Source organism: Pseudorca crassidens, chromosome 13, assembly GCF_039906515.1.
Source record: "Pseudorca crassidens isolate mPseCra1 chromosome 13, mPseCra1.hap1, whole genome shotgun sequence".
Lineage (NCBI taxonomy): Eukaryota > Metazoa > Chordata > Mammalia > Artiodactyla > Delphinidae > Pseudorca > Pseudorca crassidens.
The window spans coordinates 40,781,307-41,069,664 of NC_090308.1; the positions used below are offsets into that span (position 1 = coordinate 40,781,307).

The window sequence follows — 288,358 nt, forward strand, 5'->3', positions numbered from 1 at the left end:
GAGTTTTAGGATGAACCAACCTGGAACATTGCTGAGAGGGAGAGTTGGACATGCAGAAAAGAGAAGGAGGAAATCCTTGCAAAAACAGGAGAGAATCAGATCCAGAACAAATGCAGAGGCTGGTCTTTGACAAAAGAGAGTACTTCCTCTGTATTAAGAAAAAGAGAAGAAAAGAAGAGACTCATGCAGGAGCGGTTTTAAATGGGCCTGCAAATGGGAAGTTGAAGACGTTTCCATCTCATTACTTCTATTTTCTTAATGAAGTAAGAAATGAAATCATCAGTGAGAATGGGTGTAAAGAGAAGATGTGAGACGTGAAGTGAGGGGAGAAAATATAATTATCTTGAAAGTGGTTGAGTTTACTAGGGAAACACTATGTCACGCAGTGCCAAGTGCCTCTTTAAGGGACTTAAATAAAATGATGGATTTGTTTAATGTAAAAAGCAGTCAGCCTGGTTACTGACTTTTTTCTCTAGCCATACACAATTGTTCAGATGTAGGTGCAAAGAAAGTAGATAGTTGGGCTCAACCACTGCTAAAGTCAGGTGAGTGTGAGAGGCAGAGGGATAGATAAGGGAGTTGAGAGTCTCTACAAGGACATGATTATGATTTGAACCATAAAAATCTAAGCTTGGCGAAAAGAAGTGAAGAATAGCTGATAATGAAATTGTGATGGAGCGGGCGTGTCAGTGAGGATGTACTAAAAGGCACTAGGTTGTGATGAGATAGTGAAATACGTGAGGTAGAGATTTCAGAGGTAGCGAAGGATGCAGAGTATGTTGTGGCAGTGAGGTGATGTGAAAAAGGTAGAAGAAGGAGTTGCAGCAGAGGAGACAAAGGAAAAAGAGCAAGGTTGGGAATGAACCACATCATGCACTATGAAACAACCTCGGAGAACTGAAGCAGAGCTGGCTTCAAAGGCTGTGAGCCAAGGATCTCGTTACTGAATGAGGCGAGGTCAGTGGCATGTCACCTGGCCGTGCATAATGATTAAGGACACGTGTTCTAGAGTCAGACTGCCAGGGTTTGAATGCCAGCTCCCCCACCTTCTCAGCAACAAAATAACAGCAAACACTTACATGGTATTTACTGAGCTCTTTACATACGTTATACCTCACAGTAAACCCAATGCATTAGGCACCTTTATCCTTGGTATTCAGATGAGAACAAGTTTCTTGGCCTCTATAAACCTCACGATGATATGATAATGATAGTTTCTACCTTACGGAGTTATTGTGAGTTTTCAATGAAATACTCTGTGCAAAGTGATTAGCACATTGCCTGGCTCAATAGAAGTGTTCAATAAGTGTTAATGAATATCGTTAGATGAGAGGAAAAGGGTTAGCCTCAAAGAGCAGAGTTTAAATGAGAAAGAATAATGGTCTGGAAGCAACACTTGGAAGCAAGGAGGACAGTGACCCCACTTCTGGCCTTGAAGAAGATGGAGCATGAAGCAAACAAATAAAACACTACATCAAAATTTTTTTTTAAATCCTGGTTAAGAGTGTCCAACTGGGGACTTTCCTGGTGGCGCAGTGGTTAAGAATCCGCCTGCCAATGCAGGGGACACAAGTCAGAGCCCTGGTCCAGGAAGATCCCACATGCCGCAGAGCAACTAAGCCCGTGCGCCACAACTACTGAGCCTGCGCTCTAGAGCCCGTGAGCCACAACTACTGAGCCCGCTTGCCTAGAGCCCGTGCTCTGCAGCAAGAGAAGCCGCCACAATGAGAAGCCTGCACACCGCAACAAAGAGTAGCCCCCGCTCACCGCAACTAGAGAAAGCCCACGCGCAGCAACAAAGACCTAACGCAGCCAAAAAAAAAAGAGTGTCCAACTAGGTCTCAGGCAAGGAAAGGAACTGAAGAAAAGAAAGAAAAGCCTACAAATAATTGAAGAGTTTGTTACTCAAGAAAGGATTTTTAGAGCATGGAGAAAGTGAGGATAGTGGAGAGTGTTGAGTTGGAAAAGAATTGTACAGAGGAGTGTGGGTGAGGCTGTATGTCCAGTGGGGACGCATCAGACACACAGGCTGACATAGATCTTAACCCTTGATAAAGCTCTGACTCCACTTAGAGGTCATGAGACCAATGCCCATGAAATGACAGCTGTCCAAAAAGGAAAAGCAACTTGGAAAAACAGGAAACAGGTGGCTCATTTTCAAAGAACAGTGTATATGTTGATCTGACCAGGCAAGATTTATCCTCAAACCCAGCAAACAATTTTTTTTCTTTTTTTTGAGCATTAACTACATGCCAAAGCCTGAGCTAGGTACATTCACATATATTATCTCATTTAATTCTCACCACCACAAATCAAACTCTATGTATATTAAGACTGCAAAGGTTTAATATATAAGCAGAGTGGATTGGTCAGCAGATAAGCTAGAACACTTCAGAATCCTCCACCCACTTTACCACCAGGAATGTAATGACAGCTTTGAAGGAAACAAGTCAGACACAACTACATATATTCTTTCCCTCATTCCTTCCTGTAGTCTCCCTCAGTGGCTCTCAAAGAATTTCTGTACAAAACTGTGCAAAACCACATACACTATCCTGTGTGGATAATTTGAAGGCTTTTCAAGAGTGAGTCTGATTTTGCCTTAAGCACCACCTGTATAACCCAATCCCCAAGGAAGATGTGAGTCCTCTGTTCAAAAATTTATTGATACATGGAGAGGCTTGCATTTTTGGATGATAGCCCATATAAAAGGGACAATGGGCATAACCCCATTTCCAGTGGTTTAAGAGCTGGTTGCCCTAAAATCTCATTATACCCTGGGACGTAAGGCAGTGGTACTTTGGCAACTTTCTAACACAGTATTACATCAAAATAAAGTGAGGATGTCTCCCCAAACTGGCTTAGAGAAGACAAATCTTAGAAGTACAGCTGAGGAAGGAGGAAAAACAGGAGGCAGTAGGCATGGGAGAGTGAGGAAAATGTCACTCAGTAATTCATGAGACGTGTGTGTGTGTGTGTGTGTGTGAGGACTTCCAGGAATTCTTGGAGAGAGGGAATTTATAAGAGGCTACAGTCCTGCATAAGCAGGTAGAACAAGGTTAGAGGTGGAAATTTTCAAAAGCAAGAGAAATACTTGGGTGGTAGATTTTAGAAGGATTTGTGGGTTTTGTGGTTGTTATTTAAATATATTTTTGTTACTTGTTTATTTCTGACTTTTTAGATTAAAGCATCATTAGGCATAACAATTTATTCAACTGGTTTTCAAATTTACTTTGAATTATAAAAAAAATTGTTTTTACCATTCCACAAAGGCTATGGAATAATGTTTAAAGAACAAGTATGAATGCATACAACTGCAGCACCAAATAGTGTGTTTTTAGCCCCTAATAACTGCAAGATACCAAAATTACTGGCTGATTTATTCATGATTCCAGGTAATAGAGGAAAGCCAAACCCATTGTCTTAGGTTAAGTAAACAAAACATTTGGGTGACTAAATTGGTTTACTTTTCGACCATTACATTTGACAGGGTAGAGCCAACATTAAAATGGTAATGGAGGGCTTCCCTGGTGGCGCAGTGGTTGAGAGTCGCCTGCTGATGCAGGGGACACGGGTTCGTGCCCCGGTCCGGGAAGATCCCACGTGCCGCGGAGCGGCTGGGCCCGTGAGTCACGGCCACTGAGCCTGCGTGTCCGGAGCCTGTGCTCCATGGTGGGAGAGGCCGCAAGAGTGAGAGGCCCGCGTACCGCAAAAAAAAAAAAAAAAATGGTAATGGAAACTTGTTGTTTGTGGTTGATAAGCTTAGTAAAGTATTTCAGAAAACAGAAAATAAAAAGAGAGTACTTTCTTCCGTCAGATGTTGAAACTATATAGTTGCAAATATTTTTACTTTGCTCTTTGTTAATTGAGAATGTATGCAATAATAATATTTGAAAGACATTAAAGGTTACAATTAAGCCAGGGAAATGCTAATTTCTCTAGAAGAATATCTTAGGAAGGGGTGCATTACAACGGATCAACTTTTATATACATTACACCACTGAAAATACTTTAATAAGCAAGATTGTTTTGAGTAGTTAGCAGAGAATCTTACATCTTGTCTTTTAATAATATTTATATATTTACTTGACATTATAATATATAGAATATATTATGACTGTGTCTATGTGGCTAATAGACACAGCTTTAATTTCTAAAGTATATTCTAGTCCTAAAATTCTATACTTAGGAAATTCTACTGTCAAAAGCTTTCAGAAGAAAAACTAGAAATCATCATCACAATTGATTCTATCTTCTAGATAATGAAATTGAGTTGCTCTCTCAAATCTCAGTATAACTAGAACAGGATCTCAGAGTTCTTTATTTGGCTCTAACAAAACACCTAATTTTCTTTCCACCTTCATTCATTCTTTTTCCATTTATTGAACACCAACTCTATCAGTTACTGTGTTTTCAGCCACGGAGAAATCAGAGATAAAGGTCCCTGACCAACAGGAGTTTGAAGAGGAAAATAATTTCAATATAAATGAAAAAGTGCTATGATGTAAGCACAGGATTAAAATGAGCTCACAAGACAGACAACGAAACCAGTGGGAAGTTTCTCAGAGGAGCTGATGTCCACCCTAAGTTTTGAAGGATACTTGGTATGAAAAGGGACAGGAAAAATGTGCCAAACAACAATAATAGGATTTGCAAAGACACAGAGGCAGAACATTTGGCCTTTTTCACAATGTGAGAGAGGTTTAATATGATTTGAGTGAAGGCTACAAGAAAGAAATAGCAGTTGTGTTAGGAGATGAGTTTGGAGAGTCAGAGAGGGGCCAAATAAAGGATCTTCTTCACTATGCTAATGAGTGGGATTTTTTTTCTAAAGGCATTAAAGAGCTATTAAAGATGTTAAATAGGACTATAACATAATATGATTTGAATGTTAGAATATTTTCTGTTTTTTAAGATGAAGAATGGACTTTATGAGATTGGGCTGAATGTGGAAAGAGTAGTAAGGTGATTGTTTCTGTCAGTAAATAATGCTCAAAATTCAATGAGTGACATGAGAAGGAGATGAATTTGGAAGATATTACAGAGGTAAAATTGACAAGGCTCTGACACTAATTAGATATGGTGTGAAGGGAGAAGTTGAAAAATAGACTGTGTCCCAGTTTATCTTGGATGACTGGATATCTGTTGGTCCATTGAACAGGACACCACAGAGAAGAGAACCAGATTCAGTAGAGACTCCAATTTTCTGACCAAATTAGGTTTGAGGTGCTTGTGGCACAGTCAAGGGCAAAAGTCCAGGAGAGAAATCTGGGATATAATATGGATCTGAGATTCACCATCATGCAGGTCATAGTTGAAGCCAGCAAAATAGAGAAGGTCTTTCATAGAAAGTATGTAGATTAAGAAGAAAAGAGATCTGAGCATGTAGGCTGCTAGTGAGTGCCAGTGTTTAAAGGAAATGTAAAGGAAGAAGGATGCCAAAAAGATATCCTGAAAACCATGAAAGATTAGTGTAAAGTGAAAACAAGATGAAAAGTTTTCATAGAATGAACAAGAATGCTGAACTTTGAGGGGAGAGATGTAGTAAGCAAAAGACTGAAAAGTGTCACATTTAGCAATGAGAACCCTGATGATTTGGACAGAGAAATTTTAGTTAATTGTTGGGTGTAGACTGCAGTGAAGTCAAGTGTAAAAAAAAAAGAGATGAGAGATAAAGATACTGTTGGCTTCTTGGGAGAATTTCAGCTATAAATGAATTAGAAAAATAAGCTAGTAGATAGAGGGTGCTGTAGGGTTGGTGGGGGTGTGGACTTGTGAATGCGTTTGTTTCCTTTGTTTGATATGGAGACTTCAGTGTGTTTGTATCCTAAGCAGGAGGAAATCCTAACAGGACAAAAATACAAGAAAGACCCTTGGTACAAGGAAGAATGCAAAAACGAGTGGAGTCACTGGAACAATGGAGATTAATTTTCTGACAGTAGGAAAAATAATTCCTCTAAAATGGAGGGAGTAAGTTATATCCTGGTTTAGACAGAGCTATCTTAGTAGTAGGGGGTGGAGAAAGAAATACGAAAATGAGGAGGCTGTCTCCTGATAGACTCTCTGTAATTAAGGAGATAAGAAAATCATCTGCTAAGAGAGATGGGAAAGTCAGGCCTAGGGAAGAATATTTAAGATCTGAAATAGCTTAATAAATTATGGATGTGCTTGTCTGCTTACTGGTAAATAGCTTATTGAGATAAAAATAATAATTTCACAAATAAAAGCATTTGTCAAAAGGAAAGAGTTAAAAACTATATTTGTGAATATTTTTACTCCCTGACTTTTGTTTCTTAATTTCATTTGTGTCCTTGTACCCTGCCAATAAGTGGCACCAGTTCTAGAAGGATATTCTACATGATCAGCAATATGCTTTCTATTAGGCGAATTGCAACACTATTGTAATAAACATAAAATATTATTTTCCCAGCATATTTACTTCATGGTTACATTTATCATAAATTCCATTATTTTCCAAGATGGTGGAATTCGTTTCTAATACTAGTGGTGGGAGATAGGCCTAAGACTATTTTAATAGGAAAACTGTATACATTTACTTTTACGTGAAGGGAATACAGTGTAACCACAGTGTATAAATCTTTAACAAAGAGCTATATTATAATATATTTTCACTTGTAATTTTTTTCTCTTATCCTGGCATTTTATTTTAATTCTACTTTAGTTGCACTTTGATTTTCTGAAAGGGAAGAGTAAAATTAAATAAATGATACAATGATTTAGACACAGCAGCAGTTTAGCTCAGATTACAGATTGATGATATATAACTACGTTAAATGAAATATGCTACATGAGTGAGATTTTAAGGAAAAAAATCCGTATTTCATATGTGGTTAATAGTTGAATTCCTATGGAGTCGCATTCCTAAGCCAAAAGTAATGAGCTAAATTCTTCCAGCAAAAACTTTCGGTGGAAGTCTCCCAATAATTCATTGAGAATGTAAATGCAGTGAACTGTAAATTAATATCTCCTACAAAGACTGAGCTGGATATTTCTCAAAGTAATAAATTTGCTCAATACATTTTTAAAAATTTGTTTCATTCCTAAAAAGGACACAGGGCTACTGAGAATCACAAAAGATCAGTCAATTATAGTAATACTGGTACAAAATAATACAAAGTTTGCCGTTAGATATATTATCTTGAATTTGGTACTATTCCTCCATAGGAGGAACGGTACTATGTCAAACTTGAGTTCAAACCACTTTCATTTACAAAGTCAACCATTAGTCATTGGCAAAAATTGTTAAACATTTAACCCAGTGTTTCCTTCTAGTGTTTACAAGAATTGTACTAGACTGGTGAACAGAAAGACTACACATATAATCTCTTTACTTATAGTGCAGTGCCTGATAATAGAAAATGAATTTGTAATTGTAAATTGGGCAGCCTGTTGATGAACTTTACCTATTAAATTTGAATGCACAGTCTAAGCAAAATTGTTAATTTCAACTAAAATTCCCTTTTAATTCCCCAGCTTTTAGTATCTATAAATGGAAGATTCTTTTTTAAATTTCAAAAAAGTAATTTTAAAAATGTAAAAGCACAGGGCTTCCCTGGCGGTGCAGTGGCTGAGAGCCCACTTGCCAATGCAGGGGACACGGGTTCGTGCCCCGGTCCGGGAAGATCCCACATGCCGCGGAGCGGCTGGACCCATGAGCCATGGCCGCTGAGGCCACAACAGTGAGAGGCCCGCGTACCGCAAAAAAAAAAAAAAAAAAAAAATTTTAAAGCACAAATGAAAAGGGAGTGGGAATTTGTGTGTTTTCTCTTCTCCACCTTTAAACTTAGGAAGATTAAATAGCGTGCTTTTGGAAGGTTATATAACACTGATTGTGAGGTACTTAGCAAATGTGCTATCCTGTTTGTTTATAAAGCTGTCCTAAAGGCCTGCCATTTAAACTTGCAGTCCAGTAGCAATGCCATGAAACACTGGGCAAACATTCAGAAAATAGATGGCCAAACTAACTGATGTAGTATCAAAACATACAAAAGAGGGAAAGCTAACTGGCTCAGAAAGACAATTACTGTTAAATTTTGGATTAAAATTAATTTTAAGGTTAGGGTTAAAATTTATTGCCTGCTCTAACTAACTGAGCTCACTTGTCGTCATATAGTGTTTACCTTTCTTTTTAATTTTCATGTCTAATTGTAGTAAGAAAAAAATTTACCATTTTAACGAGTTTTAAGCATACAGTTCAGTAATGTTAAGTGTATTCACATTGCTGTGCAACAGATCTCTAGAACTTTTTCATTTTTCAAAACACAAACTGTACCCATTTAACAACAAGTCCCTATTCCCCCTAGCCCCCCCAACTCCTGGCAACCACCATTCTACTCTCTGTTTCTATGAATTTGACTAGATACCTCGTATAAGTGGAATCATACAGTATTTGTCTTTTTGTGACTGGTTTATTTCACTTAGCAAAATGTCCTTAAGTTTCATCCATGATGCAACATGTGACACAACTTGCTTCTTTTTAAGACTGAATAATATTCGATTGTGTGCATATACCATATTTTCTTTATCCATTTATCCCTTGATGAACATTTGGGTTGCATTCACCTCTTGGCTTATAAATAATACAGCAGTGAACCTGAGTATGCGAATCTTTATTTGAGATCCTTCTAGTGTTTATCTTTTTTTAACCAAATAATTATAAACCACATAAAACCTGTTTACACAGAACATTGTATTAATTCTTTAATAACCAGATCTTTTATAGAGAAGGAGCCCAATCAAAATTATGAATAACTGCACACACAAACCATTTTCACTATTTAATTGGGCGATAGCATCAAAAACAATAAATACATCTCAGTTATTTGTGAGGTTTTGTTTGTTTATACCTGTTAAGGCCCTTGCCCAGTTGTTTGACTGACTTTAGCAGTCAAGGCAATTAGTCCAGTTACTTTGTTTCTCTGGCCTTACATCCTGGCAGAGCAGATGGCTGAATGCCGTTCTGGGAGAGGTTCAGATAAGGCTTGCATTAAGGACTGATTAGGAGCAGCAGGACTGAGAGGCTCCCTGCCACCCCAAGCCTGGGGGCAGAGGAATCCCCAGGGAAACACAGAAAGATGAGAAGAGGCTCGCAGGAAATCATTTACACTGTTTGTCTTTGGGGTCTGACTTGGGGGATATGACTTATGTTCTCATTCCTCTCTAAAGAATTTCCTTATCAAAAGACAGTGGATTGGGATTGACATATATACACTAATATGTATAAAATGGATAACTAATAAGAACCTGCTGTATAAAAAAATAAATAAAATAAAATTTAAAAATTAAAAAAAAAATACAGATAGCTAGTGGGAAGCAGCTGCATAGCACAGGGAGATCAGCTCGGTGCTTTGTGACCACCTAGAGGGGTGGGATAGGGAAGGTGGGAGGGAGATGCAAGAGGGAGGGGATATGGGGATATATGTATATATATGTATAGCTGATTCACTTTGTTATACAGCAGAAACTAACACACCATTGTAAAGCAATTATACTCCAATAAAGATGTTAAAAAAAAAAAAGACAGTGGAAAGTCCAGGTTAAAAGAGTTTATTTAAAGAAAGAATGAACACCACTCCAAAAGATTTTAATTTTAAAACATACGAGATAAAATCAATAATGGTAAAAGTTCTAAATTAATAGTATTGCTAATTAACTTCCAAAAATTCTTATTCATATGTTTGAATCAAAAGATGACAACGATATATTATAAATAGATCTAACTCTTAAGTAAAATGGATTCAGTAAAATGAAATATCAAAAGGCGTCAAAATATTTGTCCAACAATGTATAGATTTTCCCCCAAAATTTTCTGCTAAGAAATTCTCTCATTTTCATAAGGAAAAAACATAATAAACTATTATTTTTAAAATGCACAGAAAATCTGTCAAAACAGTGTATTGACCTAGCTTTTAAGAATATGGATTCGAAAAATACTTCATGTGTACAGACTGAGCTTGATGTGGTTAGAAACAATGAAATTTCAAGCCTAGACATCACACAGCACTGCAGTCAGATGAGTCAGGAGCTTTCTGGTGTCAGGTGGACCTTCCTATCACAGGCAGGTTGGTTAAAACTGTGTTCTGTACACTGTAATGAAAAGCTGTTTCCTTCTAATGACTCTATGGTGGTTTAGCCTAGATTAAATATTTAATGTTACAATCTTAGCACAGCTAATACTGATTAATTTCACGTTAACAGTCCCAAAAAAGATCCACAAAAAGACAGCCGTCCCCAGTCGTCCTATGTCCAGGGCCTTGCCCTTCCACAGCCAGGAAGTGAAGTCCTCTAGGAAGCTGATCTTGTTTCCTGTCTTGAAATTAGTTTGGAATGAAACTTAAATATATATGCCTGCAGGACTGTCAACTAGTCCTACTCAAAAACCTACAAGTCATGTATGAGGACTCCTTCTTTTCTGATTTGTGAGTTGTTTAGGGGATTGGGGGAGATTTTTTGAGACTGTTTTCAGGGCAATATTATTCCCTTTTAGCAGATCTAATTAGTTAACAAATGGGGGATTGCATTGTCCTGACTTAATGGGAAAGGGATAGAAATAAACATAAATAAATAAATAATGCTGCAATGAACAGAGAATGTGAGAATTTAGGCATATTTCCAAATATTTATCTTGACGGTAAGACAAAACCACCTAATATAATTTACATAAAACGTTTTTAATTATGGATGTGTCTTTCCCCCACGCCCACCTGAAATAAAAGCCAAGAATTCTGTTTTCATCTTTCAACAAGCAAAGCTGCCTGAGAATCTGATAGCTTGACTCTCTATCCCAGTCATTCTCTGGCTTAGCAAACTTTGTGAAAGAATTAATTGGATGTTTATTAAAATGCTGATTCAGGGGTTTTAGCCCTAGAGAGTCTGATACAATAGGAATCTGATTTATCTACATACACCAGGTGATTCTGAGGTGAACGGTCTGAGAAGCAGGACAAGCTACATAATTTGTGGAGCTCATTGAAAAATGAAAAAGTGGGCCCCTTGTGCAAAAACAATCAGGAATTTCAAGATGGCAACAGCAGAGTGTTACACCAAAAGTGAGGCCCTTCTAAGTGTGGGCCCCTGTGTGACTACGTAGGTCACATGCCCATAAAGCCGGCCCTGCTGGGGAGTTTAGAAATGCTGCTCCAGGTGGAGTTGAAGCCAGACAGCCCTACATGTCTCCAGAGACCATAGAGACGGAAATAGAACCAACCCCACTGCACCAAAAACCAGGCATTAGCCCAGAACGGACAGCCAAAAATGACTTCTCGTTCCCAGAAATTCTTGAGGAATGATGAGTTAGGACCTTCTTCTAGAATAGAATGATACCTTTTTAAATCCATTTTTTGGAAAATTCAAGAAAGAGCCAAATGTCAGTAGCCCAGTTGGGGGCCAAACCTGTTTATTTTCATTTTTCTCTCTGATAACTCTTCTATAGTTCTGTCTCACTGATGAGACCACTATCAAGTACAAAGAGAGGCAGAGAAGTTAAAGAACAGTATGGTAGGAGGCTTTTCTCCAGCTGTACACAGGCCTGGCCGTGAGCCCCAGCATGGTTGTAAACCCTCTCAGCCAGAAAATGACTGTGGACCAGGATGTCTATTGTCTTCAAGGACTGTCTGTCCAAGGGCTTTCTGCCTGGGGGCATTTCCTCCCCACCCAAAACCCAGGCACAGGATAATGGCTTCTCCCTTCATGGTAAGAGGAAAGTCTAGTGAATCACAGGACACAAAGGTCACAGTAGGGCTTCCCTGGTGGCGCAGTGGTTGAGAGTCCGCCTGCCAATGCAGGGGACGCGGGTTCGTGCCCCGGTCCGGGAAGATCCCACATGCTGCGGAGCGGCTGGGCCCGTGAGCCATGGCCGCTGAGGCCACAACAGTGAGAGGCCCACGTACCGCAAAAAAAAAAAAAAAAAAAGGTCACAGTAGAACATTCAGAAAACTCTGAGCAAAAATGGTAGTGCCACCTGGCAACTGAACCAAGGAAGCCTCAGATTTGCTTACAGAAGTCAGGAACCCACAGAGAATGTGTGTACTTAGGTTACATAGCTCAGCAAAAACCAGCATGAGAGAAACCAAGCCCAGCACAGGGACTGCAGCACAGAGTCCAAGAGCTCTGAACAGAAAGTAGCAGCACTGGCAGCAGAGAATTTATTGAGGCAAGGTGGCAAGTCATCATACGAAACCAATCATGAAGAATAAACCCTTAAAAAAAATGAAATTCTATGTCAATGGTGAAGAGCAGATGAGGATCAGAGGAAAGGGCCCTGGCCAGGACTCAGAATTGTTCATCAGTCCTAGGTTGAGGAAGATAGATAAATATATAGACAGATAAAAATCTGCCTTATCTTGAGGAGGAAGCAGTAATTAAATAAGACTTTTTTAGTTATACATATTTCAATGAATTCTCAAATAATTTCTTTTATTTTCTAATACCCTGAGTTTAAAAGAAAGAAAACTTCAAGAATTATAAATAAACATATTAAACCAAAATGGACCCCACAGGCTATATATAACATGCATGCTCTTAGTTCCTCATTAGGGAATTATGTTTTCCAGGTCACAAACTACATATAATCCCTGCTACACTGTTAGTTAAATCAGGTTGGTCTCGATTGAGCATTTCCAGTTTATTTCATTTTATGAATTGTGTCAAAATAAAACATCCCAACTTGGGTTTATCAAGACAAGTCTTCAAAATACGGGTATCAAATAGTACATGGTTGAACTAGCCTGTATGTGATGCCAGTTAATGAGACAAAAAGAGAGGAAGTGGCAAATGGAAGGAAGTAGGGAATAAAGCATTAGAGTTACATTGGAATGTGAACAGAAAAGCGAATTACAATAGAAAAAAAGTCTCATGTTCTTCTACTTGAATATAGGCTTCAAAAACTCTACCTTACTACCATTCATTAGAAGAAAGTATTCCATTAGAAACAAGTATCGGGGGTTTTCACAAAACCATGGTCAAGTCAAGTAATTTTTCTGAATATCTATCTCATCAATAAAATAGGAATCACCTTTTGGAATTGTTAACATTAAATTAAATAATATATGCATTCGATTCTTTCAGTTTGTAAGGGGAAATAATGCATATTCTGGTTGCTTCAGTCTCAACAACTATAGCTCCAGGCCTCCTGGATAGAGAAGCAGCCAACCCCCTCAAAAGTGAGCACCCCTGCTTCCTTTGCTTGCAATTGTAGTTACTCTTCCAGCTTCTCTCTGTTTCTGCCTCTATAGCCTTTTTTCTCTCTGATCTGCAACTTTGTCTCTTTTCCTATTAGCCTCCAGTGCCTCATGGCTTCTGCTTCCTCTTTTTTGGTGCACATGTGTTCCGAACACTTCTACCTACCCTGGCATCCTACATTCAAATTAGAGAGAGAGAGAGTGAGAAAGACTGAATGGATTAGCAGACACAATCCAGAAAGTGCATTCCTGCTGGACAGAGTTCTCTCACCAGGCCCACTCAAGGTCACTGACTTGCCCATGGATGGTGTCTTCAGATCAATCCTTTGTCCAACCAAGTGTTGGACCAGTCATGAGGAATCACCTGCAATAATGATCCTCAGAAGGAACAATAGCTGGACAGGCACTTGTCCAGCCCTGTCCCTTAGAACGGGTAAGCTCTTAGCTTAGTGAGAACGAGTGTGGGTCCTTAGCTGGGACTGCGGAGTGCTTGCTCTAATGTTGGTCTCTGACCCAGGCATGCTCTGGTTCAGCTCTGCCTGCTATGCTATGGGATTTGAAGGACGGTGTTGCTGTCATGCTTGTAACAAGAGAGAGTAATCTTTTTTGGCTTGTAATAATGTATCAGGACATCCTGAAAGCCTCTTCAATAGCTTGTTTCACCTTTGAAAAAGGAAAGGAAAATTATAGTTTATTTTTAAAGTTTGTTTTATCATTATAAATATAACATGCCTCTGTTTTTTAAAAAGTTAGAATATACCCCCAAAAAAGTCAGAAAAAAAATTGTCTATATTGTTTACAAAAAATTGTAAAGCATTAGGAAATGTTTGTGATGCAATTTTGTTTAATTGACTAAAACAAAACATAAAGTGGCTGATTCTGTTCTTGTTTCCTTTACTTCACATTCAAATCATCAGGAAGGAAACCGAACTGAAAGCCACCCTCCAAATACAGCTGCTACGATTTTGGTGTAACTATTTCTAGTCTCCTCTGCATGTGTTTTTAAAATCAAAGTTGCAATACACCATGCTAGCCATCTTGTACTCTTATAATTTTTTAGAAGTCCCTAGATGACCCTCTCTAATAATCACACCCCCAATTTTGTGTTCATCATTCCTTGTTAGTCTTTATAATTTGTCCCTATGGTAATGTATCAATAAATAAAACATTTGTAAGCTACATATAATTGGGTCTTGCTTTTTTATCTGACCATCTGCCTTTAATTGGATATTTAGACCATTTACATTTAATGATTATTGATGTGGTTGGGTTTAAATCTACCATATTGCTATTTGTTTTCTATTTTTCACATCTGTTGTTTGTTCCTTTTTTTCTGTCATCTTTTGAATTAAGTATGTTTATGATTCCATTTTATCTCCTTTGTTGGCTTATTACCTATAATTTTTTGTTGTTTTTTTAGTGGTTGTTTATGGTTTATACTGTACATCTTTAATTATCAATTTACCTTCAACTAATATTTTAGCACTTCACATGTAGTATAATAATTTTGTAACAGTATACTTTTATTTTTCCTCTCCCTATCTTTGTGCCATTGTTGACATACATTTTGCCTCTATATATGTTTAAAACTCCACAACATATTATTGTTGTTTTTTGTTTAAACAATTATCTTTTCAAGATATTTAAATATAAGGAAAATAAAATATTTTGTATGTAGCCACATAGTTACCATTTCCAGCGCTCTTCGTTTTTCTGTATAGATTCAAATTTCCATCTGCTGTAATTTTTCTTTTGCCAGAAGGTCTTCTTTTATAAATGTAAATCTGATAGTGTCACTCCTCCACAAAAACTCTCCAGTGGATTCCAATCACACTTAATATAAAATCCAAAATCCTAATCCATGATCTCTTACATTCTATATGATCTGGTCCTAGGCTACCTTTCTGATTTAATGTCTCCTCCCACTCATACTTTAATTCTTCCCCATCCACACTAGCCTCCTGCCAAGGACATGCTTCCCTCTAAGCTTTTGTACTTGCTCTACCTTTTACCTAGAGAGCTCTTAGCCCAACTTATCACTTGCCCTGCTCTCTCATTTTATGGAAATCTTTCTTCCAATATCACCTCATCGGAAAGGGGACACACACACACACACACACACACACACACACACACACACACACTTCATTTCTTACGCTTTATCTTACTTTCTTTTCAGAGCTCTTAATGCTACTTGAAATCATATTACGTTTTTGTCGATTATCACTTGTCTCCATCATTAGAAGACAAGAACTTTGCTTTGTTCACCAGTATAACTCCAGTGCCTAGAACAGTGGCACCTGGCACATAGAACTGGCTTAGAAAGAAAATTGCTTTTCAATAACTACCTGAGTTAATTCTGATAACCATTATTATTCTGTATCAAACAAATTCTGAAAAACAGAAAGGCTGGACTCTGGAAAGAATTAAAAAATAATACACAAGTTTGGCAATCTTGAATTGGGAGTTTCTTTTCTATTAATCTAAATAAACTAGCTTTTAATTTCAAAACTGTAATTAGGATTCTGCCTCAGGGCAATAGAGGGTAAATAAAAGGACAAGAGAGGCTTTTTTCTTCTTAATTATCCTTCATCCTCCCCAAACCCCCACATTTACTGAGTACACAAAGGCACTAGGAAGGAGGGAAGGGAGAGGAGGATGAAGCGCTAAACTTCTTTGGGAGATGCAAGGAGCTGCCTCCACACCCTTCCTCCCACCATCATAACCCAACAGGTTCAAACAGATTTTAGAGTCCAAGACTTTGGAAGTGGCTAAAGTCCGTGAAACTGTTCCAGGGACCCAGCACCAAGGTCCTCTGTCTATGGCCTCTCCACTCATCTTTTCTGTATCCTGCTAGGACAAAAGGATATTCCTTGGAATTATATTATTAGTCCTTAATTTACACTTATTATTTTTGGCTTACACCATACTTAGTCATCATTTCCTGTGACTTACAGAGGTGAATTTATGCTATATAAATTTGGTCTAATGCAAATAACTGCATATTTTATGCTTTTTCCCCCACAAAAATATCCATACTTATAATCAGAGGAGAAACCATTATAAACTGTTATGGTAGTAAATTTGGGGTGGGTCTCCATAAGTAAGAATTATCTTCCAAATTCCTTTTTTTTTTTTTTTTTTTGCCGTACGCGGGCCTCTCACTGTTGTGGCCTCTCCCGTTGCGGAGCACAGGCTCCGGACGCGCAGGCTCAGCGGCCATGGCTCATGGGCCCAGCCGCTCTGCGGCATGTGGGATCTTCCCGGACCGGGTCACGAACCCATGTCCCATGCATCGGCAGGCGGACTCTCAACCACTGCACCACCAGGGAAGCCCTCTCCCAAATTCCTTTTACCACACTTTGTTTTCATAATGTATATATTTTAGAGTTATTATGCAAAATAACTGCAGGAAATAAAGATACCGCTTCACCTTGGATCCATTCTTTTCTATGCTCCAGGAATCCATGATTACAGTAAGAGTTAGATATTTTGACTATCCTGGTCTTTATTTACATATAAATTGTCTAAAACCATTTCTATATATATTCCACAGTTTGCTCATAAGATTATTTCAAAAAATTTTAAAAATTTATGTAAAGCATTTGACATATAATAAGCATTAATAAATATTAGTATTGATTAATAAGTGATGGTATTAAATTTACATAGACTTATCCAAAATATTGTAAAATGATTCTCAATACAGTCCTTCCAGTTTTCACAAACCTGAAATTACAAGGAATCGCTAGTCAAAACTACATACACTGGAGAGCATAGGGTGAAGTAACTTTTTTAGAAACAACAATAATTTTATCATTTCCTCAGTCTATTCTACAGTGAGAGAATGATAGAAATAGCTTTTATTCATCCAACAAATATGATTTGAGCATCTATTATGGGCCAGATGCTGGAAGACAGCAGCAAACGACACAGGTAGGCTCCCTGCTCCCATTGAACTTGCAAACTATCATGAAAGAGAGGTATTAAGTGCATGACTTACAAATGTGAAGAGTATTAAGAATGCAATCAGGTAACAGACCCCTAAACTAAAGTTGGTCTGGGTCAAGAAAGGCTTTTTGGAGGAAATGAAATGACTTTGCATTTTATCTAGATATATAGGATTTCATTCTTTAGAGATTCTGAAATACTGGGAACTGAAATTTCAAACTTACATATGTGGTTATAATAATTGTAGTAAAGTCGGGCTTCCCTGGTGGCACAGTGGTTAAGAATCCACCTGCCAATGCAGGGGACACAGGTTCGAGCCCTGGTCCGGGAAGATCCCACATGCCACAGAGCAACTAAGCCTGTGTGCCACAACTACTGAACCTGCAGTCTAAAACCCACAAGCCACAACTACTGAGCCCACATGCCACAACTACTGAAGCCCGTGTGCCTAGAGCCCCTGGTCTGCAAAAAGAGAAGCCACCACAATGAGAAGCCTGCGCACCGCAACAAAGAGTAGCCCCCGCTCGCTGCAACTATAGAAAGCCCGCGCACAGCAACGAAGACCCAACACAGCCAAAAATAAATAAATTAATTAATTAATTAAAAAAAATAGTAATTGTAGTAAAGTCATCTTAAGCAGGTGTTAGATTCTGCAGTTGCCAGCTGATTATTGTGTATAGTTAAAATTACCTTTGGAAGTTCCTTAAATTAACCCCAAAATTCAGTATATGTAGTAATATTTATATACTATTGACAGTGTTGAATTTTAACTGCACCCTGTGCTCTTGGAAAATAGCGAAGGTTAAGAAATACCCCCCAACCACCACCTTTTTCTGTTCCAGGAAATGAATCATTGTAAAAAAATGACCCTTAGATAAGAATTATAGGTACTCCCTGTCAACCTAAATAAAGAAGTAATCTGAGACAAGCTCAAATTACCAGAAATTGAGTTTATTCAGGAATAGAGAGGAATTGCAATTCGGGAAACACATGCTGTAGCAAGTTATAGGCAAGTCTGTTGAAGGTTTGGGGTGTATTCATGAGCAAGGAGTACAAAGAGGGGGAAGTCCAGCTAGAGTCCAAGCAGTAAGTTCATTGGTTTGAGGATGGGGAGAGATTCTATGAGAACAGTCATTGGTCAGGAGATAAGTCTCCATCTTCTGTAAATCAGGCATTTAGGGAAAATCAGTCTCTCAGTTCTTAAGTTCCATTCTTCTGAGGACACATGCATGAGATTCTGTATTTCATATTCTCCAGCTCCATTTTATATTTATTTGTTTGTTTGTTCATTTATTTTTGGCCATGCTGTGCTGCTTGCAGGATCTTAGTTCCCCAACCAGGGATTGAACCCGGGCCACAGCAGTGAAAGCACCAAGTCCTAACCACTGGACTGCCATGGAATTCCCTCTCCAGTTCCTTTTCAGATTGAAATCCTTTCACACCCCCTAGTTACCTATGATGAGACCAAACACAGACCCTCCAAGTTCCCATTCTTTGCTTCATAAATGATTAGCTGAACTGCTCATCCCTACTTATCAATGTGAACAAAATGCTTCTTAACCAAACTTTGGTAACTTCTCTTCTTCCCCTCCTGAACTTTGGCTCACCCTCAGCCTGAATCAGCACAAAACCCACCTAAACAGGCTGGTCTCAGAGTAAACATCCTCTGAACTACTATCAGATCATGCTGCTGTCTCGTTTCACTTCTCCCCACCTGGTTCCTTCTAGTCTTGTTTACTCCTCTCCATAAAATAAAATCTACTTTTTTTCCCCTCACTCTTGAGATGCTTGCCCTTCCCCCATCTTGCAATAATCCTTTCAAATAAAGTCTCTCCTTACTAAGTCCGGATTTGTTTTTTATTTGACACTGAACGCTGGATACCAACTCAATATCCTCTCAATGAGTACGATACAATCTGGTTTTACTAGCATTTGAAGAGCTTAATATTTTCTCAGTTCAACAGATAAAACATTTATTTGATGATAGAGCACAAAAACTGTGTGCCTTCAAACACTACAATCACAGGATGCAGGCATCGTGAGAGCCCTAAGAGCAACCGAGATTGAAGTAACAGCAAAGACCTGTCTTCCACCCCAAGCTCAGGCCAAAATACGTGCTCACTGATGGAATGGCTGATGAAAACCCCACCATGATTTTTTCTTCCTTTTCTTTCCTGTTTTCCTTTTTTTGTTCTGGATATATACATCAGGTGTGAAATGCAAGTGTGATATGTCTTCTCCATACTATAAAGCACTACAAAGGAAATACAATATAATCTCATCTATCAGAAATCCTTAGAGGATGTGTCACTCTGAAATGTTAGAGATTTGCTCACTTCAATCTCTTTATAGAAAGCTTTCTGAATTGCACTGCACATTTTACTGCTTTCTTCAAAAGGTACTCTAAATATAACTTAACCTTTTCTTGGATGATGTACAATCATTGTTATTTTAAAATAAAATTCCACTCTAGTGTAATGCAGTGATGACTGCATGACCTACTGTGGTGCATAAGACTGTGTATTGCTGAGCTTTCTGAGTTCTTTCCCTTCCTCTTCCTCATCTTCCTCCCCCTTCTCCTCCCCTCCTCCTCCTTCTTTTTCTCCTTCTCTTTCTCCTTCATTTTTCATGGTTACTGTCTCCTTTCTACCATAAAAGATCCAATATTTTTTCCCCTCTGTTATTGTATCTGCCTGTGTCAGGAACTCTTCTCCTTCCAAATGCTTCTTATTATATGCTTTAGCTTTGGGTGGGGGCGAGGAAGAAGAACGACAGAAATTTCCATACTTCTAGGACCTGTTCCAGAGTATTCCAACTCTGGGGGAGTGCTCCAGGGGCTTTTCTACATAAGAGACCACTCACCTATGAGGAAATTGCATAAGCTTTAGCATTTTGATCTTCTTATTCCCACCTTGTCTGTGCAGAGCTCTCTTTATTTCCTGACTTCCAGCCATGTTCCACATGTTGAAAAAGTAAAATATATAGAAAAGAACATCTTAGAAGAGCATGATGATGATAGTTAGGATAAAGGCTATTTTCTGGAGAATTTGAAGGGGCACACTGATAAATCATGGGAACTGATTTGATTGGAAAAACCAGTTCCGTCAAGTAATACAACTTCCAAATCAGTAGTTTTTTAATAGATAGAAGGATCTGGAAGTGTGATTTAGCGAAAAAGAACACTAGACTTGGGGCAGAGTTCTTTGTTCAAACTAAAGACCTGCCATGCATTACTTGTGTGCCCTTAAATAAGTGATTTATCTACACTAATTTTTAGTTTCTCAAGTCTAAATGGAAATAGAAATACTTGCTCTACCCATACAACAATATTGCCGTCAAGATCAAAAAAAAGTAATATATTTTCGAAGTGGCTTATAAACTGTAAAAGTATTAAAAGTGAGTGGACAGGGAATAAGGGGGAGGGAGCCTCAGGCTGCTACAGGAGGAAAGCTGAACAAGAACATGTGACGTTTTCTCAATCAGCAGTTCCAGAAAGGGTCACCTGATCATGAGCTCCAGCAGACCATAAGGCATAACTTTTACCGCCATGCTGTGCCTTCTGTGTGGCTGACAGGGTCTTGGTGCTCTGGCTGGGTGTCAGACCTGAGCCTCTTAGGTGGGAGAGCTGAGTTCAGGACATTGAACCACCAGAGACCTTCCGGCCCCTCATAATATCAATCGGCAAGGCATGTCCCAGAGATCTCCATCTCAACACTGAGACCCACCTCCAACGACCAGACCCAACGACCAGCAAGCTACAGTGCTGGACACCCTAAGCCAAACAAGTAGCAAGACAGGAACACAGCCTCCCCACCCATTAGCAGAGAGGCAACCTAAAATCATAATAAGGTCACAGACACCCCAAAACACACCACTGGACACAGACTTACCCACCAGAAAGACAAGATCCAGCCTCATCCATCAGAACACAGGCAGCAGTCCCCTCCACTAGGAAGCCTACACAACCCACTGAACCAACCTTAGCCACTGGGGGCAGACATCAAAAACAACAGAAACTGTGAACCTGCAGCCTGCAAAAAGGAGACCCCAAATGCAGTAAGTTAAACTAAATGAGAAGACAGAGAAATACACAACAGATGAAGGAGAAAGGTAAAAACCTACCAGACCAAACAAATGAAGAGGAAATAGGCAGTCTACCTGAGAAAGAATTCAGACTAATGGTAGTAAAGATGATCCAAAATCTTGGAACTAGAACGGAAAAATACAAGAGATGTTTAACAAGGACCTAAAAGAACTAAAGAGCAAACAAACAATGATGAACAACACAATAAATGATATTAAAAATTCTCTAGAAGGAATCAATAACAGAATAACTGAGACAGAAGAACGGATAAGTGACCTAGAGATAAAATAGTGGAAATAAGTAACACAGAGCAGAATAAAGAAAAAAGAAGGAAAAGAATTGAGGACAGCCTAAGAGACATCAGGGACAACATTAAGTGCACCAACATTCGAATTATAGGGATCCCAAAGAAGAAGAGAAAAAGAAAAGGATGAAGAAAATATTTGAAGAGATTATAGTTGAAAACTTCCCTAATATAGGAAAGGAAATAGTCAAGTCCAGGAAGCACAGAGAGTCCCATAGAGGATAAATCCAAGGAGAAACATGCCAAGACACATATTAATCAAACTATCAAAAATTAAATACAAAGAAAAAATATGAAAAGCAGCAAGAGAAAAGGAACAAAGAACATGCATACATAAGGGAATAACAAAGGAATCCCCATAAGGTTAACAGCTGATTTCTCAGCAGAAATTCTGCAAGCCAGAAGGAAGTGGCAGGACATATTTAAAGGGATGAAAGGGAAAAACCTATGACCAAGATTACTCTACCCAGCAAGAATCTCATTCAGATTTGACAGAGAAATTAAAATCTTTACTGATAAGGAAAAGCTAACAGAATTCAGCAGCACCAAACCAGCATTACAACAAATGCTAAAGGAATTTCTCTAGGCAGGAAACACAAGAGAAGGAAAGGACCTACAATAACAAACCCGAAACAATTACAAAAATGGTAATAGGAACATACATATAGATTATTACCTTAAATGTAAATGGATTAAATGCTCCAACCACAAGACATAGACTGGCTGAATGGATACAAAAACAAGACCCATATATATGCTGTCTACAAGAGACCCACTTCAGACCTAGGGACACATACAGACTGAAAGTGGGGGGATGGAAAAAGATATTCCATGCAAATGGAGATCAAAAGAAAGCTGGAGTAGCAATTCTCATATCAGACAAAATAACCTTTAAAATAAAGACTATTAGAAGAGACAAAGAAGGACACTACATAATGATCAAGGTATCAATCCAAGAAGAAGATATAACAATTGTAAATGTTTATGAACCCAACATAGGAGCACCTCAATATATAAGGCAAATGCTAACAGCCATAAAAGGGGAAATCAACAATAACACAATCAGGTAGGGGACTTTAACACCCCACTTTCACCAATGGACAGATCATCCAAAATGAAAATAAATAAGGAAACACAAGCATTAAATGACACATTAAACAAGATGGACTTAATTGATATTTATAGGACATTCCATCCAAAAACAACAGAATACACATTTTTCTCAAGTGCTCATGGAACATTCTCCAGGATAGATCATATACTGGGTCACAAATCAAGCTTGGCAAATTTAAGAAAATTGAAATCGTATCAAGTACCTTTTCTGACCACAACGCTGTGACACTAGATATCAATTACAGGAAAAAATCTGTAAAAAATACAAACACATGGAGGCTAAACAATACACTACTTAGTAACCAAGAGATCACTGAAGAAATCAAAGAGGAAATCAGAAATACCTAGAAACAAATGACAATGAAAACATGACGACCCCAAACCTATGGAATGCAGCAAAAGCAGTTCTAAGAGAGAAGTTTATAGCAATACAATCCTAGCTCAAGAAAGAAGAAACATCTCAAATAAACAACCTAACCTTGCACCTCAAGCAATTATAGAAAGAAGAACAAAAAAACCCCAAAGTTAGCAGAAGGAAAGAAAGCATAAAGATCAGAGAAGAAATAAATGAAAAAGAAATGAAGGAAACGATAGCAAAGATCAATAAAACTAAAAGCTGGTTCTTTGAAAAGATAAACCAAATTGATAAACCATTAGCCAGACTCATCAAGAAAAAAAGGGAGAAGACTCAAATCAATAGAGGTGAGAACTGAAAAAGGAGAAGTAACAACTGACACTGCAGAAATACAACAGATCATGAGAGATTACTACAAGCAACTCTATGCCAATAAAATGGACAACCTGGAAGAAATGGACAAATTCTTAGAAAAGCACAACCTTCCAAGACTGAACCATGAAGAAATAGAAAATATAAACAGACCAATCACAAGCATTGATATTGAGACTGTGATTAAAAAATCTTCCAACAGACAAAAGCCCAATACGAGATGGCTTCACAGGCGAATTCTATCAAACATTTAAAGAAGAGGTAACACCTATTCTTCTCAAACTCTTCCAAAATATAGCAGAGGGAGGAACACTCCCAAACTCATTCTACGAGGCCACCATCACCCTGATACCAAAACCAGACAAATATGTCACAAAGAAAGAAAACTATAGGCCAATATTATCGATGACCATAGATACAAAAATCCTCAACAAAATACTAGCAGACAGAATCCAACTACACATTAAAAGGATCATACACCACGATTCAGTGGTGTTTATCCCAGGAATGCAAGGATTCTTCAATATATGCAAATCAATCAATGTGATACACCATATTAACAAATTGAAGGAGAAAAACCATACAATCATCTCAATAGATGCAGAAAAAGCTTCGACAAAATTCAACACCCATTTATCATAAAAACCCTCCAGAAAGCAGGCATAGAGGGAACTTACCTCAACATAATAAAGGGCATATTTGACAAACCCACAGCCAACATCGTTCTCAATGGTCAAAAACTGAAACCATTTCCTCTAAGATCAGGAACAAGAAAAGGTTGCCCACTCTCACCACTATCATTCACCATAGGTTTTGAAGTTTTAGCCACGACAATCAGAGAAGAAAAAGAAATAAAAGGAATACAAATTGGAAAAGAAGAAATAAAACTGTCACTGTTAGCAGATGACATGATACTATACATAGAGAATCCTAAAGATGCCACCAGAAAAATTCTAGAGCTAATCAATGAATTTGGTAAAGTAGCAGGATACAAAACTAATGCACAGAAATCTCTTGTCTTTCTGTGCACTAATGATGAAAATCTGAAAGAGAAATTACGGAAACACTCCCATTTACCATTGCAACAAAAAGAATAAAATACCTAGGAGTAAACCTACCTAAGGAGACAAAAGACCTCTATGCCGAAAACTATAAGACACTGATGAAAGAAATTAAAGATGATAGAAAAAGATGGAGAGATATATCACATTCTTGGATTGGAAGAATCAACATTGTGAAAATGACTATTCTACCCAAAACAATCTACAGGTTCAATGCAATCCCTATCAAACTACCAATGGCATTTTTCATAGAACTAGAACAAAAAGTCTCACAATTTGTATGGAAACACAGAAGACCCCAAATTGCCAAAGCAATGTTGAGAAAGAAAAATAGAGCTGGAGGAATCAGGCTCCTTGACTTCAGACTATACCATAAAGCTACAGTAATCAAGACAGTATGGTACTGGCACAAAAACAGAAAGATAGATCAATGGAACAGGCCAGAAAGCCCAGAGATAAATCCACGCACATATGGTCACCTTATGTTTGATACAGGAGGCAAGAGTATACAATGGAGAAAAGACAGCCTCTGCAATAAGTGGTGCTCGGAAAACTAGACAGCTACATTAAAAGAATGAAATTAGAACACTCCCTAACACCATACACAAAAATGAACTCAAAATGGATTAAAGACCTAAATGTAAGGCCAGACACTATAAAGTTCTCAGAGGCAAACATAGGCAGAACAGTCTATGACATAAATCACAGCAAGACCCTTTTGGACCCACGTCCTAGGGAAATGGAAATAAAAACAAAAATAAACAAATGGGACCTAATGAAATTTAAAAGCTTTTGCACAGCTAGGGAAACCATAAATAATATGAAAAGCCAACCCTCAGAATGAGAGAAAATATTTGCAAATGAAGTAACCAACAAAGGATTAACCTCCAAAATATACAAGCAGCTCATGCAGCTCAATATCAAAAAACAAACAACCCAATTAAAAAATGGGTAGAAGACCTAAATAGACATTTCTCCAAAGAAGACATACAGATTGCCAATAAACACATGAAAGGATGCTCAACATCACTAATCATTAGAGAAATGCAAATCAAAACTACAACGAGGTATCACCTCACACTGGTCAGAATGACCATCATCAAAAAATCTACAAACAGTAAATCCTGGAGAGGGTGTGGAGAAAAGGGAATGTAAATTGATACATACAGCCACAATGGAGAACAGTATGGAGGTTCCTTAAAAACTAAAAATATAACTACCATATAACCCAGCAATCCCACTACAGGGCATATACCCTGAGAAAACCATAATTCAAAAAGAGTCATGTACCACAATGTTCGTTACAGCTCTATTTACAATAGCCAGGACATGGAAGCAACCCAAGTGTCCATCGACAGATGAATGGATAAAGAAGGTGTGGCACATATATACAATGGAATATTACTCAGCCATAAAAAGAAACGAAATTGAGTTATTTGTAGTGAGGTGGTTGGACCTAGAGACTCTCATACAGAGTAAAGTAAGTCAGAAAGAGAAAAACAAATACAATATGCTAACACATATATATGGAATTAAAAAAAAATGGTTCTGAAGAACCCAGGGGCAGGATAGGAATAAAGACGCAGACGTAGAGAATGGACTTGAGGACACGGGGAGGGGGAAGGGTAAGCTGGGATGAAGTGAGAGAGTGGCATTGACATATATACATGACCAAACATACAATAGCTAGCTAGTGGGAAGCAGCTGCATTGCACAGGGAGATCAGCTCGGTGCTTTTTGACCACCTAGAGGTGTGGGCTAGGGAGGTTGGGAGGGAGAAGCTAGAGGGAGGGGATATGGGGATATATGTACACATATAGCTGATTCACTTTATTATACAGCAGAAACTAACACACCATTGTAAAGCATTATACTCCAATAAAGATGTGAAAAAAATAAAAATATTAAATTTTTTTAAAAAGTGAGTGGACTGTCTAGCTAAACACCATCTGTCATGAACAAAGCATCTGTCCACAAGTTTTTTGTGACTCAAGCCTATCATAGCCTGCATGGCAGTTTCCCTAAATTTCCTGATGATACACAGCACCGAGAACAGTGCTTTTCAATTATTGATTGACATGAATCATGTTAAGATGCATTGTTAAATGCACAGTCAGATTCGGAAGGCTTTGGTTCAGATGGAGATTTTGCAGTTCTAACAAGCTTTCAGATGATGCAACTGACCTGGGGGCAGTTTGCTAATCTCCTATTTGTATGAACTGCAACATCCCCAGGTTCCCCAGACCCACAGAATCAGAACCCACATTTAACAAAATGACCAGAAATTAGAATGCATTTTAAAGTCAGAGGCACTTTTATAGCTTATTATGATCCTCAAAGTTAGAAATGCAAATTCTCAAACACTACTCCACCCAGACTGCTGAGGTCTCAGACAAAACTGAGGAAGAGGTTTTTGGAAAATGAAAGAAAGGTGGTCCTTTTTCTAAAGTGGCAGAGAACTTGGCTGAATTATGTTTTAGTGTTTTGTAGAAAGTAGAGCTTTTGAGCGATGAATTTAAATATTAGCAGAGGAGATTTCGAAGCAAAGTATTAAAGAGGTGCAGCTTGGGTCCTCCTTACTGCTTTAGTAAAATGTGAGAGAAAGATGAATCAAATAAATAATTGGTAAGCATAAAGGAACCAGAACTTGAAGATTAGGAACATGCTAAGCCTATCCATATTGCTAAAAATTAAGGGGGAGGGGGGAGGCTTGTTCGAAAGACAGCATAGAGGTATGGCTGAACAACTGTTGGTAAAGAGACCATGGGTGTGACTCATGGATTATAATCAACCATCTCAGCAGAAGCTTGGAATAGAGATGCAATTATATCAGCAGTGATACTGCCAGTTTGGGCCAAAGGAGAAGGTGGAACAGAATGAAGGAAGGCTGTCAGACTTCTTGGATTCTACAGGATGGAACCATAGAGTTATTTAGCTGTGAACATGTTTACCCTTTAAAAAAAAGGGAAGAACGACCCCAAAGGTGATTCAGAGATCATAAGGGCCACCAACTCAGTTTTAACAGGCAGGATAGCCTCTGCCTGACATGAGGTTGTGACCCTTGCCTAGGGTCCACCTAGGCAGGGTCACCACCACAGTGGCTCCAGAAGGCAGGACATCAAACCAAAGAAGATTATTCTCAAGATTTAAGATCTAATGGAATTTGCCTTGTTAGGTTTTGGACTTGCTTGGGATCCATCATCCCTTCTTTCTTTCCTATTTCTCTCTTTTGGATGAAGAATGTCTATCTTATGCCTGTCCCCTCATTGTATTTTGGAAACACATAACTTGTCTGGTTTCTTAGGTTCACAGCTGGAGAGGAAGTTTGCCTTAGGATGAATCATACCTCTAGTCTCACTCATATCTGATTTAAATGCTATTTCGATGACACTTCAGACTTTACAGTTGATGCTGGAATGAGTTAAGACTTTGGCGGCTGTTGGGATGGAATAAATGTGTGCTGCATGCAATAAGGATGTTAATTTGGGGATGCCAGGGGCAGGATGCTGTGGACTGAATTGTGTCGCCCCAAATTCATCTGTGATGTCAGTGTGACTGTGTTTGAAGATAAGGTAAAAAGGGAATTAAGATTAAATGAGGTTGTAAGAGTGGAGCCCTAATCTGATAGGACTGATGGTTTTATAAGATAAGGAAGATATGCCCACACCTCGAGGCCTATGCACTCAGGAAAGGCCATGTAAGAACACAATGAAAAGTCAGCTGTCTAAAAGCCAGGAAGCAGGTCCTCACCAGAAATAGCATGTAATATGACCACATTTTACATTTAGAAAATAATGGATTAGAGGAGGAAAAAGAAATTCAAGTAGACCAAAGAGGTTGTTATAGCCTGGGTGAGATATGGTGATGGCTTAGACTAGGGTGTTGATATTGATGGTGGTAAAGCTGTAGAGAAGTGGATAGACTCAAGGGATATTTAGGAGGAACAATCGATAAAATTTAGTGATGGATTAAATGTGGAGTTGGGAGACAGGGATTGCCAAGGATGTACCCCTGGCTATTGGCTTGTTCAACTGGATAAATGATGGTGCCACTCACTGAGATAAGGAAATATTAGAAGAGGACCAGGATTATGGAGGAAAGAAATTCCCATTTAAATTCTGTGCCTATTAGGATACATATAACATATGCAAGTAATACAAATGAACTCTGACTATTTAAGCGCAAGAAAATGGAGAAGAAATGTTATCAAGAGCTCACTAAACCAAAAAATGCTGGACCACAAGCCCTGGAAACCAGGCAGGAATCAAAGCAGTCCAGAAGTCCAAGAATCAGGGGCCATAACAAGTATCTTTTGACAAGAATCATCCGACCAGAACACCCTGACACTGCAAGAATTATGCCATTATACTACCAAAGATGAATCCTCATCCTATCTTTATTTATGTCCTCCATATTCAAGCTTACAATCCAAGGTATCAGTGTCTAATTGGCTAGGTCATATGCCCAAGCCTGTCTTCCAAGGGCAGACAAAGACAGGAGCTAGGATCTTAAGTATCAGTAGTGGGAGGTAAAGCACTTATCCTTTCCAAGACTATATTCACTGGGGAATGCCCCAAATAGAAATATGGTTAAATATGAGACAGAAATAAAATGAAAACTGTATGGTCCACACCTTTGGCAGACAAACATTCATTAATATCCTTCTTCCCAAAATTACACTTCCCCCACAATTGTTCTTCCTAATATAATGCATTGCTTGTACCACAAAAACACACTCCTTTTCCAAATGAAGACAGTCCCAAATCTCATGAGTTACTCTATCCAGCCACAAGTCTACAAACTCTGGGTAATGTCCCTTCCTCCTCTAGTTTCATTGTGATATGTATTCTGTAGCCTAAAAGATAAATTTTAGAGTTAACCACCACTAATAAGCCATATGTATTATACCCTAGTGTAGAGTGTAGAGAAAATAACTCCACCAGACCTGCAGTTTGGGGCTAGAGAAATAAAAAGTGACCTTAACTGGTTATTCTTCTGTTTCAACCCCCAGGATTCCATGACCAATTAGTCACTGGCAAAGATCCCTACAGTCAGCCCATTTCATTCCCTGCTGCCATTACAGAAACCAGACCCACCATTCCTCCAGTGGTGACTACCTATCTGTTTTCTGCCACCTTAGGGACTCAGTGTTCCTACTGAAATCAGGAAACCCATTTCTATTTCAGCTTCTGCCACAGCCTCCAGAGAACAACCACTACACCACTTTTGTAATATACCAGAGCTTCAATCACAATGGATGTCTCAAAATCCTAGTGAGTAGAATGTCTTCAGGGCCTGCTGAAGGAACATAGTTATTGGATGAGTGGACAAGACACCTATAATAAATCAAATCCAGTATTCCAAACTCCCAATTCTTTGTATTATTTTCTTTATATTATTCTAAGACATTTCTGACATCTCAGGTTCATTTGTAAGTCTAGGATAGTGTTAACCAGCCCAGCTTTTTACCCTCACATGCCATCAGGAACCTCTGGCAAGTGAACTCATATCAATAAATTCTGTTTAATCTAAAATATATTTCTCCATCTTTGGTTATACACCTTAAATTTCTATCCTTATATATGTTTTCCAAATTACTGCTAATATAAATTGGTGAAGTCCCACAATCTTGTGTGTGGTGCTTCATACTGTTTGTTTGTTTGTTTGTTTTAAATTAATTTTTATTGGAGTATAGTTGATTTACAATGTTGTGTTAGTTTCTGCTGTACAGCAAAGTGAATCAGTTATACATATACATATATCCACTCTTTTTTAGGTTCTTTCCCCATAGAGGTCATTACAGAGTATTGAATAGAGTTCCCTGTGCTATACAGTAGGTCCTTATTAGTTATAGTAGTGTGTATATGTCAGTACCAATCTCCCAATTTATCCCTCCCCCTACCTTCCCACTTGGTAACCTTAAGTTTGTGTTCTACAACTGTGACTCTATTTCTGTTTTGTAAATAAGCTCATTTGTACCATTTTTTTAGATTCCACATATAAACGATATCATATGACCCACAATCTTTTGATGTCTAAGCCTTCTCCTCCCAGATTTCACTTTTATAACTGGTTCCCTGGGGCTTTCTGGGTTTTAACTCTGGATGCAAGTCTGCAAATAATTCTAGTTCCCACTAGCAGTATAACCGCCTCATTCAAGGGACTAGTAGTCACACATTGATTCCATGAATCCTCTGTATCCTTCTAATAAGCCCCTCCACTCTCCTTTATTGTTGGCTGAAGGAAACCAGTATTGCTTTCTGTTATTTGCAATCAAAAGCATCTTAACTAATAAAAGAATTTTGAACCAGGAAGTAGGGCGTTACAGAAAACGATGAAAGCCTTTTTAATATTATAGGAAGATAATCCAGAAGTTTGTGGTATACAATGACCAAAAAGTAATAAATTATCATCTTTGGTCACCTGCAGGAAGTACCCAATAGGGGTAAAGATCTGGGGGACAATGTTGCCACCACCAGTGAAGGATTCAACAAATTCAGTGACCATGGGTGGAAGTTAGTGCTTTTGACAGCATTAGAAGTCTTGAAGAAAGAGATGACTAAATTCAAATACTTAAAGTTTTGGCTCACAGTATGAATTAAAACCTAGGAAATTCCAGTGACTATTCTGGAAGTGACTATTCTAGTTCTGACTAACAAAACCTCTCATCTCGGCAAAACCTAAGCCAAAATGAGACTTTCACCACTTCCAGCATGAATTCTTTTGGGGTTTGCTATATTTCAACGTCAATCTATCCCACTCCAGTGTCAATCTATCTAGGTTTCATATGAAAATAAGAGTTGATTGTTCACAAGTGGTACCAAAAGAATTTGGATTACAACATAGAAAAGAACCTCCCCCAAATGCACCTTTGTCCTCAGAAGCAATCCCCACTTTTCTGACTGATCAGGCTTAGAAAATAGATAAGAACTGATGTCACTTCAGAGGTCCTAGAACCACAAAGGACTGTGAACAGGAGGAACTATCTGGCCAGAACATCAAAACCACTGCAGCAGAATACCATTATTGCCATCTAAGCTAGGGTCTAGAAGCCTATTGTTTGAGCAGGGCTCACAGATTTGTGAGTTCATGGTTCTCACCAAACTAGTGTTTGTTTATGTATTTATTTATTATTATTGTTATTATTATATATATATTTGCCATACCACACGGCATGCAGGATCTTAGTTCCCAGACCAGGGATCAAACCCGTGCCCCCTGCAGTGGAAGCACAGAGTCTTAACCACTGGACCTCCAGGGAAGTCCCCAAACCAGTGTCTATTTAGACAAATTTTGCTGTGGGTCCCCTATATAAAAACCAGACGAGGTTTTCCTTTCATCTTGTTCTAAGTGCTGAGAGTGTGGCTCTGTGACCAGTGAGAATATTCTCTCTGGGCTCCACCATTCGGAATGTCGTGTACCAGTGTGCATCTGGTGGCCGGTTGAATAGACTGGGATTCTGAGACACAAGGTCACAAGCAGCCTTCTCTTTGTCTGGTTATGCTAGCTCTCAGGGGAGTTTGTCATAAGGGGTCCCAGTCCATAGGGGCGTTTGCCATCTCAACGTTTGTTGCTTTGTTAGTACTGGAAAAGTCTCATCCCACTAGGACCTGCCTGGTATCAAAGATTAGCCGATGTGTAACTGGAGGTGTTTCCCATTCCCATGAGAGACTGGAGTCACCATTTTCACTACACAGTTCCTACTGCTCCTGACAACAAAGGTCTTTGCTTTCTTAGGCTAACTCTGAGAGTAAACTTTCTGGATGTTGTAAGGGCTGCATTTTTTGCACCCTCTTTGGGGGTACCTGGTACCTCTTGCATCCTTGGTTAAACTATAAAGAGGCTTATTAGTTTGAGTTGCTATTGAGATTAACATAAGATCCTATTGTCAACGGCTAAATGATGGATCCTTTGATTATATTTGAAAGAGAGAACAAATTTTTTTAGGGAGCTCTCATCCTAAACAATTGTCTTGATGATATCTGAAGAAAGACCAAGTTGAAAAATGAATACAAAGGAATATAACACTAGCCTGAGAGACTCCCTTAACAAGATGAAATAATAGAAATTAAAATTAAAACAAAAATTAGGGCTTCCCTGGTGGCGCAGTGGTTGAGAGTCCGCCTGCTGATGCAGGGGACACGGGTTCGTGCCCCGGTTTGGGAAGATCCCACATGCCACGGAGAGGCTGGGCCTGTGAGCCATGGCCGCTGAGCCTGCATCTACGGAGCCTGTGCTCCGCAACGGGAGAGGCCACAGCAGTGAGAGGCCCGCGTACGACATACACACAAAAAAATTAAAACAAAAATTAAAGTCCACATCCAATGTAAATCCCCCATTTCCTCTACTAGTTTCCTTAACTCCCCAAATCCTCCACCTTCCTCAGAAAATTTCTTAAGCATCCAACTACTTATTTTAACTTTCCTTCTCCTACAAGATTTACAGAGAGCATTCTAGTCTCAAGGCCCAGTGTATATAAGTTACTCAGGTAAATGCTGGAAGCCAGTAGGTGAATTTAGCAGAAGCACCCAAGACAGACAATAAAACTTGCTTTGCTGTCTCTTAAAAACTCCTCCTACTTTCCAGGGCTCTATAATCAGGCTCTGCCAGCTTCAGGCCTTCCCAAGCAATGTCCTTCACAGATATGACTTAGGTGCCCCCCCCAACCTGCCCTCCGCAAAGAGTTCATGTTGCCTAGACAACAACAAGTCTTTTGAATTATAAAGCCCTTTTACCTCCACTTTCAGAAGATCCTACCAAATTTAAAGAGTAATTAAAAAGATTAATAGCCATTTACAACCCCACGCACAGGGACCTTGTTTGGCTACTAAGGGGTATTCTTCCCACCCATGATTATACTGTAGTTATCAGACAAGCCAGATGGCCCCCTGGAAAACACTCTCCTCACAGAGGAAACAGATGGCCCAAAATTCTCCCAGGCCCTCCTGCAAATGATCAGGAAATGGCTTAACTGGAAGCTGATATTCAAGGACAAATAGAAACATTGGCAGAGGTTTTGTGCTCTAAGGTGAATTAGTTTAAGGTTAAACTGTGCACTCAAAAAGAAGAGCGTCCAAACACCTTTGCTGAATGCTCTGTACAAACTTTTCAAAGGCATACTGCACTAAACCCTAAAGCTCCAGAACCTAGAAATCCTCTAATTTCCACCTTGGTAGGAAATTTTCTCCCTGATATAAGATGACAAATTCAAAATAGTGTGGCTAGGTGGGCTAATCAACCTCTAAGTATTATAATAAAAGCAGCTACCCAATTCTTTGAAGGTAGATTGCAAGAGTACAACAGAAAAAAAGGGAGTTAAAGTCAATAATTCTTGATTTGCCACTGGAATCTTTTGAGAAACAAAAGCATAACTCTGAGAGCAACTCCAACTCCACTCATACCTCTTCCTACTTGCCTTCAGACATTTGCAGATGTAAAAATTGGGACATTGAAAGTACAATTGTCCCGCACAGAAGAAAAAAAAAGAAAAAATGTAAATAGTAATTGCCCTAGACTTCTGATATAAACAGACTCCAAAACTCCTAGGAAAACACTTACATTCTTTCCCTATCCCATGAAGTTATAAATCTTACCAAGTCTTTGAAATAGTAACACCTCAGGAAATAAGTAAAACACAGGCCTCAGTCGCCAGAGAGGCCTTTGAAAATACAGACTGCTATAGAAGCTCCCTTGCCCAAAATTGAGTCCACAGCCTCCATAACATTACTTGTCAAGGGCAAATATAAATCTTAAAAGCCTTCTTCCATAAATGTTAATAAAAAGCTTTAGCCATAGCTGATTCACTTCATTGTACAGCAGAAACTAACACAAAATTGTAAAGCAATTTTACTCCAATAAAAAACAAAGAGGTATAATTTGAATTCAATGGTTATTTATAAACTAGTGAGTTTTATATTGTTATACTTGATTCATACCTAAAATTTTAGAATAAAATTTTTAGATCTCTGTGTCTGTATGTTTATGCAGGTCTGTGTATGTACATTATAGGTATGGTGTTTTTCTACCTCCAGATGATATTGCCAATTAATTTGTAAAACAGCTGTATTTAACTGGCTTAAAATTAAGTGTTTATGAACAAAGTATTTCTAAAACTCAGAAATACAGAAACTAACGCAAATGTGTGTGTGTGTGCATGTTTTAAGTTTCTGTGATCTGGGACAACCTTTAGTAAATAGAAGCTAATTTAAGTTTGTTGGTTTAATTAAAATAGACATGTCTTCAGAGTTATCAACATTAAATACAATGCAGACATACAATTTTTATTCTACCCGAGTTTACTAGTCAAATAAGTTCATGTTATTTTTTACAAAATTTATCAGGAAGGAAAATAGCTTAGGGTGATGTCTGACTTTGTCCAATATCTCAAGAAGTTTTTAAATATAGTCTAAACATCATTGCTGGGAACAAATGATTTAGATATATATAAGTGAGATAAAAGTTTATAGGTGAACTTTTCAGCAATAATTATGTTTCCTAAAATTTTTTGGTAACTTGAAGCTTTACTAAGTTAAATGATGGGTATTTATTAAATATCTAGATCATTTCCAGATAAAATAAAATACTGAAACATTCATTACTGAATGTTTAACCACTTTTGGCTTCTTATTAAAGAGAAACTAAGATATTTGGATTTGTCAGTAATAGTGTTTTGTGCCACATTTTAAAAATATGTACGTGAGAAAGTATATGCTTCTAGGAATTATGAAATGTATTCATAAATTTGCCAGTTTTAAGAATGCTGATATAACAGTTCGCAATTTCTTACTTCTTAATTTTCACTAGATATTAAGGGTTTTAAGGGTTAAGAATTCTAATGTAATTAAAGCTATTAAAAAATATTAAGAGAGGACTTCCCTGGTGGCGCAGTGGTTGAGAGTCCGCCTGCCGATGCAGGGGACACGGGTTCGTGCCCCGGTCCGGGAAGATCCCACATGCCACGGAGCGGCTGGGCCCGTGAGCCATGGCCGCTGAACCTGTGCGTCCGGAGCCTGTGGTCCGCAATGGGAGAGGCCACAACAGTGAGAGGCCCGCGTACCGCAAAAAAAAAAAAAAATTAAGAGAAACAACTCTGTATGCAAAGCAAGTTAGTTGTGTGTTTTTGGTTAAGAACAGGTATGAGGTATGGAGATGCTTTTTTTTTTAATTTTTGCCTGCACCTGACGGCATGTGGGATCTTAGTTCCCTGACCAGAGATGGAACCCATGCCCCCTGCACTGGAAGGCACAGTCTTAACCACTGGACTGCCAGGGAGGTCCCTGGAGATGCATTTTTTTGTTAAGGGAAAAATAATTTTGTCCTAAAGTAAAGCTGGTTATTTCAGAATGGGAGAGAGGAGAATAAAGGACAAACTATGGACATAGAAAGTTAGGAAGAGAGAGAAAAAAAGAGACGGAAAAGAATATTCTGTGGTCAAGTTGGCTAAAAATTAAATTGTTATTACAAGAGTTTTTAAAATAAGCTTTAGTACCAGTAATGTACTTACGTAAAACTACAAGTTAATTTTTTATATGCTAAAAGGATGTAGTTTTATTGAACTATTGGCTTACTCTGAACTATTGGCTTACTCTTGAAAAGATATTGGGAAAGGTTTTTTTAAACCTTTTTAAGTAGTCTTTCTAGAAAGCAAAGATTTCGCATTTTATCAAAGTAATTCACTGTGCATCGTTATCTTTTATATCAAGTCTTTGATTACTTAGGTAAACCAAGTTTTCTTGATATTAAAAGACCTAAGTTTGCTCAGGACTATGTAACCTTCTGTATTTGACTTTGAAATCTTCTATTTTCATTTGGTTAAATGGATAATTATGTATAGTTTCATAGTGATTTGTCATCCTTTTTAGTCAAATGTCCAAAACTTTTGATATATTTTTTTAACATCTTTATTGGAGTATAATTGCTTTACAATGGGGTGTTAGTTTCTGTTTTATAACAAAGTGCATCAGCTATACATATACATATATCCCTATATCACCTCTCTTTTGGGTCTCCCTCTCACCCTCCCTATCCCACCCCTCTAGGTGGTCACAAAGCACTGAGCTGATCTCCCTGTGCAATGCGGCTGCTTCCCACTAGCTATCTATTTTACATTTGGTAGTATGTATAAGTCCATGTCACTCTCTCACTTCGTCCCAGCTTACCCTTCCCCCTCCCCGTGTCCTCAAGTCCATTCTCTACATCTGTGTCTTTATTCCTGTCCTGCCCCTAGGTTCTTCAGAACCATTTTTTTTTTATATATATTCCATATATATGTGTTAGCATATGGTATTTGTTTTTCTCTTTCTGACTTACTTCACTCTGTTTGACAGACTCTAGGTCCAACCACCTCACTACAAATAACTCAATTTTGTTTCTTTTTATGGCAGAGTAATATTCCATTGTATATATGGGCCACATCTTCTTTATCCATTCATCTGTCAATGGACACTTAGGTTGCTTCCATGTCCTGGCTATTGTAAATAGAGCTGCAATGAACATTGTGGTACATGACTCTTTTCGAATTATGGTTTTCTTAGGGTATATGCCCTGTAGTGGGATTGCTGGGTCATATGGTACAAAACTTTTGATATTTCTGACAAACTTTCCAAAATCAAATTCTAAGTGAAGTTTTGTGGGATTTTTGGTTTGTTTTTTTTTTAACCTGGAAGTACCTTGGGATTTTCCAGAGGGATACTGGAACATCTCAAAAGATTTGTTCTCTCTCCTTATGAAAGAGAAATTTAATTTGATTAGTCTTATTTGATATGTTAAATTACATGGGAAACATTGTCAAATAAGAAGATAATGCTAAGCCTTCTTTATGTTTTATTTGTATAGGTATGTCATAAGTGCTCCAGAAATTATACAAAATACTTCAAAATCCAATATGTCCCAGCATGATGTTATCACTTATAACTCTAATTACTATCTTAAAATATATGTCACAGAAATAACTAAAATTTCCTTGTCAAGAACCTTGTGATGAGCTCTCATCAGATCTTTAATCATGGGCATTTTAAAGTCTTCTGCATTTATTATTTTACTCTGATGCTTTTGCAAAAGTGTTTCATCTTCAGAGATATTCATGGAAAGGACTCTGACAAGTACTGATAACTTTCAGATCATACCACTGAATTGGGTAAGAATTTACAAAACTCTAATGGAGAAACTAACAGCTTCATAAAGCTGCTAACAAAAGATCAAGATCAACAAGAAATAATTACATGGGACTGAATGAACTGATAAGGATGATAATAATTTTCATGACTTTTTTTTTTTTTTTTTTGCGGTACACGGGCCTCTCACTGTTGTGGCCTCTCCCGTTGCGGAGCACAGGCTTCGGACGCGCAGGCTCAGCGGCCATGGCTCACGGGCCCAGCCGCTCCACGGCATGTGGGTTCTTCCCGGACCGGGGCACAAACCCGTGTCCCCGGCATTGGCAGGCGGACTCTCAACCACTGCGCCACCAGGGAAACCCCTTCATGATTTTTTTGTTTGAAAAGTTGTTGGTTCTTTTATGTTTTATTTTCTCAGATTTAAGAAAATATATATATATTTTTTCTCTCAAGCTACCCCTAACTTAAAGCAGTTTGGTAAAGTATACCCTGTGAACAAAGATAAAGCAATTACTTTTTCTCCCTATGTGATCCCTCTAGAATTTGAAAACTCTCAGTGAGCATTCTTATTTTCATGGCAATACAGTTATTTCCATAACTTCAATAAGAATCTGTTCTCCTTGTAACAGGACACAATTGAAAACATTAGTTATATTGCCGAGGCTTTGACCGGAATGTCATACTTAAGAGAGATGTGCATAGACTCGAATTTGACCAGACAGCTTTAAGAAACTAAGATTGAGTTTATGGAGTCAATAAACCCACTTGGGAAAACAACCTGGTATCTTGCCTACAGGGTTCCTAGCAGCCTTACCAGGTGGAGTAAGGAAGGTCACTTCCCAGCAATTGCAGGAACCTCAGGATTTGGGGTGACTCAAGAAGAGAGGAATGTACCCAAATCTATAGGTATTGCAGGCAAAGTCTAATGGCAAGTTCTTACCTTGCTTTCCTAACCTCAAGAGGTTTTTTAGAGTTCTGTCTGAGTACTTTTATGAAAAGTTTCAGCAAAGCAGATTTGAAAGAGCCTATATGATCATTCACCATTCTTGCTGCACGTATGTAAGCAAGCAGGTCAAGTTTATTAAACTAGACTTAATTTGCAAACAAATTAGTCTTATTGTGGTTATCTTTGATAGAAATGGGGGTGATTATAGGGAGAAAAATATGTTTCAGTAATATATCTTTGTGGATATCAAATTTCAGTGCTATTAATTGTCATTGCGGTTTTGTTTCCTACTTGCAAACGGGACTAAATCCTGAATTCCAGTTTTCTCCAATATCTGGCTACAACTCTCCAAACTAATATTTCCAATTTTTCTCCCACCCTTCTGACTTGAAATCGTTGAGAACTAAAACTGCATTTTTTTCCTGATGTCATGCAAGCTAAAATAGGACCACTTGATATAAACTTCAGAAACATCACCATAACAGCTCATATATGGACAATCTTTGCATCTGCTATTGTGTGGACCACTCAGATCATTAAATATATTCAATCCACAAACCAGGAAAATTTATCAAATTACCACTGCTTGCCCACATCTATCTGAAGATGCTTCGAGCTTGATATCTAGAAATTCTTCCTTATTGGCTGTCTGCAGAACTTAGAAACTAGATGTATGGTCTACTCCAATCATTAATTATTGTTTTTCTTTTGTTTCCATAGAAATGTCTCTTATCAAATACCTGAGAGCTAGCATAATATAGGCCTAATTTTGGGATCCCATTTGCATCACCAGTTCCTGAAATGAGTTTATCTGAACCAACCTATTGTTAGGAATAGGAGACTGGTTCAATGAGATGGAACAATCTACCAACTCAACTTCTGGAGAGTGAAACTTCTTAGGAAAGTTTCAAAGGCAGGACTGAGGGTGAGCAAAATAGGCTACCTCAGAATATGCCACTTTGGCGTGTTGATTAGTTTTAAAGTTACTTAAGAAACAGCCAGTGCAAGAATAATACTGACCCTCTTTGTCCCCCTGAATGCAGAAAATAAGTCTCCCATATGAAGGTATCCTCCCTATACCAGCATGTAAAGGCATTCTTACCACCAGAGATAGGAAATTCAAGGCCGAGAAGGCTGTATAAACAAACTTTATTACTTCTTTATTAATTTGCAAACCCAAGCCCAAACCCCTTTGTTTTGTCAAATCTTCACAAATAATAGTTTCTTTATCTAGAAGGTATAAAAGCTGCCTGAATTGGTTACTTCTTTGAGTCTCATATTTTATGAACTCCCATAAATATGAAATTAAATTTGTTTTTCTCCTGTTAATCTTTCTCATGTCAATTTAGCTATTCAACCAGCCAAAGAACCTAGAAGGGAATAGTTTTCCTCTTCTACATAAGATATGTACAAAGGCATTATTGTGGTAAAAATTTTAAGTTTTTTTTCTTTTTGTTGCCCATACCTTCTAAATTTTCTATAATATATACGTATTATGTTTGTGATAAGCTTATAAAACTATAAAAATGCAAAAGGTAAAAAACAAGAGGAGAAAACATAAGGTTAATGGGTATATATGAATACTATATGAAAGCAGAAAAATATAAAATTTCTCAGGATGTCTGGTTTTTATTGTTTATTGAAGGCATGCAAAATATTATTTTCTATTTTGGTAGAATTAACTGAACATAGAAGAGTCAGATGTAGATTCTACTATAAATTTTATAATATAGTCTATTAAATACTTCTGATTTATTTAAAAAATAGAATAGTAGTCAATTGTTCAAAATATTTCAACTTTTTGAAATATTAAGTTAAATATCTTGGAGATAGAAGATAGAAAAAAGAAAGAAAAGATGAAAGAAAGAAAGAAATGATATAATAGATATAAAATATTATCCCTTTAGTCTTATCAAAGATCATTGTGTTGGAATTCTGATGCTAGATTCTCCAAGTGCTTAATAATTATTATTATTAATTAATATTAATATATAATGTTATTGTGTTAATAATTAATATTATTAATAGTTGTTATAATACCTTATAGTTGTAGAGCATCCTCTGATATATATATACGGTATCTAATTTGATCATCACAACAACCCTTTCAATTAGGAGTCCCCATTATTTTACAGGAAAAAAATGGAAGCTGAGTGTTTGAAAATCCACAGAAATCAGAGCTAGTTTTAAAAACAGGTCTTCTGATTCCTAATCCAACTCTCTTGCCCCTGCATCATTTTGCTTAGTATAAGGTGCTTACTCTAAGCAGTTAACTTCTCCTGGAAACATTTTGGTCACTACAGTTCTGTGAGGTACAGTTAATTTAATAGTAATTTTCCACACACACAAAAGTTATGAATGATATTACTTGTTCATGTTTTATTTAATAGGAAAGAGTGTAGAAGTGATACATAATTTTAAAACATTCCTTTGGTTTGACTACTCAATAAAAATATATATTTCTCAAGCTGAGAATTTGTAGCATTTTCCTCTGTGTTCTTAAAAATCTTTTTTGACTTTATACTCTCTACTTACTACTTTTCAGACTTAAATATTTAATAATACCATTTTGTATGATGTCAACTTCATCTTGTTATTTTTACCGTTTTTTGCTTAAGGTATTCCATTGTTCTTAAGAAAGATTCTTATAAATGAGTTCTGAAAGGAAAACATTCTTTTAGTAATAGCTTTACTCAAATATAGTTCACATACCATAAAAACCACCCATTTAGTGTGTACAGTTGTAGTATATTCACAGAGTCATGCAACTATCATCACAATCAATATCATCACATTTTTATTACACCCCCAAAAGAAACCTTGTACCCTTCAGCAGTGACCCTTCTTTCCCCTAGGACCCCAGACCAAGGCAATCACTAATATACTTTCTGTCCCTGTGTATTTACCCATTCTAGACATTTCTATATGTAGTCTTTTGTGACTGGCATCTTTAACTTAGCATAAAGTTTTTAAGGTTTATCCATGTCATAATACGTGTCAGCACTTCATTCCTTTTTATTGCTGAATCATATTCCATTGTATGGATATTCCACATTTTATCAGTTGATGGACATTTATGTTGTTTCCTCCTTTGGCTACTGTGAATAATGCTGCTATGTATTATGAATATTGCTATTATGAAAAGTCATATACAGATTTTTATGTACACAGATATTTTCATTTCTCTTGCGTATATACCTAGTACTGGAATTGCTGGGTTATATGGTAACTCTATATTTACCCTTTTAAAAAACTGCTGAAATGTATTCCAAAGCAGCTGCACTATTTTACATTCCCACCAGCAGTGTATGTGATTTAAAACTTTTTTTTTAAGGAGAGGGAAATAATGAAACTATACACACAATAAAATGTACTTAATGGCACATTATGTATAGCTTATTAATTAATTGAAAAGTATCACAAATTTACATTTCCTAGCTTTCTTCTTATAGTAATTTATTCTATCCTATAAACAGCTGTGGAATAAAAGAAAATAGCTCTACAGTTACTTAAGTAAACTAAATTCTTACTTTTAGAAACACTGAAATTAATTTCTTGATAGAGATATATACGGACTTTAAGAATTTTTTTAATGAATGGCACTTTTAGGCACTTGATATTTTCATTTCTTGCTGGGTACTGTTCAAGATATGATATATCATAATAGTCAAATGCATTATACCCATTTAATATTTGGGAGAAACTGGAGAACCTAATGATCTCAGCAGATGGTCAAAAGCTGTTTATAATCTAAGAGCCAGAGTAAGTATCTCAAACTCAACACATTTTAAGCCTAGTAGTGTGGAGAAACCCTATATGAGACCCAGCTAGTTCCAGACCATTAAGTCTAACAGATATATGGGTCACTGGTTTGGAATTCTTCCCTTCTCTTTTCCTATGTTAATTTCAGTATGTCCCTCCCATTCCCACAGTCCAGACCGGTATTAATTATACCAAACAATTAGACTACCAAACATTCAGTAGATATAATTTGTTCAGGTACTATCTGCAACACAGATCTGCTTTTACCTTAGCCCCTAAATGAAACTGTATATTGCAGGGGAATGCTTCAAGTGAACTTGAAAATACGTTCTGTGGACGAAGAACCACAAGTGAATTCCTATTCATTTACAGAGACCCAGGGCTGAGAAAAAGTTGTGCCCTGGAGGACAGTATGAAGGACCAAACATGTAGTGCAAACAGCACATTTATTCTGCAATAAAATTGGGAAGCCAAGTGCTATCTTGTCATAGTTGTAGAGAGTTTCTCCAAAATAGGAACAAGCACATGTGCTTTCATTTCACTTTATTTCGTGAAAAAAATTTCAATTGGGCAGAATAATGTATCATAATTTTTCTCTTTTTCTGAATTCATTTGGTTTTTCTGGAAAAGCATGTGATCTTTATGGGACAGAGAATGGAGAGAAAAAATACTTTTTTTTTTAAAGAAAAGGCTATTTTTAAAAAATGAATCTAATGAATTTAAAATTAAGAAAAATTTTGTCTCTTTCTCTGGTCATAGGGAAAAAACTTTTTCCTTTAGTTTCACTCAGTTGAGATAGTATACTCTCTTCAAGTCATAAAATTCAAACATTTTATATACAAGGGCTCCGAAAGGTCATTGTTGGCATTCTCTGCCCAGCCTTTCTGCCCTGAATTCTTCTTTTCCTGATTCTTCAAGCACTGAGCAGTAGTATCATTCTCACATGGAGACTTTGCCATCACTCACATTTTCTCAAGGCTTTAGGAAATATAAAGTTGATTGTTTGGTAAACTTTTTGGTCCTATTTATATAAAGAGTGGGGAAACATTGTAGCACATTCTCCCTACCAAACCTGGGGCTCTTTCCCCCACTTTTTCTCTAGTGGATATTATTTAAATAGAAAGCAGAAGTTTAAAAGTGACAACCATGTGAGGAACCACATAATCCAAAATTTCTTTCCTGCCACCCTTTTCTGGTTCTTGCTTATAAGAATCCTATAGACTGTTCTTTCACCACTAGTGAAACTAGTGACATTAGTTCCCTTTTTAGGGGAGGAGAGAAATTGAATTTCTTGAATGCTGTTGTGCCAGACACATTAGTTATATCATTTAATCTAAGAGCTGCAGCAATGTTATAGATGAAGAATGAGAGATACAGAAGATGGGTGACATCACCCATGGTCACACAGCCAAGGACATGCATGTCCTCTATAATAAATTACTCTCTCATTCAAACCCTTGCCCAATTACCTCAGGAAAACCTCTCCAGGAACTTATTTACCTCTTTCAGTTCCTTTGTTAATCAAATCAAAACAAAACAGAAACAAAACACCCTAAGGGTAGCACTAGTGATAGACTTGAAACCAAAAGAAATGTATACAGGGTGAAGGAAAACTATACCTAAGAACTTCCATAAACCTTACTGACCTTGCAAGTTTGTTTAGAATCTTGCTGAAACAATCATTATATCTCTTCTTCTTCCAAATAAATCTGTTTGTCCTCAGGCTCCATCAGTCATGATAAATAAAACACCTACTAATTTAATGCTACTTTGATTACTAGCATTACAACACTATTTTTTCCAACGTTTTATTCTTCCCTAGGGTCTTATGTATCTTTGCAGAGCAGGCTAGCAACCAAAGCACCGTTTACAACTTTGTTTCTATGGAGAGAAATGCTCTAAAATTTCTAAAGAGCTAATGCACGAATACTTTGTGGATCACAATGATTTGGAGACTGCTAATATTTACGAAGTGAACGTTCAGAACAAAAACAGATCTTTCAACAGGCGCATGCAGGTACAGAGAGGGCTCCTTGATTCAGCCTCTTACTCCCTGCCCACTGCCCCCAAGCACACACAAAGGTGATTGGAATTCTATAAAAATTATCTGCTACTCAAGCTGTTCCAAAGTAAATTGAGGAGGGGAAAAGAAAGAAGCAGAGATATATAATTGTAACCCCTCAAATGACAAAGAATATTATTGATAGCTTATTTTACAACTTTGGTTAATTCTCATCTTAATACATTTCATGTAAAATTCAGCATTGCCCATTGAAGTATTGAAATTTCAAGATTAATGTTCACAATGAACAATTGTTTGCATATTATATTTTGGTTTTTTAAAAATAAAAGCAGAAACCTACTCTGATCTGGAATTTAAAGACAATTAGAAAATCAGCTATAGGAAGATTTTTATCAGAAATTTAACTTGTGGGAGCATTTCAGTATTAATTTTACATATATATGTTAATTCTTTCATTTCATTTTTATTTTTAAAGAACAAAGATTATCAAAAGGATTCTTCCATAAACCTAGTACTTTCTAGAAACTTCCTACTAAGAAATGTTTTTGGCAATTTAATTTTTGAGAACTTATAACTTTATAAAAACATTTATTCACCAGTTTTCATAAAAATATTGTCACTTTTCCTTCTGTAATCCTGTTTATAATTATCATTATATTTAATTTTAGGCACATCTATGTAAAAGTTAAATCTACCGTTTGTTAAATGTTATTTTAAAAACAGAAATTCAAGCAGTCAAATAAATTGGGGACTTCCTTGTACTTTGGTGGAGGGTGGGGAGATATCCCCAACCAAAACCAGGTTTTAAAAAAATTACTTGATTCTAAAGATTGTATCTTGAAACAAAAAATTTACAAATTGTCAAAGAAAGATACAGAGATATAAGCTTTGAAAAAGGAAAAGGTAAGAATTAAGTTTGCAAGCAAACTTGCATGAAGTACAAGGGAGTCGCTTCAGGACTGGCTGGCCACAGAAGAAAACACAGCAAGTATTTAAACAGAAAAGCTGCACAGAATTACTAAGGTTGCTAAGTTTACATTAGACTGTTCATAATGAGAAAACAGCAACTTTATCACAATCACGGTAATCCCAAAGATCATGCTATGTCTTCAGGTAGGCAAGGTAGAGAGTCTAGATTTACAGGACATATTCAAGGTTTTATTATTTGGAGACCAGAACCAGTCCCCTTTATTTTTGCTTTATATGAGGATACAAAGCGTTGTGTTTCCAACTGTAGAATATGTGCTTATGGAAAGGAAATCAGGGCAAAGTCTCAGATTTTGCTTCTACAAAATGCACGTTTTTACTTATTGAACGTTCTGTACTCCTTCCTTACCATGAATACACATGGTTAGTTTTAACGGTTTTACGTGGTTAAAACCGTTAGTTGGTTTAATTTAGTTGGTATGTCTCTTCAAATACCTTCTCTGTGAATTTTTTTTACTTGTTTTAGCCCAAATATGAGCATTCCCGCATGTTTTTCATCCTACCTAACACAGGCTGGCACCCTTTAATATGTATCGCATAATCAACCACCCATGCTAGCTTCTTGTTTAACAAGTCATTAAAGGCAGGCTTCACTCATAATAAATCTGTTTTATAAGAAAAATAGATAATAAGAAAGCAATCTTAAAATAAGCTACATAAAGGTAAACAAATAAACAGAACAGTCCCTTTAAAAGATTTAAACACAATATAGATGAGTCAAATTTGAAGGCTTTAGAAAAAAAATCATTTTTAAGTCCATATGCTAAATTTTGAATGTTTCCACTACAGGATATAGGTTAAATGCTCAAACTGGTTTGATATCAAAATTAAAGAGTGCCAGAATAGCATTAGGTTTATAACCTCCTTTCATCACCACTCTAACATGCATTTAGAAGCAGATTTTATTGCTTTTCTAGAATACTTTGTAATATTAATTTCAACATTTCTAAATATTTTGTGGTTACAAGAAATAATTCCATTCTTAAAACACAGTAGTTGAAATAGTCATTCCAAAAGAGATGATCATAAAGCGACTGACCTTAATTCCCAGGGATTCAAACTCTTCAGCCTATCTACAAGTTGCAGTTTGAAACAAAAATTACCCTTCCATTATTAAAAACAAAAATCATTGTTTTCTTTTTCAGTCCTTCTAAACTTTGTTACCCTGCTTGCATATGATGCACTCTTCTGGGCGTAGAATTTCACAGCAGTTATTAAAAAAAAAAAACAAGCCATACAGTTGGCTTTATCAAACAATAATTTCCCATTAACAGAAACTTTGGGTGTATGACTCATTTTACACAAAACAAATAATGATCGTTAAAATGAATACTTAAATGAAAACTGTAATAAGGATTTTTAATTTTATTTTTTATTTTCTCACACAGTCTAACACCTGAAAACAACTACATTATGGGCACCTTCCTGAAAGGTGTCAGCTGTTTCCTTTTTTTTAAAGACAACAAGCAGAAACAGAGCTCAAATCACGTTTCCAGAGAAAGGTGAGGGATATAGGATAAGGCTGCTACAAACTAGCTTTCACAAGTGGGAAATGGGAAGTCAGTCAACTCTTTCCTCTCTGATAACCCTTTATTTGAAGAGCAACAGGGGAATTACGAACACATTTTGTAAAATAATGCTGTCTTGAAGACAATCTCTGGTGGACCAAGTCCTTACTTCCCTCGAAGTGGTCAAATCCAAGACTTAATTTCAACAGTGTTGAAACTTATTACTTGAAGCTATGGCAGCACAAAACTGTCTTCTTTAAATGGAAAATATGACCAACTTGCATGAGATAAATTAATTTTGAAAGTGGGAGTGGGTGGGGGAGCTACACAACTTTTTTTTTTTTTTTGGGGGGGTTGAGGATGAACACGAAGACTCCCTAAGCAACCACAAAACCATTATAAAGTCTCCGGATGTAAAGGGATGTTCGACCGGACAGCCCAAAAGCTGAGCTCAAAAGCTCTCCAAATCACAGCTCCTCACCGAGGGACTTTTGGGTTAACGGCTACCGAGCACTGGGGGAATCCCTGCCTTGGGTTAAAGGAGGATAACTGGAGAAAAGACGCACGTCATAACAATCTGGCAATTCTCTGCAAGACCCTGTCCTTCTTGGCCCTCCTCCGGGCGGGCCCCGCACGGCCAGGCGCAGGTCCGAGGGGACGGCGGGGAGGTCCCGCATCAGCCCAGGCGCCTCCCCCAGCAATTCGAGACCAACCGCCCCTGGGACCCGGGCACGAGGCCGGAGCGGGATAAGCTCCCCAACCCCGTGCCCCGCCCGCCGCCTCCCGCCCTTGGCCTCCGCAGCGGGTCTGGCCACCCTCCCCGCCGCCACCCACACCCGCCTCGCGCCTCCGGGCCCCGCTACCTCCCAGCCCCCGGCCGGGCCCCTGCGAGGCTGCGCTTCCCGTAAACTCCCCTCCCGGCGCTGCCCCCTCCCCGCCTCGGCCCCGCCCCCGCGGGACCCTGAGCCGCTCGTGATTGGCCCGGCCGCGCCATCACTCTCGGGCCGCGTCACCGCCCTCGTTTCCGACCGCCTCGAGACCGGCAGTGGTGTTAGTGCTTGAGGAGCCGCGGTGGAGGGCGTCTTGCTCCTCCGCTCGCTCCTGCTCGCCCGCAGGTCGGCGCGCTAGCCCAGCTGAGCGGCTACCAGCGCTGCGGGGCGGCCGGGCTGCACGCGCACCCGCCAACTGGGAAGCGGAGACACAGCTAGTTCGAGCTTCGGGATGAGGAGCGGGCGAAGTTGACTAGCCCCCCCCCACCCACGCTGCGCCTCTGCGGCGCAGAGGTGCGCTGCCCTCTCCAGGAGGTGCCCGCGCACGGCTCTGCTCCAGGTGTGCACGGGACAGCCCGCCCCCGAGACCTGCAAACTTCACCCCAAGTCCAAAGTGTGAGCTCCGAGGGCGGTGCCGGGAGCCGGACTCCGTGTAGGGAGAGCTGTCCTGGCGGCTCTCGCGGCCGTCGGAGGGCGGAGACCGGTGGAAACTTTGTCACCATCATCGTAGTTACTACGGTTTACTGTTGTTCTCCCCGCAGGGGCTGCAGCGAGAGCTCTGTCGCGCCTGTTTATTTGCCAGAGGAGCCGCCCCGGGGAGAAGACTCGGAGGGGAGTTGTCTCCCCAAGGGATACCTGCAACTCAGGCGGGGGGTTTGGGCGGCCTGGATGCGCAGAACCCAGCCCCGCAGCCGCTGACGCCGGGCGGCGGCGAAGTTTGGCTGCTGAGCGGCGCGGCGCAAGGCCACTGGACAGCGGGCAGCCAGGCGGCAGCGGGAGCGATGCCGGTTGGGGGCCTGTTGCCGCTCTTCAGTAGTCCCGCGGGCAGCGGCCTGGGCGGCGGCCTGGGTGGGGGGCTCGGCGGTGGCAGGAAGGGGTCCGGCCCCGCCGCCTTCCGCCTGACGGAGAAGTTCGTGCTGCTGTTGGTGTTCAGCGCCTTCATCACGCTCTGCTTCGGGGCGATCTTCTTCCTGCCGGACTCTTCCAAGCTGCTCAGCGGGGTCCTGTTCCACTCCAGCCCCGCCCTGCAGCCGCCCGCCGACCGCAAGCCCGGGCCCGGGGCGCGCGCCGAGGACGCGGCAGATGAGCGAGCCCGGCGCGGCGAGGAGGGCGCGCCCGGGGACCCCGCGGCCGCCCTGGAGGACAACTTGGCCAGGATCCGTGAAAACCACGAGCGGGCTCTGAGGGAAGCCAAGGAGACCCTGCAGAAGCTGCCCGAGGAGATCCAAAGAGACATCCTGATGGAGAAGGAGAAGGTGGCCCAGGACCAGCTGAGTAACAGGGTGGGGTTCAAGATGCTGCCTCCAGTGGACTTAGCACCACTCGTTGGGGCGATTGACGGGGAGCCTGCCGACGCCGCCATCCGCGAGAAAAGGGAGAAGATCAAAGAGGTGAGTGCACCCGGCTAGAAATCCCTGCGGACTCGCAGTGTTTTTCTGGGAGAAACGACAAACCTTTGAAACTCTTTAAGACTGTAACATTACAGTGTGGGGAGACATGGTTTTCCACTTACACCAGGTGCAGTATCAAAGGCTCTTTCGTTTCCATTTCAGTGTCAGAGTAGATGGGGCCAATTATTATCTGAGGTTGAATCCCGTTGTTCTTAACTTGCATGCTCCGGTGAGCATAAGCCACACAAGGTAGGTATTAAATACATGGGCAGGTGCTGTGCAAACCTCCTCTTTCACTGCCTGATCCATGGTTAATCGTCCCTGAGAGCAGTGACAGTGAAGGTTCCAAACAGCCCTCTAATGAGGCTTGGACGTGGCTTTGAAATGAAGCTTGCATGTAAACGCAAAGTATCAATCACGCATGATAGAAACGTTCTAACAGCAAGCCAGCACACGCCGCGTTGGGTCAGGTGGCCCCATTCTGCCAGGTGGCATCCTGTGTGTACTTACAGCCTATAAAGGTGAAACTCGAGAACTTCCTATCATAGGGAGCACACTGTTGTTTACTTTTCAAAAAATGGAAAATGTAAAAGGCCAGCCTACCGCCTCTTGCATTTCGGGTGTAGTCAGAAAAACAGTACTCCATGTGATGCAACAGGTTTTCCTCCACAGCAGCACAATGATGACAAACTTAATCTAGGACAAACATGGACTTTGATAAGTCTTTCATAATTTCTTTCCTGTGTTTTTCAGTTAGAACTTGTAACATGTGGTTAGTTCATGCCTAGCTTAAAGCTGAAGAGGACCTTCCAAATCCTTTCGGACTGTCATTTTAAAGATGAAAGTTGAAGGGTCCAGAGCCCGAGAACCAGTTAGTGATTGAGTCAGGACTTGAAGCCCGGACTTCCTCTTGTCACCAGGCTCTCTGTGGACATGCCTCCTTTTACAGCTACTCTCCCCTGTGAAACTATGCCAGCCTGTTTTTTTACACAATCCAAGAGCTGCAGGAACCATTATTAAAAGCATTTCGTCTCAAATCTTGATTCCAATTTCTAAAATACATTATGAATGGAAGTAATATATTTGTCATTTTTTAAGGTTCACAGAGTCTCTGTGAAAATAAATTTTGTGTTTTGACATTGGGCAGGTAATCAGGAAAGGAAGCTTCCTGATTCCCCCCCCAATTTTCAGAGACAATTTTGAGGTTGTGAAGAGGTACCTAGCTTAAGTGGCTCCAGAATGGAGGCAGCTTGATTGTTGTAGGATTTCTGATTTTAGTATAAAGACCAGATGAATTTGGTTAAGCTGTAATTGAGCAAGTTTAAGTGGCTTTGGGTGCCTTTCAGTTTACCCTAGGCAGAATGCCTTGATTCATCCCTCCTGTGCAAGTAGCTTCCTTCCACAGCCCATCAGCCTGTCTGCTTTGAGACCCTTCCTCAGGCATAGAACCCTCCTAGACTTGAGCGGGGGCGGGGGGGGTTGGATTTTACTCCCTGTGACAACTTCTGTCTAGCAGTTTCCGTTCTCCAAGAAATCCTGTCAGTGCTGCAAAACCAGGAAGGTGGAAAAAAGTCTCTGCTTTCACCAACCATCTCCCTCTCCTCTTCATCTCTCAGCCTCCTTGAAAATAGCCAACCAAAACCCATAGATAATTTAGCCCCAAATTTGTATCTGCTTATGTTTCTCTTAAGTTTGAAGCAGTGTAATTCACACGTTTCATTCCTCTAAATTCCTATGCGCTGCCAGTTAGTGCAGATCACAGGAAATTGTCCCAGGAAATTATTTTAAATACTAAAGATGCATGGATGTGAAAAAGCTATCAGTGCTGACCAGTAGTGATTAAAAGTGCATCTAGAGCAGAAGCACTAAGACAGTAGCAGTCAATTCAGGACAGCATATTAACAGTTAGTGATTAGAAGCACTAAGACAGTAGCAGTCAATTCAGGACAGCATATTAACAGTTAGTGATGCATATCTGTCCTTATTAGATCCATGTTATCTATGTCTCTAGATCAGAAGGTCTTAATGAACCACATAAAGGAAATTTATGTAGTCTCCTATGTCCATGTGGTGCTAACATCTTCGCACCTAGATGTTTTGAAACCGCCCAGTCTTGGCATAAAGTGGTTGAACTAAATGGGTTCTTTAAAATTTCTTGTTGCGGTGAGAACCCAGGGGGCAGGGAAGCCAGCATGATTAGCTTCAGTATTTAGTCAAAGGCTAACGGGAAGGAATGGATTATGGATTTTCATCAGATTAGTTCAGGCAGATGTGTTCCTTTGTAAACCAAAAAAAAAAAAAAAAGTTACTCATGTTATTCTAAAAGTACACTGTAAATGTTCAGTTTTAGAGAGGAAAGAGTGGTTGCCCGCTGTGAATAAGGCTCTGGACTTTACACATCTAGATTCAGTTCAGGTACCACCATGTACGCCCTGTCATGGACCAACGGATCTTTGCCTTGATCTTGATTTTTATCGTTCCTGTATTTTCTAGTTCTCTTCATATACTTGGGTTCTCTGTCACACCTGAAAGTACTAACAGTTTTATGGGTAGAATTTAGAAGGTATAAGCAAGTCTCACATGTTGGGAGCTTGGACTGTAATATCTGAGCCAAACTTTCACTTTGTAAATTTGGTTTAAAGACAGCCAGTGCTATTTTTATATTGCCAACACAGCTGTGTTACTGGTACCCTGGTAAATTTTTAACAAATTTGTGCTAAGGGGAAACACTTTCTCATTTCAAATAGGATATTTATTGCCTAGCACCCTTCACATAAAGGTGCTACGTGCTTCCCAGTTCTGATCTCTGATGGGTGGTAAACATTTGATGTAAAACTTAAAGCCGAAATGAAGACAGCCCCCCACCCCATGAAAACTTTGTAGATAAATTAACTCTGGGATTTCCCTGAAATTTACAGCACACACATAGTGCATATTCTCATGAGATTGATCTTTTAAAAATTGTGCTCAAGTGGTCCTTAACTTTAAAAAGCACTGGTAGACAAACGAAGTACAGAAGTTAAAGACCACCATGGAATTTTTAGAAAAGTAGTCCATTTTTCCTTCCACCCCAACTCTTTTTTAAAATCAGGAAGCTTTTGTGGGGAGTCACTACAAAGAGCCTGCACTGTCCTTTAGGATTAGAGCCCTAATTATCAAATTATCAGTGGGATTCCTCCCTTCTCAGACTGGAACTCCTACCAGTCTAAGTGGGGTGGGGGTGGGGAGGCTGACAGCCAGCTTTGGGCCTATCAGGTAAGGTTTTCGGACCATTTAGCTGTAGGGTCACAGTTGTCTTCTCTAGGTTTCTCCAAACAGGCTTTAGTTTTTAATTCCAGAACTATTTATAATAAAAAGTTGAAAGAAAATTTTCATATTGATGGCTAATGGTGAATATATATTTTTATGCCTTACACTAGCCTTAGGTTGTTCTAGAGTCTATAATTTATGTTAACTATTGACGATTAACCCTTTTATTAAAGGTCAGACATAGGAATAATCTACCTTGACCTATTAAAACAAGACATTTTTTATTTGAAACTTAACTTATTTGTGTGGGTAGTAGTGTGGAAAATAATATTTGCAAAATAAGACCACAGTTTGAAGACCTGAGTCTGAAGGAGCTTAGATGTCCTTGGGTTACCTTGCCTGTTCTGCTCACCCTGTTCTGAAACACACTGGACATTGAACATGGGCAAATGCAAGATTTCCCCACTCTTTGGACCTTTCCCAGAGCAGGTAGGTCATGGAGTGTTTGTAAGAGGCTTCTCTCTTTAACAAGTAAATAAATAAATTAAGGTGTCAACAGTGTATGTATTAGAGTAGATGTTGACTGTTGAACATTAATATACAAAAGCAGGAGAAGATTGTTAATGGATAATCAGTTATGCTCAACTTAATTTTCTGTAAGCTATTGATAATTTGTCTGGGAGGAGTATTCTGTCTTCCTCATATTGGGTAACTTAACATTCTTAACATTCATATAAAGGAACTCTATATAGGACCTAAAACCTAGTTTAGGCTGTGGAAAAGAGGTTAAAAAAAATGCATTTTTGAGTAAATGCATCTGCATCTCTTAGGTGAGCTAATAATTAAACCACTTTGAGAAATTTATGCTAATGTTTCACATGTGTGAAAAGTGTCTCTGGATGAGATCTGAATTTGTTGGGCTTCAGCAGCTTAGTTAACATATTTGTATTAAATTATTTAATAAGCTATGGTAATACAAATTCTTTATTAGAGAGCGTTTAAAGCATGTGTCTCAAGGTCAGAGGGGAGGAAACCCAACAGATCAGTGTGAGGGCTAAATATACATGGGTAGATCAGCACTGCACTGGACCCTGCTTATACCTCGTAACCCAGTAGAGAACCTGTGGCCTTTTAAGTTCTTTATAACCTGCAAAACCACAAAAATGTATGTGTTTGTCAAAGGTAAGTTTTGGTTGGTCAAAATAGGAGCAGCCCCCCTGTGGGCTCCAGGGTTACTGTGACATGCCTTTTCCCTAAGTAGGCAAAAATGATACAGGAGAAGCCAATGTTTGGTAGTTCAAGGAAGAGATTCTTTCTTTGGGGAAACTAAGTCTTGACTTTTCCCTCAGTGTTCTTTGTCTAGCACCTTGTTTAGTGTTAAATAATTGAACAACCTGTAGTCCCCCACCCTTTACTACTAAATATGTTTAAAGGTTCTTTACACAAAGTCTGCAAAATTTTTTTTCTGTTACCAAAAATATGCCTTAAAAATTATAACTCTCTGATTTTTAAAAGTAAACATATGCCCTAAGCCATAAAATATTGTATCTGAATGAGACTTTAGAGATAGCTACAATAGAGGCAACTGAGATGCAAAGATTGTTCTGGAAATCACTTTGCTAGTTAGTGGTAGAGTTGAGAATAGAAGCCCAATCCTGGATGGAATGTTGCTCATTATCCTGACATGGCTTGTCTCCTAAGTAAAATGCCAGAGAGGTGTATAAATTGACTGCCTATATTCATTATTTGCAGACACTAATGTCAAGTGAGTACAAAACATGTACAATCCTGCAGTATTATAACTTTGACCTCGTATTAGTTAAGTTACATTAACTATAGTAATTAAAAAAAACAAAACTTACTAGGGGCATAATTCAGAAGGCCTCTTTTTAAAACCACCCAGGGAAAATTTGATGACATCTTTTTCTCCTTATGAAGATATCTGCAGGAAACAGAGGCATTAGTAATCGTTCAATTGGTCATTCTTTACAAAGAGAGATGGGGGAGAAATAGGGAGAAAAAAAGAGAAAAGGTGTGGGCCAACGTCGAGGAGCTCTTTTAAACTATAAATGTACATGCTCTTTGGACATTGTGCAATGCATAACAGAAGAATGGAAAGCTAATCTGAAGGAGTATGTGTTTTTAAAAGTAGACATACATTTAATGATATCACTTATCTGTGGAATCCATGATATATGACAAACTAACGAATATAACAAAAATGAAGCAGACTCACAGATATAGAGAGCAAACTGGTGGTTACCAGTGGGGAGAGGGAAAGCGGAGGGGGGCAATATAGGGATAGGGGAATAAGAGGTACAAACTATTAGGTGTAAAATAAGCTGCAAGGGGATGTTGTATAACATGGGAATATAGCCAGTATTTTATAATAACAATAAATGGAGTATAACCTTTAATCACCGTACTATACATCTATAACTTATATAATATTGTACAGCAACTACACTTACATTTAAAAAAAAAAGCAGACATACATTTAAAAATCACACCAATCTGTGGTCTCTTCATTATAGGAGCACATAGTTCTCTTCACCCAAGTAGGTCCTGGAGATTCTCTGGATGATTTTTACCTGCCCCTGCTCCATTCATTTGCAACAACATGGTGTTGTGAGAAGGGCTAGTTTTGGGAGTCAGTTGATTTGGGTCTGAATCTGGCCTCTTCCATTTACTAGCTTTGTGACCTTAAGCAACTTGCTTAATCTGTCAGAGCTTCAGTTTTGTCATTTGTAAAATGGAGGTAGTAAACGTACCCACTTTGTTGGATTGGAAAGTTTAAATGTGATCATCCGCACAGAGCACTTAGAATGGTATCAGGTATGCAGGGAGTGTATAATAAATGTTGCTTGCTGTTCTTACTGTTCTTAATCACTACCTAAAGCCATTAAGCGGAGACGACATTGTTTCAGCTACTGTTTAATACATGAGGGAAGTGAGTAAGCATGTTTCAAAAAGTTATCAAAAACAGTTTAAATTAGGTTTGCTTAAAGGGATACATTTCCAGTTCAGGATGATCATTCCAGACAGCTATGATTTTACTGTGCTACTGTCAACTCTGATTTTCTCACATTCCTGCCAAATTCCAAAAAACTTTTGCTATCCTTAAAATTACATACTTTTCCAGCTTCTGTAGTTCAAAATATGTGTTAAAGAACTAGTCTCTTTCTCACAGTCAGATGTGCTTGTTCCTGAAGTACCATCTTCTCAGAATGATCACAGTTCTTGAGTTACTTCCTTAAGTATTGAAATTGTTCCCCGAAATAGAGAAAAAGAGGGATTAAGTAAAATGCATTTTAACCTGTTTTGTCTTTGGAGGAATGTTTTTAAGAAGTGAGAAGAAAATTATTTTAGATTTGGCAAAAATTTATGTAATTGTGGTCAATTCTATAATCAGAGCTCAGTCTGTCACCTGGTAGTCAAAATTCACATAAATCAGCTGTACTTTGTAACTCACAGATTTTGGCCTTTTTTGAGAGCTTTGAAATTAGATTTACTAAGGTATCAGGCCCAGAAGGACCTCAGAGATGCTTAACCCCGGTACTCATTTTACATATGCCTGTGAGCTGTGACTTCCTGAGATTCCCCCAGTGCACTAACTACAGAGCTGGAAACTGCCTCTTCGCTCTCAGGCCCCTGTGAGATGCCTGTGACATCTTGTCTCTAATGAGAACATACGCTTTGGAGGCTGGCTGGCCTGGCCCTCCCTCCTTCTCAGCCCTGTAGCAGGCCAGCAGCAAGAAGCCCACTGAGACTGTCCTAGAAGGAAAGCAACCCTGGTTAGTTCCTTTGCTCTGCAGAATGCAGCAGCACTGCCCCCCGCCCCACACACTGAGTCCTGATAAAGACTTCTGTGATCATTAGGTACTTGAAAGAAAACCAAATGAGATTAAGGCTTAAGAGCATTGCAGCCCTCATTCCTGTCATGAATACTCTGGCAGTTGCTTTAGGTACATTAGAGCCCAGCAGAGCTGCAGATAATCCAGAACAGAGATAATGAAATTAAAAAGCCCATGTAGCCTTTGTTACTTAGTTGACTTTCGTAACTAAAACGCTGCCTCACTTCCTTTTTACTGCCAGTCCATTTGTCTCCCTCACTCTTAAGCTTATCAAAGGCCCAGTCCCTCATTTGCTCCTGTACTTTCTGGTCACTGTTGTTCTACATCCTTTCATACAGTGACACGCAGGTCATATTATATTAACTTTGATTTGTTAATATTATTAACATTTATATTAACTTTTTATTTTTATATTAAGTATTATATAAATACTTTTTTATGTATTTATATATGTGGGTCTCCCATTAGATTGTCCTGTCTCCAGTGCCTAGTGTGAAGGTGCTTAGTATGAGAGAAGGACTGGAAGTGAGGGGATAAAAACCTGGTGAAGGGTGCCGAGCTCTGCAGGGGTGGCTTAATAATACAGCGCACTATGCACTAAGACAATCTTTGTTGCAACACTTGCCTAGGCCAGGAGTTTATGAGAAAAGGTGCAGTAATAATGATGTACATGGGCCTGTGAATGATTGTGGTTGAGACATGAACTTGGGCCATCCAAAGACCATGAGCTATTGCTGGAATCTTCATATCTGCCAATGGAAAGATCTTTTTTTGGGGCCCAGCTGTGTGGCTTGAGGGATCTTAGTTCCCTGACCAGGGATCGAACCCGCCCCCCCCTGCAGTGGAAGCTTGGAGTCCTAACCACCGGACCGCCAGGGAGGTCCTGGAAAGGTCTTTTCAAAGTCCCATGAAGAGCACTTGATTCTCCTAAGGGACAAGAGGGTCCAGAGATAGGAGTCCAGGGCTCATGGTCTACACTGGGGGTGGCCACGTCCAGCTTCCCTGAGCTGATGTTTGAGCCATGATTGACTCTAGTTCCTCTTTCACAAGAATACGTGCCGCAACTACTAATAGTGTTTAGTAGTTGTGTTTCCTCACTGTATGTCTGTCTGTTTGGGCGCAAAGCAAAAGGACAGACCTGTGGAATGATGAAGGTAGCACGGGGTGTATACCTAGTCTCAAAGTCTCATTCCCAGCTGCCTGAAATTTCACCATCAGTGCCTCCCTTTTGTTGATGTATTGCTTCTTAAAGGCTGCTATTAAAACAATATCACTAAACTTGCCCAGCAGAAATTATTATACTTTGAGATTCATCTTAACGAGGGTGAGAATGGGTTTGTAAAAGAAGCAAGTATCTTTCACTGTGTTATTTCATTATAAAGTAACACTTGCTTAGGAAAGAACATTTTGAAAGTACACAGGAGTAGAAAAAAGAAAAAAAAAATCCTTCACAGTTCAATCACTGTCACAAGCAGTGTCAACACTTCCTGCCCCAACATATAGGTTATTTTTCCCCCAGTTATAACCACACTATGTATACATGTTTTTTTTTCATTTTCTTTTAGTGTAATTTTATGATAGCATAGTATATGAAATAGAAGCATCATAGTTTATTTAACCATGCCCTTGGACCTGAACATTTAGATTTTTTCCAGTTTTTTTATTTTAAAATGCTGAAATAAACACCTTTGTCCATTAAGATTCCAGCTCATTTTTCATTGCTGCCCCCAACCCCATGAGTAGGATTTCCCCTTAAATTCCTAGTAGAGGAAATGAATAAGTCAAAGGATCGTAGTACATTTTGAGGGATGACTTTCCAAAAACAATGTATACTTCCACCTGTAATGTAGTGAACCTAGTCTTGACTCTATATATTTCATGGGTGATGAAACAGTATCTTATATATTTAATTTTCCTTTCTTTAAGCAGCATTTCCTCCTGGGTTGGGTGACTAGTTGGATTTCCTCACTGTGAGTTGTATAGGACAAGGAGGCTTTTAAAGAAGCAGGATTGGGACGAAGGCAGAGCTTGGAGACTAAGAAGTGGGTGTCAGAGAAGATGGATCTGTCAGGCACATGGCTCCTGAAGGGGGCAAAGTCCTGAAAGGCAGTGGACAGCGTTGTCTACTAAACACAGCAGCAAAATTTGCCTCTTCCCTGGGCTGGACCCCTAGGATTATAAGTGCCCTTTATTGATAGGAGTACCTACCAAGCATGTTGGAACAGCCTGCCTTCCCTCAGCCAAGATGCAGCCCACCAGCTTCCAGCAGCTCATCTTCATTGTTATCGTTGGGTTTTTGCATCACATATTTGAGGAAGATGTTGGCCTCTCTGAAGATCTGGGAAAGGAGGGATGGAATCTTCTTTTTTAGAATTCATCAGGATGGCTTCCTAATATTTTAAGATCATAGTTGAAGCTCAGAAATGGTCCAGATAGAATTTCAGAAGTGGTTTGTTGTTTTTTTTTTTTCGTGGTGCCAGAAAATGGCAAGTCTGACAAAGCTGAATTCTTAAAGAAGAAAAATTAACCAAAAGGAAATTGTCAATAAGATTTCAAAGCAATATACATGTTGACGTTTGAAGGGGCAGGCTGGTCTTATATATTAGAGGCCTTTGGTGTCTTAAATAGGATAAATGTGCATTTTGTCTAAGGTATTTTATTTTAGAATAAAAGAAAAGCATGATTTATTTATGAAGTTTAGGCTTTTTTTTTTTTTGGCTAACTCCAAATAAACGTGTTTTTAGTCATGCTTTTTTGAGGTAGTGAGGAGCTGCACATTTCAAAATGTATTTATATTCTGACCTTGGTTAGTTCATAAAAGTCTGCCAAATGCCAGAACTGTTTAAATTTGGCTTTGAGACTGTGTTAACATGGTGAATAATGGTTGACATAAATGTACTATATTATTTTTATAAATTGTGGTTTGAGATGATAGTCATTTTAGAATATTTAGGATGCTGTTCTCTGAGACATGTTATTTTTGTAGTCAACTAGCAGTGTTGATTGTCAAAATGTATCTAGTCAACTACAAGTTTTCATCTCATGATTAGAAATGCCTCAACGAGGTCCATGTTGTGATTTCAGGAGTTAGCCTGAGTCAGGTTTATAAGGCATTCTTGGTAAGTGTAAAAGGAAGTTTATGTAGTAAAAAACGTGTTTTATGATTGGCATGTGTTTAATACATTGTATACGTTCACTCATATTAAGCATTTTGGTTAGTCTTCATTATTTAATCCTCCTAGGGCTTGCTTAACTTAGAATGTGTGATGAAGAGCTTAGCTTAAAAAAGAAAAAAAAGCAGGTGGGGTGAGCAGCTAATTGGAGGAGCATAAAAATGAAGATGATTTATTAACTACTGTTGAAAGCAGCTTTAGCAGTTACGGTGAATAAAAATTATGATTTATTAAGTCTTCTATCAGTAATAAGATAAAGCCACAGCAGAGGTTAGAAGTACTTCTGTTTTCACTTACTCTGAGAGTACAGAATCTCTGTGATGTTGGTTCTTCACAGTCATGAATCTGTTACAGGACTGTCATGTTAAGAGCAGGAGAAAGAGCTTCCCCTGTATTCGTCCACCGGAGCCGTAGCCCTGGGCCTCACCCATAATAGCACCTAGTAAATATTAGTTGAATAAATACACCTTTTTAATACCAGGAGGAATTACTTAGGTTAAGTGTGACACCCTCCCCCCTTTAAATAATCACATATTCCAAAAGTGGTGTCCACTCATCTTTGGAACCCCTGCTACCTGTCCTCATGGGCTACAGGCCATTGTCTTGGAGGGGAGACCTGATTTTTTTTTATAACAGTCAAAAGTCATTCAGAACCAGATCTAGTGAATAAAGAGATTCATCAATGTAGGAATCATCTTTTCTAGTTTTAAAGTTGTTTTTAGAATGATTTATAAAGTGAAAAGCTGTATTCATTTTCTTACATGACTTGTAAACTGGCTGTGAAGGTGGTTCATAAAAAAAAGTCTTTTGAGCAGATGTAACATCACTGAAATAAATGTGGGTACTTGTGAGATTCTTTTGAAGGTCGACACTTACTTGAATATAAAAAGTCCTGTTTTGCTTAAAAGTTAGTCTGCTTTATATTTACACTCAGCATTTTTTCATTTTTAAATTAGGTAGAGTCCTCATTCATTTCTGTTCATTATTATCTAGAGCTGTGGACTACATTTAATAAGAGTTGTCATTTTTCTTACATTTCAGTTTTGTACATGGTACACTGTAATTAAAGTTAGTGTGGGTTTTTTTTTTTTTTTTTTCCCTATCCCAGCAAACATTTTTGGGAGACCATGGTGTTTTTATAAATAGTGCCTACAATACCACATTGAAATGAAAAGTCATAGGTTAGGTGTTATTTCCACGAAATTAGAATTTAATAAAAATTTTCTCTGTAAGAAGGTGTAATATTTTGAGAAAGAACCTTAGTCTTCTGTTTCCCAGTTTAATATTATCTCTCCTGAAGAGTGTTGTCTCATAGAAATAATTGCATGGTAGAGGCTCTGTAAATTTCATGAATTTGCACATGGTCCCTTTTCCAGTTCATTCTGCAGATCACTATTAGATTAATCTTCCCAAAATATCACTTCTCTCATGTTGCCCAGCTCAGGTTTTAGTGGGCCTCGTTTCCTATGGAGCACTGATTCAAACTTTAGCCAGCTTGAGAGTCACCTGGAGAGCACGTTAGCACTCAGATTGCAAGTTGCTGCTTCCAGAGTTTCTAATTCAGTAGGTCTGGGTGGGCCCCAGAATTTGCATTTTTAACATATTCCTGTAGGTGATGCTGATACCACTGGTCCAGTGACTGAAGTTTAAGAAACATTGTTCTATAATGAAGTCCCAACTCCTTAGGCTGGCATTCATTGTCTTCTACAAATCTGCCTCAGTTTGCTGGAGTCACATCCCTTAAATTAGGAAGGACTCTGTGCTTCAGCTAAACTTGCATAGGTACTGTCTCCAAAACACACCTTGTTTTATTCTTCACAAATGGAGTGTCTTCTCATTTGCGCAAAAATCTGTGCCTCCTTGAAGCCCTCTCTCACATTCCCAACCTTTACTGATCTCTCCCTTCTCCGAAGTTATGTGGTATTGATTGTTTCTGTCTTTGGCCTGTTTGTTGCTAAGTTCATGGGCATGGTTATCTTCCATCTGGAGTTTAGACCTCCTCAGTGTGGAGACGCCTTTTTCTACTCCATAGATTCATGGTCCAGAAATTAACAGTGGAGGGCAGTTAGTCTTAAATACAACCAAAATGAGAAACAATTTAAGTATGTCACCAAAATTCTTTACAACCTACTCAGACGGTGAGACAAGATGGCAGAGTAGAAACCCTTCTGAGCCTCCCCTTCCATCTGTGAAATGGGGCTAATAATTCCCTTTTGCAGAGTTCTTCTAAGAATTACAGTAGAAAATGTATGTGAATCTCTCTGCACGATTCCTGGTACATAGCATTATTCAATAAATAGTATTTATTAGCAACTAGGGATTGATTGGAGTAATAGGTTAAGAAAAGGGATTGTTGGTAAGAACTGGTTTTGAGAAGTCACTTCCAGGAAAGAAAAGGAAGTTTGGGCTGCAGTATTGCTGTGTTAACCAATAGTTTTATTTTCTGCTGTTACCTCCCTGCTTAGTTGTTGTTGCCAAAATTACTGCTTCCCGTGGCAGGAAAGAAAGCATTCTTTTGCCTCTTCAGTTGTCATCTCACAGAAGTGATGGTCGTCCTTAGAAAAACGAGGGAGAGGGTGTCCATTCATCAGTGGCCAGTTACCTCTGGCTTCCCAGCCTGGTGTCACACAAACACTTAGATATGGGAAGAGGAAAAAAGTCAAAGGAGAAGAATGAAATCTAAAATACCTTAAGGGCATGGAAAGAAATGTTTTGTGAGCTGAAAAAGCTGAATATGTTTCATTCAGAGATAGCTACGGGTATAAATTTAGCTCAATAATTAGGCATATGGTGCTTTCATTTAGGAAGTATCTATACCCTTTGTGATAAGATCCGTTGATTATTAGAGCTGCTGCAGCTTTAACTACATTGGCAGCAGAGATTCCTAGTGCATTTAAAACAAGAATTGAAGAGTGAAATGGAAAACGGAATGAATAATTTGTTCTTGGTTGGTTTTAATCTGTTCTTTATTAACTTTGTAGTTTATGCCTGGAGGATTAGATTTGGAAACAGAACACCAACTAATGTTCTTAAAGTTTACTTTCTTTTATTGGAACATTATATTAAAAACTTTCTGAAGACTATTTTGGCTGAATTTAGTCTTAACATAAGAGGTGATATGTAAGTTCTTATGATTCAACCTAAAACAATAGAAAACTTGAGCTATGATATTTTTAAGTTTTTTCATCTTAGGTTTCAAAGTAGAATTTGTTTAATAAAAACCAATTAAGAAGTAAAGGTATTCTTGTTGGCCATGAGTATGTTTCATTTAGTCTCCTTTTTTTCTAGCTTTTTTTTTTTCAATGCCACAGCCCCCCAGCCCCATCTACTTTTTCCAATCTTAGAATTTAAATCTGTTTGCCATTGGTGGAAAGGAAAATAGGAAAAGTTAAAATCAAAGGGTATTTGTATTGCCATGCCTTGCCAAATGCTTCTAAAATTGAAAACAGACAGACAGTTGTAATTATATAAATAGGAAAGAGTCCTATTCCAAGATGCAGCATGATGTGACAAGCTGAAATACAGAGGTTAAAAAACAGTTGCCCTTAGTGGAGTGGGGAAGAGAGACTCTGTTCATCTATTTCTTTCTTAATGCTTCGTTAATATAGTTTCATTAGAATATGCCTGTAAATCTGGGTTTCAGTGTATGTGTTCCTGTGCTTGCAGTCCTCCATCCACCTGTGATCTGGAGAATTACACTCTAGGTTTTCGTAAGGTAGAGGCACTAGAATTTGGTCATTTAGAAGGGACTTCTTTGGGGACTAGGAAAAAGTTTGATAGACTGTAATACCAGGACTGAGTTAACCAGCTGCAGATACCTCATCAGGAAAACTACTCTCTGCATGTATGTGTTCTTGATAAGTGAAAGTTTTGACCTAAATACTCTACTTTGACTTTGATGTGGTAATAGAGGTTTAGGATTCTATGGCCAAATACACCACATGTAATCAGGTATTAGTTTTAGCTGTCTTAATTTAGCTTAATGTAGCTGTATTTTTCTGTCATGCTTTTTACCCATGCTGTTAATCATCTTCCATCCTTTTCTGTTTTCTCTCAGAGAGAGGTGGTGCTGATGACACAAAAGTAGATAGCAGAGGGTAGCACAAGTGGAATTACGTATATTACATGTCAGATTACTAGTCTCCTTAATAATCCAGAAGTGACTATGCTTATCAGCAGGGACTGAGCAGCACTCTGGCTTCCTGCAACCTTAAGAGGTGGAGTCCAGACATTAGCACTGGCACACAGACAGACCACCTTTTCCCTGACTTGCAGGCACTCACTGCTAGGGTTTAGAATTCCTGAGGGAGAAAGCTGTCCAGTTACATGATTGGTTAGCATATTTGTGGGCCTTTGGCTCTCAATGGAATTGCTTGAAAGCTATCAGGAAGGAATGCCTTTGATTGATTTGAAGTCTCAGGCATCACCATAGTGTTGCTAGGATTTTCCAAAACAGTGGAGGATTTTTGAAGACAGCACTTTCAAGAGCTGATCTGAAGGTGTTAAACTAACCTGGCAGGGAGGGAAGCTTCTTTGTCTACTTCTAGGTGAGATTACTGCACCTGTACTTCACTCTGGAGTATCCTGTCTTCACAAACCCCAGGGGTACAGAACACATTAGTGATCATATAAGTGAGTGTCTGTATATAATGCACCCTAGTTTTCTGTCCTTATATAACAAGACCCCAAGTTAGCTATTTCTTTTATGAAACTGAATTTTGCCTTAATATTTAAAATAAGATTTTTAGGGCTTCCCTGGTGGCGCAGTGGTTGGGGGTCCGCCTGCCAATGCAGAGGACACATGTTCGAGCCCTGGTCTGGGAGGATCCCGCGTGCCGCGGGGCAACTGAGCCCGTGAACCACAACTACTGAGCCTGTGCTCTAACAAAAAAAAAATAAATAAATAAGATTTTTATTCCTTAATTGACACAAACCTTGGCTATTAGTTTCCAGGTATGTTTCATTTATGAATAACAACAACAATAATAATGCCTGATAATTTCCACTTTTTCTCTAGATTTAAAATTGCGGTACCAGTCAAGACTAAATATTTAATTAAAAATACCCCTTCTCGGTTATAGTCTAAAATATGCTCCCTTCTTTCTCCCAATAGAATGCATGTGTTATTTTTCTTTTTCTGAGAATAGTCTCCTTAAGTGATTTTCTGTGTAGCTTGATCTATATATAATTAAAACAAACAATAACTAGATTTTTACAATCTCATCTTTGTATAGATTGTGTCCCCTTTATCTGCAGTTTTAATTCTAGAGTGGTGAAAAGTATGAAAGTAATTACACCATACCATTTGTGGAGTATTTACTTCTAGTTAGGCACAGTGCTTACCACTCTTCATACTTAAACTCATTTAATTCTCAGAACAACCCTGTGATTTGTATTATTTTCCCAGTTTTACACACAGGAAATTGAGGCCGACAGGGTTCAAGCAAGTTGCCCAAGGTTACAGAGCTCCTGGGTCCTCACCTGGGATTTGACATGGGGTCATCTGGCCCTGGCACACATCCTACTCTCACTACGCTCACACAGGTGAATGCCCCTCAGCCTCCCCACCGCACCCACCATGCCTTGGGACCCTTGAGGATCTTACCCACCTTGACTAAAGCACTGGGACACCTGTCACAGAGTCACTCCTTTGCCTGAGAAGTATAGGGGGGAAGCAGGAACACAAAGCTTGACACTACTTTCATCTCAGCTTGTGGCAAACAACATGCTGAGGGTTTCTTTTTTTTTTTTTGGTTCTGTTTTTTTACACTTAATTCTGAAAGTAAAACCCATGATCACTTTGTTTGGAAAAGCTGCTCTTAAGAGTAATATTGAGAGAAGCAAGAAGAACTACAATCCTGCAGCCTGTGGAACAAAAACCACATTCATAGAAAGACAGACAACATGAAAGGCAGAGGGCTATGTACCAGATGAAGGAACAAGATAAAACCCCAGAAAAACAATTAAATGAAGTGGAGATAGGCAACCTTCCAGAAAAAGAATTCAGAATAATGATAGTGAAGATGATCCAGAACCTCGGAAAAAGAATGGAGGCAAAGATCAAGAAGATGCAAGAAATGTTTAACAAAGACCTAGAAGAATTAAAGAACAAACAAACAGAGATGAAAAATACAATAACTGAAATGAAAACTACACTAGAAGGAATCAATAGAATAACTGAGGCAGAAGAACGGATAAGTGACCTGGAAGACAGAATGGTGGAATTCACTGCTGGGGAACAGAATAAAGAAAAAAAGGATGAAAAGAAATGAAGACAGCCTAAGAGACCTCTGGGACAACATTAAACACAGCAACATTTGCATTATAGGGGTCCCAGAAGGAGAAGAGAGAGAGAAAGCACCCGAGAAAATATTTGAAGAGATTATAGTTGAAAGCTTCCCTAACAAGGGAAAGGAAATAGCCACCCAAGTCCAGGAAGCGCAGCGAGTCCCATACAGGATAAACCCAAGGAGAAACATGCGAGACACATAGTAATCAAATTGGCAAAAATTAAAGACACAGAAAAATTATTGAAAGCAGCAAGGGAAAAACGACAAATAACATACAAGGGAACTCCCATAAGGTTAACAGCTGATTTCTCAGCAGAAACTCTACAAGCCAGAAGGGAGTGGCATGATATACTTAAAGTGATGAAAGGGAAAAACCTACAGCCAAGATTACTCTACCTGGCAAGGATCTCATTCAGATTCGATGGAGAAATCAAAAGCTTTACAGACACGCAAAAGCTAAGAAAATTCAGCACCACCAAACCAGCTCTACAACAAATGCTAAAGGAACTTTTCTCTAAGTGGGAAACAAAAGAGAAGAAAAGGACCTACAAAAACAAACCCGAAACAATTAAGAAAATGGTTATAGGAACATACATATCAATAATTACCTTAAATGTGAATGGATTAAATGCTCCAACCAAAAGACACAGGCTTGATGAATGGATACAAAAACAAGACCCATCTATATGCTGTCTACAAGAGACCCACTTCAGATCTAGGGACACATACAGACTGAAAATGAGGGGATGGAAAAAGATATTCCATGCAGATGGAAATCAAAAGAAAGCTGGAGTAGCAATAATACTCATATCAGATAAAATAGACTTTAAAATAAAGAATGTTACAAGAGACAAGGAAGAACAGTACATAATGATGAAGGGATCAATCCAAGAACATATAACAATTATAAATACATATGCACCTAGCATAGGAGCACCTCAATACATAAGGCAACTGCTAACAGCTATAAAACAGGAAATCGACAGTAACACAATAAAGTGGGGGACTTTAACACCTCACTTAGACCAATGGACAGATCATCCAAAATGAAAATAAATAAGGAAAGAGAAGCTTTAAATGACACAATAGACCAGATAGATTTAATTGATATTTATATGACATTCCATCCCCAAACAGCAGATTACACTTTCTTCTCAAGTGTGCACAGAACATTCTCCAGGATAGATCACATCTTGGTCACAAATCAAGCCTCAGTAAATTTAAGAAAATTGAAATCATATCAAGCATCTTTTCTGACCACAACGCTCTGAGATTAGGAATGAATTACAGGGGAAAAGAAAAAGGAAAAAACACAAACACATGGAGGCTAAACAATATGTTACTAAATAACCAAGAGATCACTGAAGAAATCAAAGAAGAAATCAAAAAATACCTACAGACAAATGACAATGAAAACACAACAATCCAAAACCTATGGGATGCAGCAAAAGCAGTTCTAAGAGGGAAGTTTATAGCTATACAAGCCTACCTCGAGAAACAAAAATCTCTAACAATCTAACCTTACACCTAAAGGAACTAGAGAAAGAAGAACAAACAAAACCCAAAGTTAGCAGAAGGAAAGAAATCATAAAGATCAGAGCAGAAATAAATGAAATAGAAACAAAGAAAACAATAGCAAAGATCAATAAAACTAAAACCTGATTCTTTGAGAAGATAAACAAAATTGATAAACCATTAGCCAGACTCATCAAGAAAAAGAGGGAGAGAGGACTCAAATCAATAAAATTAGAAATGAAACAGGAGAAGTTACAACAGACGCTGCAGAAATACAAAGCATCCTAAGAGACTACTACAAGCAATTCTATGCCAATAAAATGGACAACCTGGAAGAAATGGACAAATTCTTAGAAAGATATAACCTTCCAAGACTGAACCAGGAAGAAATAGAAAATATGAACAGACCAATCAAGTAATGAAATTGAAACAGTGATTAAAAATCTTCCAACAAACAAAAGGTCAGGACCAGATGGCTTCACAGGTGAATTATATCAAACATTTAGAGAAGAGCTAACACCCATCCTTCTCAAACTCTTCCAAAAAACTGCAGAGGAAGGAACACTCCCAAACTCATTCTATGAGGCCACCATCACCCTGATACCAAAACCAGACAAAGATACTACAAAAAAAGAAAATTACAGACCAGTATCACTGATGAATATAGATGCAAAAATCCTCAACAAAATACTAGCAAACAGAATCCAACAACACATTAAAAGGATCATACATCATGATCAAGTGGAATTTATCCCAGGAATGGAAGGATTCTTCAATATACGCAAATCAATCAATTTGATACACCATGTTAACAAGTTGAATAATTAAAAGCCATATGATCATCTCAATCAATGCAGAAAAAGCTTTTGACAAAATTCTACACCCATTTATGATAAAAAATCTCCGAAGGTGGGCATAGAGGGAAGAATAATGGAAAAATATCTATTTTTTTCTGTGCAGTAAGTCTCTGATCCCATTAAGTTCCTAAATAATATCTTCCTGACATCATGACTATTGAAATAACATGTTACTTTCGTATTTATGACATTAAGAGATTATATTACTAGTTTATGAAAAATGTTTAATTTGCCATTTTTAAATGACACTGATATAGATTAGTATATATTATAGAATTTTTTATAGAATTAGATACATATGCTATATCAGTTAGTTAGATACATATGCTATACCAGATACATATGCTATACCAGTTAGTTTTATATTTTATTATAAACATCCCCAACAGGTGCAAAAACATGCCCAACAGGTGCAAAAAACCATGTAAAATAAAACATAATGAAGGCCATATACGACAAACCCACAGGAAACATCATTCTCAGTGGTGAAAACGTGAAAGCATTTCCTTTAAGATCAGGAACAAGACAAGGATGTCCACTCTCGCCACTATTATTCAACATAGTTTTGGAAGTCCTAGCCACAGCAATCAGAGAAGAAAAAGAAATAAAAGGATTACAAATTGGAAAAGAAGTAAAACTGTCACTGTTTGCAGATGACATGATACTATACATAGAGAATCCTAAAGATGCCACCAGAAAAGTATGAGAGCTAATCAATGAATTTGGTAAAGTTGCAGGATACAAAATTAATGCACAGAAATCTCTTGCATTCCTATACACTAATGATGAAAAATCTGAAAGAGAAATTAAGGAAACACTCCCATTTACCATTGCGACAAAAAGAATAAAAAACCTAGGAATAAACCTACCTAGGGAGACAAAAGATCTGTATGCAGAAAACTATAAGACACTGATGAAAGCAATTAAAGATGATACCAACAGATGGAGAGATATGCCACATTCTTGGATTGAAAGAATCAATATTGTGAAAATGACTCTACTACCCAAAGCAATCTACAGATTCAATGCAATCCCTATCAAATTACCAATGGCATTTTTTATGGAACTAGAACAAAAAATCTTATTTGTATGGAGACACAAAAGACCCCGAATACCCAAAGCTGTCTTCAGGGGAAGAAAACGGAGCTGGAGGAATCAGACTCCCTGACTTCAGCCTATACTATAAAGCTACAGTCATCAAGACAATATGGTACTGGCACAAAAACAGAAACATAGATCAATGGAACAAGATAGAAAGCCCAGAGATAAACCCACACACCTATGGTCAACTAATCTGTGACAAAGGAGGCAAGGATATACAATGCAGAAAAGACAGTCTCTTCACTAAGTGGTGCTGGGAAAACTGGACAGCTACATGGAAAAGAATGAAATTAGAACACTCCCAAATACTATACACAAAAATAAACTCAAAATGGATTAGAGACCTAAATGTAAGACAAGACAGTATAAAATTCTTAGAGGAAAACATAGGCAGAACACTGTTGGACATAAATCACAGCAAGATCTTTTTTGACCCAGCTCCTAGAGTAATGGAAATAAAAATAAACAAATGGGACCTAATGAAACTTCACAGCTTTTGCACAGCAAAAGAAACCATAAACAAGACGAAAAGACAACCCTCATAATGGGGGAAAATATTTGCAAACGAATCAATGGACAAAGGATTATTCTCCAAAATATATAAACAGTTCATGCAGCTCAATATTAAAAAAACAAACAACCCAATCCAAAAATGGGCAGAAGACCTAAATAGACATTTCTCCAAAGAAGACATGCAGATGGCCAAGAGGCACATGCAAAGCTGCTCAACATCACTAATTATTAGAGAAATGCAAATCAAAACTACAATGAGTTATCCCCTCACTCTAGTTAGAATGGGCATCATCAGAAAATCTACAAACAACAAATGCTGGAGAGGGTGTGGAGAAAAGGGACCCCTCTTGCACTGTTGGTGGGAATGTAAATTGATACAGCCACTCTTGAGAACAGTATGGAGGTTCTTTAAAAAACTAAAAATAGAATTACCATATGACCCAGCAGTCCCACTTCTGGATTTATACCCAGAGCAAACCATAATTCAAAAAGGCGCATGTACCCCAATGTTCTTTGCAGAAGTATTTACAATAGCCAGGTCATGGAAGCAACCTAAATGCCCATCGACAGATGAATGGATAAAGAAGATGTGGTACATATATACAATGGAATATTACTCAGCCATAAAAAGGAACAAAATTGGGTCATTTGTAGAGACATGGATGGTCCTAGAGACTGTCATACAGAGTGAAGTAAATCAGAAAGAGAAAAACAAATATCGTGTATTAAGGCATCTATGTGGCATCTAGAAAAATGGTGGTACAGATCAAGTGGTTTGCAAGGCAGAAGTAGAGACACAGACGTAGAGAACAAATGTATGGACACCAAGGAGGGAAAGTAGAGTGGGGGGGTGGATGGGATGAATTGGGAGATTGGGATTGACATATATACACTAATATGTATAAAATAGATAACTAATAAGAACCTGCTGTATAAAAACAAAATTAAAAAACAAAAAGATGTACAAAGAACTAGAGTGTGCTAGAGTGTGGCACCCTGGAGCATTTTTGGATATTTTCTGGTGAGTCTCAGCACTGTCAAATGTCGCTGACAGGCAAGAGAAGGACTAAGAATTGGCCTTTGGGTTTGGTAGTAAGCAGGTAGAAGGCGACCCCTACTGGAGCATCTTCAGTGGCGTATTTGCAGTGAGCTCCATGTTATAGTGGAGGTAAGGAAGAACTGAGAGAAGTCTTTCAAGAAGGCTGCCGTGAATGGGACTAGAGAGATGGGGTAGTAGCTGCAAGATGACAAGGGACAATGGGAAGATTGAACAGAGAAATAAGTAGCCTGCTGGGCCCTCCTGAGCACACATTTGGGGCTGGCGGCCATGGATTTGTGATGGTCCCATCTGCTCACTTGTTTGATTTTTCTCTGTAGCAGCATTCAGCAACTCTGCCATATTTGGAGAATGCAAAGACTCAACTCCAAATTCCCAGAACAGGGAATCTGACCCAGCAGTAGTTAGGCATCTAATCAGCTCTGGCCAAGGGGTGGAGAATTGGTTGTTAGCACTGGTGCAGCCATGGCACAGAGCCTCCTGACTATCAGGGAGGAGAGGGTTTCCTGGCTACACAGAGGTCTCCCACCATCTCTGCTGCACCCAGCTGCATTTTGCTTATTGGAAGTTTCTCTGTTGTAGGACTACTTGTTAGAGGCAGATTTTTTGTGGTTCTGCTATATGTTAAGTAGAGAAAGTTCTCCTGTCATGAAATTGCAGTTCACCAGCATCAGCATTTTCATATTGTTCCAGTAACTATGATGCAGGTTTGCCTGAAAAATACCAGTTCATGAACCAAACCTGCCCTGAGATGTTCACTCTTTAATACCTATCATATTGCTGCTTTGATTCCAAGTTTACGATAACAGCAGAAAGTCCCAGCAATCATCATCTTTTGAAATCCTACCTGTACATCAAAATACAACTTAAATGTTACCAGTTCCACAAATTCTTACCTCTTCCTATCCTCCTTCAGCAGAAAATCATTTGTCTTTCTGTGCTCTTATGGCTTGCTTTGTTTAATCCTCTATAATATATTTATTACAGTTTTACTGTTAAAGGCAGCACATGCAAAGGCAGTGAGATGAAAGAACTCATGGCTTTGTCACTTATGAACAGCCTAACCCTGTGTAAGTACACAATTCTTTGAACCTTTCTCTTTTGTAAAAAGGACGATAATGCCTACCTTTCACGGCTGTTGTTAGGAGCCAGTGAATGAGTGGACGCAAAACTATTTGCTTCCGCTATGATGTAGATATCGATTATTTAAGGAAATAGTTTGGAGGTTGAAAGTCCAGGTTTCTAAACCCCTGTCTACCACTTGGTAATTTATGCCGTGGCAGTGGGTGAATTACTGTTCTTTCTTGTCTCAGGCTGTTAGTTTTTATAGCTGCTGCAACAAATTATCACAAACATAGCAGCTTAAAACAATACAAATTAATGTCTCACAGTTCTGTAGGTCAGAGTCTGAGTGGGCTTGTTTTTTGGTTTCTCTGCACTGGGTCTCATAAGGCCAAAATCAAGGTGCCAGGCTCTTACCTTCAGGCTCTGGAGGAGGATCCACTTAGAGTTTCTTTCAAATTGTTGCAAAATTCAGTTCCTTGTAACTGTAGGGCTGACATCCCCACCTCCTTGCTGGCTGTCAGCCAGGGGGCCTCTCACCTCCTAGAGGCTTCTGCATTCGCGTTAACATAGCCCCTCCATCTTCAAATTGGCAACATAACCTTGAGTGTGATGAATCTCTGACTTTCCCCACTGCTGTATCCCTTCTGCCTCCAACTAAAGAGTGTTCTCTGCTTCTAAGGGCTCAGCTGAGTGACTAGATTAGGTGTGCCTGAATAATATGGGCTTATCTCTGTATTTTAAGGTTGTCTTAATTATCCTCAAGTAACTTTCATTACATCTGCAAACTTTCTTTTTGCCATGTAAAATAACATTCACAAGTCCAGGGAGTGGGCCTCTTTGGGGGGATTTCTCCTTACCACTTGTGGGTACTTTGTGTGATACAGAATGTGGCACTAAGTGCAGTACAGTCCCTTACATACAAGAGTTACTCAACAGCTATTGGTGAATTGTGTGGCCTGTTGCTGTGGTTTGTCATCAATCAAGCTGTTACCCAGGAGATATTTTGTGCTTCAGATTACAAGTAGGGGAAACCACACCAAAAGAAGCCAGGTTTTATAGTAGTTCCTTAGTGTATAACTGACTCTAGTTGCTGTATGCAGGTAAACAGGAAAAGGAAACCAGAGATATATCCAGATGTAAAGAGTATTGCTAAATAAGAAAAATATTCTACTCTTTATTCTTAGAGATTTTCTTGAGGCCTTTGATAAAGTATCTAATTTCATTATCATTTTAATTTTACAAATGAGTATCCCGAACTCAGGGGTATGTAAGGCCCCCGATGTTATAGACTATTAAAAACCTTGAATGAAAAATAATTCGATTTGTGTCTTTTCTCCATATATCATAGCAAGTGTAGTATAGAAGTTAGGAGCACAAACTCTGGAACCAGACTCCTTGGGTTTGACTTCCCTGTTTGCCACTTATGTGTCCAGTGACCTTGGGCAACTAACTTAACCTCTCTGTACCTCAGTTTCCTCATCTGTAAAATGGAGGTTAAAATAAGCCCTACTTCATAAAGTTGTCATTGAGCATCAAATTGAATCGTGCCTAGTACATGTGCTGTATAAGTATTAGGATTATTATTCTAATCAAACAGTTTGTTTTAACCATGGCTTCTCAACCAGGGCTATTTTGCACCCCCCCCCCCAAGGACATTGGGAAATGTCTGGAGACATTGGCTGTCACATCTGGGGTTATATGCTATAAGCATCTAGTGTATAGAAGCCAGGGATCCTGTTAAACATGCTGCAATGCAGAGAAAATCCCCCTACAGCAAAGAATTATCCACCCAAAATGTCAGTAGTACAGAGGCTGAGAAACCCTGTTTTAAACCAGTGGTTTATGGTTTTAGTAACAACTTCATTTGCAAATAAGATATTCATGTTTCATTAATGACTTTTAAACACTGAGGTGTTCATGCTTGACAGCCATGGGGCTCTGAGTTCTACAGTAAAATAATAATAATAATAGTAATAATAATAATTGTTTTCCAGTGTTTAAAAAAAATCCTTGTCTATCTACTTATCTATTTTTATATGTAACACAGATTTCACAAGAATGTGCTTAACCTCTAGAATACGCAATTAGGTGTTAGAAATACTCTGTTCTTGTGAAGAAATGAGCAGAATTTCTAATTTTCCTAAAAAATTTTCCAGTGAGCTTTCTTCGGGAGATCATAGGAAAGAAATTACTTGAATTTGGGAATTTGGTGTTACTATGTATGTTGAAACAGAGTAACAGTCAAGATAACTACCCACTCTAGTTACCAATTTAGAATTTACCTACATTGTAGTATATGGTCTAGAAAGGCCTGAAACATTTGTGCCAGTGTCATTTTTATTTCTGAATATTATGTAAGGCTTGTGTGTTTACTGTCTTCACTCCCTCCCCTCTCTCTTACATGTATCAAATGATTTAGAATATTCTTCAACCAGTCCTTCCTCTCCATTACCCCTCACCCCTGTTACCTCCACCTCAAGTTTAGCTACTTAAGTTGTCTTTCTCACTATCCAGGACTATATTTATCCCTTCTCCCTTTTCACAGAATTTGTCCTTTTGATGATTGGGTCAGTTAGTCATCAATACCTGCACTACCACTAGGGTGCAGAGAACTGGTTAGACTGTCATCCAGGAGGGAAAGCAAAGAATCTGGGTGCATTCCCTTACCTTCCTCTCTGTCATCTCCCTGAAGGAACTGAGAACCACAAGACACAAACACAACAACCTGTAGCTGTAAATTATTATGGATTAAGCAGAACCCGGATATGCTGGGCACCAGGTAGGTGCTGAGAAATACTTGATAATTGATTACATGATTACATTGTACAGTTACTAAGTATTGGTAAAATATGTGATTGTATAAAATAGAAATAGATTTTTCTTATTGTATTTAACAAATTCTTGGCTCATACAAATATCAGCAAAAGGAGAGTGTTCATTGCACTGAGGATGACATCCACTCTGTCCTTTTCAGGTCGTTATGTACCTAAAGAGGTTCAAAGAGAACCCCCCAGGCACTTCATTTAAAAGGAACAAGCAAAATGTTTTTGATAACGCACCATATCTGCCTTACTTTGTCTTCAGGGCCAGAAACTGGGAAAAGCAGTTTACAGCAGAATTACATTTTTTAGTGTGGTCTTTTGTTGAGCTTCAAAACTGTTTCTGTGACACTCTTTAGAAGTGGTAGAACAGTGATAACTACTTCTTCACAGACTTCGTGATTAAGAGGGATTAGTTTTAAGAGTAATTGGCTAGAAATGCACAACCTGCCAAGACTGAATCAGGAAGAAATAGAAAATATGAACAGACCAATCACAAGCACTGAAATTGAAACTGTGATTAAAAGTCTTCCAACAAACAAAAGCCCAGGACCAGATGGCTTCACAGGCGAATTCTATCAAACATTTAGAGAAGAGCTAACACCTATCCTTCTCAAACTCTTCCAAAATATAGCAGAGGGAGGAACACTCCCAAATTCATTCTACGAGGCCACCATCACCTTGATACCAAAACCAGACAAGGATGCCACAAAGAAAGGAAACTATAGGCCAATATCACTGATGAACATAAATGCAAAAATCCTCAACAAAGTACTAGCAAACAGAATCCAACAGCACATTAAAAAGATCATACACCATGATCAAGTGGGGTTTATTCCAGGAATGCAAGGGTTCTTCAATATACGCAAATCAGTCAAGGTGATACACCATATTAACAAATTGAAGGAGAAAAACCATATGATCATCTCAATAGATGCAGAGAAAGCTTTCAACAAAATTCAACACCCATTTATGATAAAAACCCTGCAGAAAGTAGGCACAGAGGGAACTTTCCTCAACATAATAAAGGCCATATATGACAAACCCACAGCCAACATCGTCCTCAATGGTGAAAAACTGAAAGCATTTCCACTAAGATCAGGAACAAGACAAGGTTGCCCGCTCTCACCACTCTTATTCAACATAGTTTTGGAAGTTTTAGCCACAGCAATCGGAGAAGAAAAGGAATCCAAATTGGAAAAGAAGAAGTAAAGCTGTCACTGTTTGCGGATGACATGATACTCTACATAGAGAATCCTAAAGATGCTACCAGAAAACTACTAGAGCTAATCAATGAATTTGGTAAAGTTGCAGGATACAAAATTAATGCACAGAAATCTCTGGCATTCCTATACACTAATGATGAAAAATCTGAAAGTGAAATCAAGAAAACACTCTCATTTACCATTGCAACAAAAATATCTAGGAATAAACCTACCTAAGGAGACAAAAGACCTGTATGCAGAAAATTATAAGACACTGATGAAAGAAACTAAAGATGATACAAATAGATGGAGAGATATACCATGTTCTTGGATTGGAAGAATCAACATTGTGAAAATGACTCTACTACCCAAAGCAATCTACAGATTCAATGCAATCCCTATCAAATTACCAATGGCATTTTTCACAGAACTAGAACAAAAACTTTCACAATTTGTATGGAAACACAAAAGACCCCGAATAGCCAAAGCAATCTTGAGAACGAAAAACGGAGCTGGAGGAATCAGGCTCCCTGACTTCAGACTATACTACAGAGCTACAGTAATCAAGACAGTATGGTACTGGCATAAAAACAGAAAGATAGATCAATGGAACAGGACAGAAAGCCCAGAGATAAACCCACGCACATATGGTCACCTTATCTTTGATAAAGGAGGCAGGAATGTACAGTGGAGAAAGGTCAGCCTCTTCAATAAATGGTGCTGGGAAAACTGGACAGGTACATGTAAAAGTATGAGATTAGATCACTCCCTAACAGCATACACAAAAATAAGCTCAAAATGGATTAAAAACCTGAATGTAAGGCCAGAAACTATCAAACTGTTAGAGGAAAACATAGGCAGAACACTCTATGACATAAATCACAGCAAGATCCTTTTTGACCCACCTCCTAGAGAAATGGAAATAAAAACAAAAATAAACAAATGGGACCTAATGAAACTTCAAAGCTTTTGCACAGCAAAGGAAACCATAAACAAGACCAAAAGACAACTCTCAGAATGGGAGAAAATATTTGCAAATGAAGCAACTGACAAAGGATTAATTTCCAAAACTTACATGCAGGTGAATAATAAAAAAACAAACAACCCAATCCAAAAATGGTCAGAAGACCTAAATAGACATTTCTCCAAAGAAGATATACAGACTGCCAACAAACACATGAAAGAATGCTCAACATCATTAACCGTTAGAGAAATGCAAATCAAAACTACAATGAGATATCATCTCACACCAGTCAGAATGGCCATCATCAAAAAATCTAGAAACAATAAATGCTGGAGAGGGTGTGGAGAAAAGGGAACCCTCTTGCACTGCTGGTGGGAATGTGAATTGGTACAGCCACTATGGAGAACAGTATGGAGGTTCCTTAAAAAATTACAAATAGAACTACCATATGACCCAGCAATCCCACTACTGGGCATATACCCTGAGAAAACCATAATTCAAAAAGAGTCATGTACCAAAATGTTCATCGCAGCTCTATTTACAGTAGCCCGGAGATGGAAACAACCTAAGTGTCCATCATCGGATGAATGGATAAAGAAGATGTGGCACATATATACGATGGAATATTACTCAGCCATAAAAAGAAACGAAATTGAGCTATTTGTAATGAGGTGGATGGACCTAGAGTCTGTCATACAGAGTGAAGTAAGTCAGAAAGAGAAAGACAAATACCGTATGCTAACACATATATACGGAATTTAAGAAAAAAAAAATGTCATGAAGAACCTAGAGGCAAGACAGGAATAAAGACACAGACCTACTAGAGGACGGACTTGAGGATATGGGGAGGGGGAAGGGTGAGCTGTGACAAAGCGAGAGAGAGGCATGGACATATATACACTACCAAACGTAAGGTAGATAGCTAGTGGGAAGCAGCCGCATAGCCCAGGGAGATCATCTTGGTGCTTTGTGACCGCCTGGAGTGGTGGGATAGGGAGGGTGGGAGGGAGGGAGACGCAAGAGGGAAGAGATATGGGAACATATGTATATGTATAACTGATTCACTTTGTTATAAAGCAGAAACTAACATACCATTGTAAAGCAATTATACCCCAATAAAGATGTTAAAAAAAAAAAAGAGTAATTGGCATCTTTCAAGGGTTTGGACAAAGTCCAGCTCATGTCCTGTGATCTCAGGCTGTTACAATGGAGAGTCGTGTCCATCAGTGACCACCTCAGTATGGCTTGGTGGCATCTTTGAGCATTAAAAGGTCAAGCTACATAGCAGTTGAAAACAAGTTAAGGCCTTCCTTCAATTTTGAAATGACTGTTACCCAAATTTTATTTTGCCGCTTCATAATTCAGAGCCTTGTGATGAAGACTCAGGAAAACTCTTTAACAGCTTTACCAGTGAAACATAGGGAAATGCTTAAGTTTCTCCATCGAGAATTAGTTGATCTGGGAGAGAGGGACCTTGGATTACAATGAATCGGCAGTTACACATGTTCTGCTATGGAAAGAACTTTGGTAAACAGGCTTAGCTCAGCAGCAGTCACAGGACCATGGCTCTTGCCCGTGTAAACATGTAGAATGGCATTTTTTTGTGATGGACTGGGGCAGTGACTTGAGGGGACTGGGCTGAAGGTAGAAGCCATGCTAGGAAGACAGTTCCTGTACAAGAGCTGGTTACCAGTAGTCCTGAGAATAGAGCTGAGGTGTGAGTCTGGGTTCCAAAGAATATCACCAGCAAGGCATATCACAGTAGTCCTGGGTCTAAGCTGAGCAGAGCCCAGGACCCAGAGGTCCAAGTCAGAGAGAGGAGAAAACAGTGGAACCAGAATTACAGCACTTAGTAACACTGGTAAGACTTATCACACAGACATACAGCCGTGCACAGGTTAGCCCCTTGTGGACAGAAAGTGAATGTAGCACAGGCCTTGTAGCTATAGGCACGCACATGTTCATGAAAGGAATGAACAGTTCAGTCTGGCACAAAGGAACAGGTGGGAATGAAGTTGGGAGTTGGAGTCCAGAGAGTCCAGTATGAGGAGAGCCGAGCAGTTGCACCCCACTGCCCCACTGAATCTGTTCTGGAATTTGCTCTCTGCCTGGCTGACAGGTTTCATCTGCTTCCTTCTGTGAGAGCACATTCTCCAGGAGCTGGCCAGTGTGTCGGAGGCTGAGCCTACTGCATCACCCTCATTATTGCCCAGGGTACACATTTGCAGGTTGCGTGTTTGGTCTATTATTACATTTCAGGACCATTTGCCAGTAAAATTTTTAAATGAGTAGTTAGTTCCTGAGAGGGTGTCCTTCTGAGACAGGGCTAAGGAAGCAGGCAGGGCTTCCCTGGTGGCGCGCGGTGGTTGGGAGTCCGCCTGCCGATGCAGGGGACACGGGTTCGTGCCCCGGTCCGGGAAGATCCCACATGCCTCGGAGCGGCTGGGCCCGTGAGCCATGGCCGCTGAGCCTGCGCGTCCGGAGCCTGTGCTCCGCAACGGGAGAGACCACAGCAGTGAGAGGCCCATGTACCACAAAAAAAAAAAAAAAAAAAAAAAGGAAGCAGGCAGGAGGGACAGATCCCTCACAAATCCTGACAGACCATCCTGGGAGAAGGCAGAATATTCTCCTCCTTCTGAGAAGCATTTTAGACAAGGATATTGTAAACCAAGTTAGAGAGTCTTAAGCCAAGGACAGTATTTTATATTCAGGGCTAGGAAGGTATTTTCTGTTGATGGTAGAAGGTCATACTATTTGGAACAACAGTCTTGTGTTCAGAAATGAAGGATGTGGAATTCCAACATTGTTCAAACAATGAGAAGAAAATATGTAGTACAAAACAGTCAGTCTATATGGAAATCAGTAGTTGAAGATCACAAATATACTGACCTGTTTTAAACAAGATTTGGTGTAGTTATAATAAAACAGCAAAAAGTTGTGTTCTTTCATACATACCCACACATTTTTTTTAACATCTTTATTGGAGCATAATTGCTTTACAATGTTGTGTTAGTATCTGCTGTATAACAAACTGAATCAACTATATGTATACATATATCCCCATATCCCCTCCCTCTTGTGTCTCCCTCCCACCCTCCCTATCCCACCCCTCCAGGCGGTCACAAAGCACCGAGCTGATCTCCCTGTGCTATGCGGCTGCTTCCCACTAGCTGTTTTACATTTGGTAGTGTATATGTGTCCATGCCACTCTCTCACTTCATCCCAGCTTACCCTTCCCCCTCCCTGTGTCCTCAAGTCCATTCTTTAGGTCTGCGTCTTTATTCTTTATTCCTGTCCTGCCTCTAGGTTCTTCAGAACCATTGTTGTTTTTTTTTTTTTTTAGATTCCATATATATGTGTTAGCATACGGTATTTGGTTTTCTCTTTCTGACTTACTTCACTCTGTATGACAGACTCTAGGTCCATCCACCTCATTACAAATAACTCAATTTCATTTCCATTTATGGCTGAGTAATATTCCATCGTATATATGTGCTGCATCTTCTTTATCCATTCATCTGTCGATGGACACTTAGGTTGCTTCCATATCCTGGCTATTGTAAATAGAGCTGCAATGAACATTGTGGCACATGACTCTTTTCGAATTATGGTTTTCTCAGGGTATATGCCCAGTAATGGGATTGCTGAGTCATACGGTTGTTCTATGTTTAGTTTTTTAAGAAACCTCCATACTGTTCTCCATAGTGGCTGTATCAGTTTACATTCCCACTGACAGTGCAAGAGGGTTCCCTTTTCTGCGCACCCTCTCCAGCATTTACTGTTTGTAGATTTTTTGATGATGGCTATTCTGACTGGTGTGAGGTGATACCTCATTTTAGTTTTGATTTGCATTTCTCTAATGATTAGTGATGCTGAGCATCCTTTCATGTGTTTGTTGGCAATCTGTATATCTTCTTTGGAGAAATGTCTGTTTAGGTCTCTTGCCCATTTTTTAATTGGGTTTCTTGTTTTTTCGTATTGAGCTGCATGAGTTGCTTGTATATTTTGGAGATTAATCCGTTGTCAGTTGCTTCATTTGCAAATATTTTCTCCCATTATGAGGGTTGTCTTTTGGTCTTGTTTATGGTTCCCTTTGCTGTGCAAAAGCTTTTAAGTTTCGTTAGGTCCCATTTGTTTATTTTTATTTCCATTTCTCTAGGAGGTGGCTCAAAAAGGATCTTGCTGTGACTTAAGTCATAGAGTTTTCTGCCTATGTTTTCCTCTAAAAGTTTTATCGTGTCTGGCCTTACATTTAGGTCCTTAATCCATTTTGAGTTTATTTTTGTGTATGGTGTTAGGGAAGTGTTCTAATTTCATTCTTTTCCATGTAGCTGTCCAGTTTTCCCAGTACCACTTATTGAAGAGGCTGTCTTTTCTCCATTGTATATTCTTGCCTCCTTTATCAAAGATAAGGTGACCATATGTGCATGGGTTTATCTCTGGGCTTTCTATCCTGTTCCATTGATCTGTATTTCTGTTTTTGTGCCAGTACCTTTACTGTCTTGATTACTGTAGCTTTGTAGTATAGTCTGAAGTCAGGGAGCCTGATTCCTCCAGCTCTGTTTTTCTTTCTCAAGATTGCTTTGGCTATTCGGGGTCTTTTGTGTTTCCATACAAATTGTGAATTTTTTTGTTCTAGTTCTGTGAAAAATGCCATTGGTAGTTTGATAGGGATTGCATTGAATCTGTAGATTGCTTTGGGTAGTAGAGTCATTTTCACAATGTTGATTCTTCCAATCCAAGAACATGGTATATCTCTCCATCTGTTTGTATTGTCTTTAATTTCTTTCATCAGTGTCTTATAGTTTTCTGCATACAGGTCTTTTGTCTCCTTAGGTAGGTTTATTCCTAGGTATTTTATTCATTTTGTTGCAGTAGTAAATGGGACACACACATATTTAAGGGAGATAAATATTACACTTGAGTGAAAGAAATTATAGCTCAGCTATGATGCTCCATAAAAGTACATAAAAATTAAACATTTCAACTCATATTGTTAGTTTTACTCACCAGAAGCACAATATTTAGTATGTACTATTTTATATATTTTTTAACCAGAGCCTTTTTCAGATAGCTTAACAAGAATGGGATGCAACTCTTAGGGTAATTCAGTTTTTACCAACACTGTGGATAAGTTCTATTATAGAAGATGCCTGAACTAATATTTGAGATTTTCATTCAAAAATATAACATAATCTTCTTCTTTGATAACAATATTTACTTGAATATTTTATTCCATTTTGAACAAATATTTTACTTTTTTCAAGTAACGTGGAGGAAAACAACTCAAATTGTCCCATGAAGTTACTGTTTTCTGGGTGAATCCAGGAATCCTGACTACATACTTTTTCTTTTTTTAATCATTGACGCCCGTCCCCTTCACCCATACCGGTCTTTTAAAGCTTGAACAGAGGACTCAACTACCATAATTTCTTTGATAAATCATACTATTTATTATTATACAACTGTTCTGATCAAACCTTTAGAGTAGTTTCAGCTACCAAACAGTATTATGAAAAGAAATAATCCAGAGAAAAACTTCCTCTTTCTCCAGGGTGGAGTATGGTGTAAGTCCAATTTTGATCTCGTCACTCAGGTTTTTAAAAGACAACCAAAGGATAGCTACTCAAATGTTAAATTCATTAGTGATTGGTAATCAATGAGTTAAGTAATAAAATAACTGTAGTTTGAACTTAAAACATAACAGGGCGGGCTGTCACGGTCTCCTCCATCAGGGTGATGTCTCTGTAGTTCTGGGTTTTCACTCATTTATGGTTGCAGAACTGCCACTGTGACAGCACATCTCCCTGCATCACACCTCCATTCAAGGAAGAAAGAAGAGGGACAACAGGGCTGTTGACAGACCTTGACAAACATCTCATTGATGTGAGCTTTGTCACATAGCTACCTCTAGCTGTAGAGAGATTAGGGAAGCACACATTCGGCTTTTACAGCTTCTCTTCCAAGGACAGGCAAGGCAGAAGGAGATTTAGGTGTGGAGTGAATCAGTCTGCGACAGGTAGAATGTATATTCATAATTTTCCCATTTTTATTATTGTTTTGTACTTTATGTAGTCTTTCTGAATAGTGAAATAATTTGACCTCTGCTGATACACTTGGCACGTTTTTTTTTCCTGCTTAAATCTATGAAGGTCTTTGCCCAATTTTTAAGCCATGAAATAGCTGAACAAAATTGGAAGTCATTCCAAAGCTAATACTAAGTAATACCGTCTACTTTTACCAGGTCACTGAACCTGGCATATATTTAATTCTGTGCACTTGCCATCCAGCAACTGTAGAATGAATGATGATTATCTCTTTCTACCAAAAAAAATCTAGCCTTATCAGAATTTAAAGTTCTAACAGAATGGTTAGAGTAATACATTTTCAGATCCAGGAAATACTTGCCGCCACTTACAGAACATCTCAGATTATCTTCAACCCATAGAAAATATGGCTTATAAGATGGCAGTGATATAACCATACTAGGTATGATTGCTTGCCTTAACAGTGTTACCACATATACTCCCAAATAATTGTCGTCTTCATTAATAGCATTAGTAACATAGTAGAAGTTTAAATAAAACTATAGTAGAAAGAGCATTGAAAAATAATCAGTATTGCTATAATTTTTTGGTAGGTATTTAGAAAGAAATCTGATATTATTGCCAGTGTAGGGGCAATTTATAGAATGCTGTTGACATTTAAACTAAAATGTCTTTTTTCAATTGCCAAAAAACAAAATTATTGGTGTGTTTTCTTGGTGAAGAAGTGTCAGATACTATGAAACCAAGAATAAAGATTATGATCTAACACTGTAGGATGCTCAAATGGAGATGAACTTCACTGGAAGGAAATTTTAGATGTTACAATGTATGTAAAGCAAAATTCTTTTTCAATGTATGTAAGATATGCTTTTCCACAGGGCATCAGAAGCAAGAGATACTCTCATTTTCATTTTAATTCCTTAATCTACCAATATATTTAATGTTTCTCTCCTGTGTCAGCAAAGTTTTCAAAAAGGGAAAGATGGGAAGGTGGTTTTGCATGGCATGTTTCTGAAGTCTCACTACTGAAAGTTGAGTTTATCCAAAATAATTAAATAGGTAATAGAAAGCATGCAAATATGTGTATCAATAACATGAGTTAACAGTTTGTTTAGAAGCTTATTTGGAAGGCACGTTCCCCCGATTGCATGGGTCACATCTTTAGCTCAGTACAGTGTACAGGCTTCAGGGTCAGCCTAAATTCAGAGACAACCTCCACCCCTGCTAAAGGGCTGACCTTGGGAAAATTATTTAACCTCTTGATTTCTTCATCTGTGCAATGGGACTCTCAGTGAGGAGACTACTTTCCTTGTAAGATTGTTGTGAGGGACTGAGAGAATATGTAAATGCTTTACATATTTCCTGACATGTGAGTGTTCAATAAACGCTGGCCCTTTCTATTAAGGATAAGTACCTTTTTGTGACACACTAATTATGGATTTTAAGTCTTATAGAAGCAGTAGTTGCTACTCCAAGTTTATACTTAGGAACTAGCATTTTTGATGTTTAGTATACATAAATATTACATTTCATAAGTAAGTTTCAGAATAGTACCTTTTATAAAACATTTTCATTATTGATATGCTCTGATAATAATGTTTAAAACTGTGATCTGCAGTATACAAAAGGATTACTTTCATAATATAAAATTATGGAATCTTGAATGACAAGGAGTGCCCCAACTATTTACTAATAGTGGACAATTTTATGGGTAATCATTTCAGAAGTTTAAGAAAAATTTCCCTGTAATATGTGACATTTTATAACCAATATATATGTACAAATTTTACCTTCAAGAAGTAATAACTTACAAAATTATAATTTGTAATCCTTTAGTTAAGAAAATAGTGATTTCTGGTTTTAATTTGAAAAGGGAACACTCGTCCCTGCAACTCTCCTATTGATATCAGCTTTATTCATAATTGCCAAAACTTGGAAGCAACCAAGATGTCCTTCAGAAGGTAAATGGATAAATAAAATGTGAGACATGCAGACAATGGAGTATTATTCAGTGCTAAAAAGAAATGAGCTACTAAGCCATGAAAATTCAGACATAGAGGAACCTTAAGTACATATTTACTAAGTGAAAGAAGCCAGTCTGAAAAGGCTACATACTATATGATTTCAACTATATGACATTCTGGACAAGGCAAAACTATGGAGGCAGTAAAAAGATCAGTGGTTGTAGGGTAGGGTAGGGTAGGGAAGAGGGAAGAAAAGGGGGAGCACAGAGGATTTTTAGGGCAGTGAAACTATTCTGTATGATAATATAATGATGGATACAAGTCATTATACATTCGCCAAAACCCATAGAATGTACAATAACAATCTTAGTGTAAACTGTGGACTTCTGGTGATGGTGATGTGTCAGTGTAGGCTCACCAGTGTAACAAGTGTATCATTCTGGAACATGATATTAGTAGTAGGGGAGGTGGTACGGTGTGTGGGTAGGGGGTATATGGAAAATCTCTGTACTTTCTGCTCAACTTTGCCGTGAACCTAAAACTGCTATAAACAAAAATAAAGTCTAATAAAAGAACATACACACAAAAGAAAAAAAGGCAAAGAAATGCTGTATCCTGCAGCTCTCCTCTTGATAACTGAAGGAGAACAGGTCATGACTCTCTAGGGCTACTTTGCTTGCTTAAAAAAATAAGAAGAAAAGAACATAATTTTAAAAGGCAAATATCTCTAACTTTTGCTCATTAAGCAATTTTTTTAGAGAATTTTTGCTAATTTTTTCATTTCTCATTAATTATGTTCTAACTTCATAGTATTTGTAATGTTTAAAAAAGGAATATTAGAAGAAAAAATTTAAGTTTATTAGTCTTCGTGAACTTGACAAATCTTATGAACAAATCCCTTAAAGGAGAGCATACTTGTTCTAAAACATTATTGTGTCACTACTGCAAAAAAGATAAATGTAGTGAAAATCTGAAGCTGTAGAAATGACATGCATGAGTTAAAAGAATGTTTGGACTTGCTTTATTATTACAAATATTAAAACTAAAAAAAAAATCTTTTGAGATAAGATACTCACTGATGAGGATAGTATTTGTTTCCTATGTGGATACGTTTTTTAGACTTCCTTCTTAGAATAAATGGAGTTTCATGATATCACAGCAGGGGATATCATTTTTTCTTAACTGCCAGGAAAGATCTGTAGTTGCTGCTGTTTCCCAGGTTTGGGAAAGCTCTGCTAGGTCTTTGCCTGGGGACCAGGCAGGGAAGATCAGCTGGCATCTGACCTGCAAAGGCCCACTTGCTAGCCTGCTAGTTCTTACTTAGCAGGGGTAACCTAACAAAGGCAGTTTTAGATCAATTAAAAATCAGCCAAACAAACAACAAAAACCCTGACGTTGAGTGTTTAAATTCGAGTGACAACTTCTGTGGAAAGAGACTACAGTCATTAACTACGAGACAGATATTTTTGAGAAGTAAATAACAGCAAGTCATAGATCCTTGGCTGATTGAGAGCTTTTCTCTATGTACAGAAAACATTCTCACCAACAGTACTGCTTTCCAAAAAAGAAATATACTAGATAGTCACATATGAACAAGTGTTTTTCTAATGGCCAACTTTTGAGATGTGAAATGACTACCTCTTCGAATATTTTAGAGTTATATACTTACATTTTAGTCAAGTTTTGGGGTTTTGAGGGGTGTCCTCTACCCTCTTCCATTTGGTAATAGCACAGAGTTTTATAAAATAATGTCAGAATTTGGTCACAAAGAAAGAGAACCATTAAATAGCATATAACCCAATTCTCTGAGCTAGACCTAGAAAAACTGGCTTTTTCTTAGGAGTGTGAGATTCTTCTTAGAAACAGGACAATCTGTCCTCTACAAGTGGCAATTAACTGGAATTCTCATTTTTTAAAACTGGCTTTATCAGGCATTCTGAGTCTTTTTCAAAAGAGATTACTGCTCTAACTGCTCTTTCAGTTCATTGGGAATTAATGTTTATTAGCCCATTAGGGTTCATACAATGTTAGCATTAAATAATTACTCCTTTATATATCTCCTGCTATCTTTAAAAAGAAAGTATACTAAATTGGCTGTGGGAGAATTCAGGACATCTGAATCTGAAGAAAATATGAACGTGTATCCCCTCCTTGGTTATGAGGCAGCCTGGGATGCGTGGTAACAAATTGCACACAGAGACAAGAAATAAGCAGTAGAGTAGTGGAGAAGAGGAAAGAAAAACTGGCCACCCTTAGCTCTGGTGGTGGTGATAAAGCTCAGGAAATACCGCAGCTGAAGAGAGCAGCTGTCAGCACAGTCAGCAGCTTGGTGTGAAGGAGAGGGATTCACAGTTCTCCATAAATCCAGGGACGGGCAGGGTCGGAGCAGGGCAGAGCCATCTTGTCTGCCCAAGTAGCCTGCACAGCCAGAGGAGAAGAGTTGGGAGACAGAGCTGGAGAGAGAGCTGAATTGGAGGGAAGGAGGGTCCTGAGGGTTAAAGGACACAATGCAGGCAAGAAAAGCTGGTGCTGCCAGGTCCTGTCCTGGAGCCAGTTTACAAGCCCAACTTGGTGTGTGCCGTTTTGCTGCCAGGCCCAGCCGCGTCTCTTTGTACCCCAGGTAGGGCTGGCCCTGCGCATGGAGCAGCAGAAGAGCTCGGAGGCTGTGGCTGACCGTCTTAAGGTTTGCAAGCAGCAAAAAAAGGTCAAGGCATCCTAAGTGATGCAGGGAAAAGAATCAGAATGAGAGAGTTTGACGCCTCGCTCTTCCTTTGTGCTATGCTAGGCCTCTGCTTCCTCATCTGTAAAATGGGGTAGTAATACCCCAGAGGTATTAAGGAGGATTAAGTGTGTGGTAAATTGTTATCAGGTTCGCCTCCCAGTGCCTTACAGGTGTTGGACAAATTTAAGGCACTTTCTCCTTTACAGCTTCTTCAGTTTCACTTGTAGAACAGTGTAGGATTTAGAATTATAAATGCTTTCTGAAGTGTGAACCTACCACTCATCCAGCAGGAAGAGGATTGCTGAGGGGTGTGTGCATAAGGCTTTGTACATCTCAGGTCTCGAGGACCTCACTAATTCTTGGTAGAGTCAGCACTGATGTCCTGGCAGGCCCTGGACAGTCGAGAGCACGCACAGAAGGCAGCCTGGCTCAGAAGTGGGCTGGGCACTGCTCCCTGAGCTAGGGGAGAGGGCCAGAGGGAAGCGACATGCCCACAGGCCTACTAAGCACAGAGCAGTCAGGTCTAGACATGTGCCCAGAAACCAGGGCTTGCAGTGCAGACGGCTGGTCTGTGGGCCATCTGTGGCTCACGGATGCTTTTTCCCCTTAGCTAGCATACTGTTTTTTTTCTAGACCCCTGGAAAACCTGGCTCAAACCTTGAAAGCAAGCTTAGTATTTTTTTTTAAGAATATTTTTTTAAATGGCTTTAGCCAGGGCCTTCACTCTTGTTTGGCCTCATTCCCTGTCATTTCCAGTTGCCCTAAACCTGACCATTCTATTTCTGTCTGGCCCTTGAATTTTCAGTCCCTCTTTTGAGCCCAAGGCAGAGCAGGGCACAATCCAGGGAGCTGGCCCTGGACACAGAACCAAGGATTCAGTGTGTCCTATCTCTCTCTACTAGGGCTGCTGGATGAAATACAGGACTCTGTTAAATTTGCATGTCAGATAGACATAAATGCTTTTTTAGTATGTGTGTGTCCCATGCAAGGTTTTTATTTCCTAAATCTGGCACCCTTACTCTATCATCTTTGTAATTCACGCCCTGCCACCAATAAGTACTCAATAAGTAGTAATTGTCATTGTGACTTTGGGAAAAAGAACCTTGGAAATAGAATACCTTAACAGCCTTGGGGAAGGGGAGAGAGAACTAATATATTTCAGCTTTCGAAAGAGATAAATTGAGCAAGGTGCTGAATGAGTGTTTTAATTTGATACGGGGTAAAATTGGAAACTATCACGGCTGGGAGGGTTTTTCTCCATTCTGGGTGAGGACAGATAGAAGGTGGCTGGACTCTGGGCTTTCCCAGGACACTGTGTTAAGGGGAGGATCTTCCCAGTACTGTCTTAGGTGGCATCCTAATACCGTTTAGGGTAAGAGGATGCTAAACGCCTGTAATTGTGGTAGACTCCAGGCTTGCAGTGTCTGGGAGTGCAGAGTTATACCATGCTCTACGTTCTGTCACCTCTCAGTGACATTGACCTCTTTCCTACCCTGTTAATTTTTCTCTCCCTGAATTGCCCTGTCTGCTGTGAGTGTAGCACAGTGTCTGCTTTCCTTTGCACTGCTCTCCCTTATCTCTGTTTAACTCCTGCACCTGGTGGGGCGGTGAGGCGGAGATGTGCATGAAGGCCAGGAACACTCTTTGGATGTCTCCCTCCAGCCAGACATTATCAGATTTGATCTCCAGACCATGATGTGAGGAAGACAATGCTATTCTCTCTCTCTCTCTCTCTTTTTTTTTTTTTGGATACAGACTTTCATTTTTAGAGCAGTTTTAGGTTCACAGCACCTCCTCCACTGTTAACATCCTGCACCTCAGTGGGACGTTGGTTTCCTTCAGTTATTGTTTTTAAAGATGAGAAACTGAGAGTCTGAGAGATCAGGCCCTTAGGCAGCAGGGCTCCGGCTCCCCCAGCTGAAGCCCACCTGCCTTGCCTTGCTCCCTGGGATGGCATCCTCAGCCCAGGGTCTCCTGCTGGCTCACTCTCAGTCTTCATTCCCACAGGGAAATGTAGGGAGCAGGACCACACCAGATAAGAGGAAGGGGCGGCAAGATTGTTGTCGCGTGTTCACATATCTAGAAATTTTTTTTTCCAGTGGATAAGCAAGGGTTTGGTGAAGCTGTGACTTGATTCCCTGAAAATACTTTTTAATCTTGTTTCCTTTCTTCCATTTCCCTGTTCCACCAAAGATGAAAGGAAAGATTGATACAGTGATCCTGAAAATGTGTTGTGTTGAGATTTTTATCTGGAAGTTTCAGACGTTACTTTCTTTCATGGGATAATCAAGTAATGTCAGACAAAGTTTGGTGGAAACTACTGACAGGCATTTAAAATCAGCGTCGTTCCAAGCATCCATTGTAAGTGTAATTTTAAGAGTGAAGGCCACCAATTTCCACTTCAGCAATCAGGGAGGTAGACTGGCCCCTGCCCTAGTCCTCAGCTGAACCAGATACAGCTCCTTCATGTCCTCTAGGACAGCGGGAATGTGAGTGCCACTGGACTGGTAGTTTTATTTATGTACCTTTAATGGGTGTGGAAAGTGGGCTCAGAGAGATTAATTGTCTCACTTAGAGTCACACCGATGATGGCAGAGCTCAGATATGAGCCCAGTTTGTTAGATGCCTGCTCCTGTGACCGCTCTTATACATTCCTCCTCAGTAAACAAGAGGATTTTCTATAAGGACACACGGGGAAGTAAGTAAACAGTCTCAGCAGGCAAAGAGCCATGCCTCATGGAGGAGAGGAAGGTAATTCATCAACAGTCAGCATTCAGCAGCATAGTTTGCTGTTTTACAGAGGCTCTACAAACCTAACATAACTCACCTGGGGCACCATGTAACTAACCAAGCACCCCATACCTGCTTCCCAGTTTCTTATTTTTCTCTCCTTGCCTTCCGTCTCCCTCATGGTTTCAACTGCTTCGTGACTCTTTCTTGTGGGTTTTTTTCTTTATGTATTTGTACTTCTCTGCTCCTACATCACTCTCTGGCCTCCGGATTCTCTGTGACTATCTCCCAGTTATACTCCCCTAGGTAGAGTAGATGATTGGGTTGGTCCATCCGTTGGAGAGAGCGTCACACTGTGGGTGCCTCACCTCGAAGGCTCATGGCCAGCCCTCAGTTGTCTCCCTGTGGGTCAGGCACCAGGCCCTGGTGGGGCCAGGGACCCAGATCACACTGTCAGACTATAGAGATTTTGTATAAGACCTCACAGGATGGCCCTGTAAGTGGGACTTGAACTTGTATGCTTTTTAAAAGAGGCAGTGAAAGCCCCAAATCCTCATCAAACCTGTCTGGAAAAAAAAAGGAGTGAGATTTTCAAAAAGATTTTTAATGTGCCTTATGAGTAACTTAAAATCATGTGATTAAAGAATCAGTAAATAAAAACATTTGCTAAGGGTAGTTCTTAGCAACAAAAACGTAGGTTATGAAATCTACACATACCTGGGGAAATTCAAGCACAGTTTTCTTTATTCATTGCTTCCCATGCCCTTGATTAGGACATAAAATTGAAACAAACTGTTAGTTACAAAATTTTTTTAAAATTGAAGTATATTTGATTTACAGTGTTGTGTTTCAGATGTACAGCAAAGTGATTCAGTTATATCACTTTAACTGAATCTTTTCAGATTCTTTTCCATTATACTTTATTACAACATACTGAATATCGTTCCCTGTGCTGTCCAGTAGGTCCTTGTTATCTGTTTTATATATGGTAGTGTGTATCTGTTAAGCCCAAACTCCTAATTTGTCCCTGCCCGACCCTTCCCCTTTGGGAACCATAGGTTTGTTCTCAATGTCCATGACTCTGTTTCTGTTTTGTAAATAAGTTCATTTGTATCATTTCTTTAGATTCCACATATAATTGATATCATATGATACTTGTTTTTCTCTGACTTCACTTAGTAGGATAATTTCTGGGTCCATCCATGGTGCTGCAAATGGCGTTACTTCTTTCTAATGACTGAGTAATATTCCATTGTATATATATATATAACACATCTTCTTTATCTGTTCATCTGTTGATAGACGTTTTTCCATGTCTTGGCTATTGTGAACAGTGCCACTGTAAACATTGGGGTTCATATATCTTTTCAAATTAAGAGTTTTCATCTTCCAGATATATGCCCAGGAGTGGGATTGCTAGATCATATGGTAGCTCTATTTTTAGTTTTTTAAGGAACCTCCATACTGTTCTCCATAGTGGCTGTATCAATTTACATTCCTACCAACAGTGCAAGAGGGTTCCCTTTTCTCCACACCCTCTCCAGCGTTTATTGTTTGTAGACTTTTTGATGATGGCCATTCTGACCAGTGTGAGGTGATACCTCATTGTAGTTTTGATTTGCATTTCTCTAATGATTAGTGTTGTTGAGCATCCTTTCATGGAGTTATGCACAACATTTAATTGCTTTTCTTATTGTTCTCATATTTATAAACATTTGTGAGTGTGTAAGAAGGGAAAACGTTAAGCTTCCATCTTATCTATTAGATTATAAGCATGATAGACTCATGTACATTTCCCTGCTAGTCCTTTAGCATCTTATCACGCATAGTGTAGTGGACACTCAATAAGTGGCACTAATTATGCAGCCCTGATGCCAATTGATAACAAAGTGCTAATCAAAGAATCTTCAATAAGCATAGAGTCAAGGAGAAGTCATGCTATTTTTTGGATATTTCATGCCTAATTCCAGCTTCTCTGGGTCAAAACAAAGGATTACTATTACAAAATCGCATTTATTTCCCTTCACACTGTATGTTAGATGTATGACCAATGCAAATATGAATATTCAGGAAAAAATAAAATTCAAACAAAAATCTTTGGTTTGTTTTCAGTTTATCTTTTTTTTATTAGGGTTTCAGTATGGAGTTTGAAATCCTAATCAACATGGAATTAGGCCTGTTTTAATCTTTCTACCTCAGATGTCAGGCTGCCTAACCCTGATTAAAGTGATGAAAGACTACGAAACAAAATGAAGGAGCCTATGAAGATGAAGGATTAATCCTATCTATGGACATCTTTGTGGTTGAATTTTAAAAGTGACCTTCTTGTCCTGTCAGCTCCTGAGCATACTGAGTCTGGAAAGAGTAAATGCTTTCATTCTCATGGTCCCTTAGCTGGCTAGTGGCTTAATACTGTAAAATTAGAGGCTAGTAGCATTTTGATGCTTTCAAATATTTGTATGTCATAAATCTGAGTTACAAAGTTGATTGTATATATGACCTGTGAATTTAATCTCATTGTTGTTCTACACACACACAGACACAAACACACACATGAAGTCTTATTTGGCTTTAAAGTGGTAAATCATTTCCAGAGGTGACCAACCACTGGAATCCATGACCAATATGGCTGTTCCTCATTTCACAGATTCTTGGAGAAACCACTCTTAGAGCTCCATACAGGGCACTTTGACCACATTGTTTTCTTTTTCTTTTCTAACTTTGCACATAGAAATCCCATGGGATGAGGAGCCCATTTTGAGAAATGGGTCACAGCAACTTTTGAAATGTAGGCAGATAAGCAGTTGGTGTCAGATTTTCTCTTTGGGGGAAAACGAGATAAGGAAAGTTAATATATACTACAGTGGTAACTCAGTGAGGTTCTGTTCTAGTGGTACATTGTATAAATGATAATTTTGGACAACAGTCTTCTATAGGAAAGTTTTCTGCTGTCTTTGAGTTATTAATAGTACATGGCACTGGTTTCGATTCAGACTTGGAGCTGAAACAAATCATCATAACATTTTTTTTTTCTGTTCTTGCATCAGGTGTATTCCAAAAGCTTCTGAATTTATCCTTGGAATAGGAATGAAGAGTTTACCAAATACAGTACATTTAATGGGAAAACCAAGTCAAATTGAGATGTAATCTCAAGGTGTTTTTATACCTAGTGTTCATGTACCTAGTCTTTTCAGAGGCTCATTGGTTTCTGTTTCTGTGATGTGAATTTAATTGATCTCAATATAGGCTTAAAATTCAATAAGCGTGTGATTATTCGCCATGTGTGCCGGGAGCCATCACACAGGCCACATTACATGCTCATGTAATCCTTACATGCACCCTGTGAGGAATTATGATCCCAAGTTTTCAGATAAAGAAAGTCTCGCAAAACTGTGACTCATCCATGATTATGAGACTAATTGGTGATACGATAGGGATTATAAATCAGGTTATTTTACCTTCAAACCTTTTATACTGTCCAACAAAATTAATTTATAAGAGAAAATCTCAAAAACACTACGAGATCCACATTCTATTGATTGTTAGAAGATCAGCAATCTGATTCATCAAAGGAAGATTCTGTTGCCGACTCATTAAAGGAAGTTGATGCAGTGTATGGTTAATGCCATTGGCTTTGGAGTCAGGCCAACACAGGGATGAACCCTGGCTCCACAGCTGTGCAGAAATGTCATGACTTTGAGTAAAGTTGTTTGTGTTTTCACTTCTAAAAGTCTCAGTTTCTTCATCTACCAAACAATGATAATACAACGCATTTCATAACGTTGTAACAAGAATTGAATACTATACTGAATTTAAAGCATTTAGCAGAGTACCCAGCAGATAGTACAGATTTTTTGGTAGCTATTATTAGTAGCAGTACTGGTGAGATAGGAAGAAAATATACAAATTGATTAAAGAAAGATGTGCATTATTGTTTTCAGGGACATATGAAGACTTTCTTATTAATAAAATTGTATTGATCTCACTGCAGATTTTTAGTGATAAACAGCCTTTACATAGTATTTATAACTTTCTGTGATGCTTTTTAAGATATTTTAAAATATGGAGCCAGATTAGAATATTTCCAGATTATGTCCATATTTTAATTACTGTTGCTAATGGATTGGGAATAGTGGCATGAATAAATTCTAGACAGGTGAGGAGTCCTCAACGCTTTTAATAAAAAGTATGCAAAAATAATTATCTACAGTATATTCTTGGAGTCATTGAAAAAAATTTGTACAACTATTACACAATAGGTATACAAATTTTTGTATAACTTTGATAGGTTCTTAGAGAACAATTTCTCCCCTTGAAAATTATTCACTTTCTGCTAGAGTTAATATCTAGCACAATAGGTCAGAAATTGGTCTATAAGTCAGGAGAAATTGATTGGTTTTCATTATATGTAGATAAATTAATTTTGTTAAAATTAAAAAAGGTATACAACTGATTTATGGCAGAGAGTTTGGGGCTTTAAAAACATTCCTGGTACAAGGAGTCTAGGTTGGGAATATGTATAATTAGTCTTCAATTACATATGTGCACACAGATATGTATGCAATTAAAGATTAATTATACTAAGCTGAAGTTTTCCAAAATCTATGTATACCCGTAGAGTTTCTTTTTTTCATTTCCTATAGATATTTAAAAATATTTCTCCATATAGACTTGGTCAAGATACATCAAAGTGTTTAAAGTCATAACTTTTGGATATTTGTCTATATACTAAGTACAGAGAACCTTATGCAAAAATGTGAATTTTAAGTATGCAGTCTCTGCAGATTTAATGCATCATGAGGATGAAATAGATAAATGTAAGAATGGTTCATCCTTTTATGATAAGCTAAGTTTCTGTTGCTGAGAACTGACTTTTGAAAATATGTATATGAAATAGGATTAAATGGATTAAAAAAATCTCCACTTGTAAACATAAAGGGATGATGTGTATTTGTGTGTTATGTGTGTGTTCCAGCTTATTCATACCCTTTGTCACCCTTTTAATTATCATCCTTTTAACAAAGCAGTGAGTTTTAATGTTTTAACCTTTAGGTCTTCAATATATGATCTATTTTGAAACAAAAACATCTCAAATTCAAAATATAATCCCGTTTTCATTTCTTTTCTCAGATGATGAAACATGCTTGGAATAATTATAAACGTTATGCCTGGGGAAAAAATGAACTGAAGCCTGTATCAAAAGGAGGCCATTCAAGCAGTTTGTTTGGTGAGTAGAGTGTGCTTTGGCTCCTTACTGACAGTAACTTCTCTCCAATCGACTGAACTTGTGGGTGATGGAAAAAGTTTGTGTGATCCTCCAGACTGTGTTGCTAGGAAACTTGCATACCTGATGGAGTTGTCTGCAGGGAATGTGCATAGTGTGTCCTTCAGACAGAGCACTGGCTGCACTTTAGAACCACCTGCATCCCTTGAAAAAATACTGATGCCTGGGGCACACTTCCAGAGATCCTTATTTAATGGATATGGGCACAGTATCATGATTTTCAGCTCCCATGTGGTACCAAGCAGAGGAGCATTTGTTGTTGGCTGCATTAACTGCTTCCTGTCAGGTAAAAGCTGTGTCTTTATCAATAAGCTGGCCAAGGCAGCCAGCCGTGGTGACCTTCACTGTATCTCAGTGACTCTCAACATTGGCTCTAAATTTCTCCTGTTTTGTGCAGTGGAAGAGAAAGTGAGGATGGAGTCGTCAGTTATTTAAACTTCCATTTATTCACTTTGGCATCATTTTATTGCTTTTGGTCCTCACAGCATCCCTCTGTGATGAGTACTCTAGGTATTAAAAACATTCCCATCGTGGAGGTGCAGAAGCTAGGTAACAGAAGTGTTAGGTAGATTCCTTGGGTCACAGAGCTACCCAGTGCCCTTCTCACTGAACTCAATTCCTCTTCAGTTCCCACAATTTTGTCTATAAGTAACAGGATGAAGAGGAGGGAACCTTGGTCTGATGCTTCTGAATTCACCATAGAAAAGGTGACTTTCTATACTTTAACTAAAGGTGTTAAATAGTATCAAATCATATAACAACAGTATCAGCTGACACTATGTGCCACGTGCCATTTGTGCATCTTCTCATTTAACCTCATTATTATATGTATTTTATAGATGAGAAATACGAAGCTGAGAGAACAGCTTGCCCAGTGTTAGCCACCTACTAACTGGCTGAGCTGGGACTTGAACCCACATGTGGCTAAGGTCAGAGTCTGCTCCTAATCACCCCATTATGCTTTTCCATTTATTTAGGACCTTCCATGTGTTTGGCTCTCTTTCCAGCACTGGTGTTAAGAAACACAATACAAGTCTCTGCAAAGTTCATGACCTAGTGCAGAAGACGTATGTGTAGATAGTGAATTATCAAAGCACCAGGTGGTTCAATAGATATTCATAGGAAGTTCTGAAGAACCATAGGCTCTCTGGTAGGGAGAAAGGCATTGCAGGAATGGTTAGGGAGAGCTGGAAGAGTGGGGAAAAGGCTGGCTGGTCGATCACAGTGACACACTTTAGAGATGAAAAGAGCCACACCTGGAGTCATGGCAGTACAAGTGATTTCAGATGTTACTAGAGTAGTGTTTTTGAGGACACGGTGACTAGTTAACATGGGTGATGGGAGGTAGGAATTGAAGAGAGAAACTCAGAAACTTCATGCAGACTCAAAGGTCCTAATTTTTTATTGTTTACTATAACTTTTAAAAAATTTTAATTCTATTTTTGCTTTTATCTCTATAAGTTGTTCACGGTATTAAGAAGTCAGTTTTGTGTAAATTTGCCATAGTCTTTTTTTTTTTTTTTTTTTTTGCGGTACGCGGGCCTCTCACCGCTGTGGCCTCTCCCGTTGCGGAGCACAGGCTCCGGACGCGCAGGCTCAGCGGCCATGGCTCACGGACCCAGCTGCTCCGCGGCACACGGGATCCTCCCGGACCGGGGCACGAACCCGTGTCCCCTGCATCGGCAGGCGGACTCTCAACCACTGCGCCACCAGGGAAGCCCGCCATAGTCTTTATCGAAGAGATTACTTGGCTCTCTGTTAATACAGTGATAGTTTTTTAATTTATTATTAAGCCTTAAAAACATACTGAGTCTCTTAGTATGGAATGTGGAGGTGAATAAGACATGACTTCTCTATTCTAAGGAAGTTTACAGACTAAAAGGAGATGCATAAAAGTAGTTATAATGGAAAACAGAAAGTGGTGAGTGCAAGAGCAATGTAAAGTCTTCCTGCCGAGGGAGTTCAGAGGAAATACATGAGAGTCACGACTGGCTAGGAGGATGGGAGGAGAGGTTAGGATCAGTCAGGGCTGCAAAAAGAGGGGGTAGAATTCCATTTTTGAGTAATGGTTTCTTAGAGCTATCACTAAACAATTTTAGATCTATTTATAGTTTAAGAGTTTTGCACAGGTGCACTTTGATGTAATTACATTAAAATTAATAAGTGTGTTGCTCCTTGGTTTCAGGTCTTTTTTTTTTTCTTGCTAGAGAATGCAATCCCAAATGAAATTTCTAAGAGATTCATTTTCTGCAACTCAGAAGAGACTTTAAAGATTAGTGTACCAATCTATAGCCTGTGATAGTTTTTAGTTTGGTTTTGATGCAACTTTTCAATTTTCTTTCACTGAAAGATGTTTAGACTGTGTTCAGTATTCTGGTTTACCAGTAAATTCAGTATTATCCACTTCCTTTCCAAGGTGTGGTCAATGTGCATGTATGGATCTGTCAAAGGTGTTTTACTGAGTAAATATTTTTCTGATATTTTCAGGTAATATCCAAGGAGCAACAATCGTAGATGCCCTAGATACACTTTTTATTATGAAAATGAAAGACGAATTTGAAGAGGCAAAAGCATGGGTTGACGAAAATCTAAATTTTAATATGGTAAGTTAAAAAAAGCTTCCAATTCAGTTCTTAAATCTCAGTTAACATAAATAAATTCTCTTGGGGGGCAGATTATTGTACTGTACCCTAGCAGAAACGAATAATGCAGTTTTAAGTAGTATCATACTATATTCTTAACTTGCCCTCCCTTACTACACAAATCCATGCCTTTGTTTTTTTGGCAAACTAAGAGTAAGGAAAAAGAAATTAATATTTATTAAGACCTACATGTGCCAAGTATTCTTGTTCAAGTCTCACAACAACCCTGTGAGATGGGTATTATTTTCACACCTTTACAGATTAGAAATCGGAGCCTCAGAGGCTTATCTAGACCACACAGCTAGTTGTGTGTCGGGGCTGTGAGCCTAACACAGGTCTGTGTGACTCCAGCGCTCATGCTTTTGCACTGCACCATGGCGCATTATTGTGACTTTGTTAGATGAACGTTTGTTAAATGGAGCCCAGGGTGTCCATGGTGAGCTGCAGTTCAATGAAAGACCACAAAAGAAATTGAAATAGAGAAGTTTATTACTTAACAGGTCCTGAGAAGGTACATGACTCACCCGCAGGGGCCACACAGGGAGATCAAGGCAGACTACAGACAGACAGAAAGACAGGACCTGGGGCACATGCCGTTATTAGGGTGGGCGAAGTGCTTTGGGGTTCCAAAGCTAAGGCCAGATTGGTCAATTCAAACCAATTGGTAAGCTCCACAGTGGTCTTTTCTAAGGGGTGAACAAGGAGAAGGCCCTGGGAGGTGGGGGAGACATGATCACAGAGGGAGTCATATCAGGAACTGACATTTGCTTGGGACTCTGGGGCTGTTAATCGAGGGCACACTCTTGCATGAGGGGCTAGTGTCCGTTTAAAGCCCCTGCAAGACACTTGGCAAAACAGAATGGCTGCCGAGTCAGGAATACCATGAAGTAGCTCATCTCAACACTCCACGTGCACCCAGGAGCAGCTGCATCCACTTTCCCATAAATAAGCCTTTAACCTTTGTTGACTGTAGACCCTTATCAGTTTAAACTTTTTTTTTTCTTTTGGCCACATCATGTGCATGAGAGATCTTAGTTCCCTGACCAGGGATTGAACCCATGCCCCCTGCAGTGGAAGCTCAGAGTCCTAACCACTGGATTGCCAGGGAATTCCCAGTATAACCTTTTGTCAATTTATATATGAAATATTTTTTTTAAATTTCATATATGTACTTTCATTTTTAACAAACCTCAATACCCACTGTACACCAAGGAAAAGGTTCATAATTAAGGACAGTGGACTCTTCTAATACTACTTCTTGATAATTAAGGAAGGCTACATCTTGTTAGAGCTAATCTAATTCCACAGTCATTGCTTTACCTTGTAATGAGGTTGACAGAGAGCTTGTTTTAAGAACAGGAAAAGTTGACCCTGGTGTTTTTGAGTCATTCACTTACGTTTGCATTATTGGTGTTTTTTTAAGTTCAGTTATACATACACGCACATATACACGTGTGTGTGTGTGTGTGTGTGTGTGTGTATTCTTTTTCAGATTCTTTTCCATTATAGGTTATTACAAAATACTAAATATAGTTCCCTGTGCTATGCAGTAGGTCCTTGTTGTTTATCTATTTTATATATAGTAGTATGTATCTGTTAATCCCAAATTCCCAGTTTATCCCTCCCCCTTTCCCCTTTGGTAACCATAAGTTCGTTTTCTATGTCTGTGAGTCTATTTCTGTTTCATAAATAAGTTCATTTGTGTCATTTTTTTAGATTCCACATATAAATGGTATTGTGATATTTGTCTTTCTCTGCCTCACTTATTTCACTATTGGTATTATTTTTAATCTGAGATTACTTTGCAAAAATTCTTGTAAGCCTCTTGTCTATCTGGTAAGCATTTGATAATATCTGTAAATCTCCGTAACCAATCACAAGTAACATGCTGTATGTTGAGAATGGACAAAGAAAGGGTGTTTCCCTGCTGACCCCTCTGCTTTGTGGAGCTCCTGTTCTCCCACAGACCAAGTGAGAATACCAGCATGGTTCAGAGTGTAAAGGTAGCATAAAGCTGAGTCTTCTTCCTACCTCTTTGGATTAAAAATGTATATAAATTAAAAGTTTTAATATTTTGTTCCTACTCCTCTAATTAATTGCCATATGTACCCCATTTTGGAGATCACTGACTTAAAGTACAAGCAGATGAGTCTATGTTTAATCTGCCTTATAATTGAATTTAGAATATAAAGGAGACAGTATTCCAATACAAAGGGACCTTGGAGATTGATGTGTTCAGTCTTTTTATTTTAAATATGAGAAAACAGGCCCAAGGAGTGAGGGATTTTGTAAGGTTCTACAGCTCTTTGGTTGAATATGACGTCTGGTAGCTCGGATATTACCAATAGAACTGAGTGTGAAAAATTAAGGCAATGAACAAAAGATTAGATTTCCTTCTGAGGGTTTATTTCTTAATAATACTTTTTTCCTGCCTTGTTATTTTTGAGTAAATTCAGCTACCTACCAGTAAATAATAATGAGCTTGTCTTCAGCTTATATGTGGAGGAGAGAATGGAAAATGTGTTTCCTCCGCCGTCCCTCACCTCCAGAAAGGTAGGGGAATGAGAACTAGATTCTTCCAGAGTCTAATGATGGAAGACGGGAAAGTAGACTTTAGTGACATGAGACCCGAATAGTGTCCAGGTCCCTTGTCTGGCATATATAGCATTACTGCCCCAAACCTCCCCCAAATACTGCAGCAGTTCTTTGCTTTCATGCCCAGTGGTAGCCTGAGAAACTCTGGAATCATTTATTTAAAAGGACTAAGCAAAAAGGCCTCTCAAGGTAATAGACAAGGTAGCAGAAGGCAGTTGGCTGGCCTCAGACCATGAGCAGGTGACATGAATGTATTCCATGGACCGTGGGGACCTATTAGGAAGCAGAGGGAAACTAATAGAGGATATCAGAGTATTTATTTATTTATTTTTATAAATTTATTTTTTTATTTTTGGCTGCATTGGGTCTTTGTTGCTGCACGCGGGCTTTCTCTAGTTGGGGCGAGCGGGGCTACTCTTCGTTGCAGTGCGCGGGCTTCTCATTGCGGTGGCTTCTCTTGTTGCAGAGCACGGGCTCTAGGCGCACGGGCTTCAGTAGTTGTGGCACTTGGGCTCAGTAGTGGTGGCTCGCGGGCTCTAGAGCACAGGCTCAGTAGTTGTGGCTCATGGGCTTAGTTGCTCTGCGGCATGTGGGATCTTCCCGGACCAGGGCTCAAACCTGTGTCCCCTGCATTGGCAGATGGATTCTTAACCACTGCACCATCAGAGAAGCCCAGAGTATTTAGAAGAGAAGAAGAGCAAATTCTTTGGCTTCCTTACTTGTAAGATAAAGGGATTAGGCTATAGGTTGAGTGATGGCTAAGATACTGAGCTTTGTTTCTTTAAAATTGTATTTTTGTATTTTTATAAGATTTTATTCAGTGAGTTAAAAGATTTTTATGTAAAAATATCGTTTAAAGACTGTTATTGATAGTCTTGGGTTATACCCTTCAAAATATACTTTAAAAATATACTTTTAAAAGCCATAGTCACAGGTCTCGAATTTCTGTTTATTTTACTATTCCTAATTTGAAAGGTCTTGAAACATATTTGTTGCAGTTCTTTCTTTGGGTATTGCCGTATTTTCCTTTGAAAATATAAAAGTTTATCAATAATATCTAAATGATAATACTTCCCATATCAAAATTAATAACAAACATAAATTCAAGACAGCTATCTTGATTTACTCTCCTAATCATTTTTTTTTTTTTTTTTGAACGCATTGGGTCTTCGTTGCTGCTCGCGGGCTTTCTCTAGTTGCGGCAAGCGGGCTTAGTAGTTGTGGCTCTTAGTTGCAGTGCGCATGCTTCTCATTGCAGTGGCTTCTCTTGTTTTGGAGCACAGGCTCTAGGTGCGTGGGCTTCAGCAGTTGTGGCACACGGGCTCAGTAGTTGTAACTCTCAGGCTCTAGAGCACAGGCTCAGTAGCTGTGGCACATGGGCTTAGTTGCTCCATGGCATGTGGGATCTTCCTGGACCAGGGATCGAACCCGTGTCCCCTTGACAGGCAGGCAGATTCTTAACCACTGTGCAACCGGGAAAGTCCCATCTCCTAATCATCTTAAAGTGCTTCAACTTACAATTTTCTAGTTGGTTTTATTGTGTCCCATTAGAGAATTTGTCTTATATTCACTCGTTCTACCCACAGATTCAAGGGATTATGTCAACAATTACACCGTTTTTTTTCCTGAAAAATAACAGAGGTATTGGCGGCAACAGTGACTTTATTTTTTACTTTAAAGGTCCAGATTGGTCTCTTATCCAACCAGAATGCCATCCTATTCTTCAGGAAAATAAGCTGTAGGGTTCTCTATCTGAAGGTTGTAAATGGACCTCAAAAAGCAACTTTGGATCTTCTTGAATGCCTGAATGAGTTCTTGACTTAGGTCCAGAGCTCCATGCCATGGAGCATGAAAGAAGTGACATTTGCCTTAGTATTGCTCTTGTAAAAGCTCTGTTTTAGAGCAGCATTACATCCTAATGGTGCAGATAACTGAGTTAATTATCCTGTCGGATGGAGTTATTTAATATTTTCTATCCGAATGCTAATCAGTGTCTGCCAAGGGTGATGATTTGGGTTTTGGCTATAAGGATACTGATCTGTTCCCTCTGACCATAATTAGTGATATATAGATTGCACTGCTACTTGAGGGTGCTTCTGGACCTTCGTGGTAAAACCAATCTACTGACAGAGAGAAGATGTTGATCTTGCCTATCTTTGTGGCCCAAAGAATTTGCACTTTGTTCATCTAAAGAGATTTATCATGTTACTTAAATATGAAGTTAAAAGCTGCTCAGACATATGTTATACTAAGCTATAAAGTTTAATGTTGCTATTTAATCTGTTAAAAGGAGTTGTAATCCTCAGAATGTTAATACAACACATACTTTAAAGTACCATTTATAAATGAATGTGTATGCTAAGCCTAAAAATAGGCAAGGCTTATAGGCAATAACCTCTCTTTAAGCAATGGGTTTGTAAAATCTCATGTTTCCACTGGTTCTCAGTAAGGTAAAGGATAGTTACCATATGTTAGTAGCGGAGCAATTGTTACTAAACTGTTATTGCATTGGTTTGTAGTGGGACAGTTGTTATTAATGCTTGCTTGTTCCTCGCTTATAGTTCATTGAGTAGAAAGCTGACAGGATGTTTGGAGGAATAGCTAGCAAAGAAGTATTCTCTGATCTTAGGGCTCAGAGAAATACTCTTTAAAAAAACCAACTCTAATAATTGGGGCCAAACACTGAGAAGAGGATTAAGATATTTCTGAAAATGAAAGTTCTTTTCCAAGAAGTCTTTTTCAATTTAATGCAATCAATCAGACCTGCCCTGCTGTATGGAATCATAAGTTAAGAATTAAGGAGAGGGCTTCCCTGGTGGCGCAGTGGTTGAGAGTCTGCCTGCCAATGCAGGGGACGCGGGTTCGTGCCCCGGTCCGGGATGACCCCACATGCCGCCGAGCGGCTGGGCCCCTAAGCCATGGCCGCTGGGCCTGTGCGTCCGGAGCCTATGCTCCGCAACGGGAGAAGCCACAACAGTGAGAGGCCCGCGTACAGCAAAAAAAAAAAAAAAAAAAAAGAATTAAGGAGAATTCCTTAAACTTGATGCAGGTTTGATTCTGAATAATTATCATAAGGCCTGAAGGAGCAAAGAAACAATATATCTATTCTTCAAGGAAAGTCTGCGCCTCTGTAGTTCTGCAGTCAAAAACTGTGGCTGAATCTGTTCTCCAACCTAAATTTGTTATTAAAATGGTCAAGCCCATTATTTCACTTACTAAAATCTACTAAAATCTATCATTTTATAGATAATTTTGGTAAATAAGTTGCTTAAAAAAAAACAACCTAATTTCTCTGAGTTATTTAAAATACTATCTTGTAAGAGGTTGATCTTTTAGGCACTCAGGTTGAAACAGGGATTTTGAAGTGTTCACTTTCCCTCTTGTCTGGATATGGTTAGATTCTTCATGCCTGTGAGCTCCTGATCTGTTTATTTGAAGGACACCTTTCCCAGTAGAGAGATGGAGGATAATGTGAAGGGTGGGGGGAGGGAGCCATTCAAAATGGTTTATTGAATTAAACTTTTTTCCATTTTAGCGAGTTTTATCACTTTATCTCATAATTTTACATATACGTATAGTAAGCCAGAGGACAGCAATACTAAAGAAAGGGATAAACTTAAGGTGGAAATTATCAGTCTAAGACACCTAAAGCAATATGAGAGATAAGTAGTGAAGCCTAGTTTTTCCATGATTTCACCTCTTGATTTTAGATGTAAACTTAATTATACCATATATTTTATTAAATTTATGTATGATTCTGGTTAAGTGTGTTCTTTGATTCAAAGGCTGTTGGTAGAGGAAACTCAAAGTGAAAGAGCAGTTTCTCCAGTCCACATGGTTTTGTGGGTAGGCCTTAAGCCAAAAATATTCACCTTCCACTTGCTCATCAATTGTGAAATTAACTAGCAGGTGCGTGCAGTTTAAACAAAGACTGGATCTGCTTCTCAAACTGGTGCTCACATACAGCTATGTACTAGAAGCCATGAACTACGTGGGGCATATTCCTGGCATGTGACCTTACTTAAAGATTTAAGGGATTTAATCTCATTTAAAACAAACACAGATTGAAGGAGACTACAAAATCTACATTGTTAAGATAAATCCAAAAGATTTTAGTGTTGCAGGCTGTTTGGGGCTTCCCTCCTTTACGTACTGTTCTCTGCCTGCCCTAACCCCTCTCCTGTCATTAGGGTAAGTCACTGGAAAAGTTTTAGAACATCTTAAAAAATGCTGCATGAATATTAATAGGATGCATATCTTCATTTAGATTTAATAAGTTTATTTTAATGGAAATCAGAGTCAGAAGTTTATAAAATTGGCCTCAAACCCTCAGATTATAGAAGTTCACTTTTGAAAACCCAGATATCGTATAAATTGTATCAAGCCCAAAAGGAAGCTTGGTCAGGATACTGTATTTCAAAAGACGATTTGAAACATGACTCCCATGAGAGTCAGAGAAGGTATATCAGTTTGCCTTCTAGTATTTAGAAGATTATGATTCTGGAGTTTCTGATTTTCCAAGAACCCCTGAGGAAGCTAGGCCTTACTGGTTTACTTAAGCTGAGCTTTTGTGCAGCGGTAATGGCACTTATTTCATTGAGTACTTTACCTGTGGCAGGCATTGTGCATGGTGCTTTACATTCATGGACTTGTAGCGCCTTGTACGAAATGCACTGTCCCTTTTTACAAATGAGAAAACCAAGGCTCAGAGAGAATATGTGACTTGCCTGGGATCTTGCACTCAGTGGGCTTCTGAACCAACCTTCAGTCCCAGGTCTTTCTGACTCTAAGGTAATGTTTTGATAGTCTGCTGCCCGCAGTCGAGCCAGCCAATTTATGTTTTTATCTTCTTAGTGTTTTTCATCAAAGGATCTGTAAAGAGTGACCTGAAGTGTATAAATTTCAGTCTGCTGACCTAAAACATAATATAACCCAAAATGTTAAGAGCTCTCAAATTAAGGTTTCTAAATAATTTAGATTTAACTTTGGGAAAAAAAAAGTAGAAAATATTATATGCTGGGAATTCAAATGTAATTTTGGTTTTCAAAAGAAGGTAGATATGATGACTGTTGAATACAACTAATGGTGATGTGACTTCCTGAGCGAGATCTTGAAAGACAAGAACACAAGTAACTGGGAACCTGTATGGATTCACTAACAAGCCAGATTTGCTTCTTGGATAGGCTCACCAAACCGTTAGATCCGAGAAATTCAAAAGACAGAGCACTGACCTTGAGCGTGGCACTTTGCAAAACCGTCTCTCAGTATCTTACAGACAGTGGAAGATAGATAGAATTTAGGTTCTAGAATACATTGCTGGATCAATAACTGGTTGTACCCAGTAGGTGACTGATGTCTTGCTGAAGATGTATTTATGATGGTGTTTGACATGGCTCAATCTTCTACCATGCAGTAATTTTCATCAGATGTTTATATAAAAGTCCTGATTATCCAAAATTTTCATAGGAGGAAAAGAGAATGAATGTGTATCAAATGAAGCCAAAGCTAGTATAAGAATATAAAATCATCTTAACAGACTTAGTAGGCAGAAACGTGGAGGACTATTCTTAGGTTTAAAAACTGAAAAACACAAGTACAAATTGAGAATGATGGGATTTGAGGGGTTTATTTATTAGATTTTATTATTAGACATTGTTACCTTTAGACATAAGAAGTATAGCTGTGTGAGCCAAAACAAATTAACGATTCGCTTTCTCTTTCCTTATCAGTAATTTTGTGGAATATTAAAGCTTTTACCAATATTTATGTAATACTCATTCAGAGTAATACACATCACAGATAAATTTTTCCCATGTAAAGTACTTTAATCCAATTGTATTAGGTGCATATTACAAATTATGAAATACAATTGAACAAACTCACCAGAGTCTTATATTATGATGCTTTTGCCTAAGTCTGGCCTAGTATGTGTCTCTCCCAAGTAATATTCATGACTTCCTTTTGCAAGAAATTTTTTGAAAAATTTTTTTAACTTAAGCAATTACTTAGCTTTAATTTGTTAGATCCTTATACCTTTTTAGAGAAAGCATGTGGAAATTAAAGAAAATATACCTCTTTTTTTTCTTCTGGAATTGTTTTCGCCCACTAAAATGTAGACTCCATGAATTTGAGGACCTTATGAGTCTTCATTGCCATGTCCCTAGAACCTAGGACAGTGCCTGACACATAGTAGTTGCTTAATAACTGTTAGTTAAAGGAAATAATATCTCAGATGATTGTGACTAAGCTGATCTGCTGGATATGTGACTCCATATATTAGTTTGCTGTTAGCCCCTGTGATTTCAGCGAATTGTTTGACACCAGGCAAAAGTGAACAGTTACTGGGTAGGCCTAACAAACATGAAAAGAAGCTAACAAAAGCTTGAAGCTAAAACCATACACAAGCCCCTGTGTCCCTATCCTCTGAAGCAAAAGGCTTTTTCTTTAGTCTTCTAGGCCTCCCCTGAGTCTCAAAAGGCTGGCTGAAGAGTTAATGATCAGGAAATATGAAGATGTAGAAACAAAGAATAGCTGTTGGGCCAGGAAGCTGGTAACAGGTTAGACTATAAATCCGCCACATCGCAGAATCACCGAGTTCCCAGTCCCCTGAAAGATATACATAAAGGCCTGGCACACATTCCTATGTTCTTTTTACAGGAAGCAGGCCCACACCAGATGAAAACTGCTGACCACAAGCACATAGACCCTAGACCATTTGAAACCAGAAGGTTGATGACGCTTGAAATTTCACCTTGATGCCAACCAATCCGAGAATGGTGCACGAGCTGATCACACACCCTGCAGCCCCTCCCTCACACTGCCTTTAAAACCCCTCCCCTGAAAGCCATTGAGAGTTCCGGTCTTTTGAGCACGTGCTGCTCATTCTTGTTGCTTAGTGCCCTACAGTAAACGTTGTACTCTCCTTTACCACACACAACATGGTGTCAGTAGATTGGCTTTAGTGTGTGTGGGCAAGTGGACCCAAGTTTGGTTCAGTAACAAAGTGTACCTACCATCTATTGTAGGTTAGCTGTGCTAAATTATCTAGTAATAGAATGTAGGACAGATCCATGTAGTAATCAAATATTGTAAAATAATAAAAGTATTGGCAATAATTACTAACTATGTGCCACAATTATATGACCATTAATAAAGATACTTGACGTGTTATCATGTGAGGTGATATAGGAGTCAGGATCACAGCTCTAAACCAGGAATCAGAGTAGTCAAGTTTAAATCCTGAATCAACCACTTATTTTTTTTTTTTTTTTGCGGTATGCGGGCCTCTCACTGTTGTGGCCTCTCCTGTTGCGGAGCACAGGCTCCGGACACACAGGCTCAGCGGCCATGGCTCACGGGCCCAGCCACTCCGTGGCATGTGGGATCTTCCCGGACCGGGGCACGAACCTGCGTCCCCTGCATCAGCAGGCGGACTCTCAACCACTGCGCCACCAGGGAAGCCCTCAACCACTTATTAGTTGTCTGACCTTAAGAAAGTCGTAGTAACCACTATAAATCTCAGTTTCTCCATTTGTAAAATGGATGTAAGAATAGTAATTATTTCACACAGTTGATATAGGACTAAATGACATAGTCCATGTAGAGATTAGCACAGGATATAGAGTTTTGTAAATAATAATAAAAGCAAGCTATCATTGATGTATATAAGAGCTGTTTTAACAAGGTACAACATATATTATTATAATCTCCTTTATGCAAAGATAAAATTTCTTCTCAGAGAAATGTGATCATCCCAGACCACAGACAGAACATTTGGGAACCAGCACTAGAACCCAAGTCACTCCAGCTTCAAATCCTATTTACATTCTAGCTGTGCTACTTTAAAATGGTGTGGGAAGAATTCTTGAATAATGTTGAACTACCAGCAAAAGTGTGAAGACTCTGAATGGTCTTTCGGGAAGAAAAACAGGCAAATGAATGAAATAAAAGAACACAGAATAGAAAAATAGAATGTCCTGGGCCTGTCGCATCTGCACAAAGAATATTGAGTATTGTATCTAGTGTTGAATAGAGGGAGGAAATAACTTCATTTTATAAATATTTTTATAATTGTTATTTTAAGACTCAAAATTTTTTGATCTATTTACATGTGTTTTGACACTGTTAGAAGGGAGGGCTTTTCCCTCTTGTGTATAAATTTCTCTGGGCAAGCATATAGGATTGAACAAAATTTAAATATTTCGTGCACTTTATCACGGTGATATTTTTCTCAATTGTGTACTACCATTTATATATGAACCTCCTTTATTTTGTTTCCACAGAATGCTGAAGTTTCTGTTTTTGAAGTAAATATACGCTTTGTCGGTGGACTAATCTCAGCTTACTACCTGTCTGGAGAAGAGGTAAGATGAAAAGTGGCATATAAATGGGAATTATGAAGTGTCTTAAAATGATATTCTCCAAGCAAAGTATGCTTTTTATGGTATCCATTAAATTTTCACGTTTTGATGGGCCTCTAGCATATACTGAATTTCTTATAATAAGTATTAATTAAATGAGCACACTGGGAAAGTCTGACAGAGCATGTTGTCAGGAAATGTTAGGCAGTGCCTTTAAAAAAGGCTGGCTCCATTATGTTATGTATGGTGTGATGAAAGCTACAAATTATATATGCCTATGGACAAAGTAAAGAGTTTAGTATAGTGGCAGGTTTGTGGATTTCTTTCTTTAAAAAATATTTTAATGTTAGTATAATATTAACTTAATAAAAACTTTTTGGAAATAAAGCTTGGCAAGTGAGATATAAAAATTAGAGTATTTAAGAAATTGAGGGGGTGAGTGAGATACTCAGCTTCCCAGTTAGAAGTCCTGTAGGCCAGTAACCCCACATAGAGTGCTTTGTAGCTCCTCCTAGGTTGGAGCTTAATTATCGCTGCTCAGAACAAAGAAGGAATTTTTAATTTAGCTGCCTTTTATCAATAGATTAAGAAAGGATTTTTGTATCATGCTCATGAAGAGCACAGGTGCTATTATCCTGAAAGGTTTTGGACAGCTTTATGAATAACAACCTAAGAGTCATTTGAATGGACCTCACCTTTAATTTCAACAGTGTTAAAAGCTGACATCAGGAAAAACAGTCACATATTTCAATTGCATATCAATCAGATTTGTGTTAGCCTGAGCAATCTGGCTGAGGGGAAGAGGGGATCTTACCTAGTGTACTAGTTCGTGTATTTCTATGCTCCTTCAAACAAATTTAAGCACAGCAGTATATGCTTAATGAGAAAGACTACTTTACTTTGTTTCTCGTCTCTCAGATGCTTTCCTAGTCATAACAAAACAGCCAGTACAATCTTAACATTCTCCTTCTTTTTAGATTTTATTCTACCATAGAGATTTTCAAAGTGTATAGATGGCTTCTATATTCCCCTGTATCTGTCCTGTTTGTGATAAACCCTGTTCTTCATTATCCCTCTTCTTCCCTTTTTCCAGTTGCACATAACTTCATTTGTTCATTTTGGTGTAGGATGTTCTAAACGCTAAGCCTGGGAATCCATATTTTTAAAAACTCATAATTAAAATTAATTACTGTTTTTTTACTAAAGAAGTTTCTGCTTTTAGAATATATGTCTTTGAGTATCCAGTGCCTGTGTATTCTCATTGTTTTTGGCGTGACATACTTAGGATGACCTTGGTTTTAACTTCCTTCATCATTTCTGTGGGGTGAGACAATTTGGAGGAAAAAGGACTTCATTGTATCTGGGCTCAGATAGGGTAATGGAACATGCAAAGAGAAACAATTATGTATTTCTTCTAAATATGCATCATGTAGATTAGGATACTTTTTTACTCATGACAGTATCTTAAGTTTATATACCTGTGTTTGTTTCTATATGTGTGTATGCTTACTGGAGACATATATGTTTATATACTGATATAAATATTATACAGATACAGCTTGCCTACAGATGAAATCATCTGCCTAAGACATTGTAAGGATTTTTTTTTTTTTTTTTTTTTTGCGGTACGCGGGCCTCTCACTGTTGTGGTCTCTCCCATTGCGGAGCACAGGCTCCAGACGCACAGGCCCAGTGGCCATGGCTCACGGGCCCAGCCGCTCTGCGGCATGTGGGATCCTCCTGGACCAGGACACAAACCCACGTCCCCTGCATCAGCAGGCGGACTCTCAACCGCTGCGCCACCAGGAAAGCCCTGTAAGGATATTTTTAAATTCTCTACTTAGCTAACTTTAGTAAGAAAAGGACCACAAAAAACACCTCCATTGAAAATAATTATTCTTTTAGTATATATGCTTTGTCCTTATCCCTGTGCAAAACATTCATTGTGTTAATTATATCTATATTTTCTGTATTTTAATTTTATGATAAAAGTTACCTTAGGTATTTCCTTTCTTATATATCAATACTTTTCTTTGTTTCTATAGAATACATTTTTAATTTTAGTTCTTAAAGATTCAGCATAGTTTTTGCTAACTATTCCCTAAACGTTAGACAGTTGGGTTGCTTCCAGTATTCCTATAGTTTGAATAATGTAGCTATAATCAGCCAATAAATATATTTATCCTCTAAAGTGGGATTGCCAAGTGAGAAGCGATTAGTATAAGACTGTTTTACCATCATCTCCTGTTTCTTCCCCCCAATTATTACCTCATCACTGATGGTTGCCTTTCATTTGACCAATGCATTCAAGAGAATTAGCTGTCAGGAATGTGATCAAGGAAAATTATTTTACCCTAAGTCTGAGCTTGATCTATTTGTCTCCATATCAAAATGAAAAATTGGGCATTCGTTTAATAGAAAGAACATCAACATGGCCACATTATGTATTAGTTGGTTTTAGATTGTTGATAAAGTTCTATGCTACACACTCTTTTATAGATCAAGGTATTATTAAGATAGTCTAGGAAGATTCATCTTCTTAAATTATCTCATAGAGGGACTACTAAATCACCATAATTTAACATTCTCATTTCATCGCTGAGGCCAGGAGTATTCTGAGAACATCTTATAAATCACCATCAGAAGTATATAGGCCCACACTGATGTAAGTTCAAGATTCTTACGTTTATGTTACAAAAACAGAAGAGGAAATACCACTGACTTGCATTACCTGCTTCAGGAAAATTACAATTAGAAACACTGAACAATAATCAAGAATGTCAGTGGACCTCTAAACCTACGAAAAGAACAATAGGAACATGAAATACCTGTTGACATATACTTTGATTACAGGGACATATTCAAAAACTTGAAATGCCCTAGCTCAGTTAAAATATTTTGTAGTATTATTTTTTTTAAAAAAGCCGAGCCACAAGATTTCCAGAGTCTATATAAGAAAGTGCAGATAACCACGAGAATTACAAACGGATGGGATAAAAATAAGATGAATACCAAATACTAAATGATCAGTAATAAAAATAAATAAAAGAGATAGCATTGCTCTATTATAAGCTCAACGGAAACTAAAGTCCTCATTGGAGATAGTAAATAGCATCTAGAATATCATTACCCAAATTATGTTCTACAGACCACTAGTTTCTTTAGATATGGCAGGATAAATCTGTATCTGTATATATACTAAAAATAAATTTGGAAAAAGTTACATCCTATATTCTTTCTTAGAAATTCACAATTTACAGAAAAAGAAACTAATTTTTTTTTATCTCTGTATTTCCTTACTTACTTAACTATAACCTCCCTCTTTTTTTTTAATGTAACATCTGCTAACACTGAGTTACAAACATTGTTTCCCAGAACAAATTTTGGGAAATATTACTGTAGAATAAGAGTAACCAAAGCAAAAGTGATATTGAAAATTGGCAAATGCAAAACAAGACATTTCAAGAGAAGATGATACATGTAGAAAATAGCATGTATGACTATACCGCATATTATTATTTGCTTTACAACAGAAATCAGTGGCTGTATTGAGCAGAAAGTAAACTTAATGGGATATAGTAATGCCACAGACTCATAGAGAAGGCTGAAGAAGAAATTGGAACTAGCACTCTCAAGTTGCCACAGAGGATCTCTATGACTCAGCAATCTCTCTGGGTCACCCTAGAATTAATAAACATGCACTAATTTTTTCCTACCCTTGTCAAGACACAAAGTTCCAGAAGAAAGAGGTCAATTGGCAGTTTTATTTAATGTGGTCCCTTAAGGATCTTAGGAAATGAAAGAGAGGATATGATAAAAAGTGTTCCACAGGGTTTGAATTCAGTATCCCATGAGGACCAAGTATAGATAATTCCTGAATAGGAAATTGAAGGCCCTATTGGAAGGGTAGGAATAAAAGATGTTTGGGAGTCAAAAAAAGACATAATTCCACTATGATGAATAAGGGTGTCAGAGGAAATAGACAAGCTGTATGGAAACTGATAATTTAATAAAATACTGCTTAGGAAAGCTTTTCCTGATTTGAAAAACTACTTTATTCTGTAAATTGAGAGAGAACATTTAGAACTGACAAGGTATTTAATCCTCAAAGGAAACATTCAAGTAATATGTTTTAAGTATGTGAACTAGAAAAAGTCAACTCATCAAAGCTAAAAAGATTGAAGAATGAGCTTTCATTGAATAAAGGCAACAAGGGCATCTGACCCAAGACCCAAGGGCATCTGACCCAAGGGAAACACATATAATAGATTTTTACATTAGATCAGTTTACTCTGCCAAGGTAGCCTTCATTCCGAAGGCAGCAAAAGAACGTTTTCCCAAATTAACCAAAAGAAATCCACTGCTCCAGACACACCACTGCAAAAGATTGCTGAAGCACTTACTGAAAAAGAGAAGTAGCTAATACCTCTAATTTTTAAAATATCAAGGAGGAAAACATGAAGTGGGTAGGATTGTGGAGTAGGGAGGAGAGAAATAAGATTGAGAATGTGAGTGTAGTGGTAGAAAGATCTATTTTTTTCTCATAATAGGATTCAGACGTTTGGGGTGCAGGACATCAATTTTGTAGAGTTTGTTTAGTGATGATCCTTATATATACTTTAGATATTAATTTACTGTTTAGCATTCATTATTGAAACTTTATAAAATAAAGGAATATGATAAACTGAATAGGTAATATTTTCATTTTAAAAGGTTTAACTTAGCAAAATGATATTAGATTACAGTAATTTTGCTTAAATTTGTAATTGTTTCCGTGGATAATGAGCTAAATTGTCTCATGTTGAATATTTTATTAAGATTGGAAGTTTATTTTGTACTTTAAAAGGGATCTAGGAGTACATGGAATCGATTCTAAAATAATGTACACTTTCGTCAAATGAAAATGCTACCTTTTTTTGGCCTACATTGAATTACAGAAATCATACCTACTCCGTAACTCAGGTTTTCTATGTGTCTTACTCTGTACAAAGCTCTATCCTGTATTTATAATTGTTTTTGGAAGCACAGAAGTTTTATTAGCCATAAGAACTTTATCTCAGTAATACATGAAAGCAGTTCTACAGTTTGCCAAGAATTTCAGCTCCAAAACCTATTCATGGCTAAGGTATAAGTGGCAGAAGCTGGTATAGATTTGCATCTGATAAATGTGGTAGACCAAATGAGAGGGCTTGGCACCTAAAGGAGAGGGAAACTCAGAAAATTAACTTGTTTATTAATGAAATATGTGTATCCCTTTTAGTTTAGCACAGTACTTTGCACATAGTAAGTGGACTACAAATTCATATCAGTGAGAATAGACCTATTATGATGCAGTAACAACCTCAAAATCTCAATGGTTTAAGACAATACGCTCTACACACTCTTTATGCTTTGCCCATGCTGCATGCTCTGCCCACAACTCTGCTTCTCATCATCCTCCCTCCAGAGCCCAGACTGGTGCAGCAGCTGCCATCTGAGTCATTTCCATTTGCCAAGGCAGGAGGCAGAGTGTTGAGGTGACAAAAGAAAACCTGGAAAATCACACACTGGCTTTTAACATGTCTATTGAAAAGACACTTGTTACTTCAGCTCTCATCTTATTGGTGAAAGCAAGTCACATGGCCACTGTAATTTAAAGGGTTGGGGGACAGGATGCAGTGTTACCACCACACGCCTGGGAGTAAATAGTGCTAATGACTGCCACAGTAGCCACTGACTTGGGTTAAACTGTATAGGCTTCCCAGCTGCTAGGAGAAGCAGAAGATAGGAATTTGTGAAAAGAGGGGAATTTTTTCAAGGGTCCCCAAACTAGAATTAGTCTGCACCACAAGGAAAAGACTTCCATACTATGGCCCTAGGGTAGTAATTAGAGAGTCATGCCTTGGGATAGGAAACATATTCACTGACTTGTCAAGTAAAAGGCTACTCTTCTAGCACTTGTCTACAAAATTCTGTTTCTGTGAGAAACATCTCCTATTCTAGACTTCTCCTGTAACCCTCCAAATTTCAAACAGTATAGTTGAGAAACCCAGGTAAACTATGCTATAGAAAAGGAATGCCTGTCATCAGTACTGCAGTTGTCTAGTGGGGGAGCTAATCACTGCTCTTCAGCGGCACCCTGCTGTGTTGAGCAGACGTTGTGGACCTGGTGCCTTTCCTCCAACCACTTCCTCTTTAAGTGTTTGCTCAGACAAGGAACTTGTTGTTTTGCAAAACCTAATGTAAAAGATGAGGTAATATGTTTATATTTAGATTTCTAGTGAATCATTTCATAATTTACAATGTCTGTTAAAACCAATACTTAAATCATTTTTATTGTCTGAATCATATTGACATAGATTTCTAATACTAAATTTGTGTGTGTATGTATGTGTGTGACTTAAACAAAAGCTGTACTTTTCTAGTAATATTTCTGTATATTTTTTTTCTTTGAAATTATTGCAGTGTCCTTTAGGAAGGTATCATGAGGTACCTATAGCAAGGAACTTAAAATTTAATGGGACTAGTAGAAAATTCCTGAGATTTGTGATAATTTACCATCTGGTAAGTGCATTTATTTAGTGGATCAGCATATGCTTATTGAATACCTGCACTGAAGCACTGACTGCACTTGGTGCTGCAGAAACAGTGAACAAGAGAAACAGTCTCCACTGACAAATATTGATTCATTTAGATGTTATAACAACCCTGTAAAGTAGGAGTAGATATTGTTTTTATCCTCATTTTACATAGGGAAAGACAGAGCACTGAGTGTTAAGTAACTTACCCAACGGCATACAAAGCAGCAGAGCTGGCCTTCAAAGTTGGACAGTCTAGCTACAAGACAGCAAGTAGCAACCAGACATTAGGGATCTCAAACATAGAAGACAGAAGTAGGCTATAGGCTTGAACTTATGAGTCATCAACAGCTAAATGTTAATAGAAGGGATAGAAGGGAATGGGGCTGCTGAGAATGCATATAGATTGCAAAAAGGGAGCCTTAACATTTCGGCATTGGTGAGAGGAAGGAGCTAGAAAAGGAGACTAAGAAGTGGTAATCCCAGAAGTAGGAGGAAAACTAATAAATGTGATTATCACAGAAGCAAAGGGAAAATAGTATTTTGAAAAATGATGAAGTATTCAGCTGTGTCAGAGGTTGCTGCTAGGGCAAGATGTTTAAGGACTGAAAATATCTTTGGACGTAGCAATATGGAGGTCACGGATGACTTTACTGAAAGTACTTTTGGTAGAATAATAGCATATAATCCAAATTGATTTTGATTGAAGAGGAGAAGGTCTTTTAGAAGGTAAGGGAGGGTAGGATTCAGAGGACAGATAGCCTTAGGGAGTGGTCCCTCCTCCACTGCAGTATGAGAGGGTAGAGGAGAAAATGGGCACACATGTCAGTGACTTGGTAGATTTGGTGGCAAAGATATGAGATGTTTACTCTGCGATGGCCCCTGTTAACTGTATGAAGAAGCATCAGACAAGGACATCTGCTGAGGTTCACAGGGAGAGAAAAGACATTTCAGATGAGTGTGTATAATTTGAAATTGTCATTCTAGAGAGGGTTGTGACTAGAGATACATGGTAGAATTTCTGGACAGTATCTACGTGGGTGACCATGAATTCATGGTGGCATCAATCCTCAGGTGTATGATATTTCTTTCTCCAGTAGTGCTCAGCAGTTCAGATACAAGCATGGAGAAGGTAGTTGGTGTGTTTTCACTGAGTTTTGCTAGACAGATGAGACAGAGACACCAAAAAAGGTATGGATTTTATGGTATTGGCAAAAAGTTTCATTAAAATTATAGACCATAAAGTCCAAGAATGAGTATAAGACAGTATGAAAAAAAACCGGTGAGTGATGGTTAGAGAGAAAATGGACTGGTTAAATGGCCTGATGTTTAGTTGAAGTAGGATAGTAGAAGTAGCAGTAATTTAGCAGATGACTAGAAGCTCTGGAAGTTAAGGCTATATAGTGGAATATATGAATAAGATATTTAAAAAATAGGGAAGCCTTGAGTGATGTCATAATCCAGGATAACATCACAAGACTGAGTGATTAAGGAGGGATTTTGCCAGAAGCTATCTGCATAGCTTACTGTGCAATATATTTTAATTGAAAAAAAAAATAGGTCTTAAAAAAAAAACAACTTTCAAGCCTCAGTGAATTATTTTAAAATTTTCTAAGATATAAACACTACATAATATTCATAAATCCATATGAAAATATGTACTGAACAAAGGTTACTGTTTAAACAAAAAAGAGAAAAATATTCATGCAGTATGAAATTTAAATATATGATTGTTGGACAAACATTCATGACTCTAGAGCCTTAAGAAGTCAGTACAGATTAGAGTTGGCAGTAGAAATGTAAACAAAATGCATGTTAACTAATTAGATTAAATGCAACTATGTACCTATGCAGAGCTGTTTCTTTTAAGCTATAACTAGATGAAATTGTATCTACAGTAAATTTAGTAAATGTGATTGTAGTGATGTGAATTTGGTTTGAATTTCCTTTAGTCCGTTCAAGCTGCTGTATGCTATAGTAGAATACCATAGACTGGGTGGTTTATAAACAATGAACATTTATTTCTCATAGCTGTGGAGGCTGGGAAATCCAAGATTAAGGTGCCAGAAGATTTGGTGTCTCGTGAGGGCCAGCTTCTTGTTGCATAGATGTCCATCTTCTCTAAATGTCCTCACATGGCAGAAGGGGTGAAAGAGCTCTCTAGGATATCTTTTATAAAGGCACTAATTTCATTCATGGGGGCTCCACCCTCATGACCTAAACACCTCAGAAAGCCTCCACCTCCAAATTATCATCACATTGGGGATTAGCATTTCACATATAAATTTTGGGAGGACAGAAACATTCAGTCTATAGTAGGTGCCTTCTAAAGTATGTCTTCTAAAGATTTCATTTACAAAGCTTTCCTGTGTTACCATTTTATGATGTAGATTTATAGTTTTTGTATTTAAAGTTTTTTTCTTTAAAACGTTTTAGAAGATAGTTCATTGACAAATCTTAGGGTTAACTATTCTAGTAACTTAAGCCATTTCTGATACATTATGAAGTGTTTCTCCGAGAGAGATCTGTTGATATATCTGGATATACAACCATTAATTTTGCATTTGGAAGTTCATCTTATAATTTAGCTGGAAATTCTTTTACATTGATAATAAAGTAGACCTAAGCCTTGAGGGTAATGTTTGTTTTTAACTTAATAATTGATCTTTATTTTAATCTGAGGTATCCCATTCCTCTGAAGCAGTACAAATAGTGACTAATTCCAGGGTCCTGCAAAATGAGGAAATCCAAGAGGTTCAATGATATGGGCATAGAACACAAGAATTTTTTCACAGCTCTTTATTATAAACACTTTTGTTTTTCATTTGTGCCATTAGATAGAAGGTTAGGGTTAGACCAGATAAGCAAAAGAGATTGTCACGTTTGTCTTATAAGTCCCATTTGGTTGATGCATTTATTTGTTTAATCTTATTTTAACAGATATTTTTAAGTTCTTCATATAATAATCGTGATAGTTGCTCTAATTTATAAATTGCTGCTAACTTCTGTGTTTCAATTCTTATAGCTAACTTGGTATTAAAATTATTAAATAGTGGCTTCTTACTTTAGTCTTGTGTCATGCACTTCCTCTAGTCAGGTAGAAAGTAGACTTATTATTCAATTTAGATTTAACTGTTAATTCAAATAACAACTGTAGCCTGTGTGTTGAGTGTTTTTTTTTTTAATATCTTTATTGGAGTATAACTGCTTCACAATGTTGTGTTAGTTTCTGCTGTACAACAAAGTAAATCAGCTATATGTATACATATATCCCCATATCCCCTCCTTCTTAAGCCTCCCTCCCACCCTCCCTATCCTACCCCTCTAGGTCATCACAAAGCATCGAGCTGATCTCCCTGTGCTATGCAGCAGCTTCCCACTAGCCATCCATTTTACATTTTGTAGTGTATATATGTCAATGCTACTCTTTCATTTCGTCCCAGCTTCCCCTTCCCCCACTGTGTCCTCAATTCCGTTCTCTACGTCTGCATCTTTATTCCTGCCCTGCCACTAGGTTCATCAGTACCATTCTTTTAGATTCCATATATGTGCGTTAGCATACGGTATTTGTTTTCCTCTTTCTGACTTCACTCTGTATGACAGTGTGTTGAGTTCCTGCTATCTAATCTTTATGACTATATAATGCATTATGACTAGACTTAGAATAATATTAACCCAGAGTTTAACTCTGAAGAATTAGGTATAGTGGACCTTAAAGCTCTATCATCTTGTCAGGCTTGCAGTTATTAACCTGTTTAGTTGCTTATGATTCACATCTTTATTCAGCAAATATTATGTGCCACCTATGGTAATTTTGAGCATCTGTTATGTGCCAGGCTGTGTTCTTGTCTCTGGAGGATTCAGTGATGAACAAACTAGACAAAGTCTCTGTTCTCATGAAATGTACATGCTAGTGAGATAAAATATTAAAGAAGTCCACAGTGTAATTTCAGATAGTAGTAAGTGCTGTAAAGAAAATACGATACAATCATGTGATAAAGAGTGACAGAGAGAGGGGTAGGAAGAGGAGGACTACTTTAGGGTGAATTTAGGGTGCTCAGATTGGACTAACACCATTGAAGATTTGGAGAAAATAACATTCTAAACAGAGGAACCCAAGAGTTCTGAGTTTATGGTAGATTTCTTTCTTTTCTTTGGGACAAAGAAGAGGAGGAGGAATGTGATGGTGATGATATTGGTGATGATAAGACCATTTTTTGAGGGTTTATTGTGTGCCAGGTGTACAGTATTAATACTGGAGAGATTTCATAATCTCCGTGTTGTAGTTACACTGAAGCTCGGACCGGTTGATTCCTGAGTCATATAGGAATTGGTAGAACTGGAATTAGGCCCTGCTCTGTCTGCGCCATAACCCTGTCCACATATTATTCCCAAAGCCAACAGGGTTAGTACCACAGTCTTTCTTTCTTATTTACTTGCTCATCAGTTCAACATCTAACCCTCATGTAATGAGCTAGCTGCAATCTTCTATAACCCATGAAATCTTCCACTTCCTAAGCAACAAAGAATAACTGATATTTGAAAACTAAACTATGATATGTTAACACTTATGAGTTTATAACAGATTTTTGAAATTATTTGAAATTATTTATTCATCACATTCATGTGTTTTTCCAAAACAAAATTTTCCTTGAATTTTTCCAAATTCTTTGAGTTGCAAGCATTCTCATTTTCCTTCTCTGTGTTTTTATTCTTCATTCCCTCACCCTCTTCATCAGAATAAAATGCATATTGAGGACAGTAGTAATTGATAGCACTGAATGATGTAGATGTATGCAATTTAGAAAAAAGAATAGTATTTTCAAGTTTTGAATCATATTTTCTGATACAGAAATATGAAGGAAAAAGGTAGTACATTGTCATTTCAAATTAAATTAAAATAGTTTGGTTTTATTAATAGACATAAATTATGAAGGTTTACCAATACAATTGGAATGCTTTTATGTAATTAGAAAATTCCAAAAAGAACTTAGAAAAAGCTCATAAATCTACCATATGACAAAAGCACTTTAATAAATTTCTCCTGACTGTGAATAAAAATTTGGAATCCAGTTGCCTACTTGCTTTTTATATTTTACTCACTTAGACAAAGAGAAGGAAAGCTCATATTTATTGTCATATATCATAATAGTAACTGCAAAAAAATGATTAATATATCTACTTCTCATAGTCATTAAGGATTTGCAGTCAACCATTTTCTAGTATGTTTTCCTTCCATTATGTTAACTGTTGTCAAAAGACAAGAGTCAAAACCAGGGCCTTGGGTTAAACTAAGATTAGATCCAGTGACCTGGCATTCCTCCAGAAGTTTTTCCATTGTGGAATTTCAAGATGCTACCTAAATAATGGGGTTTAATTAGTACTCAGATAAATGGGTAGTTGCCACACTTTCAAGGATTACCAGTTTCATGTCACCACTGCCTGGCGTGCACTTCCCACTAGTTTTACTTATCCATTCAATGTATTCCCCCCCATCCCCGTGTCCAGACAGATGCAGAATAATCACTGACTCTCCTTATAAATACTCAAAGTAAAATACCAACACTTTGACTTCTTTCTCTCCCTCTTCCCTATCAAATTAGCAAAGACTAAAAACCATGTTAATACCCAGTTTGGTGAGAGTAGGGCAAAAATTTGCGCAGACATTGCTGAAGGGAATGTAATTCAATACAGTTGCTTTGAAAAGCTATTAAGTACTATATATATAAGAAGATCCTTAATAAAGGTATTCATTTAGTTCTAGTTATTCAGCATTGGGGAATCTAGCCAAAGGAAATAATCCAAAATGTAATCATATTATGCCTAACGCAATTACTGAATATATTTTATATACTCAGTAAATAGGAAGAAACATCTCAAATATCCAATAGTAAAAGAATAGTGGAGCAAGTTATGGAATGCCCACATAATGGCATGTTGTACAACCATTAAATTTTTTTTTTTTTTTTTTGCGGTACGCGGGCCTCTCACTTTTGTGGCCTCTCCCGTTGCGGAGCACAGGCTCCGGACGCGCAGGCTCAGTGGCCATGGCTCACGGGCCCAGCCGCTCCGCGGCATGTGGGATCTTCCCGGACCGGGGCACAAACCCGTGTCCCCTGAATCGGCAGGCGGACTCTCAACCACTGCGCCACCAGGGAAGCCCCAACCATTAAAATTTATGCTTGTTTATTTACTGACATGGGCAAATATTGATAAGTAAAGCAAGATATAAAATTTAATATGTATATGATTATTTGTGACCTCCTTCACCCATTTCTCCCACCCTTCACCCCTCCCATTTCTGACAACTACCATTCTGTTCTCTGTATCTATGAACTTAGTATTTTTGTTTGTTTCTTTGTTTTCAGTTACAGAAAACAGAATAACGACATAGGAAATTATCCTTAAATGTAAACAACATTTGCTTATAATTGGTATATGATCTTTCCCCTGTCTTTTTGTTTCTCTATACTTAGGTTTTTCACAGTGAACTAGTGCTAATCTTATGATCAGAAAAAATTAAAGGAAAAATTGTAATAAACTTGAAAAAAATCCTTACCAAACTTTTGCCCCTAGGCTTCCTCAGGATTTAGTTGTTCTAGCCTTTTATAAGGTTTGAATTTTTTTAACTTTTCTTACAAGAATCCAACTTGTGAAGTCTTGAAAGTCAACTTTCTCTCTTTCTCTCCTTTATCTGTTTCATAAAGAAAATGGCTTTACTCAGTGATAATTGAATTTCCTTCTTTATAGTCTATTTATAGATTTCCATTTCAGATGGTGGGTTTGTTTACAGCAACATCCATTAGATGTTAATATCATCCTCAGTTCACATGGAAATGGAGGTGACACAAAGCTTAAGTAAACAGATTGGTCATAAATCCTTGCACAGTCTCAGATCTAACTACTTAGTCTTTGTATTTTCAAGAGCAGTTTAAAAAGACAAAAGCTAATTATAGTAACAAGATTTTTTTGTTACACACACACACCTATCTAAAGTGTGATACAAAACAGTATGTAGAGTATTTCATACCCTTAAAAAAAATATGTTCATTGGAAATCTCTTTGCATTTTCCATCCTCAACCATTTAAAAGCCGAAAGAGTGGAATTATTTGTGATTATTATTATAGAGTCAGTAATAAAGTTTATGTCCATTACTAACATAGAAGGAAATCTGGGACTACTGAGGCATTTGGCACAATCTGTGACTTTGTCTTTCTGTACGGGATCTAATTGAAAGAAGGTATTAGGGAAGACATAGCAGAGAGCCTTTTTCCTGTTATTACAGCAGTAAATATCCCTTAAGAAACTTCAAAAGCAGGCATGCTTGTTTGAAGAAGAAGAGAGTAAGAGAAAAGCTGTTCAGTAATGAGTCAGGGAAAAAAGAAAACCTTGTCTGAAATATAAAGGAGGTAACTATAAAGAGGGGAACGTATAGTCTACCAGACACTCGTGAGAGTTCTCAAAGTCTAGATTCGCTTTATGATGGAAACCCAAGGTAATTAGAAACTGTATTTTTTAAAATTTGTAATATTTTCCCTTATATTTTAAAATCTAAAGCAAATATGGCTATATGGCTACATGATATGAATTGCTAGAGCTTGCTTATGGGTACACAGATATTGGAAATTTCTATATTTTGAAATACTTTATTTTTAAAAACTGTTTGGGGGAATCCATAGATGTGATGAGTAGCCAAGTGTCTTCTTTCACTGCACTCTCTTCTCACCCTAAAACTCTGCCTCTCCTTCCATTTTTGAGGATTAGCTACTTACCTGTGATCCTATAATTGGAGTAGACGTCTGTGTAATGATCTGAGGCTCTCACTACTTAAAATTGTGTTTCTAAGGAAAGTTGCCATGTTTTGGACCTATAGGTAAACCATCTGCAAACAGATGTCTACTTGAAATATTCATCATATTGCAGACATCTACCTAGTGAACTTAAGTAGCTCTTATGGAGTAGAAGGAACATTGCTCTTAGAATCTAGAATCCTGGCTTCTCAGACCCTGTTTAGTGGTTGACTCACTGCATTACCTTGAGCGAGCCATTTTATCACTTTTCAGATTTTTTTCATTAAAGTAATGGAATATGAAATAAATGTCTTTTAAGCATCTGCTAAATTCAGTGTTCTGGAGCTATGATACACTGATTTTCAAGTTCACAGAATGTTATAAATTGGAAGAACAGTGTGTGGGAGAAGTTTCCTCCTCATAACTCAACACTTCTTAACTTACTTTTGGGTGTAAGCACAGTGACTCCTTCTGATGAAATGTAGATTGGTGCTTCATGATATATGATGTTTAGGTAGTCCAGATACGTAAATACCTGGAGTGAAAAAGAAGTAAGAAAGTTGGGCATCTTTATGCTCTGGAAAAACCTTGTGTCCTATGGAAGAGAAATTGGCTGGTTGATAGTGGAAGGGAGATGCTAAAACTTAGAGAAGCACTGCAAAGAGAACAATAAACTGCTATAGACACAAGCAGTTAGGAACATGCACTGATTCTTTACTTATGAATACCTACAGTCTTAACTCCTTCCTTACCCAAAATGTGAACGCAGATTGCTTTCCATTATAATCAGATCTCCCATTTTTAATGACAAACTCAACAAGAATTTTGGCAGCGGTAGCAAGAAAGAAAAGGATTTATATACAGCAAAGCTGGCTTTCAGGTGTAAAGGACACAGGCAAACAATTATCTGCATGCAAGAACTTGGGGAATATTGTTTCCAAGAGCTCTTCCTGATGAATATACCAAGCAGCAAGCTTCAGACAACCAGAAGGCCCCATATCGTGTGACTCCATTTTTATGAAATGTCCAAAATAAGCAAATCTGCAGAGACAGAAAGTAGATTAGAGGTTGCCTAGGGCTGAAGTGGTTGGAGGAAACAAGGAGTGACTGCTAATGAACATGGTGTTTCTTTTGGAGGGATGATAAAAATGTTTTAAATATTGTGAGAGTCAATTTAGTATGACTATACTAAAACCAGCGAAATGTATACTTATGGGTAAATTGTATGATGAAAGTGTTAAAAAGAAAAACATTGTAGCTCTGAATTTTAATTGAAAATATTAGTAAAAACTTATGAGATATTTTATCTTAAAATATATAAATATGCATGTGTATCTGTGTGTGTGTGTGTGTGTGTGTGTGTGTGTGTGTGTGTGTGTGTGTGTGTCTCCCCTGAAAAGGCCTAGGAACAATGAATCATCCCTAGCACCCAGATTGGGTCTTGAATTCCTATTTCTTACTAACCACGGTTTCCTGGAGAAATGGCTGAAATAGAAAATTTACAAGATTATTCTGAAACATCTTATCAAACCAGGTAACAAAGATGCTGGCGAAGACTGCTAGAGTAATGTAAAAAGGACACAAGGGCCAACTTAAAAGAGGCTTCCTCCAGCAGAAGATGAGCATTTTGAGTTTCAGTAAAAATAAGAAGTGTAACAGATTAACACCCATTAAGTATGTTTAAGTTGGTAACTTCTTAATGATACTAAAAAGCAAAAACAATTGGTCACTTTCAAAGAATGACAGGGAAGCAATTTATTACCTTGAAAATTGAATCAAGCCTTTGACTGTGTGAACTGTATCACTGGAAACCAAGTAATAGATAAGCCAAGTATATGTTAATAAAATTATTTCTGTTAATAAACGAAAGTGAAATGATAAAAGTAGAAGCTCACCCATTTTTACAACCCCTGATGAGGTAATGGATCCAGGCCATGATTATCAAAGCTGCTGACTTCTCAAAAGGAAGGCAAACCACATGTGTGCCTCCTGATAAAAGAACATATCACCCGGAGTCTTGTCAAAGGGATCAAGTCTCTGGATCCAGCTTCCAATTTGTCAAAAATACGGTGAGAAGAATGTGTTGAACTGCACTACGCATGTGCAGAATGAGGCTCCTAAGGTTCAAATGACTTAAATTTGTCCAGATAAATTATAAAGAAATGAAAGGGGAAAAGGGGGGGGCCTGTGGTTTAAAAAAGGCTTAGAAGTAGTTTTTGTTGTTGTTATTTTTTAAAGTGGGCAAGACTATCTGTCGTGTCGAAGGATGTGCTGTTGGTTGATAAAGAAATATAAGAGAATAAATGCCAGGATGTGGTTACTTTTGGAGAGAGGGAAAGAGTAACGACTGGGACAAGGCACACAGAGGGCTTCTAGTGGGGCTGACGAAGTCCTGTTTTTTGACCTGGATGGTAATTACTAGGATGTGTGTCTTGACACTAGGCTATGCATTCTGTAGGCATGTGTGTCGTGGGTGAGAGGATCTATATCTCTGTGTGTCTTTAGAATTTAAATATGTTTTTAAATAAATCAGTAATAAAAGAGATTACCCAGAACAACAGTCAAGCTTGGTGAAATGAATTTTGGATCTTGGGATGTATTTTGGATCTCTTTCTCTCTCTAAAAGAATATTTAATGCATTTGCATTAGCGTGATGTGTATAAATTAGAGATCATATTTCGCATGTAGAACAAGCATAATTCAAATGTACATGTAAATATTCTACATGCCTTAAAGTTCTGGTTGAACAGGTATTTTAACTTACAGCATTCATCTTTTTACTTTATGAAACAGATTACCCAAATAACTTGAAACAATTTTTCATTTACCACTTTTAGTAAATTTTCAAGTCATAAACATACTATATACTTAATAGGATGCACTATGATATGACATATATTGTATAGAGAACACTAAACAATTTTTTCATTAATTCATTCTCATTTTACAGCAGATGTTACTTTTGTTCAGAGTTGTTCCAAAACTTGGTTTCAGCAGTGTGGAGTAGTGGTCAATTGACGACCACGGACTCTGGCACCAGCCTGTAGCATTCAAATCCCAGCTCTGCTTCTTGCTGGCGTTGTGTGGACATAATTAGGGGTGATAACCTTTCCAACCTCAGAAGCTTGTTAGAAGGATTATGTGACTTAGTAAATGAAGACAGAAGAGTCGCTGGAATATATTGAGTGCTATATAAGCATCAGCTATTTATTACTTGGCCAAAGTCATTTATGCATTTCAGTCTTTGGGAAATTATATGGCTGAAAGCCTACTTAAACATTCTCATTCCTATCATCCCTGAACTTGGGCGTTCTTACTAAATGATTGTGTTTTCTCAGAGGTTCTCATCCTGTTTAAGCAGCTTAGTATGGGGTAGTAGTATAAACAAAGCACGTTGTTCACATTTTATAGTTTATGTCTGAATATTCGCTTTCAAATACAGTTAGCATGTTACAGGTAACTTGGAGTGAAATCTCTTTTATGTTCTTTTTATCTTGAAATGTTATCAGTTCACAGTATAAGTGTATATTATTGCAAGAGCTATAAAAGAGGAAGATGTTTAGGAAAGGAGGAAGGGAGGCAAGAAAGAAAAGAAAGAAGGAAGGGGGGGAAGAAAGAAAGAAAAAAACTCATGGGGAAAAGGAGTGACCTTGAAATATTTGATTTGCAATCCAGTTTAACGAGATGCGTGTGGTCTGTGATTATAATTAGCTGTGTGATTATTTTATTCACCTATATTTGTATTTCTTAGTGAAAAATCTTTATCATGACATTTCAAATGTAAAAAGTTATTCAACCAGCACAAAACCAGTATGTTGATCCCCTCCACCCCAATTCTAGATTCTAACCAATCATTGACAAACAAAGCTTAGCCTGTGTGGAAAGAGTTTGGAAAGGCCTTAGGAAACTTAAAAATGTTTATGTATTTAATTTTTCCAAGTTTTCTGAGGAATCTAGACATCAAGAAATATTTACATATATCCACTAGTTTCCATTTCTTTCCTGTTGATTTCCTTATTAAGAACTTTAATGAAAAAAAGCCCAAAATATAGCCTAAGAAAATTGTACATAAATCTTCTTCACAGTATTAATACGAACCATGCCTCATTTTACAGATATTTCTCAATTCCATTATTTCAAATCTACAGTATTGGCCTAACTCTCACAGTTGAAAAATAATTGTTTTGTTGTTTTTTAATGTGTTTAACCTTGTATGACCAGTCTTACGCTAAAACAGGATAATTTTACCTGTGAACTACCAAAAATAGATACAAGAACTACTTTACATATAAATGGCCCTTTAAAACAATACTATTGTGTGCTGATTTGCCACAGGGTCCGTATGAAGAGAGAAAAAACTAATAAATGCCGTGTTGTGAACCAATAATTAGATTCTCAATGTGGTGTAAAGTACTCACAGGAGGTTCATTCTTGGCCTCATAAATCTGACCGTATCTTTCCATTCTAATGCTATTAAGTGACTTAGAGACGTGACTTAACAGCAAAATAAGCTCCTGAACCACAGTGGCAAGCACATAAGACTGAAATTATGCAGTGATGACTGCTACTCATTTAGCAATTGGCTGTCCCGCTTGCTCTTAAATACCAGGCGAGCAGCAAATGGAGAGTTGGCGGTTAAACTGCAAATTCAGCATCACATGGCTTAATACTTCTTGTGCTATTTGTGAAACTTGAAGATTATTAAAGATTTTTTGCTTAGTTCACTACAGAAACAGTATACATTATACCTGTGGCAATAAATATTTTTATTATTCTTTCCAATCAATTTATTTCCCATTCGTATTGAATTACCTGAGTTCACCTAGTTCAATGCTTCTCAAACTGATGTGTATCATATTTCCCAGGAAGGCTTATTAAAACGCAGATTTATGGGCCCCACTATCAGAGTTTCTGATTCTGTAGATCTCAGTTGGGGCCTGATAATTTGTATTTCTTATTTCTTACAAGTTCCCAGGTGATCCTGATGCTGCTGGTTTGAGAACCACTGACCTAATACCATGAGTCCCTCCTCTTGCAATTAACAGGATTCCTTTTTTTAAAAAAATGAACTCAGAAAATAGACATCCAGATTTGGCTTTCACCATTGTTTGCCAAACCATGTCATAATTTGCTGGATCAAAAATTGAGGGCTTCCCTGGTGGCGCAGTTGTTGAGAGTCTGCCTGCTGATGCAGGGGATGCGGGTTCGTGCCCCGGTCCGGGAGGATCCCACATGCCGCGGAGTGGCTGGGCCCGTGAGCCATGGCCACTGAGCCTGCGCGTCCGGAGCCTGTGCTCTGCAACAGGAGAGGCCACAGCAGTGAGAGGCCCGCGTACCGCAAAAAAAAAAAAAAAAAAAAAAAATGAGGGAAACATTTTCTCTATTGGGAATTATAATAAAGCTCTTTAACTAAAATCTGACAAATGTATCAAATTGAGCATAAGCTATTTGGGGTTTCATTTATATTAAGGACAACTCCAGTTAAATAGAGTTGCCCTGCAGATAGAAGAGTCCTGTCATAATCCCTGAGGAATGTGTGACACAAACTTCTATCATTACTCTCATATATAATGAAGATTTTTTTAAGAGCCTTTTGAAATCTTATTTTCCCAAAGTCCAAGATCCATGTTGGACTTGGCCAGAATTTTTGTTTGTTTTTCTTTTTTATCCCTAAAAAAAAAAAAGAGATAGTTTCCCTTTTCTAACCCTTATAAAGAGATAGTTGCTTTTTCCCAGGGTCTTCAGTCGTTGTCTTCAACGGTACTGTCTGTAGTGATAAAATTAGGGCCAAAGTAAGAATACCCCACTCTTATTCTATTTTGTTAACAGATGAAATTTTCAGTGTTCATGTCAAGTTTTAATCCAGTGCATTGCTGTTTGTTTATTGTTAAAAGAACTTGACTCCATTTCCTTTGCATCTTGACTCTGTGGGTCTGCTGCCTGGCCCTTCAGCTGGATTGTGGGCTGCAGCGCACCCTCCATTACTTCTGATTACTCCCCTTTTATCCGTGATTGCCATGTCTTCTACTTATTTTCCAGTTTCTTTGAGATATAACTGACATATAACATTGTGTAAGTTTAAGATGTGCAAAGTGTTGATTTGATCACTTATGTATTGCAAAATGATTACCACAGTAGGGTTAGCTAACACCTCCATCACCTCACATAATTATCTTTTGTTTTTTGTGGTAAGAATATTTAAGATCTACTCTCTTAGCAACTTTCAAGTATATAATATATTATTGTTAACTATAATCACCGTGCCATGCGTTAGATCTCTAGAACTTACTCATCTTCTATACCCTTTGATCAACATCTTCCCACTTTCCCCATTGTTTGCACCTGCCCTCCTCCTCTAGCAAGCATAATTCTACTCTACTTCTATGAGTTCAGCTTTGTAAAATTCCACATATAAGTGATATCATACAGTATTTGTCTTTCTCTGTCCATGAGTCTTTTTAAAAGACTATTCCAGTGCTTTCTGTTGGAGCTGGTTCTTTTTACAGATCTAATTGGTCAGTTCTTAACTACTGTAGGAGATTCCCATCTGAATGATAACCTTCAAGATGTTGACTAGTCACACACACACAAATGTACATTTTATTTACATAGATCATATTGGGGTAAGCCTGCTTGGTCTAAAGCTGAATTTGAGATCTTCAAAAACACCTAAATGATAACTTTCTCTACAGTTTTGTACAATTGTTTTTCCATATATCTGATACCTTTGCCAATTTTACATGGTCAGACTAATGGCAAGGATTTGTCTGATTACCTTGTGAAGTACTACAACATTATTGTATTTGTCTTCATTTTCTTTTTGGAGAAGAAATGGAAGTTATTACCTGGGCCTTCCCTGTATATCATAAAATACTACTCTGTGAATGTTTTTGTCACATGAATGAATGAATGTTATCACACTTCAAAAATACGTGTTATTAGGAATCATTGACCACAACTCTCTCGTTTACTTATGTATTCCAGGTACCTTGTGCAATTTAGCATGTAGTTCATAAGCACTCAATGAATATCTTTTGAATAAATGAGTTGACATCTTTAAAAGGTCAAAATTACAGAGCAGGTTCCTTTTTGGAAGCTTATAATTTAGAAAGTTTAAACTATGTTAAGGGGTGTGTGTGTGTGTAATTGCTTTAAAATGCATTCAGATAGTACAAGAGTGGCCACAACTGACAAGATAAATTATGTTTCATATTAGTTATTATTTATGCTCATATTTTAAAGAGGAAGTGTCTCCCAAATTATTTCAATTGATATATTCAAAACTCTTCTAATATGAAAAGTATTGAGTTATGTGACATTTTATATTCTGATGATGATCATTTTTAATAAAAGGCATTGTTTCATTGAATTACTTATGGTACTGTAAGAATATAACACTTATCTATTAAAAACATAGTAGTGCTATCGTGAAATAGGGTATGTGAATATATTTTAAAACCTCTTCATTTAAATGAAAAATATTTAATATGCTTTCAGTCAAATTAGTGTAATCCAGGGGTTCGCAAACTACAGATGTGCTCATTCATTTCCATTTTGTCTGTGGCTGCTTTGACCCTACAACTAAGTGAGTGAGTGAATGAGCGAATGCCCTCTGACCAGAAATTCCACTTTCAAACATTCAAACTGAGGAAATAGTCATGAATACAGATAAGTATGTACAGAGATATTTATTCACTGCTGTTTGCAACATCAACACAGTGGAAACCTAAGTGTCAAATAATAGGGGACTAGTATCTAAGTTCTGACATATCCATACACTAGTATACTATATAGCTGTTTTAAAAAAGATGTTGCAGATATCTATGCATTGATGTAAAACAGGAGGCAACAACCGATAGCACAGATTCAGTCTGAGACCTGTTTTTGTACTACCAGAGTTAAGAATGGTTTTACATTTTAAAAGATTATAAAAGAAAAAATTTAAAAAACATGAAATATAGAGAATGTGCCTGGCAAAGCCTGAGATAATTACTATCTGACCCTCTACAGAAAATGTTTGCTGACCTCTGATGTAGAATGATGTATTTAATGTAGATTAACTGGGGATGAATTTAAAACATTACAAAATAGTATATGTGGGAAGATGCCATTTTTCAAAAGAAATGCAATCAATACCATTTAGAAGATAGATAATTAAGTGTTAACAATAATTGTATTTGGGTGGATAGGATTGATGGGGCTCTATATTTTTTGTCTATTTGTCTAATTTTACGATTTTTCGATAATGAGAATATATTCATAGTAGAATAAGAAAATTAAAATTTTTAATTTTGGCATGGGAAAAAGAATAGGGAAAAGAGAAATTCTCTGAGTTATAGAATGCAAAGGTATGTTTCTCTATTCTGTAGATGAGGAAGCTGAGGCTAAGAGAGATTAATCAACTTGCTTTGGGGCACACAAACATAAGACAGAAATAGCCCTGCTTCCAAATTTTATGTCCAGCAGCATCACCCTTTGATAACTTGAAATGTTCATCCATCAACTGACATATGAAATTATGAACTCTGTGCCCAGAGGCACTTTGGAGGTATCCATGTATAATAAATAAATAAAGGAGGGTGATGCAGAAATCAAAAAACACCAGTTAAATGGGAATAGATGCACAACCAGATAAGTTTACATTTGCTTAGATAGAATGAAAAAAGAGTGGCTAACATTTTACTTTTTTTTTTAAAAAAGCAAACAAAACCTATGTAGACATAGGTATTTAGTTTACTTTGTAAACTTACAAACTATTACTCCTAAATAACATACTAATTAGTTGCTTTTTCATACCTATAGAGTTAGTAGTTCAAATGTAGTCATCTGACAGAAAAGAGGGCACATTTCCTGATGCTCACACCCTGCACTGTAAAATAGACACAGAAGAGACGTTTGACTTATCCTCAGGCCCTGGTACAGACAACTGTTTACAAAATTAGGCCGCAACTTGGAAGGAGAGCAAATACACTACAACAGTGAGAAGTCTTCATTGTAATTAACGGTTAGCTAATAACAGAAGGCAACAGTAGGATTATAGAAAGCAGACGTAAAAGCTCAGCAGTTTTTGGACCATTTAGCGTGTGGACAAAAAGCCTAATATGCTTAAATTATTCCTGAGGGAACCAGTATCTTACAGCAAAGAACAATGATGATGATAACTATTATGCTCTTTCAAAAGCACGTGTGCATTTAATCACAATCATCTTGTGATTTGGAAGAATGATCCCTATTCACATATTTAAAAACTGAGGCAAAGAGGGTGTTAAGTGAGTTCTCAAGATTGTACAGCTCCGTCATCTGATGACCAGGAACTAGATCTTCTAGCCTCAACTCAGTGTTGGCATGTGATGCTGATGCTGAGTCATCAAGACAGGATTCATGTAATTGCACTAAATCAAAAGAACAGATAAACGTGTTTATAAAACCTATACAAATACAAAGGTTAAACTATAAACATTTTGATGCTCTTTAGAAGTGAGATTCAGTATCTGGAAAAATTCACTAGCAGAGAATGCCTCATAACTCAAAAATGCCAGACAATCACAATATATTTGCATAAATGAGGCTGTTTTCTTTCATTTTCTTCTTCTTATCTTTCTTTTGAACAAAGGTTTCTAAGCCTGGATTTTGTATATATCAAATGATTTGTGATGTTTACCTACAAATGTAATAATAAACAAAGCAGTCCCCATTTTAACATATGATATCACATATTAACAACCTTTGTGTGGTAGTTTCCACAAATTCTATTAGAAATAATAGCCAGATAGGGTACGTGTTTTCATAATTCTCTGTCTCTTTAGCAGGCATTATGTTTTCTTAAAAAAAAAAAAAAGAAGAAGAAAGAAAGATGTTTTCTTTTTGGTGTAAGATGTATGTTCAGGAACTATGTGGCATACTTACCTAATATTAAATATTATTAACAATAGACTGCATATTTTCAAAACATTATGTTGACAACTTGCCCATTTTTTAAACTTAAATTGAGGTGGAAAGATCAGCTCAAAAATCCATCTTTAAGCCCTGTGTGATGACTTGAACTAGTATGCTGTTATTTACTGTTCTTGGGCCAATGCTTTAGGAGTTAGAACATCTAAGATAACACAGTGTGCAGTACACCTAACGATAATTCTAAGAGTGAGAGCTATCTAGCCATTGGTTTTCCTCTCCTTTTCTGTGCATTTTTAACTTCCATATCGAATGTGTGTTAGAAGAAGGACATACAACTTTCTATTACCATACTATTTCCTTTTCCCCAGCCCCACCTCTGCCCCATTTATCTCTAGAGCACATGTAGAGAAATTTTCTTCTAGAGGAAACATTATTTTAAAGGACCCTAATTATTTCTCAAGGTCTTTCCTTCAGACAGCCATTGTAATGTTTCTTGGTGTTGTCGTTTATGTATCTTTGCCCTTACAACTCAGAAAATTTCCATAACCAATGAGAACCACAGCCTTTCTCCCTGTCCCATCTCTCAGAATCCTGATGATTGAGAAATCCTTCCACTTGTAAATGGGAGGCACCAAGATGGTAAGTGTTGGGACTTTCTTGACCCAACTAATATGCTTTTTTTTTTTTTTTTGCGGTACACGGGCCTCCCAATGTTGTGGCCTCTCCCGTTGCAGAGCACAGGCTCCGGACGCGCAGGCCCAGCGGCCATGGCTCATGGGCCCAGCCACTCCACGGCATGTGGGATCTTCCCAGAACCCGTGTCCCCTGCATCGGCAGGCGGACTCTCAACCACTGCGCCACCAGGGAAGCCCACTGATGTGCTCTTTTAACCAACCCTTTAACTTGATAGTTAAGGTCATTAGCTTGCCTTCTTTCCTCTGTTTCTTATCATTTTCTGGAACCTATTAATCTACGTCTCTCCCCTGCTCTCAGTCAGGCTCCTTCTTCTCCCCTTCTTCTTTATCTTTTATCCTCCACCCCATTAACCCAGAGTGTGCACAAACATGTATATACTCACCCCCAAATAAACACACATCTGTACCCACAGAAGTTTTGCTCTCCCCTATCACCTAACTCAATCTCTCTTTTTGTTTTATTTCCCTAGTCATAGCCTATATCACTCTGTTTATTCTCTACTTATATGTTGCTTCATATTGTTTTTTCTGGTGTATGTTTTATGTTTATGTAGTTTTATATGGCTGATTTGCCTTCCTGGTTGTAAGCTCCTTGAAATCAGGGATCTTATTTTTCCTGGTGTATCTCCCTTACTACACTGGGAAACATGTAGTTAAGTGCTTCTTAAGTCTGAAAACCACTTCCTATGGAGCAGGAAAGTACCTTAGAAAGCGTCTTATCTAGTGCCCTCATTTTACAAGCGAGAAAATGAGAGAAGTGAAATGACTCATCTTTATTGTGGCAGAACAGGTGAGTAGTAGACCCTGAACTAGAACTCGGGCCCTGTTCTCTGTGTGTGTGTGTGTTACCAAGCCACCTTGACTCTGGCTTACGCTCAGGGAAAGCACTGGACCACTTCCAGGAGGAGGTGGCGTTGGTTTCTGCCCACATGGATGCTAGTGATGTCGACCTTGAACAATAGCCTGAAATTCTTCCCAGTGTTTCTCCCCATTTTTCGTCTTGCCCTCTTAACTTTATGAAAACTTCCCCACTTGAGAGCTAGGGAATGAAATTGAACCCTCAGGAAAAAAATAGTATCAGGATATAATTTTATTAATTCATTTATCAACATTTATTCATTTTGACTAGGGGACAGTATAAGAGCAAACTTTAAAAAAGTTTCACTAGCTGTTAATTTTTTCATGAGAATAAATATCTTTAAAAAGCTAGCTAAGTCTAAAACGCCTGTTCACTAAGAGCATTCTACATCTAGATTTTTTGAGTTATATTTATCAGAAGTTTTTTCTTTCACTTACACTTTGTGCTTTCATACATTAGAAAGTCTAAGGTACAGTTGTATTGATTCTTCTTGGTTATAACCTATGATTACTGGCAGGTTAGCATGCATATATCCTTGTTATTTTTTATTTTTTATTTTTTTGCGTTATGCGGGCCTCTCGCTGCTGTGACCTCTCCCGTTGTGGAGCACAGGCTCCAGACGCACAGGCTCAGCGGCCATGGCTCACGGGCCCAGCCGCTCCGCGGCATGTGGGATCCTCCCAGACCGGGGCACGAACCCACGTCCCCTGCATCGGCAGGCGGACTCTCAACCACTGCGCCACCAGGGAAGCCCTATCCTTGTTATTTTGAATAAACAAGTTGGGGAGATTTTAATGCTTTAATTTTTCAGAAAAGTGAAGAATACTCTCTTCATCTAATGGCCTAGAGGCTAAAAATTGAATTGTACTGAATCACAGGGAAGAAAAACAAAACAGTTGACAAAAGTTCTCATCTAATTAAATTTATAAATTTAAAAAATGAAGTTCATAATGCAGTTTGACAAATATAACAAATCATTTAATTTAGAAAGACTTCAGTTTAGGGTTTTGATTAATTAAAGAGAGAATGCACAAGTTAGAAAGAGGCAGTGAAAGATGTGTACACACTTACATATAAGGGACTCACAGGGGAGATCCCTCCAGATCAAAAGAATTACGTGTATCTGAGATGGTATGAATCCGGCATTCACTTGGCTATAGCTGTCATCAAACCATCCCACATCAGAGCGTTTAATTAGGGGAATAGGGCCTCTCTGAACCTCAGTTTCCTTATCTGTAAACCAAGATTATTTAGATGACCTTTGATGTCCCTTCCAGCTCTAAATTTCTCCTGGATTAACTATTTTTATATCTTTATTCAAATATTTAGAACTTTTAAGGTTCCACTCTAAATTGAAAAGCCGGAGTAGCTCAATAAGTACTTATTGGTTGGCCCATATTATGTGCGTTCATCAACTCAGCTAATGATATGTGGGTTATTTCAGTTATTTTCAGCCAAAGATATTTATCAGATCTACGGTAAAAAGCTGAAAGCTTTTTTTGTGCTGAAAGCTTTATGTAGCAAAAATGAGTAATAGGTAAACTCTGCTTGTACTAATGGGGAATTAGTGTTTGATCTTTTAACAGTGACGTTTTCAGCATAAGCATTTGAAGAAAGGCTTTGATATTGTACATTTCAAACCGAACCATGTCTGAACTGAAACTAGTTCTTTCCAGAACCATCTGTTCTTATTCATTTCTTCTTTCCTTACTCTTTGCTTTGGTGTGTAAATATTCTTGTATAGTTCTTCAGGGATCTGCAAACTAGAAAGGCAAAGAAAGCCATACATCTTGTTTACAGCCTTGTCTAATCCTATCTGTAAGGGTAAAGTAAAAAGATAAAAGATTTATTTGGTAGGTTCTAAAATCTGAAGTTTTTTTAAACTTTTGATCAAAAACAGCACTAAGACTGTGATGATGTTATTTAAGTATAATGAAAAGATACAGTTTAGGTATAGTCATTTTGAAACTCTTAACTTTAGACCGTAAAAGTTTTTATTTACACCTATTTATTCATTACATGCTTGAAAGATTTTAGAAGCTGTTTCATAACATTTTACCACTCTTCTTTAAGCAAATTTTATTAGTTTTGATTTTTTCTGTGAATGTAATCAGAATCTCCATAATGCAGAATCTTTTTGAAGATTCCTTTTGGGTCATTAGATACCTGCCCATTTCAAACTGATTGGTGCAAGTTGCCCAAAAACCCTATTCAGTTTTAATGGTCATTTTTTTAAAAATGAGTATGTCTTCTATTATCAGCACAGATTACATTTTATTACCTGTCATTTTTCATCTTGCCCTCTTAACTTTACAAAACCCACCTGCCAAATATAGGTACCAACAAACCCTGAAAACCAAGATTGACTAAGAATTGGGTGGCAAATTAGCACTTTCTATCTAAAAAATTATGATAGTTTTGGTTTTTTTGCCAGTCTCATTTTAGTACTAGCTTTGTGACTCCTGATACTAGTTTTTTCAGGAATAAATCAAAACTAGAAATTATCAGCCCTGCTCTCCCATTTCACTGGGGAAGCTGAGAACCAGAAAAGTTAAGTGATGGGTCCAGGCCTCCCACTGAACCGTAGTAGAGCCAATCCTAGGATCCAAGTGCTGACCTGGGTCCAATGCTCCCTCCAGCATGCCTGCCTCATTTGCAGGGGCAGTGAAGTACCCTTTAGTGTGCTTTTTGTGGTCATTTACTTTTGAGCACGTTATCTAAGATGTGCTAGTTAAAACTTAACTGCTCTTTAGAATGATTTGTGACATTTCTCCTTTATTCTTTTAACAATATTAACTTTGTTAGCTAGTTTGGAATTTTATTACTCACTATTTTGGGTAGAAAGATGCTCTCTTTGAGAATCTGGATTCCTCCTCCAAGTAACTAACCTCTTCGTGTCTCAAGAGGAGGTAACAAATCAAATATTAAGAATTGAAATTGATTTAGGCCAACGTATGATTTCATTTAAAGCATCAATAGGTTAGTTCATGTTTTCATCCAAAAACTATTTTGTAATTGTGCCCAAGGTTGAGACTGCAGAATACTTGATATATTTATTTGCAGACAATAGAAACTCGTGGAATAGAATAGAACACTTTGCAAATACTAGAATATTAGTGGTTTCTCATTACAGTGCTCCAGATATATTTATTAATATTTGATTGATTCATTCATTTATTAAATGAACATTTATTGAGTACCAGCAAAGTCCTGCCCTCATGAAGCTTACATCTAGTGGGGTTGTCAAACAATCAACAAGCAAGCAAATAAGATAATTAGGATGTGATAAATAGTGGGATGGAAATAAGCAAGGTGATATATGATAAACAATACATGAGAATGGCCAACTTTATGTGGGGTGGTTAAGAAAGACGTCTCTTAAAAGGGGACTTTTAAGTGGATTCTTAAAGTTAAGAATGAACCAGGCATGCAAAGAACTAGGGAAAGGCCATTGCAGCCAGAGGAAAGAGCAAAGGCAAAAACCTCAAGATGGAAAGGGTCGCTGTTTCCTTCCTGTCTGTTAACTGAGATTATAAAAACTTCCCACCTACCACTCATAGGAATAATGTGGAGATATCAATAAATTTAATACAAAATGACCAAATTTGGGTTGGATATGTATAATAGACAATGAAGGAGAAATGGAGATTTTTTTCTCTACTTTTAAAGAAAAGAAAATTATTTGAGGATACAAGAGAATAACAGGAGAAAACATTGAGAGATCTGGATCTTGCCCTCTGTAATCAAATGCTGCATTTTGTGATGCCAGTTGTCAGTGTAGAAGTTCACAGAAGATAAAGATCTTGGCCTGGGGTTGGGACTTGATCTGGACCTTGGAGAATGAGTGAATTTGGATTGGCCAACAGGAGGCAGAACAGCGTGTTTCAGGATGAGAGAACTATGTAAATAAGTATACTAAGATGGCATTATACATGCACACAAAAGATAATTATGCAAGAAGATGGAAGTGTTAACTGACCTTGTTGTGGTAATCATTTCACAATATCTGTATGTATCAAATCATCATGTGTTACACCTTAAACTTTCACAATGTTGTATGTCAATTATATCTCAATAGATCTGAGAGGAAAAACATTTTTTAACAAAGATACTACGGTAGACTGAACTTGAATGAGTACTTGAAACCCTGAAGACTCAAGCTTCAGCCAGGATGATCTTTGAAAAAATAGAAGATAATAGATGGTCTGATTCATAGAGGTCACTGAAAAGTCAGTAGATCATTTCTGACATGACATTTCATACAACAGAGGGAATTATTATGGTTTCTTGAAATAAGAAAGTTGTATGGTAAAAAGAGAAATCAGATAACATAGATACAGATTAATGGAGACAGGAGGGGAAATCCTGGAGAATGGGAAACCAGGTAAGAGGACCTTCTTTGCTCTCATGCCCTTCATAGTACCTGGTGATGAAAATATGAATGGACTGTGCTTGTATCACAGAAAGGGAATGGGCTGTATATGTGATGTTGCCAAGAACTTTAATGTTGATGCTTAATAACTGAAGAGAGAAATCAGAAGTCAAAATGCGTGCTCTCTTGAGCCCCAGGGACTGGCTGACCAGTAGTGTCAGTGATGGAACTAGGGACATTTGCCTTGGACATTAAATGATTGATTTCACCTTGGATATCTTAAGTTCCAAAAGACAACAGGGTGCCCAGATTGTGATGTGAGCACAGAAGTAGAAGTGCAGAGCTAGAGTCAAGATGGAAAGTTGAATTTGGGAATGCAATGATGCGAACTAAAGGCTTAGCTCTTGAGAATGAATGCTTTTGATGAAGAGTGTGTGTTTGAGGGTGGGGGAGGCATACATGTGCGTGCACATGCACACGCGAACACACACACACACACACACACGCGCGTATTGGGTTGGCCAAAAAGGTCATTCGGATTTTTCCATAACATCTTATGGAAAAATCCGAATATTCTTTTTGGCCAACCCAGTATATTTGTCTATAAAAATACATATTCACGCACACAGAGAACCCAAGTAGAACGTACCAAAACAGCAGCTGGATTAAAGAAAAGAAAGAATTTCAGGCAGTAAATAGGGAAAGTTCTTGGGGAAATACCCTTATCATTTTACCATAAAAACTACCACTAACCTTTTAGAGTGATGACTTTGTGTCCTAAGGTCTTTAAATATAATAGTTCATTCAGTTTCTTTCCACAACCTTTAAAATAGCAAATGCTATTGTTATCCCCAATTTATAGTTGAGGAAATTTAGGCACAGGTAGATTAAGCAGTTTGCCCAAGATTATACCCAATTTGAAGAAGTAGAGCTGAGATTCCAATATAGGCATTGTGTTTTCAAAGCCTGAGCCCTTAACTCCCATGCCATATGGCTGTAATATTCATGATGGTGTTTTAATTACAAGTCTGACTTCTGTCCTATGTAAGTTTCTTGAAAAGGAGTTAATTAATTAACAGTTTTAAAAGTTGGGTGGAAACTAGAAAGTCAGCAGATGGCTGGGCAGTGATTGGATAATCCCTTACGGCAGAAGAGCCCTTGGAATTCTCTAGGGCATGACAGAGACAGGAAAGGAAGAATATACCTTTTGGCTTATTTTCTTTCTCCTCTTCTTCCATTCACCGTTTGCTGTTGAAACAGGAAATTGTCCACTTCAGAAAGAGTTATAATAATAACTTGTGGGGAAAAAATGGTATCTTTATTTTTTAGTTCCTTATATACTACAAATGTCTGTGTCCTCATTTGTATTCCAGGAATGCTAGTTTATCTAAATTGACTGCCAGCCAAATTCTTACATTAAAACTGATTATTTCCTCAACTTTCATTACAAAGTAAGAGTTAGATTCCAAAAGAGTAGGGTTTCAGAAACAGTGTCAATATCGGTATTACTGAATTCTCCTCAGCCCCAAAGCCCAGTGCCTGAATTTCTCTGTGGGGAGGCTTGGGTCTTAAAGAAGGAGTTAAGGACTGAAACCCCTTCCTCTGGACACACAAGGCTTCTTTGACAGTGGCTTTAATGAATGCTTTCCCTTGCTGGGAGAGGACTTTGCTTTCATTCTCCATGCTTTTCAGGGTTTCCCCAACCTTTCTCACATCTCCCTTGTTTGAGGAAGAGGCAGAAGCAATAGTAAGCTCCCAGCCCACCATGCTCAGTCATACAGTATGGCAAGGAGAAGGGACAAGGCTCCTGCTTGCTGCCACAGCTATAATGGGGAAAGCTGTAGCAGTCCTTCCTTCAATGAGTAAATTAACTTAGTGCTTTTCTTTGGACCTAAAACTGTGAAGGGATGTCATCTAATGAATCTTCCTAAAGCACAGTTCTGCTCAAGTGAACTGGCTGCTCAGAAACTTTCAATATTTTTCCATTTTAACAGGATAAAATTCTTAGCCTTACATTTATGAGCCTTCATGATTTGGGCCTATGCTATGTACACCTGACCTTATTTTCCAGTATTCCCCCTTTTTGTGGACAGGGAAGCTGACTTATTCCATTTTCTTCTGCAGGCCCCCGCTTGCCTGTGTCTGTGCTTACCTTCAGGGATGCCCCTCCACTCCCCCCGCCTCAGCCTGTCTCTAGCATTATTAAACCCCATTACACACTGCATACAATCCTCATCTAAATGCCGTCTCCACCATACAGACTTACTGAACTCACCTGAACTCCTAGGTGATTTTAAGTTATGCAGTCATTTTATCTGTGTTCCAGATACATATATGCATATATTGCCTTCTTTACTAAATTATTGGCAGAAATTTGTATCAAATTTAACTTTGTATCTTCCATATCACCTACACTTAACGTAAGAGGAAGTTAAAACCGCACAGGGCTGAGAGGATGTATAGATTACTTGTAATAATATGTCTTTTTACAACTTATGCTTTCTCTGTGCCCTAGTAAATAAGTGAAGGCAGAACAGGACCAGAGCTCCTGATTTTCAATCCAAGACTTACTCACCAGCAACAGTGGTTCTCCCCTCTGGCTTGCACGTTGGAATCACTTGACACCACCTGTGGTGCTTTAAAAAATTCTCACCTGGGAGCCCTAAACCATAGAAATTAGAATCGTAGGAGTGCTACCCAGACATCAGTATTATTCAAACCTCCCTACATGATTCTTTGTGCAACCAAGATTGGTAATAAATACGGCACAGCACAATGGCCCCTGGACCATTCTTACATTCCTAGGTAATTCTATTAATTTGAGAAACTTTTATTTTTTCACATCAAAAAAATTTTAAGTAGAAGCATGCTCAATGTGAGATAGTAGAATAGCATATTTTGTTTTTCTTTCAACAGTAGCTCACTTAATTGTTTAACGTTTCAGATATTTCGAAAGAAAGCAGTGGAACTTGGGGTAAAATTGCTACCTGCATTTCATACTCCCTCTGGAATACCTTGGGCATTGCTGAATATAAAAAGGTAAAACTCTTCATTTTCGACAACATGTTTTAAGTTGACATATTCAAGATTGTGGTCTAACAAATAGACACCGGATGGATAATTACTTGAATGATGTTGGTGACTAACACCATTGGGAGTCTTGGTGTCTGTCTTTGTGTTGGAAGTTATTAGTGTTTTTCATTGTTCCGTGGCTTTAGATGGGTTCCCGTCGTGGGATCGAATGACCCCAAGAGAGGCATGCACACAAGACATGATTCAAGGTTTTCACTGTTTCATGGGGATGTTGCATACTGTCTCCATAAATTCCGAGAGCATCCCATTATCTTTAAAATTGTCATCAAAACATTTCACTTTCAAAGAAGTCAATTCCTAAGATCACTTCCCTTCAGTTAAGCTGCTGGTCAGAGATATTGCAGAGATACAACATTTAGACTAATCAGGTCTCCCACACAACAAGTTGGTGTAACTGAGACTGGAGCACCTGACGCTGCTCACCCACAGTTGTAAGGAGGGAAGGGACTGCTCCATTGGCCCAGATCAACCCATCCTTCTCATCCCATTTGGGTGGAGAACCCTGGCATGCCAAGTCCATGGCAATGTGGCCCCAAGAAACGCCTGGGCCGAATAGACTTTCTGGTATTCTCCCAGGAAGCAGTTTGAATTTTCATGATAGCTTGAGCATTTTGTTAATAAACAATTTTATCTTAAGCTTCCTTCTTAACTCCTTCTTCTCCATAACTAATTAATTGCCTATATGTCTCTTTGTGATGATGGTGAGGATGACAATGATGACAGTTCTTTTGTCATCATAAAATATGAAAGTTTATTCTAGGTACTTTACCCATATTACCACATTTAATCCTCACAACAACTCAGTAAGGTCAGTACTGCTGTTATCTCTGTTTTACTAATCAGGAACTTGAGTCACAGAGAGACTAAGTCATTTGCCCAAAATCATACCATATGTAAACGGAGGAGCTAGAATATGTGCTTAGATGTTTATACACATATTGATTCATAGGCACAAGTTAAATGGCTTTCTTGTTTTAGAAATGGCAAGAGGATACACAGGGTGACTTGGCAAGATTAGTGCACATTTCTTCCTAATTATTTATTTTAGTGACATTCCTTCCTAAAATTAATCATGAAAAATCATGAAATTAATTGGCTAATAAATCAGTTAAATTCATGCTTTGTTTTCATTTGTATGTTATATATCTATACTTGAAATCACGCTGTACCTGTCTATAATTTTATATATGTATGTGTGTCTCTGTGTGTGTGCGTGCGTGCGTGCGTGCGTGTGTGTGTGTGTGTGTGTGTGTTTGGGGCAGAGGCGTGGGTGTTGAGGCAGTGAGCCAGGGAAAGTTCAAACCCCTGGGCCGTGTTAAACTGAGGTAGTTCTCTATTGCACATTGTGATATCTCAGGATCCATCCATTCTTCCCTTTGGACTCCTGCGGCTTTCTCTGTCAGCTTGGAGATCAGTGGCATGTGCTATGCTGTCTTAGGGTGAAAGTGGGCGTATATGCTTGGCTTGGAGGCAGTATGGTGTTGGGAGATCCGTGAGGGTTTTTTTTTGGCTTACGTAGATCACCTGTATTGCCTTCCATATCTTCATACTTTGTATTTATAGATAGTATTCTGACCTAGAAACTTCTCTGTTACTTGAGATAAGATCCAGTTATGAAAACACTGTGCACATTTAACACATTTTTCCTACTTACCCTCTGAGAAGAATGATATGGGCATAATAGTACACTGAGTTAATTGGTTATCAAGAGACCTGGTTCTAGGTATTTTATAGCTATTCTAGGTTTGTCTTTAGAGCAATCATTTTAACTCTCCAGGCTTATTTGTAAACTGGAAGTTAGGCTACTTAACTAGTTTTTTCTGTACCTTTTCATGTTTATTTCACTTTGAAATTCTGATGAAACACGGCCCTCTCCTCATAAAAGGCATATTCCTGAGTACACATACTTTTACTCAGTTTCCAAAAGCTAACAGTACCATTGGAGTCCACCTAGGACCTAAGGGCCCCCCAGGTTTAAAATACTGGAGTGAATGATCACTCCAGCCTTCTACTCTAAGATGCTGTGGAGATAGTTCTTATTGCTTCCTGGAAGGTAATGGAATTAGATAAAGGCCTCCGAAAACTAATAGAGGTGCGGGCCTACATCTTTGCAAAAGTTCAGTTAGTTATTGTAAGGTGCTGATATCATTTAATTAATTCTAGCCTCTCTTGAAATCATCATAAGAAATTAGATGGTTTTAAAGCATATTTAACATAGTGTTTATTTTTTTACAGCCAAGAGGATTTTTTCCTTAGTTATACCTATCTTTGTGTACAGTGGAGATATTTTTCAGTACATAAAGGAGTAGTTCTAAAAACTATTCAGTATTGAATCTGCTGTTATCTTTTTTATCTGTATCTCCTGAAAGTTCATTAACTAGGGCTTTAACTTTTTCTTAAGACCTTATTTTAGGTTTACAGTATTTTACAGTATTTTACAGTATTTTACATTAGAACTTTTAATTTCAAATATTACAGGAAAATTATTTTGGATCAAAAATAATGTGCCATTTCATTTATGTATTCTCTGATGTTTTCATGTTAAACTAGAGGAAATTAGGTGACCATTTTACAACTGACAGGAACACTTTTAACTTCTTCCTGGCAACCTGTATGAATTTTTTATTATATATTTTATCCACTCTCAATTCCATTTACTAAATGGCAGTGGCTTACCCAAATTTATGCAATAAACCTTGGCAAAATTAATAGTCATATCAACCCACTAAAATTCATCCTATCCCTTTGCCCAATCAAGTACTCTCATGGAATCCTTTCTTCTTCTAGCTGTGAAACTGATTTATCATCTTGAAGAATTTTCTCTAGGGGACAAAAGCAGTGTTTCATATTTAACTGCAATAATTAGATTTCAGGATGTGCTGTTGATGTCAACCTGTACATATATGCTGTTTTCTCTGAATCTCTGTATTTTCACAGTATGGGCCAGGGGACAAGGGACAGCTGGCATGGAGCTTATTTTCTAGTTTTCTGAAGCCTGTCACCAGTAGAAGTTTCAAAGGAGATGGGGAAAAATATGTCTGGCAAAATTATATTTTAATTAACTTCTCAGAATAAGGGAGTATCTATAGATAGGAAGGATGCCCAAGAGAAAAAGGAAGGATGCCCAAGAGAAAAAAGTGCTCAAGGATGCTTTTTAGAATAGCTCTGTATTCACTGTTGACTGGCTTTGAAACTCTTGGCAATAATTATGATGGGGGAGGCAAATATGCTGTCTGTAATATAATTCTGCTCTTGTGCCTCAATTTTGAACATAGTTATGGAGGCTACTCTTCGCCAACACCTATATGTTAACAAAAATGTGAACTTACTGGTATTATCGGTTCACATTCCTCTAGTGTTCAGGTTTTTGCCTAAAGATAATTGGTTTCTTTACCTTTTCTTTGTTAAAAAAAAAAAAAAAAAAAAAAGCATTTATTTTAGTCCCTGCTGTGATGAAGTTTCTATGCTAGGTCCAGGTAAGATTTTCTGCTTCTTTTCACTTTATTTAAAAAGATAACAGACATGGTGTTTCTCTCAGGGTATTCATATTTACAGCCTGGTTAGTAAAGCAGAATATATATTTTGTATGTTATACACTCACTCATGTAATTGACAAATGTAAGGTAGTCTGTGCCAAGGAGAGATAATGAGTACTCACCAGGTTGATTTAAAGCAAGCAGTATTTTGAATTGGGGAGGTTTATGTATTTGGAGCCAAAACACCAATAAGCCAAATTAGATTTCAGTATTTGTGCAAACTGAGAATAGCAGAGAACCTAAATAATTTACTCATATCCTGCCTTAGAAAGTCTGTCCCAAATCTGTTCAGAAAAAAATGTTATAACTATCTCTTCTGCTCCATCTATAATAAATTCTCGATTCAAGAGATGCTATATTAAGCTGTAAGTTAATTGAAATTATGAGTTGATAACAAGTGGTAATTTGACTGAACAAACACCTGGATGTTATACACAGTACCTGATTAGAGCAACATGCTTGCTTCACCAATATGACAGTAAAATGAAGATGCGTAAGTTACGTAATACCTCTGCTAAAAGGAAAACATTGCCTAGATTTAACAGATTAGATTTTGGTAGAACTCAGTTTCTCTAATGTGAAAATGTTAAAATTTGATGTCTGATCTTGTTACTACTATTAGCAAGAGACCCTATGCATTTTTTTTCTCCAACCTAAAGAAGAAAAATCACTTTTGTGGTTTGTAAAATCAAACATTTCACCACTTCCATAATTCTAGGTATAATTTAAGCCTAAGTAGAATATATATACTAATTTGGGGTTTTCTAAAGTGTGTTCTTAATTTAAAATAATGCGGTTAATATTCCCATTATTCATTTACATCACAGGGCATATAGTCTGGGCATTCCTAGTAATTACTCTGTCTTTACTATGAGTTAGTTTTAGCTTATACTGCTTTATCACTTGTTTCTCTTCGTGTATTTCTCTGAACTGACACCTACCTGGTGGTTATATTAGGTTAGTGGATCTGTCTACAGCACGTGATTTTATTGCACACATCAAGGAACGTGCTGGGAAGTGACTGATCTCTATTCTAGCTCTCATTAGTAAGCAAGGAGATGAACGAACCACAACTCCCTTACCTGTTTTTATTTCCTGCTTTGTAAAGCTTTATTTACCGACTACTCTAATTATCCAATGCAAATGCATACTATGTCATTAGTTACATTGCAGTGTGTATTATTATAATTAAATTGCAAATTGCTTTACTTTATCTGAAATGGGGTCTTAATTAAGAATAGTACGCAGCTTAATGTTTTCTAATAGTGAGAGATTCTCCTGTATGAAGCATGTAGTATGTGTATTGTAACAAACCCCCTCTTTGTGTTTTGTAATACTTTGGTGGTGTAAAATGCTTGAATATTAAATTATAGTTGATGAGTTTTAATAGACACAAAGTATGAAAGACAGTCTAATTAGGTTAAAATTTTTTTAAGTATTTTCCATATATCTCCCTGCATATTTACTTGACAGTTGAAATATAAACTTCTACATTTTTAAATTTGCTAACCATCTTTTAAAGTACCTGGTTTCAGATTTGAAAGAGGTGTATTATGTTTTAAAATGAAGCAGAATACAGTTCTATACTTTAACATCATAAGAATAATATAAAATTTATCAAGAAACAAATCTTCTGATATGAGAAGATCAAAGTTATTTAATGATTTGCTAATATTCTAAGAAGTAAAATAGTACTTAGTTATCCTAAAAATGTTCTGTAGCAGTTATATAGCCCAAATATAAAATCAGAGCTGCATCTTACAATTTATCTTTTATTTATATGTTTTATGGATCTGTTAAGAATTCAAAGATAAGTTCTACCAACTCTAGGGCTTCCCTGGTGGCGCAGTGGTGGAGAGTCCGCCTGCCGATGCAGGGGACACGGGTTCGTGGCCCGGTCCGGGAAGATCCCACATGCCGCGGAGCGGCTGGGCCCGTGAGCCATGGCCGCTGAGCCTACGCGTCCGGAGCCTGTGCTCCGCAATGGGAGAGGCCACAACAGTGAGAGGCCCGCGTACCACAAAAAAAAAAGTTCTACCAACTCTAGAAAAGTAAAAAAGAAGTTACAGTCTTTCCAAGTATTTTAAGCGAAACTGCTTTATGTGTTTATTTTTTCTGATTGGATACTTTATTATATTGGGTTTCCCTCTTTTATCTATTTTAATTCATTTGTCTATTTATACTCTTCTGGAAATAAAAATAACCATACTTTGAGGTTTTAAAACTGACATGCACAAAATTACTAATATCAGACATCAAAATATTACCACAGCTAAAGCTGCTACTTATTAACATTGTCAATATAACTCTTGGCCTTGGATAATTCACTCAATTAAGTTTGTCTTCTCATAAGCAAAACTAAAATAACAATGATTGTATCTATCCTGATGACCTCATGAGGCATTTTTGTGGAAATCTAATGAATTAATGTGTAAAAGAAGATTAATCATTGCAAAGTGCTATGAAATAAATGTAAATTGGAATTATTATTAATTTATGGTTTTGTGCTCAATATTAATTATGAAATTGTGTGTGTGTGTATAAAACAGTAAAATAGGACATAGCTAAAACTGACTTGGTTTTGATGCCTTTTTATGGTAATCTTCTGTTTTTAAGCCACTCAGTGCTTCTAATCCATTCTCAAACTCGAGTCCCGTTTTCCTCTGTCAGGAAGGAAGATGGTATTAGTAGAACCAGCTAGAAGTGTAGAGAGAAGGTATCCCCATAGTCCATATAGGATCGTGGTGGCTTCATGCTCCAACATATATTATTTTTAAAATTATTTTGAAATAAGCCTATAAGATCAAAACTCAGATTCCTCTCTCAAATTATATTTATTGGTGACTTATCTCTTCTAGAAATAAGAACTGTTCAACCCAGGAGGTTTAAGGAGACTATGAGGCAATAAAATGTAATGTTATCTTCCCAAGTCCCGCATGCCAGCTAGTGCTTAATTAATATGACACAAACCTAGTCTATGAAAACGTATATATATATTCTTGCTAGAAACATCCACGTAGCCCTGTTTTCTAGTTCTTAGGCTGTCCTACTTCTATTAAGAGTCTGACTGCTGTGGTTATTTTCTATCAGTGATTCTTAGCCTTCCCGGTGCTTTAGAATAACTGGTGCATTTTTTAAATATCATTGCTGCCTCTCTACCCTACACTCAGTTTCATCTGGCTTGGAGTAAGGTCCTGGTATTTTTTTAAGCCTGTTCAACCATTCCAGTATTCATTCTAGGGTTGAGAATCACTGCTATGAATCTAGTATTTTTATCCTAAGGATAGCTGCATTTCTCTTCTCAGTTACCTTTGAAAACTTTTCCCTCCCCATTAATTGTCAGTTTAATTCTTGAAATATAGAAATATATTAGGCAATTGGTTTGAAAATACCCAGCTTTAATAGAACAGTGGTTCCCAACCTTTTAGAGTATGTATGTAAGAATTGCCTAGAGGGCTTGTTAAAACACTTATTGCTGAGCCCCTCCCGCAGAGTTCCGGATTGAGCAGATTTTTGGTCAGCCTTGATAATTTGCATTTCTTACCAGATCCCAGGTGATGCAGAGGCTGATTGATGCTTCTGTTCAGTGATCACACTTTGAGAACCATTGTAATAGAAGAAATGACTGAGCCATCCAAGCTGTTTAGATTCTTAAATCTCAGAGCTGCTCAACTCCAAACATCCATGGGGTGGAGGTGGGGGGGTTAGGGGGTCTGTTTCTGTGATTAATTTATTTTTGTTAATAATTACCCAACATTTTCACTTATCCCTAAGCAGTTTGTTGCTTCTAGAAAACAGCTAATTCCAGACCTTAATTACCCAAAAAGAGTTTACATCTCCTTTTTTCCCTTGCAATATATAGTTTTTAATCCAGTAAGACTAGAAAGCAAAGTTTGGGTCATTTTAGCATAGAAGGAGAAAAAAGGCATTTTTAATTAAGGACTTCGGGGTGACTGTTAAGAAGAGCTATTTCCATAAAGCCATTCTTGTTGCTTCAAGCAAAGCGACTTTATTAACAGCAGCTGGTGACCTGTTTTGTATCTGAGGACATTCCACAGCCCATGAAAAGAGGCTAAGGTTATCCTTCCACCAGAGGAAGAGAGAACCTAAGCTTCTTCCAAATCATTTAATCCTCTCACCAAGCTACCGATCACTGCGTCCATGCCAGGCACTTAGTAGCTTGACCAAACTAAAGGCATTTATTTATTGCAAGTGGACAATAAGGATGGCAACAGTTAATTTAAATGTACTTTGTGTATAGCCTCCTTTATTAAGACTTAAGGGACAAGTAATTCTGAGCAAAGGATGCTTTGCTGTTTCTTAGTCATGCGTTGTGAGACAGAAGGAATTTGAAGAGCCTAAGGGCAGATGAACTGTTCCCTTTCTTCCCACTCCTCTGGTCATAATTGAACTTAATACCCAGGTAAATGGGGTTTTCAGTGTCCTTTGTTCTCTGGAGGAAGAAGCAGATCTAATCTGTTTCTGAACACAGACTCTAAGAGTCCTCATAACTTCTCCACACCACCCACTCTCTTTCTCCAAGAATCTCCATCTGCCATAGACCTCTTCTGCTGTACTTCTGGTAGGGGAGTGGCAGAAAAGTGATGTGTGAATAAACTGGTTATTTTACTCAACCATGGATTAGATATTGAAAAATATTTTTTGTATATTTTCATAAGGTCCTGCCTTTATGGCTCAATTACAGCAAATGAGTAATTAAAGTGCAGTAACGTATCAAAGGTGGTGTGTAGGCAATTGAGAGACAAACTATCCCAAGAGGATTGCTTAAAGCCGTTAAAAAACGACTTGTGGTGTGTGGGAAGTCTCTTAAGAGGCCTTCCTCACTCTTCAACTTTTGGCAGATAGACTCTTGGTACAAAATCCATGGGATTGGATTGTTGAATATGACCATGACTTTCCCCATAGCATCCCCACTGTTTAAGTGGTTAACTCACCAGGAAAATTTTGTTTAAGGACGCATAGTTATTTGAATGCAACAAACTCAAAGTGCCTTTCATCCCAAGATTTTCAAATGCACAGAACTAATGTTTTACAGATTCAGCTTTGTTCACTGTGTTCACACAGTTGGGGGCAAATCAGCCTTGGCAATTTGAAATGTATTCTGTGTGAAGAACTTAGATTAGGAACAAGTCAAAACACATAATTCATACAGTGCCTTTATAGGTCAGCAGTGGAATAATCTTTTCAAGGAGTTACAATCCCAGGTTTTTAATGAAGCAGCAATCAGTTTTCCTGTGATGAATCTCAAGACCAGGCTCACGATGTTAGTGTAGGGCAGACCTTTCAAATATCTAATAAAGTTTAATCTAAAAGTTATGAAATTGTTTGAATAGGTGTTTGAAAATCAGCCTAGGTCTCAAGACACTTTCTCAGCCTTTATAATTGTTAATCATTGTAAATATTCAACTAACTACTTTGAATCTTTGAGTTGGAATTGGAAGGTCAATATAAAATATTTATGCTGCAGCCAATAATTTTTAAAGACCTCACAGTCTCCTTGGGTACGCGAACCACTCATGTTTCCTGCTTATGTAGTAATAGCTGTAGTTGAACTGTTCTGAAAACTGGGATGAACAATTATTGATTGCAGTCTCTTTTATTAACTGGAAAAAGAAAAGTGATGGAGCAGTAGTAAGAATTAATTGTAATTTACTAATCTGGAAATTAATGTGCAGCTGGGCATGAGTAGAGGCAGTGCAATCTGGTGATTTAGCAATCATGACAAATTGTCTTCATCTGTAAGGTGTAGAGTTGCTAGCTTTCCATTATTTGATTTTTAGTAACAGACCCAGTTTTAGGAAGACTTTATATGAATGCCCATGTTGCCGTTTTATCCTGGAAATGTCACTTGGAGTCTGGCATTATTAATTAACTCTCATTCTCCCTCTTTGGCATGTCATGCTATAGTTTCTATGGAACATTTGTACAAAACAGTGATTACTGGTAATGACCTGCATATGTTGAATAATCTTAAGATGCTACTGAGAGTTTAATGTACCTTGTAAATTGAGAGGCTTCCAATTAAGTCGAGTTCTTAAGATAATCACTTTCAAAACTAATCAAGTAATAGGACATTAGTAAAGCTGTTATTGACTTAATTGTGACAAATTAATAAACAGACCCAGTGCAATTACTATAATGGCTTTATCAGTGAGCAGTTTTCCAAAATTTAAGCATAAGTCTGTTCTACTCCCTGGAAGTACAATAAAAGTTGCATACGCTGTTTTAAGGTGCGTATCATTCCTAATGGCTATGTGTGTGTACATTATACAAAGAGCTTGGATTTTTTGTGTTTCTTTCTTCTAAAATATGATTACATTTATTTCAAAGGCCAGTAAATCTACCTGCCAAACCCTCTTAAAGCATATGATTTTCTAAATGATCGTCTGTATGGGCTGGACAAAACTATTACACATTCTTGTGTTCTCTTATCTCTGTTTTTCTATGCCTTGTGCCCTTGGGTTGGTGCCCTCTCTCCTCAGGGAGCTACGGAATGTCCTGTCCCACTCTCTCTGTTCCAAACTGCTGTCAGCATAGTGATTTTTTATACCTGGTTGGCATTCTGCAAATGGACTTTGGAAAATAAATGAGTTCTGAATTACAGATTTGCCATAAGTTTTTAAGTATCTGACAGTGCCAATTCCTATAACTTTGCTGATTGTAAGTATGTAAGAAAATGGCAGCAGAAAGAACAGGAATATAAGTCCTGCTTCCACTACCTTAAGAATAGTGTGACAAATACATATTTATTTCTCAAAATACATCAAACCATGTGTTTAAGATGCTGCGTTTTATTGAATATAACAATATTAAAAAATAATGTGATCACATCTCTTCTTTCTCTCAGCCTTGGTTTCCTCATTTGTTAAAGTGAGATTAATAAATAGTATCAATTTTACAAGGATAAAGTTTATGACAGGTCTTTAGAAATTCAAGAAGTTGGGGGTCTTTTAGATGCAAAAGAGCAGATCACTATGGAATTTCAGGAACCCTACATCATTGTGGTAGCCATCCATATCACCTCTGTTTAAGTTAGGAGGGAAGAATGGCTTTTCAAGTAAAGAATTGTGTTTGTGTTTATGTGTGTGTGTGTGTATAATATGTATACACACATCTGTAATTCTAACAAGCCTCCTATGTGTTCAGTTTATAACTCATAGTCTTCCTCAAACAAAGGAAACATTATAGAGGCCTCATAGTAATTGTCATCATCTGGAACAACAAAGGGAAGTACACAGTGGAACTGCCCAGCTGAAGAAGGGTTATTTTTAAATTATTGGGATACCATAAAATAAGGACTAAAGTTGTGGCAATTTCATTCACTATGAGGTATAAAAATTATGGTTCCTGAACTTAACAGGAAGAATTAATGTTAACACTGTATAAATGCATCACTTTTAGCCATTTATTTACATGCAATTACCATAGCTAGTTGCATGATAGAATTTGTACTGCACAATTATATCAGGACAAGTCCATGGTTTTTAAGCGTTTTTGCTGTCTTATCAGTAAATTATTTTTGAGCACTTACCCCAGAACATGTATTTTTATTTATAAATTATATATATATGTACCACTGTATTAATATGTCATGATCATTTTAAAACACTCAAAAAATTGTAAAAGGATAAGATATAGATGAGGAAATAAAATTTCATTAAGAGTAAATGAATGATATTTTTAGTGTGAGCTGTATTTTTTTTAAATTTCATTTTAATGCTTGTGATACAGTAAGTGATTCCAAGGTCTTGTTCTGTGTTTATTTCAAAACTTGGTTTGAATTTTGTCCAGGTGGAAAAGATAAAAAGTTGTGTTAATGAGAGAAGTGTGGTATTAGCTGATCTTCTTAAAACATGATGCTTGCTTTAAATCCTGTTCTTTAATTATGCAAAGAATATTCTTGTAACTCTGCTAGAAAATTTCAGTCTTTCCTGATATCATCATTTCTTCTTACAAACTAATAGAAAATAAGAAAAGCCTCTGGAACTCTTCCTTTGGAAGATTTTAAAACAGGATAGGAAATTCCATTCTCAAGTTTGATACAAATATGAATTTTAAAGGTGAACCACATTCATGCATATTTTCATAAACATCCAATTTCAAAATGATCTTTTCTTAGAGTTTCTTTCGAACTCAGATTTCTTTTTTAAATTCTTCTTAAATTGTTACCTTTATCTTCAAATGATGGGTTAAGCATGCTTTCTTTCTATTTCTTCTGTTTTTCTTTCTTTCTTTTTTTTAGTTATCTGGTAGGTAGCATCCTACCCACTTGTACCAGAATACATCAGCAAATAGGGACACATTTCTTTTGTGAAATGTCAACTCTTAATTAAATACTTTGCCTCAGGACAATCAGAAAAATCTCTGTTCAGTGCAGAATATTTGTGTAGTCACTCTCCATCCCTTTACAAAGTGTTATAATATTGTAATTTTTCTACTGTGTAGAGGTCTTGGATTTTTAAGTTAACTACATCAATGACATTCTGTGCTCATAAACCCCAATACATCCGAAGTCGCTGAAAGCTGTAGAACCAGTGAGGGTTCCACTGCCGACCTCTCCTCACTGTGTAGTCTCTACAGGAACCTCTGGGTGTCTTATATGAAACCTTTTACATAAGCACCAAGGGAGGGGAGCAGTGTATATCTGAATATTTAATTTAATAAAGCTTTTTTCTTTTAGATAAAAAAGTTTAGAAATAGCAGCTCTGATAGTTTCTTCCTGCACTCTAATTAAGAGTCTTGCATTCTGTCTCAAAGGCTACTGCCATAAACAATAAGTATCTAAATGTCATTTGCCTTTATCAAGCCTGGACCAATGTCTTATCATTTGGCCGTTTTTAATGGGCATATTGTCTTATTATATTTAGTGGACTTTGATCCTGTTTAGATTACTCTTGAGAATATTTTTTAAATTGGTTTCGAGGGAAGTTCTAAATTACTTTTAACTAGATACAAATATTATAAGGCTACATAATCTTGTGGTATTAATTTTCTCCACTTTAAAGTGGGCCAACCATGGAAGTTTGCCTTAAAAAGTTGTTAATTAGATCAAGAGCTTTTCTTAGGTGAGTTATTGGTTTTAAGATGAAATAGGTCAGAAAGTGCTTTAAAGGCATTAATCTTTAATACTGATTGGGTATGCAGTAAAGTGGCTGAGGGTGTTAGTCTGTACTGGAAGAGTGGTATTTTAAAATGAACACCATATTTAGTGCTAGTATCCTAAATTTTTGCTAGATTCAGAGGACTTCAAATTACAGAATTCGCTAATTTATGTTTCTGAGGCTTATGACCAAGAGATGGTGATTTCATACTTATATTTTAAAAAGAAGTTTCAAAAACCGGAATTTATGGATTTATAAGAATAATAAACTTGCTTTTCCAGTTTTTCGAAAGGCAGTAAAGCCTAGGGTCTCTTTTCCAACTAAAGATGCTACAAAATACATTTATTATTTTGTTGATCCTAAAGGAAAAGATATAAAGGGGACGAGATGGGAAGCAAGAGGAAGTATGAGTGCACAAGCTACAAGCAGCCAGACAAGCTAATATTAATGCCTTATGCTTCTGCAATTCTCTGTAGTCCACAGAGGAGTTCCAAATATATGTATATTTCACATTTTTCATTAATTTGATTTAATCTAGTCTGGCACAGACATAAATATCCAATTCTGTAATTCAGATTTCCTTTTGGAATAGTTTGGAACAGTTGCAATGAAAAGAAATAATTTTATGCTTTAAAATTTTTCTGATCCCTGGCAGAAAAACAGGGAAGAGAAAACTGTCCTAATATTTTATTGCCATTATAGGCTATCACCATGTTCGTCTCTTTGTACTATATCGATCATTCAGCACTTCCAGGTTATTAAAAGTGTTTTAAATGAGTATGGTTGAATTCCACATGCCTCCCAGAATGAAATTTCACCAGTACCCTTCGGTTAGAACTATACCTTTTGTTAAACCCACTTTCACTATTTAAAGATAAAAATAGATGTAAACAAATAGACTCTCCTTTCTAAAGAGTTAAAAATGGAAAATTATGTGCCTAGCATCTTTCTTATCTGGGTGAAAGAGCTAGGATTATGTAAATCTTCCCTCTATTCTCTCTTTTAGAATAAAGAACCTGAATTCCTTTTTCTTCTTTTTTGGGGAAGAAGAAAAAAGATTTATTTTGCAAGTAGGATCAAATGAAAAACAGATACAAATTTTTTGATAAAAATTACAGATTATATTTTAAGCCTTTCATGTAGAACCTGAATTCTTTTAAACCTTTTTTGTTAGAAACAATTTTTCTTCTTTCCTACCATCTTAGTTACTCTTCTACTTCTGTATTTTCTCCTTATCTTTGTGATAATGTCAAGGTGATCAAAATTTGAAACTGTATTCATTAAGAGTCTTAGTGGTATAGGAAAGAGTGAAAGTGTTTTTCTGTGGTTCAGTCCCCCTCTGCTTCCTTTAGTACTGTGGCCAGGCCCTCAGTGCAGTGAGAGAGGCCTTTGTATCCTCTCTTGTCTTATCTTGACTCTTCAAGGCATCAATCCTTCTCTCTTCATCTTTCACACAACCTACTTATCCAGACCTCATCCTCCCCACTCTGCAGAGATGTTAAGATATTCTCCTATGAGCCTTCTCTAGATAGAAACATCTGGGTATTCTACTGTTAAGTCCTACGTTTGTGGCGGTAACCACCCTTTAATCCAAATCTCTAACCCAGTCCTCACTACGGAATGTACTCCCTATATCCTGCTGAGTGCCAGATAGCTCCTAAACTGAACCTGTCAGAAGTCATCTGTATGATTTTAATCCCCAAACCAGTGTCCCTTTCAGACTGACCTTTTGTTACACCAGTAACCTCAGTTCATCCCGAGGACACTTTGAAATACTTTTCCTGATACCTAGTCTGTCATCAGATCCTATGTACTTCATTCCCATAACATTTCTGACTCCTCTCACAGCCAGGCTTCTTTCCCATTCTCATTTCATCCCCGGGTTCTAGCCCCTGTCAGTTCAGTTCTTGTCTGGAGCAGTAGCTTTGGAAATAGTCTCCCGGCCGCCAATTTCTCTACCCTCCAATTTGACTACATGCATGTATCTATTATAACTAGAGTAATGTTCTCAAAACATTACCCTTCTGCTCTCCACACTTTCTCCCCTTAGTCAAGAATCTTTAACAGCTTTCCAAGAGCTATAGGGCTTTTCTTCAAATAGGCATTGTGCTCTCAATCCCCCATGTTCATGCATATTCATTCAGCTCCTTTGCTGGAAGGGCCCTCTTACCCCCAACAAAACTCTGCCATTTAAAAAAAAACTTTATTGAAGTATAGTTGATTAACAACGTTGTGTTAATTTCTGCTGTACAGTGAAGTGAATCATTTATACACACACATATATATATTCTTTTTCATATTCTTTTCCATTATGGTTTATCGGAGGATACTGAATATAGTTCCCTGTGCTATATGGTAGGACCTTGTTGTTTATCCATTCTGTATATACTAGTTTGCATCTGCTAATCCCAAACTCCCAATTCATCCCTCCCCCACCTCCCCTCCCCCTTGGCAGCAACACATCTGTTCTCTATGTCTGTGACTCTGTTTCTATTTCATAGATGTGTTCATTTGTGTCATCTTTTAGATTCCACATATAAGTGCTATCATATAGTATTTGTCTTTCTCTTTCTGACTTACTTCACTTAGTATGATAATCTCTAGGTCCATCCACATTGCTGCAAATGGCATTATTTCATTCTTTTTTATGGCTGAGTAATATTCCATTGTATATATGTACTGCATCTTCTTTATCCATTCATCTGTTGATGGACATTTAGGTTGTTTCCAAGTCTTGACTATTGTAAATAGTGCTGCTATGAACATAGGAGTGCATGTATCTTTTTGAATTATAGTTTTGTCTAGGTATACGCCCAGGAGTGGGATTGCTGGATCATATGTCTGCAGTTTTTAAAGGTCCAGTTATGTCACCTATTCTGTGAAAGATTTTCTTCAATTCCTTTCTCTCTACCTTGTCCCTTCCCCACCCTAGACAAGTTTAATCACCTTCCTTTCTTTGTTCTCCTAACATTTTGTTTCCTTCTACAAATATAAGCTATACCACTGAGTTGTGGGATTTCTAAAAGTTCTGCGTAACTGTGTGCTGAATTCATGGAGATGAAAGCTCCTGAATGAATTAAGAAGTAATGTGATCATTTATTTTTCTCCTCTAAAACAAAAAACGATGCATAGAGGTATAATTAACAAAACTATCTTTCTAGTCAATCTCTGTTGTGTAAATATGGCATTAATTTGTAGTGAAAAATAATGTAGGAAGCTTTTTACAAAGTGGTGTTTCTTTTTTTTTAATTTTTATTGGAATATAGTTGATTTACAATGTGTTAGTTTCAGGTGTACAGCAAAGTAAATCAGTTATACATATACATATATCCACTCTTTTTTAGATTGTTTTCCCATATAGGTCATTACAGAGTATTGAATAGTGTTCCCTGTGCTATACAGTAGGTCCTTATCAGTTATCTATTTTATATATATTAGAGTGTATATGTCAATCTCCCAATTTATCCCTCCCTCCCCTTCCCCCCTAGTAACCATAAATTTGTTTTCTACATCTGTGACTCTATTTCTGTTTTGTAAATAAGCTCATTTGTATCATTTTTTTAGATTCCACATAAAAGCAATATCATATGGTATTTGTCTTTGACTTACTTCACTCAGTATGACAGTCTCTAGGTCCGTCCATGTCACTGCAAATGACAATATTTCATTCTTTTTTAATGGCTGAGTCATATTCCATTGTATATATGTAACAAAGTGGTGTTCCATCTTTTGCTCTTTTTCCTGTTTTACATAGCTAGAGAAGAGATTGAGGCTCCCCCATCATCTAAACCTTAAAAACTGGTATACCAAGTCCAGTGATTTATCTCAACAATGTTTAGATTCTCTTATTCTGGCATGATAAGAAAACAAGATTTCCAAACGTGTGAATCATAGGAAGGATTTAAATTATATCTGGATACTTTAAGAAGGATATAAGAAGAATGGGATGGAAGATGTTTGGTTCAGGTAGGCTGATTTTAAAGGTAGAGAGACCACTTTGGGAAAACATCTTCATAATTTTCTAGTATGAAAGCATTTTAATTAGAAGATGAGGTAGAAAGTAATTTCAATTAAGAATATGTAAATGCATGAATCTTTGGTCCATTGTATCTGGAATGATAAAAGTAGAATATCAGAGTGCAGTGTGGCAGATACTCCCCATTAATCACTGACCTACTGCCCAGACCGTGGCCCAACAGTACATTTCTCTTGCCTTTGCCTTTTTATTTTTTTTTAATATTTATTTATTTATTTGGCTGCATCGGGTCTTAGTTGCGGTACACGGGATCTTTCCTTGCAGCACGCAGGCTTTTCTAGTTGTGGCGCACTGGCTCTAGAGTGTGCAGGCTCAGTAGTTGCAGCACATGGGCTTAGTTGCCCCACAGCATGTGGGATCTTAGTTCCCCAACCTGGGATTGAACCCGCGTCCCCTGCATTTGAAGGTAGATTCTTAACCGCTGGACCACCAGGCAAGTCCCAGCCTTTGCCTTTTAAACTCTGGGTAGATTCCTTTGGTGTGAAAAATTGTTCAAGACTCAAAAATACAGCTTTATTTCTTTACCCAATAAGAGTCTACTTTTCATGAGCATTTTGATAAGCTGTTTCAAGGGTTAATGATCGGGTAAAACAAGTTTCAGTATTGCTTTGGCAAGACAAGAAAGCAAGTAGGCTGGTGTAGAGCAAGCATAGAATTGTAGAATCAGCAGAAGGAACATGTGGTCCAAGACATATTCTGTGCTTGTTATCTGAGGTCCAGTTATATATTTGTTGTAGTCGCTGCAGTTATATTAAATAGGGCAAGTGCTGGCACAGAGAAGCTTCTCTGGGAAAGTGGTCTGGGAACTACACCTGTGCTTCCATTGCAGTGAGTTAAAGGAACCTGCTCACTTATTCAGCAGTCATCAGGTGACCACCCTCCTCATTCTAGATCCTGGGCTAGGTGCCGGGGATAAACTGGTAAACACAAACACTTTCTTGGTGACTCTTACGGAATTTACAGTCTATGGGAGAGACACACATTAATTAATCACAAAAACATATCAGGGCTTCCCTGGTGGCTCAGTGGTTGAGAATCTGCCTGCCAGTGCAGGGGATGTGGGTTCGAGCCCTGGTCTGGGAAGATCCCACATGCCACGGAGCAACTAGGCCTGTGAGCCACAACTGCTGAGCCTGCGCGTCTGGAGCCTGTGCTCCGCAACAAGAAAGGCCGCGATAGTGAGAGGCCCTCGTACCGCGATGAAGAGTGGCCCCTGCTTGCCACAACTAGAGAAAGCCCTCGCACAGAAACGAAGACCCAACACAGCAAAAATAAATTAATTAATTAATAAAAACTCCTACCCCCAACATCTTCTTCAAAAAAAAAAAAAAAACATATCAAATCTCAGGGAGGTCAGAGACAGCTCTCCTGAAGAAGTGATTTTCAAGGTGAGATCAAGGGGATGTGTAGATGAGATCTAGGTGAAGAGGAAAGAGTGGACTATCCGGGCAGTGGGGCCCATGAAGGAGAATTTCTGTGTCAGAAAGGAGCAGGGTAAGGCTGAGACGCAGAACAAAGGCAAGGCTGCCGGGGGCCCGGAGCAGCATCTGGAGAGGAGCGAGAACAGACTCCTGTTAGGAGTTCCATAGCTCTCTTGATGTCAGTGGGAAGTCATTGAAGATTTTAAGCAGCGTGAGCAACATGATCGGGCTTCAGTTTAGCTGAGTTAGGTTTACTGCTCATCCCTGTCTCAAAAGCCAAAAAGCATACAACCAAATCATGCCCACTCTCAGGAGTTGATGATTTTAGATCTCTGTATTTTACTTCTTTCATATTTAACTTTTCCCCAGAACACAAGCCTATGAAGTCCTGCATGTGGAAGTTCACAGTCAATTAGGTCCTCAAAATGCTGGGTCCAGTTTTAAATGTGGTCTTCTGTCACTGGTTTAGCCATCAAGCAGCAACCTCTAAGATTTCCATTCAGTTGAAATGATCTCTGAAATCAGATTGTTTGACAAGGGACTGCTACCAAAAAATGACCTAACTTTAGAGAAAAAGCCTGTGATTTATACCAGTAGCAAGTTTGTATTTTTCAGTTCTGTTTACTTGTTTTAGTTAGTCAAAAAGGAAGACTGAAAAAAGGAACCTGATCCTTTAATTTGGAGAAGAGAACACCATCTAAAATGGATTCAGGTTCAAAATTGCTACAGCTTGCGATGAGTCCCACCACGAAAATCCTGAACTCAGAAAGTACAGGTATACAGCATATCTTTATCAGTTTATTTTATATATGTTTAAAATAGATAGAGAAGAGGGCATTACATTAGTTGAGAATGTGACAGAGGAAGTAGCACTGCAGAAAAACAAGAGAAAGGTTCATGAAAGATGTAGCATTCTACTCTTGTATTGGTAAAGCACTTATCCTCATAGGACTAAGTGTGTGCTGTTGATTATCAGTCAAAAATGCTTGCAGGGCTTCCCTGGTGGCGCAGTGGTTGGGGGTCTGCCTGCCAATGTGGGGGGCGCGGGTTCGTGCCCCGGTCCGGGAGGATCCCGCGTGCCGCGGAGCTGGGCCTGTAGGCCATGGCCGCTGGGCCTGCGCGTCCGGAGCCTGTGCTCCGCGGCGGGAGGGGCCGCAGCGGTGAAAGGCCCAGATATCGCAAAAAAAAAAAAAAAACAATGCCTGCAACTCAGCTGCATTTGTGAAATATATATTTTTTAAACCAGCATAGAAGAATTTATAGATAAGTTATATTTCCCAAGTGGTATTTCATAGAATATTATGTGCGTGAGATATTAATAGGTGATCTATGGAAAGAAAATAGCCCTGTAGGTAAATGTGAACACTGGGTTACAAAGGTTTCCTCGCTGTAGGCTTCTCAGAACAATTAACTGGCCAATGTCGAAGTGCAGAGTGCATTGCTAATCTCTGGAATAGAACTTTTTCACAACATTGTTTTCCAGACTTCTTTCACGTGGAACCTCTTTTAGCCAGAACAACTATTGCCATTTCTGATCTACATTTCTTGTCTCCAGAATACACTTTCATAACTTACTGGTTCAGATGAATGTTGTTACATGTCCTCCAAAGAAGTCATCTTAGTAAATGTATCATTATTCTAGTAATAAACTTATTGCGAGGAATATATCTGAAAATGAATTGAGATGTCATGTATTATTCATTTATGTTAGTTGCTAATGAGAATACCATGTGTTTAGAAATATGAAATCTTAATCTCAAAAAGTACCCACTGTAGAAAATTAGCATTATTGCTTATTTTTGTGATTCTTTTTAATTGCAAAAGAGCAGACTTACATGTTTTCCCTCAGTGAGAGGTTTGAAATCTGAAGGTTAAGTAGCAGGAGTAGTGGTAGAGTTATACATAGTTACTATGTGATGGTTTGTTGTGGGCCAGTATGAGGGCCCACACTTTTTATTTCTATATTTTGTAATTTTTAAAAGGTATAAGATTGACACAAACTTTAACTATTCATTTTCATCTATGGACAAGCAAAGCATCTGTATTTCTATCTAGAAAAAATTTAGTATTGCCTCCATGTTTGTTTTTTAAAGTTTTTTAGATTCATTCTCAATTTCCAATAATCCTGTTACTAAGACATTAGTTTAGCAATTAATTTCCTAAGAGTCTGAGCTTCCCAAAAAAGTCTGACTTATTTTATTTTGTAAGACAAAGTTAAGGTGTACAGTTACAGAACTCTTATTTTTCTGAATTACAGGTACCTTTTGTGTGCTAACAATTTATTCTATGATGCATTTTTGAATAGCCAGTCAAGATGGTTGAGTTTCTCAGCAAAAAAAAAAAAAAATTGTTGAAAGAATCATTAAAAAATGTTTGGGAATTATCAATATATATTAAAGAAAATCCTAAGTCAATATGATAATATCATGATATTTGCAAAGTGTGATCATTTTTATTGACCAAAGCTTTGGATTCATCATAAACACATTAAATACCAGTAGGGTTAGAATGAAGTTAATCAGATTCTTTGCTTCTGGACTAACGGTAAAACTTTCTTCAATTAAGTTATCAAGGAATAAATGTGCTGGTGAACAATCAATAAGTAATTACACAAAGCTATATTACAAGGGTCTCTCTGAACCACATCACTTACGCAAGTCTAGTAAGTTTAGTATTCCAACATTGTTTAGCATTCAGTTGAATATGTTAACGTAAGAGCTAGAAACTCAAGCAGTTTTTTCTTGTCTCCTTTTTCACTCCAGTAGGTATTTTGCATATTTAGAGAATGTTTGGTTTTCTAAGCATCAGTGTAGAGCAGTGAAATACTATGGGTGTATTTCTCTCTAGATATCGAATTTTTTAATAATTTTAATGATTAAAATAGTCTTTGGTAAGCTATTGTTTTTAATAAAATTTATAGTTTCTTTTTCTCTTATTATAAAAGAAACTACATTAATTGGAGAAAATATGAAAATGTAGAAAACAAAAAGAAGAAAATAATCACTCACAATTTCAATCCCGTGTAAACACTTTATATATCATTCAGTGCTCATTTTCAAGGAGTCAACAATGAAATCATACTTTTTACCCATGCTTTTTTTTTCCTTTTCGTCTACTTTATTGAGATATAATTTACAGGCAAAAATGCACCCATTTTAAATGTAAATTTCAATGAATTTTGACAAATATATTAATATATACTTTGTAACCACCACAATCAGATATACAGCATTTCATCACTCACCAAACTTTGCCTGTGACCTTTGCAATCATCACTCACCTTCAGCTGACTCCCAGCAACCACTGATATGCTGCTGTCACCATAGATAACTTTTGCCCTTTCTAGAATTTTATACAAAGGGAATCGTACAGTAAATGCTCTTTTCTGTCTCGTTTCTTTCATACAGCATAGTGTTTGAGGTTCATTAATATTTTTCTATGTATAATAGTTAATTCCTTCTGATTGCTGAGTAATACTTTATTTTACGGATATACCATGGTTTATCCATTCTTTCGTTTATGGACATTTGTGTTATTTCCAAAATCTGGTCATCATGGATAAAGCTGTTTATGAAAAATTCAAGTTTTTATGTGGACATGTTATGTATTCGGTTCTCTTAGGGTAAATACCTAGGAGTGAAATTGTTGAATCATACAGTTTTTGTTCCTGACTCTCTTTTCAAAGATGTTTTAAACAGCCTCCGAAGATAAAATATCTAACATGGCTTCTAGGGCAGTGGGCAGTTCTGTTTTGTATTGTTTTGTTGTGGTTTTTTGCTGTCCAAGATAATAAAGATAATGTCTCGTCCTGGAGCAAAAGTTGGGCAAGCTTGTTAGCAGCTCCTTTAAAAGATTAAGGTTCCTCAACTGTAATACAAAGCAACCACATGTGTAGCGTCCACCCAGGTCGCTGTGCCTCACCCCTGTGTGATGTGAAGGCAGAGGAACTGATGTACCTATGAAGCTCATGCTGCCTGCTGTCCCTCTTTTTCTCCTTTCCTGTATTATTAAATAAGAACATATATTTTTACATATTGGTATATAATCTATATATCTAGATATAACGTATAGTTGTCCTAAGGATTACAGTCTACTTTGAGTTAATATTCTATTTCAGGTAAAATACAGGAACTTTACAACTGTAAACAGTCAGCCCTTGGTATCCGAGAGGGATATGTTTCAGGACCCCCTCAGATACCAAAATCCAAGGATGCTCAGGTCCCCTATATAAGATAAAATGGCATCGTATAGTTGGCCCTTTGTATTTACTGAGCATTAGTATTAGTTTTTTTGTTTGTTTGTTTGCTACTGGTAACAAATCATCTCAGTTTCTTGCTTATCTGAAAATACCTATTTCCCTTTTACCTTTGGAGGACGGTTTCATCAGATACAGAATTTTTAGTTTTCAGATCTTTTATCAACATTCTGAATATGTCATTCCTTCAGCTTGTAGCCTCCATTGATTCTGGTAAGTCAGCCGTTATCTTGTCATTAATTCCCTGTATGTGATTTGCTCTTTATTTTCTGGCTGTTTTCAATTTTTTCTCCTTATCTTTGGCTATCAGAAATTTGACTCTAATCTACCTAGCTAGGTGTGGGTGTCTTTGTATTTATCCTGCTTGTGTTTACTGCATTTTTTAGATTAGCAAATTCATGCTTTTCAGAAAAGTTGGGAAGTTTTCAACCATTATCTCTTCAGATATTTTTTCCACCTCTTTCTCCTTCTCTCCTGGAATTTCAGTTACACTTCTGTTGTGAAAGGTTCTAAATGTTCTCCTCGGGACTCTGAAGCTCTATTCATTATGTTTAAACTGTCTTCTTTCTGTTCTTCAGATGTGATCATTTTTATTAATAGCTTCAAGTTTACTGTTTATTCTGCCCACTTCTTTGGCAAGTTCCACTTTAATTCTTTGAATGTATTTAAGTAGTTGCTTTGGAGTCATTGCTAAATCCAGCCTCTAGATCCATTCAGAGTCAGTTTCTGTTTAACTGTCCTTCTTCCTGAGTATGAGTCACATTTTCCTGTTTCTTTGCATATCTAGTCATTTTTGGTTAAAAACTAGATAGTGTGGATATGTTTGGCAACCTTTGATGTTCTGTGTTCTTCTGAGGATGATTTTGTTGTTTAGTAAGCAATTTGCTCCTTTGGATTCAAACCATAAGCTCTGCCTCCCCTGCAGTGTGCAAAAGCTCGGTTCTTTTAGCTTCCGGCTATTGTTTTTAATCTGGCCTCCTGGGGAACTTTCTTAGACCTGTGCAGTTTAGCATTCTGTCAAGGTTTGGGGCAAAGTTTGTGGTAGCATTAGCAAGCTCTGTCGTCTTACACTTGAAATCAGTACGGCTTTAGCTTTCTGCCTTCTGAGTTAGGCCTGGATTCAGGAGTAACCTGAGCCGGACAAAGCCGCAAACTCACAAATCTCATAGGGTGCAGTTCTGCCTTTCAGAGGTAAGTGTTCCTCTGGTTTCTGTCAGCTGTTTTCCTGGTGACCCAATGGTATCTTATTTAGTGGTCCTCCAGGGATTTGGGCAGAGAGTATACTCAGATTTTTAGTCCCACTCCTTCTATGGCTTCTGTGGACTACCCCTCCCCCCCACCCCCACCCCCCACACACATATACATTTTCAGCTACCCTGCCAACCTTTAACTCTGTCTAAAGTAAGATTAAAATTTTGTGAGATCAGGGGAAAAGTCACTAACTCGAACTCTAACTCATTGCAGTGGCTGTCTTTCAGTGGTCTGTGCTTTTTATCTTTTTTTAGATTAAGCCTGATTTTGGTCACTTTCTAGTGCTTTTAAAATATAGATAGATAGGGCTTCCCTGGTCGCAGTGGTTGAGAGTCCGCCTGCCGAGGCAGGGGACATGGGTTCGTGCCCTGGTCCGGGAAGATCCCACATGCCACAGAGTGGCTGGGCCCATGAGCCATGGCCGCTGAGCCTGCGCGTCCGGAGCCTGTGCTCCGCAACGCAACGGGAGAGGTCACAACAGTGAGAGGCCCGTGTACTGCAAAAAAAAAAAAAAAAAAAAAAGATAGATACCTGATTTTATAATTCTTACTTACTGGAGGATTTGCCAACCAATTCCCTTCACCATTACTGGAAGCCAGAAGTCCCTTCATTTTTTAAAAAATATTAGAAAGAATCCTTCATGTTGTTAAACATTTTCTTACAACATGGCTGCATACTATAAGATCTTCTAAATGGGCCAGAATTTTTAAACTTTCTCTTATTGTTAGATAGCCAAGCTCTTTTCACTCTTACATTATAATACCCTAATGTACAAGTCATTTATTTATACTTGGAAATATAAGTGTTTATACTTGGTAATAGAATTAAATTATTTCTTCAGGATAAATTTCTGGAAAATGGAATTATTAAATTAGTGAGTCTGAATATTATTAATATTTTTGATATATTTTGGCAAACACCCCTGCAGAATGGTTGTACCAGTTGTCAGTGTTACCTGTGAAAATGAGGTTGCTTATTTCCCTTCAAGTCACATAACTTTAAATTTATTATGAGTTATTTTTTTTACTTAAAGGATTATTTGGTTTTTATAAAGCAAAAAATTATTCCTGACTATACTTTTTAATAAACTGTCTCCACATACTATACTTACATTTGCTAGAGTCACAGTTGTAATATGGTTACATAATCAAAATAGTAGAATAAATAGGAACTTTAGTTCATTTAGTTTAATTATTAAGCTTTTTTTTTTTCAGTGCTAAGAATACATAGAAAATTTTTAAATTTCACTTTAGGGAACTAATTCTAAGATATTTTAGAATAAGTTTTATATGTATTCCCTCTCTTCTCTTTTTAAAATTGCATTATTGAGATATAATTCACATACCATTTAAAGTGTACAGTTCAAAGGTTTTTAGTATATTCACAGAGCTATGCAGCCATCACCACCACTGATATCCCTTCGTTTTAAATAAATCGAGAATACTAGATAGAGTCCTGGCAAGGTCAGTGAGTAGAGAGTTTGTGGAACAGAGAGAAGAAAGATTCTGCCACAAGGGGAGCTGGACTTCCTCCTCTCCATTTCCTAACTCTGCTCAGTATGTTAGCTATAATTATATAAATAACACTTTTTGGGCAATTTTGTGCGTGTCAAACTGTGGAAAGCTAAACATAGTGAGGAAAGTTTCCTATGCCAATGTCAAAGTAAAGTTTAGACAGTATTTTTTTGATAGAGATGAAAGGTGCTAATAAAAATAACATGACAACAACCAAAATGAAAAATAAACACTGTAAACTTCTGGTATTAGATGAAGCCTGTACTATTTCTCTTATGCCAGCAGTACTACAGCCAAAAAGAGCTCTGTAAAAAATAATGGTTCTTTACATTTTGAGGTCAGTTGGTTGATGAGATTGGATAATGACTAGGTATTACATGATTTGAAGAAATTATTAATATTCTTTGGTGCCATATGACATTGTGGTTATATAGGAAAACGTCCTTGGAGGTGAATACTGAAATATTTCATGACTAGATATCTATAATTTCATTAAAATAATTCCTCAATGGATAAAGAAGATGTGGCACATATATACAATGGAATATTACTCAGCCATAAAAAGAAATGAAATTGAGTTATTTGTAGTGAGGTGGATGGACCTAGAGACTGTCATACAGAGTGAAGTAAGTCAGAAAGAGAAAAACAAATACCATATGCTAACACATATATATGGAATCTCAAAAAAAAGTGGTTCTGAAGAACCTAGGGGCAGGACAGGAATAAAGATGCAGAGGTAGAGAATGGACTTGAGGACATGGGGAGGGAGAAGGGTAAGCTGGGACGAAGTGAGAGAGTGGCATTGACATATATACACTGCCAAACGTAAAATAGATAGCTAGTGGGAAGCAGCCGCATAGCACGGGGAGACCAGCTCGGTGCTTTGTGACCACCTAGAGGGGTGGGATAGGGAGGGTGGGAGGGAGACGCAAGAGGGAGGAGATATGGGGATATATGTATATGTATAGCTGATTCACTTTGTTATACAGCAGAAACTAACACAGCGTTGTTAAAGCAATTATATTCCAATAAAGATGTTAAAAAAATAATAATGATAATTCCTCAAAAGAATACTAATATGCTTACATATAGGTATGTAGATGAAGCAAATATGGCAATATAAATATTACTAGTTATTAAATCTAAGTGGTGGGTATATGGGTAAATCTAGGTGTTTACTGAACTTTTGCTTTACTTTGTCTATGTATTTGAAATTTTTTATTAAAAATAAAGTTTATAAAAGTGGATTTGTGAATATTCTAAATATGAAACAAGAATATGGCCTTAACAGTGTTTAGTCTGCTATTTATGTAAAAAGGGATGGATATTTATTCATATTTGTTAGCATAGGCAAAAAAATTTATCTTTGAAAAGTGATTCAAGAGACAATAATGATTCTCTGTGGGAAGAGGGAATAGGAAAAGAGAAGATGAGGTAGAAATTGGAAGTAAAACTTTACTTCTTTAATGCTTTTTAATATTTTGAAACATATCTAATGAAAACATACATTATAGGAGAATATGGCCCTAAATTACCATTACGGACTGGATCCTAAAAAAAAATAGAAAAATAATATTTCACGCCCAAAAGACTTTTCAGATTTTGGTAAAGCATTAGGCTTGTGTGCATCTTAGTAACTGTTGTTGACCTGGACATTTAAAGTTCATTTTGGGAACATTAAAAAACTGAACTTGCTTTATTTTGTTGCAAGATTTCAGCATCATTTTTCTTGTTATCTCTATAACAAGAGATATTTGCACTGGGGAGCTTTTTTTTTTTTTAAAGTATATTATGAGTCAGTCATATATATATTATTTTCTTCTTTTTTAAAACACCATCTTGTTTCAAATAATGAATACTGATTGGTCGTATCTCAGTTTTCACTGCTAATAAATTCCTTTTGCCCTCCTAGACTCAGGTAGTTGGCTTATTTTCATGGCCCTACCATATTTAGGAGCATAAAAAATGGTATGATGTAGTACGTGAAAAGAGTTAGAGCTCACATTCTAGAAATAGACCTAGCATGGAACCCCACCCCATTCCTGCCATTTAACTGAAGACCTTAGGGAAGTCACCTAAGCTTGCTAAATCCCAGTTTCCTTTCTTAAATAGTAAGGTAATATTACCTGTGCAGTTGTTGAGAAGATTAGTTGAATTATATAAACAACCTCCTACCTGTCATGTTCTCATTTAGAAGAGGCACCCATTGCCTATTTTTAAAGTGTGAATTACCAATAAGTCTGTGAAGGACTATTATTTTTGACATTGGTTATTACATTGCTTCATTATTTATAGGTAATTCTAACAAGAATGAAATTTAAACTATTTCCCTTGCAAACAAGACCTTATATGAAAGTAAGTTTAGGACTTCCCTGGTGGTCCAGTGGTTAAGAATCTACCTGCCAATGCAGGGGACAGGGGTTCGAGCCCTGGTCTGGGAGGATCCCACATGCCGGGGGCAACTAAGCCCATGCACCACAACTACTGAAGCCCACGCACTCTGGGGCCCGCATGCCGCAACTGCTGAGCCTGTGCTCCACAACAAGAGAAACCACCACAATGAGAAGCCCGCGCACCCCTATGAAGAGTAGCCCCCACTTGCAGCAACCAGAGAAAGCCCACGCGCAGCAACGAAGACACAGCAAAGCCAAAAAAAAAAGCTTAATTAAATTTAAAATTTAGGTTAATTTCAAGAAATTATTTACAACGGTGTCTACTCAAACTTGCCAAGTAAAATACATTTTTGAGTTACCAACTCTTTACCCTTTAGAATTAAGCTTTAAACTTCCTATTGGGTTTAACCCATTGGTTCACAGTTGATTGGATCAGCAGCTCTGGAAATCATAATGTCCTTTACAAACATTACATATTTACTATAGTAAAGTAGTTGGCATAATGATCAAGTTGGAGCCTAAGAAAGATTTCTGTGATAGTCTTTTGGAAATCATTCTAAAATGGATGTTGTTGTGTAAGTCCTCTTTCAGCAGGGGATAATTTACGAGAATAATTTTTAATAATTTGCTATGTATATTTATAAGTATGTGAATTTTTTAAATGATGATTCATTAAAGACTCATAGTTGATTATTTAGCCACCTTGAAGAAAGGATATACTGTACCTGTCCAGAACAAATTAAGATTTCTTACCTTTGGCTAGAATGGGGAGAGGGGGAGGGACATCCCTCCCTGGGCAGGATTTTCATACTCTTCCTGATTAATATGTCATCAGTCTGTGCAGCTGTCTCTTACTACTAGGATTTTTTTAAATTAATTTATTTATTTTTGGCTGCCTTGGGTCTTCGTTGCTGCACACGGGCTTTCTCTGGTTGCGTCGAGTGTGGGCTACTCTTCATTGAGGTGCACGGGCCTCCCATTGTGGTGGCTTCTCTTGTTGCGGAGCACGGGCTCTAGAAGTGTGGGCTTCAGTAGTTGTGGCATGCGGGCTCAGTAGTTGTGGCACACGGGCTTTGTTGCTCCGTGGCATGTGGGATCTTCCCAGACCGGGGATTGAACCAAATCCGTGTGCCCTGTATTGGCAGGCAGATTCTTAACCACTGCGCCACTAGGGAAGTCCCTAGGAATATTTTTTGAATTACCTTTTTCTAGAGGACTTGCAAGACATATAAGAGCTTTCTTAAAGTGCTGCATATTTGGTAGCTTTACAGCAATTAAATTGCTTTAAGGAAGTTGGCTGTTAATGGTAGCAATTTGTTACACTTTTAAAACTTGGGAATGCCTCACTTTGTTTCCTTATTACTTGAGTTATAATTTCTACCTCCAAGTGAACATTTAGTTAATTTATTTTTATTGAGCAGATATCTCTAAAATTGAAGAGAAAAAAACCAAAACCAAATTTCTTTTGGTTAGCTAAATGTCAGTTGCTTAATGCAAAAGATAAAAATACTTTTACTAAACTCTTTATATTTTTACTAAACTCTTTATATTTTCAAAGCACTTTCATGTGTATTATCCCATTTGATCCGGCTAAAATAGTAGGAGGTGGGTGGCATAGGTGTTACTTTGTTTTAAAGATCAGGAGATGGATGCCTTAGAGAGTTTAAAGGACTTGCCCAAGGTCACACGTAAAAATTCTCTAAATGCATAAATAATCTTTAAAGTTTATGCAGCCTGTTCTCTGATTTACCTGTAGCCTCTCTGTTGTCTTTTTGGATAAAATATTCTCCATTATTGCTTAAATGCAACTTTTTTTCTCCTCCATTAATGGGGAAATATTGATGAAACTAATAAATCTCTACAGGGAAGAAATAAATCAGTAAATTTGCAGTAGGATCAAAAATAAATACTGAGAGAAATTAACTTTAGAATACTTAAATATTCAACAGCTATACTTAGCTAAGCTATTGAACAGGTGCGCCTAATACAGTTTTTTAAAAAAGTGTTACATGACTTGAGAAACAAAATACTTATAGTTAAAAATGTAAATTTTATGCTTACTTACATACAATAATACTTTGATTTTCACTGGTGAGTCTAACTTTTAAAAGAAAAAGTTATTGCCCAGATTTTCAGGATTTTTAAAGCATAATCTTGGGTGAGGGGAGAAGACTTTGTAAATAGGACACAGAACCCCGAACATATATAGGGAAAAAATAGGAAATTTTTACGAAATAAAAATTAGTATAGCCGCAAAAAATGGCTAAAATCAAATGACAAACAGCAACTTGGGAAAAAATTGGCAAAACACATGATGGATAAAAGGCAAGTTTTCTTAATGTATAAAAAGCTCTTTCTAAAAGCATTAGTATGAATATGAATGGTTAATATGGCATAACGATAGTATTTAAAAATTAGAAGAGATCTACCTGTTTATCAGTAGAGGATTGGCTTAATGACATGTGATTATCCATTTTATGGAATATTATTATGCAGCTGTTAAAAATGATTATCCTAGAAAATGTCTGTGATGAGCTGCTTATTGAGACAGGTACCTTACAAAAGTAATATATATAATGTAATATATTTTATTGGAAAGAACAAATCCTTGAGATATATATCTATATAGATATATATCTATGTGTTTGTATGCATATGGGTGGAAAACATTGGTTAACTAGGATTTACAGGTGAGAGACATTACAAGGGGGTAGGGATTCAATATTTAGCTGTTTCTCAGTTCATCTTTACATTGTTTCATTTATAACAATGTGTATACATTACTTATATAATTTTTTCAATTTATAAAAAGTAATAAAAGTGGGAGAGACAGTAACACCAATACATAAATGAGACAGTTTCATAAACATGTACTTCTCAGAAAAAGATGCACATTGGCCATTGAACATCAGAAGCTCATAAATAAATACAAATTAAAATAGCGTTAGGATGTTATTTTTCACCTAGCAAACTCACCAAGTTTTAAAAATTTGATAAATACCCAGAGTTAGTAGCTAGAATGTTCTCATGCACACTCAGTTTGTGTTTGCACACAAACTCGTTAGAAGGTAACTGGGTGGTGTTTATTAAATTTTAAATACATACTTTATGACCTGGAAATTCAACTTGTAGGATTTTATCCTAGAGACCTACTCATGAATGTGCCACATTGTTTATAATAGCAAAATTTGAGAACAGAGACAAATGATTGAATAAGTCACGGTACACCCACACAATGAAATACTATGCAGCTATAATGCAGTAGAGCACCAAGGTACTTAACTCTTTCATGAAACACAGTATATGGTAATATGTATAGCATACTTCCATTTGTATTTTTAAAAGTTCTGTCTAGTGACCATGTACTAGGAAATTTCAGAAGAGATTTCGTAAATTATTGATGGTGTTTACTCTGAAAAATATTAGGATCTAGAGTATGAGAAGAAAAAGATTTCTTCAAACTGAAAGTTGCCTCAAGTTGAATAAATTGATGTTTATAAAAAAACTAAAAAAGGAAAATTAAGATGATCAAATTTGACTTTGTCCTTGTAATTATAAATGATGGTTATTATAGCAAAATCTGAAAGAGAGAACTCATGCTTTTCTTTATCATGCCTGTTCCTGCGTCAGTCTTTTGCATCTTCTTAAGTAGCATCAATACCTACCCAGCTGCTAAAGCCAAAAAAACTAGAAATCATCCTTGGTTCAGTTCTTCCCTTATCCCCAAATCCGGTTCTTCCTCCAGACATGGCCTGAATCCCTCCATGTCTGTCCATCTCCACAATTAGCACCTAGTCCAGGCCACCATCTGCCTCTTGCCTAGATACTTGCCTGCTTGCTTCCTTCCAGGTCTTGCTCTCACATAGTGCAGTCTTACCACAGTGTCCAGAGTGAGCTTTAATAAAGCAAATCAGATTTATCACCTCCTATTTAAAACCCTAGAGTGAGTTCCCATTGCACTTAGAATAAATCAAATGCTTGCTCTGGCCTACCAGTCCTGGGTGATCTGCACCTTTATCAGCTCTCCAGTGTCCCTGTCACTACAGCCACACAGCCAGCCTCTGTTTTCACACTTTTCAGAGTCATGACCCCTTAGGGCACTTGCAGGAACCATTCCCAGGTCTTCACTGACAGTTTCATTTTTATCTTGCTTGTCTCAGCTTGAAACTCTCCTCTTTAACATGATCTTCCCAACAAACCCATCTAAAGAAGCTCCCTGTCAGACTCTGTCACATCAGCCTGTTTTATTCTCTTCTTAGTGCTTAACATTACATGATAATTGTGCCATTTTTCACATTGACATCCTGCTATTAACTGAAGTAGGTTATCTTAAATTCCAAGAAAGTACATTTTCCTCAAGGACCCAAGAGAGCATTTTCATTTTGAATGGGGGAGGGGGGGAATAGCCCATAAACATTGTTACTGTTCTTAAATTGGCATTCATGGAACAAGAAGACACTCATCAGAGCTGTAAGATTTATTTTGCACCAAGACTAGCCCCAATCCATAAAACCCTGGAATCCTCCTACTAGTTCATTGCTTTATTTCACAACAGCTCATTTCAGACCAGATCTTTCTGGAAAGTCTGGTCTTACCTTAGTCTAGTATAGTTTGTCCTAAGCCTAGCCTCTCCCCTTTCATTCCAGATTCCTCTGGAGATTCTTCTCATAATACCACCAAACTCTATCCTAAGTGGGTTAAGAACAGCAGTGTTCGGGGCCTAATAATTACATAAAATTCTCTGAGCCAGCAAGTTTGTACTGAACCTTAAATGAAATATAAAGCCCAGCCTCCATGAGCAGAGGGTAAAGAAGGAAGGGTTTTATTCTCTCTTCCTTTTCCTTACAGGTAAAATTAGAGTGGTTATTACTTTCTAATTTCAAAATACTATTTTGATGTTTTCATTTTAGCATTTTATAATGTTTTCTAACAAAGTTACCAAAAGGTACATTTTTATGTCAGCACTCATTTATCTGATTATTTCCTTAAAGGTAAAATAAGTATGATTGTATGGTCTCAAGGTACTATACTCATGTATTCACTTTGACATTTTACAGAGCTAACACACATTAAATAAAGATTTTTAAAAGTTAGTTATGTTGTCAGTGCTCATATTTTGAATATTCTACTAGGAAATAAGTAGTTTTACTATCAAAGTTCCACCAACCATTTTGCTTAGTATTTTGAAACATTTTTCAAATGCTCATATCAGTAATAGGAGGCTACCAAAAGTTCAGACCATGTAAACTACCCATTTTGATTATTCTCACTTTGTGAAAGTTGTTAGGGAGTTAGTTACATTTTTTTTTAGTATTTTTTCCTATAGTATAAAGAATCTTAATTACTGAAAATATATAAACGTGTAAGTTAAAAGTAAACAATTGAAAGTGTCTATACATGTAAAATATTTTAACTGTAAGTAGTAAACCTTAGACTACTTTCTGAATTTTATAGGAAAAAAATATGAGTTACAGTAATATTAGAAATGGATTGGTTGCTGAAATATATAAGTGCATCAGTCATCAACTTATGGCATTTACTATGTGAATATCTATTTTAAGGGGCGGTGGTCGTAAAAGAAACAATTGTATCTCCACCTTTAGGTCTTATTCGCAGGTTAGAGAGATGAATTTCAGCATGTGGAAAGATAAATAACAGAGAAGACATCACAAGGCAGCACATAGCTAATTATACACAGATGATCCTTTAGCACTTACTATATTTTATATAAGGATGTCAGTGAGAGCCAAAACAGGACAGTCATTGATTTCATCATAATAGCTCAATGTTCTGTTGAGGACACCTGTCTTTTTTTTTTTTTTTTAACATCTTTATTGGAGTATAATTGCTTTACAACGGTACGTTAGTTTCTGCTTTATAACAAAGTGAATCAGTTATACATATACATATGTTCCTATATCTCTTCCCCCTTGCGTCTCCCTCCCTCCCACCCTCCCTATCCCACCCCTCTAGGCGGTCACAAACCACCTAGCTGATCTCCCTGTGTTACGCGGCTGCTTCCCACTAGCTATCTATTTTACGTTTGGTAGAGGACACCTGTCTTTATTGTTGAGTTTTCCTCAACAATTTATTCTTCCTCTTTATTCTTTATTCACGATTGTCCTCTTTATTTTTGTGTCATGATTTTTCCTAATCTTTATGTTTTAAAAACTTTAGTTGCCACACTGTTTCATAACACAGTTTTCCACAGTCTCGGAACCATACATTGTAGGCAGCAGGCAGAAAAATGAGAATGCAATAGCTTGGTAGCTTTATTCTCCAGCATCTGTTCAGAGTAATCCCTGAATCTGTTTGTTCTTCCCACAAGCTGTGCACACATTTTTGTTTGCATGATCCTTATGTAAAAGTTCAAAACTAATGCTACCATTTCAAATGATAAGGCCGTTTAACTAACCATCTAGTTTCTTTTGGCTGATTAGATTTCCATTAGATGATAAGAGAAATATCTCAATTTACATAACGCAGCCTTAAAGAATGCCCTAGTTATTAGCCCTGATTACCTATATATCATCTGTTTTCTTGAACTTTCTTGCTGATTCATCATTGGGAATTTGAATAGCATTTAGCTACATTTTCCCACTACAGGTTCCTTAATTTAGCATTTATTTTACTGATCTTGCCTTAAAAACACCCACCCTGAAGTATAATGATAACTAATCTATTAATCATTAGGGAATGTCTAATGCCCTAGACTTTGGGGTTACACAGGTGCATAAAGCAGCATCTGGGTCCCTGAGGATCTTAGAATCTAGTAGAAAGGAGAAATCCTGGCCATTCTGGTTGTGGAAAGAGACGATTGTATACCATTTGAAAAATTAAAAGTCTGGGATCTGTACTGATTTCATTTATCTTGATCTGTAGATGAGCCATAGACCCATAGAATGAAAGGCAGAAAAAGAGATGAATAAACATAGCCAAATCTGACTGTACTCTTGGATCTTAAGTAATGTTGTGGAATGATGTTATGTGTTATACTCTTACGATAGTGGAATAATTGTATCTAAAAGGAAGGGAAGTTCTGGCAAAGTATTATTAGTGAATTACCATTTGGAAGATGGACTATACTATGCTTCTGTTCCCTCCTGAGGTTTATTCGAAAAGTGGATATAGATCCTTGTCTGTAACTTCCACCTCTCCAGTTTTAAAGGACTTAATGTGATTTCAACAAATGGATTTGAGCTATCCCAGGAGTTCTAGAGGCTACCAAATATGGTGGGATACAATAGGCCCACTTTGTAAAGAGAAATAACTGTAAATAGTGGGCATTTATGCCTCCAATACACATTCCGAAATCCATCCTCATTATCAGTTTAGACAATTCAACTAACATCTTCCAGCTGGAATCAATGTAGGCATTTTTATTAAGAAATAAGTTAGCTTTATAAAAGGTCCAGACATACCACTAAATTGTTTACAGTGGAAAAAAAAAAAACTTAAAAATAAAAAATAAATTAGCTTCAGTGTCCATCAGTAGGGGTGTGTTTAAGTAAATTAGAATATATCCATTCAGTCAGATACTATGCACTCAACACTCAACAACAACGGTGATGTACATTGATTGACATGGGAAATGTCCGTGAAAATGTAATGTATATTTAAAACAACAGGTAGAATACGATTTTTTTTAAGTGCGGTAAAGTAAATGTATGTGCATGCCCACACATCCTAAGGGCACTGAAATGCTTTCTCATCAGTACTGCCTTTTGGTGGTGTCCTCTGACCTAATGATAGGATATCCCAGTTTGCCCAATAACTGGGCAGAAGCTACATTCAACTTATTTTCAGTCTGTTGAAAGTGGTTTGGTTAGCAAGGAGGTCTTACCCGAAGGGCAGCTGGAAAACAGAATTTTAGCATCTTTGAACCTTAGGAGCAGGTTAGTTATGGAATTAGAGAGGACATATCATCTCCATCTTTGTAGCCCCCAGCCTATCCTCCAATCCAAGGTAGTCAAATACAAGGACAGCAGTATTGACTGTGAGAATAAACTAAAATAATAAATATTCAGTTTCGATTCTGTCTAAAATAAATACCTACAAAGTGGGACAAGATATGGATAATTTTAAAAAATTATTTGGGCCCTTGCTTAAAAAACGTTAAGTATGAACATTCTTTGGAGATATAAACCACATGCTGCTGTTCAGAAGTAGTAAGTATTGGATCATGAATGAATTCAGTCAAATGGCTACCCTTTATTAGCCAGCTTTCCCTGATAGGATAGCCCTCAGCAGACTAGTGCTCCCCAGTCAAAATTTCTGTGCATGAGCTACAGTAGAATCTTGACTAGTCTTAGAATGCCAGTCCCCGGAATTGTTAGTCCAAGTCTTTTTTTTTTTTTTTTTTTTTTGCGGTACGCGGGCCTCTCACTGTTGTGGCCTCTCCCATTGCGTTGCGGAGCACAGGCTCCGGACGCGCAGGCTCAGCGGCCATGGCTCACGGGCCCAGCCGCTCCGCGGCATGTGGGATCTTCCCGGACCGGGGCACGAACCCGTGTTCCCTGCATCGGCAGGCAGACTCTCAACCACTGCGCCACCAGGGAAGCCCAGTCCAAGTCTTAATGAGGTCTTAGACTACAAACTTGAAAGATTGGCACCGTGCAAGCCTTTGCAGGAAGGAAGCATTTGTAATAAGTGAAGCTGAAATTGCTTAATCTCAAAATCAATTAGCTTTGGGAATACATTTAAATGAAACAATCATCATGAACTTTCCAGTTATTTTTTTCCTAATCTATGCTAAAATCCAAAAGGAATATTATTGGATTATCTGCTCTTTTGAATTAAATATCCCTGTGTGCCCCGTCATTTGCAAACATAAGTAAAGCTTTACCATGCTATATAGAATATGGGAAATTTTTTTCTTCCAAAACTTGTTAACTCCATAGCCACAAGGAATGAGCTGTATTTTGGACTATGAACTTGAAAGGAGTTTGTTTACTGATCAGCTAATCAGAGATTATTCAGACAAGAATCCTCAAGAAATTTCTTTATTGGTCCATTTCCCATTTCGCAGAGAAGAGCAAGCAGCAAGGAAGAGTAAATTGATAGTCTATAGCTAATCAAGACTTTAGAACTATTTAATGTTTTGCTTACATATTCATCTGGCAATTTTTTAGAATTGTTTCAGTTCTGTAAATTCTTTATTTGTTGCATTTGATTATATTAAGTAAATAAATGAATTTGTTAATATTCCAAGTTGTATCTGGGGAGTAACGATAGCATATAACTTTAGGTACCTAGATTTAAGATTATTTTGAAGGCGTATACCATCAATCCAGAGCAATCCTCCAGCTACTTGATTCATTACAAGCTCTGGCGAAAGAGCTGCTCTCCCACAGGATTCAAACGTGTGTAGAATAACATCATTAGTACTGTACTTCCTTCCTCTGGAGCTATTAACCATTCCCAGGAGAGAGAAGAGAAATCACATAACACCCATTGCTTATCAGAGTTATGAGTTCGGTAAATAATTATACCTTCTTGTTTTTGAGTGCAGTAGAATGAGGAAGTATATTACGGCTGCTACTAAACCACATTCAAATTACAGTCTCTAGAGCAACAACACAGTAATCCATATTTTCAAAAGAATCATAGCAACTCAATTTTTTTTTTTTTTTCTCGGTACGCGGGCCTCTCCCGTTGTGGAGCACAGGCTCCGGACGCGCAGGCTCAGTGGCCATGGCTCACGGGCCCAGCCGCTCCGCTGCATGTGGGATCCTCCTGGACCGGACACGAACCTGCGTCCCCTACATCGGCAGGTGGACTCTCAACCACTGCGCCACCAGGGAAGCCCGCAACTCAATATTTTAAAAGACATGTTTCTAATTGCAATTGCCATAATCAGTTATTTTCTGATGTGATGTTTTACTTTCAAAGAATTATTACCTTTGTAGAATAGTGAAATTTTAAATTAAATTAAAAGTTGAGACACATGTTTTAAATAATACTCCAATTTAAAATGGAAGAACTGGAGATTGGAGGAAACAGAAATAAATGAAATTAGAATGATAGCAAAGTTTGAAGTTCTATTCCAGGATTCTTTGAACCAAACACTTGACAGCTCCCCAGTCATGTTAATTGCCTTTTTGTATCTGTATATATTTCCATATGCTGAGTCATCATGTTGGCTTAAAATGCAGTCATTATAACAATATTGGCAATATTTGGCTTAAAATGCAGTCATTATAACAATATTGGCAATATTTAAATGTTCTTCCCTTTCATGCCTGCCTTATGGAATATACAGTTTCTGAACACAAACTGTTATTTTATCTTTAAAATATTTTTCTAAAATATTATTAGTGCTTGTAAAATAAAGATAGATAGGAGAACATGATTGCCTTTAAAGTACTATGATAGCAGAACTAAAGTTAAAGACGTTTAAAATCCCTTATTCTCTCAAATTAAATTCATTTTGAGCCAGAGGTCTAGAAAGCTTAGCCTTTGGTATCATGGGATGCCCAGGGCACCCTGACTCCCAGACCAAGGGAGCAGAATCTTTCTTGACTCATTTCCCTTTATCACAGACTCACCATATTCATGTCAAATGCCCACTGTCCATATATATTATTTTATATATGCTGTATTTAAAATGGATACACTGCTGTATTTAAAATGGATAACCAACAAGAACCTACTGTATAGCACAGGGAACTCTGCTCAATTTTATGTAACAATCTAAATGGGAAAAGAATTTGAAAAACAATAGATGCATGTATATGTATAACTGAATCACTTTGCTGTACACCTGAAACTAATACAACATTGTTAATCAACTATACTGCAGTAGAAAATAGAAAGTTTTAAAAAAATAAAAATACCGAAAAAAAGAAATTAGAGCCATATAAATATATAGATTTTTCAATAGACTCATAGAATTTAGACACAAAAAAGATCTTAGAAATTGTTCTGTGAGTGACCAAAACTTGGTTCTGACTCACTACACATTTGCTGTGCAAGTAGGCAGCCCTTCCCCGACACACAGGTATTTCAGCTGTGATGGCCCATGGCATGTGCCTCATGCTTTCCAGGCCAATCTCCATGTCTTTGCAGCTTTGCCTAAGAAAAGGCAAATGACCTTATTTAATATCTAGATATAATGATGCCCTATCTGATTTCTTGAAGCCCTTCCCTGATTTACATTTAAGAGCCAGTGTAACCATTGATCTTATAATTTTACTGAAGCACAGTAATTTTGTAGATTGAAAGAATGGCAACCAAAGCTATACTTTCATAGAAATATATATGTATTGGAAACCCAGCTTCCTTTCTGTCACATGATATATCCTTTGCTAGTGCTTTTAATATTCTGCTCCCTGTATAATTAGTGATACAGTGCTGTTTTCCTTCTGATATGAATGTGTGCAAAGACAAAGACATTATATATATATATATATATATAAACCTTTAAATCTTTTTTTAACATATTGAAATTTTTTCAGTATATCTCTGATTTTTTTCTTGATTAACCACATTAATAGCAGAGAACAAATGCCTGCATACAAAAGTAATTTGAATTTTATTTAGTACATATACAGCTTAAGTTTCACATCTGAGTGTGCTGCCATGGCCTCTAACACCCTGAACTTGAAAAGAACCAGTCCCTGAAGCGCTGGAAACTGGGCTGGGCTCCTTGGCATGCCGTCCTCTTCCTTCTCCAGGGTGAAGTCATCACTCCCTCTTGCCCTGATATCGTGGCTTTTATAGTTTCTCTGGAACATAGAAATTTGGAGTTTTGCTAAATAGGTTTATTGACTTTGGTCAGTGATAGAACGGTTGGAATAAAAACATAACATGTCATGATGGCAAATTAGTGACCAATTACTGTATGCATTTGCCATATGTTAATAAAATTTGAAAGTAGCTGTTCATCCTGTTTGGATGATTGGATATTCCTTTGATCTAAGCCAACGATGAAAATAAAAACTGACTCTCAGTCCCAAAAGTTAATAAATGTAAGGCATTTTCTAAAATAAATGAATATGTGGTTTTCAGATCTCTGTCTTTTATTTCTGTTTATTTTTTATTAGGTTTACTATAAATCTGTGTTTGGGAGCAAAATCTAGATTTTACTCCAAAAAGAAACAGGGAATAAGAGGGTGGCAGCCTACAGTGTCAGATACCAGATTGTCACCATTGTTTTCCTTTTCATCAGCATCCTCAGCATGCCTGTGGCAGAAGCAGTGACAGAACTGGAAGGGTTTACCCAGGGTTGTGAATGCGTAAAATGAAAAACAAAGGGGATAGGAAACCTAGGGGACACCAAGAGCAGTATGTCAATGGGGCCAACTTAGAAAGAGAGGAAAGTGAGAAATCCACAAGCCTGCAAGGTTTGGCTTCAACTTAACCTTGCAGCCTTCTCTCCTGCCACCTTCCCTTCCCTCCACTCACCAGTCTCAGGAGCTACCTCAGGTTCCTGGCTAGCCCTTCTGCTGTGTGTCTCTCTGTGTCCAGATTCTCCTTCTCTCCATTCTTCCCTCACTACTTGTTATTTACCCTTCAAGAATCTACTCAGGACTCGCCTCGAAGAAGCCTTCTGTGATCCCTTCCATGTTGGATTGCATGTCCTGGCCCTAGGTGCTCAGAACATTTCACACATTTAACTTGGCACTTACTGTATGTGACTGGAATTATTTACGCTTAGGTCTTTCTTTCCCATTACGCTATAAGGTCCTTAGGAGTGATTTATCCATTATAAGGATCCTTGTAACCCAGTGCCCTGCATAGTCCCTGGCAAAGTGTAGGCATGCAGTAAATGTAAGTCTGAATGAAAACTAAAATGTGGGTTTTCAGCTTTCTGGAAGAGAATTTATTGGTCAGGAGAATCACTGACTTTATTTGAATTATCACCTGTGTTTGACATTTTAAGTAGCTCTCCAGACATAAACTGTACCCAAGGGTATGACCATGTCTCAAGAGCCACTTTATGTGTATTTGTGTCAGTGTATGTTTAGGACTAACTCTTTTTAAAAAGCATTTCACTAAGATGAGCCGCAAGGCAATAATTTTTTAAGCTTATTCCTTTGACCTCTTTCAGATTTGAATTACATAATTTTGTTGAAGTTCTTGAGCATAGATTAAATAGGTCATGGAATACATGAGTGCCTTGGAAAATAGGTAAAATTGTGTGAAGGGAAACATAAGAAAGGAAGTCTGGTAAACGGGGAGGAAGTTTAAAGCAGGGTGGAATGAGTATATAACTAACGAATCTTTGAATATATCTTATATCCAAGAAAAATGTTGTATATAATGTGAATGTCTATAAAAGTCCCTGGACTCTCAGACTGAAATTAATTAAAATGTTGAAAAGCTTAATATGGGGTATGGAGCACGATAGGGGTGTTCTGGTCTGATTTTGTTTTATATTCTACTTGAAATGGGTGTATATCTCTTTACGGCACCTGTACCTTCTAAAATATTTGTTCATCAACAGCAAGCACATAACAACTTCTTTCTGACTTAAGTCAAAAGTAATTTTCAATTTGAAGATAGGAGTCAAAGCCTGAAACCAGTAGCCAAAGAAAGCAACACTGGATATTTTAAAATATACAGAGCAAACTATTAACTGAGATGTCATTATTCAAAAACTGTCTCTTTCACTTCTACTTAGAGCTGCAAAAAATGGAATCATTCTGACCCATAACTCTTCACTTTCTTCTCTTCTTTAGTGGGATTGGAAGGAATTGGCCCTGGGCCTCAGGAGGCAGCAGTATTTTGGCAGAATTTGGAACTCTGCATTTGGAGTTTATACACTTGAGCTACTTATCAGGAAACCCCATCTTTGCTGATAAGGTGAGATTCTCCAATATACCCTGCACTGCAAAAAAGTACTTGTTGGAAACAATATCCCTCTGTGGGGAGATTTAGTAATACGGAACGTGGAAAAGAACCACCAATTTTAATGTAGCCCTTTATGAAGTTTTGTTACGTGCAGCATTTCATTTAACCAAACTGTAAACCATTCTTTTCACGGCACCATTCTAACTCAGTGCAAGAGGGCCTCGCTTACATGTCTGATTCTCTACACCTCAAGCAAGTAACTTTACATCTCTGAAGTTTTTCCCTTATCTAAAACTATAGTGTTTTGTGGACTCTGTATACATGAAAGACTTTTTAAACTCAAAGTGTTTTACAAATGCAAAGTAGCAATTGAATCAGTTTCTAATTTTCAAGAAACACACCCATTACCCCACCACTCCGCCCTTAGCTTTCACCCCATTTGTCAGCTCCCCTTTACAGCAGAATTCTTTGGAAGAGTTGTCTGTGTTTGTTTCCTTCTCTTCTTGACTCCCACTCCCTTGAATGCTCTCCCGCTGGGCTTTTCTCCCAGCCACACCAGTGAGGGCTGTGTTGCCAGATCCAGTAGTCATTCTCACCTCTCCCTCTCCCTCCCTTTTCCTCCCCATCTTCCTCTCCCTCTCCCTCTTCCTCCCTTTTCCTCCCCATCTTCCTCTCCCTCCCCCTCCCCCCTCCCTCCCCATCTCCCTCCCCTCCCCCTCTCCCTCTCCCTCTCCCTCCCCCTCCCCTTCCCCTCTCCCTCTCCCTCCCCATCTTCCTTTCCGTCTCCCTCCCCTTCCCTCCCTCTCCTTTTCCCTCTCCTCCTCCCTCCCCCTCTCCCCCTCTCCCCCTCCCTCCCCCTCTCCCCCTCCCTCCCCCTCCCCCCTCTCCCCCTCCCTCCCCCTCCCCCTCCCCCTCTCCCCCTCAGCACCGGCACACTTGATCACTTCCTTCTCCACGGGCATTCTCTGCCCCTGGCTTGCCTCTGTCTTTGCCAGGTGCTCCTTCTCAGTCTCCTATATTGGAACTTCTTTATCACCCCAACCTCTAAACATTGGAAAACCCCAGGACTCAAACCGGGGCCTCTTCTTTTTACATTCACTCTCTCCATTATTTCATCCAACCTCATGACTTTACATACTGTCTGTAGGCTGTTAACTCCACATTTGTAATTCCAATTCCAACCTGTCCCCTGAACTCCAGGCTCTATAGCTAAGTACCTATTCAACATTTCCACTGAAAGGTCTATCAGACAACTCCCACTTAAAATGTCTCAGACTCAGCCCCTACACTGGCTTTTACTCTAGTCTTCATTATCTGGGTAAAGACGCCTCAGTTTACCCAGTGTCTCAGACCAGAAATCTTGAGGTCATCCTGGTTCCTCTCTTTTTGGTAAACCTCAGATCCAATCCATGAAGAAATCCTTTGTATCCCGTTACCTGTGCTGCTACCCTAGTCCAGGGATCCATCATCTCTTACCTGGACTGTGCAGTAGCCATCTGACTACCACTTCCTCCCTTGCCCCCTCAGTCACACCGATCCTGTAAAAACACAAGTTTTCAATGGCTTTGCGTCACACTCAGAATAAGATAAGCCCACATTATGGTCTGTGAGGCCTGCAAGATGTGGGGCCTGGCCACCTCTAGGCTCTCCGACATTCTCCCCTTCTCTTCCTCACCTCCACCCTTTTCTCCACTCTTTTCTCAGGACTTTTTTGTACTTGCTCTTCCTTCTGCCCACGTGCTCTTCCTCCATTGCTCTGCGTGACTTACTCCTTCATTCCTTTAAATTTCTGCTGAAACCCTCTCCCAGTAGCCTCCCCAGACCACCATGACTAACAGAGTACAGCCTCACCACCTCACATCACTCTGTCCCATTACTCTTTTGTATTTTTTTCATAGCATTTATTACCACCTGATATATTTATTTGTTTGTTAGCTGTCTCACTCCACTGGATGCAAATTCCAAAATGGTAATGACTTTGTTTATCCACTGATACATCCTAGTTTCTTCTATGGTGTCTGGCATATGGTAGACTGTATTCACTTACAGTTATTATTTTTGTAAGCTAGTGGCAACTCTCTTTGCTCTAATTCTGCATCATTTAAATCAATGGGTTTTTTTTCTAACATGGAAAAATGTAATCAAGAAAGAGAGAAGAATGGCACCAAACTTGTTTTTCATATTTTCATAGTAACATTCCATTTTCTATTGTAGGTAATGAATATTCGAACAGTACTGAACAACCTGGAAAAACCACAAGGCCTTTATCCTAACTATCTGAATCCCAATAGTGGACAATGGGCTCAATGTAAGTCAAAAGTTAAGCATTGTTGATACAGATGAACTTTTTGCAAAGCAGAAGTAGAGACACAGGTGTAGAGGATGGAAGTATGGATACCAGGGGTGGGGGGTGGATGGTGGTGTGATGAACTGGGAGATTGGGATTGACAGATATACACTACTATGTATAAAATAGATAACTAACGAGAACCTACTGTATAGCACAGGGAACTCTACTCAGTGCTCTGTGATGACCTAAATGAGAAGCAAATCCAAAAGAGAGGGGATATAGGGACTTCCCTGGTAGTTCAGTGGTAAAGAATCCGCCTTCCAGTGCAGGGGACCCAGCTTTGATCTCTGGTAGGGGAACTAAGATCTCGCATGGCGCGGGGCAACTAAGCCCATGCGCCGCAACTACTGAGCTTGTGCGCCTCAACTAGAGAGCCCAAGTGCTGCAAACTACAGAGCCCACGCACTCTGGAGCCCCTGTGCCACAACTAGAGAGAGAAAACCTGCATGCCACAACTAGAGAGAAGCCTGCACACCACAACTGGAGAGAAGCCCGCGTGCCGCAAGGAAAAATCCTGATGCCTCAACAAAGATCCCATGTGCCGCAACTAAGATGCGACTCGGCCAAAAAAATATAAATAATTAATTAAATTTAATTAAATTAAAATTAAATGAAAAAGAGGGGATACATATATATGTATAGCTGATTCACTTTGCTGTACAACAGAAACTAACAACATTGTAAAGCAACTATACTTCAGTAATTAATAATAAAAAAAAGTTAAGCATTGTTTTAGCTCTTTATGATACCCAGCACTGTTCTAGTAACAGAGAGAAGGAGCACCAAGAAAAGCACAAATCTTGTTGGAGAATCTTTAGAAAAGGGGAAAGGGAGCATGGTTCCTTTAATAAATAGGCTTCTGTCATAAGACAGACTGTAAATGTTACCAGGGGAACTAGATTGTTCATTTTTCATGCATAACTGTGAGCATGATGATCTGTAAGCACATTTAAAGCTGTTAATCAGAAAGGAAATATCTGGTCAGGGTACTGTGGGGATGCTAGCCTATAATAAACTGGTTATATAGATAAGAAAATTGTTCCTTTGTGCTAATGACTAGCAGGGTTTACCCAGATTAGCTAGAGTATTCTATTTCATAACATTTTCTCTTTCTGTTTGGCTACAGGATGGGAGAGGAGACTGAGTCTTTAAGGGTTGAGAAATTGTAAGAGCAAACAGGGTGCTTTAGTCAATTTTAAGCCAGCAGATAAAGGCTTCCTGCCAGGAGAGCCAACTTCACCATAGAAGAAAGTATTGTGCTAGAAGCCCTCACTTCAGATCCTTAGGGACTTTAACCAGGCATATAAAGATGCAGAGTAGCTGAAAGAAATGTTCTCAAGCTGATTTGGAAAAACAGTGGTAGATTAAGCAGCACCTGAGAGCAAATGAAAAATCCTAAGTGAGATGTCTAGCTGTGCCGCAGATGTTAGCGACGCCTTGAAATTTTACTCTAATTTGAGTCTTTTTCTTTATATTTAAATATGATATTCCTAGATGATTATGCCTCACTGCTACTTTAGAAGTATTTTTCTTAAAGAATAATGTAGTAGAAAAAATGTGCTAAAATCTATGTCTGTGTTAATAATGTCTATGGAAGGCCCTAGCATTGAGACCACAACACCATAGTCAAGGTTGCCACTTAACCTAAGTGTGATCTGCAGATCACTAGATATCCCTAAAATCTCTCAGGGGATCTACACAATCAAAGCTTATTATATTTTTATAATAACACTAAGACTTTCTGCCTTTTTTACTGTGCTGACAGTTGCAGTTACATTGCAAAATCAATGGTGGGCAAAACTGCTGAAGCCATAGTGATAGCCATGGCAGAGACACCAGATAGTACTAACACCAGGCATACCTCAGAAACATTGTGGGTTCAGTTCCAGGCCACTGCAATAAATCAAATATCACAATAAAGCTAGTCACACATTCTTTGTTATTTCCCAGTGCATATAAAAGTTATGTTTAGGGGTCTTCCCCAGTGGCGCAGTGGTTGAGAGTCTGTCTACCGATGCAGGGGACACGGGTTCGTGCCCCGGTCTGGGAAGATCCCACATGCCGCAGAGCGGCTGGGCCTGTGAGCCATGGCCGCTGAGCCTGCGCGTCCGGAGCCTGTGCTCCACAATGGGAGAGGCCACAACAGTGAGAGGCCCGCGTACCGCAAAAAAAAAAAAAAAAAAAAGTTATGTTTACACTATACTGTAGTCCATTAAGTATGCAGTAGTATTATGTCTAAAAACACTGTATATACTTTAATGTAAAAATACTTTATTGCTAAAAAATGCTATCCATCTTCTGAGCCTTCAGTAAGTCATAGTAATGTCAAAGATCACTGATCACATAGACCATAAAAATATAATAGTAATGAAAAAGAAATATTGTGAAAATTTTCAAATAGAGACACAAAGTGAGCAAATGGTGTTGGGAAAATGATGCTGATAGACTTGCTCAATGCAGGGTTGTCACAAACTTCAATTTTTATAAAACAAAGTGTCTGCTCTGCAAAGGGCAATAAAGCAAAGGGCAATAAAATGAGATATACCTGTGATCATATCCTTCACTGCAGATAACAAATAAAAAGATGCCAGTTTCACTCATGAACGCTCTTAATGAAGCAAAAAATTTACTGATTCTAGTAAATCTCAATCATTGAGTACACATCATTGTAATATTCTGTATGATTAAATGGAAAGGACGCTTAAGGTGTTTCTGCTGCATGATGAAAAATAGTGGTTACCTCATAGAAAAGCACTCGTGTGATTGAGTAGCAAGCTGAACTAGCCACATGTTGTTTCACAAGTCACCATTTTTACTTGAAAGAACTACTGAAGACAAACTGGTTATTCAGACTTGGGTAATTGATAGACGTGGTCGCAAAAGTGAGCACGTTGCTTCAAGCAAAACTAACAGTATCTGTGCCAAAGGTAAAACTTTAGCTTCTAAATGAAAATTAGAATTCTGAAAAGCTTGCACATTGCCGCCATAGCCTTAATGTCTTTCACCAACACTAAAAGACTCTTCTGAGATTGGTGTTGATATTAACAAATACAGTTTTTCAATATTGTATAATCAAATGTATCAACGTCTGGAAGATGTGCATAATTCAGTGAACCAGTATTTTCCAAATGACCAATGCATGCTGCTATAAAATCATGTGTGAGAAAAAGTGCATTCAAAGTGCAAGATGGCCCAATGGATTTTAATGTAATAGTACAAAAATTAATTGATGTGGTTTCTAACTCCACATTGCAACTGTTAAAAAACCTTGACCACCTGTCAAGTTTTGTTGTAGTACCAAAGAAAAATTACCCACAATTATCTGAAAAGACTATCAAAATACTCTTTGCTTTCCAACTGTACAAATGTGTGAGGCTGAATTTTCTTCATATATTTCAGCCAGAACAACATACAGCAGCAGATTGAATGTAGAGCAGATATGAAAATCCAGTTGTCTTCTAGTACAGCAGACATTGAAGAGATTTGCAGAAATGTAAAGTGGTATCAGTCTTCCCACTAATTATTTTTGTTTTGTAAAATGTAACATATTCTTATGAAAAATCTATATATTAATATAATGGGTATATTATTACTTTAAATAAACTAATAAAATATTTTAAATTCTGTTTTCATTTCCAATATGGTAAATATTGATAGATATTACATAAACAAGTTCTTTAGGGTGCTTATTCGTTTTTGAGAGTGTTAAAGGGTGCTGAGGCTAAAAAGTGTGAGGGCCACTCTAGTATTTGGGATAAAAGAGAACCTGAGTAGCTTTCTGAGTTCAAGATAACTAGATACGATTCTCTGAAAGGACAAGCGTTTTTAAAGTTCTCCTTCTCACGAAAGATTTCAAAAGTTGAAGAAAAGTCTCTATGATTTACTTTTCTCTTCCTGTGATATAGGATTTAGAGGTCACTATGAAGAGGGACAAAAAGTCAGTTGTTCTAGAACATCCCAGCTTCACCTTCTGGGTCACTGATACACTACGTATTTGGCCATGCTTCGTGGTACAAAGGGCCCTTTGTAATTGGATTGTTTATGGGCCAATTCCTGATGGAAAAACAAATAGGGTTCATGAGTCCCCTGTCTCTCTTCCCACACCCCCATCCTGTGTTCCAGCCACAAGGAAGACACACTTTTTTTTATTCTTTAATCAAGGTCTGCTTGGCCACATCCAGGTCTTGGCTTGTGCTGTTTCCTCAGCCCTTTTACTGCACTTCTGGCTCTACCAAGAACCAGCCCAATCTCCATTTCCTCTAGGTGGCTTTCTTCAAGACACTGCTTGGAAATTGTTAGCACCCGCTTCTCCTCTGCCCGCCCCCTTCTCCCTCCTCTGTCCCAACCCTTTGGGTACTTTCCTATCACAGTCTTTTCCTAATGATTCATATACATACCCATCTTCCTATGGATCCAAAACTTTTGAGGACAGTGACTTCATCATATTTGTTAACTCAGCACATAGTGTCTTACAGCTAGTAGGAGCTTACTTGAGTTTTGTGAATACTCATGCAGTCCGTATCCAATCTGCCTCTGCTTTTTTTTTTTTTTGCGGTACACGGGCCTCTCACTGTTGTGGCCTCTCCTGTTGCGGAGCACAGGCTCCGGACGCGCAGGCTCAGCGGCCACGGCTCACGGGCCCAGCCGCTCCGCGGCATGTGGGATCTTCCCGGACCGGGGCACGAACCTGCGTCCCCTGCATCGGCAGGTGGACTCTCAAGCACTGCGCCACCAGGGAAGCCCTCTGCCTCTGCTTTTAACAATGGTTCTGTTTTTCCTCTCTGAACAATTTGTCTCCTGCTCCTCAGTTGTGGCTGAGAGGCAGCATCTGGTCCTGGTCAATGATAATCTCTCTTGACTGTTGAGGCCAAATATGGGGCTCCGTGTCTTATAAACAGAAAAATTATCACCCTTCTTCAGTTAAAATAACAACATTATATGTGTGTGTGTGTGTGTGTGTGTGTGTGTGTGTGTGTATCTATAAAATATGGTGTTACTAGTATCATTGGGGGATTGCTTTGAGAGAAGTTCAGATTCAGATGAAGTCTATAAAATTAAGAAGTGAAGATACTGAGTATTTCATCCTTTTTGTCTTGATTCTTTTGATTTTTTTTCCTCTTTCTAAGTATTAGGAATCCGTTTATGTGACCTAATCCTATTGAAAAGAATACATTACCCCTTTTATAGAAAAGAATACATTACCCCTTTTATAAAAGAACATAATATTTGAGTAGCTATTATACACATTATGTTTAGAACATTTGGGAATAAGAATACCATATATGTTCTTTCTAGAAGTAGACAGTCCTTTCCTGCTGATAAAATCAGGCATGTTCTCTCTTACAGCCACTAAGATATTTACACAGATAACACAAATAGTCATCCAGACTTGGGGGAAGCTTAGTGAGTGATATGCTAAATTATCAAAAAGACCTTTTCTTGTTTCTCCTCTATGTTCCTTTATGTTCCTTTATTTTGATTCTTTCCAAATATAAAAATTTTATAGGTAGGAAAATAGAAAATCAACTAGCACTTAGCAACATTAATTAAAACAAATATGTAAACCCTTTTCCTTTTTTAAAAAATCACCAAATGCCCAAGCTTGCTTCTTCCTTCCTTATAGAATCATAACCCAAGGAAGAAGAAAATGAAGCTGCTTCTGGCTGTTAGTTTTCAGCTCTCATTGCTTTAACTCTAAAGGACATGTCTGGATCATGGCCATCATTTCCTATTACTTCATTTAGTCCCGTTATTTTGACAGTAACTGGACAGTGATTTGCTTTACCACACATCACTTGCATTTGTCTCCTGCAATCATGTTTATAACAACAGGGCTTATTATCGATGAGATAGTACTTAGTCTATTTAATTTGTAAATGTCAGAGGTTTCTGTGGCGATTTATTTAGGAAATTGTAAAGGTCACTTCAAACTGCTATTTTAAGGATCAGTCTTACAATTATAAAAAGACTAACTTTACATTAAAATTAAAACTGTAATTCTGGACTTTCTGCAAAAGAAAATCCATATTTACTTAAACATATAGCCCTTCTGGGCTTAATAGGTGTAGTCCTTAATAAGACTGACTTAAAAGAATTTTGCTTTGTTCATCAATTTTTTACTGAGTACCTACTACCTACTATGTGCAAGATGCTTTTTAGAAGCTGATGTGGACTGGGAAACATAATAGGTCTGGTCCCTGCTCTCCTGGATCATATAATCTTATGAAGGAGACAAAAAAAATTTCACCATCTTATGAAAGTGCAGGTGTGGTACATGTGTGCTATCAGAAAGTGTACAATGAGAGAACTTAGTGGGCATCAGATATGAAATATGAATAAGGATTACTAAATGAAGGGAAAAGGAATCAGGGAGCTCACTTCAGACAGAGAGAACAATGCCTTTAGAATCCCTGAGGTGGGAAGCAGCCTGATGGTTTTGAGAAACCCAAAGAGGGACCATATAGCAAGAGGGCAGAGAGCAGATAGAGCAGGACTGATAATATAGAGAAGATTGAGATCATACAGGGCCTCCCAGGTCTCCAGAGACCCAGGATTTGAGTCTTCATCATTGAAGGCTTCAAGTAAGGGCTGATCTGATTCACATGTTAAAAGGGTTGCTCTGGCATTCATTAATGTGGGAAATAGATTGGAGTGGCACTGCCATCAGAACTTTGTGTGATGATGGAAATGTTCTGTATCTTCCCTCTTCGGTGCAGTAGCCACAGGCCACATGTATGAGCACTAGTATGGCTGAGGAACTGATTTTTTTTTTTTAATTTTAATAAGTTTAAATACCAAGATGCTGTCACAGTGCAGGAGACCAGATAATTTGCCATTGCAGACTCAGGCAGGGCATAGTGGTAGCCTGGGCCAGAATCATATTAGTGAGGACAGGAAGGAGTAGATGGACTTAAGAGATACATTGGAGGTAAAATTAGTAGAGTTCGGTAACTCACTGAATGTGGGCGCGAAGGAGAGAAGAGGTAAAGAATGACTGTTTGATGTCTGACTTGTGCAGACTTGGCAGGGTGATGGCACCACTTAGTGAGATAGGGACCAAGGCTAAGATAAGGTTGAGGAGGAAAAGATAATACATTCACTTTTAACCTGTGTTCAATTGTTCAAGTTTAGGTCCCCATGTCCAAGTGGAGTTATTGGGTGGGACTCAGGAGAAAATTGTCTTGATAGTAGTATAAAAACCAATTTACTTTTGTGTAACTAAATCAACTAATAAAGGTTTTATTTTTTTAATAGATACATAAAGTTAGTTTCAAGTTATGAAACTTCAAATGCAAATTTCCCAAATAAGACTATCTTATTAATGCGCAAATTCTCTATGAATTCTAGGAATGATATTTCAAAGAGAGTATGTCTTTGTTTTTGTAGGTAAATATGCTTGAAAAGTAACAGTATTAATTCAAACAGTAGGCAAAAGAATATGTACATTTAGTGTTATATGTTAGAGAGCAAGTGATTCCAAGTTTGAGACCCTGTGTGGGCTGAAGAGTTAGCTGGCACCTACCAATGTCATCTCATTTAGCCCCTCTAAGCCTCAGTTTTCTCACTTTTAATGAGGATTACCTACCTATAAGTCAAAGACTGTTTGTATAGCAATAATATAAATATGTAGTGGATCTGGCATAATAAATGACAGTGGAGGGGGGCTGTAGGAATGGAGTACATTGATTCTTCCCTATCTGCAGGGGATTGGTTTCAGGACCCCAGGGATACCAAAATTCACGGATGCTCAAGTCCCTTATGTAAAATGGCACAGTATTTGCATATAACCTATGCATATCCTCCAGATACTTTAAATCATCTCTAGATTATTTATAATACCTAATACAATGTAAATGCTATGTAAATACAATGTAAATGCCATGTAAATAGTATTTGGCTGTGCATGGCAAGTTGAACTTTTGCTTTTTGGAACTTCCTAGAATTTTTTTATCATATTTTCAATCCACAGTTGATTGAACCTACTGATGGGGAACCTACAGATATGGAGGGCTGACTGTATTAAAAAGAAACACTTCTCCTGCCCTGTCTTCTTTCTTACCTCTCTCAAAGGATTTTGACCCTTCAGATTAATAACACTACGAAACCTATCAAATAATAAAAATTATAATACAAGAAGCTGAGGAGCTTCTGGTTATATTGCAAGCCACTTTTTGTTGTTGTTGTTTTTTTTAAGATTTGATGATACTCACAGCTTTGACATAGTTTATTATTGAGAGATAAAGCAATTAAAAATATATTTGAATATGGTGAAACATTTTAATTTGGTATTTTTACTAAAGAAACAGAGTTTTAGAATTAGGGTTGATTATATATTTTTTATCTGCATGTTTACAAAACTGTATTGGTAATTATTTAAAGTATATCACATTAGTTAACAGCACATCAGCTCATTTCAGAATATCTTTCGAAAACGAGATTTGTTGGAATTTAAATGTTACATTGAGTTGCAGTTGACTTAACGGTTTTGCATCCTAGTTACTAATATGATTTTACTGCATTATCTGAATTAAAGTCTGAATCAGTCTAAAATTCATTTCCCTCTCTTTGCAGATCACGTATCAGTTGGAGGACTTGGAGACAGCTTTTATGAATATTTGCTAAAGGCATGGTTAATGTCTGACAAGACAGATCTACAAGCTAAGAAGATGTATTTCGATGCTGTTAAGGTAAACCCAAATTTAAATCATCGTTGCCACTCAACTAACTTATAACTTGCATATTAATCAAGCTTTAATGAAAAAATGGAATACTACCTGAGTGGGTTAAAAAATGTTTCCAGTTAGATAGAGTTCAATATGTGCTAATATAATTATAACAATAATAATCATACTTGATAATGTTTAGTTCTAATAGGGTAGTTAAAAGTTTTTTCCATGGTTCAAACCTCAGTTAAGATTCACACATCTTAAAAAGGGTATTTTTCTTCAACAAGTATGAGTTCCTATTAGAGTCACAGTTAAAATTATGGAGAGGAAAAAATCCTGAATTTATTATATATTCTAAAAATTGAGGAAGTTAAAATTGCCCGAGATTACAGACAATGCTAATGGTTACCTCCCTTTGAAGTAAACTTACCTCCAGAGATAAATAGTACTTTCAAACAAAAATCTGCGAGCTTCCCTGGTGGCGCAGTGGTTGAGAGTCCGCCTGCCGATGCAGGGGACACGGGTTTGTGCCCCGGTCCGGGAAGATCCCATATGCCGCGGAGCAGCTGGGCCCATGAGTCATGGCCGCTGAGCCTGCGTATCCGGAGCCTGTGCTCCGCAATGGGGAGAGGCCACAACAGTGAGAGTCCCGCGTACTGCAAAAAAAAAAAATCTGAACTAACCAAACTAATATTTAATTGAAGATTATTAATAGTTTTCAAAGGTCCTTTGTGATGGAGGAGGAATGAGAGTGAATAAATATTTGAATTACCTTCTGTGTACTAAGTAGTGTGTTAGGTAGATACTTTATGTAGTGTTTGTTTCCTTAAATAGTTTTTTTAAATTTTTATTTTATATTAACAATGTTGTGTTAGTTTAAATAGTTCTTTTTTAAGTGAAGTGTAGTTGATGTATGATATTATGTTAGTTTCAGGTGTACTATATAGTGATTTGACATTTGAATATGTTATGAAATTATCACCACAATGAGTCTAGTAACCGTCTGTCCCCATACAAAGTTATTACAATATTATTGACCATATTCCTTATGCTGTATATTGCATCCCTGTGGCTTATTTTATAATTGGAGGTTTGTACCTCTTAATCCTCTTCACTTATTTCTCCTGCTCCCTCATCCCCCTCCCCTCTGGCAACCACCCATTTGAACACTTAGGTTGCTTCCATTTCTTGGCTATGGGAAAAAATGCAGCAGTGAACATGCAGGTGCATATATCTTTCCATATTCGTGTTTTTGTTTTCTTCAGATAAATACCCTAAAGTGAAATCGCTGGATCATATGGCAGTTTTATAGTGGCTGCACCAATTTACAATCCCAAAATAGTGCACAAGGATTCCCTTTTCTTCATATCCTCACCAACACATGTTATTTGTTGTCTGTGATGATAGCCATTCTGACAGGTGTGAGATGTTATCTCATTGTGATTTTCATTTGCATTTCCCTGATGATTAGTGATCTTGAGCATCTTTTCATGTGTCTGTTGGCCGTCTCTCTGCCTTCCATCTCCTTTGGAAAAATGTCTATTCAGGTCTTTTGTCCATTTTAATCTGGTTATTTGTTGAGTTGTATGAGTTCTTTGTGTATTTTGGATATTAATCTCTTATCAGATACATTTTCAAGTATCTTCTCCCATTTAGTAGGTGGCCTTTTCACTTTTTTTTTTGTTGTTAGTTTCCTTCACTGTGCAAAAGCTTTTTAGTTTGTTGTAGTCTCACTTGTTTATTTTTTATTTTATTTTCCGCCCCTGAGGAGACAGATCAAAAAATATATATATATATATACACACACACACACACACACACACACACATATCTATATGTGTATATAGATATATATATATATATTGCTAAGACCAATGTCAAAAGAGTGCACTGCCAGTGTTTTCTTCTAGGAGTTTTAAAGTTTCAGGTCTACACTTAAATCTTTAATCAATTTTGAATTTATTTTTATATATGGTGTGAAAAAGTAGTCCAGTTTGATTCTCTTGCATGTAGCTGTCCAGTTTTCCCATCACCATTTATTGAAGAGGCTATCTTTTTCTCACTGTATATTCTTTCATCCTTTATCATAGATTAATTGACCACATAAGCATGGGTTTATTTCTGGGCTCTCTATTCTGTTCCATTGATCTATGTGTCTGTTTTTGTGACTGTACCGTACTGTTTTTATTACTGTAGCTTTGTAGTATAGTTTGAAAGGAGAGCATCTAATACCTCCAGCTTTGTTCTTCTTTCTCAAGATTGGTTTGATTATTTGGGATCTTTTGTGGTTCCATACAAATTTTAGAATTATTTGTTCTGGTTCTATAAAAAATGTCTTTGGTATTTTGATAGGGATTGCATTGAATCTGTTGATTGCCTCGGGTAGTATGGTCATTTTAACAATATTTATTCTTCCAATCCATGACCATGGTATATCTTCTCATTTGCTTGTGTTGTCTTCAGTTTCTTTCATTGATGTCTTATACTTTTCAGAGTACAAGTCTTTTACCTCTTTGATTAGATATATTCCTAGGTATTTTACACTTTTTATGCAGTCATAAATGGGATTGTTTTATTAATTTATCTTTCTTATAGTCTGTTATTAGTGTATAGAAATGCAACAGATACCTGTATATTAATTTTGTATCCTGCAATTTTACTGAATTTATTTATTAGTCCTTTTTTTTTTTTTTTTTTGCGGTACGCGGGCCTCTCACTGTTGCGGCCTCTCCCGTTGCGGGCCACAGGCTCCGGACTTGCAGGCTCAGCGGCCATGGCTCACAGGCCCAGCCCCTCCGCGGCATGTGGGATCCTCCCGGACCGGGGCACAAACCCGTGTCCCCTGCATCGGCAGATGGACTCTCAACCACTGCGCCACCAGGGAAGCCCAGTCCTGCTTCTTTGGTAGTGTCTTTAGGATTTTTCTATATATAGTATGTCATCTGCAAAAAGTGACAGTTTTACTTTTTCCTTTCCAATTTGGACTTCTTTTATTCTTTTTCTTGTCTATTTGCTGTGGCTAGGCCTTCCAAAACTATGTTGAATAAAAGTGACAAGAATGGGCATCCGTGCCTTGTTCCTGATCTTCTTGCTTTCAGCTTTTTATCATTTATTATGCTGTTGGCTATAGATTTGTCATATATGGGCTTAATTATCTTGAGATATATCCCCTCTGTATCTACTTTGTTGAGAGTTTTTATCATAAATGGATGTTGAATTTTGTCAAAAGCTTTTTCTACATCTATTGAGATGATCATATGAGTTTTATTCTCCAATTTGTTAATGTAGTATAGCACATTGATTGATTTGCAGATATTACACCATCCTCACATCCCTGGGATAAATCCCACTTGATCATGGTGTATGATCCATTTCATTTATTGTTGAATTTGGTTTGCTAATATTTTGTTGAGGATTTTATCATCTATGTTGATCACTCATATTGGCCTGTATTTTTTTTGTTTGTTTTGTTTTGTTTTGTTTTGGTATCAGGGTAAAACTGGCCGTATAGAATTTCAGAAGCATTCCTTCTTCTTCAGTTTTTGGAATAGTTTGAGAAGAATAGGTGTTAACTCTTCTCTAAATGTTTGGTAGAATTCACCCATGAAGCCAACTGATTCCAAACTTTTGTTTGTTGGAACTTTTTTTTATATTACTGATTCAGTTTTTTTACTGGTAATTGGTCTATTAATATTTTCTATTTATATTTCCAATTCCATCTTAGGAGATTATATATTTCTAGAAGTTTTTTCATTTCTTCTAGGTTGTCCATTTTATTGGCATATAAATGTTCATAGTAATCTCTTATGATCCTTTTTATTTCCATGGTACATTTTAACTGCTCCTCTTTCATTTCTGATTCATTTATTTGGGCCCTCTCTTTTTTTCTTGATGAGTCTGGCTAAAGGTTTATCAATTTTGTTTATCTTTTCAAAGAACCAGATCTTAGTTTCTTTGATCTTTTCTATTATTGTGGTTTTTTGGTCTCTATTTTATTTATTTCTGCTCTACTAACTTTGGGTTTTTGTTCTTTTTCTGTTTCCTTTGGGTGTAAGTTTAGGTTGTTTATTTGAGATTTTTCTTGTCTCCTGATGTAGGCTTGTATTGCTATAAACTTCCCTCTTAGAACTGCTTTTTCTGTGTCCCATAGATTTTAGATCAGTGTGATTACATTTTCACTTGTCTCCAGGTATTTTTTTATTTCTTCTTTGATTTCTTCAGTGATCCACTGGTTGTTGCTAGTGTACTGTTTAGCCTCCACATGTTTATGTTTTTTTGCATTTTTTCTTGTAGTTTATTTATAGTCTCATAGCGTTGTGGTGAGAAAAGTTGCTTGATATAATCTCAGTTTTCTTAAATTATCTATTTATTAAGTCTCTTTGGTCTAATGTGTCACTTAAGGTCAGTGTTTCCTTATTTTCTTTCTGGATGACCTGCCTATTGATGTGAGTGGGATGTTTAAGTCTCTTACTATTATTGTGTTACTGTCAATTTCTCCCTTTATGTTTGTTAATATTTGCTTATGTATTTAAGTGGTCTTATGTTGGGAGCATATATATTTACAATTATTATATCTTCATCTTGGATTGATCCCTTGATCATGTAATGTCCTTTTTTGTTTCTTTTTACAGTCTTTGTTTCAATTCTGTTTTGTCTGATATGGTATTGCTTCCAGATTTCTTTCCATTTCCATTTGCATGGAATAACCTTTTTTATCTATCAGTCTGTGTGCCTTTAGATCTGAAATGAGTCTCTTGTAGGCAGCATATAAATGGGTCTTGATTTTTCATCCATTCAGCCACTCTATGTCTTTTGATAAGAGCATTTAGTCCATTTACACTTGAAATAATTATTATACGTATGTACTTTTTGCCATTTTGTTCATTGTTTTCGTAGTTCTTTTTTGTTTCTTTCTTATTCTTTTGCTCTCTTCCCTTGTGATTTGATTACATTCTTTAGCTTTATGTTGTGTTCCTTCCTCTTTTTTGAGTGTGTGTATCTATTATAGGTTTTTGGTTTGTAATTACCAAGAGGTTCATATTGAACATCATTTATATGTATATATGATTATTTTAAGTTGATGATCTCTTAAGCTTGAATACGTTCTAACCACTCTACATTTTTATTTCCCCCACCACATGTAATGTTTTTGATGTCATATTTTACATCTTTTTGTTTTGTGTATCCATACTACTTATTATGGATATATAAGATTTTACTACTTTTGTTTTTTAACCTTCTTACTAGCTTTATGTGGTTGATCGACTACCTTTACTATCTGCTTGTCTTTACCAGTGATGTTTTTCCTCTCATAATTTTTATATTTCTAGTTGTGGCCTTTTCTTTTCTGCTTAGAGGAGTCCCTTTAACATTTCTTATAAAGCTAGTTTAGTGGTGCTAAATTCTTTGAACTTTTGCTTGTTTGTAACTCTTTATCTCTCTTTCAAATCTGAATGATAACTTTGCTAAGAAGAGTATTCCTTGTTATAGGCTTTTCCCTTTCATCACTTTCGATATATTGTGCCACTCCTTTCTGGCCTGCAGTGTTTCTGCTGAGGAGACATCTGATAGTTTCATAAGAGTTTTCTTGTAGGTAACTAGTTGCCCTTCTCTTGCTGCTTTTAAGAGTCTTTATCTTTAATTTTTACCATTTTAATTATGATGTGCCTTGGTGTGTCTTGTTTGGGACTTTCTGTGCTTCCTGGGCCTGGATGTTTGTTTCCTTTCCCAGGTTAGGTAAGTTTTTAGCCATTGTTTCTTCAGATAAGTTCCCTGTCCCTTCCTGTCCCTCTTCTCCTCCTTGGACCCTGTAATGCAAATGTTAGTATGCTTGATGTTGTGCCAGAGATCTCTTAGATTAACCTCACTTTTTAATTTCTTTTTTTAATCTCCTTTCTGTTCAACTTTGTGTGATTTCTACTACTCTGTCTTCCAGATCACTAATTCATTCCTCTGTATCATCTAACGTACTGTTTATTCCTTCTAGTATATTTTTTTATTTCCGTTATTGTGTTCTTCAGCTCTGTTTCTTCCTAATATTTTCTAACTCTTTGTTGTTGAAATTCTCACTGTATTTATCCATTCTTCTCTTGAGTTCAGTGAGCATCTTTATGATCATTACTTTGAACTCTTTATCAGGTATATTGCTTATCTCTACTTTGGTTCTTTTTCTGAAGCTATGTCTTGTTCCTTCATTTGGATCATATTTCTCTGTCTCCCCCTTTTCCCAATTCTCTATGTTTATTTCTATGTGTTGGGTAGGTAACTTACATATCCTAATCTTAGAGAAGTGGCCTTATGTGGGAGATGTCCTGTTGGGCTCAGCCTCTTACATAGTTTAGATATGAAATTAGAATTTTTAAAAAATAATAATAATAGGGCTTCCCTGGTGGCGCAGTGGTTGAGAGTCCGCCTGCTGATGCAGGGACATGGGATCGTGCCCCGGTCCGGGAAGATCCCACGTGCCGCGGAGCGGCTAGGCCTGTGAGCCATGGCCGCTGAGTCTGTGCGTCCAGAGCCTGTGCTCCGCAACGGGAGAGGCCCCAACAGTGAGAGGCCCGCATACCGCAAAAAAAAAATAATAATAATAATAATTCTTAGGGGAAAAAATGGATATTTGTAATTCCAGTGATGTTGCCATTGTTCTAAAGTAAGTGTCCCTAAAGGGAATTCTGGGTGATTTTACAATAGACCAACTTAATTGTTTAAATATAAATACAACTTGCACTGCTCTAGTTGACTGGATTTAATATTACGTTGGTTCCCTCCAAGGTCAGTAATGAACTTGACTAAGTAGAGCAGACACAACTCTTTACTATTTCACATATAGGAACCAGACACCTTAGTTAGAACATTGGCCTTCATTTCACACAGCCCTTAAAGGACATGATAAACATTAAAAGCAAACTAGGATATGGTCCATATGGCCTCTCAGGTTTATTTTTCTTCATTCCTATGAGGTTTCAGGTTTTAAACCAGGGAGTTCTCCATACAGTATGGTTTCCATTATGTCATTTTTAATTACAGTCCTGGCAGACATTTTAATTATTCTAATTTTAAAGTGGCCCCCTAGGATCTTGATGTTCCAGGAAAGACAACTTTAAAATACTCTTTGAAATACTTTTCCTCCCATTTTGAGAACTATACCCACACAGCTTTTAGCACATTGTATTTAGACAAACCATTGACAGGAAAATCCATTAAGAGCAAATGAAGTCAAAGTGTTTCCTCTTTCTCTTAATAGTAAAAACACTTTCAATCCATTGTGTGTTTTCAACATAGAAAGCAAAGCTAAAACAGTTACGCTTCTGATTTTAAGAAGTAGTCGTGTCTTACATAGTAAAGTTTCTTTGTATTGCTTGTACTTTAAAATATCATTATTATGAAAGAGAGGATGCCTTACAATATTGTTCTGGACAGTTGAGTTACTGGAGATGTAGTCCATCAGTTTTAGCTTCCAGTGCATTTTGGAAATCATTTAATCCCAGAGTGGCATGTTTTCTTTCGTTGTGTTAATAACGAAATACTTTGAGTTTTCAACTGGCTGTTATGGCCTCATCTGGAGGCCATACTAAGAATCCATAGTGGTGGTTGCTCATGCTGCAAGAAAGTCCATTGGAGTGAATGATACCTGGGCAGGTGATGTATTAGGCATTTAGGATTCTATAGGCACAGCCAACTAATTTTTTTCAAATATAGAAGGATGAAATCACAAAATATACAATACCCTTTTTTCCTAATCAATTCTCTGTAGGCTTGACACAAAATTTTTTAGAGCCACTAAAGACTGTTTTTTCCTCCTGTATATTTATTTACATTTTCCCATTGCCACACAAACATTGTTTTAAAAGTCTTGGAACGTCGTTGTAATTTATTTTGAGAGATAGCAACTTGGTCAGAATCATGCCAAAAATAATATAGTACTTTATTCAGGATCTGTAACAGGGTAATAATATTTCCCTAATGCATGCTCAAAAGCTATTACTCTTGCCATGTAGAAAGAATAATTTCTTGGGTGATGAACAAGTATCTGCTTGAAGGACTTTACTGCAATTTGTGCTATGAGAAGTATAAATAGCTAAGATGTTCAGTTGCATTAAATAAGAATGAAATATTAATGTAATAACTAGACCATCAATAAAATTAGCTTAACCACAGTTAATGTGCACAGTAGTGCGTTCATTTATTTCTTACCATCTTGGTTTCATTTGTTTATTTCCAATAAAGGAAGGAGAGGTTTTATCTACCTATGCATTCATTTTCATTCATTCTTCTGTATCACAAGTTTTGTCTCTATCTACCACAGGCATGCCTTGGAGATATTGTGGGTTCAGTTCCAGACCACTGCAATAAAGTGAATAACACAGTAGAGCAAGTCACATGAAATTTTTGGTTGCCCCGTGCATGTAAACTTAATATTTACACTATACTCTAGGCTGTTTAATGTACAATAGCAATATGTCTAAAAAAACAATGTACTTACCTTAGTTAAAAAATGCTAACCGTCATCTGAGTCTTCAGTGAGTTGTAATAGTAACGTTAAAGATCACTGATACAGATCACCCTAACGAATATAATAATAATGAAAAAGTTTGAAGTATTGCAGATTATCAAAATGTGACATCGAGACATGAAAAGAGCAAATGCTGTTGGAAAAACAGCGCTGATAGACTTGCTTGACACAGGGTCACTGCAAAACTTCCATTTGTGAAAAATGCAGTATCTGCAAAGCACAATAAAGCAAGACTCAATAAAATGAGCTATGCCTGTATTCCCAAATGTGATTCCTAAAATCCTCTCTTTTTTTATAATAGTATAACAGTTGTAGACACAATCATAGCCCTTCTCCTTCCAAGAAGTAATTGGGGCTGTAGGGGAGCATTTCCTGTTAAAGTAATTAAAAATAGTAATGCCAAGCACTTACACTACAATTTTGGGGTTTTTTTTTTTTTAAAAAAGGGCTTATTGTATTTTGTTTGTTCAAAAGAATATCAACAGTCCTGGGGCAGAAATAAAAGGTGTTTAACAAGCCACTTTTGTAAACATCATTTCTCCCAAATTTACAGACCTTTATTCTTTTTTTAAAAAAAATACTTATTCATTGTATATTAATGTTTTTTAAAAGAATTATTAAGGAGGAATTTAATTCATGTGTTACCACAGTGGAGATGTAACGATTATAAATGACCTTTATCAAGTGCTAATCACAGTACTGACTGCTTTATAAACAAAATATTGCAGTTTTCACAGTGGATACTACTATTCCCATTTTATGCATAAAGACACTGAGATTTAAGGATACAGTAAGCAAATTACCCACAAAGTTTACAGATAGTAAGTGTCAGAGCTGGAATTTGAAGCCAAGCAATCTGATTGACTCAAGAACAGCTCCTTTTTCCCACTCTGTTTTGCTACCCCTCCAAGCCTAAGAGAGAGAAAGGAGGGGTAATACCACCAGCCTGGATTTTATACACAAATATGGTCTGTTCACCATTCATGGTAGAGCCTGTGCTTTGTGTTGTTTCTCCATTTGTGAAAATGGAAATGCAGTAAAGCAGCTCCTACCACTATACCAGTGGCCTGTCTTTGAAAAGGAAACAGCTTTTTCAGCATGAGGACTACAGGTGTTTGGGCATGCAACTGAGAAAAGCCTACTGGGCTGGCCCAACAGTGTTCATTATAACTAACCAAACTAATAAGGCATAGACTAGAGGACATATACAGAGCGCAATAACATGAAATTTCAGGTCGAATTGGATTTGTAGTAACAAACTCAAATCAGTCGTGAGTGATGTTTTATATTTTTTTATTTTTTTTAATGTTATGGTGTTTTTGGTATAAATCTGAGAAGAGATTACAAAACGTTGAAAATAAGTATTATTTTCAGGCAATTGAGACTCACTTGATCCGGAAGTCACGTAACGGACTGACTTACATCGCAGAATGGAAAGGGGGCCTCCTGGAACACAAGATGGGCCACCTGACCTGCTTTGCGGGAGGCATGTTTGCCCTCGGGGCAGATGACGCTCCTGAAGGCCTGACCCAACACTACCTTCAACTCGGGGCTGAAATTGCCCGTACCTGTCATGAATCTTACAATCGCACATGTGAGTACCTGTTACTCTTCATACACAGTCTATGTGCTTTTTATTTCATTCAGTAAGGAACTTTGTCCATTTTGTCCATTTGTTGCCATCAAAAGAACATCCACCATGCCTGATGAAACTTGATGATCATGATTAATATCTTAAAGGAATTTCTGTTTTTACTTTAAGAGGCATTACTCTTCTATATAAAAATATTTACCTTTAGTTTACCAAGAAACAAAAATCCAGGCCATAAAGGGTTAAGTCTGTCTAACTTATTGGCCCTGCTTTAGGTAAATAACATTGGGTGAGAGTCTCTGTCCCAGTACAAAAGAAACTTGGTATGCTATAAACCATTATTAATCTTCCCAGAATCTCCATGAAATATATGATGAGTCTGGAGGCCTTCTTATAAAAATAGGAGTTTGATGTACAAATACTAAATAACCTTTATGACATAATGACTTAGAATTCTCAACCACTGATTTTCTAGCTCACTAATAAGGTGGTGCTTTGCACCTACCCAGTGGGTGCTCAGTAAATGGTGGTTAAATGAAAGAAAATAAGGGATCATTAGCATTTTCTAAAATGGACTCTTTTCAATGAATAAATTATAAAGGTATATTGAATATTGCTTATTATACAGTGTTTATAATTATTCCTTAAAATGATTGTTTTGGCACCTCTCTTGAATGTTGTAAGATACTTTCTAGTTTCATTTAAGTTATAGACACTAAACATTGTCTAGGACAATAACCTTTGTCCTCCATTGCATCTCCTTTAGTTGTGAAACTGGGACCAGAAGCTTTCAGATTCGATGGCGGTGTTGAAGCCATTGCTACGAGGCAAAATGAAAAATACTACATCCTACGGCCAGAAGTTGTTGAGACTTACATGTACATGTGGCGACTGACTCATGATCCAAAATACAGGAAATGGGCCTGGGAAGCTGTAGAGGTGACGTTTTAGTTTGCTTATGTTTCTTATAGAAAAATGTCTGTGGGGGGCTTCCCTGGTGGCGCAGTGGTTGAGAGTCCGCCTGCCGATGCAGGGGACACGGGTTCATGCCCCAGTCCGGGAAGATCCCACATGCCGCGGAGCGGCTGGGCCCGTGAGCCATGGCCGCTGAGCCTGTGCGTCCGGAGCCTGTGCTCCGCAACGGGAGAGGCCACAACAGTGAGAGGCCCGCGTACCGCAAAAAAAAAAAAAGAAAGAAAAATGTCTGTGGAAAAAATGTTCAGTCATACCTATAAATCTAGCATATCAACTTTTCTATGATTTTTAAAGTTTTGACCAGCCATTTTTCCATTCAAGACTGAGTGTTTTCAGTTAAGTCATCCTATATCCCTGGCTTCAGCTTTGCTTTATGTAACAGTGATATAAATATACCTACTCTGGTGTTGAAGGAGCAATCTAGAAAGGCATATTATAAAATTAAGTTCTCATGACTATGAAAAAGGTGATCAGTTAATTCCACAAAGGATTACGGGCAACTTGGGAATAGTTACCCCAACCTGCTCTCTGTTTCAAGAAACCACTGTGTGATTGCTTCTTTTAGTCTTTGGGCATGAAAATGATAAAATATGCTTTTAGTTAGAGTAACTTAGCTACTTAGAGCTAAATTTTAGAAAGTACCTGTAGAAGAGCTACTTTGTACAAGAATATTCCGACACTAGTCTCAGGGTTCTCTGAATATCCATAAGCTTCATATCTGTCCAGTGTGTTATTTGAATTGTCTTTGTCACTTCTTGAGTCTCTTCCTGCTGAATATGGTGTATCATCTTCCTAAACTAATCTGTTGAACACTTTGTGTGCTGAATGCCAGCAGAGGCGCCCTTCAGGATATACATCAAACAACGTCTAATTTTTTTTTTTCTTTTTTGCGGTACGCGGGTTCACGGGCCCAGCTGCTCCGCGGCACGTGGGATCCTCCCGGACCGGGGCACAAACGCACATCCCCTGCATCAGCAGGCAGACTCCCAACCACTGCGCCACCAGGGAAGTCCACAACGTCTAATTTTAAGAGCTATTATTCCAAAAGGAGTGAGAGGGAATTCAGGGGATAAGAACAAGCAAATGCTTTAATTACATTCTCTTATTGTCTAGCACTCTTTGTTAGAAAGTTATCTGTCTTTTAAAACCATTAGGAATAACTTCTCTCGGGAAATCTAAAATGAATATTGCCTTTATGTGAAATTTATCTGATATCTCAGGAAGCCATTGATGAATCTTGCTTATTAACCCTCTTCATTTAATGTGTGTCTTATAACCAGTTGTCAACCATTTTAAGTAATAGCAATTTTTTAGGCCTCTTTTTTTTGGCATAATTTTCTAATTATGGTTAGTCAGTTGTAATTTCAGTTTCTTTAAGTTTGTGTTTTTTCCTCTGAAAAAAGTATATTAAAATTGAGGTTCATCTAAGCCTTGGTGATTGGGAATTATTTTGGTCTTCAATAGGCCAGCAAAGAAATTAAGGTTAATACTCACCTTGCAAATCAGTTTAAATTGAAAATATCAGTAATAACATATTTCATCAAATATAAAACACCGTAACTGATAAGAAACACCATTTTATATGCCATTAAGAAAGCACAACACTACCAATTAAATTATGACATTGCCAATTTTAGAGACGTTAAAGTGTGAAAAGTATATAACAGATTGATCAAAAGTGGAAGAAGTAAGTAAATACTGTCATGTGGGCAGGAAGATTCCATTTGCTTGGTTCTTTGAGGGGGGAGTGCATTGGTTTTTTGTAGGGTAATAAGGTTGGTTTGATGTGTTAGGATTTTTATCTATTAACCCCTTTTAGTGTAGCATATGATGTCAAATTGTTAACTTGTCACAACACAGGAATTCCCCTTGTTTTTGCCAGTAGTATCAATAACTTCTGTTAGAACTTGAGGTGTAGTGGGGAGAGAGGAGTGCTAGGGGCTCTTGGCCTTTTGTAAAGCACAGAGATCATAGACTTAGAACGTATGGCAGCCCTTTTTTTCCTGTCCCATCTCCGCAGCCCACCCTGTGTCTCAGCTACGGCTGCAGTGAGCGGCACCCTGGTCTGTGGGCAGCATGACTTCCAGCACCCAGTCTTGTCAACTGTGCTGACTCAGAGCCCCTTCACAGGCAGCTGGCTGTGGTCTGGGAAGCCTGGGAGAGTCTGCAGCCCCAGGGGCAGCCCTCAGCCAAGTGAGGTTTTAAGAGTTGACGGATAACTATCCAGTCTTGCTTCTCTGAAGAATAATTCTGAGATGCATTCTAGATGGTTCCTTAGAGGGTTTCCAGCGGGAGCAAGCCCCCCCATGCACACAGCAGTGACCCGCTCAACGTGTATTTCACTGGCCCTTCTCCCTTCCTTGTTTCACTCTCCCCACTCACTCACTTCCTGATATCACCTCCCCCAAAATCTCCCTGCATCCAATCCTTGTCTCATGCTCTGTTTTTAGAGGAACTCTTGCCCAGAGGCTGAGAGCCCCAGAACAGATTGTGGTGAAATGATGTTCTGATCAGACTAACCAGCCTGGATACATAGCCACTTCCACTGTGGAAAAACTGTAAAACCAGGGCCTATTATGGGGGGCCCAGGAGAGCTGCTTGTCCCCAGCTTCACATCCCTAAAGTCTTAAAATTTAGACTTGACATGAAGGTTTTTCATTTTTTGAAAGTTAAAAATGCCTATTCAGCATCCCCCCGCCTTTTTTCATTTTAACTTACCAAAAGCCTCGAAGAATAAAAATAGCTAGGCCTCTCTAAACATCTGAAAGGCCCCTGTCACTGTGCTAAGTGTGTCTTCATCTTGAGTTTTATTCGTTTTTTTTTTAAACATTTTTATTGTAGTATAATTACTTTACAATGTTGTGTTAGTTTCTTCTGTATAGCAAAGTGAATCAGCTATATGTATACATATATTCCCATATCTCTTCCCTCTTGCATCTCCTTTCCATCCTCCTTATCGCACCCCTCTAGGTGGTCACAAAGCACCAAGCTAATTGCCCCGTGCCATGGAGCTGCTTCCCAGTAGCTATCTATTTTACATTTGGTAGTATGTATAAGTCCATGTCACTCTCTCACTTCGTCCCAGCTTATCCTTCCCCCTCCCCATGTCCTCAAGTCCATTCTCTACGTCTGTATCTTTATTCCTGTCCTGCCCCTAGGTTCTTCAGAACCATTTTTTTTTTTTTAGATTCCATACATGTGTAGTAGCATACAGTATTTGTTTTTCTCTTTCTGACTTACTTCAGTCTGCATGACAGACTCTAGGTCCATCCATCCACCTCACTGCAAATAACTCAATTTCATTTCTTTTTATGGCTGAGTAATATTCCCTTGTATGTATGTGCCACATCTTCTTTATCCATTCATCTGTCGATGGACACTTAGGTTACTTCCATGTACTGGCTATTGTAAATAGTGCTGCAGTGAACATTGTGGTACATAACTCTTTTTGAATTATGGTTTTCTCAGGGTATATGCCCAGTAGTGGGATTGCTGGGTCATATGGTAATTCTATTTTTAGTTTTTTAAGGAACCTCCATACTGTTCTCCATAGTGGCTGTATCAATTTACATTCCCACAACAGTGAAAGAGAGTTCCCTTTTCTCACACCCTCTCCAGCATTTATTGTTTCTAGATTTTTTGATGATGGCCATTCTGACTGGGGTGAGGTGATACCTCATTGTAGTTTTGATTTACATTTCTCTAATGATAAGTGATGTTGAGCATCCTTTCATGTGTTTGTTGGCAATCTGTATATCTTCTTTGGAGAAATGTCTATTTAGGTCTTCTGCCCATTTTTGGATTGGGTTGTTTGTGTTTTTGATATTGAGCTGCATGAACTGCTTGTATATTTTGGAGATTAATCCTTTGTCAGTTGCTTCATTTGCAAATATTTTCTCTCATTCTAAGGGTTGTCTTCTCGTCTTGCTTATGGTTTCCTTTGCTGTGCAAAAGCTTTTAAGTTTCATTAGGTCCCATTTGTTTATTTTTGTTTTTATTTCCATTTCTCTAGGAGGTGGGTCAAAAAGAATCTTACTGTGATTTATGTCAGAGAGTGTTATATGTTTTCCTCTAAGAGTTTTATACTGTCTGGACTTACATTTAGGTCTTTAATCCATTTTGAGTTTATTTTTGTGTATGGTGTTAGGGAGTGTTCTAATTTCATTCTTTTACATGTAGCTGTCCAGTTTTCCCAGCACCACTTATTGAAGAGGCTGCCTTTTCTCCATTGTATATTCTTGCCTTATTTATCAAAAATAAGGTGACCATATGTGCATGGGTTTATCTCTGGGCTTTCTATCCTGTTCCATTGATCTATCTTTCTGTTTTTGTGCCAGTACCATACTGTCTTGATTACTGTAGCTTTGTAGTATAGTCTGAAGTCAGGGAGCCTGATTCCTCCAGCTCCGTTTTTCTTCCCCAAGATTGCTTTGGCTATTCAGGGTCTTTTGTGTTTCCATAGAAATTTTACATTTTTTTGTTCTAGTTCTGTGAAAAATGCCATTGGTAGTCTGATAGGGATTGCCTTGAATCTGTAGATTGCTTTGGGTAGTATAGTCATTTTCACAATATTGATTCTTCCAGTCTGAGAACATAGTATATACATCTCTCCATCCCTTTGTATCATCTTTAATTTCTTTCATCTGTGTCTTATTGTTTTCTGCATACAGGTCTTTTGTCTCATTAGGTAGGTTTATTCTTAGGTATTTTGTTCTTTTTGTTGCAGTGGTAAATGGGAGTATTTCCTTAATTTCCCTTTCAGATTTTTCATCATTAGTGTATAGGAAGGCAAGAGATTTCCATGCATTAATTTTGTATCCTGCTACTTTACCAAATTCGTTGATTAGCTCTAGTAGTTTTCTAGTAGCATCTTTAGGATTCTCTATGTATAGTATCATGTCATCTGCAAACAGTGACAGTTTTACTTCTTCTTTTCCGATTTGGATTCCTTTTACTTCTCTGATTGCTGTGGCTAAAACTTCCACCACTATGTTGAATAACAGCAGCGAGAGTGGAAAACCTTGTCTTGTTCCTGATCTTAGTGGAAATTGTTTCAGTTTTTCACCATTAAGAATGTTGTTTGCTGTGGGTTTGTCATAAAAGGCTTTCATTATGTTGAGGTAAGTTCCCTCTATGCCTACTTTCTGCAGGATTTTTATCATAAATGGGTGTTGAATTTTGTTGAAATTTCTGCATCTCTTGAGATGATCATATGGTTTTTCTCCTTCAGTTTGTTAATATGGTGTATCACATTGATTGATTTGTGTTATTGAAGAATCCTTGCATTCCTGGGTTAAAACCCAATTGAGCATAGTGTATAATCCTTTTAATGTGTTGTTGGATTCTGTTTGCTAGTATTCTGTTGAGGATTTTTGCATCTATGTTCATCAGTGATATTGGCCTATAGTTTCTTTTTTTGTGACATCTTTGTCTGGTTTTGGTATCAGGGTGATGGTGGCCTCATAGAATGAGTTTGGGGTGTTCCTCCCGCTGCTGTATTTTGGAAGAGTTTTAGAAGGATAGGTGTTAACTCTTCTCTAAATGTTTGATAGAATTCACCTGTGAAGCCATCTAATCCTGGGCTTTTATTTGTTGGAAGATTTTTAATCACAGTTTCAATTTCATTACTTGTGATTGGTCTGTTTATATTTTCTATTTCTTCCTGGTTCAGTCTCAGAAGGTTGTGCTTCTCTAAGAATTTGTCCATTTCCTCCAGGATGTCCATTTTATTGGCATATAGTTGCTTGTAGTAATCTCTCATGATCCTTTTTATTTCTGCGGTGTCAGTTGTTACTTCTCCTTTTTCATTTCTAATTCTATTGAATTGAGTCTTCTCCCTTTTTCTCTTGATGAGTCTGACTAATGGTATATCAATTGTGTTTATCTTCTCAAAGAACCAGCTTTTAGTTTTATTGATCTTTGCTATTGTTTCCTTCATTTCTTTTTCATTTATTTCTGATCTGATCTTTATGACTTCTTTCCTTCTGCTAACTTGGGTTTTTTTGTTCTTCTTTCTCTAATTTCTTTAGGTGTAAATTTAGATTGTTTATTTGAGACTTTTCTTGTTTCTTGAGGTAGGATTGTATTGCTATAAACTTCCCTCTTAGAACTGCTTTTGCTGCATCCTATAGGTTTTGGGTCATTGTGTTTTCGTTGTCATTTGTTTCTGAGTATTTTTTGATTTCCTCTTTGATTTCTTCAGTGATCTTTTGGTTATTTAGTATCATATTGTTTAGCCTCCATGTGTTTGTATTTTTTACAGTTTTTTTCTTGTAATTGACATCTAGTCTCATAGCTTTGTGGTCATAAAAGATACTTGATATGATTTCAGTTTTCTTAAATTTACCAAGGCTTGATTTGTGACCCAAGATATGATCTGTCCTGGAGAATGTTCCAAGAGCACTTTAGAAGAAAGTGTATTCTGTTGTTTTTGGATGGAATGTCCTATAAATATCAATTAAGCCATCCTGTTTAATGTGTCATTTAATGCTTGTGTTTCCTTATTTATTTTCATTTTGGATGATCTGTGCATTGGTGAAAGTGGGGTGTCAATGTCCCCCACTATGATTGTGTTACTATTGATTTCCCCTTTTATGGCTGTTATTATTTATTTGCCTCATGTATTGAGGTGCTCCTATGTTCTGTGCATAAATATTTACAATTGTTATATCTTCTTCTTGGATTGATCCCTTCATCATTATGTAGGGTCCTTCTTTGTCCTTGTAATAGTCTTTAATTTAAAGTCGATTTTGTCTGATATGAGAATTGCTTCTCCAGCTGTATTTTGATTTCCATTTGCATGGAATATCTTTTTCCATCCCCTCACTTTCAGTCTGTATGTGTCCGTAGGTCTGAAGTGGGTCTTTTGTAGACAGCATATATACAGGTCTTGTTTTTGTATCCATTCAGCCAGTCTGTGTCTTTTGGTTGGAGCATTTAATCCATTTACATTTAAGCTAGTTATCAATATGTATGTTCCTAGTATCATTTTCTTAATTGTTTGGGGTTTGTTTTTGTAGGTCTTTTCCTTCTCTTGTGTTTCCTGCCTAGAAAAGTTCCTTTAGCATTTTTTGTAAAGCTGGTTTGGTGCTGCTGAATTCTCTTAGCTTTTGCTTGTCTGTAAAGGTTTTAATTTCTCCGTGGAATCTGAATGAGATCCTTGTGGGGTAGAGTAATCTGGGTTGTAGGTTTTTCCCTTTCATCATTTTAAATATGTCCTGCCACACCCTTCCTGCTTGCAGAGTTTCTGCTTAAAGATCAGCTGTTAACGTTATGGAGATTCCCTTGTATGTTATTTGTTGCTTTTCCCTTGCTGCTTTTAATATTTTTTCTTTGTATTTAATTTTTGATAGTTTGATTAATATGTGTCTTGGCGTGTTTCTCCTTGGATTTATCCTGTATGGGACTCTCTGTGATTCCTAGACTTAATTGACTATTTCCTTTCCCATATTAGGGAAGTTTTCAATTATAATCTCTTCAAATATTTTCTCACTCCCTTTCTTTTTCTCTTCTTCTTCTGGGACCCCTATAATTCGAATGTTGGTGTGTTTAATGTTGTCCCAGAGATCTCTGAGACTGTCCTCAATTCTTTTGTCTTTATTCTGCTCTGAAATAGTTATTTCCACAATTTTATCTTCCAGGTCACTTATCCGTTCTTCTGCCTCAGTTATTGTGCTATTAATTCATTCTAGAGAATTTTTAATTTCATTTATTGTGTTGTTCATCATTGTTTGTTTGCTCTTTATTTCTTCTAGGTCCTTGTTAAACGTTTCTTGTATTTTCTCCATTCTGTTTCCAAGATTTTGAATCATCTTTACTATCATTACTCTGAATTCTTTTTCAGGTAGACTGCCTATTTCCTCTTCATTTGTTTGGTGTGATGGGTTTTTACCTTGCTCCTTCCTCTGCTGCATATTTCCCTTTCTTCCTGTTTTGCTTAACTTGCTGTGTTTGGGGTCTCCTTTTCACAGACTGAATTTTTGTAGTTCCTGGTGTTTTTGGTGTCTGCCCCCAGTGGGTAAGGTTGCTTCATTGGGTTGTGTAGGCTTCCTGGTAGAGGGGACTGGCACCTGTGTTCTGGTGGGTGGGGCTGGATATTGTCTTTCTGGTAGCAGGGCTGCATCCAGTGGTGTGTTTTGGGGTGTCTGTGACCTTATTATGATTTTAGGCAGCCTCTCTGCTAATGGGTGGGTTTGTGTTCCTCTCTTGCTAGTTGTTTGGCATGGGGCGTCCAGCACTAGAGCTTGCTGGCCGTTGGGTAGAACTGGGTCGTAACATTGAGACGGAGATCCTTGGAAGAGCTCTCGCTGATTGATATTATGTGGGGCCTGGAGATCTCTGGTGGTCCAGTGTCCTGAACTTGTCTCTCCCACCTCAGAGGCTCAGGCCTGATCCCCAGCCAGAGCACCAAGACCCTGTTAGCCACATGGCTCAGAAGAAAAGGGAGGGAAAAAAAGAAAGAAAATAATAGTAATAAATTAAATAATTAAATTTTTTTTTTAATTATTAAAATAAAAAAATTAAGTAAAAAAAAAAAGAGCAACCAAACCAATAAATCCACCAATGATAAGAAGCACTAAAAACTATACTAAGATAAACATAAAAATCAGAAACAAGTCAGTCGCACACAGCAAACCCCAAGTCTACAGTTGCTCCCAAAGTCCACCACCTCAATTTTGGGTTCATTCGTTGTCTGTTCAGGCATTCCACAGATGCAGGGTACATCAAGTTGATTGTGGAGCTTTAATCCACTGCTCCTGAGGCTGCTGGGAGAGATTTCCCTTTCTCTTCTTTGTTCGCACAGCTCCCGGGGCTCAGCTTTGGATTTGGCCCCGCCTCTGCGTGTAGGTCGCTGGAGGGCGCCTGTTCTTCGCTCAGACAGGACGGGGTTAAAGCAGCAGCTGATTCGGGGCTCTGGCTCACTCAGACCCGGGGGGAGGAGGAGTACGGAATGCGGGGCGGGCCTGCAGTGTCAGAGGCCGACGTGACGTTGCAACAGCCTGAGGCGCACAGTGTGTTCTCCCAGGGAAGTTGTCCCTGGATCACAGGACCCTGGCAGGGGCGGGCTGCACAGCCTCCTGGGAAGGGAGGTGTGGATAGTGACCTGTGCTCGCACACAGGCTTCTTGGTGGCCTCAGCAGCCGCATTAGCGTTTAAGCCCATCTCTGGTGTCCGAGTTGATAGCTGCGGCTCATGCCTGTCTCTGGAGCTTGTTTAGGCAGTGCTCTGCTGCCTTCTGTGGACAGACAGGGAAGGAATCCCCTCTCTTCACGCACCCCAAAACAATGGTCTCTTGCCTCTTAGGCAGATCCAGACTTTTTCCCGGACTCCCTCCTGGCTAGCTGTGGCGCACTAGCCCCCTTCAGGCTGCGTTCACGCAGCCAACCCCAGTCCTCTCCCTGGGATCTGACCTCCGAAGTCTGAGCCTCAGCTCCCAGCCCCCGCCACCCTGGCAGGTGAGCAGACAAGCCTCTCGGGCTGGTGAGTGCTGGTCGGCACTGATCCTCTGTGCGGGAATCTCTCCGCTTTGCCCTCTGCACCCCTATTGCTGCTCTCTCCTCCGTGGCTCCAAAGCTTCCACCCAGCCAACCCCTGTCTCCACCTGCGAAGGGGCTTCCTAGTGTGTGGAAACCGTTCCTCCTTCACAGCTCCCTCGCAGAGGTGCAGGTGCCGTCCCTATTCTTTTGTCTCTGTTTTTTCTTTTTTCTTTTGCCCTACCCAGGTACGTGGGGAGTTTCTTGACTTTTGGGAGGTCAGAGGTCTTCTGCCAGCGTTCAGTGGGTGTTCTGTAGGAGTTGTTCCATGTGTAGATATATCTTTGATGTGTTTGTGGGGAGGAAGGTGATCTCCACATCTTACTCCTCTGCCATCTTCTGGACTAGTCTTGAGTTTTTTTCTCAGGACAACCTCATGTTGAGAAAAGGCATGCTTCCTGGGTCCAGGAAACTGAGGCCGCAGCTAGGGAGTCTGGACCTGGGATTCGGCCCCCACCTCTAAAACGTTAGATTGTCTTCTTGACTAACTCTGGTTCACCACATCAGGATTGGGGGAGAAAAAGAATGAGTGGAGGTGATCTGAAAAGATGAAAAATGTTTGGGCAGCGCCTACCCCCAAAACAACTCTTTTTTCTATAATAAAAGAAGGAGTTTATAGAAATTTCTACAGGAGGGAGGGTTAGCTGTTATCATGCCTGGCCCTCTCTTTAGCTTATTTCTTTATTACCAAAAAACTTCAAGGGGCAAACCAAGAAAAACATCTGTGGATAAAATCTCTTTATTAAGGAGATGTCTAGAAATAGGATTTCATTATGTTCAGTAATAACAAATTTACCCATTTCTTCTAAATCTTGGGGTTTTTTTCCTTTTTTATAAATAAGTTTTGGCCTACTCCATGTATCTGGTATATGACTTTTTATCAAAAAGAACTGTTATCAAAAAAGAAGGAAGGAAAAATATAATAGGACCTGAAAGTTCCTTTCTTTAGGCTTTTCCCCCACTTAGCTCTTTGTCTGAAACCAAGAATATAATCGAAGATTTTTTTTAAGTTAATTGTTCTTATATTCCCCGGGGCTTTTAAACAGTACGAAACCAGGAGATGAGTGTTTTTTATTCACATAGCCTGCCAGTTAGATTTTCTTTCGCCTGGTAATTAAATGCTTCTCCTCTGGGCCCCATGCTCTCTCCCTTCTGCCCTCCAGCCCCAGGGTGCAGAATCAATATCCTCATTATCAGTGTCTGCAGATGGAAGCTGAGCTGTCAGCACCACATTCCTGCTCCCTGCCTTTGCCTCATCCGTCCCACGTTTTCTGGGCTCCACATGCTTAGAGCCGTGCTTTCCTCCAAAACCCTTTTCTAGCCAATGAAGATTTTTCTCAACTAACATGGCAGGACCTATGCCATATCTTGGTAGTTGAGCTAAATGGGAGGAAAATATGATGTAATTATGCACATAAAAAAAGAGGAACAGGGTTGTGATCTGTAAAAGAAAACTGAAAAATAAATGAATAATGACGTGAGAACCTAAGAGTAACATTTTTTTCATGTTTCCTATGTTTTATCTCATTAAAAATTTTAAGGGGCTTAGGCTTACACGTACTTTATTATTTTTGTCCACATTCTATGAATTAGAACCAGATTTCCAGTGACAGTTTGTATACAGTGGAAATCTTTATTTGACCTTTTAGTTATTAGAATTAATAGGATGTGGTGAATAGAAAATAACTTTCCTGGAGATGACTATGCCTGGTAACCAGCAAAGCAAACCAATGTAATTTCCAAATACAAAGAGCAGTCAGGTTAGCAGCAGCTGACAGAATGGAAGGCAAGTTATTTTAGGTGTTACCTAAGTTTTCGTTCCCACACTGCCCAACCCATGTCTCTTCCCATCTCTGACTGTAGTACTCATTGTAGTCAGGCAGCTGTAGAAATGTAGGCTCATTTCTCTCCTCGTAGTTACCAGTGGTTTCATCCCATCTTTCTTCCATCTCAGACTAAAGAAAAGAAAGATGTATTTCAGAAATGGATACCAGCCATGTTTTTTTCACTGCTTTCCATTTTCTCTTTTATATCTGTCAGTCACCAATATCACTCAGTACTCCAGTCAATTTTTTAAAAATAAGATATTCTGATGATAGTAGCAGCTGTTTTGGTTCCAGTGCACTTTCTCAACCAGCGGTTTAGAATCCCAGTTGACATGAACAATCTCTCTAGACCAGGGGTCAGCAAACTTTTTCTGAAAGGGCCAGAGAGAATTGGGCTTGGGGGCCCTATGCATTTACTCAACTCTGCCATTGTAGTGAAAAAACAGCCACACACAATATGTAAACAAGTGAGTGTGGCTGTGGTTCAATAATACCTTACTTACAAAAACAAAAAGCAGGCTGGATATAGCTTGTGGTCTGTAGTTGATGCATCCTGCTCTAGACCATAAAAAGAAATGGTAAAAATCACTGAAATTCCAGAACTAAATGTAGAAGTGTTTCCAATTAGATGAGATATACCGTCCATATGTCCTTTAACTTTTCATACTTTATTTGCATTTACATGTTATGGTTTTTTAAATTTTCACCTGAAACTATTGCAATCTATCATTCCATTTGAATCCTTATTTTAGTTAAATGTGACAATCTAATGGTAAAAATTTGTGACAGTCAGTTTACTGGAATGTGACCATTTTTTTTCCCTCCTCATTGTGATTTAGGCCTTGGAGAAACACTGCAGAGTGAAAGGAGGCTATTCAGGCCTCAGGGATGTTTACTTCCACAAGGAGAGCTATGATGATGTGCAGCAGAGTTTCTTCCTGGCAGAAACACTAAAGTAAGTAAAAATTATTCTGGTTGTATGTGACTAAGATACCTGAAGAGATCTTCTTTCTAGTTGTGTTTATCATGAACACATTCAAATAACATCAAGCATGACTGCTTCCGAATGCCATTCTACGAGCACGGCAGTAATTGCAGGTGTGTTTTCATCATCATGTAAGTTCGACAACTTGGGACTGCTTTGTATGGTTCTCGTACACGGGGACCAAAGCACAGAGCAGCTTCTTTCTTCGGCATTAATGAGTATACCCCTTAAGGTTTTGCTATACTTGACGGTTGTCCATGATTCTCCCATAAGATGAATGGAGACATTGATGTGTTTTTTTTCTGTCTCTTTGTGGTTTCACTGGCTGACAGGGTCTCTCAGGCCTCACATACCCATGTTTCTCTCTCCAGATATTTGTACTTAATATTTTCTGATGACGATCTACTTCCACTGGAACACTGGATCTTCAATACCGAGGCACATCTTCTCCCTATACTCTCTAGGAATATAAAGAAAGTTGAAGTCAATGAGAAATAAAAAGACATTTTATATTTTACTCTCCTCCATTCCCTTCACTGCATACCTTAATAATTCCTTTTCTGGTGATCAGGCATATGATGAATTTTTATTAATAGGTCTGTGATTATTCTAAGTTTTAAAATTGTTTTGCAGTCTTTTATGTTTATTATCATAGGCATAGATGGACCTAAATTCCTTATTGTAGCCTTTATTATTCATTCAGTGAATCACATGGTTTTTTGTTTGTTTGTTTGTTTTAAGTAATCTTTTATCTGGAGTTCAGGAAGGTGTAGTATCATTTTTATTAAACTAAATAGAATGGTATACCAATGACCTCTTAATTACAATTTTGATTTGACTGCAAAACTTTTTCCTCCTCTATGAGGAGATGGTGTCTGCTTTAAGCTGTAATGTTTTGCCACGTTGCAAAAAGCCATAATAATAAATTAAATAATAAAAAAGCTTTTTCCTTTTCAATTTCGTGTTAATCTGGTTTGTCTATCCACCAGAGACAGATCTTATAACTGTGACAAGCCTCCTTATGCAGGTCTATCATTATTTGATAGAGTGTCTTCTAAAATACTTTACTCACATTTTAATTCAAATTAGAATGTCATCCCAGAAGGATCATCTCCTCTTGACCTCATTTCATTGGATCCATGGTATATTTTTGTTGGTCACTTATATTAGTGTTTCCTAATTTGGGAATTAGTTCTCAAGGTTTACTTTAAATGCCCTGTGTCATCTCTGGATCATGTACTGGTTAATTTCTTCCATTCTCTACCACACAGAGAAGTGAGCTTTCCAGTTTTTCAGAGCTCTGCTGTTAACCGAATTATATTTTTTAAAGGGAAATTGTATAACTTTTAGTGTGTTAGCTTTTATCTGAATATATGAAGAAATTGGGGCTCTCTTTGAAGAGAGGGTGAGTATTTCATATGGTTTTTTGTTTGCATTTCATCTTTAATTCTTTTTTCTTGAAAAAAAGAAACCATTACATTTCGTTCAGGTTTTTCAGATTTGAAAAGAGCCCTTTCTCAAATGTAGTAAATTATTTCATTTCAGTTTATGAAAGCAGGATTTAACTCTGAAAGAATTTTTGCCAGTGTATCTATTCATGGTCAATTGAGAAAAATCTAATAAACTTTTAGGTCAAATTAGGATGTAGTGTATTTTGTCTGGTTAAATTCAACATAGCAATTTCCACTTAGAAGTAATATATAGGAATGGACACTCCCAATCCCCTACAGTCCTATAGCAGCTCAAAATAATTATGATTACATGACTCTTCAAAGCCTTTTTTGAGATATGAATGGTTTTCCCAAAAATAGATCTGGTGACACCTTGTGTTTTCTTACCATATTTGTTCATATTTTATATATATTCCCATGAAAGGGCTAATATGATGATGCATATACTGAGGTACAAAGATTTTGACCACCTGCATTTTCAACTACAGTGGTCAAGTAGATCAGTGCAACCCCATGGATTAGGCTGAAGCACGTGAAATTGAGGCATTTCTAGTTTAAAGATTGTTCAGTATCAGCAATTTCATGTGATTCGACCTAATATTTTTTAAGACAGTTATTTTCTTAGATCTCAGTAGACTTAGTCCACCTTGTGTGACCTGCCCTTTTCTCAATATTATTCATTCAAACAATAAATCAATAAAATTAGTAAGTGAAAAAAAGATCCCTTAGTACGTCATGATTGCTATTCCCAGGACTTAAAGGCAAAATGTAGAAGATTCTTGTTAAAATTGGGCCATATGTATTTAGATTATAATTTTCACATGAATGTCCTTGGACTAGCAATTTAAATTAATTTATTTTCTTTGCTTTTCAATCTGATTTGAAGGAGCACAAGCTGATAGGTATTTCTGCAGCAGATAGGATATTAAAATCAAGTTGTATGTACGCACTGCACTATGACGTACCTTTTGTATTCTGGAATAAATAGGCAAGAAGATTGTACTGCGTGTTGCTCGGCCGGTGGCAAGAACAAAGGTATTTCAATTCTAGAACTTGGATATTTTAACAAAACCCAGAACACCAAAAATGTAAACAAGATAAGAGATTAATATTATGGTGATGTAATTTAATTAAAGTTATATTTTGCACTAATTATTTTAAACAACTGAAGTCCTTAGGTAAATGCTGTCTTTCATTCATTTTCAGCAAAAACTGTGCAATTAAGTTTACATATGTTTTCACATCCCAAAAGGTGAATAATTAAAACAGCACTTAATTTTGTGTTTCTGCATTTGTTTGGGATACGTCGTGCAATTAATATTACACATATAAGTTGTGTGGCAGTTTACAGAACTCAGTGATGTTTGTCATGATGCCTTCATATGTACTACCAGTTCTTTCCATTGATTGTTTTTGATTTGTACTTAAATCCATTCTGTCATTTCCAACTTTATATAAATCTCTAATGTTATGGGAAATGATAGATCAACACATAATTTTTAAAAACTATATTTGTAAAATTTCTCTATTGTAAATAAAGCCTTTTAATATATCTCGTCATTTGTTTTTTGGGTTTTCTCTCCTTTTAAGGAAGCTTCTGAATATGTTGGGATGACTGTGTACAGTTGCAAATGGAAATATTAGATCCTAACAGTGATTCCGTACCACACAGAGAATTGTGATGAGGAAATAATTTCCCATTAAAAACTTTAAATTGACAATAATGTTGCATAACCATCTTATTTAATCAAACAGTTTTATTAAGAATCTAACATATGGTGAACACCAGGGCAGGTAGGGTAGAGGCAAGGAGTTGGCGTTAGAAATAACATAAAGAGTATGGTCCTTGCTCTTAAGTTTACAGTCCAATTGAGGAGATCAAACTCCCCCACCACCACCACTGCTGAAAGAAAATAAAACAAAACAGATTCTACCTTATATTCACAGGCTTTGCTACAGCTATTTGCAAATGTCTTAAAAGCAGTACATTTTTTAAAAATATTAAGTACCAGTATTACATAACATGCTGTTGTTTTAAATAAATAATCATAAGAATGGGTAATTTTTTTATTGCTACCTATAGTAGTTTTAGGGAAATATAGAGTAAATTAGTATTTATGACTGGAATCAACCCTCAACCAACAGATTTTTTTTTACTCCATTTATATCATTAAGGTACCACGTGTGGCCTTGTGTGAAATGCACACCAAAAAAGTTAAGTCGTGCTTTCTTTAATACTGAGTTTTTTCCAGTGTTTCTGTTTGAATAGCCTACTATTGTTTTCTGTAACTTAATCTCACAGTCCCTATATCATATAAAAAAACTATTTCAACAGCATGAAGCAAAGAAATTGGGTTTTCACTTAACGTAGAGTTAGTCAAATGGGAACCTTCTGAATTCAATTATTTGTAACACAAATGACGTTGGTTGTGTTTACTCTGTTGATGACAGGATTATTTAAAAAGATTCTAAGCATGATTTTTATTCATACTAATTATCAACCATCCACACAGTGATGGCAACTTGGCAATCAATACATCTAATTTCTGATATTTATATGTAGACAGTTGCATAAAGTTTTAGGAAAACAACATAGATCTTTTTTAATTTAAGCACAGAGTTCATTATCTAATTGACCTTCTAGCTCCTTAGGTTGGGGCTGAGGGGAAATCTTATTTCATCTTTTTAACTGATTTAATGACCCAAAGACTGATCTCTGTTTTTTCCTGGCTCATTCCGTCTACATTGGCCAACACGTGAGTCATAATCTTTACAAAATATTTGCCAGGCATCAGATATGCATATAAACTATTAGAACTACATAGGAGTCTAGACAGCATTTAGTCCAACTCTCTTATTTTAAATATGAGGAAACTGGGAAATTTTCCCAAGGTCAGGAACTCTTTTCTGTCCTGGCTCTGTGCTACCAGGCACAGGGATTTGGTAAGATTTATGCTCATAAGAAGGAACAATATATGAGAGCATATGTTATATCCAACCAGCCACTCCAACATAAAGGTGTCAACTCAGAGTTCACCCTTGGAAATTGGTCTAAGGCTGTATTTCTCAAGGTGTGGGCTACAGTTCACCTGTATCAGAACCTCTTGTAGGTCTTCTTAAAATGCAGATTCCAGAGCATTACCCTAAATTGAGCAAATCAAAATTGGGGGGTGGCCTGGAATATCCATGTTTAATGAGCTCTTTCTGTTATTCCTAAGCATACTAAAGTCGAGAGGTGGAAGTCCTGAGATAGCAGAAGAAATCGTGAATTAATTAGCAAGTCATGACAAGCATATGTACCTTTTTCTGAATTTTTATTTCTACTTCAAGGTTTAAGCACAACAACAACTTGAAACATAATTTGGATCATTTTGGAAAACGTAGATTCATCCTTTCACAAAAGCATTTCTGAACACTAAGCCGTACACCTAAATCTTTAAGAAACAGATTTACATTGGATTTTTAAACAACTCTTTTCTTATTGAGGTAATCTTAAAAGTATTAACTTCAATCACTCCTTTGTTTCATTTGCTTTCTTCTCCCAAAAGCTGCTTTTAAAGTCGGTTCTTAAATTGTTTCTTCTTGTTGAATTTTAACATGACTGTCACTTGCACAGACTACACAGAATTCCTAGTTTGGCCACGTGCCATGTAAATATATAAGATGTTCTTGCAAAGGACCTTCATTTCCACCCACACCCACCTACGCTCCCCCCCCCGCCGCGTTTTTACATTCATTGCGATGCTAATCGCCAAAGATTTTTTGACTTATGATCACTTTGAATCTCCTTAAGACGTGCCGTTACTTACTAATAAATTAATGTAATTTTGTGTTACAGATCCATTTGATTCCCCAGCGAATGCAAATTACCATGAAAGCTTAGAGAACAGTCATAGATGCATAGCAACTTTTCCGCATCCTGGGATATTTTGGCCTTAGGCTATGAACACATATTAATTCATAATTCTGCAAAAAGGGCCATAAAATGTACTGATTTTCAAATAGCATTTTCCAGAAAATGACTAACACCTGAGAGCTCTTTGTTTTGTTTGTCTTATTTTGTTCTGTTTTTTAACTCTTTCAGGAGAAATAAGTGATGATTCTCATTCACAGAATCTTTAAGAACTTTGTTCCTGACTTTCAATTTTTATAGTTGTTGGTGGAAAGTAGAAACACATAGCTTTGAATCACTGCTTAGCACCAGGACGGGAGGTCACCATAGCAACTTCTTAAGGCAAGCACAGTGCTATTGGTCCCATTTCATGGACATGGCAGCTTTGGCTTCTTGGGACCCAAGGCCTCTATTTTGGTAAGTGACAGAAGGAGAAGCAGACTAAGTCTCTTCCTTCTTTGTGCAAAACCTCATCACCACCCTGCTAGTCAATACAATACTTTAACCTCACTAGTTAAATAAATCCTAAGTAAATTTCACTGCTATTCACACTGCTATCTGCTATTTCCAGATTTATAGCTTTGTGACTTAATGTAGTCTTAGCGAGGAGCTGCAAAATTTTATATGTTTTAAATGCCACCATTAAAATAAAATCCCTCTAGTCTTTTTTCTCTATGTGATGCAGTAGAGAAGGGGTAGAAAGTAGGTACAGTTGGGCCAATGGGAAGCAGACTTCACTGAGAAGACAACTGAGTTCCAAACGTGGCTCTATTATTAACTTCCTGCATGATTTGGAACAAGCCCTTGAAGTCCTTACGTCTCAGTTTCCTTATCTGTAAAATGAGAGGAGTGGTCAGCCCAGGTGGAGCAGCTAGGCTATCCCTTCAGTGTTGTCTGTTGTGGATGCTGGAGCAGGAAACAGCAGTACACAAGCCAGCAATGTTCCATCCATGGACTAGAGGCCACCACGCCCAGATTACAAGACATCAAAACCTTCATTTTCTCATCTGTAAAATGGGAATAATAACACCTACATCTTGAGGACTAAAATAGCTAATATATGTACATGTTCTTAGCTCTGTACCTGGCAGGATTATGCCTTCAATCCCTGAATCCCAGCTCCTATTTCTAGCTCTAAGAAAGAGCTAGAAAGAATCATCTCTCTACCTTGGGAAGCCTCCAGCTTGTTTTGTTATGAGAACACATTTGCTGTTATCTTGCTTGCCATTTCCAAATACCCTAGGCTTTTTTGGATACTGTCCTTCAATCAGACTGCTTCAAACACATATTATTGCTCATCTTCCAAGGTCAGAGTTTAGCTCTTATTTTCTGACATGAGAACAGAAATATCCAGTTCTTTCTTCACACTAGTATGATGCACTAATTGAAGACTTTTCCACATTTTTTTTTATTGAAGAACAAGAGGTTTTCTTTTAACATTTGTAGAAGAAAAGAAATAGAGTTCAACCCACCTGATTGCTGCTCTGGTAAGAGCATTATTATCAGTTGTGTCACTGGTATATTCAAATAATCCCATGAAAATAAAACCATGACTGCAAGTTAAGAACTGCTTTTAAAATTGAAGTATAGTTTTGTTTTCATCCCAGAGTAGCTTTGGAAACCAACAAATTCAATGTTATGAACTAGGAAAGATTGATGAAATAACTTCTGAGGGAGCCAGTATTGCTTCCAAAATCAGCTTACATGTTTGAAAAGCACTTACAGTGACTTAAAATAATCATATCCAAAGAAGAATGCATAAAGTGGTTTTGATTGAGAGTCCCCTCACCTGTCCCCATCCTCCAAAACAAACAAACAAACCCTTTGTTTCCACAACAGTGGAGACACGCATTAGGTGAGAGTGACACTTGCCTTTTCTTCTGGTACTTCCCACCCCCTACCCCGCCCCCACTCCCGCCCCCAGTGACAGAAGACTGTTCACTCCTGAAGAGGGGCTTGCAGTTCTGCCCCAGATTCTGCCTGACAAAGTCACACAGTTCCCCTCCCTCCCGCAGCCACACCCTTGCTGACTTTCACTTTTCTGGACTCTACCTGAAATAGCCCTCCCTGTCTGTCTGCTACTCTTCTTGAAAAATGTCCACTCTTCCTTCAAGTCTCAGTTTACATGTTTGTGACCTGTCTGCCTCTCTCTTCCCCCAATTTGTTCTTGCTTCTTCTGACTCTCCAAAGGACTTTATGCAAACTCCTATTCACATGCATCACACTCCAGTGTCATTATTTGTTTACTCATTCATTCATTCCACAAATGTTTATTAAGCACCCAGAGTATATCAGACACTGTCCTAGGTCCTAGGGATTGAGCAGAGAGCAAGTTACACTTGCTTCTTATCTGCACAGAGCTAAAGACTAGAAAAAGGGCAAATATGCAAAAATACATAAAATTTTAAAAGGAAGGTGCCATGGCTTATTAATTAATATAAATATAAGACAATATGGCATCTGGCATATATTTGTTTTCAGTCTGGTTGCACCCATCCTGCACTGGGAGGCACTCAGAGAGCATTTGGTAAAGAGTGAACAAGGTGTTAAGAGTGAAGAAAAAGTCTCAAACTTTTCTTCAAAAAAATATAAACAGAATTTTCATCTTAAGTTTGACTGCAACAGAATACAGCCTCTGCTAGGCCCTACTAACTCAAAGTGGTACTTCTATCTGCAAAACTGAATGCAGATTCTATCTTTAGTCGGTAATCTAGTGTTTACCTTAACTGTGAGATACCTAATTATAAGCTGTCATTAGAAAATTTTATTCACTGTACTTGCAAAAGCAAACTCACCAAAAATAGGACAATTTTCTTATCTTTTAGTATATTCAAAATATATCAGTTGTCTCAGGGAAAACCCACAGGAGTCCAAGCTGTATTCCTGTATTTTAACTGCTTCTGGACTACACACCGCTGGTAAGGTCAACAGACACACCAGAGACTCTCTTGCCATTAGGGTTAGGCTTGTTTTTTTATTTTGTTTTGGGGGGATGAGGGGTTCTTTGTTCATTTGAGCCATCATAGATAAAGGCTGCTCACACATCTGAGACTGGCTTCTTCTGGTCTATGAAACACACGAGGGGCACTGTCAGTGATGTAAAGGAGAAAGGACTCCTCTGTAGTTACTGCAGCCTTTTTGTAATCCTCTCTAGTAACAGGACTCAAGCAAATCCATTAATAATTACCTTGTAATTTTCTACCTAATAAGTTCAGCTTCCTTTTCCCAAGCTGCCCTTTCTTCAACCATTCTAGTGGTGACAAAAATGACTGATTAGAATTTTCACTCTCATCCACCTTATCTTCTTGTCTCTAACTTCTAGTGGAAGTGCTAATATAAATGAGCAAATAACAGAGAGGGAGAAAAACAAGGGCTCTCAGGGAGATTAATCGGTCCCTGAAAATCTGAAAGTGACTTGTGTCATTATTACAAATTGATATACAGGATTTCTTTAAACACTAGATAAAAACCATATAATGTCAAAACCATGATTAAAAGGTAAATAAAAATATGAATTTTCACAAGATCTTGGATTTATTTTTCTGTTTAAAAAAAGGTATACAATAGATGGTTTTCTTCTTTCCCTCTCCTCATATAATGATGATTGCATTAGGGAGAAGTTTCAACATTTCCACATTGTGTATCTGGGCTTTTAACCTCTCCCAAAGATCAGATAAAGGCTGCCAAACCAAAAAGCATTCTTGGCTCATGTGCGCAGCTCATTCTTTAAATAGGAGATTCAGCATGTCCGAGCAAGAGCAAAGGCTTCTCCAGGGTCTTTATCTATTGATTAAAACTGTACAGGCTATTCTGCTTAAAATGAGTCTTGAATACTCTCTAAAATAAATGTTTTATTCTATTTTGGAGTAAAAGTTGTAAAGGGAAAAATGAGACATACATATACCCCCCGACCCTGCAAAATTATGCTATATTACATTTTTTTTGTCCATGATATTTCTATAAAAGCTAGAAGCAAGAAAAAAAAATCTATTTGGAAACGAGATTGTAGTTTATCTCCTGAGAGGAAAATTCAAGACCAAGTGCCAATTACTACTCCACTGGGCAGGGGTTACTTGGCAGCTCCCCAATACATATTAGGAACTGCCCTGAGACCTTTATTTAAACTATCGATATGCCCCACGTCTCAAAGGAAGTAGGAGAAACCTTTTTTCTGTGATTCTAATGGTTATGATACCAAGATTCCTAGATTCTCAGGAGGAGGCATCACACTGTGAACAGATTTGTCTAAATTGAGAATTCCTCCAGTTTCTTTTTTGGTCATTAGCTTTGTAATTATTACAAGTGGTATATCAGCCAGGGAAACAGAAACCACTCCGTCTCAGAAAGAAGAAATTTAACACAAAGAATTAGTTACATCGGTGATAGAAGAGCTGAGACGCCAAACAGTGGATGGTGAATTCTGATGGAAATTCAGCAATTAGCAACTGCAGTATGCCACTCTCTGGGGCAGAAGCGGGAGAGACACAAGGTGGAGGTGATGTTACCAGAGAGCAGAAGTGATCAGAGCATGAGCTAGATCAGCAGTGGAGGACTCACGGCAGAAACTGAGACCACAGAGGGAAGGAATAGTCCAAGAGGAGCTAGAATCATGAAGGTGATACCGCAACTGCTAGAGACACCACTAGAAGCACAATGAATATGAGAAATACACTGGCTGCTTCCTTTCCCCTACCTTACAGTCTTTTACCAATGCTTCCATTGGTCAAGACTACCAGGAAAACAGAGCAAAGAAGTCTGGGAAATGTAGTTCCCTGAGATGCAGAGCCAAGCTGAGGAAGTTCAGGGAATAGATATGAGAGCAAATAGGTAAATGTCACAAAAGTAGCTATAGCTAGACTCACCATTTGGAACCTCTGCTTAGCTTGAGAGGTCTTCATTGAAAAAACAAGCCTCAAGGCTACCAGCTGCTAGAAACTAGCAGACTGAGAACCTTGATTGCAAGGATCCATGCGTCCTCCCTGAGCTGCAGAGCAAAAATGTTGAACATATTTTTGAGTCTTCATATCTCCGTGATGAACCTGCTGGTGAGAAGCCACATTTGCCCATCCGTGAAAGATCCAAAAAGTTTAACAAATGCTTTCAGTCAAAGAATAGACTTCAGAGAAGGAAATCAATGAGTCCATAAAGCGCTTGTTCTCAGAGAATAGGACAGACAAGCCTAAAATAAAACCTAAAGAAGGTATGGCCATCAAAATGATTGTTTTAGATGTCAGTGATTAACCTTTGGTTACCCTGCTTTGGATCACAATTGATCTTAACTCCAAATTTTCACGTGACTGGTAGTAGCACTTTTCTAAGTCTTTATCTGCCAACCCAAATACATCAGCCTAGTTTTATACCCCACTTAGTGGAACATAAAAATGATGAAAGCTAAATGGTCTTACGAGAGAGAGCTTAGATTTTTTTAAAAAAAAAACCACTGACTCTATTAGTTTAATAATACTCATCAGCATAGAATCCTGATTTTTTTTAAAAATTAAAGACATTTTGGAGTAGTTTTCTCTGCATTGTTCACTGGGTTTAGATAGTAATGCCTACCCTTCTAAGCCCAGTTCAAATGTCACCCATGAACCTCTCCCAGTCTTCCTCCTTTTTGCTGTGTTAGCATCTTGGATAAGCCTAAATGGGTGTACTTATTACATTATATTGCAATTATTTGTTGCCAGTCTCTCTCTCTCTGCTAGTGATTTAGACCAAGACAACCTATCAAAAGCAATTTAACTTCATAAATTGGACAAATATAAGGCCGGTCAGCACTATAGTTTGGTCCAAAATTAATATCCTCAGTCACTGTTGCCAAGTTTGATCACTTTGTTATAGAATAGTGTTGTTCTACAACAATTTGTGGGTCCAGAATTTAAGCATTTTTGTCAGTTATTTCAAAATTGGGAGCAGAGATTTTCTCATTTTGCTAAATTATTTTTTTCAGCTAGTTTTTGCTACTCTATGTTATTTGTAAAAGTTGAAACAACCAAAATACCTAATTTGGGAGGTTGGTTGAAACAAATGTCTAGTACTAGGTGACAAATTGGAACAACTTTGAAGTCCAAAATTGATTGCTAGAAAACAATATTTAAGATATATTTTCCTTTTTATAGAAAATATTATAATGATGCCTATTCATCTTTGACTCTAGCTCATAGTATATAATAAGCATCTAGTAAATGAGTATGTGCTATAGACTGAATGTTTGTGTCCTCCAAATTCATATGTTGAAACCTAATTCCCAATGTGATGGTATTTGGAGGTAGAGCTTTGGGAGGTGATTAGGTCATAAGGGTGGAGCCCTCATGAATAGGGTCAGTGTCCTTATAAGAAGAGATCCCAGACCCCAGAGAGCTTCCTCATCCCTTCCACCAAGGGAGGACACAGCAATAAGACAGTCATCTGTGAACCAGGAAGAGGGCCCTCATAAGACATCCAATCTGCAGCATCTTGATCTTGGACTTTCCAGCCTCCAGAACTCTCAGAAACAAATGTTTGTTGTTTATAAGCCACTCAGTCTATGGTATTCTGTTATAGCAGCCCAAATGGACTAACAGTGTAAATGTAATTTTGTTTTTTCTCCTTCTGAGTTCAATCCATATCGATAGGTGGCACCCACTCTTTCAGGCATTCAACAAATGTATATATTGAGAGATCTTTCTTTGTCAAAGATTTTGCATGAGTCCATTAGTTCATATTTGATTCTACTGATCTGAGATGCTATTTTTCAAAATGGGAAATAAACATTGTTTCTCTCAGTGTATTTCTCCAATTCCCAGCTCCCCCCATTCCCTACTCCTTCTCCCCAAATGTTAAGCAGAAGTCCATAAACCATATGCTGGAACAAAGTTATCCCTCTCATAAGTTATTTTCCGCCCCACTGTAAGAATTTCATTTAGACAGCACTCCTGAGGGCTCTCCATGTCAGAGCTGTATATTAACCACTACAGGCAAGGAGAGAAAAAAAAGAATTAGCAAGCTCATAAATTGTTCTTGAGTGGTTATCTGCTTCCACAATTACACAGGACAGTGTGATTGCAACAGGCATTCTTTTTAACTGATCCTGTCAACGTGAGGACTGGTGTCATTTCCAGTGTATAATGCAGAAGATGTGAAATCTAATTTGGTATATTAATGAACATTAGTGGTCTATAATCAGTTTATAACAAGAAATCAGTTTAAAAAACAAGCAATTGACTTGCTTAAAATGTAATTAATAAAATCACTAATTCAGGTCAGAATCAAATTGTTTTCGGCAGGACCTTTTCGGAGTTACAGTAAGGGGCAAGCCCGTCAGAGTACTACGGAGAAGTGGTTTTCTCACACAATGAAAAGGACTCCACGTACAGTAGACTCCGCAGAGTACATGTCCCACAAAGATTGGTGAGTGGGTGTGCTGTGATTTTTTAAAAAGATTTATTAGAATGAAATAAGAATAAAGAGGCAGTTTGGATTATAAAAATGTAAAGGTCATATTTTAAAGCAATTTCCATAAAAGAAAGTATTTGCTGCAACATCAACCAAAAGTTTTAGTGCTGAATTTTTAAATGGCCAATGCAAATAATAATAATAGCAACAATAATATCAACATTCTCATATTTGGCTTTTTATGACATATCTTTTCATACATTATTTCATTTATTCATTCTAATAGAGAAAATGTCACAGACATATGTGTATGTGTGTAGTGTGTGTACCTGCTTCAATATAAACAGCAAATTTGGGCACATTTCTAGAGCGCACACCAAAGAACATAAACACAAGAAGCTTCTGGCATGGTGTCAGATGAGGGATTGTTGACCTAGAAGTCTATGAATGGGGCCTGTGAGTGTACAGGGTTCCTCACTGTCCGAAAAGCCTTCCGTAAGCCGAAATGGAAGAAGCAGTTACCTTAGGACACATCTTGCTAACGGATGCACAAAATAAATTGAGAGAGAGCCCAGATGCTCACAGACACAGTTCAAAGCTATGGTGCCTGGATGCTGAGATGCTGAGCGTAGTTCCTGGGGAAGGAGCTTGGTGGTGACATCGTCGCTGCTCAAGGTGTGAGCTGCCTCTATGACGGCTCACTGCAAGACACATGCTGAACACTATTTTCACTTTTTGCCTTTTTTGTAAAATCGAAAATCCTCCTTGGATGTCTTTTGGTGAGCGAAAACAAGTACTAATGTCGGTCTTTGGTAAAGTGGCATAAAGTGAACTTTCGAAAAGTGAACTTTCAAAAATCAGGGTATACCTCTATGTGCATTTTTCAGGAAGGAGGATCTAAAACTTTAACCAGACTCCCAAAGTGGGAGGAAGAGAGTCTGTAACCTGAGAAAGATTGGAAACCACTGTTGTAGCTAGATGCTACAGTTAGCAAGTTAAAAACTGTAGCTCAGTTAACCTAGGAGTTCTCCAAATGTAGGTTCATTGCACCATTTAGATCTAGAGAATTCTGCTAAAATTGCTCATTTTTCTCCTGTGATCCCAGTTAACATGGTGAAGAAGTTGAGCCTCTTTTTTATTCATTTGGCAGATTTTATTAGAATACAAAGGAAGAGATGCACATGTGAAAAAGATGTTGCTACTGTGTGTGGCACCCTGTGTATTTTCTGCTAGGCCAGGCAATCTGGGGCGGGAGGCAGACTGCGTCCTGGTGAGCTATACACTTTGGGAAGCCAAGCAGATTCTCTCAAGTCGCCAGGATGCTGGTTTTAAAAACTGTTTTATTTATTTGTTAGGTCATCAAAAAGTGACAGTCTCAATCCTGAGACACACTTCTGTTACAAAGCAACTCATGAACAGAAAATGTATATCCATTGGGAGCAAAACTAAATCACCCAGAATCACCCAGAATTAACTGAAACATTGCCACTCTCGTTCCAACTACTGAGGTTAGCCGCAGATATCAGCTTCTCGCAATGGGAAATCATACAGAGGTGATTTATTTTCATTAAGTCTGTTTTCTAAATGCTGTTCCTGAGAACATGTATCGGTTGCCTGTATGTCATCATCCAGGACCTGATTTGTGCTTGTGTTCTGATTTTCCTCATCATAATATTTCCCCCAATACTCTGTTTTACAGTTATATGTGCAATCGATCCCTATATAGGAATTTATGTTGAAATAGATACCACAAGCTAGGAAATGCTAAATTAATTCCATTACTCTCTTTTGTGGGGAAGAAAATGCTTGTTGTTGACCAAATACCAGCCTAACTGGCAGCTCTCTGACTGGGTTAATATGTTCCAGAATGGTGTTCCTAGTAGTTGGAGTGTTCATTAAAACATTAATTCTGAGTCTATCCTAGAAACACTAACACAGTGAGCCAGTAAGTATGAGAATAAATACGCATGTTCCCTTTCACCAAGAATCCAAACCACGTGTAACCTTCTATTACCAAGCCATTGAGATTAGGAAGAAAATTGTCCTTAATGCCAACATAAACAAGGTCAGCTAGTAACAGGAATTAAAACAAGAAAAACAAAACAGAAACCAGAACCACAAGCATAACAAGTAAAAGGACGGGGTAAATGGAGTTCAGGGGAGAATCTGTTCTGAGGAAACAGGTTATGAAATGGGCAGTGAAATGTCTGCATCCTTCAAGCCAGTGGACCCCAACTGACCCAATTCTGCCCTCACATTATAGAGTTCTTCACAGTGTCTCCATCCCCAGACCCTAATTAAAAACAAAAATGACAAAACCACTGCAGCAACATAACCCTCTGCGGCTCAGCTGCCTTTCTGCCCGGAGAGCAACCACGCAGGTAATAACCTGGTGCCACTGCTCCACTGGCTTCTCCTCGCATCCTCTCAGGCTCTGTGTTGCCCTGGTACCTCCAGCTCATGCCTTACAAGCCCCAGCTCTTTCTATCCATCATTTCCTAGAGAGCAAATCCTTCTAGCAAGGCTGGGAGCCAATTCTGGATTTGACAGGTGTCTGACTTGGAGAGATCTCAAGCTTGTGTCTTGAGCGCTCAGCATGGGCCCAACAGCTTGTGTTGCTTTCAAGGAGGGCTCATTCAGGACCTTCCTGAGTACCACAGAGCTTGGTGCCCTGTGACCTGGCGCGTGCCACCTCATCCGAATGCCAGCACACCTGTCAACCAGGAAAAACAAGGCAAGGCCCTGTGTTCACGGACGTTAACTCTGGTATCCCTGCTGTGAGGGAGCAGCCGACTGATGGGGAAATCTAATTAACAGGCATCTCTTGAGCAGCTGCTGATGTGCTCTCCACCTGGACAGGCCGTGGGTTCTGAGATGGGAGAGCAAGACGACCGGCTTTAGAGTCTGAATCCAGCTCTGTCTCTTGCTAGATCCAGGCTAGGGTGACCTTTCATTAAATTGATTCCTCAGCTATTGATTCAGTGCCTGCCACCTGCCAGTCATGATTCCAGGTGCTTCAGAGACAGCAGTGGACAAACAGTCCACTTATATTCTAGCAGAAGACAATAAATGTCATAAATAAGGAAATTATATCAATGTTAGAAGATGAGAAGTACAGGAAAATATAGAAGTGGGACAAGGTGAGACAATCACAAGAGCCGGGGATGGTACCTGCTGTACACGTTGCAGTAGGAAGATCAGGTGGTCAGGGTGGAGCACCATGGGGAATGGGAGATTGGCAGAAAGGCATGAAGGATAGGAAGAATTAGGCAGGGAGTTATTTGGGTCATCCAGGGGAAGAGTGTGCCGGGCAGAGAGACTGGCTAGAGCAAAGGATTTAAGACACGATGGGGCATGGAGGTCAAGGAACAGCGAGGAGACGGCAGGAGTGGAGTGGGTGAGGGCATGAGTGAGAGGAGAGGATGCAGGGGCGGGGGGAGGGGGCCGTGGGGACCACTGTCAGGAACAAGCCCCCCGTCTCGGCTCTCGGCTCCCCCTGGGTACCATGGATATAAGATGCCTTCTGCGAGGGGCTGTGAGAACATGATAATAGGCGTGAAAGGCTCTGCGGAGCACAAAGTAGAGCCTCCGTAAAGATCAGAAAAATTGGGCTTCCCTGGTGGCGCAGTGGTTGAGAGTCCGCCTGCCAATGCAGGGGACACGGGTTCGTGCCCCAGTCCGGGAGGATCCCACATGCCGCGGAAGCCATGGCCGCTGAGCCTGCGCGTCCGGAGCCTGTGCTCCGCAACGGGAGAAGCCACAACAGTGAGAGGCCCGCGTACCGGAAAAAAAAAAAAAAAAGATCAGAAAAATTTCCCTCCACCTCTTTAACCTCAGATGGCATAACTAGTGCAAATGAGCCCAAAATCAGGGCTGGGAAATGGAAGCTGTGTCCCACGACAGAGTAGCAGAGGGCAAACATTTTAAAGCAAGGTGTCTTTTTTACAACAAATTTGAGCCTTTTCACCCCCCTCCATACCCACTCCCCAGCCAGCAGTCCAAGCTCTTGGCCACCAAAGCCCCCGCTGGAGACCCAGGGTCGAGGGAGAGAGTCAGAGATGCAGGAACGTTTTTGTTTTACATCTTTATTGGAGTATAATTGCTTTACAATGGTGTGTTAGTTTCTGCTGTACAGCAAAGTGAATTAGCTATAGGTATACATATATCCTCATATCCCCTCCCTCTTGCGTCTCCCTCCCTCCCACCCTCCCTGTCCCACCCCTCTAGGTGGTCACAAAGCACTGAGCTGATCTCCCTGTGCTATGTGGCTGCTTCCCACTAGCTATCTATTTTACATTTGGTACTGTATATATGTCCATGCCACTCTCTCACTTCATCCCAACTTCCCCTTCTCCCCGCTGTGTCCTCAAGTCTGTTCTCTAGGTCAGATGCAGGAACTTTTGTTCACAAGGGGGTCCCCTTCCCTAGCCTGATCTCCCGTCCTCCATCCCACTTCCATGCCTTTGGGGTCCTATCCTGCAGTACAGTGTCATGTGGACCTCCTGGCGGTGTGCCACTGGGTGCAACTAAGAGTCCCCCATTTCACTGAAGAGCAAAACATGTGTGGACCAGCAGGTTCTTGGGAAGGAGGGGGGCTGAAGAAGGGACAGCAAACAACTGGGGGGGCCTTTCTAGAAGAGAAATGCTTGGTGCCAGGGGGTCTGGAGGGCTGCTCCTCTCTGGTGCCTCCTGGGGGTGGGAGAAGCTAGTTGCCACTTCTCTGGCTGGGGTTTCACCTCCCTCTCTCATTGCCAGTAAGAGGTAGTAAAATGCTGACATGAAAAGAGAGCAATCCCCCCATTCCTACCTTGGAGGTGCAGGTGCTTGGATGGATGTCCACTACAGCCAGACTTCCCAAAACCAGACCATTTCTTGCAGCAAATACCTCTTTCCTTCACGCAGACCTCCCTTCCCAGGGACGAGGCCAACACAGTGAAGTGCTGTGGGTTCCTTGCCAGCAGGACCATAGGCTGTGGTTTCCTTTCTAGCCCTGACCTGACAGCCTGGAAGGAGGAGAGAAAATGACAAGTGACAAGAAGGGGCAGGAGCCCTCGTGGCCGCCCTAGGATCTGTCCCACTGGTGTGTGATTGAGTTCCAGGAATTGTTCACCCTAGTTGTCTGCCAGCAGCTATCTCATTCCTCTTCCTCTACCAAGAACGAGCTCTCCCTCCCTGTTCCACACGGGTCACAGCTAAAAGAGTTGGGTCTCAGGTCAGAGACACAATACCTGAATCCCAGCAAAAGCTCGCCCTTGTCTATGTTTACTAAGATGGGGCTTCAAAAAGAAAAATTAGGCAGGGACTCTGGCCTCAATGCTTTCTTAAATGATCTGGGGAGAACAAAACTGGCACAAGAGACCAGGGTGAGCTTTGGAAGAAAGCATACAATTAATGTGTGATAAGCAATGATCAAAAAGGAGGAGAGCCAGGAGACCTGGAAGATTCTATGGAAGACGAAGAATCTAAGAATAAGGCCAACAGGGCAACCAGACTGAGGATGGGATGTGAAGGACGAGTACAAAACAAATTGCATAAGCGGGGTGAGGCCAGGCTAAGTAGGATGTTGAAAGCAGGGGGAAAAGTTTAAAATTCTCCATTGAGAAATTCTCCATTAAGAAATGCGGGGTCACTGCAGGTTTCATGCATGAGGCTTATGCTGCTGAGGAAAGGGCAGCTGCACATCCCACGTGAAGCCCCCTCCAGACAGCACATCACACGCTCAGTTCATCACCAGGAACAAATGCTGCCCTTGTGCCGGTGAGTGGGCAGCCGCAGACAACGTTCTTCTTGAGTGGATCAGATCTCTGGGGAAGCTCCTCGACCCCGAGACTCTATTTCTGGCAGCCAAAGAAGGCTGCCAGGACATGGGAAGTTCTGCATATGAAAATAATGTCAGCTGCCTCTGGAGGGGAGGCTGGAAGCAAAATCGCTCTGAAAACTTACAGATGGCAAGCACAGACTGCACTGCTTTGGCATCCTCCATTTTTGTGCTTTTATTCTGCATTTCCAGGTTCCGACCACAGTGGCCTGGGAAATATTTCATCACAGACAGAGCGCCGGCTTGGGTAGAGGGAGGGGGGCAGTGAGGAGGGGCTCCGGGGTCCCTTACTCCTTGAAAGAATCCTCTCCTTAGGCTGTTGCCAAAGCCTCACCTACCAGCAACAGATGGTGGCCAGGACTCTCACAGCTGACCCCTCGCCCTCCGTGTCGTGTCCTCTGTCACTTCTAAATCCACCCACGAAGGAAGGAGCTCTCTCTTCCTCCTTTTCCATCTGGCAAGGACTTCCCTCGGGTCAGGGCTTCTTCGTTCCCTACTCGGTCATCACAGCTTAGCTGGAGGCTGGGTTGTGGGGAGGATGGTTGCTGCCGTGAATAGAACCACTGCTTGTATGAAAAATACATCCTCTTTCTCTCTCTCTCAATGTTATCCATGGTTGAGAGCATTGACATCTTCTTCCAGAGAATAGTTGGGGCACACGTACTCCGCGCTCCACAGCAAGTGCTATATGCTTATGTGGTTAGTCTGTGTGGTTGCTGAACCCCAATAACTCTCGGTGCCTTCACCCAGCTCCGGTCCGCCCATCTTCACCAGCGCTCTGGGAGACCACGTGCTACACAACAAGGCAAGAGCCAACTCTGCAGAGAACCTCTGAAAAAAGTCAGCTGTAAAGAACCCATCTGCCCACTTAGCAGCCTCTCAGCTCTAAGCTGGTTTTGTTGCCAGTCAAATCGTTGCCAAACCACAGGCCTCTGTGTCTCCTGGTACTAAAGTACAGACTGAACCATGGCTTCCTCATTATGCAACTTGGCTAAATGTCAGAGAATTAGAAGAGCTCCGGTCAGGCAGGTCAGCCCCGCTGGGAGTGTGTTGGCAAGGGGGGCATCTATGAAGGCAGCAGCTGGCCTGGCCTGGTCACGGATGTGGTGAACATTTGGAGGATGCCGGGCCTGTTTGGAGGTCAATGATCTCAAGGAGACCTGCTCCAGGCTCCTACAAGTGGAGCTCCAGCCAGTGCTGAGATTGGCTCTTGGAAAAGATTGCTGGCGCTCGACAGAGCAACACACGCTGAGGCAAAGGTTAGGCTGGGAGAAGTTCCCAGCTCTGGTTATGAGATACATTCTCAGGCTTCTAAAAGACAAACCCCAGGTCTTGGCTTCCCTGCCTCTGAATAAGATGTCTCACTCAGCCTAACTCTACGCCCACCTACCATTAAAGGTAGGGAGGTGAGATGCTCAGCCCGAGGGGCTGGATCCCACCAATACATTCCGGCTCCCACTGCATTCCTGAGTTATAGGGATTGTTCCCCTGGTATCTAGTCTCTCACAGATACGTGGTGTTGTGCTCTGTACCACGATATTCCAGAGTAGTTTTGCTCAACATCACAGAGTGTTGGCCGTATTAACCGCCTTGTAAAAATATATTGGCAAGGGCTGCTGGCCACGTGATATTTTTTCTTAAACCACAGTGTTTTGGCTACAGTGAAGTGTATATCACTTGTTTAAAATTCATGCCATTAATTAATAAACGTCAGCTTTAATCCTGCCTGTCATCTATTTCGAGACCAAGTGTTCCTTTTGTTCTAAAACCAGAAATCCCAAGAATGAAGTATATGGCTATGGACTTGGGCAGGTTGACAGTTACCCGCAGCCTCCCTCTACCACCTTTCCTACCCTGTCCTTGCCTCTGTGCTCACCTCATACCTGGGATATGCAGCTTTCCAACACATGACTCCAGTTCCCCTGACGTTCTAAGGATTTCCTTTCTTCTGGAACAGCCAATCTCTCAGGGAACCATCACCCATACAATGTCTAAAAGCAGAGGTGGGCACTTGGCATCCTAACCCCCTTGACCCTCTTCTGAGCCACATGACCATCTTGAGGGCCATCCTGTGCCATTAGCTGTGGCTTATTATGGCGTCCACTAAGCCTCTATCCCCATGGATAGAGGAGATCACAGCTGGAGATCACAGGCCAGCAGCTGTAGGGATCTACACAGGAACCTCCCCAGTGCAGAGCTGAGGACCAGAACCAGCTCTGTGTCTTTAGCCTCATGGCAATTTCTATTCAGCCCAGTTTAAAATCTACTGTATCCACTTAGGTCTTAGCCACGAAAAGGCTACCTCTGGACAGTCAAGGCAAGCTGTCTCTCCTGCTCTGGAGACTGGCATTCTTTATGTAATGTGTTGGGCTAAAGTACACCCATCTCCTCTTCTAATGAGACCTGCTGCCACACACTGTGTGTATAGAATCAGCACGTCCTTGAGTCTGTATTAGAGTCCAGAGCAGTCTTCAGAGGGTTACCAGGGGCATAAACTCAGGAAGTTGGTTAGGTCAGTAGGTTTTCAGGGTGACTGAAGGCTACCATAAAAATGCACTTACCTTTATCCTTTCCACCTAAAGAGTACACTCCTGAGTGGACTCCATCAATCTCAGCTTTTTCAAAACCCTTCTTTGGGTGTCAGGGAAATGTCCAGGGCATTCAGACAGCCCAGGTGGGGTGGGGAAGGGGTGGGGGGCATTGTAAACCTGGCTGAGGTAATGATGCAATTCAGTAGGTAGTCACAAGGCTAGAGGAGAAGGAATTATTGGGTCTCTATCTTTAATAAAGAACCGTCAGCAAACTAATAGCTGGTAACAATGTTTTCCTTTACCCAAAGTCACTAATGAAAGGCAAAAAGTACCAGTGTTCACTCAAATATACTGCCCTGAACAACTTGGGAGAAAAAAGATTTTTAGAAATTGATTCTAAGCACACAATCAGAAATGCGAACAGAAATTTGTATTCGATTTTCACTGCACTGTTATTTATAATAGTGAAAAATCAAAACTGACCTACATTAGGATAAGAGAAATAGCTAAATAAAATGAAGGCACATCGGGCTTCCCTGGTGGCGCAGTGGTTGAGAGTCCGCCTGCCGATGCAGGGGACACGGGTTCGTGCCCTGGTCCGGGAGGATCCCACATGCCGCGGAGTGGCTGGGCCCGTGAGCCATGGCCGCTGAGCCTGCGCGTCTGGAGCCTGTGCTCCGCAACGGGAGAGGCCACAACAGTAAGAGGCCCACGTACCGCCAAAAAAAAAAAAAAGCACATCAAGAAGTCAGAATATTGTATCGCCATTAAAAAGGATGCTAACCAAAAAGATTTAACACTGTAGGAAAATATTTATGATTAAAAAAAGCAGAATAAAAAATTATGTGTGTGTATAGGCTACCAAATGTAAAATAGATAGCTAGTGGGAAGCAGCCACATAGCACAGGGAGATCAGCTCGGTGCTTTGTAACCACCTAGAGTGGTGGGATAGGGAGGGTGGGAGGGAGACACAAGAGGGAGGGGATATGGGTGTATATGTATATGTATAGCTGAGTCACTTTGTTATACAGCAGAAACCAACACACCATTGTAAAGCAATTATACCCCAATAAGGATGTTAACAAAAATTTATGTGTGCAGTATGAGTAAGGCTATATTAACTGTTCTTAATTTTATGTGGGAAGGTTCTGTGTCATTTTTATTGTCTGTGTTTTCTAGATTTTCGGTCAGGGACATGTATTACTTGTATAATCAGAAAAACCCAAAGACAGGACTAGAGATTTTAAACGGATAAGAGAGTCATTTTACATAGGATATATTAAATGTGTCTCAAAATAGTTAACTCCCTTACTGCATGAAAATACGATTTAATTTCCACATACAATTCATTAATGGAATCAATATTTATTAATACCTACAATTTGCTGAATAATTTATTTATTCATGCAACAAATATTTATTGGAGACTGAGCAGGGGATACAGAAAATAGCAAAATGTATTCCCTGCCCTCTTGGAGCTAAGAATCTGCTTGGAATTACTGATACTGAGATACAAGACAAAACAAAAACAAAAACCTCCCCTCAGGCAACTCCAGAATTCAGAGAGAGAGACAGACAAGTTCATAGAAGATGATGATACCTAGCATAGGATTAATACTCTCCTGAGGGTACATGTGGTGCAGTGTAAGCAGATGTCCCAAGAAAGGAGGAAAGAAAGCATAATCGGCCACTGGTCAGGAGCCCAGTCCTCAGCCCAGATGCAGGTAAACTCCTCATGGTTTCTTTTCCTCTTTGGGCTTATATTAGCTCCCTAACTGTTTTGTTATCCCTCCGACTAAAGGGGTTTCAACTGTGTCCAAAAAGACAACTTTAAAAAGAGTCCATTTTCGGGCTTCCCTGGTGGTGCAGTGGTTGAGAGTCCGCCTGCCGATGCAGGGGACACAGGTTCGTGCCCCGGTCCGGGAAGATCCCACATGCCGCGGAGCGGCTGGGCCCGTGAGCCATGGCCGCTGAGCCTGTGCGTCCGGAGCCTGTGCTCCGCAACGGAGAGGCCACAACAGTGAGAGGCCCGCGTACCGCAAAAAAAGAAAAAAAGAGTCCATTTTCAATTGAAAGCAATCAAAAAAAAGATCCGAGTTCTCCATGTCCATACCCAACCCACTGCCATGCAGAAGGGTCTGCCACTGCCACAGATTGAATGTTTTTGTCCCCCTCAAAATACATGTGTTGAAATCCTGTGGTGGTAAAAGGAGGTGGGGGCCTTTGAGAGGTGCTTAAGTCATGAGGGTGGAGCATTCATGAATGGGATTAGTGCCCTTTATAAAAGAGACCCCAGAGAGCTCCCTCCTCCTTTCAACCATGTGAAGACTCAGCAAAACAGCCGTCTATGAACCAGGAAGCAGGCCCTCACCGGACACCAGATCTGCTGGCACCTAGATCTTGGACTTCACAGCCTCCAGAACTGTGAGAAGTAAATTCTGTTGTTTACAAGTCACCCAGTCTATGGTACTCTGTTACAGGGGCCCAAGTAAAAAAAGGCAGTACTCAGTAGACAGACACCTACGTTTGTTAGGAACACTGAGGAAACCTTGGCTTGACAACAATGCCAGAAAGCCTAGAGCCAAGGCAGAGCTGGAGAAGGGGCCACTTTGGTCTTCAGCCTTCCTCTTCACACTTATTAAACAGCTTCTAAATGTCTCAGTGACCCATGGATGCAATCCTACATTTACATAGCACTTTACATAGGAGAGCCTCCTAGGGGTAAGAATCCCAGAGAGCCTAAATGGGACACTAGTTGCGTATAATTAGCAGCAGGGGACCATTGCCCCTGCCCAGGTCTGTTTGCGCAAAAGGATGTCTACAAGCAGTTGTTCTTGTTTTGTGGTCCTTGTTTTGTGTGCTGTTCCTGTTACTGTTACTGGGAGGGTGACTGGAGGAAACATGGAGATGCAGGGAAGCAGAGGAGAGCAGTAAGTGAAAGATAAGGGGTTAAGATCGACAGGGGTGGGGCAGAAGTTATGGGAAAGTGAGATACTAATGAGATACTAATGAAAATGCGACCTCAGTGTGCCACATACTGATGGGGCTAAGGACATTCAAGTTCCACACGTCATCTCTTAAAAGACCTACTCTTCTCTCTGATCATAAAAGTCGTATAACTGATTCTTAACCCTTGAACTTTCAAGAATCTCAGTCATATTTAAAGCTTAATTACAGGGACTTCCCTGGTGGTCCAGTGGTTAGGACTCTGAGCTTCCACTGCAGGGGGCATGGGTTTGAACCTGGTTAGGGAACTAAGGTCCCACATGCCATGCAGCCAAAAAAAATAAAATATATAATAAAATAAATAACTAAAGCTTCATTACGGAAACTGGGTAGCCCAGCCCAGCCCACCCCCCAAGATGTTTTTCCTAACTTAGTCTTGACTTTCTGCTATTGTATGTAATATCCTTGTTCCTGGTTCCTTGATTTTATTTTACCAATATTTTCTCATATCATACCTGTGGTCAGCAGATAAAAATCTTGCTTGGTGGAAAGCTGAGTATTTATCAACAAATACATGAAAATGTGATCTTCAGCAATAGTCCTGGGAAATAGTTATCCCCATGCCGGGTCTTGGTTTTCCAAATGCGGAAACTAAGGTGAAGATGTGTCAAGTTGTGTACTGTTGTGTTACCTCGAGTATTTGCATGTTGAAAGAGGGTGGTGCTTTAAGAAAGACATGAATTACGGAGTGGAATTTCTAACATGAGTAGGGGAGCGCTTTGCCTTTTTCATATACCAATAAGCATAGTTCTGTCAAGTGATGTCATGCTCTTCTTACGGAAATATAGCTCAATGATTAAAAAAAAGATGGGAAAAGAATTATCAGGTGATGTAGAAAGTAGTGTTTGGCCTCCGAGGGGACACAGACAGGAGGACCAGGTACAGAATGAAAAGAGAAAGGGGTGAGGGAAAGCTGAGCAGCTTCAAATGAAAAATTAAATTAATTTTAAAATCTAATTGAAAGCAAAATAGAGCAGCAGATGTGGAGGGAGTTTAAACTCCTCCTTGGATTGTATATTCCCTAAACTTTCCTGTTCTTTCATTCAGCTTGAACATCATCCTACTTATACCAAATAGCAAAACTGGATTAATTAAGAAATAAAATACTCCAGACAGTTCATTTCTAGGGATTGTTTGTACACTGCATGTATGAGAGGACGAGAATGCTTGCAATTTTAATTTCTCCAGAAAGAAAGACCACCAACACTTTCTACCTGAAACTTTTAAAGCATGTTTCCTGTGAGAACATCCTAATGATCTTTAAGGTCAAGAATCGAGTATTAGTAAAATACATATTTATTTTTGCAGTCCATTTCTTCTTTCAACACATACGTATTGTTGAATAGCTTCTGTGAGTCAGAAGCTGTGTGAGCTTCTGTGCTGTGTTTTAGAGACAATTCGAATGCCAAGATACAAAATCAAGTCACAGGTCAGATCAGTCAAGACTTCTGAGTAGTTGTCATCAGCAAGACAGGTCATACCAAGAAATGAGAGAATAAAACTGCTTCTATGGTGCTGTTACAGGACAAGTGTAAAATAAGGCAGCCACTGAGGAGCCCCGCTAGGAGTCTTGTGCTTTTCATGAGGTGAACTTCCACTCCCTAGAGATGTGTGACTAGCAAGTCAGGATGCCCCATCCTCCCCCTCAGCGCTGCTGATTTGTCTCCTGCAGGCCAGGGGCCTGACACCTGCCAGAATACCTCACAATTTAATCAGGGATGTTTTCTGGTTCCACCCTCACCTTGTGTAAAGTCATTCTTTATACACTGGGCTTTCTAATTAGCGAAAGCTCTGTTGCAGGTGTTTAAATGTTTTAAAAATCCGAACAACAGCTTTTGTATATTCCTTTCTGTACGTGTTTAAGCATCACAATAAAATGCATGTTCTAGTAACCAAGCAGGAGAGACCAGCTGGGAATATTTGTGTGCAAAGGAACTAGTGTTAGAAAAGGTGAGAAATCTCACTAGCCGACAGCAACAGCAATAAAACTAACATTGATTGAATGCTTACTAGGTGCCAACCACTGGGTTAGTGCATCCACGCTGTGTTAGTTTTGGGGGGCTGCCATAACAAAGTACCACAAACTGGGTGACTTAACAGAAATGTATCATCTCACAGCTCTGGAGGCTAGAAGTTTGAGATCACGGTCTCAGCAGGGTTGGTTCCTGCCCTGGGCTGTGAGGAAGAATCTTTTCATGCCTCTCTCCTAGCTCCTGGGGGTTTGTTGGCGATCTTCGGCATTCCTTGACTTGTAGGTGCATCACCCCCATCTCTTCCTTCATCTTCACATGCTGTTCTCCCATCGTGAGTGTCTTTCTGGGTCCAAATTTCCTCTTTTTGTAAGAATACCAGTTGTTTTGGATTCAGGCCCACCCTAATGACCTCATCTTATTTTGACCATCTGCAAAGTCCCTATTACTAAATAAGGTCACCTTTGCAGGTACTGGGGATTAGACCTTCAGCATCTTTGGGGGGAACACAATTCAACCCACAATATGTGTATTGTCTCATTCAACGTTGTAACGGCTATGATTGTCACCATTATTACACACTGGGACTCTGAGGCTTGGAAACGGAAGAACCAAGGTTTGAATCCAGACTATTTGCCTCAAAAGATCGTGCTCTTCATCACCACATGGGGTCTCCAGAGGAGGTGAGGCACTCTCCTGACCTTTCAGCCACTTGACTATAGGTTATGCTCTGTGATCATCCAGTCTAGTCACAGGAATGCTAGCTAGGAATGGTTGAGCACCTTCTATGCACATTTGCCTTCTCATTTAATCCCACCAAACAACTCTGGAAGTCAAATACTCTTTACCCCAGTTCACAGATAAGCAAATTAAAGGTCAAAGAAGGGCTTCCCTGGTGGCGCAGTGGTTGAGAGTCTGCCTGCCAATGCAGGGGACACAGGTTCGAGCCCTGGTCTGGGGAGATCCCACATGCCGTGGAGCAACTGGGCCCGTGAACCACAACTACTGAGCCTGCACGTCTGGAGCCTGTGCTCCGCAATGAGAGGCCGCGATAGTGAGAGGCCCGCGCACTGCCATGAAGAGTGGCCCCCGCTTGCCGCAACTAGAGAAAGCCCTCGCACAGAAACGAAGACTCAACACAGCCAAAAATAAATGGATGAATAAATAACTTTATTAAAAAAAAAAAGGTCAAAGAAGCTGAGAATATTTGGCAAAGGTCGCAAAGTAAAGGTTGAGCCAGGATTCAGCCCATTCTCCTCCCCACCTAGATCCTGAAGATGTATCTCTCCCCAGTTTTTTGCTGTCTTTGACAGAGAGCTCAGAGAACGTTAGGCTCTCATTCAGTCACGTTAAAAAATAAGAAGTCCAAGTAAATCTCACCAGTGCTGTTTTTAAAAGCGTGCACAAAACAAATCTCAATTCCTAAGAGTTTGAATCAGCAGAGAAGATACAGGAAAATGGCCAATGTTTGTATGATTACTTGGGCAACCTTGCCTGAGTTTTATGAATATGTAATGACTAATCAGCCAGGGCGGCCGAGGGAGTTTTCTAGATGTGGGCAGTTTTCATTTGTGCATGTTTGCCCAGCTATGTGTGTAGACTTTCTCACTAGTTAGCATAACCATGAAACAAAACAAAAGGAGAAAGCATTTCACTCACGCTTAGGTAAGGAATTTTAATCTTTCTTATATCTCTGTGTGTGTATTTCTGGGTTCATAGCAACTGCCAGACTATTTAGAAGAGAAATGTATTGAGTGCAAAGGGAAGAGAGCCTTGGGCAGTGGGGATGTGTGCTGAAGAAGGACAGTTGATGTTTGGCAAGTGTCAAACACCAATAGCCATTGATTAGGAGGAGTCCTTGGCAAAACAATATTAAGATTTTCCGGAGGCTGTTGACCATCCACCTGTTTTCAGTTTTCTGACATTCACAGAAACAGAGAAGCACAGATCCTGACTCCCTGGAGCTTTGCAGTTTGCCAGCTCTGTGAGAGCATTGCCAGCTTTACAGCGCCATCGTGTGGCCACTTCTCAGTCCTTTCCAAAATTCAGCTAGAGCCAAGCCTGGCAGGGAGACTGACTGATAGACAACCATGCTGGGCTTGTGAGAATAGGGCTGGCTAGTCCTCTATCTGATACAGGCAGCAATAGTGTGTGTGCTGGGGGAGGGGAAAGTCAGGGCTGAGAAGATCCCTGGAGACAGAGCAGGAGTGGGACAAGAGACTCCAAGCAGCTGGACTTGGCCATGTAGACAGCCAGCAGAGGAGAGGAAATCTACCCACTGGGATTGAAACCTGGAAGAAACTTAAGCTTCAAGAGAAGGAGGAGGAAGTAGCAGTGGTGATGGTAATGGTGGTGGTGGTAATAATGGTGGTGGTGGTAATGGTGGTGGTAGTGGTGGTGGTGGTCGTAGTGGTGGTGGTGGTGGTTATAATGGTGGTGGTGGTAGTGGTGGTGGTGGTGGTAATAGTAGTGGTGGTGGTAATGGTGATGATGGTGGTAGTGGTGGTGGTGGTAATGGTGGTGGTGGTGGTGATAATGGTGGCGGTTATGGTGGTGGTAATGTTGGTGGTGGTGGTGGTGGTAGTGGTGGTGATGGTGGTAGTGGTGGTGGTGGTAATGGTGATGGTGGTGGTAGTGGTGGTGGTGATAATGGTGGTGGTAATGGTGGTGGTGGTGGTGGTGGTAAGGTGGCCCATTTTGTGGGCATCTGGGGGAAGCAAGAGACATGAAACAGAGCCTGCCACTGTTCCACAGGGTGTCTTAGTTCCTCTAATTAGAGTTTGGGGGCCTTTCCCTATCCTGGTGAAAAACTATATTTGATTTCCTAGAAATGCAATGGCCGTGATTTGGAAAGGGCAGGGCTGCTGCAAATGCAGGGCTGGGGTGTCAGATACCTGGGCTTGAAGTCTAACTGTAAAACCCCAAGCACATTTTTAGCCTCTCTAAGTTCAGTTTCTTCATTGTACATTAGGGTGTTTGCTTCATGGAGCCGTTGTGGGGATTCAAGGAGACGATACAGAAAAGATTTAGCATAATGCCCAGCATATTATATGTCACTCTTGCTGTTACTATTACTGTTATTAATATTATCCTTTTGGACTAGGGCACCAGTGTGTAGCTCCTCCTCATAGCTGGTCCTCGAAACATCCACACTTATCTGTGGACAGGAATCATGGCCATAATATACAGAAGGTGGATGTCTTTTTTTTTTTTTTTTTTGCGGTACGCAGGCCTCTCACTGTTGTGGCCTCTCCTGTTGCGGAGCACAGGCTCCGGACGTGCAGGCTCAGCGGCCATGGTTCACGGGCCCAGCCGCTCCACGGCATGTGGGATCCTCCTGGACCGGGGCACGAACCCGCGTCCCCTGCATCAGCAGGCGGACTCTCGACCCCTGTGCCACCAGGGAAGCCCTGGATGTCTTTTTGATAAGACTTGCAGACTACTAAAAATAAAAAGCCACAGGATCTAGTCAATGCAGCTGTTGGGCCTTTCATGTTAAAAATTCCAGTCAGTAAGTCAGAGAACCTAAGTATATCCATCAACTTTTGATTTGCATTTTTTATATTACCTGTCCTTTCCCAACCCCTTGGTTCTCTGTGATAATATTTTTTCTCCTGACACTCACTGTATCAGTCAGAGTCCCAGCAGGAATCAGATGGTACCCAGAGGAGGAATGGAAGAGGCTCTTCCGTAGAGCTCTTTACGGAGGTGTACCTGTACTTTCATGTACCTGTAACACAGTATATCTGGTCATCCAATCCCCAAGTGCCAAGCCAACTCTGGGCTCTATACTTACTTCCTTACCCCTTGACCTTTCTACATAAGGTCAGATGCGCAACCCCAGTCAATCATGCCCTGTTTCCGAGTTGCCATTTCTAACGCTCTATAAAGAGGGCTGTTTCTTAAATTCCCTAGGGAAGAATGCGCCACTGTTTTTGAGGCACTGTCCTCCCCTCCCAGTCCATGGACTGCTTCCCCTTGAATATAGGACATCAAACTCGTGACTAAAATGTTTTAGCTTTGTCATTAGGAGGAAGCTGTGGCTGCAACTCTGGGAGCTCCAAAGCCAGCAGGGGCCACCCCACTCTGCCCCAACAGGAGCTGCAGGCTTAGTGGAGGAATTCAGCCATGAGCCAGCAGCGAGGGAGCAGAGAGCAGACCTACCATGAATAGACTCTCCACCTGCCTGTCATCCCCTGCCAGTGCCTCCCAGGGGCTGAGCCCAGTTGGAAGCCAGAGGGCAAGGGGAGCACTGGACATGTCATCCTTAGAGGTCAGCAGAAGAGTGTGGGGAATGGATGGAGAAGGCCAGATGCAGAGGGACCAACACTTTCCCATAACATTATGATGCTTATCCATCCATGCTGTCCTTTTGCGCCCTTTAAACTCTCGAAAGAAGGGGTTGTAAATCTCAAATGAATCAGACCATAAATGTGTATATCAATGACACAAGCACAAGTGAAGGCGCAGACAAAATAGAGGCATGTACCACCCATCTAGAGCGCCCACCGAGACAGCGCCCCCTGCAGGCCAGGGGCCACCGCACTGGAGCTTCTAGCAGCTCAGCCCTCAGCTCCCAACCAGGAAACAGCAGTGAGGCCATCTCTTAGCTGGTGGGCCACAGCTCTGCTATCAGGGAGCGTGACTTTGGAGGTGAAGGGAATAGTCCGTGGAACGGACCCCCACGCCTCCCTTCTTCACCACAAGCCAGCAAGATCAGGAAGCAGAGCAATGAAAATCGCTCTCCTGCTAACAAATGGAGGATGCGTTCCCCGAGTCTTCCGAGAGAAGAACGCAGCAAGGTGAGTCTCAGGGGCGGATGCCCAGCACCTGGGCCAGGCTGCCTGAAGCAGCAGTTTGGGGTAAGAGTGTGTGCTGGCCTGCAAGGCGAGGCCAGCACTGTCAGAGGGTGGGCTCCCTCCCCCTGGAGGAAGGCAGGTGACCCTCCTTCTTTGAAGGCTTCCATAGGGTACAAGCCCCAGGCAGGTGGAAGCAATATCTTCTGGAGTGAGGAAACCAGCCCTTCCAATCTGGCTGTGCCTTCTCAGAGCAAAGCCAACCTAACAATCGTGTTAGCAGAACAAGCTCCCTCCATGCCTCCCTACCCCTAACCCTGACCCTCCATATCTCTCCCTCCTTTTTAAATTGTGGCAAAATACACGTAAAATGTATCATATAATCGTTGTTACGTGTCTAGTTCAGCAGTGTTGAGTGCATTTACGTTGTTGTAAACCAGTCTCCAGAACTCTATCCATCTTGCAAAACTGAACTCTATACCCATTAAACAATTCCCTACTGCTTCCTCTCCTCAGCCGCTCTACTTTCTGTCTCTAGGGATCCGACTACTCTAGATCCCCTCATATAAGTGGGATCAGACAGTATTTGTCTTTCTCTGACTGGCTTATTTCTGTTAGCAAAATGTCCCCCAGGTTCATCCATGTCGTAGCATGAGTCAGAATTCCCTTCCATTCTAAGGCTGAATAATATTCCACTGTATATATATTCCACATTTTGTTTATCCATTCATCCATCGATGGACATTACGGTTGCTTTCACCTTTTAGCCATTGTGAATAACGCTGCTATAAATACGGGTGTACAAATATCTCTTCGAGACCCTGCTTTCAATAATTTTTAAGTGTATACTCAGAAATGAAATTTCTACACATCTCTTCTTTAGTCACCTCCATGTCAACTGTTTTCAGAGGTCATGGTGGGGGAAGAGCCTAGGATTTGAAGTCACAGCTCTGGGTTTTAAGTCTCCATACTGATCTCCTACCAGCTATAGAATGTTGGGTAAGTTTCTTACCATATCTGAAACCTGGGTTTTTCTTTCATACAGTTGGAAATAGATCACCCACAGTATTGGTTTTTTAGGGATGGCGTAACAAAGTACTGCAAACTAGATGCCTTAAAACCGCAGAAATGTATCCTTTCACAATTTTGGAGGCTAAAAGTCCAAAATCAAGGTATCAGCAAGTTTGGTTCCTTCTTGGCAGCTCAGAGGGAGAATCTGTTCCATGCCTGTCCTCTAGCTTCTGGTGGTTGCTGGCAATACTGGCATCCTTGGCTTTCAGCTGCAACCATTGTCACATGGCTCCATCGTCACATGGCTGTCTTGCCTTGTGTATCTGTCTTCACATGGCATTCTTTCCTCTATGTGTGTCTAAATTTCCCCCATTTTACAAGGACACCAGGCACTGGAATAGGGCCCATTCTAATCCAGTATGACTTCATCTTAAGTTGATTACATCTGCAAAGACCCTATTTCTAAATAAGGTCCCATTCACGGGTACTGGGGTTAGGACTTCAACATTACTTTCAGGAAGACATAATTCAACCCACAGTAGCTGCCCTCCAGGATCTCTGTGAGCATTAAATGCATTTTGTAAATGCTGGAGCGTCACACTGGATGGGAGTAAAGATCACGTCTAAGCTGACATTTAGCTTGTGTGCCTTCTGACTGCAAGGACTTCCTTCTCCCTTTGCTGCTGGCTCTGGAGTGTTAAGTCCATTCTTGCTTATTGAGCGCCCCTGTGGTTCTAACTGGGACTGCATTTGCTGTGTGTTGTTAAATGTTCAATGCCATTTTCATCCCCGGGAGAAGGGAGAACATTAAGCATGCACTTCAATAGATCAAGTCAGCTCCTTACACTTTCTATTTTTTGTTGCTTTTGGTGTCTGAAGAATGCCCCCTCTGCTGCTCTGCATTACCCACCTTGTCCCAGAGGACAGGCAGAAATGTTGTGCCTGGACGCTGTTGGGAAGTGAAACCATCAGGGCTGCAAGGTCATTGCATCCTTCCCTGACTTATTCAATTGTCACCACCTCCTTAAATACCCCACCCCAGAGAGGCCTGGGCTGCCTAGCTGATGTATTGTCTTCAGCTGTTTGTCCACGTCCTCCATCATGTTCTTCAAGCTGGGACACACAAAACAGATTTACTGAGAGTGGGAACAGAAATGATTCACTCTCAGTACTTTAACTATATTACTGCTAAATGGCTTACTTACCCCTGAACGCTGTTCTCTAGAGGAATAACCATTTTCCAACATATGAAAATCAGCACGTCTAGAAGAAGTAAAATTAAGGGATGATTATTTGTGTTTAAAAAGGATTTGTTATGTGATTCCTTAAATGAGACTATAATAACCATAATAATAATATAAGGTTTCACTTAAAATTTTTCTGAGCTCATCTACTGAAAAACAAACAAACAAAAAAGGTGTTACTGATTATCACATTGACTCCTCCAGACATACAACTCTGGGGCCCTGAGATGGGCTTTTAAAGGAGTTCAGCTGATCTCCCCCATTCAACAGCTCAGCAGCCCTACAACCAGGACGCTAGCTGGGACTGGTGCCTACCCTGCACCTGACTGTCGAAACTGCAGGCAGCCAGCAGAAGTGACAGACATGTTGACACAAATTTCTCAGATGCCTGGACAGAGCCACCTGGTGATTTATTTACAGAGGCAGCTTTGCTTTAATAGCAACACTAGGGCAATTTGACTAGGCAGGTTGCTAAACCCTAAGGCAAAGTCAGAGTTTAAACGTGTGGTTTCTTTATGCTCTCTGTTTGTAGTTTTAATGAGCTATGGCTTTCTAGTGAAAGAATAAAAAAGAGCAATTCCTCATAGGAACAAATCCAAGCAGGAGATCAGAGACACAAACAGCCACATTCTCCTCTGGCCCTGACACCTATTCGAGGCCATGTGAAATAGCCCTGGATTGCACACCTCTAGACAGACGGAACATCAAGGTAGCTTATCTCCAGTTGTAAAAGCCTGCTTAATGCTACTAATAGTGTAAGTAATTTTGCTGGGAAGCCTGGGGAGGAGTCTTCCATTTCTTACCTAGTGAATCAATTCTAGCTTTCATAGAAAACACCTGGGCTGTAGCCCACAATGCACAATGAAGTACTACATGGAAATCCTAGCAGGGTTTTGATGCCAGGGTTTTGAAAGGGAAAGAGAGGCCCTTCCTCGCCTCCCTTTCACCCATTTTCCTGCTTGGAGTGTGGGAAAGGGGACGCAGAGGCAGCGTCTGTTCTTCAGCCGGTGCCCTTGAGAGCCGAGACTGCCTTGCGGGGAACTGAGACCAGCGAGCCAGGGTGCAGGCATTGTGTCGCCAGCCACTGAAAGGTGTGGATGAGATGATGCTGATTACAAGGACTGAAGGAAAGCGGAGAGCAGGTTTGGAAAATGGCTGAGAAAGGAAGAAAGAAGTGCACTGTGACTCTAGGAAAGTGGATAGTGCAGATTGGGTGCCTCTGTGCATTTGTCCTTCAAAGATGAGGCCCGTCCCGCCTGAAGTTCATCTGGCCGCTTCTTCCAGTGGCTTCTCAGAGGCCGAGGAAAATGGAGAATCGTTTTCGCCGAAGAAGCAAATCTGACCTGAGGACCCATGAGCGTGGTGTATGGCAGGCAATAAAGACATGGGGCCAGAAAGTTTATTGTCCTGCCCCCTTTCTCAGCACAGCTTTCCACTGTCATCTCCTGTCCCTGTCACACCAGGGGCAACTCACAGGGGCAGAGTGCGCTCTTTTCCTCCCGGATAACAGCCTTGACTTCTGCCACGCTCTAGTATCCATCCTCCCTCTCAAGCCCGTTTTCATCCACGTATTTGAAGCCACACTCCACGGCCTGGCCCTCTCACTCACAGGGGCTGGAGGTCCAAACCAAACGTGCCGTCCCTGCAAAGTGCAGCCAAGGACCCGCCAGGCGCTGCGGCAGCCCCAGGCCTCACTCCCACCTCACACTATGTGTGCATCTGAAGGGGGTGGGTTTTCACTTGCTGTTACTGAGTTGGCAGTTTCTAACCTAGAATCAGAAAACCCTAGTCATTTTCTTGAAGGAAAAAAGAGGACTTGAACTTAACCTTTATTAACTTAACCCTTTATTTCCTTTTCAGAGCTGCTCCTCTAGAGCAGCCATGGGAAAGATGTACAAAACTGAAGCCTGGTCCCTGACGATAAAATGCCAATAAATTTAGTTTTAAAGGGGTCACTAAAAATCCCCAGTGGTGTTTTTCTTATCCCTTAATAACAGCATTGGACTTCCCTGGTGGCACGGTGGTTAAGAATCCGCCTGCCAATGCAGGGGTCACGGGTTCGAGCCCTGGTCCGGGAAGATCCCACATGCCGTGGAGCAACTAAGCCCATGTGCCACAACTACTGAGCCCGTGTGCCACAACTACTGAAGCCCGTGTGCCTAGAGCCTGTGCTCCACAACAAGAGAAGCCACCGCAATGAAAAGCCCACACACCACAATGAAGAGTAGACCCCACTCGCCACAACTAGAGAAAGCCCGTGCACAGCAATGAAGACCCAATGCAGCCAAAATAAATAAATAATAAAAATTAAAAGAAAAATAACAGCATTATGCGAAAGTGTAATTCTTTAAGGAATTGCTTAGAATCGTTTCCCCCATAAGGAAACAAGTTCCAGATCTTCTCTTATTCACCTGAATCTTTTCCTACCCCTGTGCTATAAAGTGTGTCAGGGGATATTCTTTAAAGTGTCATTTTTTTCCCCACTAGTAACCCTGTAGGTAGGACATCGTGCTCGACAGAGCACTCATGGTTAAAGATTTCCAGATACTGGCTGGAATATTCTGAGAACATCAAGGCGGCCCTCATAGCTAGGAACCACCTGCCCAGCTCTCTTCCCCAGCAGCACCAGGCCAGACCTGTGGTTTTGACACTAGACCCTCTTATAAAGAGGGAGTTCCTCTAGGATTCTCTTAAAACCTCTCAGACACAGGAAAAAGAGACTGAACCAACTTGGTTGTCTCTGTGATTCACGTTACTGCTCTGTGACACCCTGGGGAGGTCACCAAAAAGAGAAAATTTGATTCAGTGTCATGATTTGGACAGACTGAACCTGCACCGGAGAATGGGGTCAGCAGAATAATACCCACCCCTGAAAGGGTCCATGTCCTGGCCCCCAGAACCTGTAGATGCCTTACCTTACATGGTAAAAGGGACTTTGCATATGTGATTAAGTGAAGGATCTTCAGATGGAGCGAGTTTCCTGGATTTATCCAGGTGGGCCCAATGCAATCACAAGAATCCTTATAAGTCAAAGAGAGAGGAAGGAGGGTGAGTGCCAGAGGGATGGGGTGTGAGGAAGACGTGTCTGGCTGTTGCTGGCTCTGAAGATGGACGGGCCTGAGCCAAGAATGCAGGCAGCTTCTAGAAGCGAGAAAAGCCAAGGAAACAGATTCTCTCCAAGAGCCTCCAGAAGGAATGCAGCCCTGCCTCGATTTTAGCCCACTGAGACCCACCTCAGATCTCCAACCTCCAGAACTGAAGGTAACATGTCTGTGGTGTTTTAAGCCATTAAGTTTGTGGTAATTTGTTACAGCTGCCACAGGAAACTAATACAGGGAGGAAGCTGAAAACCAGTATTCTCTAGAAATCAGTGAACTAGAGATCCCAAGGTAACCATTCACATTTGGGTAATTTACATATCTCATTTGACCCTTCAACTACCCCACTAGAATGTAAGCCATTTCACTAGCAACTAAGCTGTGTGAGGGAAAAGTCTGTGTTCTGTTTCCTGCTATATCCTCAGCACTTAGAGAAGTGTCTGGTTCGATAAATGTTGAATGTGTTCATCACTCAGTAAACATCACTCTGGGCCAGTCAGGTAGGTTTAATATAATCCTCAGGCATAGTAATCTTGGTTAGAAATGACTGATATGGGGGCTTCCCTGGTGGCGCAGTGGTTGAGAGTCCGCCTGCCGATGCAGGGGACGCAGGTTCATGCCCCGGTCCGGGAGGATCCCACGTGCCACGGAGCGGCTGGGCCCGTGAGCCATGGCCGCTGAGCCTGCGCGTCCAGAGCCTGTGCTCCGCAACAGGAGAGGCCACAACAGCGAGAGGCCCGAGTACCGCAAAAAAAAAAAAAAAAAAGAGAAATGACTAATGCGTTTATCTCAACTCTCCCCATTCTATTCCAAGCCACCATCCCCCCAGCTGCTTCACTGATCTAGCCTCAGCCATCCCTCCTCAGCCTCTCAGTAATCCTCCATATTCTAGCCTGAGTGATCTTTTGAAAACACACACTGGAGCAAGTCTCCTTTACTCCTACCCCAGGTCCTGGGACAGAGAACAAAATCGACGACAGGTCTGACAATGGTCTGCTCTTACCCCTGCCTTCCTGCCCAGCCTCACCTTACATCACTCTTCCTGTGCATCTTTGATCTAGCCAGAAGATCCGTGTGCCAAGTCACTCCTACCTCAGGGCCTGTACACATGCTGGGCCCTCTGTCTTGAAGGTGTGTCCTCCCCCAGTCTGCCCCCACTCTACTCCTAGGTAACTCCTTCCTGCTCATCCTTCATTTTCCTTATCAAAGGTCATTTCCTCCAGAAAGCCTTCCGCAACCTACACTGCTAGATTCATTGCTAGGCCCTCACCCTCCTCACGTGCTCTCACAGCATCCTACATTTTCTTTCGTAGCAGGTATCACTGACTTCTCAGCACCTAGCCCCAAATTTGCAAGTAAGAAAGCAATGCACATTTGTGGCATAGATGAATTTACTGAAGTTAAATGATTTCCCTAAAGTCACACAGCTTGAGATGCTGGAGCTAGGGATAGAACATAGGCGTTCTGACACCTTTCCACAGTTCCACATGGCCTCGCTAAGCAGTTCCTGTTGGGGTGTCTGAAAAACAGAAGAGGAAACGCTACCAAGGCTGGAGCAGAGAGTGCTCCAGAGCTGAAATGCAGAAAAGTAATGGACTTGGACAAGCCAGCCTGGCACATGGACATCAGACATGAGCCTCTGGCTTTGAGCACAGTATTTCATGGTCCAGGAGGCAGAGAGGTAGGGCTCCCCACAGAGCGTGACACACCCCGGACAGATTACTTAGAAAACAGCACACATTCTCCAGAATTTGCAATCAAATTTGTGCATGAGGACAAGAAGACTGTCAAAAGTAAGTTAGCAGGGCTTCCCTGGTGGCTCATTGGTTAAGAGTCTGCCTGCCGATGCAGGGGACACAGGTTCGTGCCCCGATCTGGGAAGATCCCACATGCCGCGGAGCGGCTGGGCCCGTGAGCCATGGCCGTTGAGCCTGCGCTCCACAACGGGAGAGGCCACAACAGTGAGAGGCCCACGTACCGAAAAAAAAAAAGAAAAAAGAAAAAAAGTTAGCAAATTGTGAATCCCATAGTGGTATCTGCCATGAACTGAACTGTGTCTCCACAAAATTTATATGTTGAAGCCCCAAACCCTCAGTATGACTCTATTTGGAGATAGGACTTTTAAGATATAATTATGGTTAAATGAAGTAATAAGGGTGGGGTCCTAATCTGATAGGACTGGTGGCACTAAGAAAAAGAGACAGGAAAGATCATGTGAGGACACAGGGAGAAGATGACCATCTACAAACAGGAAGAGGGGTCTCACCAGAACCCACCCATGCTGGCACCCTGATCTCAGACTTCCAACCTCCCAAACTGTGAGAAAATAAATTTCTGTTGCGTAAGCCTCCCAATCTATTGGATTTTGTTATGGCAGTCCTAGCCGACTAAGACAATGCCCAAATGTTTGTAGCATTAATTTAAATTGTGCAATGGTTCTGGATAAGAAGATTACAGCAAAATTAATTTCTGCTAAGAGGGTTATAGTGGATATCTGCTGTTTTGCCAACCCAATGTCAATACCCCCTATTCTTTTAGTAACAGCACCTGATTCTACTTTGGAGAATACTGGATCTTTTCCCATTACCACCCCAAACCTATCACTGCAGCAGTCTGGGTAGAATTGTCAATTATGCCATACCCTTCCTCTTGCCAAGAGGTGGCCCAGGCCAGACTGTCGCAGGAATTTGAAAACTGAGCACAGTGACACAAGAACTGAAAGATACTGGAGCTAATTTATTTTGATGATAGTACCTAGGAAAAAAATACTGCCTAATGAGTTCTACCATCTAGATTCCTGAAGCTACCCTAATTCCTGCCCTTTCCAAAGTCTGCTTGGTCAGTTGTTTCTTCGCTTTGGTGAGACACCCCATATTCTCAAAATAAATTACTTTCTAGTTTTAATCAGATTTGGTGTTTGTTACTTGCAACCAAAGAACGCTGACTGATCCGTGGGTCTGTCACATCTGTGCTATTGATCTTTTCTTAATGCCAATGAATTATTTTTATATGATCATGCAACTAAAATGCATACACACTATTGAAAGCTATTTATGATTTGGAAACTCTTAAAAAGTTTAGTGATTAACGTACTGTAGAAAAATGTACTATATTTCTGGAAATATTCTTCTGATTATTTTATCAGTAAGAGAACCCTAATATTTAGGACCATCTTGGTAACTCATCTGGACTTGATGACATTTCTCTTCTGAACCATTTACAGAACAATGAGGAAAATAAAGAGAAGAATATATGTTTTAACATTAACATGGCATGATGTCACAGACCTGAGGAAGAATAGAATTCACCTAGCAAATCAATTTCAGTCCAATTCTAATTTTTCTTTTGCATGAAGTTGGATTTGGTTTTATTATTCTCAGCCTATTTTAGCTGTTCTGAAAATCCACATCAAAGATGTGGAGCCAGACAATGAATCAGAAGGAGCTCTGAGGGCAAATTACCATGACTTTTGTGGTAGCATTTGTGAATTGAAGAAACTCAACTCGCTTTTCTAGGCTTGGTACATTTATACTTTTCTCTTTTGATGAAGAGGAATGGAGGATGGGAGATGCTTGATGTGTAACGATGAATATTTAAGAAAAATCCGTTTGCTCACTGAAATAGACCTGACATTTAAAATTACTTTTTAAGAACATTTTATTTGCATTTTTTTATTGTGAAGCATATTCTTTTCACAAAAAGACTCTATAAAATATATCAGTAGTATTTAAAGAACCATGGCATTTGAAAAATAGAACATTACCAGTGCTCCTTTCCAATTACTTCCTGATCCCTCTCCCACAGAAGTAGTTACCAGCCTACATTTTGTATTGATCATTTATTCTCTTACTTTTCTTTACAGTTTTATCTCATATGTATGTCTCTGAAGAATACATTGTGCATATTCCTTTGTGATTTGCATCTTTTGTTCAACATTGTTTTTTAGATTACTTAAGATTGAAGCATGTACCTTAGTTCATTCATTTTGCATTACTATATAGTTTTCTACTTGATAAGTACACCATAATTAGTTTATCCATTAATGGATTATTTGTAAATATTTGCTCTTAAAAGTAAGACTTCTGTAAACATGTTTTTCTATCGCACATGTGCAAAACTGTCTTTAAAATATATACTGCGAGTGGAATTGCTAGATCATGGGTTGTGCAAAAAGTTCAACTCTCCTAGGAAATGCAAATATTTTTGACGTGTCTGTACCAGTTTATCTTCCCACGTGCAGGCAGGTGACAGTCTTTATTGCTCTATACTCTTGGATTGAGAGAGACAGTATGGCTCAATGGCCCTAGCACCTCTCTCTCACCAGAAGGATGACAAGAGCATAGGGGACCCACACAACATAGTTAACTCTTCTGTCTTGATTTTTCCCCATGTGGTCCTAGTGAGTGTCATTGTGTCTTTTCATGACAGGGAGTGGTAGACTTTTAAAATGTTGTCAGTCTATTACATGTGGAATGGTAGCTATGGTAGCTTGTATCCAAGATGGTTCTTAGTGAATCTTGCTTCTTAACATTCACCTCCTGATACACTGCACTCCCACAATAAATACAGCTGATCTGCATAAACAATAAGATATTGCAGAAATGATGGACTATGATTTCTGAGGCAAGATTACAAAGGACAGCACAGCTTTGCCTGACTTTCTTCTAGATCACTTGCTCTGAGAGAGGCCAGCTGCCATATTGTAAGGATATTCAAGCAGTTTCTCCATGTGGCAACAGCCAACAGCCAATATCCACTTGCTAGCCGTGTGAGTGAGCCATCTTGGAAGCAGATCTTCCAGTGCTAGTGAAGCCTTTAGAAGACTACAGCTCATCTACCTTCTTTTTTCCTTCTTTTTTTTAATTGAAGTATGGTTGATTTACAAAGTTTTGTAAGTTTTGGGTGTACAACATAGTGATTCACAATTTTTAAAGATTATAATCCATTTATAGTTATTATAAAATACAGGCTATATTCCCTGTGCTGTACAGTATATCCTTGTCTCCACTAACTTCTTGAGTGCAACCTCATGAGACATCCTGGATAACAATCACCCAGCTAAGCCACCCTCAAATTCCTGACCCACAGGAACTGTTAGATAATAAATGTTTGCTGTTAAGTTTGGGGGCAAAGGAAAACATAACTTACAAGGCTTATCTTGGTTTTGGTTTGCATTTCCCTGATTGCTAATGAGGTTAACACCTTTTCCTATGGTTATGGACTTTTTGTGTTCCTCTTTTGTAAGTATCTGGCTCCTGTGTGTTTTCTCCATTTTTGTGTTGGTTTGTCTTTCCCTATTGATTTTTTTCAAAGTTTTTATATATTCCAGGTACTAGTCTTTGTTGATAATAAGGGTTGCAAACATCATCTCTCAGTTTTCGTGTTGTTTCTGTATTCTTGTTACTGTGTCTTTTGACAATCTGAATTCTCAGTTTTAATGTACTTGAGTGTATTCATCTTTCCCTGCATAATTTGCACTTCTGTGTCTTCTTTAAGAAACTCTCCCTTACTCAAGATTTTGAAGCTATTCCCTATATGCTATTTCTAAAACTGTATGGTTGTGCCTTTCACGTTAAGTCTTTAACACCTAGATTGACTTTTGTTTATGATATAAGGTTAGGATCTATTTTCAGATTTTTAAAAATATATGGGAACCAAATTGTCCTTAAACCATTTACAAAATAGTCTCCTTTTTCCAATGATCTGTGAAAATCCAGCTTCCATATATGCATATATGGGGATTTCTTTCTGGGCTCTAGTCTGTTCTATTCACTTGTCAATTTGTCTCATCCTGTATCAGCATCCTGTTCTTAATAATATAATCTGATAATAAGTCATCTTATCCAGTATTGCAAGTTTTTTCACTTTTCTTCTTCCTTGGTCTTTTATTCTTCCATATAAATTTTCAAATCAGCTTGTCAAATTCCAAAACAACAGGCTTCCCTGGAGGCACAGTGGTTAAGAATCCGCCTGCCAATGCAGGGGACCTGGGTTCCAGCCCTGGACTGGGAAGATCCCACATGCCACGGAGCAATGAAGTCTGTGTGCCACAACTACTGAGCCTGCACTCTAGAGCCCGCTGTGCCACAGCTACTGAAGCCCGCGCACCTACAGCCTGTGCTCCACAACAAAAGAAGCCACCACGATGAGAAGCCCGTGCACCGCAGCAAAGAGTAGCCCCCATTCTCCACAAGTAGAGAAACCCCGTGTGCAGCAATGAAGACCAGACACAGCCAAAAATAAATAAATGAAATTCCACAAAAACCACAGTGGTACTTTTTTTTATTGGAGTTTCATCATATCTATAGATCAATTTGGGAAGAATTGAAATCTTTATAGAACAGAGTTCTGTCCATAAACATCATATATTTCCCATTTATTTAACATATTCTTTAATATTTTTCAATACAATTTTATCATTTTCTCCATAAAGGGATTACACGTTTTTGTTAGATTTATTTCAAGTTATATTTCTATGCCGTTGTAAATAGTATTTTAAAATAAGGTTTTCTAAATAACTATTTATGAAAATACAATTGACAGACATATGTATACACATATCTATATACATTTACCTTGCATATAGCAACTCTGACAAATTTGTTTATTGTAATAATTTATTTGTAAATTATCTTCTTCATTGACAATCATTGTACCTGCAAATCATATTCATTTTGTTGCCATTTTAATCCTTAAACCTTTTGTTTTTCCAGTCTCAGCACACAGTGCTAAATAGAAGTGGTGATAATGGGCTTCCTTGTCTTGATTCTAATCTTGAAGGGAACGGTTTCCACACTCTAACATTAACTGTGACATCTGCTGTAGGATTTTTGTACAGACTTGTAACAGACACTCTGATGTGCCTCTGAGCTCCCAATTACTTGGGAGCTGAAGTAATTCTTCCAGCAGCTGGGAGTGCTGCTGCGACAGCCCTTGACTGTCAGCCTTCTTTAGCTAAAGAGAGTCAACCTGCCCACCTCACATCCTCTTCCTGGGGCAGCTCCACCTCGGGTTGACATGAGATATAAAGGCCCAATCTACTCACCCCAAGTCAAGCCAACTGCAAAAGGCCACCCTCATTTCAGAGCTCTCTTTAGGGTTGGCTGAGGCTTTCCCTGAGTCTACAGTGCAGCCCAACTTCTCCCCCCTCTGCCCAGTCCTACTTCCTTTCTCTTCCATAGATGCTAACACCAGGAACACCCACTAGTCAGCTTCTTGCATGTTAACCCCCACCTCAGGTTCTTCTTCCTGAGGGGCTCAAGCTACGACAATGACTATTCTCACTTTACCAAGAATTTTTCTAATCTAAGTGAATGTCGAGTTTTTCTAATGTTTTTTTCTGAATCTGTTGGAATAATCACCTGATTTTTCTCTATTTATTTATGAGGCAGTAGACAATTTAAAAGTAAACCAATATTACATTTGTGGGATGAAGGCAATTTGATCATAATGTACTGTCTTTTTATGCATTTTCAATTTGCTAATATAAATTTTGTTCAGAATTTGTATCTGTGGTCATGATTGAGATTGGCCTATTTCAGGGTGTTCTGGGTTTTGGATTTGCTTGTAATGTCTTTGTCTAGACTTGACATCAAGGTAATGTTGACTTCATAAAATAAGTTGGGGAGTATTTCCCTCCATTTCTACTCTCTGAAAGGGTTTGTGTAAGACTGGAATTATCTGAAGATCAAAATTTCTTTGTGCAAAAATTTTTAACTATTTCATTTCTTTAATGGTTATAAGACTATTCAGTTTCTCTATTTCTTCTTGTGATTTAACAAGTTGTATTTTCATAAGAATGTATTCATCTAGATTGTAAAATATTTGACTTTTGTTTTTTGTGGGTTTTTTTGCGGTACGCGGGCCTCTCACTGTTGTGGCGTCTCCCGTTGCGGGGCGCAGGCTCCGGACGCGCAGGCTCAGCGGCCACGGCTCACGGGCCCAGCCGCTCCGTGGCATGTGGGATCTTCCCGGACCGGGGCACGAACCGTGTCCCCTGCATCGGCAAGCGGACTCTCAACCACTGTGCCACCAGGGAAGCCCACAATTGACTTTATTTGTGTGTGTGACTTTGACATCTTTAGTCATATCACTTTTTTTTCATGACGTTTATTTGAGAATACTCTCCCTGTTTTCCTTAATTTTCCCAGAGGTTTGCTCTTTTTTTAGTTTTTTCTGAAATATCAGTTTGGGACTATGTTGCTCTATTGTATTTTTGTTTTCTGTTTCATTATTTTCTGATCAAATTGCATTACGTCTTTTCTTTTACTTTCTTTGTGTTAATTCTCCTCTCTCTAACTTCTTAAGTTAGATATTTTGCTTATTAATTTTGAGCCTTTATTCTTTCTAATATAAATTTTCCCTAAGTACCACTTTATCTGAATCCCCAAAAATTGGATGGGGAGTATGTTTATTGTTCAGATTAAGATTTTCTAATTTTCTCTGACTCGTTTCTTTGACCCTTAGACATGTGTGGTTTTTTGAATAGCTAAATGTATAGGATTTTCTTAGTTATGTTTGTTTAATGATCTCTAATTTAGTTGCATTGTGTTAGAGGAGCGATCTGTATGATACCAGTCCTTTGACTTGAGGCTTTATACAAAGTGCCTGTGGAAGCTTAATGTCAAGTTTCACAGTGTCAGTTTTCATAATGTTTCATCTGTGTTTCAAAAAAATGTGCATACTCCAACTTGGGAGATTAAGTTTGTTGATTTTGCTCTTTAAATCGTCTCTATCCTTACAGATATTTTGTCTGCCTTATCTATAATTTACTGTGAGAGATATTTCTTTACTATGAGGGATATTTAATATTTCCCCCATGCTTGCAGATTTATCAATTTATGTTTGCAGTTCTGTATTTGGTTTATATATTTTCAGACTTCATTAAGTGCATACAAGTTTTGACTTGTTATATCATCCTGATGAATTTAACTTTTTCCATCATAAAGTAACTTCATATTTAACCTTTAATTATATTTTGTCCAGTAGCAATTCCACTATACCAGTTTTCATTTAGGTGTTGCCTGAATATCTTTTCTGTCATTTGACTTTCAATCTTTCTGTGTTTTTATGTTTATGTATATCTGTTATAGAGAACATACAGAGGATTTTATTTATTTTGACGAAACTTGTCTTTAACTAGAGAGTTGTGATTATTTATATATTTGGATTTATTTATAGCACTGTATCATGTACTTTCTCTTTGTCTTAACTTTGTTTTTTTTTTTTTCTAGCTTTCTTGCCTTCTTTTAGACTGATTAAAATTATGCTTTTCCCATCTCATTCTTTCTTCTCTATGTCTTTGAGAGTTATACTATTCCTAGCCTTTTAATGGCAGTCCAAGCTATTTTAATATACACACCTAAAAAACTATAGTTAATATCTTTATTCCCCTCCTTAAACATATGAACCTTAAAAACATATGAACCTTAAAAAACTTATGAACCTTAAACATATGACCTTATGAACCTTAAACATATGAACATATGTTCATAAACATATGAACCTTATGTTTATATGAAACTTGTGAACCTTAAACATATGAACCTTAAAAACATATGAACCTTAAAAAACTTAACTCCTTTCCTCTCTACACCTTACAAGCTTATTGCTATCTAGTCTTTTGGTTTACCTTATTTTTTCCCCACAAATAAAACATTATTATTGTTTTAGACAGTATGTGTTTATATCTATCCGCATATTTAGCAATATTTTTGCTCCCCATTCCTTCTTGCATCTCAGACCTTCCTTCTCCTCAAAGTACATGGCAACTTCAGAGTTTCCTCTAATGAGGATCATTTCATGGCAACTTTCCATTTTTCTTTGTAGCCTGAGTCTCTCCAGAGGGGATTTGTGTTTGCTTCTGCCAGTCATCCAGGGGCACCACAAACCTGAAACCACTTCAAATTACATTCTACACATAAGGCTTTTTGTGGCCACATGGGTAGGATGAATTCAGAACGCACAGCCACTTGAGATCAGCATAGAGTTACGAATTCTCTACAGAGTTGTTCCTTGCCCTTCCCTTGGTGCCAAGGTCAAGACAGACAGGTTTTCTCACTTTCACTTCTTATTCACCCTGAGACTGAGGGTGTAGCTCTTTGGGGTCTCAGCTGTATGTGAATGTCTAGCATCAGTTTTTTCACTTGGAGGAGGCCCTAGGTTTCACCTCCTGCCCCGCTACTCCCTGCATGGATCAAACAGATCTCAAGGTCTCCAAGGTTTGTCAGAAACCTCAGAGTGATGGTTGGTTTGAACTTGCTTACCTTCCAGAATTCTTCTTTTCTCTTCTGTTTGGGGGGTTTTTGGTTTTCTTACTTTCAATGTCAGTTTACCAATGCAGGTGGGAAGGAAAGGAGACTTTAAAAAACTATCTAAGATTTGACTGTTTCAAATAGGAAAGTTATGCTGGATAGCTAATCTACCACATTATCTTTCTGACATTTTTTAATCAATTAAGATAATTCAGAAAAAATTAGTAAAACAATCAGAATAAATTAAAACTCATGTGAAAAAGCCTGTAGAGGAACTGAGCTGTAGAATGCAGTTGGCAGCAACCAATTAGAGTTTACTTATGTGCCAAATACTTGCCGAGATTTCTTCTCTGAACACAGGTTCCCTCCTGAGAATTTACCAATTCTCAAACCTCTGATGAGATTATCACTCATTGGTCACACAAAAATATCCACAACTGAGCATAAACAAACACAATCAAACAAGATTTATGTCACCCAGTTTCTCAACTCAGAAGTCTCAGGCCAGTAATATTTATGAACAAAGTCTGTCTTTACTGCCCGGTTTGGCTTTTTGTCCCCTGATATTTTCAGTACTAAGTGTTGATTAAAATGAAGGGAGCGTTATGTGAGCATCTGGGTCCCAGTTCAACCCATCCTCTAAGCTCCTTACTACCAAGGGAAAAGCTAATTGGAACCTAATGTTTCCCAAAGGTATAACTTAAAGCCAAGGTAGTAAATAGATTTCACCTCAAGTGCCAACTTCCAATAATTGTAGGAACTAGGGATCACTGTGCTGGATTACAGGACTATATCCCCATTCCGAGGAAGAAAGAGCTGTAATCCATTAAATGTGTCTCTCAGGGGTGGGATAGGTAGGGCAGGAACAGAAAGTGGTTAACATGTTAAAAAAAAAATCAGAGATTGAGTAAATAAGAAATTTGCAAATGAATGAAAAGTGGCATTTACAATTAGAATTACCTTTCTCTTCAAAAATGTAGGTTTGGTATGTGCAAGTTGTTGAACCTGGGACGTAGGCAGCTGCTGCAGACCAGCTGACAATTTTAATGATCTCGTGACGTTGAAGCTGTATCAGAACCTCAAACAAGAGTTCTTGTCCTCTAGCCAAGCCAGCCTAGTAGGAATTACCAGGGTTTGCAGCCAACTAACTTACTATAAATTGTATTGCATTTGCAACCAAAGGCTGATAAGAGAAAAATATTTAGCAGGTAGGGGCAGACAGGGGACTGATATTCATTCTGCAGTCATTAGGGACTGAATAACATTGTAAATGTATGCTTTATTATGAGAAAAATGACAGTCTGATGTTCAATATCATTAAAATCCATAGGGAACTTGGCATTTGTTATTTTAAAACAGAAAAAAAAGAATATTCTTATGGGGAAAAAACTTTAAAATTTTATTCTCAAAATAGGACATGATTATGTAGGGAAGGATATATAATCAAGTTAGCTAGAAATGGAATTTTATTCATTTGCATGATTTACTCAGAAGAGTAAAGTGTAAATTACTGAATTGTTCTCCATCTCATAACCTCCTTTCCAAATACTAGTCTGAGAATAAATTATAGGAGTAAATTTATTCCTCTTTAACTCCCCCACCTCATCTCCCACTCCTCTACTGTCTTTCTGTTTTGAAATACATCTACAGCATAAAACATAATACAGGGTTATATTTTATGATTGAGTAGATTAGGTTATAAAAGTATATGAGGGCCCTCCTTACAGAGGAAACAAACCTTTGAAGAAAGAATAATGAAGAACTCTGAGATTGCAGCCAACCTGCCCAGATTTCTCAGGCAGAAGTGTAAAGGGAAGAATCTTGTTTCCACACTTATCAGGGTCCATTGGGCTATTTGGGCCTTGCAACTCTTTAAAATTATTGTTTTATTTAATTCATCCAGAACAATCTTTGAGGAAAAATATTTCAAATTTGACTGTGCTTAGAATCTTTGTTTTTAGATTGAGCCAAAAGGAGGCATGCCCTTTCACCTTTGGTTTAGGAAATACATCAGCATCAGGAAATACAATTCTGACCCTGAGATTATGGCAAATACCCAGTTAGGGTGGACCTTGGTGGGGTGGGATAGAGCATTGTTCTGAGTTTTTATCTGATATTCAAATTAGGTTTCAGAGACCTGTTATAACGACCGGCTCTTATCACAAAGATTCTGGCTATACGATGTTGATTTAAACAAATAAATTTGTAAATTTCCACAGGGCCAGCAGCATCTAAAGGGGCTAGATTGCTAATTTTCTTCATACCATTTGGGTTTTCTAACACACTTTCCTATAAATCAATCCAAGCACTTTCATTTTATTTTAAACTGCTGTTTATGGGGACAGAGTTTATTAAATTCTCTCCATGAGGATCCACGTGCGCTCTTTTCTTTCTTCAATTTTTGAAGCTGCTTGTGTCTTTGGGCCAGTGTGCCAGGTTGTATTGGATACTGTGGAGACATCTGGGTCTGATGGCCATCGAATCTAAGGCGTTTATTTCTATTCCCTGTGTAAGATGCGCAGGAATCTGGCAGTATTTCATGAAATGCTTATTTCAGAAACAACATACTCTTCCCTGAGTTGGGGGTTCCCTAAAATCTCATTTCTGGAGCTTGGAAGTCTCACTCTAATGGTAGTTCTCAGATCGTCCTCTGACTCTATGTAAGTCACATAGATTTATTTAACAGTTGAAATTATTTAACTGGAAAAATATATGACCCGTATTCTAAATATTGACAATCTCTAAGTGTTTAATTTCTATATAGTTTTTTAATATTTAAATCCTTGTGAGCCTTTGTTCCTACACCCTGCTGTGTATGCTACATAAAGTTCAGTGTGTTCCTGCCCCATGAAGTTCAGTGTGTTCAGGAAATTTCTGTAATAAGTATACTAAGAACCTTAGGTAAATCTCGTTTGCGCCCATGTCTAAATGCCTCTGGCGCCCTCTAGTGGATTAAAATAAAATGCATTTTCTACAATTCATCTAAGCAATTGTACGAGTGAAATTAGATTAAAATGCACATAAAGACAAATTATGAGATGCATTTACAAAAAGGCGATATATATCCAGTGACATGAGTCTGGGTCCTAAAAGCGTGGAAAATCTTCATATCTGCTTCATGGCTGGTTTTGCTGGGGGGATCCTGGGGGTAGGCAAGCCACAGACATAACTTTCCCATTGCCATCCCCAGCAGATTGCATTCAGGCATCTCTGCCCAGGCACAGAGCTCCACTGCTGATTGGAATCTCTGAGGACAGAGCAAAATGAAGTTTATAAAATGCAGTACACTTTATGTTGAATTCATGTCATTCACTGTACTCAATGCATATTCTTCCACTGAGAAATGAGAAATTAAAAGGAAATTGACTGTGATTAAATACCCGCATGTGCTCAAGGTACATAACCTGCCATGTGACATGTTGGGCAATTTTCAGAGGCATCAGGCTATGAAGCCAAATTTACAGGCATGACTCTCTCTGGCTACTACCTTTGCATTACTCCTGGAACTGGAGGAGTACAAAAGTTCTTCCTTTGGGGTGGCCCTTGATCCGTATGTGCACTTTGCTCAGGGTACTGCCAGTTCCGCTATTACTGCAGCCAGCAGCTCGGGCCAGCCTGGGGGGAAACCAGAGTGAGCCCAGTGCCTCTGATTAGCTCACCTGGGGTCAGGAGGGTCAGCCCTAGAATCAGTCTCTGAGGTTTGCAATTCAACCCCCTCATTGAGCAGATAAGGAAATAAGGCATTGGAATCCAGATCTTCTATATCTCGCTGAAAAACTTATTCCCACTGGAATATTCCAAACCAATGGAATAAGTATCCCGAAAGGATATAGAAGATCTGCTGTCTTGTTGCAACCTAAAGATCTTGTGAATGGAGAAGACACATCTTGAGTAGTATAAAGGGGCAACTGTGAGTTAAAATACATGCAGTCACATTTAATCCTGTAACTCCTGTAACTGGTGTTATATACAAATCATCCCTCAAATGCAACCAACCGCTCTGCATCTCTTTCAAATCTGCCTTCTTCCCTCCGTGCCCATGGACACCATCCTGGCCCTAGCCAACTGCAGTCACCTCCCTGACTCTGCTACAGCCACCCTCTTCACTATATTTTTCAAACTATAGCCCAGTTGCTACTTTTTAAATGCCAATCTCTTCAAGTCACTCTTGCCTAAAACCTTTCAATGTCTTCCCATTGCGCTTAGCAAAAAAATTCAAACTCATTAGCGTGATTTGTACAGCTGGCTATGTACCAGCTGGACATGTACCAATTCAGGTCATAGTGGTCTAATTATAGGTCCTTAAATGTACCTTAGTCATTTAAGCTTCCATCCTTCATAAATGCTCTTTCCTTGCCTGAAACAGTCCCCACCTTCCCCGCTTTGTTGTTTTTCCACCCTCTTCTCTTAGCTAATGCCTACTCCTTAAGCATCAGTTCCTCAAAAAGGATCTCTGCTCTCAAACCCCTTAGCACCCTGTGGTTCCCCTCTCAGTAACATTCGCCATCTTGCACTCACTTGCCTCTGTGTCCCTGACTGGAGAGTAAGCGGAGAGCCTGTCTGCTTTATTCTCTCTCACTTCCTCCCTTTGTGTTTGGCACAAAGTAGGTGGTCTTAAATGAATATTTGTGGAATGAATGGATGGATGAGGGAATGACTTAAGGAACAATTCCACACTGCACATGCTCATCACCCTTCCTTGTCAACCTTTCCCTTCCACCTCTCAGAACTGTGACAACATCTTGGGAAAGAAGGGGACATACTTGGTTTGAAAGAGCCCCCCCCCCCCCAGGTGACTTCAGGGCAGCTGCCTCACTCTTGCTTTCCTGCCTGCTTGGAAATTCCTGATCTGTTCAACCCCCTAAGTTCTAGACCTGCAGAAGTTAAATGATCTGGCCAAGATCACATGGCTACTTAGTGGCAGGGTCAGGTTTCCTAATTCCTGGGCTAAGTCCTCTTCTGTGAAGTTCAATGGCATTGCTAGATACCCAGAACATGCCCTCTCATAGCCTGCATGAGCTTAGATATTTTTCTAAAGAGCAGAGAACAGTCTGAGCTACCAGTTTCCCTTGTCAGTTCCTAGATTCTGTCCTCCCACTGTTACCCCCACCCAACCCCGTCCCTAACCGTGGTAGGCAGAATTCCATAGTACTCCACTATCACCAGTGTGCACATACCTTTTCCCAATTATTCAGTGAAACCCTAGCCTAGGTGCTACTGTGAATGGATTTTGCATGTGTGACTTAGGTCCCAAATAAGTGACTTTCAGATAGGGAGATTATCCTTAGTGAGCTTGACCTAATCAGCTAAATCATTAAAGAGATTGGACTCTTCCTGGAAAGAGAGTCAAACATGAGGGAGATGTGATGCAAAGGAGAGTCTCCAATCCTGACTTTGACAATGGAGGAACCACGTGGCAGGGAACAGTAGGTAGCCCCTGGGAGCTAAGAGCAATGCCACCAGCAGAAGTTGGAACCTCAGACCTGCAACCACAAGGAACTATATTCTGCCAACAACCTGAATAAGTTTGGAAGATGACTGCAAGCCTCACATGAGAATCACAGCCCTGGCCGACACTTAATTTCAGTGTTGGGAGGTCCTGAGCAGAGAACCTAGCCATGGCATGCCCAGACTTCTGATCTATAGAACTGTGAGCTAATAAGTGATTGTTCTTTTAAGGCTTTAAGTTAATGGCAACTTGTTATGCAGCAAAAGAAAACTAGTATCCTCTCTACACTGAAACAGCAAAAGATCACACTGAGGAAAATTCTGTGAGGCAATATGTTGTGGCACTTAAGTGCACAGGCTCTGATACAAGACACCTAGATTCAGATACGGGCTACTTTCCTTACTAGCCGTGTGAATCTGAACAAGTCACATGGCTTATCTGCACCTCAGTTTCTTAAACCATAAAATGGAAGTAGTACTTATCTCATAGAATTGTTATAAAGATTAAATGAGATTTATGTTATGTTAGGTGCTTAGAACCGGGATTGGTATGGAACCAGCAGTCAAATACTAGCTGCTATTACCTGGTCCACCTCACCAATGGTGTAGGGAGACAAAATACCTCTACCTGACTTCGGTTTTCAGCTGGGACTCTTTAACAGTAAGATAGATTAACAAGACAAAAACACTTTATTAACACATGCAGCACATATCACACAGGAGAAACCTAAATCAAAAGCAGCTCAAAGCGGTGGCTTAGAATTTTGGCTTCCATAGCATATTCAACAAAGAACAATACATTTGTAGAGAAATAACAGGAAAAAGTTAAGCAGTTTTAGGCTTCCAAGGATAGCAAACTGTAGGAAGGTAAATACATGGGAGAGAGATATAATGGAGTAAGTTTTGTTTACAGATTCCTCTGGTGCCTTCTCTTGGCTGATAAGGTTCTGTCTCCAGTAGAAGGAGAATTTATATCCTGTTTTTAGGAAAAAGAGGAAACTTCTTCTGCATTTGCTGCATCTTAATTGCCTTCAGCTCAAAATAATTTTTATGTCAAAGAGGCATATTTGGTGGTGACCTATTCTGGTTTCCTTCCATGACTACCTTAAAATTAATTTATATCACGTTTTTCTTTTCTTCAACAACAACAAAAATGTTACTTATCATTTACTATATTCCATGCATTGTGCTAAGTGTTAGAGGTATAGAAAAGGTAGAGATGGAAAAACAGAGTCCTTGCCCTGGTCTGGTAGGGGAAGCAATCAGACGTAATGTCAACATTTAAAATAAAAAGGTAAGCAGTTTAGCCAGCAAAATCAAGTTTATTTGGGAATAGCAGAACTGCAATTCAGGACATGCAAACTACTGTGAGCTATAAGTAAGTCCATAGAAAAAAGGGGAGGAGCATTCTTTTATAGAGGAAAGGAGGAACTGGGAGAGGTTGTTTCGAATGAAAGTATATTGGAGGAGAGTGAGAGTTCAGGCAGTCTCATTGGTTGAGTTACAGCAGTTTCTCATTGGCTGAGCCGTTGCTGGGCAAGGAGAAAATCATCCTTCTTCCTGCTGGGGTATGTAAAGTAAGTGGTATGAGTGTTATGTGTGTGAGAGCTCCACCTTCAGGGCTTCTCTACTCCATTTTGAGTAAGGTTTTCCTTTATTCATTTTCACATTTTCCCCTTACGATCAAGCTCTTTCCTCAAAAACATCACTTATCAAAAATCAGGTTTTCTGTATTTAGTAGTTTTATCCCTAGATGCCAGGAAGGACCTTTCCTGGCTGTCATGTCCCACATCGGAGGGAAAGTGTACAGACTGGAAACCATTGAGGCCACACTTGAGTAACAAGGAAGGGTAGGAAGGAGAACTCTCAGGAATTTCCCATCTAAACTCTGTCTTATTAAGGTCATAAGCATTGGAGATCATCTCAAAGTGTTGAGCTAGCATTATCTTATTGGATATGTCATTTCTACAAGGGTTTGACATGCAATAGGTACAAAGTTTAAAAATAATTATGCAAAGCAAAATTTTTTGAATGTAATGTGACAAATCCAATTTGTATGATGTTCCTAAATCAGGACCCTAGACTTGAAGGTGGCCAACTGAACAAGTGAGAGGACCATGGAGAGTCAAGTGAAATTTGTTGTAACCAATATGCTTGTCCCTTGATCTTGTGTAATTGAGTTTCTACCTCTACAGAGGCATTTATCCTTGTTCAGCAAGTATGTAATCAAGCGCTATGTAATTGTCCAAACCCCTTTAGCCAATGAATCAAATGATCATTGTTGTGCTGCTAATGCTTTGGCTGTAGAATTGGCTAGCTCTTCTAATGTTAGGGAGAGACTTTTGATCATGCATTTACTTCTGATCTCTTGCATTTACTCTGACACAAGGGAGACAGACTCACTCTACAGAGGCAAACCCAGAGTCATATATGACTCCTGGAAGTTCTCATTTAAGGCAGCCATAGAGGCTTAATGGGGTGGACCAATGGGAAGCTTCTGTTTGTTATGGATGTTAACAGGGACAGTTAAATGTCCCAATAAGCTTTGACCTCCAATTCACCAGTTGTCTAAATGGCCATGTAAATGCCATCCACCACAGACAAAAATGAAACCAGGTGGAGTGCAGAGAACTCCATCTAAGGTCTAGTTATTGACAGATCCATCAGCTGGAATTTCTTGATTGACCTTTTCAAGCCAGTGATCAGAGGAATTGGGATGACATTCTGGGAGGTACTGTCTCATCCTTTAAAAATCTTTCCAGAAAGCCTGGCAGAGAGGAGTTAGCCTATTTGTATTTCCCTTGGGTGCAGGGAGACAAATCATATTTAGATAAGGAAAAGAATGTTAGGAGCAAAGGTCATACAATTGGCAAAGATGGAGGTGTTAGTTGAGCAAGTACAGTTATGACTGGGGAAATGTTGAAACAAGGTATGGGAAAACACCTGGTTGTAACAGCCTAACCCAATAGGTAACATACATAGGTTTGTGTGTATAATCAGTTGTGACATTTGGGATTAAAAAGAAATTGGTTACAGGTGAGAACAAGGGGTCTCCAACATCATGAACAGATTGGAGTTTCCTGTGACAGGTCCAGTGGTCAGAAAGGTTTTCCACTTTTGCAATAGATTGGAAAATATGGATAAGAGCATTGTCTTTCCAAGAAAGAGAGGGAGAAAATAAGGTAAGAAGCAACAGCAAAAAAAAGTATACAGGCCTGGTCTAGTCATCTTGGGAAAGCTATCTCCTTCAGCTATCATCTGCTTCAATTCCTGGAAATCTTTATTTCCAGGTCACCACCTGGTATACAGGTGCAGTCAGGGCTTGATGCTTTCTTTAGATATGACACAAGAATCCAAGAGTTTACTCCTTGGAGTTTGGTGGCACAAGGATTTGTTAATAGTACCTGATAGGGGCCTTTCCAATGGGGTTGAAGAGAGTCTTTCTGGAGATGTCTTTTCTAAGAGACAGCATCTTCAGGCTGCAAAGTGTGGTGTTTGAGGTCTTCATCTCCTGGGAGTGCTCTGTGAAAAGACTGCTCTACTAGAGCATGGTTATTTTCAATGGATGTAATTAGACCTTTTCAACACTGAAGTATATCTCCTTTTATTGGTTGAAGATCAAAAGAGGTGAAAGATAGATGCATGGGGGCAGCCAGCAATTATTTGAAAGGGTGAGAGTTCATGAATTTCAAAGGAGTAGATCTGAGACTTAAAAGCAATGCTTTTGACCAAGGTATTTGAAGGGTTTCCACAAATTTTGCCAGTTGGGTTTTGATGATGCTGTTAGTTTGTTCAACTAGTCCTGAAGACTGAGGGTGATAAGCACAGTGAAAATGCTATAGGACTGTCCAAACAGCACAGACTTGCTGTAGTACTTGACCAGTAAAATGAATTCCCCAGTTGCTATGGAGCTCAAGAGGGGTTCCCCAGGTAGGGATAATTTTTTCCAATAGTATTTTCGCCACTGAAGAGGCAGTAGCTTGTCTATATGCAAAGGCCTCAAACCAGTGGGAAAACATACAAACCATGACTAAAACATATTTATATCCATGAGACAAGGGAGGCTGAATAAATTCCACTTGCCAAACCTTGAACAGTTCACTGAGTGAGTTATAGAGTCTGGAAGCAGTGCAGACTGGTTTCCCTGGATTATACTTTGAACAGGTAAGGCAAACAAATTTGGCACTCCTTGCAGTCTTATTAATATTTCCCTACCAGTATTGATTCATAGACTTTATTATTTTGTCTGCAGACCAATGGTTTAATGCACGTGCAGTAGTCAGTAATGGGAATTTTAGAGTCTATGGCAGGACTGGATCGATATTTGGCCTATACCAAAGTTCTCTCTTCTGAAACAACAGTTATTAGATTTCCAATATTGTTTTTCCTTTTCTGGGGTCAAGTTTTGGGCACCTGTAATCAATTTTTCTAGATCATCATTTGGGGGAGCATCCCTCCAGACCATGACAAAGGTTGGTTGTTGACTCCTTTGAGAGCAGTGTTCTTGGTGGAAATACCAGTGAGGTAGTTTCCTTTAGTCTCCAGGGAGCTAAGTTTGGAATGCCCAGGGACCTTAGTAATAGCCAAAGTGGCTGGTAGGAGTAAGGCATCTAATAAATTTTGTACATAAGAGCCATTTTTAATTTTATCCCCATTAGAGGTAAAGAAACCTCACTGTTTCCATAGCATTCCAAAGTCATGGGCTACCCCTAAGGCATGCTGACTATCAGTATAAATGTTTGTAGTTTTGCCCGTGGCTAGAGTACCAGTCCGAGTGAGAGAGTATAATTCAGTTTATTGGGCTGAGGTAGCCAAAGGCAAAGGTGCCACCTCGATGGCTTCAAATGGAGTTGCAACTGCATATCCAGTACAATATTTACCATTTTAATCCTTTAAATAAAAAACATGGATAAACCATGAAAACTCAAGAATGGTTAGGGAAGTTTCCTGTAAATCATTGCAAGGGGTCAAAAGGTGGTTGAGTTGAACAATCATGAGGAATATCAGTAGAGAAGGCAAGAATTGTGACAGGGTCAAAGTTATTACAGAGTGAAAGAATTATAAGAGAGGAGCAGTTAGCAAGAAGACTTCATAGGAGGTGAGACAACTGGCCGAAAGTTGTTGAGTGTGATGAGAATTTGGAAGAACGTCTACAGCATGGGGTACAAAAATGGTTAGAGAGGAGCCAGTGACTATTTCTTCATTGGCCTTAACTAAAGGGACAGAGTGGCAGGAATAGCTTTGAGGCAAGTGGGGGATCCTTGTGCCACACAAGGATCCTTTGGGGCAATCGTCATCTCCACGTTTTGGGGTAAGTACTCCAAGAGCACTTCCCTCCCTCTCATATATGAAGAGGAAAAAGGGAAGTTGATAATTGGGGTATCCAAGGGCAGGGAGCATTTATCAAACTTTCCTTTCAGGTATTAAAATTAGGTCATTCTGATCCTTCCAAGTAATAGGGTCAGGTCTGGTGTTCTTTATAGTAAGGCATATAACAGCAAGGCCATGAGATAAAATTCAGAATCCAGGTCTGACAATAGCCAGCCAACCCAAGAAAACCTCATAGTAGGTGTGAGGTTTTGAGTTTTGGGAAGTTCAGGATGCCACAGAGCCTATCCGGATCTAGGTGCAGGCCTTGTTCTGAGATCAGGTGCCCCAAGCAACAGACTTGGGTTTGAACAAACTGCAATTTCTCCTTGGAAACTTCATGTCCCTTAGCAGCTAAAAGCTTTAACAGGTGGATGCTGTTTTCCTGTAAGGAGACCTGGGAAGGGGAGCAGAGAAGCAAGTTAACTGCATATTGTAATAAACTAGAGGCTGCAGGAAATTTTATATTATCTTTTATATTCTCTTAAATAAGCTTTTAAGGTGAGGAGTAAGAAGGGCTTTTGGTAAAACCCCGGGACATCACTTCCAGGTGTCCTGTTTTCCTTCCCAAATAAAGGCAAAGAAATATTGACTAGCTTTATGCACAGGGATGCTGAAGAAGGAGCTACGTAAATCAATCAGATGTGCTTCCAGTGGGGATGAAGGCTTATAAAGTAAGGGGACTGAGAACAAAATGTTGATGAGGGATAACAATACTGCTTACGGTTCAGAGGTCTTGGACAAATCTCCAGCCTTAGCCACCAGCCTTAGCTTTACAGGTAAAATAGGGGTGTGGCAGGGACTAGTGAAGGGAATAAGGAAGCCCTGGGCCTTACAGTCTTCCACTATCAGCCTAATGCCCTGCAGGGCCTCTTTATTTATAAGGTATTGTTTAATTCTGGGGAGAAGCTTTGAGGGATCTATTTGGACCTCAATAGAAGGTGCACTCTACCAATATCAGTTAAGGATTTTGCCAATAAGGAAGGTGGTAACTGGTCCAACAGGGACAAATTATTAGTGTCCCTAAAATTAGCTCTAGTGTCATCAGAGGCAGAGGAAATAGAGGATGTTGGAGGGTCATTTGCTTTGCCTAGTTGGCTATTTTTCTTGCTGCTATCAAGTTCTAGGATTATTTCCCCATTTCGGGAGAAAGATATTCCAGCATGATATACTTCTAAGAAATCCCTCCCCAATAAATAAATAGAGGTGGAGGAACTAAGGAGAAAAGGGTAAGTATCTCTTAGAGGGTCTAAACCAAAGGGGATGGGCTTAGAAACAGGAACTTGTTGAAGTTTATGTAATACCCCTACTATTTGAACCATTTTAGTACTCTGAGGCAGAGGCTTTAATAACAGTGGGGTTGAGCACCAAGAGTATAGCTCCAGTGTCAGTAAAGACAGAGAAAGATTCATTCCCAATTTCTCCAAGTTGACTAAGAAGGACTGGGAAAGGATTGGGGAAAACCCCTACAGTTCCTCAGAGTCCCATCATTGGGGGTCAGGAGGGCATTGAAAAGTCTGAAGGTACCTGGAGCACTTGAGCTTCTAACAGTCCTTCTTCCAGTGTCCTGGATTTTTGCAGTAATGGCGGAGACCTAAGAGGGTTTTGTTTTTGTTTAGGGGCCTCCATTTTTTGGAGTTGAAACTTAAGGACTTTAGTGGTCTTCCTTTTGGTCCGATCACCTAGGGTGCAGGTGAGCTCATTTACTAAATTAATTAAATCTGGACTAGACATAGTTTCCCATTCCATCCTGGTCCTTTTAACTAGAAGAAAAAGATCTCCATTCAGCCTGTCAATGAACATAAAGTCATCCCAAGCAGATTCAACATTCACAAACAGACCAGAGTTTTCAGTTTGGAGCTGGCTATAATAATCATGCATGGGCCCACTGGGGTTCTCAGTAAAAGACTGAATTTTATTCCAATCAACTGGTTTTGGGACAGCCCTAGGAATTGCCAGATGGAGTCACCTAGCAATTCCCCATGCCTGATCATATAATAAAGCAGCAGGAATTTCTTTGTCTCCAGGATGTAATTCTAAAGACTTCTCAGGATCACCCCAGTTAGCAGTTCTCATTCACGGTTGGGCCTGGCCTTCACGTACAAGCATATGAACTAGCTGATGTAAATCAGAAAAACCAGGTGGATAAGCTTAAATGACTATATTAAATTCCTCTGCAAATCCATGGGGATCCTCAGTTACTTTGGGAAAATCTTTGAACATGGCTTCATAGTTCAGGTTTAGTCCAGGGAACATAAGAAATTAGGGGTTTAGCCTTTATATCCTCAGAGGGTCTGATTTTTAAAGGGGCCGGTTTTAATAGCTTCATGGGAGGAAGAAGCAGGGAGAGGTTCAGAGAAAAAGGAAACAACGGAAAAATTTTCTGCCCCTGTGGTATTTTGCCATAATTTTTTAAATGCCATCCATGATTGAAAAAGGTGGGATTTCAAACGTCTAGCTTCCAGGTTGAGGACTGTCTGGAAGAACATTCCCTTTGCCCTAAGAGCCACTCTCCCCCATTATCTGTTATCACTCTCTGCCCCAGGGGGCTGACCAGAGGGGTTTTTATTGGTTCTTGCTAAAAGAGATCAGAGGTGGGAAGAGAGTGACACAGAGATACTTATATCCTTGGCTCCCTCCCAGGGAGGCCACCCTGGGCTGGTGTGTCCCTGGACAGAGGTGACCTGCTTTCCATCACTCTTTCCCTTCCAGCTTCTAGTAACCTCTTCCTTGTCACGGCCCCTCAGACCTAGGGGTGGTGACAGTCCCAGTTAGTGGCCCCAGGTTCCTGCACTATTGTAATAATTTCCCTACCTCACCCGCATTTTTGTAATTATCTCTCTGTAAATGGACCCTTCTCAAATTATCCTAATTTGAGTGTGCCATCCATTTCTTCTTGGGACCCTGAATGATACACTAACTACTCAGAAACTCTTTCTTCAAGGTAGCATCCTAACGTCCACTGTGAAACTTCCCCCTGGCTGGCATGCTACTGGGAAAAATCTCCTACTTGCTGGCTTGCTTTTGCTACTTCCCTGAGGTGCATGCTATGAGCAAGGCTCTGAAAATCTCCTCCTCACAGAATATTAACCTATGGACACCCTGTGGAATTAGACCCAACTCCTTGGGAATTCGAAAGTAGTTTGCCAGTTGTGGGTGCAAAGTTGTAGACATGTAATTTATATGCCAGAAAATGCAAAATCTCCAACAGCGATGAGCAAATCAGTGTGTCCATCTAGGTTTATAACTAGAATGTAAGGGAATAAACTTGAAGAAAAAGGCAATCGTATTCCATGTTATTCTGCTTCTTAAAGATGGCCACACAGTAATTGTTAACCATACATTTGCTGGTTGATTGATTGATTAATAAAGCTGGCTCAAGTCTGAGAGCAGACTTATATGCAAATTTTCTGAAAGCTTATCTAAGAAAATATTAATAAATGTTATCGCCTGGATATGAATTAAAATTTCTGAATATCAAGCCACAACAATGTTTATAAAGAGTAATTTATAAATAATACCTTTCAAAGCATTAGTAAGATTAACTTAATTACAATTAATGTTTTCTCTGAGACTAACAGAACAGGATTTCTAGAGATCTATGGATCCCAGGAATTTTTATGTAAAATTAGGTGTGAACATATGCATTCTCCTGGGCCAAAGGGTTCATCACTTTCCTCAGATACATAACCCTCAAAAAGCTAAAAAAACTACAGTGCTCTAGAGGTTCTGAGGTTGTATCTGTTTGGAATATACAGATTAGTAATTGTTACCAAAAGTACTTTAAAGGCGCAAAATAAAATAAGCCATTAGGGTCACGGTTTATTTGATGTTCTAATTAGGCTATTAGTTTGTTCATGACTTAACATCTTTTCAAGTATCATTAGATTTGCCAGATGGAAAAAAGACCTCTACTACCAGAGCGTAACCTACTTTTCGTACCCATTATCACTTAGATGGACCCTTTGTAAGCAATGATTTCAGCATGACTCATTTTAATAGCATGTAAAACTATCTTCTTTTTAATAGAGTATGAGAAGCTTTTTTCACAACCCCAGGTAAAGCTTCATAAATAAATGTAGATTTTTTTTATTATGGTTACAATTACTGACATAAAGTTAAAGCCAATGAACTAGTTATAATCACTTTTGCCTTGATTTAAGAATTCAGGAGATGCTATCATAAGTTTCAACATAACTTAATTCTAAAAATTACATAAAATGTTGCCAATTAATAAAAGATGTTGAACTTATAAGATGAACTTTGATACTGTAAAGCTCTTGCATCATTAATATACATGTATAAAAAGTCTTTAAGGCAGTGGCTAAGAACTGGAGTTACAGAAACCCTGCCAGAATTTCAGTTGTTTATGGGCCAGGTAATTAAACCAACTGAAAAAGAAAAGAATCTTTTGAATTAAAAAATTTCTTTGACTGTCATCTTTAACTCCATAAACACTGATTAGCTAAGGCTATGAATAGCCAATAACATCTTTTTTTTTGGAGTATAATTTCTTTACAATGTTGTGTTAGTTTCCGCTGTACAATGAAGTGAAACAGCTATATGTATACACATATCCCCTCCCTCTTGGACCTCCCTCCCCCCCACCCCACATCCCACCCATCTAGGTCATCACAGAGCACCAAGCTGAGCTCCCTGTGCTGTACAGCAGGTTCCCACTAGCTATCTATTTTACTCACGGTAGTGTATATATGTCAATCCTAATCTCCCAATTCATCCCATCCTCCCCTTCCCGCCTTGTGTCCACATGTCCGTTCTCTACGTGTGCATCTCTATTCCTGCCCTGGAAATAAGTTCATCTGTACCATGTTTCTAGATTCCACATATATGTGTTAGCAGACGGTATTTGTTTTTCTCTTTCTGACTTACACTCTGTATGACAGACTCTAGGTCCATCCACATCTCCACAAATGACCCAATGTCGTTCCTTTTTATGGCTGAGTAATATTCCATTGTATATATGTACCACATCTTCTTTATTCGTTCATCTGTTTTTGGACATTTAGGTTGTTTCCATGTTCTGGCTATTGTAAATAGTGCTGCAGTGAACATTGGGGTACATGTGTCATTTTGAATTATGGTTTTCTCTGGGTATATGCCCAGTAGTGGGATTGCTGGGTCGTATGGTAGTTCTATTTTTAGCTTTTTAAGGACCCTCCATACTATTCTCCATAGTGGCTGTATCAATTTACATTCCCACCAACAATGCAAGAGGGTTCCCTTTTCTCCACACCCTCTTCAGCATTTATTGTTTGTAGATTTTTTGATGGTGGCCATTCTGACCAGTGTGAGGTGCTACCTCATAATAAAATGAAAATTTTAAAGGCCAGTTTTACTTATCAGTAACATGGGGTTCCATAAATAGTAATTGATAGTGAATATGCTTTGGGGGTGTTCTTTGTAAATGTTTGTGTCTGAAAATCTATCTGCACCTGCATATTACAACTGTAATGTAACCCCACAAAAAATGGGTGACTCAGACAGACAGAATTAAAAATAGAATAGGGAGGAAACAAATGTCTACAGATATATTTCTCTACTGTTTTAAAATATAAACCACGTAGATTTATTTCCTAAATATCTATCTGTCTCACCAAACATTCTGTGACCAAAATAGCTATACATACTGCAAATAGCATGAACAGCAATCAACTTGTCAACATAAATAGCAGAGGTTTAACAAAGGAGCTAGTTCCTGTTAGACCAGCAATACCTGAATTCCCCTAGAAGCCCTCTCTATGCAGGACATGCCCTTCGGAGACCTCTTCCCACTTCTCTTTGACCACTGAGGCTGGATTTTCCTGTACAGGGAGGGCTGACCATCTGGTGCTTCTGTAACGATCCACAACCCTACACAGAAGAGCAGTAGTCCTACTCGAGGATGGGTCCATTAATTAACTTGCAAAGAAAAAAAGTTGCACTAAATTGTGACAAATAGTCTACTTAAAAAAGGGTAATAAATAGAGCCAAATTTTGTTAGGGACTGCATCCATTTATTAGCAAAGCAGAGTATACCACTGTTCAGTTTCATCGACATTTCAGAGCTTTGTGCCTTTTTGAGAAATCACTTTGCCTTATTCTTGCTCCACTTAGCTTTCTAATCGATTTAGCATGAAGCCAGGTGTAAGTGATACAGCCGATGAGTTAATTTACACTTAAATATCAAATAATCACTCAACTAAGAGCAACTATCTTAGAGGTCTGCACTAGAAAGTTGGTGCAGCAAAAACATTTAATAAAGTGTAGATGCCACTCCAGATTTTCTAACATCACTAAGTTTTGTAAATTCTGCATCAAGCAATTTCAGGGACTATTTAAAATTAACAATTGAAACTTACACACTGCTTATATATTTAAGCTTCTGTTTTTAAAAAAATAATTCTCCATTAAAAATGTAACACATTTCTCCACTCAAATAGCAACAACTCCACATTGAGATACCACTTCACACCCACTGGGATGGCTATTAATATATATATATATATATATATATATATATATATATATATATATATATATATATATATATATATAAAACAAGAGTTGGTAAAGACAAACTTGGAGAAATTTGTATCCTCCTTGCTGGGATTATAAAATAGTGTGGCCACTTTAAAAAATTGTTTGGAAGTTCTGAAAAATGTTAAACATAGAGTTACCATATGACAAAGCAATTCCACTACTAGGCATATACCCAAGAGAATTGAAAACATTTTCACACACTTGAACACTAATGTTAATAGTAGCTCAGTAGCCAAAAAGTGGAAACAACTCAAATGTCCATCAACTGTTGAATGGATAAACAAAGTGTTGTATGTTCATACAGTGGAGTATTATTTGACTATAAAAACTAATGAAGTACTGATACAGGCTAAAATATGCATGAAACCTATTTTGAGCGAAACAATATGTTAAGCGAAAAAAGCCGGACACAGAAGGCCACACAATATATGATTCCATTTCTATGAAATGTCCAGAATAGGCAAATCCATAGAGATAGAAAGTAGATTAATGGTTGCCAGGGGCTGGGACAAGCAAGGGAATAGGGAGTGAAAATTAATGGGTATAGGGTTTCTTCTTATGATGATGAAACATTCTGGAATTAGATAGTGGTGATGCTTACACAGCTCTGTGTATATACCAAAAACCACTGAACTGTATACTTTAAAAGGGTGGATTCGAGGGTATGAATGTTATATCTCAATAAAGCTTTTTTTTTTTTTAAGTAGCAACAACACCAAAAACTGTTAGAACTAATAAATGAATTCAGTAAATTTACAGGATACAAAATCAATATACAAAAATCAGTTGCAGTTCTATACAAAACAAACTACCAGAAAGAGAAGTTAAGAAAACAATCCCATTTATAATAGAATCAAAAAGAATAAAATATTTAGGAATAAATTTAACCAAGGAGGTGAAAGCTCTGTACACTGAAAACCATAAAGCATTGGGCAAAAAACTGAACACACAAATAAATGGAAAGATATTCTGTGTTCATGGGTTGGAAAAATTAATATTGTTAAAATGTTGATACTACCCAAAGTGATCTATAGATTCAATGCAATCTCTATCAAAATCCCTATGGCATTTTTCCTAGAAATGGAAACAATCCTAAAATTCATATGGAACCACAAAAGACCCTAAATAGCCAAAGCAATCTTGAGAAAGAAGAACAAAGCTGGAGGTATCACACTTCCTGATTTCAAACTATATTACAAAGCTATAGTAATCAAAACAGTATAGTATTGGCATAAACACATAAACCAATGGAATAGAATTGAAATCCCAGAAATAAACTAATTTTCAACAAAGGAACCAAGAACGAGGAAAGGATAGTCTCTTCAGTAAATGGTGTTGGGGAAACCAAATATCCACATGCAACATATGATTCTTAGACAGCTGAACACGAAGTACAGCAAAGGATACTGTTCATAATGCTTCTCTTCTACATACAGGTTCTTTACAGGGGTCTGAGGGCTTTTCAATGTAAAAATATAAAAGTAAAAAAAGAAAGTAAAAAAAATTCCTAAATCTGCCGTTCCAACATAACTCTTTTTTTTTTTTTTTTTTGCGGTACGTGGGCCTCTCACTGTTGTGGCCTCTCCTGTTGCGGAGCACAGGCTCTGGATGCGCAGGCTCAGCAGCCATGGCTTACGGGCCTAGCCACTCCGTGACATGTGGGATCTTCCCGGACCGGGGCATGAGCCCATGTCCCCTGCATCGGCAGGCAGACTCCCAACCACTGCACCACCAGGGAAGCCCTCTTTTCATTTTTATTGTAACTTAAATTCTTATTTATATTAATATACATTTTCACATTAGAAATTTCAGTGTATATTTAATTATATATTAAATTACAACATATATATTATACTAATTACATAGTCCACTATTTTCACATATCAGATCATAAGCATTAGTCCATTGTTATACATAATCCACATGTTTATAATGTTAAGGGATCCATAATTTTCCATTATATTCATCTATTTTTATTTTCTAAGGTTAAACAATCTTTGGAAGGGGGGGAGGGATTTGTGTTATTCATTTTATTTTATTTTTTGAATTAATTTTTATTGGAGTATAATTGATTTACAATGTGTGTTAGTTTCTGCTGTCCAGCAAAGTGAATCAGCTATACATGTACATATATCCACTCTTTTTTCTTTTATTTATTTATTTATTTTTGGCTGCACTACATGGCATGTGGGATCTTAGTTCCCTACACCAGGAATTGAACCCGCACATCCTGCATTGGAAGCACAGAGGTTTAACCACTGGACCACCAGGGAAGTCCTCCACTCTTTTTTAGATTCTATACCCATTTAGGTCATTACAGAGTATTGAGTAGATTTCCCTGTGCTGTATAGTAGGTTCTTATTAGTTATCTATTTTATATATAGTACTGTGTATATGTCAATCCCAATCTCCCAATTTATCCCTCCCTCCTTCCTTTCCCCGTTGGTAACCATAAGTCTGTTTTCTACATCTGTGACTCTATTTCTGTTTTGTAAATAGGTTTATTTGTACCATTTTTTTAGATTCCACATATAAGCTATGTCATATGGTATTTGTTTTTCTCTGACTTGTTTCACTCAGCATGACTATCTCTAAGTCCATCCATGTTGTTGCAAATGGCATTATTTCATTCTTTTTTATGGCTGAGTAATATTCCATTGTATATATATACCACATCTTCTTTATCCATTCCTCCATCAATGGACATTTCAGTTGCTTCCATGTCCTGGCTATTGTAAATAGTGCTGCAGTGAACATTGGAGTGCATGTATCTTTTCAAATTATGGTTTTCTCTGAATATAGGCCCAGGAGTGGGATTGCTGGATCATATTGCTCTATATTTAGTTTTAATATTGCTCTATTTTTAGTTTTAGTTAGTTTTGTTTAGTTTTGTTTTTGCGGTACGTGGGCCTCTCACTGTTGTGGCCTCTCCCGTTGCGGAGCACAGGCTCCGGACATGCAGGCTCAGTGGCCATGGCTCATGGGCCTAGCCGCTCCGCGGCATGTGGGATCTTCCCGGACCGGGGCACAAACCCGTGTCCCCTGCATCGGCAGGCGGACTCTCAAGCACTGTGCCACTAGGGAAGCCCCTATTTTTAGTTTTTTAAGGAACCTCCATGCTGTTCTCCATAGTGGCTGCACCAATTTACATTCCCACCAATAGTGTAGGAGAGTTCCCTTTTCTCCACTAGGCTCTCCCTGTACTGGCCTCCTTGCTGGGTCTTGAAAACACAAACACATTTCTGCCTTAGAGCATTTGAACTTCCTAGATGCTTTCCCCCTAGATTTCTGCATAGCAAACTATCCACCTCTTTTAACTCACTATTAAATTGTCACCTTCTTCCCAACATAATGACCAAATCTGGAGTTGCCACTCACTTCCCCAGCACTCCCAAACCCCCCTACCCTACTCTACTTTTTATCTATACCATTGCATTTATTTGAACCTAGTATTAAACTTATTGCTTATTAATGTTCTCCTGTCACCAGAATATAAATTTCATAAGGCAGGAATTATTTCTTGTGGTGTTTACTTTTGTACCCCACGTGTTTAAAAAACATATTTACCATATAGTATAGGCTCGATAAATAGTTTTAGAATCATGACACATGGTGAGGTATTTGGATTATACTCCAAGTGAAATTGAAGCCATTGAGAGTCTTAAGTAGGTGACTGATGTTATCTGATTTACTTTTTAAAAGATAACTTTGGTTGCTATTGGTGAGTGTATTATAAAACAAAAAAAGAAGTTGGGAGGTTACTGCTGGAGCATACTTGATGTGCTGTCAAGGGAGTTGGAAAATGGATTCAGTGTATCTTTTGGAGACAAAGCTGACAGTACTTGCCCCTTTATTGAAGGAGCTTAGTAAAAGAATGGAGAGAATCAAGAAAAAGTCTAAGGTTTCTGGCTGGGAAAAAGTGTGTTGGATGAGTTATGGATCTACTGAAAAAGGGAAACTAAGAGAGTGTATTGTGCTGCTATGGACTGAATGTTTCTGTTCCCCAAAAATTCGTATGTTGAAGTCTAATACCCAATGTGATGGTATTAGGAAGTAGGGCCTTTGGGAGGTGCTTAGGGCATGAGGGTGGAGACCTATAAACAGGATTAGTGCCCTTCTCAGAAGAAACATGAGAGTATGATTCCTCTCTCTCTGTTCACCATGTTAGGACACAAGAGGAAGATGGCCATCTGCAAACCAGAAAAAGTGTTGTCACCAGACACCAGATCTACCTGTCCCTTGATCTTGGAATTCCCAGCCTCAAGACTGTGAGAAAAATATGGTTGTCGTTTAAATCACCAGTCTATGGTATTCTGTAACAGCAACCAGAACTGACTGAGACATGGGCATATCTCACATACCTTCTTAGGTCCCCTCAGCCTTACCTGTCTCCTGAACCTTCTGATATTGTGTCCTGCCTCAGCCACACTGTGGGTTGACACTATTCTGCCCTGAAGTTGACTAACCAGCCACACACACGGGTCTCTGTCTTCTCCTATCACTTTGACAGTGGGAAATAGGAAAAGGGGGGAGTGGTCAGATAATTACCCCTCTCCCAATGATGGCATTCTCCAACCGGTTTGCCCAAAGAAAAAGTCCACATGGTCAAGCTTCTCACGGTGGCCAGGGCAGTAGGACATTACCTTGTATGGCTTCCCATGGCCCCCTGCCTCGCTTTCCTTTCTGTCATCTCATACCATTAGCATTACACCTTGCCGATTAAACGGGCTCTGTTTTCTTGTGAATTCTGACTAAGATGAGGAGAAATAGATTTGTGGACAAAATTCAAGAATCATTTTGTAGCGATTGTGGATAACAATTTTGAGATGTTTTGGTAGAAAGCAACAGGGCAACATCTAGAGGAGCATTGACAAGAGAGAAGCAGCCATGAGGTGGTGACCTTACAGTGTAGGAAAGTCCATTTATGAGGGAAAAGTGGTACAATTACTGGGCATGTTGAATATTCCTATGAGGTTTATGATCATACAGTTCTCCTCAGCCTAGTTTTCTGATTTTTTTCTCAAGCAAACCTCAGCTGCTGGGGTACAAGCACAAAGAGTGAAGCTGGGTTCAACTTGGTTAAGTTAGGGGTAAGTGACAGTGATAGAGGGAGAAAGGCAGGAAACCTAAGCTGGACAAAGAGGAAAGAAAGCCAGGAGAGGACTGAGAAAGAAGTGAAATCAGTGAATTAGAGGTCTCAATACGGAGAAGGTTCTAGAACAAGATCAGCAAACTCTATAGAGTACTAGATAGTAAATATTTTAAGCCTTGTGATTCACTTCCAGTCTCTGTCACATATTCTTTTTTGTTTTTTAAGTTTACTACTCTTTAAAAACGTAAAAACTATTCTTATCTCACAAGCTGTCTTTGGGCTGAATGTGGGCTGTGGGTCATAGTTTGCCAAATCCTGTTCCTCTTCTAGAGTGTGTAAGCTAGAACACTAGAAGGCAAATGTCAGAAAGTGCATGTTTTAAACTGCGATTTGGTGGAGGTCAAGTTTCTGAGTGTGACCATAGAAGTGACTGTTAACGTGTAGTAGAAGGAAAGATCATTAGAGGTTAGGAGGCTGGTAACCAGAGGCCAGTGTTAGCAGAATTATCCACATGGATATTGAAACACTGAAACTGATGAGGGAAGTAAGGGAGGAGAGAGAGTTGCCAGATAAAAAATTGTGTGTTGTTTGTCAGAAAATCAAATTTAATGGGTGTCCTGTATTTTTATTTGCTGAATCTGACAGCCCTAGGTGGAGAGAAATACTGAGCTGGAAACTAAAGTCTTCAGTGAATAAGAGATGATAGCAACACGGTAGAGCTATATGACGTGAGCTCCAAAGGACTGTGATTGGGGCTGGGGGTGGAAAGAAAGGAAGAGAAATGGTTTCCGAAGTGTGACTGGGAATGAGGAGGGTGCTTATCCCATATCCTGGCACTGAGCCTAATGGGAGCTCAAGAAGGCTGCAGGAGAATCAGAGACCTCAGGATGCAACCAGGTCTCAGGACAGCAGTGAAGGGGAAGGATGTTGAGAATTCAGAGATCTGGGAGAATTTATAGCAGCTTGGACATATGTGACAGTTTGTTGATCACAGTTCTAGAATTTCAAAGAATACAGTGCAAGTGTTTAAAAGGAAAGTGTTGAGTGAAATGAGCTGGAAATGAGTGATGTGGGGAGTGGGGCTTTGAGGCTGCCTGGGGTGACTAGGAAAGCGAGGCCTGCTGACTGGGTCTGCTATTCTATCAGAGGAAGGGTGGATTCAAGCACTACTGTCCTGAATACTTAGCTTGGTAAATTGGTGTGTTTCTTGGTGTGTAAACTGGGACTTCTGAGAAGCTGATGCAAAGACAGATTAGATGTGCAAGAGATTTATTAGGGGAAGT

The 288,358-nt window shown here is 38.7% G+C and overlaps 1 protein-coding gene and 1 long non-coding RNA gene across 3 annotated transcripts; both read left to right on the forward strand.

The window, feature by feature from the left end:
- The first annotated feature begins 47,831 nt into the window (after window positions 1-47,831).
- Window positions 47,832-221,187, forward strand: MAN1A1 (mannosidase alpha class 1A member 1). Of its 2 annotated transcripts, XM_067702248.1 has the most exons (13): window positions 47,832-48,106; window positions 48,309-49,157; window positions 95,413-95,509; window positions 98,054-98,169; window positions 109,086-109,166; window positions 142,276-142,370; window positions 183,635-183,758; window positions 185,961-186,054; window positions 194,668-194,783; window positions 204,649-204,868; window positions 205,632-205,804; window positions 218,039-218,154; window positions 218,556-219,141. In XM_067702248.1, exons 2-13 carry the CDS (start codon window positions 48,549-48,551, stop codon window positions 218,680-218,682), a joined length of 1,968 nt encoding a protein of 655 aa, XP_067558349.1. In that variant the 5' UTR covers window positions 47,832-48,106; window positions 48,309-48,548; the 3' UTR covers window positions 218,683-219,141. The 2 variants fall into 2 exon arrangements, with proteins under 2 accessions (XP_067558349.1, XP_067558350.1); XM_067702249.1 differs by lacking the exon at window positions 218,556-219,141 and adding an exon at window positions 220,624-221,187 and having other exon boundaries at window positions 47,832-49,157.
- A 1,320-nt stretch (window positions 221,188-222,507) lies between these two features.
- On the forward strand, window positions 222,508-234,543 carry LOC137204594 (uncharacterized). The gene is made up of 4 exons (XR_010933746.1): window positions 222,508-223,121; window positions 223,720-223,944; window positions 230,793-230,916; window positions 232,257-234,543. It is a non-coding gene; the product is annotated as an uncharacterized lncRNA (long non-coding RNA).
- The last annotated feature ends 53,815 nt before the right edge of the window (window positions 234,544-288,358 follow it).

Coding starts and splice junctions, on each gene's coding strand:
- MAN1A1 (XM_067702248.1), top strand. CDS start 48,549: ATGCCGGTTGGGGGCCTGTTGCCGCTCTTCAGTAGTCCCGCGGGCAGC. Junction 142,371..183,634: donor GCATTGCTGAATATAAAAAG/GTAAAACTCTTC, acceptor TCTCTTCTTTAG/TGGGATTGGAAGGAATTGGC. Junction 218,155..218,555: donor TTCCTGGCAGAAACACTAAA/GTAAGTAAAAAT, acceptor TTCTCTCTCCAG/ATATTTGTACTTAATATTTT.